The sequence below is a fragment of the Phyllobates terribilis genome, unplaced genomic scaffold, assembly GCF_046119375.1.
Source record: "Phyllobates terribilis strain yellow unplaced genomic scaffold, ASM4611937v1 Scaffold_2__4_contigs__length_985480577, whole genome shotgun sequence".
In the NCBI taxonomy this organism is placed as follows: Eukaryota; Metazoa; Chordata; class Amphibia; order Anura; family Dendrobatidae; genus Phyllobates; species Phyllobates terribilis.
The window spans coordinates 391,596,893-391,885,250 of NW_027362762.1; the positions used below are offsets into that span (position 1 = coordinate 391,596,893).

The 288,358-nt window shown below is 44.9% G+C and overlaps 3 protein-coding genes across 13 annotated transcripts; 1 reads left to right on the plus strand and 2 right to left on the minus strand.

Moving 5' to 3' along the window:
- Positions 1-6,025: 6,025 nt before the first annotated feature.
- MITD1 (microtubule interacting and trafficking domain containing 1) lies at positions 6,026-24,440 on the minus strand. Of its 5 annotated transcripts, none has more exons than XM_073664868.1 (7): positions 24,057-24,440; positions 19,019-19,120; positions 16,135-16,271; positions 12,491-12,577; positions 11,707-11,822; positions 11,484-11,544; positions 6,026-6,886 (listed from the first exon to the last, which is right to left on the minus strand). In XM_073664868.1, the coding sequence occupies exons 1-7, from the start codon at positions 24,193-24,195 to the stop codon at positions 6,791-6,793; spliced, it is 738 nt and encodes a 245-aa protein (XP_073520969.1). In that variant the 5' UTR covers positions 24,196-24,440; the 3' UTR covers positions 6,026-6,790. The 5 variants fall into 5 exon arrangements, with proteins under 5 accessions (XP_073520969.1, XP_073520970.1, XP_073520972.1 ...); XM_073664869.1 differs by lacking the exon at positions 24,057-24,440 and adding an exon at positions 23,933-24,054; XM_073664871.1 differs by lacking the exon at positions 24,057-24,440 and adding an exon at positions 23,574-23,915.
- On the plus strand, positions 24,043-44,972 carry MRPL30 (mitochondrial ribosomal protein L30). Of its 2 annotated transcripts, none has more exons than XM_073664875.1 (6): positions 24,043-24,438; positions 34,187-34,253; positions 34,525-34,608; positions 38,184-38,330; positions 40,459-40,532; positions 44,785-44,972. In XM_073664875.1, the coding sequence occupies exons 2-6, from the start codon at positions 34,209-34,211 to the stop codon at positions 44,912-44,914; spliced, it is 480 nt and encodes a 159-aa protein (XP_073520976.1). In that variant the 5' UTR covers positions 24,043-24,438; positions 34,187-34,208; the 3' UTR covers positions 44,915-44,972. The 2 variants fall into 2 exon arrangements, with proteins under 2 accessions (XP_073520976.1, XP_073520975.1); XM_073664874.1 differs by lacking the exon at positions 24,043-24,438 and adding an exon at positions 24,445-24,575.
- A 16,522-nt stretch (positions 44,973-61,494) lies between these two features.
- Positions 61,495-229,191, minus strand: LOC141212093 (ATP-binding cassette sub-family C member 5-like). 6 transcript variants are annotated; one of them, XM_073664876.1, is made up of 32 exons: positions 229,068-229,191; positions 228,540-228,664; positions 227,218-227,373; positions 192,797-192,944; positions 190,848-191,081; positions 171,113-171,286; positions 170,839-170,986; positions 169,499-169,647; positions 165,871-165,978; positions 164,664-164,963; positions 159,059-159,130; positions 153,790-153,914; positions 145,866-145,938; positions 144,636-144,839; positions 117,950-118,075; positions 107,008-107,077; positions 105,500-105,588; positions 105,312-105,414; positions 104,800-104,981; positions 104,332-104,382; positions 103,249-103,395; positions 102,449-102,578; positions 96,318-96,471; positions 95,878-96,006; positions 94,703-94,889; positions 93,751-93,840; positions 82,741-82,930; positions 76,493-76,652; positions 69,639-69,717; positions 66,489-66,602; positions 65,343-65,507; positions 61,495-63,699 (listed from the first exon to the last, which is right to left on the minus strand). In XM_073664876.1, exons 2-32 carry the CDS (start codon positions 228,620-228,622, stop codon positions 63,574-63,576), a joined length of 4,266 nt encoding a protein of 1,421 aa, XP_073520977.1. In that variant the 5' UTR covers positions 228,623-228,664; positions 229,068-229,191; the 3' UTR covers positions 61,495-63,573. The 6 variants fall into 6 exon arrangements, 5 of the variants coding, with proteins under 5 accessions (XP_073520977.1, XP_073520978.1, XP_073520979.1 ...); XM_073664877.1 differs by having other exon boundaries at positions 229,011-229,148; XR_012281936.1 differs by lacking the exons at positions 61,495-63,699; positions 65,343-65,507; positions 229,068-229,191 and having other exon boundaries at positions 66,559-66,602; positions 76,482-76,652; positions 228,540-228,901.
- Between the last annotated feature and the right edge of the window lie 59,167 nt (positions 229,192-288,358).

Consider the following 288,358-nt stretch of genomic DNA (forward strand, 5'->3'; position numbering starts at 1 on the left):
TTAGGGAGGGACCACAGCTTGAAGCACCCTTCTCCCGAAAGTGAGATCTGCAGAGCCACCCAGATCCAATCTATAGTGCCTATAGAAAGTAGAGGGAGAAGACCAAGTGGCAGCCTTACAAATCTCCTCAATGGAAAGCCCTGTCTTCTCCGCCCAGGAGGTTGACACCGCTCTGTTAGAATGCGCCCTCAATCCCTCCGGTATCTCTTTATCCCCTGAGGAGTATGCGAGGGAAATGGCCTCCTTGATCCATCTAGCGATTGTAGCCTTTGAGGCCTTACAACCCTTCCTAGCCCCCTGATAGCAAATAAATAGGGACTTATCCTTTCTAAAGCCATGTGATACTTCTAAGTACCTTAGTACGCACCTCCTAACGTCTAAAGTGTGAAGTCTCTCCTCTTTTTGATTTTTGGGCGGAAAGCAAAAAGTTGGGAGAACTATTTCCTGGGTTCTATGGAATCGAGTGGCCACTTTAGGAAGAAAGGCTGGATCAGGTTTTAATATAATCCTATCGTCCAGAATTTGCGTGAATGGAGGGCATATTGAAAGGGCCTGTAGGTCACTGACTCTCCTGGCTGAAGTTAGGGCTACTAACAGGACCGTCTTTAGGAAAATAATTTTGGGGGAGACTAAATCTAGTGGCTCAAAAGGAGGACTGGTCAAGGCATCTAAGACATAATTCAAATCCCAGGGAGACATCTTTGCTTTGGTAATGGGTCTACACCTAAAGGAAGCTTTTATAAAACGGCCTATCCAATAGTTATCTGCAATATTGGAAGAAAATAAAGCTCCCAACGCCGACACCTGTACTTTCAAGGTACTGGTAGTGAGACCTAATTCTAAGCCTCGCTGCAGAAATTCCAGAATTTTCCCAATAGGGGGCCCCTCCTCCACCTTAACTTCTGCAAAGAACAGAAACTTCCTCCAGGTCCTGGCATAAATACGGGTGGTAACAGGTTTTCTGCTAGCCAGGAGAGTATTCACTACATTTACGGGGAATCCTTTGTTGGTAAATAACACCCTCTCAAATTCCACGCCGTCAAATGTAGACTCGGGGTTGGAGGATGGGAAAGTGGCCCTTGAGTGAGGAGGTCCGGAATCTCCGGAAGAACCCAGGGATCTGATATGGACATCTTCCGGAGACAAGGGAACCACGGTCTTTTGGGCCAAAAGGGACATACGAGTATCACTCTGGCCCGGTCTGCCCTGATCTTTTTTATCACCGCTGGGAGCAGGATCATGGGAGGGAAGGCATATGCCAGAGGAAACCTCCAGGGAACCATAAAGGCGTCCACTGCCAGGGGTCCTTCTCTGGGGTCTAAGGAACAAAAATTTTCCACTTTCCGATTGGCTCTTGTTGCGAATAAGTCCACAGATGGAAGGCCCCACATCTCTACGATTCTGGAGAATATTTGTGTATTTAGGGACCACTCTCCTTCTTTTACAGAAGTACGGCTGAGGAAATCCTCTGTGATGTTTTCCTTGCCTTTTAGATGAGTAGCCGAAAGAGAGAGACAGTGATCTTCGGCTTTCAGCAGAAGTGCGTTCGCTACCCTCATCAAGTTTCTTGAGCGGGTTCCCCCTTGGTGGTTTATGTAAGCTACCGTGACTTGATTGTCCGAGAGTACACGGACATGCTGGTCCTGAAAATATATAAGGAACTCGAACGCATGCTGCACCGCCAGAAGCTCCTTAACATTTGATGACAACTGTTGCTCACTGCTTGACCAGGTTCCCTGCACTAATTTCCCTTCAAAGTGAGCTCCCCAACCTGTAGCACTTGCATCAGTGGACAAGACTGCAGTTGGACTACATTCCCAGGGAACCCCTTTAGCAAGATTGTCTTGTCGTAACCACCAACGAAGGGACCATATGGCACGAGGACCTAGCGTAAACTTACGGTCTAGATGCCCCTCTAAAGCTGCATTATTGTACAACACATCCCACTGAAAGGCTCTTGAATGCAATTGTGACCAACGAACCGCAGGAAAAGTGGAGGTGAAGGTTCCCAATAGTGACATGGCCTTACGGATTGACATAGAAGGTTTACGTATACATTGTTCTACCAACTCCCAGATTCTATCAATTTTCTCTTCTGGAAGACAACATAGCTGTTTCCTGGAATCTAATATGACCCCCAGATATTGTTGTACCTTGAGTGGAGATAGTCTAGATTTTTCTAAATTTAGAAACCACCCCAAACTCTTTAAGACCGACATGGTCTCCTGCAGGTGGGTCTCGCATTGAACCAACGAATTCCCCACTATCAGGAGATCATCCAGGTAAGGGATAATTAGAATGTCCCTTTCTCTTATATGGGCCATAACTTCCGCCATTACTTTAGTAAAAACCCGTGGGGCTATAGCTAAACCGAAGGGGAGTGCAGTGTATTGGAAGTGTTTAACCACCCCGTCTATTTCAATGGCCAGCCTCAAGTATTTCTGGTAATCACTATGAATTGGGATATGGTAATAAGCATCTTTGAGATCGAGCACTACCATATAGCAGTGGGGAAAAAGTAACTTTATTACGGATTTTAAAGACTCCATTTTAAAGGTGTGTATTTTAAGGAAATTATTCAGGGATTTCAGATTTCTAATTTTCCTGAAACTTCCATCTGGTTTCGGAATCAAGAAGAGCGGGGAGTAGAAACCAAGACCCTTTTCAGCTTCCGGAACCTCAATCAGGACGTGCTTTCTTATTAGGGTTTGTACTTCCGAAACGAGGGCAGCCTGGCGTTCTGGGGAAGAACTGGAGGGAACAACCATGAACCTTTTGTGAGGCAATGCTTTAAATTGAAACTTAAGACCATACTTAATCAGGCTCAAAATCCATTTACTATGAGAAATCTGTTCCCAAGCTGGGACAAAAAATGACAATCTCCCTCCCACCTGGGCTGATTGTGTATCCCCTGGCTTCTGCTCAATTTTTGGAGACAGACCAAAGAGTAGACCTCTACCTTTTCGACCTCTTTCATCAGACTTGTCTTGCTCCCTGAAATATCTCTTCCGGAAAAATTTCCTCTTCCGGAACGATCTCTTAAAGGAGGGTAGAGGAACTGATGGAAACCCCTTCTTAGGGTCCCCCGCTTTCTCCAATAAGTCGTCCATGGTCTGACCAAAGAGGTATTCCACTTCACACGGGATTGTACACAGTCTGGACTTAGTCTGTAAATCCCCCGGCCAGCTTTTAATCCACAAGGCTCGCCTAGCCGCATTTGACAGTGCTGCTGACTTTGCTGCCAACCTCACCGAGTCCACAGATGCATCAGCAAGAAAAGCTGCCGCCCCCTGAACCAGTGGAAGGGAAGAAATAATGTTTTTCCTAGAAGTCCCATCCTTCAACTGACTGTCTAGCTGTTCAAGCCACACCATCAGGGCTCTGGACGTACAGGTAGCTGCTACTGTTGGTCTCAGTGCTCCCGCAGCTGTCTCCCATGCCCCTTTCAGGAAAGTATCAGCCCGTCTGTCTAGGGGGTCTCTCAATGCACCCATATCATCGAACGGGAGGGAAGTTCTTTTCGCTGCTTTAGTAACAGCAACATCCAGCTTGGGTGCTTTTAACCAGGAGGAACACATAGCATCCTCAAACGGATATTTCCTTTTAAAGGATGGAGGAACACTACCCTTCTTGTCAGGCTTTCTCCACTCCTTATCAATGAGGTCTTTCACCCTTGAATTTACTGGAAAGACCCTTCTCTTCTTTAGCCCCAGACCACCAAACATAACATCCTCAGCTGACTTCTCTACCCTCGAGTCCACTATCCCCATTGTAGATCGGACGGCTTTTACTAGGGCATCGACCTCCTTCAGGGGGAAGCACTGTCTGTCTGGCTCACTATCAGAGGAAGAGAAGGCGGAGGAGGAAGCGACCGATAGCTCAGTGTCTGAACCCGGCTGGGTTTCTTGAGGAATATGCCCAGACTCTGAACCTTGCAATGCTTTGCCTATTTCTTCCCTTATTAAAGTTCTTAGGCCTAGGGAAAAATCTGGGGTCTCCTCCGATATCATTTTGCTGATACAAAGCTGACACAACCTTTTGCTATAAGAATCAGGGAGTGGACAGCTGCATAAGGCACACTCCCTGTGCTTGGACTTCGAGGAACATTTCTTGCTCTAAAAGAAAGTCATAGATAGAAAAAAGGAGGAAACATTAGTAGAACTTTCACGAAGATTCCACTCACCCCACAGAACCTTCGGTACCGTAGAAGCAGAAGAATCCAGCATGCATGGCAAGGAATCACGCCGCACCGGACCGTCCTTCCTGCTCTTAGTGGTAGCTCTTCTAGTTGCACGACCAGACCCTAGCCGGGAATGACGCTGCGCCACTAGTTGTGAGGGCTCCCCAGAGGGCTGCTCCTGCAGCAGATGTTGTTGCCTAGGTGACAGCTCCTGTGAATCTTCCATAGCTTACAATGTAAGAATGGGCTGGGAAGCACCTCTGTATGTTACCAGACCCTTTATATACTGGCCATACCGGTACCATGTGTGGGTGTGTGTTTCCTTTTTTTTTTTTTTTTTTTACCCAGGAGGGCGTTACCTGCTCCTTGGTCTTCCTCCCCAGGTCCAGGTGGGATCCAGGTGGGCTACTCGCCGCCAGGTCCTCTATCCCCCGGCGTTCAGCTGCTCGCGCCAAAAAATTCAAACGAGCCCCGCCCCTTCCGGTGACGTCACAGGGCTTCCTGCCCGGCGCACCGGAAGTCGCGTCAGAAGGTGGCACCCGTCACGTGCGCCGCCGGCGCGACCTGGATCTCCTGCAAGCGGTAGCGAGGGGGGGGGGAAGCCCGCTAGAGGCCCCACACCTGGCGGACATCTACCTCCCGTGAGGCAATGTCGCGCCTGCCGCAATGCTCACGGAGGCGCCCCCATGAGCCCTGCCGTGGCGTCTCCAGAGGACCGGGACGGACCGGCTCCAACCACCTGCTGTGGCCCTCTCTGGGACAGGAGTCCATCTTCTGCAGGTAAGCCTGCAAGGTCCCCCATCATGGACAGGAAACCTAAACTGATGCGGAAAGAGAGGGCCGCCCTTTTTAACCTGTAGGTTTCCTGTCCTTGATGGGCGGATCCTCTCTCTCACGTGGTGCTGTCATGGACGACCGAATAAATCTTATTTCTCATAGTATGGGAGTCCTTCATGTGTTTTTGAGCAAACTCTATGCGGGCTTTCATATGTCTTGCACTGAGGAGAGGCTTCCGTCGGGCCACTCTGCCATAAAGGCCCGACTGGTGGAGGGCTGCAGTGATAGTTGACTTTGTGGAACTTTCTCCCATCTCCCTACTGTATCTCTGGAGCTCAGCCACAGTGATCTTCGGGTTCTTCTTTACCTCTCTCACTAAGGCTCTTCTCCCACGATTGCTCAGTTTCGCTGGACGGCCAGGTCTAGGAAGACTTCTGGTGGTCTCAAACTTCTTCCATTTAAGGATTATCGAGGCCACTGTGCTCTTAGGAATCTTGAGTAATGCAGAAATTCTTTTGTAACCTTGGCCAGATCTGTGCCTTGCCAAAATTATGTCTCTGAGCTCCTTGGGCAGTTCCTTTGAGCTCATGATTCTCATGCACTGTGAACTGTGAGGTCTTATATAGACAGGTGTGAGCCTTTCCAAATCAAGTCCTATCAGTTTAATTAAACACAGCTGGACTCCAATGAAGGCGTAGAACCATCTCAAGGAGGATCACAAGGAAATGGACAACATGTGACTTAAATATGAGTGTCTGAGCAAAGGGTCTGAATACTTCTGACCATGTGATATTTCAGTTTTTCTTTTTTAATAAATTTACAAAAATTTCTACATTTCTGGCTTTTTTTCAGTCAAGATGGGGTGCAGAGTGTTCTTTAATGAGAAAAAAAAAGAACTTTTTAGAATTTACCAAATGGCTGCAATGAAACAAAGAGTGAAAAATTTAAAGGGGTCTGAATACTTTCCGTACCCACTGTATATACATTCAGTGATGTTATGTTTTTTGTAAACCTGAAAAAAAGTTAACAAAATTATTCTTTAGAAAAAAAATATATACACCAAATTCATTAGATTAATATTTTTTTTTTTATTAAAAATAATAAATACATATAAAATACAGCGTTAAAGTACATTTCTCAATGTGAGAACAGAAAGAAAGGAGGCACATATAATAATCATTTTAGGAAAACTTTGTCATGCAAATAATATCACCAAAACCACAAAACTAACTCAGTGCTTGGTATTTAGTAACAAAATAATTACTCTGTGAAGTGGCAAAATACATAATTACAGGTAATGTATGGATCGGTATCATCAGAATGATTACAAAAGCAAATATATCTAGTACATTCAGTACAAATACCGAGATAAAATGGAGAAACATTATAATAAGCCGGAGATCAAAATTAGAAACTGGACTCCATTACAATACAAAACTTAGAAAAGCTCAGATTATTATGCCCCTTTTTTATTTATGACTAGAAAAGCAGATTATGTCGCCTTTACTTCCAAATATAGCAAACATATGACATGAATGAATAAATCAGTAAAATACACATGGCGGGATAAGAACACTTGGCAGTATAGCTATTGTGTTTGCATGCTGTATACCGTGGTCATCTGCAAACACATCAAGCACAAATAAATGATATTATGTAACCAACTTGTCTCCCATATTCCAGATAAACAGTGCACAATAGAGATTAGTTATCCCATTCCCGTAATTAAGGTTGCCAGGAGCTGCATCCCCCTGCACTGTGGCAGGAACACATTTCAGCTCCCCCCTGACTTGCCTAATGCCCTTTCAGATCCCTCCATTGTACAGACTTTAGTCATGTTTTCCGAGTGTGGTTATTATGGAAAATATCAACGGACGTCTCATAGCAGGGCCGCAGGTCATAGTCACAATAGCCTATGGAGAACCGGCTCTACAAAACAGAATAAAAACAGTCAAGAATAAAACAACTGGATATTTATAATAAAAAGGGTTAAATATTAGATGAGCAAAAATTCAAAGCAACACTTAATACCGCAAGACGTGTTAAAATACACAGATTTCCTGTTGGCAAAAGTGTCGCAATTTCCAAATGACAAGCTCTGGTCTTACTAGACCAACACAACGGCTTCTGTAAATGTAGCCCTTCAATCGCAGGTGACTCCGGAAGCGGTGTCTGCCCCGGTTGGAAGTCACAGTACCAATTCAACCTGTAATTCGCGGCAGTGGCCAGGTGATTACAAGAGAGCCACATCGGATGTTTCTCTGATGTGTTTTTCTTGTCACCAGACCACTGCAGCCAATCATGGGATACAGCGTCAGCGCTGTGACTTCTGGAAGGGTAGTCGTAACAGCAAGGATAGATAATAGTAGGATATTAAGACCTAACTTTTGATATAAACATCTAAAACTTTTAGCCTTCTGAAAGGGGCAGACACCACTTCTGGAGTCAGCGGACAGATTCAGAGGAGTGCTGGAAGGAGAGTTTCCCTCCGTTCATTATTTTTAAATCAATCCATGCCTAAAAAAAATATATATATATTTTACTGTGGGGCAACTCATTTAATCTACTGATAAATTCAATGTTTGGCTTACAGTAAACTAAGACCCTACCCTTACGCAGCCATGTTCCCCTACCATGGGGGGGAGGGGACCATGGCTGATCTCCTGAGACACTCAGATAATATTTCTGATATGTTTCTCACGAGACAAAATAAGGTGAAAAATGGGAGATTAGGGGACGAATTACTGAGGGTTTATTTTTTGGTATGGTATTTTCTGCGTTTAGAGTTCCTTTAAGAAATCAAATTAAGTTAAATACGCAATGTACTATACTCATCAACAGGCTCCTGCAAGACACTGAGACTTACTAGTGTTACTACTGTCCTGTGAGATGTTTTTAGACATATGGCCAGAATCAGAAGAGTTTCAAAACCCAATAAAATATCTAAGACCCAAGAATAAGTCCAAACAACAGACACAAAGTATAGAAGGAACTCATATCTGTGCCCCTACCTGGACTAAGCTGCAGTTGCATTCTGTTTCATCATGCTCTGGACTCAACATACTCCATTCACTAAGCTGTGATATTGAAGAGACCGATCACCATTTTTTACATGCTAAACTGTCCACATCATGATAAAGTGCCTGAAGATCTGAATAAATCACATTACTGTATTTCTCATCTCCAGTGTAGATAATAGCTTGTAAAGTTTATATGCTATTTTCCATTATAATATCTAAGTGGGCGTTAACAAAGTCTTCTCTGGGGCATTTACTTTTCCCATACATGACAGTGCCTAATCATAAACACGCAGCGCCATGCAGGAAAAGAAAAAAACTCACGAAGCTTAGAAAGGTCTTTGTGTGATCTGGTAAGACTAATGTGTATAACCTTATCACATAAATGTCACTGACAGCAACTACTGATGACAAATGCCAAGAGGAGAGCAGAGCTGTGTGTCATTCCATACACCGCGCTACATTATCTGTGGGCAAAACGGTCACTGAAAAAGACCTGGGTGTATTGGTGGACGACAAGCTCACGTTTAGTGGCCAGTGTCAGGCAGCTGCTGCAAAGGCAAATAAAATAATGGGATGCATTAAAAGAGGCATAGATGCTCATGAGGAGAACATAATTTTACCTCTATACAAGTCATTAGTGCGACCACACTTAGAATACTGTGTACAGTTCTGGTCTCCGGTGTATAAGAAAGACATAGCTGAACTAGAGCGGGTGCAGAGAAGAGCAACAAAGGTTATTAGAGGACTAGGGGGTCTGCAATACCAAGACAGGTTATTACACTTGGGGTTATTTACTGTGGAAAAACTAAGGCTTAGGGGTGATCTTATTACTATGTACAAGTATATGAGGGGACAGTACAAAGACCTTTCTACTGATCTTTTTACGCTGAGGCCTGAGAAGGGGACAATGGGGCATCTTCTACGTCTGGAGGAAAGAAGGTTTAATCATAATCACAGACGCGGATTCTTTACTGTAAGAGCAGTGAGACTATGGAGCTCTCTGCCGCATGATGTTGTAATGAGTGATTCACTACTAAAATGTAAGAAGGGCATGGATGCCTTTCTTGAAAAGTATAATATTACAGGTTATAAATACTAGATTCCTTGATAGGGTGTTGATCCAGGGAACTAGTCTGATTGCCGTATGTGGGGTCAGGAAGGAATTTTTTTCCCCAATGTGGAGCTTAGTGTTTGCCACATGTTTTTTTTTGCCTTCCTCTGGATCAATATATTAGGCTATGGGTTGAACTAGATGGACTTAGTCTTCCTTCAATCTTAAAAACTATGTTACTATGTTACATGTGCTGGGAGGGGAGCAGAGCTGTGTGTCATTCCATACACCGCTCTGCATTATCTGTGGAATAACACACAGCTCTGCTCTCTTGCCAGCACTTGTAATGGTACACCGCTCGGCACTATTCTCCAATGCCCGAGATAGAGTGATACACAGCTCTGCTCTCCTCTCGGCACTTGTAACCACAATAGGAGTGGGCAGTGAGAACTGTGTGATAAGGTTAGACATATCAGTCTTCTGAGATTACACAGAGAAAGCCTGTTCTAAGCTTCTTTGGGGTCTTTCTTTTTTTCCCCCATTCAGGACGCACCCTACTTATGATTGTGCAACATTCTGCAAGGAAAAAGTAAGTGCCCCCAGAAAAGAATTTCTGCTAATGCCCCTCTAGTTATAGTGGAAATTAGCATATAAACTTTCCAAGTTAATATCTCCACAACGAAGATAACAAATAAAAAAAATATATATATTTTATTCAGATCTTCAACCACTTTATCATGATGTGGCCAGATTAGCAGATAAAAATGGTGAAAGGTCAGCTTTAAATGTGAGCAGGGAAGGTTACAAAGCTATACTATGAAGGTTACCATATAGGCTACAATAACCTGCAGACTAGTTACAGCCTGAAAGGGTCGACCTCAAACCCCTTAGATAGTTCCATGGTGAAGATATTGTCACTCTCAGTCTCAAAATTCAAGGCAACTGCCCCATCCTCTGCATAATGTAATATTCTGTCCGGTAAATTATGTTAGGTCTACTAAAAAAGAAGAAAAGTATTTATTTATAAAGAACGGCCCATGACAAGTGTTCAGGTTATCTAATGTCTCTGCATTAGGAGAGTCCAGGAAAGTAAGGGTATTGAAGATCGACCCAAACATATATATATTAGCAAAAACCACAACAAGGATAAAACACTGCAAACTAAAAAGGAACACATAAGGTGGCCATACATGTAACAGTAGTACACATGAGAACCAGATTGGTATCATTATGTGTATGTTACTAAAACCATTGGCTCTTTAACAGATACTGGATAATACAATAAATGTAAATGGGCTTTCCCCTTCCAACTTTTTTAATAAGTTCATCATGACATTGTTAAAAAGTAATAAAACCATCTGTTACTTACCAGATCAAGCTGTGTCTCCAGCGCTGCCCTAGTGCTGTAGATGTAAGGTCACCATTGCAGCGGCGGAGACACAGAGCTTGACCGGTGGCAGTAAGCAACAGATGATTTTAAAGTGACTCAACAGGATTTCATCTGCCAAACTATTTATATGGGCAACGGCATGTAGTTCTTTCAAGGACAAGTCCAGCCAAACCCATACATGGCCAATCTGTTCCTCCATTACTGGAAATCAGTGTTTAAATTGATATACAAATGAGGGTGAAGAGCTATTTATAGATCCGATGCCTCTGTCACTCCAGCTCTATTCTGCACCCAGCACTACCTCCTCCTGCTTGACAGAATGATCCTTTGTCTGAAGTTACAGATAATAGAGGCTGTCAGTCAAGCAGGAAGGGGCAGCGTTGGGTGAGGAATAGAGCCGGAGTGACAGAAGTTTCAGATCTACAAATAGCTTTTCATCTTCATATAATTTCAAATGCTGATTTCTCAGTAATAGAGGAATGGGCTGGTCATATAAAGGTATTGCTGTTCTGGTCTTTGAAAAAGCTACATATACATTGCATACAAATAGTTTGGTGGAGAAATCCTGCTGGCAGATTCCCTTCATTATTTTAACACTGCCATGACAAATGAATTAAAATATTTTGAAAAGGAGAAAATCCCTTTCACTCCTAATCAGAAATCATATGACCAATAATTTCAATAGAGCTGAAGATTTTCCAAATGGAATACCATTCCCAAGTCTTTTTAATATGTTGTCATGTATGTCCCTTCAATGACCAGTGTCTACACAAAAAAATAAATTAAAAAACACAGGAATGCTGGTCAGATCAGGAGCAAACGGACCTCTGTACCGCCATCTCAAGAAATTGTTCCATTTAACAATTTGTCAAAAACCCCGGTTCACATAAGCAACAGCCTATCTCATGCAGTTGTGTATATGGGTGAGGATCTTACAGATAGCAAGCGTCCAAAGAAGAAATTCTGGCAAAGAAAATTCTACATAGATTTCTTTTCTCATCGCATTTTATATTTTTCTGCAAACAGCACAGCAAACACTAGGTCTGGAAATGAAATGTTACTTACCTGGGGTTTCTTAAAATAATCAAGGCCTCTTCCAATCTTAATCATCCAGCCATTGTTAAACCTGTATACATTGATGAAAAATAAGTTTCAGTACATGCAGCAATGTACATTAAAGGGTTAGTCCTACTCCGCTCACTACTGCACACCTATATGGTTTATATGGATGCCTTTGCCTCACTGTTATATTACAAATGAGGGTATATTAGGACATAGCATTTCCTACCTGATTTCCCGGTCATGAATCGATGAGGAAAATGTGACCTCTAAAGTTACACCAAAGTCCTGGAGTGAATTCTTGATCTCCTGCAAGCAGCTCATTTGTTGATCCTTAACATTCTCCTAGTACAATTAATAAAAAATAAGTGATGACCACATTATCAAGTCTATATGGCTTATATGTGCAAAACAAAGCAGGAAGAAAGTAGCCAAAATCAGTGACTATTCACATAAAATTAATAAACTGTCATGAATCAGTCATATTAACCCCTACCAAGTACTTTGTACAATCTGCTGTATGTATCTGGCCCTTGGATAGTGAACACTGACGCAATGGCTGGTATTGGGGATAACGCCAATCATAGCCAATTAACCCTACAGATACTGAGGTCAATCAGAGTCTTCCTCTGTCACCCCATCAGTATCCAGGAGATGCGATCATGGGATTCTGAAGCATTTCCATGCTAGCAAGGGGACCTAATAAAGACCCCCCCGAGCCTGCCATTCTTATATTCCTATAGAGGCCCTTAAATTCAGCATTGTATTATACCAACTATCAGACAATTGCAGAGTCAAGTTCCCTAAAATCAGTGTAAAAAGGTAGAATTAAATAAGATCATATATGTTTCTTTTTGTTTGTTTTCTGTTATCTCCAAAAAATGTCTCTTACTACAAGAAAAAAAAAGGTATTAAACATCAATGGGAATTACGTTTTTTACGGTCATGGTTTAAGTTTGTAATTTGCATTTTAAGATGATGTCTGCATCTCCATGTGACTATAAAAGACTCACCTCATCTCTTGAAGTCAGCAAACTGATTTTCTTGACTTTGGAAGGACCTTTGATGAGCATTTCACAGAATCGTAAAAAGTTATATAACTGCGATGTAAAAGACAAAAGAAAAAACACATTTAAAGGGGTTTTCCCACAAACAAAATCTCATTTTAATCAATAGATCTTGGAATAATAATACGTTCCACAATTGGATGTGATTAAATAAAATGTTCCTGTGCTGAAATAATCTTATAAATGTGTCCCTGCTGTGTACTGTGTAATGGCTGTGTCTGACCGTACAGGAACATGGTCTGATCATACCACAGCTCCTGGGCAGGGGAGGAAGAAAAAGAGTATACAGACTGGACAGCATGGGATCACAGGTGCTGCTTTCTGTGAGGTAAAACATTTCACTGCCTGTTTTTAAACAATGTTTTACTTCAAAGAAAGAATCAGCTGTGATCCCATGCTGTAGTGTCTGTATACTCTTTTTCTTCCTCCCCTGCCCAGGAGATGTGGTATGATCAGACCATGTTCCTGCACAGTCAGACACAGCCATAAGAAACTGTAATTGGTCTTATAAATGATTAATAGCGGCTGTTAAAAAAAAAGAAAAAGGATTGTACACGGATGACAAGTGAGAAAAAAATCCTCCCACTGTTCTGGATGAAATGCTGAACGTTTTTTTATACGATGGTGTGAACCTATCCTTAAAGGAGGAAGCAGGAGAAACAGGTTTGCTCTATTAGTCACAATGTAGACAACTTTACATCCCACAGGGTGGATTCACATGCAAGGGTGTGTTTCCCTAAATCGCAGGAAAAACCCAGCTACACACGTTCTCAGACTGTCAAATCAGTGTTGACAGAGTTAGACTGTGTAAAAACACACTACAATTATAGTACCCGGATATATATATTATATACACTGCTCAAAAAAATAAAGGGAACACTTAAACAACAGAATATAACTCCAAGTAAATCAAACTTCTGTGAAATCAAACTGTCCACTTAGGAAGCAATACCGATTGACAATCAATTTCACATGCTGTTCTGCAAATGGAATAGACAATAGATGGAAATTATTGGCAATTATCAAGACACCCTCAATAAAGGAGTGGTTCTGCAGGTGGGGACCACAGACCACATCTCAGCACCAATGCTTTCTGGCTGATGTTTTGGTCACTTTTGAATGTTGGTTGTGCTTTCACACTCGTGGTAGCATGAGACGGACTCTACAACCCACAGAAGTTGCTCAGGTAGTGCAGCTCATCCAGGATGGCACATCAATGCGAGCTGTGGCAAGAAGGTTTGTGGTGTCTGTCAGCGTAGTGTCCAGAGGCTGGAGGAACTACCAGGAGACAGGTCAGTACACCAGGAGACGTGGAGGGGGCCGTAGGAGGGCAACAACCCAGCAGCAGGACCGCTACCTCCGCCTTTGTGCAAGGAGGAACAGGAGGAGAACTGCCAGAGCCTTGAAAAATGACCTCTAGCAGGTCACAAATGCGCACGCGTCTGCACAAACGGTTAGAAGCCGACTCCATGAGGGTGGTATGAGGGCCCGACGTCCACAGATGGGGGTTGTGCTCACAGCCCAACACCGTGTAGGACGCTTGGCATTTGCCACAGAACACCAGGATTGGAAAAGTCGCCACTGGCGCCCTGTGCTCTTCACAGATGAAAGCAGGTTCACAGTGAGCACATGTGACAGAGTCTGGAGATGCCGTGGAGCGAGATCTGCTGCCTGCAACATCCTTCAGCATGACCAGTTTAGCAGTGGGTCAGTAATGGTGTGGGGTGGCATTTCTTTGGAGGGCCGCGCAGCCCTCCATGTGCTTGCCAGAGGTAGCCTGACTGCCATTAGGTTTCCGAGATGAGATCCTCAGACCTCTTGTGAGACCATATGCTAGTGCGGTTGGCCATGGCTTTCTCCTAATGCAGGACAATTCCAGACCTCATGTGGCTGGAGCGTGTCAGCAGTTCCTGCAAGATGAAGGCATTGAAGCTATGGACTGGCCCACCCGTTCCCCAGACCTGAATCCGATTGAGCACATCTGGGACATCATGCCTCGCTCCATCCACCAACGTCACGTTGCACCACAGACTGTCCAGGAGTTGGCGGATGCTTTAGTCCAGGTCTGGGAGGAGATCCCACAGGAGACCATCCGCAACCTCATCAGGGGCATGCCCAGGTGTTGTAGGGAGGTCATACAGGCACGTGGAGGCCACACACAATACTGAGCCTCATTTTGACTTGTTTTAAGGACGTTACATCAAAGTTGGATCAGCCTGTAGTGTGTTTTTCCACTTTAATTTTGGGGGTGACTCCAAATCCAGGCCTCCATTGGTTAATAAATTTGATTTCCATTGATGATTTTTTTCTCAGAACATTCAACTTTGTACAGAACAAAGTATTCAATGAGGATATTTCATTCATTCAGATCTAGGATGTGTTATTTGAGTGTTCCCTTTATTTATTTGAGCAGTGTGTAATATATTAATTCTGCACAATGCAGAATTAAGGAAAAGAAAAAAATTGTTACAGAATTGTTCAGATGGGACAAACCCTTTAATAAAACCTAAAGAACCAAAAGATGCTTAAATATTTTTATTTTATTGGAAGATGGTAATATCGGATGTGATATTCACAAAATAAATTGACAAATTGCGTTTTTTAAATCTGCAGATGGTCATGAAAGCTCATTCACAACGCTGCTATTGTAATACGCAAGGGATTTTCAGCTATCAATTCTGTGGCAGGAAAATCCTCTATGCATAAGGCCTGTGGGAACGTATCACTAGACTTAGACTTAAAGGGGTATTCTCATCTCCAAAGATTCTATCCCAATATGTAGTAGGTGTAATATGAATAATATTAGCAAATACTTCCAATTAGAAATGTAGTATAGTTCTTCTGATTCTCTATGTTGTTTACCCCATGTGCAGGACAATGCGGCAGCTTAGGAATCCATGGTTATGACCACTAACAGCTAGCTGTCTATATATGAGTGGTCGTAACCATGGATACTATGGAGACATAGCGAATCAGGAGAACTACAGTATACTGCATTTCTAATTAGAGGTATTTGTTAATATTATTACACCAAGTACATAATGGGATATGATCTTGGAGATGAGACTACCCTTTTAATTAAGGGTATGTTAAGTGATGGTAGAACACTACAAAGTTGCAATACAAATAAATATTCCTAGAACTGCTTCTATTGAAATACACATAACGATAGCACAATCGTGATTATTACATACAATTTTGGGGCAGATTCATCAACACTGGCGCCTGTTAAATTAATTTCCTGCATCTTTCAGCTGCTCATCGAAGGCATTTCTACGATAATTTACATCGCTCTTGGTAGTATAAATTATAATGAATTTATCGGGCCTCACTAGATCACGCGCCTCCTTGCTAATCTCTAATCATACTTTTCAAAAAGTTGACAGACCTGGAGAAATAAAATATTTAAACAAAAGTTACAAATTTCTTGTCCAACTATCTGTTGTGAAAATTTTTTGCAATAGTTTAGGCCAGTAACTCTGGATCAAACTTTTTGCTGAAACGCTCCATTAGTCCATCTTCTCTTCATTAAAGTAAATGAAGAAAAGCATACAAGTTTGAACATAACCTAACAGTATATCTTGACTTACTTGATGTGTGTGTCGGATGTAAGGATCCTCCACCCAAACTTCTGTCAGTGTCTCATCCACATAGGGTTTGAAAAGATTTTCGTAGCTATAACCAGTTGCATTTTCTACAATCTTGATTTGCTTGTGATATTTTCCCTCTAAAAAAAAGATTGAAAATGACCAAGCAGTAATCCCAAATTGGAACCATTTAATTAATAAAAATATCAATTTCAAATGATTCATTAAAATAGGGTAAGAAAGCAGGAGGAAAGGTCCTGGACGGCAGATATGTGTCAATGAGGTGGTTGGCCTCGGTAATGTAAAGTCTGTATCAGTAAGGCCGGAGTCACACTAGCATATAGCATGCGATGCTGCGAGCGTGAGCCGAGTGTCATGCTACTTTGCTCCGATCCTCTTGCATGAGAGGATCACAGCACAGCTGCAGAGGAGACGGAAAAAGTAATTTCTCCATCTCCTTCATGGCCTGACTTTGCATATATCTAGTTGCACTTGGATGACATCCGTGTGCAGTCCGATGTTTCATTCTCACCCATAGACTTGTATGGTGCGAGAGAATCGCGTCTCGCTGCAAATCGAACCATGCCGAATCGATGTGAGAAAATAATTGCTGATCTGATCTGGCCGATTGAACAACACTAGGCCGAATGCTATGCAATGTTTTATCACATAGCACATGGCCGTGTTGTATGGTAGTGTGACCCCGGCCTAACACTAGGTTACTGAGAGAGTTTTTATTTGACTGCATTTTGGGTCCAGGATTTAGGAGCAACCAAAAGAGTCTGGGTGGGAAAGGTCATTCTCATAATCCAGCCTAGGGCTTACAGGCCTAATGACAGTAGCTGGGTTAGCTCAGCTGAGTGGAGTTTAGGCTGGAGCTGAACAGAGCTGTGATTACTTAGTGAACACATTTAAACTGCTTTAGCAGATATAGCCTGAAATGTCATCAAATTAATTTTTTTTGGGGGTGTGTGGCCGGTTCTTTTTTTTTTTTCTTTTTTTACAGAATTCATTGTACTGTACAAAATTACCTAAAGCAAAAACTGAAAGAAATGAACTGGAATATAAGTTGGTATGCATGTAACCTGTAGATGCATATTCACACTGGCCACTAAACAGACAAACCCTGAGATAAAAAGCAAAATACACTACAGTACGCAAATAAATAGCAATAGTGAGGGAAAATAATAGAGTACTTAGTTAACATTGTTTTGATAAAAAAAAACATAACAGCCATCCCACCATATCAAGGTGACCCTATTTGGGACGGTCCTAACCTCTAGTATTAAAACCTTACCATATGTCAAATGACGTAACCGTGAATACAGACATAGCTGGACCAAGACCCCAATAAATACACAGCAATGGGGAGCAATATAAATGTAATGTCCAGCTCAAAGAAAAGGGAGGCCAAGCCCTTACATGTACAGAGTGCAAAAAGAGATGAACTGGAATATAACTTGGTGTGCATGCAGAATGTAGGCGCAAGTTTACACTGGCTTTCACTTTTTTAATCAAAACAATGTTAATGAAGTACCCGAAGTTATTTTCATGCACTTTTGCTATTTTCTTACTGCAGGGTATATGCTCATTTTGTTTTTATCTTAGGTTTTGTAAAAATTATTTGACAACATGATTCTTCAAGTCAGTACAATTAAGGAGAAACCCATTTTTTTTTTCCTTTATAAATTGGGTTTGTGACCCATACCTTTTTTACATTTTTCCACCAGTGCAGCTGTGTGGAGATCTGTTTTTTTGCAGACCATGCTGTACTTTTTGCTGGCACCATTTTCTGTACTGTGTGCTCCCACTACACACGTGTCGCACACACAATGATGACGGTGGTGCGGAATTTTAAAAAGGAAGCAGGTCACCGAATAATCAGTGACCAGCACAAGAAACAGAGGAGACTGGTTGGGGGGTGGAGAACAAGAAGAAGACCCTGCCCCCATGTCCCGCTCTGAAGCATACTGAAGCACAGAAGATGTAATTTTCTGAAAACTTCATAAGGCGAGTATTAAACAACCACTTAGCGGATCCCAACACAACAGGGATCAGATTAATCAGCATCACAGCGCCATTATGGCCATGCCTTTAGTTTATAAGGCTAAATCCTGCTGACAGGTTTCCTTTAAAGAGAATCTGTCAGCAGGATTTCACCCCTCAAACTATTTATATGTGCATGTAGCCAGGAGCGTAACTAATAGTTGCAGGGGTTGCCATTGCACCCGTGCCCTGGAGCTCAGGTTACACCACTTCGTGTGGCTCTTGCAAGGACAAGTCCAGCCATACCTTTCACTAGCCAGTCTGATCCCGGATTACCAAGAAATCGCCATTTGAATCAATATACAAATGAGCCTGAAGGACTTTGGACGTGACTAAGCAATTCCCCAGCCTCTGTCACTCCAGCTCTATTCCTTGCCCAGTGTCGTCTTTTCCTACTGGACTGACAGCTACTTTGCTTCAATATTCCAGTATTTTGAAAACAGTGTACGTGAAATGCTAAGTAATAGCATATCACAAAATTGTAGAACTTTTTTTTATTGTTATTATTATATAGTGATTAAGCCTAAATATCCATATAACTGGAGATCCTTTTAAAATAGCTTGCCGCTTGAGGACAACTCCTATTTATATTCGATAATAAGGAAAAGGGAGGTTTCGCCACTGTTGACCCCTTCCATCAGCCAGAACTGAAAGACGCTGACAGCGACGGCTCATCTATGGCAAATTCAATTGATTCATTTTTATTACGGGGAAAGCTGTTTGCCGATTGCTGCGGTGGTCCTCAGATTGAGGTTGTTAGTGAAGTGACAATCCATTTAACAGATAATAAATCAATTTCTACAAAACAAACAGATGAATACTTTGGTAATTGAGCCTTTACCTTCCTTTTCTTTGAGTACATGATGTTTAATTTGCTCAGCTCTGTCCATGTAGCTTCTCAGCTTCTGGCGGTAATGGTTTTTCTTCGCATCATCCTTCGTACCTGTAAAGGGACATATTGACGTTTTATTTGCATAATGATATTTCATATAAATCAAGGCGACTAACCAAGGTAAATGCAAAAAATTAAAGTTGCCATTTCTTGTCACTTTCGTGTATGCATAAAACCAGAAGATACCTAGTGCTGCTCTGTCCGGTCTACGGAAGCCTTTCAGGTACACAGCACAGACACCGGGAGAATATGGCAAGATTATGGTATTTGAGAGAGGTTTGGGCATGTGGGATGGCTACTGGGAGGAAATGAACTGTATTCCTCCTAGCAGCCTCTGGCTTTCAGTCATAGGGGTGCGGCTTCAGTAACCGCTCAGTACATAGTGATCGGCGGCTCTAACCCTGTACCAGCACTGACCGACAGCATCTCTGCATTGATGCACTGCTAGGCCGGCTATCAGTCAGTGTAGGGTGCTGATTCAGCTGCCGATCACTATGTGCTAAAGCCGCGCCTCTATGACTGAAAGGCCGAGGCTGCAGGGAAGAATAAAATTAATTTCCTCCCAGCAGCCAAGTTTTTCAGATTACATAGCAAAAACCTGGTGACGGATTTCCTTTAAGCATCTGTCACAGCTTCTATATAAAGCACACATTGAGAACTTTTCTGTGCATTTAGATTAAATCAAGGCTTTAATCCAGTGGGAACATCGCCTAAGGGACCACAAACAGTTAATATTTCAGGTTCACTTTTAAACAATATAGAAGAGCATATGGCCTTTACAACATATGGCGTGTCATGGATGTAGAACTGAATCTATATACACGAAAATTGAGAGGTGGTTAATGCTTAACCTTTAAAGATCAAGGATAAAGAATAAAGCAGATAGCGGTCTGTATATGAGTACTAGTATATGAGCACTCCCACTGCTCCCAAATCATATATGAGTCGCCTTGTCCTACTCTGTCACTTAAGAGTACCCAACACAGATTAAAAAGAAATCAGTATTCAGCTCCTTCTTATACAAAAAAAAATGCACTAGACACGGCAATGTGTCATCAATTTACCCCACATAGATTGTTTTCTAACAATAGATAACTATTGCCATGGGTGACACTATCCTTGAGACAGCTGACTGGAAGAAGCAGGTTGGGTTTGGAGTAGTTGGTCCTGCTGTTGTCCTGTACTATGTCCTAGCTCGGGTGGGGGGAGGGTTAACTAGTTTTGTTTTACTACTTTTTTGCACTTGCACTTTACCGGCTTGGATAATATTGCACTGTTTTGCTGCCACCTGCTGTTTAGAACTACACATTACGTGTTTAACATTACTGCTCTGCCCTGCTTTTCATCTGACGAATTTGTATCATTACCTTTACTCCAATTATGTTAGTACCACCCCCACCCACCCCCACTGGACTGCTGCTTTTGTTCTTTTGAATCATGCCCAACAATATGTTTCTATGACTAAGAGTAATTGTATAGTTTGTGCCATATTCAGTTTATAAGTGAGTGTATCCTTTTGAGCTCATCTCTGACATGTATTCAAGCCTCTATACTTATGAGATCTGAAAACAAAAAATAATGAATAATGCTTTGATTTAAGTAACTGGTACACCAACTAGGAAAAACTGGTACACCTACACAGCCCAGTTTAAGGCACCTATTAGGTCAGTGCCAGCGCCTGGCAAACATGGGGAAGTGCTGGGGCCTATGTGCCCACTCAGGAGCAGAGCCAGCTCCAGACAACATGAGTGCAGGCAGGATCCGGAGTCTAAGGCAAAATTAATACATGGACTTGCCGCAGGTCCTGACCCCAACTCGACAACCTCATCGGAAACATGGGTGTGTGAATCCAGCCCAACAGCTGTGATCTGAATTACCGATTGCAGTAATTTAATGCCATAGATGCCACTGTCATTTAATGCCACTGTCAATTGTGAAAGTGGCATTTAGGAATCAGGAATTGTTGTGCCATTGATGTTGCCATGGCCTACTTGTGTCTGCCATGTTTGTACACCTATGAAGCCGAGCCTGTGGTTATCATAGGAGAATGATAATTTTATAATATATAGCAATATTATAGTATTATAGTGTATTGTAAAAGCAACCGCATGTTCATATCCGTCCCTAAATTTTTTTTTAAAAAAAATCAACATATTTCTGAAAATAAATATGTAAAACTTCATATCACTCCCCTTTTCCTAGGAACGCAAATAAATTCTTAGAAATAAAAAAAATTAACATGTTTGGTATCGCCGCGTGTGTAATTGTCCGAACTAATAAAATATCACAATATTTATGGCATACAGTGAACAAAAAGAAGTTGAACAGGCAGAAATGCTGTTTATTTGTTGTTTCTTTGCTTTCCAAAAAGATCCAAGATGAGAAAATCACAGACTCTAAAATGGTACCAACAAACACTACAGCTCACGGGGATCAAAAAAAAAAGATTAAAAAAAGTTTCTGGAAGTGGACTAGGAAAAATTGAAAGCAATGAGAGGCTGATTGAGACTCAAGGGTCCAAATCAAACTGGAGCTGGCCAGCTTTCTATAGTGGACACTAGCCCATGGTTCTCTGCAACCATTGTGTCAGAATAGGAGTGGTAGAGGGAAGTGACTGGCTAGTGTGGACTGGTAAGCTTTTTGCCCACAATGAGTTTTTGACGTAGTGTCAAAAACGCAGCGTCTTACAGTTCCAGCAAAGTGGATGAGATTTATAGGAATCTCCTGCCCGCTGTGCTTCTTTTTTAGCATCTTAAACTGACGTGCGTGGTTCATATCTGCAACATTTACATTTACATTTCTCTTGCTGGTACTCGGAGTTTTCTGTAAGATTTTCCCCATAGACTTACATTAGATACGGAAAATCTTCAAGTAAAAAATGCTCATGACTTTAGCACATTTCCACTGCGGAAACAAACTAAAAGCACATGGAATCCACAAGTGACTGTATCAAAGCGCTGTCAAAGCCAAATAGCAGGAGGTATCAAACACAAAGCAGCTTTATGCATGACATACCAACAAGAGACAAAATTGGCAGCATCAAATACGCGATAAAAAGACGCACTCAAAAATGCAGGTAACTGAGCACGTGAAGAAATGCTCATGATATTCATAATCTGCAACATCAAATACTCCTCATGGGAACATAGCCGTATGGCTCCAGCCTCGGACACCCTCCCTGGTCGCCTCTGTACACACAAGCCAGTCTACTATCCTGTTTTGTGAGACCTTGAGGCATGTGGCCAGGGGCAAGTATGGGATGGGTGAAGGAGCTGTCACCATTGGTGGTAATGTCCTGGTAATGGAAAGGCCAGAGCAGACACAACCCCGTCAGCCCATGTAAACCAGGCTAGTAGTTTGTGAGTGGACTAGGTGACAACCCGAGGCAGCCAAGGGATGAAGAGAAGTCAGCAGTCACAAGTGGACAGTTATTACTATTATTTCACTCCTGCTGCTCCAAGGAATAATATCGCCGCTATACAGTACCCGAGATATGGGATTAATTAGTGCAAATTTTTATGGTTCTTATCTGGCGCCCCTGAGGGTTCAGTCACCACAGAGGTACTGCACCTCACCCAGAGGTGTGGTGTCTCCTTCTCTCAGGTAAGGAGGGAGTGCTGCCCGGAACCCCAACACCTGCACCCAACACTACACTGCTCCAGGCCGGCTGGAAGGGCAAGATGCACTGTGTTCCTGCTGAGCCCTGTCCCTGCTGGAGTGGGGGGGAACCAAAGGTAGGGGGAACTAGTAGTGGGTGTGGGTGGAGGAAGTAGAGTAGGGGAGCATCATCATAGGAGGTAGATAAAGGGAAGCCATCTTAGGGTGGCAGGTCAGTCAGTGAAGAAGTGAGTGAGAACAGTCAGGGAGCAGAGTCTCTTTAGGAGCTCTGCTCCACAAGTGGGGCCTAGTGATAGAGGCCCAGAAGGGGAGCAGAGGAGAAAGGCTCCGTTCTATAGAAGGGATCCCAGGGGGTATGATGAGTGCTGGACGGCACCCGTACGCCCCGAATCTGCCCGGTGTCAGAGGGATCAGGCCGCAAGAAGGGGACCGGCCCCTGGACCAGCCATGTTACTCCAGGTCTCGGCTGGAAAAACTGGAGGCTTCTGACTTTTATGGTGCAGTTGCCAAAGCCTCATCTTAGTCACCGTGAGGGTCAAGTAGGTCCGGGAACTCCAAGTTGCCCAGAGGGACTTCAGAGCACCCGATCGGGACTGTTTATGGGGAAGCGCAGGGCAGGAGGGAGAAGACCCAGCGTGAGAAACATAAGAAAGTGGGGTTCCGTTAAGTGCTCCTGACCTACCTGAGGAAGAGCTGAACCCCTGTTCTGGTAGACGCAGTGCGACGTGGGAGGCTGGCACCCGCGCAGTGTACCTGTGGAACTTACATGAGAACTGTGAGTAAAAACTCGGATGACTGCACTGCCAGCCGCCGTGACATATCCCTTTTCTCAGCGTCCACCGGCCCGGCACTGAGTACCCCACTGCCCTTGGGGGGCGTCACTTACCTAGGGGGCGTAGCTCACAGGATTCTCTGGGGGGTGTGGCTCATAGGGGTCTCTGGGGGCGTGGCTCACAGGGATCACCCTCTGGGGGCGTGGCTCACGGGGGACATCCTCTGGGACATGGCTTAGGCTGCTTTGCATAATTACACGTCCATTAAGTAAAGGCCATAAAGATGAACACTAAATAATAAGACCCATAGCTCTGGAATTGTAGGGGGGATTTAATGAAAAAGCGTGGCATACTCAGGGGAGCAGCGGAATAGACTGAGAACAAGATGCCGCCCCTTGTGTGCTGGTGACAGGTGCCCTTTAATGAGCATAGGAGACATGTGTGCTCACGGCTTGTGCCAGGTCTCACTCACACAGTGCGGCCTTATAGCGGAGGAGGGCAATCACTGCACGAGGCAGAATGTCACACACTCGGTGTCGGCAGCCAGCCCCCTGCTCTGCCCTGAGTATCGTCATCACATGGTCCCACCTACTGACCCTTGAGCACTTGCAGGAGCAGCTCTATGCCTTCCTGATAGCAGACCAGACTCTCCTGGTAGCGGCCACTTCCATCCAGCTCCACCGCCCTCCTGAGCACGGCACCAGCGGAGTTCTCCACACCGGCCAGGGCTGACATCACACGGACACTTCCACCGTTCACGATCTATCGCAGTCCGAGTTTCACTAGCTACACTTCCGCGTTCCACCAACCGGAAACACGTACTTCAGGCGTCTACTGTCAATAAGCTTTATTTCTCGTGCTGCACATGACACTCTAGTGCTGTGTTATAGGATCCGCGAGCTCTGCTCTGACTACAGTGTGTGTGCGCTCTGTGGATGACTGCCCCACTCTACGTCTAGAATATCACATACTAGGAAGGTATGCAGGACTCCCGTAGGCCTCGAGTGATGACGTCATAAACGGGCGCGTTACTTCACTGGCTCATTGTAAAGCTGTGTAATAACCTTCAGCCGTGGTGCATTGTGGGTGCCCTGCTACCACAGACCCGGCAGCTGGTGAGCGGATTGCATGTCATGGTGTATGGTCGCTCTGGGGGGCGGCAAACAAACTCCGATCACTGTAGTGCACACGTGATGATACGTGACCTGTATATGTAGAATAGTGGGGGCCACATATACACCGATCACTGTAGTGCACATGTGATAATGAGATGTGACATGTATATGTAGAATAGTGGGGGCCACATATACACTGATCACTGTAGTGCACATGTGATAATGAGATGTGACATGCATATGTAGAATAGTGGGGGCCACATATACACCGATCACTGTAGTGCACATGTGATAATGAGATGTGACATGTATATGTAGAATAGTGGGGGCCACATATACACTGATCACTGTAGTGCACATGTGATATGAGATGTGACCTGGATATGTAGAATAGTGGGGGCCACATATACACTGATCACTGTAGTGCACATGTGATAATGAGATGTGACATGTATATGTAGAATAGTGGGGGCCACATATACACCGATCACTGTAGTGCACATGTGATAATGAGATGTGACATGCATATGTAGAATAGTGGGGGCCACATATACACTGATCACTGTAGTGCACATGTGATAATGAGATGTGACATGCATATGTAGAATAGTGGGGGCCACATATACACTGATCACTGTAGTGCACATGTGATATGAGATGTGACCTGGATATGTAGAATAGTGGGGGCCACATATACAACGATCACTGTAGTGCACATGTGGTGATGATGAGATGTGACCTGGATATGTAGAGCAGTGGGGGCCACATGTATCACTTCTCGTTGTGCCATAAATCCGGGTCAGGGATTTTACCTCCTTTGTACTTGCTTTGCTTTCTACCTGCAGTACATTACACATTCTTCTGAATGGTGGTTTAGGTGTAATAATTGGTGTGGTGTAGCCTAGGTTAATAGATGGATTAAATGAGACCGACCCCAGGATTATACAAGCACTTGGCCAGCAGAGTCCGAGTGGGACCCGCTTAACTTCATACACTGATACAGAAAGGCCATCAATTCCCCCATGGCTTCTAAATGTCATTGGCAAGCCATTTCCAGCCTCTTAAATGTCACAGTTGACAGTGGTGTCTCAGTGGGTAAACTGCTCTGATCACAGTAGTTAGACTCAAATGCCAGCTGTACTACACAGCCAGCATCAGTGCTATACTAACGAAGAAAAAATGCCAGGACCAAAATACATTCACATTGTTTAAAAAAATGAAAATTTTATTGAATAAAAGACAAAAACAAGTATTATTATAAGAATCCAACAACAGGTGTAATGATACACAGAAAGATGAGTGAGCAACAGAGATAGCCCAATACTATATGTACTCTCCAATTCTGTAGGTATAAAGTGACATAGTGCTCAATAAATCTCTTATTGAGCACTGTCACTTTATACCAACAGAATTAATTAGAGTATATATAGTATTGGGCTATCTCTGTTTCTCACTTACCTTTCTGTGCATCATTATACCTGTTGTTGGATTCCTATAATATTTGTTTTTGTCTTTTATTCAATAAAATGTAAATCTTTTTAAACAATGTGGATTTATTTCGGTCCTGGCATTTTTTCTTCGTTGGATGTATTTATAGGTAATAATGCCCTCTAGGACACTATATATATATATATATATATATATATATATATATATATATATATATATATATATATATATATATATATATATATATATATATATATATATATATATATATAGTACAGACCAAAAGTTTGGACACCCCCTTCTCATTTAAAGATTTTTCTGTATTTTCATGACTATGAAAATTGTACATTCACAATGAAGGCATCAAAACTATGAATTAACACATGTGGAATTATATACTTAACAAAAAAGTGTGACACAACTGAAAATATGTCTTATATTCTAGGTTCTTCAAAGTAGCCATCTTTTGCTTTGATGACTGCTTTGCACACTCTTGGCATTCTCTTGATGAGCTTCAAGAGGTAGTCACCAGAAATGGTCTTCCAACAATCTTGAAGGAGTTCCCAGAGATGCTTAGCACTTGTTGGCCCTTTTGCCTTCACTCAGCGGTCCAGCTCACCCCAAACCATCTCGATTGGGTTCAGGTCTGGTGACTGTGGAGGCCAGGTTATCTGGCGTAGCACCCGATCACTCTCCTTCTTGGTCAAATAGCCCTTACACAGCCTGGAGGTGTGTTTGGAGTCATTGTCCTGTTGAAAAATAAATGATGGTCCAACTAAACGCAAACTGGATGGAATAGCATGCCGCTGCAAGATGCTGTGGTAGCCATGCTGGTTCAGTATGCCTTCAATTTCGAATAAATCCCCAACAGTGTCACCAGCAAAGCACCCCCACACCATCACACCTCCTCCTCCATGCTTCACGGTGGGAACCAGGCATGTAGAGTTCATCCGTTCACCTTTTCTGAGTCGCACAAAGACACGGTGATTGGAACCAAAGATCTCAAATTTGGACTCATCAGACCAAAGCACAGATTTCCACTGGTCTAATGTCCATTCATTGTGTTCTTTAGCCCAAACAAGTCTCTTCTGCTTGTTGCCTGTCCTTAGCAGTGGTTTCCTAGCAGCTATTTTACCATGAAGGCCTGCTGCACAAAGTCTCCTCTTAACAGTTGTTGAAGAGATGTGTCTGCTGCTAGAACTTTGTGTGGCATTGACCTGGTCTCTAATCTGAGCTGCTGTTAACCTGCGATTTCTGAGGCTGGTGACTCGGATAAACTTATCCTCAGAAGCAGGGGTGACTCTTGGTCTTCCTTTCCTGGGGCGGTCCTCATGTGAGCCAGTTTTTTTGTAGCGCTTGATGGTTTTTGCAACTGCATTTGGGGACACTTTCAAAGTTTTCCCAATTTTTCAGACTGACTGACCTTAATTTCTTAAAGTAATGATGGCCACTCGTTTTTCTTTACTTAGCTGCTTTTTTCTTGCCATAATACAAATTCTAACAGTCTATTCTGTAGGACTATCAGCTGTGTATCCACCAGACTTCTGCACAACACAACTGATGGTCCCAACCCCATTTATAAGGCAAGAAATCCCACTTATTAAACCTGACAGGGCACACCTGTGAAGTGAAAACCATTTCCGGTGACTGCCTCTTGAAGCTCATCAAGAGAATGCCAAGAGTGTGCAAAGCAGTCATCAAAGCAAAAGGTGGCTACTTTTAAGAACCTAGAATATAAGACATATTTTCAGTTGTTTCACACTTTTTTTGTTAAGTATATAATTCCACACGTGTTAATTCATAGTTTTGATGCCTTCAGTGTGAATGTACAATTTTCAAAGTCATGAAAATACAGAAAAATCTTTAAATGAGGTGTGTCCAAACTTTTGGTCTGTACTGTGTGTGTGTGTGTGTGTGTGTGTGTGTGTGTGTGTGTGTGTGTGTGTGTGTATATATATATATATATACAGTGCCTACAAGTAGTATTCAACCCCCTGCAGATTTAGCTGGTTGACACATGCTGAATTAACTTGGCATTGTGACATTTGTACTGTAGATCAGCCTGGAAGTGGGAAATGCACTGCAGCAAATATTGTTTGTTTTTTTTTTTTTTTTTTTTTAACGTGAAAAGTTAATTCAGAGTGTCATTTATTATTCAACCCCTCAAACCACAAGAATTCTGTTTGGTCCCCCTAAAGTATTAAGAAGTAGTTCAGGCACCAAGAATAATGAGCTTCACATGTGTGGATTAAAGATCTCTTTTGCCAGCCTTTTCTGACTATTTAAGACCCTCCCCAAACTTGTGAACAGCACTCAGACATGGTCAACATGGGAAAGACAAAGGAGCATTCCAAGGCCATCAGAGACAAGATCGTGGAGGGTCACAAGGCTGGCAAGGGGTACAAAACCCTTTCCAAGGAGTTGGGCCTACCTGTCTCCACTGTTGGGAGCATCATCCGTAAGTGGAAGGCTTATGGAACTACTGTTAGCCTTCCACGGCCTGGACAGCCTTTGAAAGTGTCCTCCCGTGCCAAGGCCAGGCTTGTCCGAAGAGTCAAGGCTAACCCAAGGACAACAAGGAAGGAGCTCCGGGAAGATCTCATGGCAGTGGGGACATTGGTTTCAGTCGATACCATAAGTAACGTACTCCACCGCAATGGTCTCCGTTCCAGACGAGCCCGTAAGGTACCTTTACTTTCAAAGCGTCATGTCAAGGCTCGTCTACAGTTTGCTCATGATCACTTGGAGGACTCTGAGACAGACTGGTTCAAGGTTCTATGGTCTGATGAGACCAAGATCGAGATCTTTGGTGCCAACCACACACGTGACGTTTGGAGACTGGATGGCACTGCATACGACCCCAAGAATACCATCCCTACAGTCAAGCATGGTGGTGGCAGCATCATGCTATGGGGCTGTTTCTCAGCCAAGGGGCCTGGCCATCTGGTCCGCATCCATGGGAAGATGGATAGCACGGCCTACCTGGAGATTTTGGCCAAGAACCTCCGCTCCTCCATCAAGGATCTTAAGATGGGTCGTAATTTCATCTTCCAACAAGACAACGACCCAAAGCACACAGCCAAGAAAACCAAGGCATGGTTCAAGAGGGAAAAAGTCAAGGTGTTGGAGTGGCCTAGTCAGTCTCCTGACCTTAACCCAATTGAAAACTTGTGGAAGGAGCTCAAGAATAAAGTCCACATGAGACACCCAAAGAACCTAGATAACTTGGAGAAGATCTGCATGGAGGAGTGGGCCAAGATAACTCCACAGACCTGTGCTGTCCTGATCAGGTCTTATAAAAGACGATTATTAGCTGTAATTGCAAACAAGGGTTATTCCACAAAATATTAAACATAGGGCTTGTATAATAATTGACCCACACTTTTATGTTTAAAATTTAATAAAATTCAACTGAGCAACATAACTTTTTGGTTTGCAAGATTTATGCTTCTGTTCATAAAACCTACTCTCGTTTGCAGTTTGAAGGCTCTAACTTATTTGCATCTTATCAAACCAGCTAAATCTGCAGGGGGTTGAATACTACTTGTAGGCACTGTGTATGTGTGTGTGTGTATATATATATATATATATATATATATATATATATATATATATATATATATATATATATATATATATATATATATATATATATATATATATATATATATATATATATATATATATATTATACAGTGGTGGCCAAAAGTATTGGCACCCCTGCAATTCTGTCAGATAATACTCAGTTTCTTCCTGAAAATGAATGCAATCACAAATTCTTTGGTCGTATTATCTTAATTTAATTTATCTTAATTTAATTTGCTTGCAAGGAAAAAACACAAAAGAGAATGAAGCAAAAATCAAATCATTGATCATTTCACACAAAACTCCAAAATGGGCCAGACAAAAGTATTGGCACCCTCAGCCTAATACTTGGTTGCACAACCGTTAGCCAAAATAACTGCGAACAACCGCTTCCGGTAACCATCAATGAGTTTCTTACAATGCTCTGCTGGAATTGTAGACGATTATTCTTTGGCAAACTGCTCCAGGTCCCTGATATTTGAAGGGTGCCTTCTCCAAACTGCCATTTTGAGATCTCTCCACAGGTGTTCTATGGGATTCAGGTCTGGACTCATTGCTGGCCACCTTAGAAGTCTCCAGTGCTTTCTCTCAAACCATTTTATAGTGCTTTTGGAAGTGTGTTTTGGGTCATTGTCCTGCTGGAAGACCCATGACCTGCGAGGGAGACCCAGCTTTCTCACACTGGGCCGTACATTATGCTGCAAAATTTGTTGGTAGTCTTCAGACTTCATAATGCCATGCACACGGTCAAGCAGTCCAGTGCCAAAGGCAGCAAAGCAACCCAAAAACATCAGGGAACCTCCGCCATGTTTGACTGTAGGGACCGTGTTCTTTTCTTTGAATGCCTCTTTTTTTTTTCTTGTACACTCTATGTTGATGCTTTTTGCCAAAAAGCTCTATTTTTGTCTCATCTGACCAGAGAACATTCTTCCAAAACGTTTTAGGCTTTCTCAGGTAAGTTTTGGCAAAATCCAGCCTGGCTTTTTTATGTCTCGGGGTAAGAAGTGGTTTCTTCCTGGGTATCCTACCATACAGTCCCTTTTCATTCAGACGCCGACGGATAGTACGGGTTGACACTGTTGTACCCTCGGACTGCAGGGCAGCTTGAACTTGTTTGGATGTTAGTCGAGGTTCTTTATCCACCATCCGCACAATCTTGCGTTGAAATCTCTCGTCAATTTTTCTTTTCCGTCCACATCTAGGTAGGTTAGCCACAGTGCCATGGGCTTTAAACTTCTTGATGACACTGCGCACGGAAGACACAGGAACAGTCAGGTCTTTGGAGATGGACTTGTAGCCTTGAGATTGCTCATGCTTCCTCACAATTTGGTTTCTCAAGTCCTCAGACAGTTTTTGGTCTTCTTTCTTTTCTCCATGCTCAATGTGGTACACACAAGGACACAGGACAGAGGTTGAGTCAACTTTAATCCATGTTAACTGGCTGCAAGTGTGATTTAGTTATTGCCAACACCTGTTAGGTGCCACAGGTAAATTACAGGTGCTGTTAATTACACGAATTAGAGAAGCATCACATGATTTTTCAAACAGTGCCAATACTTTTGTCCACCCCCTTTTTTAGGTTTGGTGTGGAATTGTATCCAATTTGGCTTTAGGACAATTCCTTTTGGGTTTTTTCATTGAAGACAAATTAAATGAAGATACTAATACCAAAGAATTTGTGATTGCAATCATTTTCAGGAAGAAACTGAGTATTATCTGACAGAATTGCAGGGGTGCCAATACTTTTGGCCACCACTGTGTGTGTGTATATATATATATATATATATATATATATCAGGGATTCGGTGCAGTTTTTTGGAAAATATCAGTGCTATACTGTACAGCAGGGGTGGGGAACCTCAGGCCCACAAGCCATTTACGGCCCTCGATGACCTTTTATCCAGCCCCGGTCAGATTCCCAGGGACCACAGTGCTTGGGCCGGCAGTTGTATTTTGATGGCAGCCAGCCCATTACTTTTTGTATGTCTGTTAACCCTTTGGACAAGCATGCTCGCCGAGTATTTGCGACGTGCTTGGCCTCAATGTTAGTGTCGCCGCGGCACCATGTGTCACGGCTGTTAGACAGCTGTGACACATGCAGGGATTGCCTGTTTGATAGGAATAAGGAAAAACTGTACAACGAATGAAGGTTTCCTGAAGGAAGCTCGCATATTAAAAAAAAGGTTTAGAGAAAAAGAGGATCCTAAAAAGCTATTAATTGATGCATTCAAACGTAGGTTTAGATGAAATCAGAGTGATTGTCTTTGTAAACCTAAGGGCACAATCAACAAGAACAAGGTGGATGATACAGTATTAAATAAAAAAAAATCAAATACAGTTTCATTACTACACTGTGTGCAGAATTATTAGGCAGGTTGTATTTTAGAGGATTGTTTTTATTATTGATCAACAACTATGTTCTCAATCAACCCAAAAGACTCATAAATATCTTAGGAGGATATCTGTTTGTGCAGGTAACTATTACTGTGCAGAATTATTAGGCAACTGAATAAAAAACAAATATAATCCCATCTCACTTGTTTATTTTCACCAGTTAAACCAATATCAGTGCACAAAATTTAGAAATAAACATTTCTGACATGCAAAAACAAAAAACAAAAAAATTAGTGATCAGTATAGCCACCTTTCTTTATGATGACACTCAACAGCCTTCCATCCATAGATTCTGTCAGTTGCTTGATCTGTTTTCGATCAACATTGCGTGCAGCAGCCACCACAGCCTCCCAGACACTGTTCCGAGAAGTGTACTGTTTTCCCTCCCTGTAGATCTCACATTTTATGATGGACCACAGGTTCTCTATGGGGTTCAAATCAGGTGAACAAGGGGGCCATGTCATTATTTTTTCTTCTTTTAGACCTTTACTGGCCAGCCAAGCTGTGGAGTAGTTGGATGCATGTGATGGAGCATTGTCCTGCATGAAAATCATGTTTTTTTTGAACGATACTGACTTCTTCCTGTACCACTGCGTGAAGAAGTTGTCTTCCAGAAACTGGTTGTAGGTCTGGGAGTTGAGCTTCACTCCATCCTCAACCCGAAAAGGTCTCACAAGTTCATCTTTTATGATACCAGCCCATACCAGTACCCCACCTCCACCTTGCTGGCGTCTGAGTCGGAGTGGAGCTCTCTGCCCTTTACTGGTCCAGCCTCTGGCCCATCAAGAGCCATTCTCATTACATCAGTCCATAAAACCTTGGAAAAATCAGTCTTAAGATATTTCTTGGCCCATTCTTGACTTTTTATCTTATGTTTCTTGTTCAAAGGTGGTCGTTTTTCAGCCTTCCTTACCTTGGCCATGTCCCTGAGTATCGCACACCTTGTGCTTTTTGATACTCCAGTAACGTTGCAGCTCTGAAATATGGCAAAACTGGTGGCGAATGGCATCTTGGCAGCTTCACGCTTGATTTTCCTCAATTCATGGGCAGTTATTTTGCGCATTTTTTGGCCAACACGCTTCTTGCGACCCTGTTGGCTATTTGCCATGAATCGCTTGATTGTTCGGTGATCACGCTTCAAAAGTTTGGAAATTTCAAGACTGCTGCATCCCTCTGCAAGTTGCCTAATAATTAATCACATCTTATATAGGGTGTTGATGTCATTAGACAACACCCCTCCTCATTACAGAGATGCACATCACCAGATTTACTTAATTGGTAGTTGGCTCTCAAGCCTATGCAGCTTGGAATAGGACAACATGTATGAAAAGTATCAAAGTGATCAAAATACGCATTTGCCTAATAATTCTGAACGCGGTGTACAATTAACCCATCTTATAAATGAATAAGAGGTGCCTTGACTAAGCTATTCTTAACAACGATCCCATTTTATCGGGGAACATTTATAGACAAACCTAATATCATTTTCCGCAGTAATATGACTATAAATAAATTGCATTGCCCCCGAGCAAAATAAAATGTATTACAACCCAGAGGTCACTTCCATCTGTTTCCCCTTCAACACTCCCAAATAAGGGATCTTTAATTCTATTGTTTAATGCTCATTGTCTAAGTTACTGGCCACTGCTGCAGTCTGGCAGCAGAGGCCGAGCATACCCAATGCTTAGAAGCTCTTGTAACCATTGATCTAAAACTGTCCGGATCTCTGGACCACATGATCTGGCCAGCTTTACTGCCCATTCACTACTGTGACGTTGCTACAGGACTGGAGAGCGCACAATTTGGGGCAGCGGCAGAACCTGGTCCGAACTGTCAATATTCAGGAGGCTGGGGAACGGTGTGCACCAGATGAAGCAACTGCGGAACAATCCTGTAGTTCTCTAAAGTGCATAGGAAACATAAGAGCTAAAATGTCAGAATGCTGCTAGCGCTTTGAGTGTTTCCAGCTCTGGACTGTGCAGCGTTATCTGAGGGCAGAGCTGTTAATCCCATTGTAGCAGCCCCATCCTCACTCATTAGCGGACAATGCAACACTTGGCCTTACAAACTGAGTCGTGGTGGTTTAATTATGTCACTCATGTATTACATTGTGTCACAACAGCCGTCATACACACACTCAACTAAACTAAGTTTTACTTAACCTTTTTTTTTTTCTTGTGTAGGTCTGAAGATTTGTAGATAAAAATGACCCTGGTATGCTGTTTGCAAAGAAGAACATTGGGATTGAAGGTAGTTTTCCCTTTAGAAGTCCCCATTGAGTGCCAAACTTTTCTTTTTATTTTGTGGCTCTGATTTCCTGCTACCTCCTTTGTTATCCAGGGAAACGTTATGCTATGGGTTAGTGAGGGTCCCAGCAGTCGGACCCCATAGTTTCGTAAAGTGTTAGCTTTTTCTAGTTATTTGTCACCCCTTAGTTTAGTGGGGTGTAATATAATTTTGTTAACTGATGCAATATCATTGTGTTGATACCACCTATTTAAACTAACATTGTGATATTCAGCTTTTGACAGAGCACCCTTCTAAATCACTGGTGTGGACCGACTGGATCCGCCAGAAGTTTACAAAGTCTCGCATTCCTGAAGAAGTAAGGTTTCGCTCTGTTATATTTAAAGTTGCCAATAACTTATTCTTATTTAGATGCATGTTTATATATGAATATACTGTGCATACAAAACGTAGTCTACAACACTGTACATAATCATTATAGGAGTTGTCGCCTTTCAAAAAAAACATTTTCCCATAGGCTCAGCCAAATAAAAAACTGAGCTTTATGTACCCTGGGTCCAGCGCTGCTTCACCGCCGCTGTCCCAGTCTGTTTGGTTGCAGGGTGATATTATGTTCAGAGCCCTGCAGATAATCATTGAGTTCAGTGGCTCTACTGAAGTAGGTGGCATGAGCTGCCAAGTTCACTGATTGGCTGTATTGTTGTCACGACTGCAGCCGATCAAGAGACCAGGACTACGGCAGTGACACTCCGCTGGATTTTGGAGAGGGTGAGTAAAGCTCAATTTTGGTTTTTTTTTACAGGTAGCTGAACTATGGGAAAACTTTTTTTGAAAGGTGGACAATTTACAAGGAACCTGTCATCACCTTTTTACATATGAAAGTGGTGGTATGACTGTGTAGGCACTTGTCCCCAAATAAAAATGATCTCTTCTTTGTAATGATCCAATGTGGTAGACTGTCAGTCATAAGAAATCTATTGTAGAAGTCATATGCAAATCAGACTAGAAGTGCTAGGACCGAATTGGGCTCGGACTGATGCATTCCAGTACATTGACCTGCCCCCTGATTAGTGTATGGCTTTTACCCTAGATTTCTCATGACAGGCACATCGGATCTTTACATAAAAGGGACAATTTTTTTCTGGGTGACAAATACCTATACAGCTATACCACTACTATTTTGGGGAGACTGACAGCTCTGATGACTGCTGAATTATAAATGTGGCCTTTGGCCTATAGTGCAGACTGTAAGTTGGGATCAATACAATGATTTATTGTTCATCTTGCTGTCTATGGAAATAAAAGAGAAGAACATTTAGGCCATGGCCCCACCATCTGTATTCGGTCAGTATTTTTTCCCAGGAGTGGGAGCCAAAACCAGGAGTGGGTGATAAATGCAGAATTGGTGACTTGTTTCTATTATACCTTTTCTCTGATTGTTCCTCACCTGGTTTTGGCTCCCACTCCTGAGAAAAAATACTGACCGAATACTGACTGAATACTGATAGTGGGGCCATGGCCTTAGAGTGAAGGCGGCACACGGCCAAAGTCATCCCACCAGATAGTAATACAAGCAGGTGGCAACACCCATTCTGTGAGATCATCCCTGACAGTAGAAGCTCCGTTCTAGACACTGCTCAGCTATTGGCATGATGTCCGCTAAGAGAGACTGCACTGCACAGGATTGACCAAGGCACTGGGAACTACAAGGGTAAATGGAGCCTGAATGGGCATCCTTAGGGTTGTGACTTGTGCAAAACAGAGCAGATTTAAAAATGGGTTATATTGACACAAATTGATAAATATGTACATAATTCTAAAACTACATTGTGACTTTGGGAATTACCCTTAAAGTGTGCAGTGCCAATGATGTCACGTCTACAGATACTTGCCGATTGCCCATGTTTCCTGGCATGATCTAGAAAAGTGAGCAGTGCCAGACTGACCCTTTCATAGGCAACAGTTCCTGGCTAACGTCGCCAGTGGAAGCTAAAAGCTATTGCATAGTAGCATTGGAACATTCTTCCTGCAATGATAAACCTGATAAGATAAATACTAACAGTTTCTGAATGATTGTACAATTCGTAATTCAGAAACTTATCTAGAAGATGTAAAAAATTGAGAAAAAGATCAACAACAGATTTTCTTTCAATAATATGGCAACTCAAGTCACTTTTTTCCCCCAAACATGATACTGACTCCATCAGCGTAACCCCCTTATATAAACCATTTACAATTTGTTATTGAATTAAACTTTTTTAGATGTTTCACACCCTTGGGATTTATGATACCTTGAGATTTGAAATAATCACTTTTCCTGTTTTGCCTCCTAATTCTTCTGTTCACGATCAATATGTTTGTCTATTCCTCTCAAATCCTCCTCCATACTTCTATGTTCTCCAAATCCTTTCTTCTGACTCCTCCATTAGCTATTTACTGCTGCTTCTCCCTCTAAAATCTTTCACTTAATTCTTTCCTTCTTTAAATTCTTTCACCTTTAAATGTCTTAAAGGGGTTATACATATTAGATAATTGTTGACGGAACATTGTTTCGGCTGACAGGCATCTTGATTTCCTCTTACACAGAAGCATTCGGCTTAGTCCAGCATTCCTGTGATCTCTATGGGGAGAGTGGCTAAAGCTGATGCCAGAAACATCTGGCAGTGGCTTATCTGCCCACAGAGCAAAAGGTTTACCGTAGTTTACATGTATTGGGGCCTTTACTTTTCCAAAATCTTATCTGGTTTTTGTTTTCACAAATATCAGAACATATTTGTGTTTGTCTTCTTTCTTTCCTTAAGGTCATTAGTAGAGAAGTTAACTTTTATAACCAAACTTTTGGGGTAATCTTTGTAGAATGGAAACAGGTTCGTTAGTTTTGCCATTGTAACAATTTCTTGTAAATATATAGTATTGAGTTGTTTCCACCCAGACTATAAAATGGCTGTCCTGGCATCATGACACATAATCTGCTTAAGGCTATGTGCCCACGATGCAGAAATGAAGCAGAAAATTTCTGCAGCATTTCTGCATCTCCCTGGCAGAAAAAGCGCATGCAGATTGTACATGCGTTTTTCCTGCGGAATACATGCGGATTCACATGCGTTAACGCATGTGTTTCCGCATGCGGAATGACAAGCACTTTCCAGGCAATAGCATCACTTGGAAAGTGCTTGACAGCTAGGTCACACTGTATAAATCCATGCAAACAGCATGTATTTATACAGTGTGACCATAAAAATAAAAAAAAAATAAAGCTATACTCACCCCCGATGCCCCGGCGTGTGCTGCAGCGCTCGTCCTGGCTTCTTCCGGGTTGCCGGCACATCGCGAGACAGCCTGCGGTCACATGACCGCGACGTCATCTCAGGTCCTGGAAGGAGAAGCGATGCCGGCAAACAGAGAGAAGCCGCCGGACAGGTGAATATAAACTTTATTTGTTATTTTATTCTTTTTTTTACAGGTACAATGGTACCCAGGTCTGGATGAGCGTCTCCTCTCCTCCAGAACTGGGTACCATCCGCACATAGAGACGCATAAAATCCGCTTGTACAAATGTACAGACACGGATTCTATGCATCTCAATGCAAGTCCATGGCGGCGCTTCCGCTGCGCTTCTGCAAAATTAATGAACATGCTGCGGATTTATGAGCTCTGTAGAAACGCTGCGGAAAAATCCGCAGCATGTGCATTGACATTGCGGAATGCCATTGGGGACCATGGGGTGCGGATTACCATGCGTTTTTGATGCGTTTCCGCTGCGGAAATTCCGCAGCATAAATGCATGAAAAACACATCGTGTGCACGCAGCCTAAATCTGATGGAAGCAGGACCTCTATTTTGGTACTTTTTGTGGCATTGGCAAAACTTATGCCAGATCTTATATTAGTAACTTTTCAGTGATTTTTGTTGTATTTACTTACTTACGTGCAGACATTTCAACCAAAGCCAGAAGATCATGAAAAGTATGGAGGAGATCCACAGCAACCACATAAATTACATCTTGTTACGAGAGTGCGATCTTTTATTGGAAGACCGTACTGGGAGAAGGAAGTGGTTGAGAAACTGGGACTTAAAAAGGTATACAATGCATGTTATGGGAAAGACACAGGCCAACTCAATGTTTGTTTAAGTCACGTTTTTAAGAAAATCACAATTAATGAATCGGGCTAAAACATTTGGAATCACAAGTCTCAAATCGGATAACAGAAAAAAACAGGTGAGCACATATAAAGTAGACTTCAAAAACGCGCAAATAGAATAAGCAATTGGGTGCAAAAAAAAAAAAAAAAGGCGCAAAACTATACAAAAATTGGCGGAAAGGCATTGATGAATGGGGGCCTCAGTGTTATTTAGTGGTATGTGATGCGGCAAAGTGAAGTAATTTAAATTGGCCCGTCTTCCACTAAAAGTCACTTTGTGACTGCAGACTTGAGTCCTTACTGCATGCGCACCATACTCTGTCAGGATTGTTCAGTGTTGCCAAAGAAGGTCACGCGACCTCAAGCATGGGATTTGCATACTTGTGACCACTTTCCAACTAGACATGCTTGGCCTTGCTCAGTTCACTTGTATTGAACGAGGCTGAGCACATCTAGTCTGCATGGGACTGCATGTATGCAAATTGCTTACTTGAGGTCACATGACCGCCTGCTCACGCTGGCAATACTCAACAATCCTGACAGCGTGCGGTGCGCGCGTTGTTAGGATTCAGGAGTCTTCAGTCACGCAGAGTTATGACTGTGACAATAGGAATTGTCTTGGATCTGTTGAGCACCACTTGTAGCTGAGTATAAGCTGAGTCATAATTGAAAAAGTGGAAGACATAAGTATACGCAACCGTTACATAGTTCTAATCTGCTTTAGTTAGATGTGCTGACCCATTTTCTAATTTTTTTAAGATTTGCATATTGTGATGAGGATTTTTGGACTTGTTCGTAGAGAATGGATACTAAATCCCCCCCAAAAGTTAATTTTTTATGTCATTGAGTTATGCTAGGACATACTAGTGGGGTTAATGGTTGAAGGTTCATGGTCCCTTCTTTGAGTCCAGTATAGCATCTTATTGGAAAATCATTGAATGTTTGTATAGAATAAGACATTAAATGTTATGGAAGCCAAAGAATAGTGTTTAATAATCTTTCCAAGTTCCTGACCCCTTCACTGTGATCATCTGTGGGTTGATCATTACTAAAAGATACTGTTGTCAGTCTGACCAAGTGGACCTTCCCATTATTTTCTCATAGCTGTAATGGGAGACTGTACAGTTCCTTGAGCAGGGGGCCGAAGCTGTTCATATGGCAGTATGGCGGCAGTGGGGTTACTGTAGGCTGTAAGCTTTTTAGAAGTGGGATTTCAGGTTGATTTTGAAGGCTTCTATGGTGAGAGTCTGCGTCTGGTTAGGAAGTATGGGAGATGAATGGGACAAATATTGGAGAAGATGATATGAGGGGCAAGAAACAGACATTGTGTGAGGTGGTATCTGGAAATTAGGACTGAATTGTGTGGAGGGGGCATGTTGTTGACAGCCATCTCAATTGTAATGTATATAAAACTGTTTTCACTGGTAGTTACCCAGTGAAGGAGTTGTAAGAAGTAAGGATCCCAGTACGGAGCCAAGAGAGGGAGACCCTAAGCCCTGATCCATTAAGACTGTCCTTTTTCATGCCAGTCTTCATAAAATAAATGCTCTAGAATGACCTGCACCAATTTCTTAATAAGCGTGCACCTCTTAATGAATTTGACACATCTTTTTGCTGTTGAATTCAGAGATCAGTGAGTCAGTTTCTTTTGTAATTAACCCCAATTTTTTTTTGAGGTGATGAATTTGTCAGTTATATTCGTTCATGCCACTTCCCCTCTAGGCTCCTCCAAAAGTTGACGGATCTGAGGTAAAAACACCGAAAGCTGCTAAATTTTTGCACAACTACGAGTTGCACAAACAATTTTGCTACATTTCAAACAGCCATTGCTGTATTTCTGGTGCAAACTTTTTCATGATTCGGGGTCTGAAGTTTCAGTTGGTGGGGTATGAGATGATCCAGGAAATTATCACTTCTGAAATGGCAAAACATGACTGACTATATCGATGACAGAGGAGCACGGAGTAATGTTGTTAAGCTTTGCCAACTAACAGATTATTAATTAATTTGTATAAGCAATTGGCATTGACTATGGTAGTTTTTTTTTTTTACCAATGTTTTCTTAGGCTCAGAAGCCAATTGTGCTTAAGAACATCCCATCAGTCAACGACCAGCTGAAAGTCATCAAGCACTTAATAAGGTTTGTACGATATTGCTCTTTGGTGGGCTTATAATGAGATTCTAGGAGTAGCCACATCGCTGACTTTTAATCTTATTTTTTCCTAACCCAGTCTGACCAGATTTTGGTTCTTTAGAGTATTCTAATCTTGTATCATCAACCTCTCCATAATATATAATATAATATTACAACAGCCACCTGGATCCAGCTTGGGGATCTCAGCTGATGGAAGTGGAGATGTCTTCGTTCCCTCAGCTTCTGGACCGCTGTGGCCTGTGATTGTCAGGTTACTGAACAGTACATCATCAGAAAAACATGTAACGATGCGCTGTTCAAGTTACCTGAACTTTGTAGCCAATCACTGATCTCCGTTGGCATGCTAGCGTGTATGTTACAAAACTTCTGATGCCAGTGATTGACTGCAGTGGTCACACGGATGACGTCACTGCTGTCATTTTCTGCTGTTAGCCCCCTTTTTTTTTCTTAAATTCCGATCAACCTCTTTAATGCTTATTTAAATTAATATGAGGAATATCTACTTGCCCAACACACACCAAGAATGGATCACTGTAAAGCGGAGGTCTTCCATGTCCTTTCTGCTGGCATCAATCTAATTAATAAAACACCAATGAATATATAGCAGAAACTATTCAAATCCACTTCTACCTTCCTTGGAACAGCTGAAAGACCCATGTTATGTCAATGTGAACAACCTGATAGTGTGGATAACATTAAAGAGGTTGTCATCAGATATATTCTTTCAAATTGTGACCCCCCCCCCATGTTGATCACCCGATTGCTCCAGGTCCTACTTCCCGAACCCTTGACAAACATCTCCTACAGGGAAAATGTAGTGTCATATGGCAGCCATTCAGATGAATCCTAATCCAATAAATTTGGTTCTGCTGCCAGAATAGAAGCTGCTTGTGCACCTCTTCTCTCCATTGTAACTCGTAGATAGGGGTCCTGAGCCAGAGATCTCCCCTCCTCTTACAAGCTATCCATATTTTCTAACATGAAGTAGGCAGGGGTTCTCTCACTTTGCTATTTACCTCTTATTGAAAATTATCTCTGTTCTCAAAAACGAAGGTTTTTTTTTTTCTTCAATTCTACAGTTTACTGGTTGTTGCATAGGTTACTGGCCACCTCTGGAGCGTATCAGAGGTGGTTGTTTTTTTTTTTAGGCAAGGCTCACACACTTATAAGCTTTTTGAGAACCTTCAGAGCCCATGCGCTCCTTTGTTGTTGCAGGAGCAAAGCTGCCTCTGCTAGCACCATCTGAGAGCATAGAGTTCGAACAACCACTGCAACGTGCCCTGACACGCCCCTAATGCTCTTCCAGCCTAATTTGCTTATGACTTCTATATAAGATTTCCCATGACTGGCACATTAGATTTCTACAAAAATGTGTAATTTTTATTGGAGGTCAAACCACTACTTCTATGTGTAAAACGTGCGAACTGGTTCCCTTTAAGTTGGTTGCATTCATATTGCAGAATATACAGTGGGTATGGAAAGTATTCAGACCCCTTTGCCATTTGCATATAGCATCCGATTGTCTCACATGAGAGAATCATCGGATGCTACTCGCCAGTGTGAGCGAGCACTTAGGGTGACAAGTTTCAGCATGTACAGTGGGTGCGCAAAGTATTCAGACCCCTTTAAATTTTTCACTCTTTGTTTCATTGCAGCCATTTGGTAAATTCTAAAACGTTCATTTTTTTTCTCATTAAAGTACACTCTGCACCCCATCTTGACTGCAAAAATTTCTACATTTCTGTTTTTTTTTTCAAATTTATTAAAAAAGAAAAACTGAAATATCACATGGTCATAAGTATTCAGACCCTTTGCTCAGACACTCATATTTAAGTCACATGCTATCCATTTTCTTGTGATCCTCCTTGAGATGGTTCTACTCCTTCATTGGAGTCCAGCTGTGTTTAATTAAACTGATAGGACTTGATTTGGAAAGGCACACACCTGTCTATATAAGACCTCACAGCTCACAGTGCATGTCAGACCAAATGAGAATCATGAGCTCAAAGGAACTGCCCAATGAGCTCAGAGACAGAATTGTGGCAAGGCACAGATCTGGCCAAGGTTATAAAAGAATTTCTGCATTACTCAAGGTTCCTAAGAGCACAGTGGCCTCCATAATCCTTAAATGGAAGAAATTTGGGACCACCAGAAGTCTTCTTAGACCTGGCCGTCCAGCCAAACTGAGCAATCATGGGAGAAGAGCCTTGGTGAGAGAGGTAAAGAAGAACCCGAAGATCACTGTGGCTGAGCTCCAGAGATGCAGTAGGGAGATGGGAGAAAGTTCCACAAAGTCAACTATCACTGCAGCCCTCCACCAGTCGGGCCTTTATGGCAGAGTGGCCTGATGAAAGTCTCTCCTCAGTGCAAGACATATGAAAGCCCGCATAGTTTGTTCAAAAACACATGAAGGACTCCCATACTATGAGGAATAAGATTCTCTGGTCTGATGAGACAAAGATAGAACTTTTTGGTGATATTTTTAAACGGTATGTGTGGAGAAAACCAGGAACTGCTTATCACCTGCCCAATAAAATCCCAACAGTGAAACATGGTGGTGGCAGCTTCCTGTTATGGGGGTGTTTTTCAACTGCAGGAACAGGACGACTGATTGCAATTGAGGGAAATATGAATGCAGCCAAGTACAGAGATATCCTGGATGAAAACCTCTTCCAGAGTGCTCTGGACCTCAGACTTGGCCGAAGGTTCACCTTCCAACAAGACAATGACCCTAAGCACACAGCTAAAATAACATAGGAGTGGCTTCAGAACAACTCTGTGACCATTCTTGACTGGCCCAGCCAGAGCCCTGACCTAAACCCAATTGATCATCTCTGGAGAGACCTGAAAATGGCTGTCCACCAACGTTCACCATCCAACCTGACTGAACTGGAGAGGATCTGCAAGGAAGAATGGCAGAGGATCTCCAAATCCAGGTGTGAAAAACTTGTTGCATCATTCCCAAGAAGACTCATGACTGTACTAGGTCAAAAGGGTGCTTCTAATCAATACTGAGCAAAGGGTCTGAATACTTATGACCATGTCATATTTCAGTTTTTCTTTTTTAATAAATTTTCAAAAATTTTTACATTTGCTTTTTTTTTTTCAGTCAAGAAGGGGTGCAGAGTGTACTTTAAAGAGAAAAAAATGAACTTTCTAGAATTAACCAAATGACTGCAATGAAACAAAGAGTGGACAATTTAAAGGGGTCTGAATTCTTTCCGTACCCACTGTATGTATTTTAGTGATTCTAACATAGAAAATATATTCATGAATAAATTACATGAAACATAAAAAAGTAGAAAAATAGTATTTTATCATAGACGCTGTTCAATGTGCAAGAAGAATATGGAAAATGACTGTTTCTAGTTTACGTCCTTAAAGGAGTCATTCAGCTTCATTCACTCCTGCATCGAGAGGTGATCAGGACCAGTGACGGCACAACTACACATATCCGTCAGCTCGCGTGTGTGAATGAATAGGACGGGTACACGATACCTGCCAGTTTTGTACAGCCGGCAGGTATCTGTAGATGTGACGTCAGCTGCCCCGCTCACCTCCCAAGTGAAGCGGATTTAACAATTTTTAACCATTTTAGACTTTGAAAGCCATAAAGCGGCTAAAAGAAGTCACCTGACCATTTTTCAGGTGGTTTCTTTTGTAAACCGCACACTATAAATAGATATAACATCATCTATCTATATACAGTATAGTGAGCGGCTTACAAAAGAAACCACCTGAAAAATGGTCAGGTCACAGGTCATATATATTACAGTATATCTATATTGAGATATGTAGATATCTGATGTATAGATACCTACATACACGTGTGTGTGTGTGTGTATTATATATTATAATATGAGATAGCTAGATAAATAATAGATAGATAGATAGATAGATAGATAGATAGATAGATAGATAGATAGATAGATAGATAGATAGATTTTATGAAGAAAAGTCCACAACCACCAAACAGCCAAAAAGACCCTTCATAAAAAACACCCTCTTCTGCTTCAAAAACGTCAGCGGGTACGCCAGCGACTGAAAGACGCGTTGTGCACATACCTTTACTGTTCACGGGAGGCAGACTCGGACCTGTTTACTCAAGGATTACATCTCTTTTTATTTTGGTTCCCACTCCTCCCCTTTAGGTAGGGAACTAAACATTATTTAGTGTAATGTATAAAAATAAAAACTTTATGCAAAATTAATGTGTTCTTTAAAAACTTTTCTTCAGAGTCCAGCCATTGAAACTACCCTATGGGCCCCCAACAGAAGAGGACTTGTCTGACACCTACCTGAACAGTTTAGGCCAGCTTGTGATACGTAAGAAGTTACAGCCAGTTGATGGAAAACCAATTGAATAATAATTCATATAATGTGTGCTGCTATTGTCCTTTGTAAAATAAAGCTTTTTTTTCTATAGTGTTTGTATTTTGAGCATTACATTTATTATTTGCATTAAGTTTTGGTTTAACCAGTTCCTGCACAGCGACATTCATTCAAAACTCTGGCGAGTTCTCACATAGCGCTGTCAATGTACAAAGTGATGGTGCAGGCTTAGGAGTCATGCCCGTGCCACCCTATGGTGTGTATCAGCTGTAACATACTACAACAATGACAGGGAATTGACATGACTACAAAACTGTGCTATTTAACTCTGGAGCTTCCTCTGCATGCCTTGCGTTGCAGTAGAGGGGTGCTGATGAGTCCCTGACAAAGATCCAGTTACCCCCCAGAAACTCCATGAATGAAATGTTGAGTAGGCATATCCATAAAAATGTGTGTGTGGTGGTGATAGAAGCTGTGGAGCAGTGCTGCTGTCACTCGCCCTGCTTCTATCACCACCCTCAAATAAATCATAAGGGGGTGGTGCTGGTGTCATTCACACAGCTTCTATCACCGCCCCTGATGACCATTCGTTTCAGGGAAAGAGACTTTTGTGTTAGAAGCGGTGACTGAGGATGTGGTCACTTCTCGATCACCCTTACTGACCAGTGACAGAAGCTGTGGTAAGTAACTGCAGCGCTGCCTCCTGATGATGTCCTGTTCCAGGAGGTTTGATAGTGAGAAAGTGACTGCAGCCCCAGCCTCCAGTGACGTCCCTTTTTGAGACAATAAAATAAAGCTTCAAAAATGTTTTACTAATTCCCTAATGAAATTCTACTAGAAGGGTATGTATATAATCATTAAAATGGTTTTACACTCGTACCTTTATTTAGGGAATGAATATCCTGCTGACAGGTTCTTTAACTGTGGCAAATTCTATTAGTCAAAAAATGTCTACTGTTAACCATATAGTAAAATGATGTGAAAAAAACACACCAACATCACTAACAACACTGATTCAAAATGTTATCACTTTGGTCATAATGAAAAAAGAATTATGGAAAAATGCAATAGTGTAACCCTTAAAGGGAATCTGTCAGTATGATCACCCCTCCTAAGCCATCCACAGGGGCATGTAGGTCATAGGAAGCTGAATAAGATGATCATACTGACAAATTCCCTTTAATTACTTGTAACAAAACCTGGTACGCACTTTAGATACATGAACCATACAATGCAGTACACAAAACCCATGGGTATAGAAGTGAGGTGGGAGTTGTTACAACCGGCATAGTGTGTTTATTAAGCCAAAGTGATACTAATATATGAACAGACTGACTCACTACAGTAAACACTTGGAGGTGGAGACATATAAACACATACACTTTTGTACATTAATACTGCAAAACCAAGAAGGAAAAGTCGTGGAATTACGAAAATTGCAGGATTCATAGACATGTTAATAATATGCAAATGATGACAAAATGGAAACAAAATTTTCAAAACCTCTCAGTTTATTCAGTATCGAGTATGAGCAACACACACATATACATCTTACACATCTTGGCATTGTATCAATGAGATTATTAATGGTTGTCTGAGGAATGTTCTGCCACGATGAATGCACTTGACAAACAAATCATCAAGATCTGCTTCTGGCAGCTCCTTTTGCGATTGCAGATCAATGACCTCTCAGATGTGCTTGATGGGAGACAAGGCCGGAAACACTGCAGGCCTCAGCAGCACATTTAGGCCCTGCAGACTGCTCACTTCTAATTGTAAAACGCCTCAATTGGGAAAACTGCTTTTCTTTTGGACGAGGCTCATAGACTGTGCTGGTCACATGTTCCTCCACCAGCAGCCATTGTATGGACAGAAGTGCAGATCAGTCTATAAGGAAAGCTGCACTAGCAAGAGAAAGTGGCCGATCCCTTTAACTGAGAATCTGTCGGTGAGCTCATTCTCACAGTTTAACAGGAAAGTTTGTAACTTTTTTTATCTTTTTTTTCTGAGCTCCTCTCAGCTGATTTATGGCCACAGACTACAATAAAGTTGAATGTTCAGGGAAACAAAGACCCTGTAAGAGACAAATGGTGCAAAATTTGTAATGAAACCCAATTGCAAAAAATGATTTTTTTTAGCCCAAAATTCATGTAATAAAGTTAAAAAAATAATAATTTGTCCCCAAAGGTGGCCAACCCCTTTAAGTGTTGCGTCCATATACCATATAGTTAAGTAGAGATAGGCTACTCATTACTACTTCTCAAATTTTAAAAAATCCGTATTCTACAGAATAAGCTGAGAGCAGCGTGATGTAGAGGCAGATACCCTGATTCCAGGGATGTGTCACTTATTGAGCTGCTTGTTATTTCAATAAAATCAGTGTTTTATCTGCAGGAGATTATCACTAGAGGACAAGTTATCTTGTGTATGTAGTCCTCCTTTTCTTTAATCACTGATTAGTAGTCTCTTACATTTTATAGTGTACATGGAAGGCGGCCAATCAGTGGTGTGGGCTGAGTTATACAGAGCTCTGCATGCTGAGCACTGCTTGATCTGCAGCAGCGAAATCAGGGATTTTTTCAAAATGACAGCATGCAGCTCAGTATTGTTGGAATCTGGGTCTCAGCCCCTGCATCATGCTGCTCTCAGGTTACATAGCAAAACCCTGCTGACAAATTCCCTTTATTAAAAGACTAAAAAATATTACTTTACCACTCAGCTTTCTGGATAGCTCCACTGCTTGCTCTCTCCCGTAGGTCCCAGGCGTATCTTACCGCTGCAGTGACCTGCATCAAGGCCATTACTGCTGTCCACGACTAGGCCCGAGAAAGCCCTGTGCAAGTGTAGGGTTCTCGCGGCCTAGAATGCACGGTGTAAAGTAATGGTGCATGTTGTGCCATCATGACCAGTGCCGGTCCCAGGCTAGACTTGAGTGAAGATGCGGCACTAAGAGGATGCCCCGAGGACCATATGGGCAACAGTGAGTGGCAAAGGTGAGTGGTGATGTGATTATTGTTTTGTTTTCTTCTCCATCTTACATTTATTATGGCCTGCTGTCTTTCCAGACCCCAGGGCATAGTAAAGACATTCAATTCACGGAGAATAATTACACTGAAAATCGAATTTTCCAATAAAATTGCGCAATTTGGTGAATTTGAATCTTGTCAGATAAACGTATCTCTATAGGTAAATGCACTGTTACGCTCTGCACTTTACTGTGAGGAGAAGGTGACCCTATTGTCATTAATTAATCCAAAGCATATAAAATTAGTAATGTTATGTTCTTACTGGATGTAGTATATTATATTCTAGATTTTAAATCCGGTTTAGATTTTCCACCTTTTAGAATGCTAATAGAGTAGCCTCCAGCTCATAGCCTTTGTCAATGCTTTTACATACTGACTCATAAGTACTGTAGTTTTTGGTACACCAGCACTTAGCCCTAACAATCTACCCCGATGTTTTATCGGATAGCTCTCGGCCCAGTGTTATTCTATGGGGTAGTGCAGATCTGCCATTATTTTCTCATGCCGACTCGGCATGAGAGAACAATCGTAGCATGATGCGGGTGCATCTGATACTCGGATTGTGCACACCCATACAAGTCCATGTGAAACATCGGACTGCACTCGGATGTCATCCAAGTGCAGTCTGATTACCGCAGACGGCGGCAACGGAGGAGATGGAGAAATTACTTTCTTTTTCTCCTCTTCATCTGTGCTGCGATGCTCTCATACTTATACACTCATACACTATAAAATGATACTCGGCTCATGCCCTTGGCTCACGCTCGAGTTTGAGCCAAGGGCCATTTGCATATAGCATCCGATTGTCTCACATGAGAGAATCATCGAATGCTACTCGCCAGTGTGAGCGAGCACTTAGGGTGACAAGTTTCAGCATGTACAGTGGGTACGCAAAGTATTCAGACCCCTTTAAATTTTTCACTCTTTGTTTCATTGCAGCCATTTGGTAAATTCTAAAAAGTTAATTTTTTTTCTCATTACAGTACACTCTGCACCCCATCTTGACTGAAAAAAACAAAAATGTAGAAATTTTTGCAAATTTATTAAAAAAGAAAAACTGAAATATCACATGGTCATAAGTATTCAGACGCTTTGCTCAGACACTCATATTTAAGTCACATGCTGTCCATTTCCTTGTGATCCTCCTTGAGATGGTTCTACTCCTTCATTGGAGTCCAGCTGTGTTTAATTAAACTGATAGGACTTGATTTGGAAAGGCACACACCTGTCTATATAAGACCTCACAGCTCACAGTGCATGTCAGACCAAATGAGAATCATGAGCTCAAAGGAACTGCCCAAGGAGCTCAGAGACAGAATTGTGGCAAGGCACAGATCTGGCCAAAGTTATAAAAGAATTTCTGCATTACTCAATGTTCCTAAGAGCACAGTGACCTCCATAATCCTTAAATGGAAGAAGTTTTGGACCACCAGAAGTCTTCCTAGACCTGGCCGTCCAGCCAAACTGAGCAATCGTGGGAGAAGAGCCTTGGTGAGAGAGGTAAAGAAGAACCCCAAGATCACTGTGGCTGAGCTCCAGAGATGCAGTAGGGAGAAGGGAGAAAGTTCCACAAAGTCAACTATCACTGCAGCCCTCCACCAGTCGGGCCTTTATGGCAGAGTGGCCCGATGGAAGCCTATCCTCAGTGCAAGACATATGAAAGCCCGCATAGAGTTTGCTCAAAAACACATGAAGGACTCCCAGACTATCAGAAATATGATTCTCTGGTCTGATGAGATGAAGATATAACTTTTTGGTGATAATTCTAAGCGGTATGTGTGGAGAAAGCCAGGCACTGCTCATCATCTGTCCAATACAATCCCAACAGTGAAACATGGTGGTGGCAGCATCATGCTAAGGGGGTGTTTTTCAGCTGCAGGAACAGGACGACTGATTGCAATTGAAGGAAACATGAATGCGGCCAAGTACAGAGATATCCTGGATGAAAACCTCTTCCAGAGTGCTCTGGACCTTAGACTTGGATGAAGGTTCACCTTCCAACAAGACAATGACCCTAAGCACACAGCTAAAATAACAAAGGAGTGGCTTCAGAACAACTCTGTGACCATTCTTGACTGGCCCAGCCAGAGCCCTGACCTAAACCCAATTGAGCATCTCTGGAGAGACCTGAAAATGGCTGTCCACCACCGTTCACCATCCAACCTGACGGAACTGGAGAGAATCTGCAAGGAAGAATGGCAGAGGATCCCCAAATCCAGGTGTGAAAAACTTGTTGCATCATTCCCAAGAAGACTCATGGCTGTACTAGCTCAAAAGGGTGCTTCTACTCAATACTGAGCAAAGGGTCTGAATACTTATGACCATGTCATATTTCAGTTTTTCTTTTTTAATAAATTTTCAAAAATTTCTACATTTCCTTTTTTCTTTCAGTCAAGATGGGGTGCAGAGTGTACTTTAATGAGAAAAAAATGAACTTTTTAGAATTTACCAAATGGCTGCAATGAAACAAAGAGTGAAAAATTTAAAGGGGTCTGAATACTTTCCGTACCCACTGTAAGATAGAATTACTAGATACCAGCTTTCTATGTAAGCTGCAGATTTCTCTCATATTGTGGTCACCAGTTAATTCAGTGTCTAGAAAAGGGAAAGTAACCTTGCATATTTCATGAGTAAATAAATTGGCTTCATTATTATTTATGCAGGCAATGAATTCTAGTATATACGTCACATGACCCTGCCAGATAAGTATATCATCAATGAGGCATCCATACTGTATGGATTATTATGTCTGTAGAGAAATTGTTCCTTCCACTAAACCATATAAATATTCACTAAAGATGGTGACAATTTATCCCCTATTGAACAATTCTGCAACTATAAATAATACTGTAAAATGAAGAATAATTATATTTCAGAGGGAAAAAAAAAAGTCTCCGACAAGGAAAATTTCTTCAAGTGATGATAGTACAAACAGTACTTCTGGAGTTGATCAGCAAGAACTATCATGGCCCCCTAATGGGGAATAGAGGTATACAGAGTCGTGTACACTATAAAATGTAAGAAACTACTAATCAGTGATTAAAGAAAAGGAGGACTACATACACAAGATAACTTGTCCTCTAGTGATAATCTCCTGCAGATAAAACACTGATTTTATTGAAATAACAAGCAGCCCAATAAGTGACACATCCCTGGAATCAGGGTATCTGCCTCTACATCACGCTGCTCTCAGCTTATTCTGTAGAATACGGATTTTGTAATGAGTAGCCTATCTCTACTTAACTATATGGTATATGGATGCAACACTTAAAGGGGTTAGCCTCCTTTGGGGACAAATTATTATTTTTTTAACTTTATTACCTGAATTTTGGGCTAAAAAAAAATAATTTTTTGCAATTGGGTTTCATTACAAATTTTGCACCATTTGTCTCTTACAGGGTCTTTGTTTCCCTGAACATTCAACTTTATTGTAGTCTGTGGCCATAAATCAGCTAAGAGGAGCTCAGAAAAAAAAAAAAAAAAGATAAAAAAGTTACAAACTTTCCTGTTAAACTGTGAGAATGAGCTCACCGACAGATTCTCAGTTAAAGGGATCGGCCACTTTCTCTTGCTAGTGCAGCTTTCCTTATAGACTGATCTGCACTTCTGTCCATACAATGGCTGCTGGTGGAGGAACATGTGACCAGCACAGTCTATGAGCCTCGTCCAAAAGAAAAGCAGTTTTCCCAATTGAGGCGTTTTACAATTAGAAGTGAGCAGTCTGCAGGGCCTAAATGTGCTGCTGAGGCCTGCAGTGTTTCCGGCCTTGTCTCCTTTCAAGCACATCTGAGAGGTCATTGATCTGCAATCGCAAAAGGAGCTGCCAGAAGCAGATCTTGATGATTTGCTTGTCAAGTGCATTCATCGTGGCAGAACATTCCTCAGACAACCATTAATAATCTCATTGATACAATGCCAAGATGTGTAAGATGTATATGTGTGTGTTGCTCATACTCGATACTGAATAAACTGAGAGGTTTTGAAAATTTTGTTTCCATTTTGTCATCATTTGCATATTATTAACATGTCTATGAATCCTGCAATTTTCGTAATTCCACGACTTTTCCTTCTTGGTTTTGCAGTATTAATGTACAAAAGTGTATGTGTTTATATGTCTCCACCTCCAAGTGTTTACTGTAGTGAGTCAGTCTGTTCATATATTAGTATCACTTTGGCTTAATAAACACACTATGCCGGTTGTAACAACTCCCACCTCACTTCTATACCCATGGGTTTTGTGTACTGCATTGTATGGTTCATGTATCTAAAGTGCGTACCAGGTTTTGTTACAAGTAATTAAAGGGAATTTGTCAGTATGATCATCTTATTCAGCTTCCTATGACCTACATGCCCCTGTGGATGGCTTAGGAGGGGTGATCATACTGACAGATTCCCTTTAAGGGTTACACTATTGCATTTTTCCATAATTTTTTTTTTCGCTACGACGAATCAGTATTAATTGTTAGTGATTTTGGCATGGTTCTTTCACATCATTTTACTATATGGTTAATTGTAGCTATTTTGACTAATGGAATTTGCCTCGGTTAACCCCTTTACCCCCGAAGGTGGTTTGCACATTAATGACTGGGCCAATTTTTACAATTCTGTCCACTGTCACTTTATGAGGTAATTACTCTGGAACGCTTCAAAGGATCCCCCTGATTCTAAGATTGTTTTTTCATGACATATTGTACTTCATCATAGTGGTAAAATTTCTTCCATATGACTTGCGTTTATTTGTGAAAAAAAAACAGAAATTTGGCGAAAATGTTGCAATTTTCAAACTTTGAATTTTCATGCCCTTAAATCCGAGAGATATGTCACACAAAATAGTTAATAAATAACATTTCCCACATGTCTACCTTACATCAGCACAATTTTGGAACCAACATTTTTTTTGTTATGAAGTTATAAGGGTTAAAATTTGACCACTGATTTTTCATTTTTCCAACAAAATTTACAAAACCATTTTTTTAGGGACCACATCACATTTGAAGTGATTTTGAGGAGCCTTTATGACAGAAAATACCCAAAAGTGACACCATTCTAAAAACTGCACCTTTCAAGGTGCTCAAAACCACATTCAAGAAGTTTATTAACCCTTCAGGTGCTTCACCACAGGAATTCTTGGAATGTGGAAGAAAAAAAAGAACATTTAACTTTTTTCACAAAAATGTTACTTTAGATCCAAATGTTTTTATTTTTGCAAGGATAACAGGAAAAATGGACCCCAAAATTTGTTGTGCAATTTCTCCTGAGCACGCTGATACCCCATATGTGGGGGAAAACCACTGTTTGGGCGCACGGCAGGGTTCGGAAGGGAAGGAGCGACATTTGACTTTTTGAATGTAAAATTTGCTTGAATAATTAGCGGACACCATGTCGTGTTTGGGGAGCCCCTGCTTTGCCTAAACAGTGGAATCCCCCCACAAGTGACACCATTTTGGAAACTAGACCCCTCAGGGAACTTATCTAGATGTGTGGTGAGCACCTTGAACCCCTAGGTGCTTCACAAAAGTTTATAACATTAAGCCGTAAAAGTAAAATTTTCACATTTTTCCCACAGAAATGTTTTTCAGCCCCCAATTTTGCATTTTCATAAGAGTAACAGGAGAAATTGCACCATACCATTTGTTGTGCAATTTCTCCTGAGTACGCCGATACCCCATATGTGGGGAAAATGCACTGTTTGGGTGCACGGCAGTGTTCAGAAGGGAAGGAGCACTGTGTGACTTTGAACGCACAATTGGCTGGAATCGAGAACGGGCGCCATGTCGCATTTGGAGAGCCCCTGATGCGCCTAAACAGTGGAAACCCCCCACATGTGATTTTGGAAACTAGACCCCTCAAGGATTTTATCAAGGGGTATAGTGAACATTTTGAACCCAAAGATAGAACATAGAATTTGATAACATTAGGTCATCGTATTGAATATGTTGTCATTAGTAAACCCCCCACAAGTGACCCCATTTTGGAAACTAGACCCTCAATGATTTTATCAAGGGGTATAGTGAACATTTTGAACCCAAGGATACGACACAGAATTTGATAACATTAGGTCATCATATTGAATATGTTGTCATTAGTCTTGTGTGCAACCCTAACACAACCCTAACCCTAACACAACCCCAACCCTAACCCTAACACTACCCTAACAATAATCATAACCCTAACACAACCCTAATCCTAACCCTAACACAACCCTAACCACAACCCTAATTCTAACCCTAACACAACCAATCCTAACCGTAAACTTAACCCTAACACTATCCTAACCCTAACACAATTCTAGCCCTCATCAACCCTAACACAACCCTCTAATCCTAACCCTAACACAACCCAAACTCTAACTGCAAAGAACGGGGAAAGAAATATTTATTTTATTTTATAATTTTTATCTAACTAAGGGGGGAAGACAAAGGGGTTTTTGATTTATTAGTTTTTTTCTTTTCATCACTGTGACAGGGTTTATCACAGTGATCAAAAGGAACCAATAGAGAATAGTCTCTATTGTTGCTGGGCACCGGCCGGCAGATCTCGGCTCATCCACCATTTTTTTTAACAGGAAGATGCCGGGGGACGATCAGGGGAGATCTGGGGACTGTTCAGGTACCGGGTGGGCTCGGGGAGCATCATTTCTCTCTCCTCTGACATGTATATCACGGCGCTGAGGAATAAGTACCCTTAACTGCCGCTGTGAAAATGCATTACAGCAGTCGTTAAGGGCTTAAAAAAAACATGCTGCATAAACCGGTTGAAAATTAAATAAACAAGCATGGCTCTTCTGGAATAACAGGAAAAAACACAAGGTTCAGCTCTCTTTAACATGAGCACAGCTCTGGAGCTCTCATCTCTAGAGATACCGAACACTGAATGAGTCCAAAGGCTCCACATTTACCTTCTGGACCACACCCTGGGGTGGAGATGTGGTGAATAGCTTCCCATCCACTCTTCAGCTGTTCACAAAAACTCAGCCCTTATTATGGCTGATTAACCCCTCTCAGCACTTAGTATACTGGAGCATTTTTTCCAGGTTCATATCCCTGAGGCTAACATCCTGAGTGACACATATCTCCCCTCCAGTATTTTACCGGTGACCTTCTCACATCCTTCACACCTAAGCCTGTTTTTACCTACCTGGCCAAGCCAAATGTTTCAAATCCTGCCTGTGTAACTTTATGTGGCAATAACTCTGGAATGCCTCCACATATCAGAGTGATTATAAGATTGTTTTTTTCATGACACATTTTACTTTATGATAGTGGTAAATATAGGTTGATATGATTTGTGTTTATGTATGAAAATATCGAAAATTTTACAAAACTCAATTCTTGAAATGAGAATGGAATTGGTAAAAAGTAGATGGCTAAAGTATCAAAAAGCTGCTAAAGTGGCAGTGCATGGTAGAAGCAAATAGATGTCATAATGCCGAAGTTAGCAGCCAAAAGAATGAAATGACTAAAGTGTAAAAAAACTGCTAAAGTAGCAGTGCATGATAGCAGCAAATAGATGTCATAAAGCCACAGATAGCAACCAGAAGGGTGAAATGACTAATGTGTCAGAAAACTGCTAAAGTGACAATGCATAATAGCAGCAGATGAACAGAAGCTATTTGCTTCTACCATGCACTGCCACTGTAGCAGCTTTTTGATACTTTAGCCATCTACTTTTTACCATTTCCATTTGTGCTATTTGTACTGACACTTTAGTACACCTGTACTCTCGGTACAACATTTTCTCTTTTATCATTCACTGTCACTTTATCAGTGCATTGTATACCTGACATTTATAATCTGCCCCCACCTGTTTTTTGATTTTTGCATATTTTGATTACCTCACACTTCCAACACAATCAAGCGGTGTCATGTTTTAAGGGCTATTTCTATGTACTGTATTGTTCAGTTTTTGGCTTATTGTTATTTACTAAATTCTGTTTTTGAGGAGTTATTGGGTTATTTGTCTCACTTTTTATGACACTTACTTTACCGCAACCAGTTGTGTGGCATATACCATCTGTCCCCGCTTTGTTTTTCCACCTGGTGTTTTTTTTCCCTTTCCTGATTTTTATTTCTTGATTATCAATAAACAGTTCATTTTATTTCCATATTACAATGTTGTGTAGTTCTTTGTATGCATACTAAGGGTTAAAGGTCTAGCAGCAATTTTTTATTTTTAGGGAGCACTTCACTTTTAAAGTGACTTTGATGGGCTTATATATCAGAAAACCCACAAACAAGGCCCAATTTTCAAATCTGCACCCCTCAAAGTATTTATAACCGCATTCAAAAAGTTTGTTAACCCTTTAGATGCTTCACAAGATTTAATGCAAGCTAGAACAAAAAACATGAAAAATCTATTTTTTTTTACTAAAATGTTGCTTTAGCCTCAAATTTTTCATTTTCACAAGGTAAAAGGAGAAAATGCACCCTACAATTTGTTGTACAATTCCTCCTGAGTACTGGGATACCACAGATGTGGCCACATGGCCGACTCGGAAGGGAAGGAGCACCATGTGACTATTCTATCTCAAATTTTGCAAGAATAGACAGTGGACGCCATGTCACGTTTGTAGAGCCTCCAAGGTGCCAAAACAGCAGAAATTCCCCACAAGTGACCCCATTTTGGAAACTAGACTCCTTGAGGAATTTTTATAGAGGAGGGATGAGCATCTTGAACCCACTAGTGCTTCACAGAAATTTATAATATTGGGCCGTGAAAATTAAATATAGCATTTTTTCAATGAAAATGTTGATTTAGCTCCAAATTTCTAATTTTCAAAGGGTTAAATGAGAAAAATGGATCCCGCATATATGGTTCGAAACTAGAGTTTGGGCACACAGCATGGCTCAGAAGGAAGGGAAGGAACACCATTTGACTTTTGGAGCACAATTTTTTGCTAGAACAGATTGTGGATAGCATGTCACATTAAGAGAGCCCCTGAGGAGCCAAAACAGCAGAAACCCCCACAAGTGATCCCTTTTAGGAAACTACACCCTTTAAGAAATTAATATAGGGGTGTAGTAATTATTTTAAACTTAACAGGTGATTCACAGAATTATATAACATTGTGCTGTGTGAGCATATTCATGCTACAGGTGTTTCACAGAATTTAATACCATTGAGGGGTGAAGAAAAAAAAATTACATTTATAACTCTATACCACTTTACATTTTATCTATGCAAAATGGGTAAAACTGTCCGCCTAGTTTGTTACACAATTTCTCCTGAAAGTGCTGCTAATACCCCATACGTGGTTGTACAGTACTCTTTGGCCACACGGCACTGGACATTGCAAAGTGAAAATTGCAAATATGCCATTGTAGTGCCCGCACATCGTGCCCAGATTGAGCTTCTGAAGACATGCACCCCGTAAATTAAGTGGTCTCTGATTACAGTGATACCACATTTATATAGTTTTGTTATGTTTTGCTGCTGTTACAGACTAAAAACATATTTATAGAAAAAATAATTTGTTTTTACTTCTCCATAGTCTGACAGCTATAGCTTTTTTATTTTTCCACTGACAGCGCTTAGTGGGGGCTTGTTTTTTGTAGGACAAGGTGGTTATTTCAGCGATACCATTTCAATTCACATACATTAGCATTGAGATCCCGGACCCAACCCCTGCCCGACCTCCTACCTTAAAGGGTTTTCCCCTGAACAAACGTTAATTTTAATAATTGTCTGTGTCTGACCGTGTACAGAACATACCACATCTCCTGGGCAGGGGAGGAAGCAAAAGACAATGCAGATATTACAGCACAGGATCACAGAGAATTCATTAAATATATTACATTTAATAAATATTATCCAACCTTAAATACAAAATTAAAACCATAAAATAAAAGACACAATTTTTCATCTGTAATATTCAGTGCCTGCAGTAATGTTTCCTTATCTGATGTCACATTACTAATGCACGGTTGTCTAGCAAAAATAAATAATTTAGTGTTATCTTTTGGCGGCATTAATATCCAGTTTTCTGCAGAATGGATTATCATTGGCTTCTTGGCCTGTAAATGTCAATTTAATTATGTTGTAAAGAAAACATCCGTCGTCTTCCCATTGTATTTGTAGAGGAGTAGTTATAAAGGTTTTTCTTGTACACAATTACATATAACGATATTACACAGTTTGTCGGGACATAAAGTCTAATAATATACATTGAAACAAGATTTCCAGTTACATTATAGTATGTCCAAAATATCACACTTTCTTCAATAAAATTGAAATATAAAATACATTCTTAACTCTGGCTTACTTTTCTACTATGTACTCTGCAGCATATTTTCATATTTTTCATTTATTACATTTTTTTCTTAAGCAAGTTCATGTTTTCTGATTAGACATAAATTTTGATAATCGTACAATCGGCTTTATGCCACAATTGTAGCAGAATGCAAATGCCTATAAGAAAATACATTAATACATTCATATATTCACACATTCATTCAGACATAATCAACCCCTTTAGTCTTCATTCTAGGTACACTAACAACAACTCGGCGTTACACTGATTTGGTCATGGAATCGGTGCTACAGCCATTTCCTCAAAGTGTCCCAGGAGCCATTTTTCAACACAACAATGCCAGACTGCATGTTGCTCGTGCTACTGTGAGCCGCCTGTTTGCCCTAAATAACATGCAAACATGGTTTGCAACATCTCCAGATTTGTCCTCATGGAGCACATCTGGGACATCATTGGCCAGCAATTGCAAAGGGAGCTGTCAGCAGAGGATCTTGATGATTTCTATGCCCAAGTGCATTCAGTGTGGCAGAACATTCGTCAGACCACCATTAATAACCTTATTGATAGCATGGCAAGGTTTGTAAGTGCGTGTATTTTTGCACGTGGTGCTCATATTCGTTAGTGAGTAAATTGATGTTTTGAAAATGTTACTAGTTTTTTTTCATCATTTGCATATCATTAATAACATGTCTATCAATCCTGTGATTTCCATAATTCTAAGACTCTAAGACTTTTCCTTCTTGGTGTTTCAATTTCAGTGTTGACGAGTAAATATACATGTATATTTTTTTATTTTTGATGACAAGAATTAGTGGTTAGGACGAATTGTACATATATTTTTGTTTTCTCTTTGGCCCTGCTTTCTCTTTCCTTAGTTGAGGTAATCTACTGTATGGAAGGGAGTGTGTTCATGGACACACTTTCCTACAAGTTTATAGGTGCACTACATACACTGGATGTGCCTCTAGACATGTGTTTAATTGAAGCATGGTGCCAATTGTAGGAGATTAGAGAAAACTTTTGAGTTATTTAGTGAAGCACTTAATTTCAATGTTTGGACTATACTGTATTACAGTATTTCTCAGACTTAATACTACAGGTGAATTTACTAATTTAGATTAAGGTGAATTTGTGGATGTCTCCCGCCTTACCGTGTAATAAAGACGACTATTTTGAAAGGTTTATTGAACGTCAGCTTCTATTCGACGCGTTTCGAAGTAACAGATGCTTCTTCTTTAGGGAGACAACCACATATGAACATCAGACATACAAAGCAGTTTTTAAAGTTTGCCATAAATAATCTCTTGTTGATTCTATTTTCTGAAGATCAGTTGACCAGGTTCCAGGGAAAAACAGTTGAGTTAGTTGCATTGCTCCCTGAAACAGACTTATTAGGCTATGTTCACATCTGTATGGTTATTTCCATTTCTGTTCCATTACATGGAGCCTCCAACACAGATGTGAACAGAGCATTAGTGTCCTTACGAGTAGGAATCTGAGAAGCTTGCAACATGTTTCCTGATTTTCTATTGGCAGGTAGTTGTGGCATATACATATGTATACAGATTGTGTAACATTACCATTACATCAGACCTGCTAACTACTGAGACAAGATACCATTGTTGATACAACTAGAATGCAACTCTAAATATGTCTGACTTTAGGTTTTTGTACTTTATATAAGTGGGCCAATAGGCCTAGTGTGAAAAGTATATGTCAGAAGCTTTCCCTGATGTATACTTTATCTTTCCTATAGGTCCCCATTCACCAGATGGAGGCCAAAAGTGTGCTCTTTTGGACTTTGCCTGACAGGTATGCATCTTCATATAAGTTATTTAACTATATAGGGAAACACAGCATATTCCTACACAGGAGGTCTCACCCCAAAATATGCATAAAGTGCAGTTCAAGTTGTTGTTTTTTTTTGTTACAATTCCTTTTTACAATGGGCGGATGCGTCAGCACTCAGCATTCGTCCAAACTGTGGTCACTGTCCGGTGTAAAGCTCCTAACCATGAATGTAGAGTGCACCTAGCCTAATAAGGACAGATAGTCCACAGCCGGTGCAGGGTAAAGGGAACCTGATGCCTGTTTTTTTATTGCTAATTGTTATTGTTTCCGTGGACGGGTCCTGGCATAGTAATGTTATAGTCATAGGTATGGTGTGTGATAAATGTTTTTTCCCTGAGCACTAACTATCTGTAAGCACCTGAGTTCAAAACTAGAATTTAAAATGAGCCACACCCCATGGTATCTGTCATGTAACTAGGAGCAACCAATGGCGGTGAGGCAGTAATTAGAGGGATCAGGCAAAATCTCATCTGTTACAAACACATTATATATATATATATATCTATATATATCTATATGTAGATAAATAAATATATATATATATATGTATACACACACATATCACTAAATTAGAATATCATCAAAAAGTTAATTTATTTCAGTTCTTCAATACAAAAAGTGAAACTCATATATTATATAGAGTCATTACAAACAGAGTGATCTATTTCAAGTGTTTATTTCTGTTAATGTTGATGATTATGGCTTACAGCCAATGAAAACACAAAAGTCATTATCTCAGTAAATTAGAATACTTTATAACAACAGCTTGAAAAATGTTTTTAAAATCCAAAATGTTGGCCTACTGAAATGTATGTTCAGTAAATGCACGCAATATTTGGTCGGGGCTCCTTTTGCATCAATTACTGCATCAATGCGGCGTGGCATGGAGGCGATCAGCCTGTGGCACTGCTGAGGTGTTATGGAACCCCAGGTTGCTTTGATAGCAGCCTTCAGCTCATCTGCTTTGTTGGGTCTGGTGTCTCTCATCTTCCTCTTGACAATACCCCATAGATTCTCTATGGGGTTAAGGTCAGGCGAGTTTGCTGCCCAATCAAGCACAGTGATACTGTTATTTTTAAACCAGGTATTGGTAGTTTTGGGAGTGTGGACAGGTGCCAAGTCCTGCTGGAGAATGAAATTTCTATCTCCAAAAAGCTTGTCGGCAGAGGGAAGCATGAAGTGCTCTAAAATGTCCTGGTAGACCTCTGCGCTGACTTTGGTCTTGATAAAACACAGAGGACCTACACCAGCAGATGACATGGCTCCCCAAACCATCACTGATTGTGGAAACTTCACACTAGACCTCAAGCAGCTTGGATTGTGTGCCTCTCCACTCTTCCTCCAGACTCTGGGACCTTGATTTCCAAATGAAAATTGATAATTTACTGAGATAATGACTTTTGTTTTCATTGGCTGTAAGCCATAATCACTTAAATAAACACTTGAAATAGATCACTCTGTTTGTAATGACTCTATATAATATAGGACTTTCACTTTTTGTATTGAAGACGTGAAATAAATTAACTTTTTGATGATATTCTAATTTAGTGAGATTCACCTGTATATACACAAACACATATACACTGCTCAAAGGGAACACTTAAACAGCAGAATATAACGCCAAGTAAATCAAACTTCTGTGAAATCAAACTGTCCACTTTGGAAGCAACACTGATTGACAATCAATTTCATATGCTGTTGTGCAAATGGAATAGACATTATTGGCAATTATCAAGACACACTCAATAAAGGAGTTGTTCTGCAGGTGGGGACCACAGATCACATCTCAGTACCAATGATTTCTGGCTGATGTTTTGGTCACTTTTGAATGTTGGTTGTGCTTTCACACTCGTGGTAGCATGAGACGGACTCTACAACCCACAGAAGTTGCTCAGGTAGTGCAGCTCATCCAGGATGGCACATCAATGCGAGCTGTGGCAAGAAGGTTTGCTGTGTCTGTCAGCGTAGTGTCCAGAGGCTGGAGGCGCTACCAGGAGACAGGCCAGTACACCAGGAGACGTGGAGGGGGCCGTAGGAGGGCAACAACCCAGCAGCAGGACCGCTACCTCCGCCTTTGTGCAAGGAGGAACAGGAGGAGCACTGCCAGAGCCCTGCAAAATGACCTCCAGCAGGCCACAAATGTGCATGTGTCTGCACAAATGGTTAGAAACCGACTCCATGAGGGAGGTATGAGGGCCCGACGTCCACAGATGGGGGTTGTGCTTACAGCCCAACATCGTGCAGGACGCTTGGCATTTGCCACAGAACACCAGGATTGGCAAAGTCGCCACTGGCGCCCTGTGGTCTTCACAGATGAAAGCAGGTTCACACTGAGCACATGTGACAGACGTGACAGAGTCTGGAGACGCCATGGAGAGCGATCTGCTGCCTGCAACATCCTTCAGCATGACCCGTTTGGCAGTGGGTCAGTAATGGTGTGGGGTGGAATTTCTTTGGAGGGCCGCATAGCCCTCCATGTGCTCGCCAGAGGTAGCCTGACTGCCATTAGATACCGAGATGAGATCCTCAGACCCCTTGTGAGACCATATGCTGGTGCGGTTGGCCCTGGGTTCCTCCTAATGCAGGACAATGCCAGACCTCATGTGGCTGGAGTGTGTCAGCTGTTCCTGCAAGATGAAGGCATTGAAGCTATGGACTGGCCCACCAGTTCCCCAGACCTGAATCCGATTGAGCACATCTGGGACATCATGTTTCGCTCTATCCACCAATGTCACGTTGCACCACAGCCTGTCCAGGAGTTGGTGGATGCTTTAGTCCAGGTCTGGGAGGAGATCCCACAGGAGACCATCCGCAACCTCATCAGGAGCATGCCCAGGCATTGTAGGGAGGTCATACAAGCACGTGGAGGCCACACACAATACTAAGCCTCATTTTGACTTGTTTTAAGGACATTAGATCAAAGTTGGATCAGCCTGTAGTGTGTTTTTCCACTTTAATTTTGGGGGTGACTCCAAATCCAGGCCTCCATTGGTTAATAAATTTGATTTCCATTGATGATTTTTGTGTGATTTTGTTGTCAGCACATTCAACTTTGTACAGAACAAAGTATTCAATGAGGATATTTCATTCATTCAGATCTAGGATGTGTTATTTGAGTGTTCCCTTTATTTTTTTGAGCAGTATATAAATATCATATGGTATATTAGATTAAAGATCCATATTTGTGTGTTTTTTGTGAGATACTTATCTGTATCTGTAGTGTATGACTTATCCATTTTTAAAATAAACTGGAAGCCAGTACATTACACAGTCTCACCATCACACCTGAGTGTGTGCAAGGTTCAAGCAAAATTGCCACCGCCTTCAGCAAAACCAAGACGCGTATATCACTATTGTATCCGAAATCTAATTATTATATCTGTGATGTCTACAAGAACACATATTACAGGTCATAAATTATACTTATTATATTAAATCACAGAATTATTCATTAATTCCCATCTTGATTTTTTTTTTTAATTTATATTTACACCCTTTAACTTTCTTGGCAGTTAAATGTCTGTGCATTGCCCTAATTTCTTTTGTTATATTATACCACATAAAAATATCATTCATTAAGATGTGATCTCTCTATTTCTAATGAAAAAGAGCTTCTTTCTGCTGCAAATGCCATGGCACGGAACATAGAATTTTCATCTGACAACAGGACTGATGGCTTGTCGAACTCCATGATCTTCAAAAGGAAAAAAATAGAAAAATAAGAATTGATTATACAATACATAAAAAAATTAAGGTTACACATAATGTGTGTGTATATAAAAGAGCAGGGGCGTTACTGTAGTGGATACATGGAAGGAAACATACAGAGAGAAGCAGTAAATACCGTATAAGAATTTGACCAAAATTGTCCATATTAAGTACTGCCCATCTGAGACTGTATAGTAAACTAGGTCATCTAATGAACTCAACATTACATGTGTACACCCCTTGAAAAAGGCTTCACCGAAACGTGCGTCGGGGTTGGAGCACCGGCGAGTGTTCTTACACAGAGGTCCCCACACTATTCAGGTAATTTACTTATTCCCGATATGGGTAGACACTGGAATGTATATACATAGATTTAGTGACCGCTAGTTGTATTTTTTGATGCTGGTATATATGAGGACTCTAGACAGAATTTGGTCCTTATTATAATTAATACCTGATTTCCTCTGTATACTATTTTACACAATATTGTACCGTATATACAATATTTTGGCCGTGTGCTCCAGGGGTGTCCACTTGTGTATCCCCTTATATGCTATCCATTCACCTCATTTTGTATGTTCTTTTTAAACAATAAAATATGTTTGTATATTTATAACCATGTTGTCTTGGTCTTTCTGTTTGGGGGCTTTTCACTTCCCTCCCCTTTTGTTGTAGTGGATACCTGGACTGGTGTCACACCTGAGGCCTGAAGCCTGGCAGTGCCCAAATGATCCCCTTGGCCATTATTAAAACCCGTGATCATTGGGTGTGCGGCAGGGATTGTTAGATATTTTGCTTCATGTTATACCGATGTAACAGAGGTACTGCAGCCTAAGTAAGTATCATCTATTTAATGTATAGGTGTTAGATTGATGGCGTTCTGATCACAGCTAAACAAGGGAGCCACTGCCGCATTCGCCAGGAGTCATGAGGCAGCTGATAACGGTACTTGCACTCCCATTGATCTTTAATTGAACAGCAGGGAGCATTTTAGACCATTTCTCCATTCAAAGTCCTTCTTGCTTATGATGAGAGATGGAGGTCTTCTTTTCTAGTGATTAGAGGGGCTCCAAAGGTTGGATGTATCATTTATCACCTATGCAGAACCAGAATGCCAAAAATCTAAAACACAAAAACTAAAATCCATTTTCTTAACAAAATCTGCAAATATATTACATTTGTGAAATTAAGGTTTAGGTGCTTGGCCAAACTATATACCTGCGTTGTACATGTCATGCTGCACCCATAGTTATGAGAGTAAGGTTGGTTTCCAATAACAAATGCTGTCACATCTTAGTCTGCATTATGGACACAAAACCTGGACATCAGTGGCTCTACTGAACTGAACATACATCCCCATATGGTAAATTTAACTATGGTTCAGTAGCACAGATGGAGCCCCTGTATAGTGCAATAGACTGTAAAATGAAGCCACATTACAGCGGTCTGGGTTCAGCCCTTGAAATCCATGAGAAAACATATAAGACTACTGAATTTGACTGATGAAGTTCCATTTTATAACCAAATGGTTACGGTATATTTTGGATTGTACTCATATCATGTGTATAAGAAATGCCAGGTTTTCGATTACTATACAAAATAACTAATCTGACATACAAAGTGACTTACTTTTCCATGGTCCATCACCATGATTCTGTCACAATGGAACACAGTATTGAGACGATGCGCTATAATGAGCACAGTGCAGTCACTAAATGCATCATTAATGGTGTCCTGAACCAGTGCATCAGTTTCATTATCAATCGCTGCAGTTGCTTCATCCAACAGTAATATCTAAGTTTAATTAAAAATTGTGTTAGAAAAAGTTATGTCATACAGTTAAAAACATGTCAAAGTGGCATTTCAATCTCAGACGTGTGTGGCATTGTCATAGATTATGCCACCAATGTCTAGTTTAAGTGGCGTCCCACCTTAGGAGCCCCAAATTTAATTGTCTCCCATTTTCCCCGTCATTGCTAACTGAATTTGGCCTTCATTGGTCACTTTTAGCATTAGGATCAATGGAACGTGAGGTCCACATCTATCAGACATTCATGGCATGTATTTTTGATATTCAATACTTTAGATTCGCATACTACTATAATTACCAAAATCCATTAGATATTAAGTTATAGATTTGCATCTCACCCTTGGATAATTATGGCTATGGTTCCCTTTCCGACCACCATAGTAGTACACTTGATTCAGCGTTGTCTGACTGGCTCTGAACATTCTGTTTCTGTTGTATGAACAGGTGACCACTGCAACCAATCACTGGCTGCAACAGTGGTCAAAATCAGCACTACGGCCAGTCATAAGCTGCAGCAGGCTTATGAACGTTCTCAGTAATATTGGAAGCACTGAGACCGGCGGTGTCTCAGACTGTGCTAGGGGAGAAGCATTAAGGGGTCGGTAAGCTGATTATTGCTTTTTTATTTTTGCTGTGCCATTAAAAAAAAAGCAGTAGTTGCAATTCCATATGTGTTAAGATGCTAGGTAGTTTTCTAAATAGGAAAACTCCTTTTAGCATTAACCGCTTTGGTTCAGGGGCTGAGTCCCCTTCTAGCTTTGGACACCACTTGAATATTCATTTCATATTCATTCATCTAACTCTTTTAATTGTATAGTTCAGGTGATCCAGTAAATCCTAAAACATTGAAAGCAAAAATGATGACACAACAGTGCCAATTCTAATCAATTCCAAGGTGTGGCATGAATGGCAAAAATGATAAGTAGCATGTCCCTAGTTCCTATTCCTATGTCCAGTCCACGTACCTGACTGTTCCTCAGTAAAGCCCGCGCCATGCACAGCAGTTGACGTTCACCTACTGAGAAATTGCCACCATTTTCTGTCACATGTGCGTGTAGTTTTCCATTCAGTTGTTGTACCTAAATGATTAAAAATAATTATTTACTTGATTCTATAATATATTTGTCTTTTTTGTCATTTGACAGATACAGTAGATATACATACAGGGTCAAATAAAGGTTTGTTGCGCCTAGGCTAGATTATATCTACTAAACTTTTATTTTCCATTAATGTTATTACTTTGTCTTTTTTGGTCATTTTACCTGTATAATTAGGAAAGTACATTGTTATGTATATGTTATGTATATATATCATAATATATAAGCAGTGTGATATGCATGACATGAAATATGACTTCGGCCAAACGTTAACTTTGGCTATAACACAAATCACATGGGAAAAATTATGGTATGTGACTTCTCCATTTCAGCATAAGTGTATGGGAACTGTTTGAGACCTGGAAATTGTCATGACTGTGAGACACAAATTGCAAAAAAGTGAAATAATTAGTTTATTGCGACTTGTGTGTTACGGGCGCTGCAACTTGCTGGCTACAACACAATTATTCACTTAAAGGGGTTGTGCACTACTATTTAAGATATGCCAAAGCGTTTTTATGATGAAAAGCATCTTCTTTATAATTACCTCCTTCTGCCTTTTCTGCCTGTGAGTGGCGCTATCACTGGCTGCTCACAGGCATCACGTGACCCCCGACTGCAGCCGGCTCTGACATCCGCTGACGTCACGACAAGTCCAGGCTGCAGCCGGGGGTCTCTCGTCCGCATTCCACCAGTGGATGCTGGGTTGTGGGCGCGGTTATCCACGCGCATCATACCCAGCATCCACTGCGCGCTCTCCCTCTCCTCATTCATTGGGAAAGCGCGCGGTGGAAGCTGGGTGTGACGCGGGGGGTAACCCCGCCCACAACCCAGCAGCCACCGCGGGGACCCCAGCGCTGAGTCACGCCTCAATAGACGGGACGTCAGCGGGGGGTCACGTGCTGCTGTGAGCGGCCAGTGGAGGTAATTATAAAGAAGTTGATTTTCATCATAAAAACAATTTGGCATATTTTAAATAGTTGTGTACAACCCCTTTAAATTATTCTGTGGTTTAACAGCACCATAGCCCAATGACTAGCTAATCAACATATGTGGAGGACAAAGTCGTCTTGCAGCTCCAGCTTAAGGGCTCTAGAATTTTGTTACGTAATTAAACAACGGCACAAAATGTAAAAATGAAAATGATACACATGGATATTACTTGAGTCATCCAGCAAACATAATATTGTGAACATTATTGACCATTCTTACTAAATGACATCACATTCTTTAGCTGGATTCTATACATTCATGGCCAAAAGTGTTGACACCCTTGAAACTGTTCCAGAAAATGAAGTATTTCTCCCTGAAAATTATTGCAATTATACATGTTTTGTTATACACATGTTTATTTCTTTTGTGTGTATTGGAACAACACAAAACAACAGAGAAAAAAGGCAAATTGGACATAATTTCACACAAAACTCCAAATATGGGCTGGACAAAATTGTTGGCACCTTTCCAAAATTGTGGGCAAAAGACTTTATTTCAAGCATGTGATACTCGTTCAACTCAATTGTGACAAGTAAAAGGTGAGGACAAAATGAAAATCACACCTGAAACCAGATAAAAATGGGAGAAGTTGACTTAATCTTTGCATTGTGTGTCTGTGTGTGCCACACTAAGTATGGAGAACAAAAAGAGGAAAAGAGAACTGTCTGAGGACTTGAGAACCAAAATTGTTGAACAATATCAACAATCTCTAGGTTACAAGTCCATCTCCAGAGATCTTGATGTTTCTTTGCCCATGGTGTGCAACATAATCAAGAAGTTTACAATCCTTGGCTCTGTAGCTAATCTCTCTAGACATGGGCGACAGAGAAAATTGATGAAAAGTTGCAGTGCAAGATAGTCCAGATTGTAGATAAGCAGCCCCAATCAAGTTCCAAAGAAATTCGGACCCTGCAGGTTCAGGATGTATCTGTGTCAGCATGATCTATCCGTCGACATTTAATTGAAATGCTATGGCAGGAGACCCAGGAAGACCCCACTGCTGACACAGAGACATAAAAAAGCTAGACTGCAGTTTGCCAAAATGTATGTGAGTAAGCTAAAATCCTTCTGGGAAATAGTCTAGTGGACAGTTGAGATCAAGATAGAGCGGTGTTTTTTTCTTTGTAGGCCTCATTCCTTTTTTGGTAAATAGTAGAATGATCTGCTTTACCACAGTACCTACAGTCAAATATGGTGGAGGTTCAAAGATGTTTTGGGGTTGTCTTGCTGCCTCTGGCACAGGGTGCCTTGACTGTGTGCAAGGAATCATGAAACCTAAAGATAACCAAAGAATTTTTGGCTCGCAATGTAGTGCCCAGTGTCAGAAAGCTGGGTTTGCGTTCAAGGTGATGGGTCTTCCAGCAGGAAAATTACTCCAAACATACATCTCTGGGTGCTTCTTGAAGTATGGAAACAAAGTGCTGGAGAGATCTGAGATGGCCAGCAATGAGTCCGGATCTAAATCTCATTGAACACCTGTGGTGGAGAGAGCTTAAAATTGCTGTTGGGAGAAGGCACCATCAAATATGAGAGACCTGGAGCAGTTTGCAAAAGGAGAGTGGTCCAAGATTCCAGTCAAAAGGTGTAAGAAGTTTGTTGATGGCTATAGGAAGCAATTGATTGCAGTTATTTATTCCAAAGGGTATGCAACCAAATGTAAAGTTTAGGGTGCCAACAATTTTGTCCGGCCTATTTTTGAGGTTGTGTGTGAAATTATGGCCAATTTGCCTTTTTTTCTTTGTTTTTTTTTGTATTATTCCAATACACACAAAGGAAATAAACATGTGTATAACAAAACATGTGTAATTGCAATAATTTTCTGGGAGAAATACTTCATTTTCTGGAACAATTTCCATGGTGCCAACACTTTCGCCCATGACTGTATGTGACGGGCATGGTTATAGATCCCTTAAATCTTGAAAAAGACAATAGCAGACTGTGTTGGGAAAGTGTCATGCCTGTTGTAGGAAAACCTTTGTGCTGGACACAGTGTCCTTAAAGTGGCAGTGTGGGAATAATACATACGCGTTGTTTCATGTGAGTCTTTTCTAACGCATCCCACACCTCCTCATCTGTGTACTGATTGATTGGGTCCAAATTCCACCTAAAATTTAGCATTTATTATGTAGGTATAAATTCAAGACACCATATGGTGTTAGTAATCTATGTTACATCTTTGCCACCATGAGTTAGCCATACTTTGAATATTTACATCTTCACTATATTTATACTGCACATTGATATACTCCAGTAATATTTTTAAACAATATGACAATTTCAATGTGCCTAAAGATGACCTGTCAGCAGTTCGAAAGTGGCCAGTTTTTGCTTTTACTTTATTCCCAATGCTTTCATGAGGATTCTTTTTTTTATTTATTTGTTATTATTTTTTCATTCTCCATACGGTTCCTGAGGTATGGGTCTCTTTAGTGCTACTTTATATATGGCTTTTACTAAAGGAGCGTGGCTCTCAGGGTAATTATGCAGAGCAGCCAAAAGGCACACATCCAGAGAATCCTGTGAGCCATTCCCCAATTGGTAAAGACTGTAAAAAAAAAAATCGCACTAAATAAAAAGCACATATCTCTGGAACTCTCTGGTGGATTCAATAACAAATAAAAGACTGAATACTCAGGGGAGCAGCAGGGAAAAAATAAAAACAAAATAAGAACAAAAACTGGCCTGTTTTGACCCGGTGACAGGTCCTCACTTATGACTTGCCGTAAATACCGTATTTTTCGGACTATAAGACGCACCGGACCATAAGACGCACCTAGGTTTTAGAGGAAAGAAATAGAAAAAAAAATTAAGCAAAAAATGTGGTCACGATGCACTGTTAAGGGGGAGCGGGTCTGCTGCTGACACTGGTATAGGGGTAATGTCCCCCAATTCTGATAATATCCCCTCCATCCTGCTATGCATGGCACCCCTCCATCCTGATATGCATGGCACCCCTCATCCTGGTATGCATGGCACCCCTCATCCTTATCTTAGTATGCATGGCACCCCTCATCCCTATCCTGGTATGCATGGCACCCCTCATCCCTATCCTGGTATGCATGGCACCCCTCATCCCTATCCTGGTATGCATGGCACCCCTCATCCTTAACCTGGTATGCATGGCACCCCTCATCCTTATCCTGGTATGTATGGCCCCATCATCCTTATCCTGGTATGTATGGCCCCCTCATCCTTATCCTGGTATGTATGGCCCCCTCATCCTTACCCTGGTATTTATGGCCCCCTCATCCTTATCCTAGTATGCATGGTCCCCCTAATCCCCATCATGCTGCGCATAAAAAAAATAAACACTCCTACTCACCTCTCTTCTCTCTCCTCCAGCGATGTGTCCTGTCTGCCCGCACTGATCTCTCCATGTGAGCCGCGCATCGCGTCACTGCCATGCGCGGCTCACAAGGAGAGATCAGCTGCCGGAAGTCACTGCTCCCCATGCCGGGACTGTGTGCGCGTGGAGCAGTGACTTCATGCTCCTTAATAGCCGGCACACAGCATAGCCGCAGCGCGGCTCCTGCTGCTGCCGGGCGATCCCCTGTGCCCGCTATTAAATGGCATGAATATTCACCCCCTTCCCATGCCCATGAGCGTGGAGAGGGGGTGAATATTCATGCCCTTTAATAGCGGGCACACGCGATCGCCCGGCAGCAGCAGGAGCTGCGCTGCTGATACACTGTGTGCCGCTATTAAGGAGCACGAATATTCAGTGCTCCCCACGCCTATGGGCGTGGGGAGCAGTGAATATTCATTTTCTTTAGCAGCAGGGACAGTATAGGCTGCAGCAGGCGCTGCTGCCTCCTGTGCCCCGCTCCTCCGCCACAACCGCTCCCCCCACACAGTATATATATCCCTAGAACACATACCTGGGGCCTTGCAGGCCCGCCCTGTTAATTGTTTTCTATTTTCGGCAAGATTACTTTAGTTCGAATTTTGAAACTCTAGGTATTCCTCAGGTATATAGTTGTTTGTCATTTCCAGTTGTTCATTTATTTTTATGTTACAGGCATTTTCGGTATAACAACTCTTTTTTGAAAATACCCATTTTTATGGTCATGCGTTCTAGGGATATATATACCCCCCCAAGCAACATTCGGACTATAAGACGCACCCCCCATTTTCCTCCAAAATCTTGTAGTCGGAAAAATACGGTATATAATTTTCATAACTAATGTAAATGCCGATGCTATCCTTAACCCTTCACTCCCAAGTCTCTTTTCACCTTCCTGATTAGGCAAAATTTTTCAATTCTGACCAGTGTCACTTTATGTGCTAATAACTTTGGAACACTTCAACATATTTCAGTGATTCTGAGATTATTTTTTCATGATATTTTGTACTTCATATTATTGGTGAATTTAGGTTGATATATGATTTGCGCTTATTTATGAAAAAAATTGGAAATTTGATGAAAATTTTGAAAAATTCTAAAATTTTGAACTTTGAATTCTTATGCCCTTAAAACAGATACAACTAAAATAATTAAGAAATCATATTTGGCACATGTATACTTTACATCAGCATGATTTTTTGGACATTTTTTTTGTTAGGACGTTAAAAGGATTAAAAAATTGTCAGCAATTTTTTATTTTTCCAGCAAAATTTACAAAACCAATTTTTTAGGGACCACATCACATTTGAAGTGACTTTGAGGGGCCTATGTGACAGAAAATACCCACCTCTCAAAGTGCTCAAAACCACATTCAAGAAGTTTATTAACCCTTTAGGTGCTTCACAGGCATTAAAGCAATGTGGAAATGAAACAAATACAATTTTCCCACAAAAATGTTGCTTTAGCCCCAAATTTTCCATTTTCACAAGAGTAACAGGACATCAAAATTTGTTGTGCAATTTCTTCTGAGTACACCAATATCCCATGTTTGGTGGTAAACTACTGTTTGGATGCATGACAGGGCTCAGAAGGGAATGAGCTCCATTTCACTTTTAGACTACAAAATTGGCTGGAATAGATAGCGGATGCCATGTTGGATTTGCTGAGCCTCTGATGTGCCTAAACAGTAGAACCCCACCACAAGTAACTCCATTTTGGAAACTACACAACCTCAAGGAATTTATCTAGTGGTGTGGTGAACCCGCAGGTTCTTCACAGAATTTTCTAACATTGAGCCATGAAAATGAAAAAATACATTTTTCCCAGAAAAATGTTGCTTCAGCCTCAAATTTTTCATTTTCATAAGAGTAAAAGGAGAAAATGTACCATACAATTTGTTGTGCAATTTCTTCTGCGTACGGTGATGTCTCATATGTGGGGGGAAACTACTGTTTGGGCACACAGCCAGAGCTGGAAAGGAAACAGCGCTATATTTGAATTTTGGAGCGCCATTTTGGTGGAATAGAGTACGGACGCCATGTCACATTTGAGGAGCCCCTGACATGCCAAAACAGCAGTACAACTGACCCTATTTTGGAAAAGCACCTTTTGGGGAATTCATCTAGGAGTGTAGTGAGCATTTTTAACCCTCAGACAATTCACAGAATTGTGTAACATTGGACTGAGTAATTGAAAAATTACCATTTTCTCAACTAAAATGTTTCTTTGGTCCCAATTTTTAAATTTTCAAAAGAGGTAATAGGAGAAAACAAACAGAACAGTTGGTTACGCAATTTCTCCTGAGTACGGCAATACACCATATGTGGTTGAAAACTACTTTTGAGGCACAGTGCAAAGATCAGAATGGAAAAAAAACATATTGGAGTGCAGATTTTGCTGGAATGGTTTGAGGGTGCCTTGTCACATTGGCAGTGCCCCTGAGGGGCCAGAAAAGCAGATGTCCCATAAATGACCCTACTTTACAAACTACACCCCTCAATTAATTCATCTTGGTGTGCAGTGATCATATTGACAACATATGTGCCTCACAGAATTTTATATCATTGGGTGGTGAAGAAAGAATAATTACATTTTTACTACTAAAATGTTGTTTTAGCCCCAAGTATTTAATTTTTATAAGGGATAATAGGAAAAATGGACCTCACAGTTTGTTGTGTAATTTCTCCTGAGTGCGCCAATACCCTATCTTGTAATCAGGAATTACTTTTCAGGCACAATGGAAAGCTCAGCAGGGAAAGAGCAGCATATTATGGTGCAGATTTTGCTGTTATGGTTTGCCGGTGCCATGTCATATTGGCAGAGCCACTGATGTGCCAGAACAGCAGAACCCTCCCACAAGTGACCCCATTTTATATATAAACTACACCTCTCAATGAATTTATCTAGGGATGCAGTGATCATATTTACACCACAGGTGTGTCACAGAATTTGATACCATTGGGCAGTGTTGAAAAAATAATAATATTTTTACCACAAAAATTTGTTTTAGCCCCAGATTTTATATTTTCACAAGGGAAAAATTTAAAAATTGAATCAAAATTTGTCATACAATTTCTACTGAATGTACAAATATCCTATATGTGGCTGTACAGTACTGCTCGGGAGGGACGGAGCGCTATTAGCCTCCTGGAGTGCAGATTTTCCTAGAATAGTTTGCAGACTCCATATATAGAGCCCCTAAGTGCTAGGAGAGTAGAATCCCCCTCAAGTAAATCCATTTTGAAAATTACACCCCTCTGGAAATTCATCTACAGGTGTAGTGACGATTTTGACTCCATGAGTGTTTCCCAGAAACAAGCAGCAGTGAATGTTGCAGAGTGAAAATTTCAAATCTGCCACTGTGATGCGCTTGCATTGTAATGTTCGTACATTGTAGTGCCCAATTCGTGCTTCTGGAGACATGCACCCTGTAAATTAAGTGGGCTCTCAGTGGTATAGGAATGGCAAACTTGTGGACACTAAATGTAGTTTCAGGCACACTGTGGGGCTGAGAAGAGAGGGGGCATTTGCATTTAGGAATGCAGATTTTTCTGGACTTCTTTAGGGATTTTTCTGGATTTCTTTAGAGGGGAGCCTTTATGCTACCAATAACGTGGAAGCCCCCTATATTTGCGCTGACAGATGACGGACCTGAGTGGGGACTTATTTTTTGTGGACTGAGTTGAGACTTTTATTGGGTACATTTTACATAACATTTGGGATCACATTTATCCTGCGCTCTACGCTGAGCACTTAAATCAGGGTTTTCATCTAAATTTCTGAATGACGTGATTCAGATGAAACCCCCGAGGGATCCATTGACCTCTGTTCAGCAGTCTCCTTCTTTTCAGAAGTGCACAAAACTGTGGCGGACCATGCTTTTATGCATGCTTAAAAAGACAGACACCACTGGATCATAGGCCAGACAGAGTCTCCATCTGCTTTATTATAGGCAAACTTCCTATAATGGTGCCATCAGCTGAGAGAGCAGGATAAAGGTGTGATGAGCCTTACTGAGATTTTTGGAAGGCAGAATAGATAAATCAATACCAGGTCAAGAATTGGTTTTATTTATTTTTTTGCGCTGTTCCTCATGCAGTATAAATGATAAGATGGCTTTATTCTTTGTGTCAGTACGATTACAGTGGATTTATATCTTTTTTATTTTTGGCTACTATCGCACCCTAAAAATGCACTTTTTTTTTTTTTTTTTTTTATAAAAAAGGTTTTGAATTCCCATATTTTGAGAGCTATAATTTTTCTATATTTCTGCCAACATAGCCGTGTCACTGCTTGCTTTTTGAGGGATGAGTTGATGTTTTTATTCGTACCATTTTTGGGCACATGACATTTTTTGATTCCGATTTCTATTACGATTTTTCGGAGGCAGAATGAACAAAATCTAGCAATTCCAAAATTGTTTTTTGTTTTTTTGTATGCCGTTTATCGTGTGGTAAAATTGATAAGACAATTTTATTCTTCTGGTAAGTGCGAAAACAGCTATACCACATTTCTATAATTTTTTTATGTTTTGCTGCTTTTACACAGTAAAAAATTTTTTTGCAAAAGAATTGTTTTTTTTCTGTAAGCTATAGCTTTGTTATTTCTCTGCTGACAGAGCTGTATGACGGCTTGTTTTCTGTGGGACAAGATGGCGTCCCATTTTTATTTATATTTGATATCTGGTATAATGCATTGCAATGCACATGTACTGCAATGTATTATACCTGTCAGTGTTACACTGACAAAAAGCCTATCAGACCAAGCTCCTGGCATGGTCTAACAGGCCACCGTATCTGATAGACCAGGAGGTTTTTAATTTACCTCTTGTTGTCATGGCAACCATCAAGCTCCTGTAATCGCGTTGCGAGATGCCGATATGGTGGAAGAGGGAGCACCCTCCCTCTCTTAACCTTCTAAATGCTACGATCGCTATGGTTTGATGCATTTAGAGTGTTAAACAGCCGGGAGCAGTGCGTTCATCGCTCCTGGCTGTGACAGCCAGGACTCAGCTATCACTTAAAAAAACCTGTCAGTGGCGATCGTGCGGGCACAGCTCCTGTGCCTGCATGATTGCCAGGACGTACCGGTACATCCATTTGCGGGAACGCACATAAAAATAGGAGGAACCAGTACGTCCAATGGCAGGAAGTGGTTAATCTGGCGTAGTTTTAATTACAGCCACCTTTTATTTGTTATGACAGCGATATGGCCCCCTCTTACATGTAAATCTAGTCTTGTTAGCTAAGTGTGCATTCTCCTCTATTTTTCTCTATGGGAATCTTTTTGAAGACCACACCCAATTGGTTAAAAAAACAAAGAAGGGGTCATGTCTCGGGAATGGAGAGATTCGTAAAAAAGCGCCATTTACACCAGGAAAATTACATATTAATGGCAAGAGATAGGTCCTTTTTAAATGGTAAAGTAGAAAATGTATTAAATATGACAGTAGGTTTGCAAAGCCAAATCTAGGTTCTACATGCATACATGTCCTACATAGATTATGAAATGTGCATTTATATTACCTATGGCCTACCTCACACTTCCAACAAAAAGAACTGGTTCTTGAGGGATGATGGAAAGGTTTTTTCTTAGATCCTCCAGTCCAATTGTATCAATATGGACATTATCAATGCTGATAACACCCCCAGATAGCTCCACCAGTCTAAAAAGCGTCATTGCCAAGGATGATTTACCTGTTCAGCAAATAAATGATGTAGCATTGGTAAATGTATATAATTGTATAAGATAATAATGCCATAAAGCAGTAATGATATCTGCATATAAAGAATGTCAAAATATCACTCTATATATTAAAGGGGTCCTCCAAGACATGTAATAAAATAAATAATAAAATAAAGACACATTGAAATATTAAACATTTTTCTAAATACCCTTATATAGCAAAAATGTATGCTTTATCTACTGCAGTCTATCAGGATTTTAAACATGGCAACAGCCAGGACATATAATAAGATGGGCTGCGTGAAGTTCGAGACACACTAAAACCATCAGGCTGACTGAGATGGATGTTCATCCTCAGCTAAAGAAAGGTGTTTATCTTCTCCTTTATTCCAGCTCTGCTCAGTGTTGACTGAAGAGAGGAATATGTGTAGCACCCTGAGGATTCGGCTGCTACAGGGGTATTACACCTCAAGCCAGAGGTGTGGTATTCCACTCCCGGGTAAGGATGGAGTGTGGAACTGAGCTCAGTAGGCTGCATGCACTACACACATCCAATTTCCGGGGGACAGACCAATGGTACTCCCACTAGAGAAATGTGCAGGTACGACAGTGTCTGTCCCTGGCTGGAGTGGGAGGGGGGTGGAACATCCCAGTAGTGTAGGGGCAGATAGGGGGAGCAGTCTGGGTAATGCTAGGAGCTCATTGGGTGCTGGTCACCTGAGCTCACACATAGAGGGAGTATATAAGGTGGGAACCATCTTAGAACAGGGTCTTTTGTAGAGGTTTGGTCAGTCTGTCAGAGTTGAGTCAGAGAAGCAGAGCAGCTCAGCCAGCTCCAAGGCCAAGAGAGAGAGAGAGGAGAAAGAAGGACCCAGAGGGGGAGAAGAGGGAACTCCAAGATCCCAAGATTAGATCCTAGGGTGAAGAGTTGGCACAAGGGTACCGGATCCCAAGCTGGTGGAGGGCACTAATCCTCAGCCAGAGACCGGAGGTCGTGGGCAGGATCTGCCACGACCACCCACTAAATCCACCCGGAAGGCAGACCAAGAATAGGGTCAGGGAACCCAGAGACAAGGGTTTACCAACAAGAGGCCCGAGGGAGCCGGACTTAGGTGGATCCCTGGTGGGGAAGGCCAGAGTGAAGGAACGTCAGAAAGGGAGCTCAGGATCACGCTCCAGAATTACTTGGGAGTTGGCCGAGTCCAGGACCTGGTGGACGCAGCACGGCTCGGGCGGTCACTCAAGGCCGGAGTGACCAGCATAACAGCAGTAAGTAAAGACCCTGAACTGCACAGCCCGACTCTGAGTCTCATTACCATCCTCACTGCACCTCCACAACCACCATCCTCTACACCTGACCCCCTGAGGCTATACCCCTCCCGTTGGGGGTTATACTACCAGAAGCTGCACACACACCACCAGCCTCAGCGGACCCTGCTGCAGCGGCGGCCGTATTGACCGCAAATCAACGGGTGGCGTAGTCGACATAAAAGAACATCTAGTAACATCTATAAGGACTGCCACACACTGAGCTTGACACCCTGGGCACGGACCGGGTCACCGCCACTCGGAGACTACAACCCCCATCTGATCCGGCTCCGGGTATTCCCCAAACAACACTGGCCCAGGGGGCGCGTCAACTTTGGCGTAGTCGGCAGGATAACGTGCCCGCAACAACCGGGTACTGCGTGCCTGAAGAAAAGTTCACCGTTACCTTAAAAAGAAGTCTCCCGCCGGTTCCGGAGGGTCCCCGCCAACGGACCCCATCACAGGTCGTTTCCCGCCGGTTGTCCGCCATTTGCAGCTTTTTCCCGCCATCCATGGAGTTTCCCGCCACTGGGAGACGATTCTCGCCATTTCCAAAGATTTCCCGCCTTGGAAGAGCGGACGCCATTATGGGCGTGCCAGAGGGTGGCAAGAGGTCACCTCCCATCGTGGGCCAGGTCGAAGAATGGCGCCAAAAGCGGAAACCGCCCCCACCAACAGAGACTGTGATGCTGGAAGTGTCCATCAGCGTAAGAGAACTGCCCCTGGAACTGACAATCACAAAGTTGCCCCGGGACCACCCTCAATGTGGGCGGAGACAGAACAAGAGAGCAAAGATGGGTGTCGCCTGGAGCAGTCTGGAGAGAGCGCACCCGGAGACAAGAAGTCTGGAGAGGAGTCCAGAGAAAGCCTACCCGGAGATGGAGGGAGAGTCAGGCAGCACCGACCCAGTGGTCAGGAGCCTGCTACAAGCCACAACCCCACTAGGCCTAGTCGAGGTCCTGGCACAGCTCCCCCGAGACCGGGAGTGTGCACAGACTGCGCTGGAGGGCCTCGCACGGAGGATGGCCCGGGTACAGCGAGAGACGTTGGCGGAGTGGAGCCGAGAGATGGCCCAGCAGACCGAAACCCGACAGCGGAGCACGCCACCCGAGACGAGGAGACAGGCTGCCTCTGAGGATGGTGCAGGAGGACTGAAGGCCGGAGACGGCGCCGAGAAGGGAGCCGAACGGATGGAGGCAGGTAAAGGGGACGTCTCTACCCCGAACCGGGAAACCGCGTGCCTGCCCCAGCTCCCCGTCGCAGAGCCCGAAGTTCCCCCTGCCGTGCCCGTCGCGGCATCGTCACCGCCGCCGACTAGGCCTCAACCGGAAACCGCGGCCGCGACCCCTGTGACGTCACACGCCTCGACCTCGAGCGTGGCCAAGCAGGAAATACCACCGGCCTGGTCGCACGGCCTAGTACACCCGGGCGCCGCAATTCCAACAGCGCCCCCTACCTCCGCGGAGCCACCGGCCTGGTCGCAGGGCCGAATAACCCAGGGCGCCGCCGTTCTTACGGTGCCCTTTGCCTTTAAGGTGCCCCAGGCCTGGTCGCAAGGCCTGGTTAACCCGGGCGCCGCTACCATCAACGCGCCCTCAACATCTAGAGTGCCGCACCTGGGTGAAAATCTATTTGCCCAGCATACGTGCCCGGATGGGCAGCCCTTTGTATGGCCCCAGGAGTACATTCAGCTGGAACTCCAGAGAGCAAGGCCCATGTGCGAGCCCCTGATTCCGGCTCCGAAGCCCGTAAAGAGGACCTCGCCCCCGCTGGAGGAGGCACAGTTTGAGTGGGACCCCACTGGAGAAGACCTCATGGGGTTCACTCAGGAGACTCGGGCGGCCGCAGCGGAGCGTGCAGAGTGCTGCCGGCAGCAGCTCGAGGTCTTCGAGAGGGAGCGGAGAGAGAGGCGGGTCCGGGAACAGCAGATGCAGATAAGAAGCGCTGAGCAGAAGAGCCGGACCAGGAGGAATCCCCGTGCAGCTCATGGTCCCCCTTCCACCGGGACTGTGATAAAATTCAACATGCAGCATGGGTGGGGCTTCATTAGAGACCATCATACCCCCGGCGACGTCTTTGTGACCCGCAGAGACGTAGAAAGCCATCTGCCGGAGGGACACAGAGGTCGTGACCTGTATGTAGGGGACGAGGTCACCTTCACCCGGCACAAGTGTGCCAAAGGACCCTACGCCCTCCATGTACATCGCCTGACGGAGGAGGAGCTGCGGTGTGAGGAGGAGCAAGAGGGCCCGGACGGGTCTGAAACTGAAACTAACCAACAAGAAAGAGCAAGAGGACGCCGTCGTTGAAGTACGGTAGAGAGAGACTGTATAAAGTTGCCCGTCGGGGTACCAAGAACTGTTACTTATTTAAAATATGTTCCCCGTTGGGACAAAGTGTGAACTGATACCCGTGTGTCCCTAGTTCCTAATACCTGGCCGAGGACTGAGAGCGGCCATACCTCCCCTTGTACATAGTTGCGCTTCTTAAAGCGCCCCCTACTGGTTTTATGGGAAAACCATTTTTTCTTCAAGAGACTGTCGCACTTTACCCGGTCACAAGTTGCACCGTGACCGGAGGAACCAGAGACAGGAATGTTTACAAGAATGTTATTTATGAAAACGTTTTATTGCTGATATATATATGATGTTTTATATGTTTATATGTTGATGTTTATGAAAAATAATTGTATGTTTTGGATGTTTTTATCTTTAACAGCCCGAGGACGTGCTGTGATTTACCAGGGGGGAATGTAGCACCCTGAGGATTCGGCTGCTACAGGGGTATTACACCTCAAGCCAGAGGTGTGGTATTCCACTCCCGGGTAAGGATGGAGTGTGGAACTGAGCTCAGTAGGCTGCATGCACTACACACATCCCATTTCCGGGGGACAGACCAATGGTACTCCCACTAGAGAAATGTGCAGGTACGACAGTGTCTGTCCCTGGCTGGAGTGGGAGGGGGGTGGAACAACCCAGTAGTGTAGGGGCAGATAGGGGGAGCAGTCTGGGTAATGCTAGGAGCTCATTGGGTGCTGGTCACCTGAGCTCACACATAGAGGGAGTATATAAGGTGGGAACCATCTTAGAACAGGGTCTTTTGTAGAGGTTTGGTCAGTCTGTCAGAGTTGAGTCAGAGAAGCAGAGCAGCTCAGCCAGCTCCAAGGCCAAGAGAGAGAGAGAGGAGAAAGAAGGACCCAGAGGGGGAGAAGAGGGAACTCCAAGATCCCAAGATTAGATCCTGGGGTGAAGAGTTGGCACAAGGGTACCGGATCCCAAGCTGGTGGAGGGCACTAATCCTCAGCCAGAGACCGGAGGTCGTGGGCAGGATCTGCCACGACCACCCACTAAATCCACCCGGAAGGCAGACCAAGAATAGGGTCAGGGAACCCAGAGACAAGGGTTTACCAACAAGAGGCCCGAGGGAGCCGGACTTAGGTGGATCCCTGGTGGGGAAGGCCAGAGTGAAGGAACGTCAGAAAGGGAGCTCAGGATCACGCTCCAGAATTACTTGGGAGTTGGCCGAGTCCAGGACCTGGTGGACGCAGCACGGCTCGGGCGGTCACTCAAGGCCGGAGTGACCAGCATAACAGCAGTAAGTAAAGACCCTGAACTGCACAGCCCGACTCTGAGTCTCATTACCATCCTCACTGCACCTCCACAACCACCATCCTCTACACCTGACCCCCTGAGGCTATACCCCTCCCGTTGGGGGTTATACTACCAGAAGCTGCACACACACCACCAGCCTCAGCGGACCCTGCTGCAGCGGCGGCCGTATTGACCGCAAATCAACGGGTGGCGTAGTCGACATAAAAGAACATCTAGTAACATCTATAAGGACTGCCACACACTGAGCTTGACACCCTGGGCACGGACTGGGTCACCGCCACTCGGAGACTACAACCCCCATCTGATCCGGCTCCGGGTATTCCCCAAACAACACTGGCCCAGGGGGCGCGTCATATGCGTTCATGATGTCTGACAAGAGGCTGCTCTGACATGACCTCTGTCTCATGCTTCAGGCAGCCCATCCTACTGCATGCCTTCTGAAATCTAAGATGGTTTTTGATTAATGGTAGCTGCCATCCTGGAATCCATGCAGTAGATGAAGCATACCTTTTTGCTATATGAAGGTATTTAGAAAAATGTTTAAAGTACCACTCCAGTGCTTTTTTTTTTTAATTGCAGCGCTGGAGTGGTGCTTCTAATCTAAGGTCCATGCACCTAGTATGATACTTACCTGCTGCCGTCTTCTTCTATCTCCGCCGCTCTCGTCGGTCTACAGCAGTTTGTGACATGCCGGATAGCTCCAGTGTTTGTTGGAGCGAGCCAGAGGTCACTCTTCAATGCAAATCTGAGAGCCTCTTTGTGGCTCTTGTAGACTTACATTGTGACGTACCTTCTGACTTCCAACCAATCAGAAGCTGTGGTCATAAGATGGTGATGCATGACCAAAGCGGCGCTGAAAAAAGTATAAGACAGGGGGCAGAGACCTTAGTTTAGTAATACCACTCCAGCGCTGAAAAAGAAAAATGCTGGAGTGGTGTTTTAATATTTAAATGCGTAATATTTAGTTTATTTATTTTAGTACATTTCTCGAAAAGCCCCTTTTAGTCCCCGAGTAGGGATGCTCACTATGTGAACCTGTGTAAATAGTGTAACTAATCCGTGTTTTTTTTTATGTCAGAAAACTCCTCAGTTTTTCCATAAATACTATTTTCTGATGATAGTTGAATAAATAAAAATACACGTAGTTTCAGATATATTTTCAAGGGAAATTAACACAGACCTGACCCCGTTCTTCCCACAATCCCAATCTTTTCTCTTGGCTCAATAGTAAATGAAATTTTCTTAAAAACCAAAGGCAGGCTGTCTTGGTAACGCATTTCAACATTTTCAAATGTAATCCCTCCATTTTGGGGCCAATCTTTTGGTAGAGACTTTGCTGGAATATTAAGTGGTGCTTCTGATTCCAGATTCTGGGGTACAAATATAATCTTAAAATGAAATAGTTACATCACATAACAGTAGTTTACACACGTTGGAATTGTGCAAAATTAGGTTAATATAATTATTAGACCATAATAAAGAGGTTGTGCAACAAAGGGCTTTTATCACCTATCTTTAGGCTACATGATAAATGTCTGATTGCTGCGCCCCGAAGTAAATGTCAGATTTCTGTGTCTCCAAGTCTGCCATTCTTCATCACTGTACAACAGTGAGGAGGTTGAGTTGAATGGAGGCCATGCATATACCCTGCCTCTCCATTTAATATCTACATGCAGGGCCATATTTTCCACTAGGCACTGGAGGTCCAGTGCCTAGGGCAGCGGGTTGAGGGGGGCGGCAGTGGCCTGCCAAAAGTAAAGTAAAAAAAATTTAATTCTCCCCTCACCTTTGCTGGATCAGTGGCTGAGGAAGGAGGGGAAAGGGTTTGGGTTGGAAGTTCCCATCATTCATTTGTATTTGCAAAGACGATTTGCAAATGAAGATGCGAGCATCGTCATTTCCGGGATCAGTTTTCTGCCCGACGTGGAGCGCGATGAGGTCATTTCATCAAGCTGCAGACATCATCAGAGCACTGCAGAAGACAGGAGTGTGCGGGAAGTAGGCGCTCTGTGAGCTGAAGATATGGGCTTATTGTAGATGGAGGGGCCAGCATGGGTGAGGTGATATAATTATGAAGATTGGGCAATATAGCTAGGGATGGAGTGCACTTTATGAAGACGAGGCAGTAAAGGGGGGATGTTCTCTGTATGGGCTATATAGGGGAACTCTGGAAATGGGGAAGAATTTGGGGGACCCTATTGAGATGGGACAGTATGAGGGGTCTGTGAGGGCTCAAAGTGGAGACAGGGTCATGTAGGGGGGCTCAGAGTGGAGAAGGGGCAGTATAGAGGGGCTCTATGGTGATGGGGCAGTCTGGGGGGGTTCTGGATGCTGATGGTACAGTACGGACGGACTCTGTATAAAGGGACTCTCTATGGAGATAGGGCTGTATGAAAAAAAGGGCAGTATGGAGAGGAGGCTCAGTATGGAGCGGGGGGACAGTGTAAAGAGGGGTTCAATATGGAGTGAAGGCGGAGTGGGAGGTCAGCATACAGAGGGGGCTCAATATGGAGTGAAAGCATAGTGGTAGGTCAGTGTAAAGAGGGGGCTCGATATGGAGTGAGGGCATAGTGGGAGGTCAGAATGGGGGAAACAATGTGCAGGTCATAGTTCTGAATGAAGATGTGGTGGGTATAACTGATAAGGGAGGTGGTAGCAGTTCACACAGGCATATAGTATAGTGGTCTTATTATATAAGAGGGGACAGTATGGTGGGAATATTTTATAGGAGAGGACAGTGTGTACACTATGTAATATAAAAGAGAGTACGGGGGTCATTTTTCGTGCAGGTAGCACAGTGAGTGGCAATTTATTCTGGGGCACAGTGTAGGGCTTATTTAGGGCACAGCATGGGCGGATATTTTTTATTTAGGTGCATTATAATGTCACTATTATTTTTAAGGGCACCGTGTTGGGATGTGCCTCAGAAGATCAGAGAAGAGGGAAGTCTGCAGCGACGAGATGTGGATGTGAAAGGTCATTCTGGAATCAGGACCAGATGAAGAAGAAAGAATGAGAAGATGTCATCTGTAAGGGACCTAAATGTACTGTAGATGTAGTAATCTTTAATTTGTTAGACTTGATACTAGATCATTATTTATATAGGGAATTTAAAGTATATCAGAAAATAAATTATATTATGGCATTAAATAGATAGGTTCAAAAGACTGAACATATGCAAAGCAAGTTGTTTTTTAAACTGCAGAGCATATCTTCATTCTTTTTAGGACTTATGTAGTATTTTTTTTAACTGCGTTACAGAGCAAAATCACCTGAAAAAGACGTTGTATGCGCATACCCTTAGTCTGACTTACCAGGGGGCGTGACCATTTAAAGTGCCCAGGGCAGCAGGAACACCAACTACAGCCCTGTCTACAGGCCTCACAGAACTAGTGCTTGAGCTGCATAGCAATTCTCTATGTTGAGGACCACTATGGCTATAATCACATTTGTGTAGTTGTGTGGAGAAATGCACAACTGCTGGAAAAAAATAGCAAATGCAAAAGCAATATTTTTTTAAATATTTTATTTTTAATAAATGTGACCATATAACACACTATCCAGGTCTCTGGCGAGTTTTGCCAGCCTAGATCCATATTATTACTCACCTGTTCGGGCTCGAGTACTGGATCTTGCTTCCTTTCCCTATGGTCAATTCCTTCAATGTTAGACCATTTTGGATAACTGTGGCAGCCCAGCAAGCACCACTGATGTCATCACTCTTGGCCCACAGCATTAGTATTCAGGAAATATAGCACCCTGCTACTATGAGTTAATACTGGAGTTGTGCTCATCCTTCTCTTGAATCTGCTTCATCCGAGTATCTAACTATGCTCCTAGCTACTCCTGTCTGCAATCCAGCAGCTACTTCTTCCAAACTTAGTCCAGCAATTCCTGGTGCTATTGCATTATCACCTCTCCTGTGTCAAGTTATGCTAACAAGCTTCCAGCTTCGCTTGACCATCTGCCATCCTGCATAACATGCTATACTGGTTATTGCTGATGCACGTTCCATCTATCTCTGCTGCATCATCGCCTATGGTCTGTTCTGATCACTCTGACCAACATCTTAGAGAATCCACCTCACCAGGTGAGCCCATAACACAAAGTCTAAAGAAATTCTACACAGCAACATTTAGTCACGTGGAAGTCGCCATAAAATTGCTGTCTCATCAATGCACAACCTTATAACCATCTTAAATTATTTGACAGACTTTTTGTGATCATCAAATACTGTTTCTGAAACAAGGAATTCCATCAATTCACTGTATCATGTACACAACCAAACGATGCCTATGTGTGTGGAAATAGGTGCTGAACAAGCAATTCCTCAAGTGATAAATACACAGCGGGCCTCATCCTTTATACCCAACCTACCCACAATTGTCTTATTGCCATTGGACTAATTGAGTGTTGCTGTGCTGTCTATTACACCATTCAAGTCTGCATGTTGTAACATACCTGGCGGCGCCCTTGCATAGTGGTCCATCTCCCACTGTGCAAGAGCGCGCACTTGATCTCCTGTCCAGAATGTCTCTCTGGCTTCCCTCCATGCTGTCTGTTTGTGTCTGTTTCTGCTGCTTAAGGGCGGCGCCCGATCACTTCCTGCTTTTTGTACCTGCTGTGGGTCACACCCCTTGTGCGTCCTCAGCCTATTGCTGTCTGTCACCTGGTATATAGCTCAGCTGCTCCCATCTATCCCTGCCTGAGCATAGTGTTTCATTCAGTGTGTGCTTGCACTCTGAAGGTGCCAGGTCCCGTTCTGTGTTCTCTTGTCTGCCTATCCTGGAGGCTGTATTTCCAGGCCTGTCTGAACACGCTCCTAGCCTGTTCCTCCTGCCTTCTAGGGGCCGATTACCTAGACCCGTTCCTGTATCTTGTCTGACCTGTCTGAACACGCTCCTAGCCTGTTCCTCCTGCCTTCTAGGGGCCGATTACCTAGACCTGCTCCTGTATCTTGTCTGTCCTGTCTGAACACGCACCTTGCCTGTTCGTCCTGCCTCTCGGGGGGCCGTATTCCCAGACCCGCTCCTGTATTCCGCTGCAGTGTCGGTCTCCTCCGTACACTCAGTTCCAGTCTGAACTCTCTCCTATCCTTTACCTGTTTTGCCTCTATGTCCGTTCCCTTCCTTTTTCTGCAGAGTCTGAACTCGTACCTAACTCCTGCTTGTTGTCTCTGTACTCCCGTTTGTGAGTTTGTGGTCCACTCGCTACTTCTCTGCTAGTACCCTGTGGGTGTCTGGCTCTGCCTTTCCCTTCCTGTCTGTTCCGTGTGAACAGAGCCCTGTCCCCCCTACTCAGCCTAGCCTGCTCTGACTCCTCTGCCCGCTGCTCCGGCAGTCCTGTCCTGCCCTGCTTCTGCCCGCTGCTCCGGCAGTCCTGTCCTGCCCTGCTTCTGCCCGCTGCTCCGGCAGTCCTGTCCTGCCCTGCTTCTGCCCGCTGCTCCGGCAGTCCTGTCCTGCCCTGCTTCTGCCCGCTGCTCCGGCAGTCCTGTCCTGCCCTGCTTCTGCCCGCTGCTCCGGCAGTCCTGTCCTGCCCTGCTTCTGCCCGCTGCTCCGGCAGTCCTGTCCTGCCCTGCTTCTGCCCGCTGCTCCGGCAGTCCTGTCCTGCCCTGCTTCTGCCCGCTGCTCCGGCAGTCCTGTCCTGCCCTGCTTCTGCCCGCTGCTCCGGCAGTCCTGTCCTGCCCTGCTTCTGCCCGCTGCTCCGGCAGTCCTGTCCTGCCCTGCTTCTGCCCGCTGCTCCGGCAGTCCTGTCCTGCCCTGCTTCTGCCCGCTGCTCCGGCAGTCCTGTCCTGCCCTGCTTCTGCCCGCTGCTCCGGCAGTCCTGTCCTGCCCTGCTTGTGCTCGCTGCTCCTGCAGCCCCGTCCTGCTCTGTTCTTGCCCACCGCTTCGGGCGTTCCCTCTCTGCTGTGGTTGTCTACCGCATCTGCGGTTCTGTGACCCAGTCTGTACTGGGTCTTAACCTTTCTGTGCTCCAGCCCGTCCTTTCGGCCAGTACCTCCCTGCCTGCATACTCGCCTGTATCCACCCATCTGCATACCTGCCGTGTTTGCTTATATCCACCAGTCTGCGCCAGCCTAACCAGCCTGATCCGGTAATCCCTGTGTGGGTCAACCCCCGTGTCCGGAGTTTGACCTGGAGTAGCACCTGGTCCCTCTGCCCGGTTTCTCCCTGGTGCACTGGCGTCGTATGCCGTCATGCCATCTTGGTCGGATCGGCCAGATACTTAGTCACGCCCCTCCAGGCACTCTCCGGTTCATGGTCCAGTGGAATCACTACAATCACACGCACACGCCGCTCAGCCCGGGCGTGTGCATAACAGCATGCTCAGGCCATGGTTCCCGTTGAGCCCCACGGCCTTCGCTCTCTGAGAAGTTTTCCAGCGAATACATGCATTAAAATAAATAAATAAATATATTTTTTTTTTCTTTAGCTGAGTTCCAGGCGAATTACGCACCCGTCCAGATGGATCTATCTGCTCTCGTTCCCGCGGATCCGCTACGTTATTATGGGGATCCTAGACAAAGTCGTGCATTTGTGGAGCAATGCATGCTACACTTCAAGTTCTACCCTCTATGTTTTCCCACCGATCGGGTTAAGGTGGCATTCATTATGTCTTACCTGGCGGGTGATGCCTTGGAATGGATCAACCCCCTATATGAAACACAGGATCCGATCCTCCTGGACCTAATGGCCTTCCTGGTGGCCTTTCTAATGGTCTTCGATGATCCTAACCCGGAGGCTCCTGCTGAAGCTTCACTTCCCAATATCCCGGAGCAGCCCCAATGGGTAATGTGTGTGGGTAGCGCAATAGTCCTCCAGCCCAATGAGACTACTGCCCACCCAGAATCCTCACAGGGTGACTACGCTTTCCGGAATACTTCTCCCAACCTCAAGAGGCAGTCCAGACGTGCTAGACGTAGAGGCAAGCCGTCACGCCAGGGTCTGTCCTCCCTGAGACCTCCTGACCCCAACCTTGAAGTCCCTACTGAAGCTTCATCTCCCTGTATCCCGGAGAAGCCCCAACGGGTAATGTGCGTGGGTAGTGCACCAGTTCTCCTGCCCGAAGAGACTTCTGCCCATCCAGACTCCACACAGGAGAACTTCCTGCACCCGGCATCAGATGCTTCACCCACTTTAACCGGTGTGCATGTCCAAGGATGCTCCAAAGCTGTGGTTACCTCAGAGTCTGTGCACCTCTACTACCTGGCGGAGGACCCCCTGTTGCCTCCTGAATCCTCCGGGATACCACTCGATGACAAATGGAGAGAGAATTCTCTACACCCGGTACTCGATACTTTGTCCGCTTCGTCCTGTGAGCCTGACAATGGGTACCCCAAAGTGGTAGTTACCCCCGAGTCTCTACACCCCTCCGACCAGGCGGAGGACCTCCAGTTGTCTCCTGAACCCTTCGGGGTGCTACCTGGTAGCGAAAGGACAGAGACTCTCCTATACTCTGTACCTGATACCTCGCTCGCTTCGTCCAGTGAGTCCAACCTAGTGTACTCCGAAGCAGAGGTTACTCCCGAGTCTCTACACCCCTCCGACCAGGCGGAGGACCTCCAGTTGTCTCCTGAACCCTTCGGGGTGCTACCTGGTAGCGAAAGGACAGAGACTCTCCTATACTCTGTACCTGATACCTCGCTCGCTTCGTCCAGTGAGTCCAACCTAGTGTACTCTGAAGCAGTGGTTACTCCCGAGTCTCTACACTCCTCTGACCAGGCGGAGGACCTCCAGTTGTCTCCAGAACCCTTCGGGGTGCCACCTGGTGGTAAATGGACAGAGACTTTCCTATATCCTGGATCTGATACCTCGCTTGCTTCGTCCAGTGAGTCCGACCTAGTGTACTCTGAAGCAGAGGTTACCCGTGAGTCTCTACACCCCTCTGACCAGGCGGAGGACCGCCAGTTGTCTCCAGAACCCTTCGGGGTGCCACCTGGTGGAGAATGGACAGAGACTTTCCTATACTCGGTACCCGATACCTCGCCTGCTTCGTCCAGTGAGTCCGACCTAGTGTACTCTGAAGCAGATGTTTTCTCTGAGCCTCTGCACTCTTCTGACCCGGCGGAGGACCTCCAGTTGTTTCCTGAATCCTCCGGGGTACCACCAGAAAGCAAAGAGACAGTGACTTTTCCTCATTATGTACCTGATAACCCGTCTATTTCTTCCTGTGAGCTTGACAAGATGTACCTCGAAGCAGAGATTACCCCCAAGTCTCTGTCCCCCTCCAACCCGGTGGAGGACTTCCAGTTGTCTCCTGTACCCTCTGGGGTGCCACCTGAAAATATGTGGAGAGAGATTTCCTTGTGTGCTGTTCCTGGTACTCCACCCGTTTCGTCTGTTGCTAAGGGTGGCTGGATAGGAGGTAGCATCCTAGCTACCCAGAGGAGACCAGTTTTTCCGGTGGACAGGGGAAGTGATCTCTTCGAAGTGAAGAATTGGCCCTCGAATTCCCTGCGGAAGATTCTGGCAGGCCTGAAGAAGAGGGGGCGTAAGGGGGGGGGTACTGTAACATACCTGGCGGCGCCCTTGCATAGTGGTCCATCTCCCACTGTGCAAGAGCGCGCACTTGATCTCCTGTCCAGAATGTCTCTCTGGCTTCCCTCCATGCTGTCTGTTTGTGTCTGTTTCTGCTGCTTAAGGGCGGCGCCCGATCACTTCCTGCTTTTTGTACCTGCTGTGGGTCACACCCCTTGTGCGTCCTCAGCCTATTGCTGTCTGTCACCTGGTATATAGCTCAGCTGCTCCCATCTATCCCTGCCTGAGCATAGTGTTTCATTCAGTGTGTGCTTGCACTCTGAAGGTGCCAGGTCCCGTTCTGTGTTCTCTTGTCTGCCTATCCTGGAGGCTGTATTTCCAGGCCTGTCTGAACACGCTCCTAGCCTGTTCCTCCTGCCTTCTAGGGGCCGATTACCTAGACCCGTTCCTGTATCTTGTCTGACCTGTCTGAACACGCTCCTAGCCTGTTCCTCCTGCCTTCTAGGGGCCGATTACCTAGACCTGCTCCTGTATCTTGTCTGTCCTGTCTGAACACGCACCTTGCCTGTTCGTCCTGCCTCTCTGGGGGCCGTATTCCCAGACCCGCTCCTGTATTCCGCTGCAGTGTCGGTCTCCTCCGTACACTCAGTTCCAGTCTGAACTCTCTCCTATCCTTTACCTGTTTTGCCTCTATGTCCGTTCCCTTCCTTTTTCTGCAGAGTCTGAACTCGTACCTAACTCCTGCTTGTTGTCTCTGTACTCCCGTTTGTGAGTTTGTGGTCCACTCGCTACTTCTCTGCTAGTACCCTGTGGGTGTCTGGCTCTGCCTTTCCCTTCCTGTCTGTTCCGTGTGAACAGAGCCCTGTCCCCCCTACTCAGCCTAGCCTGCTCTGACTCCTCTGCCCGCTGCTCCGGCAGTCCTGTCCTGCCCTGCTTCTGCCCGCTGCTCCGGCAGTCCTGTCCTGCTTCTGCCCGCTGCTCCGGCAGTCCTGTCCTTCCCTGCTTCTGCCCGCTGCTCCGGCAGTCCTGTCCTGCCCTGCTTCTGCCCGCTGCTCCGGCAGTCCTGTCCTGCCCTGCTTCTGCCCGCTGCTCCGACAGTCCTGTCCTGCCCTGCTTCTGCCCGCTGCTCCGGCAGTCCTGTCCTGCCCTGCTTCTGCCCGCTGCTCCGGCAGTCCTGTCCTGCCCTGCTTCTGCCCGCTGCTCCGGCAGTCCTGTCCTGCCCTGCTTCTGCCCGCTGCTCCGGCAGTCCTGTCCTGCCCTGCTTCTGCCCGCTGCTCCGGCAGTCCTGTCCTGCCCTGCTTCTGCCCGCTGCTCCGGCAGTCCTGTCCTGCCCTGCTTCTGCCCGCTGCTCCGGCAGTCCTGTCCTGCCCTGCTTCTGCCCGCTGCTCCGGCAGTCCTTTCCTGCCCTGCTTCTGCCCGCTGCTCCGGCAGTCCTGTCCTGCCCTGCTTGTGCTCGCTGCTCCTGCAGCCCCGTCCTGCTCTGTTCTTGCCCACCGCTTCGGGCGTTCCCTCTCTGCTGTGGTTGTCTACCGCATCTGCGGTTCTGTGACCCAGTCTGTACTGGGTCTTAACCTTTCTGTGCTCCAGCCCGTCCTTTCGGCCAGTACCTCCCTGCCTGCATACTCGCCTGTATCCACCCATCTGCATACCTGCCGTGTTTGCTTATATCCACCAGTCTGCGCCAGCCTAACCAGCCTGATCCGGTAATCCCTGTGTGGGTCAACCCCCGTGTCCGGAGTTTGACCTGGAGTAGCACCTGGTCCCTCTGCCCGGTTTCTCCCTGGTGCACTGGCGTCGTATGCCGTCGTGCCATCTTGGTCGGATCGGCCAGATACTTAGTCACGCCCCTCCAGGCACTCTCCGGTTCATGGTCCAGTGGAATCACTACAATCACACGCACACGCCGCTCAGCCCGGGCGTGTGCATAACACATGTGTGCATACATGTAAGAAAATCTGAGTGTAGATTGTAGAGGTAACTGAACTATTGTCATATAATAACTGGGAGGTTACAAAAAGTTCATATACTTCTGAGTCTCTGATTATTCCCTAGGAAACCAGTAACATCACATTTACGCAATCTGTCAGGAGGGCAATATAACTTTAACTCCACTTTACTCCATGATAGAGTTTTATCTCTAAACTGTGTCAGCTTAGCTTAAACATTTACAGCCAACACCCTTTGGGAAAACAGAATCCCTTCCAAAGAAATGTTGGCTTCTGTAGCTACTGATGTTAAACTCAAAGGAGTATTCCAACTCTGGATATTAACTTAACAATAATGTCCAAATAATTGTATTTTATGACACTTCACATAACTAGAATTAAACCTATCTTCCGGTTATAAGTAATACCCAGAAAACCAAAACCGAAGAGATCAATAGTGTATTAAAAGCAATAAATCTTTATTAACAATATATAAAACAATTAAAATCCCCCAGAAGAAGCTGGATGAAACGTGCGTTGGGGTGAGAGGACACTTATACCGGACCTCTTCTACCTTTTGATGACCACATCCCTACCTGGTAATCTATCATTACCACTTGCAGGGGAACTACAAGTTCTATCACTGTATACTGCATATTAACTGTTTTATTCCCCTCCTTTTTTAGGACTTAGGCTATTATAACAATGGTCCCCTTTTTAAAAAAAAATAAATATATCATCATACTTTCCGTGGGTAGTGGATAACTATATATGCTATTTACAATATTAGTCCAATGTTAAGGGGAGTCACATGACTTAACTAGATATATAATTCATTATAATCTTTTACCTCTTATTGGACTATTGTCAATGGCATATGAGCTTTGGGATATTTTCCTTATGGCCACGTTGCTTTAGTGTCCCTTTTTTGAGGCATTCACCAATAGTAAAGATTTTAATTGTTTTATATATTGTTAATAAAGATTTATTGCTTTTAATACACTATGGATCGCTTCGCTTTTTTGTTTTCTGGGTATTACTTACAATCGGAAGATTAATGTGTGATAGATGTAACCCCACCAATGACACTAATCTTTAGAATAGTTATCTCTCAACCTGTGTTCCAATAGGAAAGGCGTCCACCAGCTGTCTCATCTAGTCAAGGAATGAATGGAATTACATAGTTACATAGGTTGAAAAAAGACCTAGGTCTATCAAGTTCAACCTCTCTCCACCAGCTGTGGGAGTGGTGGTCGCTTATATGCATGGCTCTTCTTCACTTCTATTGGAATTATGAAAAAAAGCTAATCAAATGTGAATAGATAGAAATATGGACATGTCTGGCCAAATTCTCTGCCAGGATACAGATGCCAGGAACCCTTTTTCTTGGGATAGCTGTTTGTCACTGATGGAGAACCTGCATCTATTAGAAATGTATGACATCCTAAGGATATACCATGCTTAGTATTATATTCTACCTTGCAGTTATATATGCTTTGTTACAAAGAAAATCTCAAATTTTCCTTAGGCAGCTGTATATGTACTTAAAGGGTTTGTCCAGACTAAAATGAAAAGTCTGCAGTCACATAGTACTGCCATAACACTATGTAGATCATTCTGAGCCAAATTTGTCCCCATCTTTCCTCACCCTCCCTTAACATGCTGTTTTCATTCTTGTCTATGGTTTCCTATAATAATGGAGGCAATTTTTTTGGTAGGATAGCAATGTAATGTGTCTTTTAAAACAAAAACATTAGTCAAACATGTAAATAGCAAGAACAGACTTACCTCGATATAATAATGAATTCTTTCCACTGAAGTAAATCTGGCTTCTGTCTCTGTGACCAAACGCACAGTAAACTGAAACAATCCTGTAAGCTACAATAATAAGGAACATTTTTAGGTTTCCACGTATTCCATTCTTCTGTAAACACAGGGCTTGATTCATCGTTTGCGATTTATTGAAGTCACTTTTCTTTTTTTTGTCTTGTTATATTCTTCTTGTCTTTTTATCTTTTTCTTCTACAACCGTTTTTGTGACTTTTTAGCACCAAAAGTCGCAAATCCTTTAAAAAAGGCGCAAAAAGGTGCCAAATCGATACATTCTACAGAAACCTTACTCAAGGGGAACACTAAAGTGAGATACGCCAAAAAAATGCAACATTTGGTTAAAGTTGCATTTCATGAATCTGTCTAAAACATCTGAATGAGTTTAGTTGTTGAGGAAAAATTAAAAAAAAGACTTAAAAAGAAAGACAACTTTAAAAGTGGCGCAAAGTGTATAGCGAATAAGGCGACTAAAAAGGAGCAAATTACAACAGAAAATCAGAGAAACATCATTGATGAATGGGGCCATAATCTTAAAGTGAATCTGTCAGCAAGTTTTTGCTATTTAATCTGAGAACATAATATAGGGGCAGAGAGCTTGATTCCAGGGATGTGTCACTTATTAGGTTGTGTGCTGTAGTTTCAATATAATCAGTGTTTTGTCAGCAGGAGAGTATCACTGCCTGACTAGATCTCATGTGCAGGCTAGTCCAGCCAATCTGTATAACCCTGCCCCACCTCTGATTGGTAGCTTCGTGACAATGTACACAGGAAGCTGCCAATCAGGGGTATGGGCGGAGTTAAACAGGTGTCAAACATGATGCCCCTATATCATGCAGCTCTCATATTACTTAGCAAAATCCTGCTGACAGAGTCCCTTTAAATAGAAGCAGATCATAATAGTATCATATACCTGGACTGCGTAAGACATGGCAAGGCCAGCATAGGCCACGTCTATATGTCCATGCATGAACACCACGCACACAGCAGTCAATGTGATGACAGCCAAGCTAATCAGATCTAGGCGCACTGCCAACCAACGAGTTGCACAGCTAAAGAGGAAACATGGCACTTGGTTGACATCTAAAAGTTTCTGATATCTGGAAAATACAAAGACATATATATTTAGATTGAAAAACATGAAAATATTAGCTACTAAAAATATATCACATTCCATACAATACATGAACAACATATAAGTAGCATCCATATTCAATTGCTCGTTCAAATCTTGCGTAGGCCTACTAATGCTGACAATGATGAACTTGTAAAGATGCAGTTGTTGGATGGAGCGAAATCGTGGCAGGCACAGAGTTCCAATGCAGCAGAATCTTAAACTTTACTAAAATGTATTCTCCAGGATTAGAAAAAAAAAATAGAAATGTCATTAGAAATTAATTCTTAAATATTTTAAAGTAGCAAACCTCATTTATTTATTCTAAGACTAGATTTACATTGCATTTTTGCAGTACATTTGGGTGATTCCAGCTGAATCCCCCAATAGGACTATAGACTTCAATGACACAAATGGAGTTCGATTGAACGCCATTTCTGTTTTTTCTTTGTGAACATGTCAATCTGTTCAGACGGGCACAGAAACGTGGTCTTGTTACACAGACAGAAACCTATTCTAGAATGGTAATAGCAGAAGTGCTTATTAGCATGTGCAGTAGGCTCTCTGCGGCTGTGACCTGGAGATAACTCCATAACACGTAGTATAGGATATAGAACAATTCTGAAAGACGGTAATTCTGCAAACGATACCAAGAAATGAATAACAGCAATGAATAGGACAGTTACAGAGAATTCTGTATCAATTCTGCTGCTTTTAATTGATTATATCATCACTTCTGTATTGTCTGACACATCTCAGTGGTCATGGGATCCATTCTATTAAACATTTACCATAATTAATGTCTGTACTAGGAAGTAAGATAAATTCATGGTTGCTCAAAACAAGTTGAAATATGTTCAGGCTTATATGTTCAGGTTATTCACAAGAAGATAGGATTTTTCAGAGCAGGTAGGCCAAATTATTATACTTTGGAGATATCTGTGCTTTTAGAAATATGAAAAAAGAGAACTTACTTAGTAAGACATTCATTGGTCTTATTATAGGCTTGTATGGTTGTGATTCCTTGTAAAGTCGATGTGATATGAGATATGAATGGAGACTGAGTTATATTATCCAGGCGTTTTAACTCACGAATTAGCACTCTATAACATGATTGACAAACAAGGAAAAGGTAAACTAACTGATAATGAGCATAAATTTAATACAAACCAATTCACAAAAAAAGAAAAACAGACTGTAATAGTTTAAACTTAATATGTAGTTTATCCACCACTGACAAGTGATTACGGAAAACCCCTCCACCCCCATAATCAGGAGGGCTCTGTAAATTACCATTTAACACTGAATATATTGTTAACAGTTACTGAAAAAACTTGATCAATGCTTGATTACCCAGTCAAGAGAGTCATCGTAAGCAGATTCAGATACTGGAACACAAGTCACCAGCCCTTACCTGGAAGCTCTATTTACCATGTAGAAGACAGCACTCAGCGGTACCACAGATATAAGAAACCAGGGAAATACTGAGCTAATGATGCCGAGGCAGAAGAGGACAAGGATCATATTCTGCATGAGTTGTTCCATTTGGTTTGGAAGGCATATGTCAACTGTAATAGCATCAGAAAAATGGGTTAAATAAAAAAACGTAACTTCTACAGTATTATTAGACTGCAAGGAGTGTAACAAAACCAGCTTAAGCCTAATGGCTTATGTTCTTGGAGCTGCTTTGACCCCAATACCCCCATAATAGAAACACACTTTATAACACTCACAGTGCTGGCCAAAAGTATTGGCACCCCTGCAATTCTGTCAGATAATACTCAGTTTCTTCCTGAAAATGATTGTAATCACAAATTCTTTGGTATTATTATCTTCATTTAATTTGCTTGCAAGGAAAAAACACAAAAGAGAATGAAGCAAAAATCAAATCATTGATCATTTCACACAAAACTCCAAAAAAGGGCGGGACAAAAGTATTGGCACCCTCAGCCTAATATTTGGTTGCACAACCTTTAGCCAAAATAACTGCGAACAACCGCTTCCGGTAACCATCAATGAGTTTCTTACAATGCTCTGCTGGAATTGTAGACCATTCTTCTTTGGCAAACTGCTCCAGGTCCCTGATATTTGAAGGGTGCCTTCTCCAAACTGCCATTTTGAGATCTCTCCACAGGTGTTCTATGGGATTCAGGTCTGGACTCATTGCTGGCCACCTTAGAAGTCTCCAGTGCTTTCTCTCAAACCATTTTATAGTGCTTTTGGAAGTGTGTTTTGGGTCATTGTCCTGCTGGAAGACCCATGACCTCTGAGGGAGACCCAGCTTTCTCACACTGGGCCCTACATTATGCTGCAAAATTTGTTGGTAGTCTTCAGACTTCATAATGCCATGCACACGGTCAAGCAGTCCAGTGCCAGAGGCAGCAAAGCAACCCCAAAACATCAGGGAACCTCCGCCATGTTTGACTGTAGGGACCGTAGGGACCGTGTTCTTTTCTTTGAATGCCTCTTGTTTTTTCCTGTACACTCTATGTTTATGCTTTTTGCTCTACTTTTGTCTCATCTGACCAGAGAACATTCTTCCAAAATGTTTTAGGCTTTCTCAGGTAAGTTTTGGCAAACTCCAGCCTGGCTTTTTTATGTCTCGGGGTAAGAAGTGGGGTCTTCCTGGGTATCCTACCATACAGTCCCTTTTCATTCAGATGCCGACGGATAATACGGGTTGACACTGTTGTACCATTGGACTGCAGGGCAGCTTGAACTTGTTTGGATGTTAGTCGAGGTTCTTTATCCACCATCCGCACAATCTTGCGTTGAAATCTCTCGTCAATTTTTCTTTTCCGTCCACATCTAGGGAGGTTAGCCACAGTGCCATGGGCTTTAAACTTCTTGATGACACTGCGCACGGAAGACACAGGAACATTCATGTCTTTGGAGATGGACTTGTAGCCTTGAGATTGCTCATGCTTCCTCACAATTTGGATTCTCAAGTCCTCAGACAGTTCTTTGGTCTTCTTTCTTTTCTCCATGCTCAATGTGGTACACACAAGGACACAGGACAGAGGTTGAGTCAACTTTAATCCATGTTAACTGGCTGCAAGTGTGATTTAGTTATTGCCAACACCTGTTAGGTGCCACAGGTAAGTTACAGGTGCTGTTAATTACATGAATTAGAGAAGCATCACATGATTTTTCAAAGGGTGCCAATACTTTTGTCCACCCCCTTTTTTAGGTTTGGTGTGGAATTGTATCCAATTTGGCTTTAGGACAATTCTTTTTGTGTTTTTTTCATTGAAGACAAAATAAATGAAAAGAATAATACCAAAGAATTTGTGATTGTAATCATTTTCAGGAAGAAACTGAGTATTATCTGACAGAATTGCAGGGGTGCCAATACTTTTGGCCAGCACTGTATTTGGATTAAATGGGTTGGCCACAGATTTATTAACACAAATCCATACAAAATAAAATTATCCATGCCCCTTTAATCTTAACTTTATCCTGTTCTTAAAACTAATGAGAGCCACCCGCAGTTGTACATCGAACTTTGCAAATAACACATACCCGGGAATAGAAGAGAACCGCCATGTTGTCACAACATTTCATACTTATAAATAGAGAAATAACGTTAATACCAAACATTTTCAAAATAAACAAAATTTAGAGGGTTGTATTTCTTCCTCTGTAAGTTAACATGTTTGACTGACCGTTGCTACTTAGTACCCCTTCTTTATCAAAGACCTACCACGCACACTCCCTGAGAGGAAGCCCCCATACTTCTTCCTGCATTTTCTTTTAACCCTAAAAAAACTCCCTTGCAGTCCTAGGTCTTCTCCTTAACTAGTTCAGGTCCTGCTATTTTAGTAGTAAAGTTTCCTTACACAACAATGTAAAATCCTTGGTACAGTGTTAAGCTACAAGGAAGCATCAGTGTTGGGTAAAACATGAAATCAGATCAATTTTGTTGCGGCTCACCAAATATATGGTGGTGTGAAAAAGTGTTCCTTATTTCTTATTGTTTTGCATGTTTGTCACACTTAAATGTTTTAGATCACAAAACAAAACACATTTAAATATTAGACAAAGATAACACAAGTAAACACAAAATGCAGTTTTTAAATGAAGGTCTTTATTATTAAGAGAAAAAGGAATCCAAACCAACAGGGCCCTGTGTGGAAAAGTGATTGTCCCCCTTATCTTTGGGAAGCGGAGTTCAATTTCCCTAGCCACACACAGGCCTGATTACTGCCACACCTGTTCTCAATCAAGAAATCACTTAAATAAGACCAGCCTGACAAAGTGAAGTAGACCAAAAGATCCTCAAAAGCTAGACATCATGCTGCGATTCACAGAAATTCAGGAACAAATGAGAAACAAAGTGATTGAGATATATCAGTCTTGAAAAGGTTATAAAGTCATTTCTAAAGCTTTGGGACTCCAGCAACCCCAGTGAGAACCATTATCCACAAATGGCAAAAACATGGAACAGTGGTGAACCTTCCCAGGAGTGGCCGGCTGATCAAAATTATCCCAAGAGCGCAGCGACGACTCATCTAAGAGATCACAAAAGACCCCACAACAACATCAAAAGAACTGCAGCTCTCACTTGCCTCAGTTAAGGTCAGTGTTCATGACTCCGCCATAAGAAAGAGACTGGGCAAAAATGGCATACATGGCAGAGTTCCAAGATGTCCAAGAGTTTTGCCAGAAAACATCTTGATGACCACCAAGACTTTTGGGAGAATACTCCGTGGACTGACGAGACAAAAGGTGTATGTCCTATTTCATCTGGCATAGAAGTAACACAGCATTTCAGAAAAAGAACATCATACCTACAGTAAAATATGATGCTAGTAATGTGATGATCTGGGGCTGTTTTGCTGCTTCAGGACCTGGAAGCTTGCTGTGCTAAATGGAACCATGAATTCTGCTGTGTACCAAAAATCCTGAAGGAGAATGTCCGGCCATCTGTTTGTGACCTCAAGCTGAAGCACACTTGGGTTATGCAGCAGGACAATGATCCAAACCACATCAGCATGTCCACCTCTGAATGGCTTAAGAAAAACAAAATTAAGACTTTGGAGTGGCTTAGTCAAAGTCCTGACCTTAAACCGATTGAGATTCTGTGGCATGACCTCAAAAAGGCGGTTCACACTTGGAAACCTTCCAATGTGGCTGAATTACAACAATTTTGCAAAGATGAGTGGCCAAAATTCCTCCAGAGAGTTGTAAAAGACTCATTGCCCGTTATCACAAACACTTGATTGCAGTTGTTGCTGCTAAGGGTGGCCCAACCAGTTATTAGGTTTAGGGGGCAATCACTTTTTCACACAGGGCCCTGTAAGTTTGGATTTATTTTTCCCTAAATAATAAAGACCTTCATTTAAAAACTGCATTTTTTGTTTACTTGTGTTATCTTTGTCAAATATTTACATTTGTTTAGTGATCTGAAACATTTAAGTGTGAGAAACATGCAAAACAATAAGAAATCTGGAAGGGGGCAAACACTTTTTCACACCACTGTAGATGAGATATTTCCGAGAACATTGCTGTTAGCTTTCATAGACTTTGATCTCTATACAAGTACAACAGGTAGACACAGTGCAATACCCTGTGGTCACAGAAATATTTCACTATGCAAGTTTTTTTGGACAAATGATCACATGTATTGAAAACACCTGTCTGAATGTAACCCCTTTAAGGACAACACTTATTATAACTGGTGTGTCAAGTGGTCGATCATAAGATGGTATAAATAAGCATTAGTGTCAGGGGCATACACAGAAATCATTGTGCTCCAAAACAAAATGACACATGTGCTATCTTTTTAATTAAATTAATATTCACCATAATTTTATAACAGGGCTGTATTAGGGGATCTCTATAACCCAGTGTGCCAATAAAGATCTCCTACACTATAGGTGACAGTTTTATCAGTAGGGCACACACCATGTTGAGGCTTAAAGGTCAGGCAATTTTCAAGTTGAAAATATGATTTATTTATTATGGGCCCAATGCATCAAAACTTTCATGACATAATGCTGGTATAAAAGCTTTGAAAAGTCGCAAAATGTAGGCGCAACTCAGAGTTGTGTCAAAATTTTGCGACTTTTGGCCCCTTCACAACTGTTTCTCACAGAAAAGCCAAAATAGGCGGAGCTAGGGTGGGACGTGGGCGTGACACCACAGCTCTTCTGATTTATGAAGAGGTGGGACTAAAATCATGTGAATTTATATAGAAATTATTTAACTGAATGTAAGCTTTAAAAATCTGACTACTGAGTGTCACGGGTGTGTCAGATGTAACAGACAGTCGCTCTGCATCTGGCTGCAGAAAGTCACTGTATTTGGCATTGCAGACTCCTTCTTAATCCTTCTGACTTTTGGACCCAGCAGCAATCTCCCTCCTGCTCTGTTTGACACACCATGGTCTGGGTGTTTATAAACTCTCAGTCTGCTTCAGGGAGTCACCGGTGATATTCACATTTTCCCTTGTGAAGACTTGGAGCTGCAGCAGTCAGCTATCTTCCTCTCTGGTGCCCTTGGAGGACGTTTGGTGTTAACTCTCTGGTGTCTGCTCAAGCTAAGTTTTCCCCCTCTGTTTGTCTCCCTTGTTGTCTTTAGTTTATAGTGGGGACTGACCAGTGTTCACCCCCCTCCCTATTAAGGGCCTATCTCTAGGGATATACAGGGCTTAGGTTTCCTGCTCGGCGATTGTTGTGGAACCAATATAGGGATGGTAGGGAAGGCAGGGTGTTATTAGATCAGCCTAGGGGTCTCCACTCCCCCTTTCCTTAGTGTGGCTTCTTTCCCCTTATCCCTTTGTGTTGAACTTAGTCTTTCCCACACTGCGCGTGACACTGAGCTGTCCGTCGTGATGGCTGCAGGAAAATGCTGGGGCTCTATCAAAAAGCAAGAGAATCAGTTCAGCACCTAGCCACCTCTCATCTAGGGCCCCCGATCAGTGGTTTAGGTTACCTCTATGGTGAGTACACCACTGACTAGTGTTTTTTCTATTTTATTTTAATTCTATGATAAATTGTGCCTCATGCAGCCAACCTTAACCGGAGTTAGAGAGCCTTGTCAGATGCTGGAAGTCCCACCAAGTTGAACTGTATAAAAGTTACTGTCAGCGATGACTTCTTCTGCTGTGCTGCCATGGGTGTCCGAGAAGCCTGCCCCACCTACACGGCACTTATAGGTTTGCACCAATCAATAAGAATCATTCTACATCTCAGATCCTTGTGGCTGCTATGCCACTTCCTCTTTGTGGAACATCAACTACATTTAGCTAAGGATAATATTCTAAACACACCAATGGAGTACAAACCAAAGCCACAGGGTGGCTTACACAGTTCAAATCAAATCCTTCAGAGTCTGGCTCTGTTTGGGCCCAAGTTGACGATTGGTTCCTCCTCCTCCTGCAAGCGGGCAATAAGAAATCTAAGTTTCCGGGTGCCCAACGAAATTAGCAGGGTCTGTCGTTGGCATAATTTACACAGGTTGAGACAGGGGGAAATGTGAGAGTTACCATTCATCACAAGTGTGAAGTTTAAATGCGAATTGATAGACATCCCATGTATCTACCTTCATCTACATCCTTGGTAAATCTGTTCAGGATACGACCAAGAGGGGTTGTGTCAAACAGTTTTATAGGACTACAAAGGACTTTTTGGAACAGAAGATCGTGTAGTTTTGTTGAGGCTCTCAGGGTACTCTATATTTAAGAAAAAGCAAATCTAATAAGATAAATAATAAGCTTAACAATGTAATCTATGCATTCATTACTGTGAAGTTAGCCTATATTTATAATGCATTTATACTAAAAGCGTATTTCCAGGTACACTTCTGACACAGAGCAGGAAATGTGTTCTTCATGTGTTGGTATCGACAAACTATTCCCTCAATATTCTCTAGAACAAAGCTGCTAAAGACTTGGCCTATTCTTCTGAATTTTGTTGCCTTCTGTTTACTTTATTCAGGAGTGCTGAAAATGCCCCAAAAAATTGACAAAAGTTGTCAGGTACTGAACAAGTGTTTTAGCAGCTTAGAGGCTTGGAGCTCAGACACCCACCAGTGAAAACACTTTTCAGCTTAACATCATTAAAAACATAAAATTTCAGGTCTGGCTTCAGGTAACCCAAATTAACATCCCCATTTTCACATTTAGAAGGGTCTTAAAATGTTACTTGATTACATTTCTGAATATATTTATACATATAAAAAAGAATAATGTTGGTGACCATTGGAGAAAATTGGTCTACCACTATTTACACAAAAGGTGATGTATCAAGTTGTTTATATTAGAAGCCACCTTCAGTTACAATATTGGAAGTGCCATGGTAACCTTTAGAACTAATAAGTTTAGTGTCAAAAATAAACTTTACCTTAACAAAGACATAGCCTCGTAGAAATCTCATCAAAAGAACAGCCACCATAGACATGGCATAAACGGAAATATAGAAATGCAGGTCAGGGTTGTCCTTCATACTTCCACTCGATCGAGTCCAGTTAGCTGTAGCAACAGACATGTTCTAAAGATAAAACAAAATAAACCCAATTACTATATATAATCATTTTAAATCATTCTACAAAAAACACTAATCTTCAAAGGCTTGTCTGCACAAATGCATAGATACGCTCAGCTAAAGGATGACATTATGGTACAATATCATAGTATATCCTACTCCTGCACATGCTCGTACTGGCCCACAGAGGAACAAGTGAATCTGCCCCACCCATGAGCAGTGTTTAATATTATATAGAAGAAGAGGAAAATTTGTGACCAAGGGTAATGTAATAATGCATATAGCTGAGCAGTGGACCCCCTGAATCAATGTCACTGGAGGGCCTTTGGCACACCTGTCCAACAGTAGTATTTGCTATTGCTACTGATTTTAGAAAGCTGAAGCAATCACTTAGCTCCCCACTAGTGCAAATACAGCAGCAGATATGTTTGGTCCACACTTACTTTATGAACAGTCGGGAGGTATGCATCGACAGTGGGCATTGTCAGAATGGATGCCAAAACATCCATCCACCATAGGGACCCAAGTATGGCATATATTTCTTTGCAGTGGTCTTCTGTATTGGAAAGTGCTAATGAATGTTGGCGGTTTCCACTGTTTAGGCACATCAGGGGCTCTCCAAACGTGACATGGCTTTCGCTCTCGATTCCTGCCAATTTTGTCAAAAAGTCAACAGTGCTCCTTTCCTTCTGAGCCCTGCCATGCGTCGAAACAGTAGTTTTCCTCCACATATGGGTTATCGGCGTACTCAAGAGAAATTGCACAACAATTTTTGGTGTCCATTTTCTCTTGTTACCCTTGTGAAAATAAAATTTGGAGCTAATATATAATTTTTGTGGAAAAAAATTAGATTTTTTTTATTTTCATAGCTCTACATTATAAACTTCTGTGAAGGATTCCCTGCTCTTGTAGCAAAAATCAGAAGAGGAGACTGCATATTACCTCTGCTGTTGCCTCTGGATCTGTAACTTCAAGCACTGTACTTATATTTTTCTAAAAAAAAAATGTAAAAAGCTATAGTGAATATATTGGAAAAACATAGCACAAAAAACAAATGTTCACTTATTTAGAAAGGCATTAATAGTAGAGATGGGAGACTCAATTGGCCTCTGGACAGAAGACCTGCGAATCTCCTTACCTACTGCCATGGTCATCCCTTTTTTTGATTTGACGTCATTATCACGGTGTGACGAACACACAACGTGGCACCAGCTAGGCTAATCAAACCAAGAGCTGGGAATGAGGAGATTCGCAGGCCTCATGTCCAGCAGTCACAGATCACTGTCCTGGCCGATGGATCGGAGTGCAGTGAATTGTTTCTCCTATCTGTAATTATTAGTAATGGCGTTAATTTCTCAAGATACACTATGTCTGTACATATAAATGACAAAAGAACAATTTCTTTCTTACCCCACTGCCCTGTTTAATCCAGTAACTTAGCCACCAGTTACTGAAGGCTGCACTTCCTGTGGTTAGCACAAATAATATAGCATTTATTGTGATTATAAGAACACCTCCAGCTGCCTTAATGTATGCTCCATATATCTTCCATGGCACAGTACCATCGCCCTTCTCTTCTACTTGCATTAGACCTGCGAACATGTAAAAAAAAAAGATGGCATGAACCTATAGAGTTGCAATCAAAATTATTCAACCCCCCCTGAAAATTAGGTTTAGTAGCCAAATTTACAATTTTTTTGCTGTTTGAAATAAACCAATGAAACAAGAACAAAGTAAATATCTCACTTTAACTAATATATCAAGTAGCTTCTCCAACAAAAAATTACAGTTTAAATAACTACTCCAGTCTAAGAAATATATATTTCAATTCAGGGAATTATTTGATCACTAAGAGGCTGTTAATATTAAAACTTTGTATGCATTGTAAATATAATTCTGTATCAAGCACAATATATACATACCACCCCTGACCGCCTTCTCTTCAGCATAACTTTCAGCTGCCACATCTGCTTCTGAATCTTTTACATGACCATTCACAGTACCACCACCCTCTGCTAGATTTGCCTGTAAAAGATGAAAGATTTGTCTGTGAAAATTAATAACTGTAGAATTTTCCATTGTTTTCACTTGAGCTATCAATTTCTCTCACTTCTATTTTAGGCGTCTCAATGGAGTGATCCATGGCCATTACATTGATAAGATTCACTTCTTCAGGATCCATGGCTTTTACTGTCATGTCTAAAACATTAAATGTTATTCATTAATATTATGGTTGTTTAAGTTTGTAGATTTAATGTATATATATTTCTAATATCTCTCTGATGGATTTCTTCTTTTCTTTCTGCCAAATGATGGTCTGTTTCCCTTCCATTGAGAGTTCTTTTGACAGCATGTTGTGGGTTCATAGCAACAGCTTCTAAATTTACCTGCTTAATTGTTGATGATTAACGAGAGAAAACCCCATGCAGCCAATTAAAGAGCTTTTGATATAATTATCCAATTACCTTCAGTCTCTTGAAAAAGAGGCAACTACATATTAAAGAGCTGTAATTCCTAAACCGTTACTCCAATTCGGATGTGAATACCCTCAAATGAAAGCTGAGAGTCTGCAATTTAAGCCCGTATTGAGTATATAATTGTATCTTGAATTTATTTGGGCAAACAGCTAAAATATCAAAACTTGTGTCACTGTCCAAATATTTCTGGACCTAACTGTGTACTCCTCCACAATGAAGATGCAATACCAGAAAAGGAAAAGCCATGGAATTATGGAAGTCACTAAATAAAGAGACATGTTAATAATATGGAAGTGATGAAAAAATGGAAACAATACAAAACAAAAAATGGAAACAATTTTCAAAAACATCTCAATTTATTCAATATTGAGTATGAGTGGCACACGCAGAAATACACGCACTTAAACACATTGACATGCCATCAATAAGGTTATTAATGGTTGCCTGAGGAATATTATGTTACCAGAATACACTTGGTTATGGAAATCATTAAGATCCCCTGTTGGCCGCTCCCTTTGAAATTACAGACCAATGATGTCCCAGATGTTCTCGGTGGGAGGCCCATTTCAACAAATGCATTTTAAAGGTAAGTTCTCACACTGCAGCCTTGGTGCATTTTTTTTTACCACAGGCTTCCAAAATCACAGTGTCACCTCAGTTAATACTAGGTGGCAACTCTGAAATTCAGTTTACCAACTTCTGCATATGCTCTGTTGTGGTAATTGCTGTATTGCTGGGTTACAAGTGAATGCCCAATACTCTCCACTATGTGTCTCAACCAGCACTGTAATAGACCATCTGTACTGTAACCGCAATAGTGAGGAAACCTTCCCTGATTTGTTAGTTAGGTTAACCTGAGAGATTTCCACTAATTATTCGCTAACACCACGCTTTGAGCAATTGGACAGGTGCTCTGTTTTCTATATCAGAATACAGAAGGCTAGGTTAAGGGACTGTGTGAGTGCCTCTGTCTTTATCCAGTTTTCCTTTCGCTCTGTTCATCTCATGTACTATCATATACCCTCGGGTACAACAGACATGTTGATTTGGCTATATCCTTCATTGCCGTGGTTTTGAAATGATCTTGAATAAAAGCTAAGTTTTACCACTGTCTACATTGAAGTTCTTATTGTTATATTACCTTGATGTACATTCCGTTGAGTGTCGTCAATCTGTTTTTCAGAACATTGTGTATTTTCCTTAATTACATTCTGTAAAAAAATGATTTTTCTTTTGTTAAAGAAAGTTATTTTTCAAGCAATTTAGAAGAGAAAGTACAAAGTAGCCAGATACATTGTTCTTCAATGTCTTTTGTATCGCATATGTGCTAAAAATGCAGAATGATTTTTAACACTTAATTAGGTGGTCTGCTTTGAACAATCCATTTTTTTTTAGAGGGGCACAAAAAAATATCCTGAGTTGTCAGGGTGTTTAGAAATCTAATCCATCAATGATTACCTATAATCTGCAGAAGAACTTTCAGCAAGTATTCAGCTCCCCAACAGCATATGGACAAAGGAAATCAAAAAGGGTTATCTGGGACTTTGGTTATTTCTTCCAATGGGGCTAAGAACTAACAGACAGGTAGTTGCATGTTCTGCCCTGCGATGATCTCTGCCAGATTAGGCAGTGACTCTCCAGTTTCATTTCATCTCACGTCAATGGAGCAGCACCTGCTCTACCAATGTGCTCTGTCATCAGGGAGTCACTGCCAACGTCATGCTGATTGACAGCCGACTCCCTACAGATTGACAGCTGGCTCGTTGCTGCCTATCAGGATAAAATGGGGCAGTGACCCCCTGTTAGCAGGGTAGAAGAGAAGACACCCAATTGACAGAGCAGAGCAGGGTAGGGAAGAAGCAGCTCTGTCGACATTACATCTTACTCCCATGGCAAAAGATAACCAAAGTCCCGGATAACCCATTTAAGCATTATACGGTGCCTCCAAAACTAGAAAGCTTTTATTAGCCACTCTCCACTCTAATATATGAAGGAACTGTAAGTAGAACCCTACCTCTGTTCACTCACAATGCTCTTGTAAGGTATTTGAAAGTGGCCCTTAGAACCAGGCTTTTATGAGAAGACACTGTATGTGGTACAGCTATAGCCATGTTAAATTATACAACCATCTACATATGTTAACTGGAAACAGTCAGACAGGGGGTACAAGGAATATAGAAATGATTATGCTTCTAGTGGAGCTTTCTTAGCACTTATAGCAAAGTTATAGTAAAGTTATCCAAAGGCCCGCATTCACCTGGTGGAGTGTCTTTTGGTCTCCAAGGGGTCTTTTTTATGCTGTATGGAATAGTACAGCAGATTACTGTATTCAATAGCAAAGCATCCATTAATACTACTGTACATGGGCAATGTATAACACCGTATGCCTTACATTTTTCCTTATTTGATAATTTATAGAAATACTGTATGTGTTTATGACGCGCCCCTGGGCCTGCTGTGTCGCGCACGGGGGCTTACCCGGAACCGGATCAGATGAGGGTTGTAGTCTCCGAGTGGCGGGGACCCGGTCCGTGCCCAGGGAGTCAAACTCAGTGTGTGGCAGTCTTGATAGATGTTATTTGAGTGTCGACTACGCCACCCGTTGATTTGCAGCTATGGAGCTGCCGCTGCAGGGCAGACCGCTGAGGCCGGTGTAGAATTGTGCAGCGTGATAGTATAACCCCCAACGGGAGGGGTATGGCCTCTGGGCAGCCGACGTGGAAGATGGGGGTAGCAGGAACCACTCAGAGACGGTGCGGTGTAATTCAGGGTCTTTACTGGTAACAACGATAGACCCTCCCGGAGTACTTGCTAGCGAACGGGGCCTGGTCAGTCCTTGAGCAGATGGGATCTCCCCTGGCCAGGCGGAGTTGTAGGCCTCCCAAACTGACTGTACTCTTCTGGCTACCTTGCTAGAAGCGGATATAAGTAGCCCACGTCCCTGAGTGTACCGTGTGGTGCTCACCCGTATGGCCGGTGACTCGGGGCCTTCTAATGGCTTCCGCTCCACGATGGCGGTGCTGGTCCCACGCGTGTGACCGTGCCTTCGGGTTTCTGGGCCTGAGGACCTGAAATCCCCTGCCAGTCGGCTTCTGCTGCTGGGTAAGAGTTAGTCCCCACAGCCTCGGACGCCGGGTCCGGTAAGAAAGCTTCTCAGTCAGGGCAAGCTCTGCAGCTGCCAGCCCCTGACTCGTAGTAGTATTGCTCCCACTGAGCTCCTGCTGTTTCTTCCTATGACTGTTTCTTGTCTCTACTCTCCTTGACTCCTAACCCTGCTTCAGCCCCGGGTTTATATAGGGGAAGTTCTTCCCCTCCCAAGACTGGGCAGGAGGTGTGGCATGCACAGGATCCCTGACCAAAGGACCTCCCACCTGCTCTCAGACATAACATCTCTATCACTGTGGCAACCAGACCCCTGGGGTGTCACATTCCCCCCTAGTGAAATTTAGTACTCCGGGACTAAACATATTTTAGAAAAACATAACAAGGTAAAAACAATAATAATACAATAAGAAAAACATATAAAGATGGTTACGGCATGTCCGTAACCGGGTGCAGTCTTTGAAGAAAAGCAAGGTGTCCATTTCACCAAAACAGGGAGACGTAACCAGGTAGGGGTTTGTCCTGCCCCGAGTCCTTAACAGTCTTTAGTCCGTCCTGGGTTAAGCTCCAACTATGTACAAGGATTCCCGGTAAATCCGCCAAGGACTCCTACAAATAACTAGAAACACAAAATTATACACAAGCAACAATACACAGGTAAACATAAATAAAACAATTTATACACTTCAAATCCTCCACCGTGCGGGTAACTGGCCTCTAGTGGCCCTAGTGGACCTACGGAGCTGACTGCCTAGCCCTGAACTACAGGGTGTAGGAGCTGTCAAGGGTAAACTGGGCAGCTGTCTACCGGCTCTTTGGCTCACTAGGGATATGGCAGGCTCACTGCAAGCAGAGGGTTGAGCCTCCTGGTCTGCGGGTGTGGGGTCTTCTGCCTCCTGGACCGGCTGTTCTTCCAGCTCTACCTGTTGCTCCGTAGGTGCTTGGGATGCTGGTTGGAGGAAGGTGAGTACGGGTACCACAACTGCACCATTGACTTGAGTCCAAGACCGAGGGAAGTCCCCGAGCACAGTACTAACCATATCTTCCCTTTCCTCTACGGGTTGATGGTCTTCTTGTTCCTCTTCAGGGTTCCTCAGTTGTTCGGGACACTTCTTCAGGTGGTCCCGGGATACAATAGCTGTGGTTTCCCCTCCGTCTTTACTGATGGTACAAACCTTCGGGTTCTCGTGGCTTGAGGGCAGTACGGTGTACGGGTCCTTTTCCCACTGGTCGTCCAACTTGTGGAGCCGTCTCTTCCTCTTCAAGACCTGCTCTCCGGGTACCAGGGGAACAGCGGGAGCATACTGGTTGTAAGTTTTCTCTTGTCTTTCCCTAGCCTGACAGAGACTTCGCTCCACGCTCTCCTGTACTCTCCGGTACTGCTGCTGCCTCTCTGTGTCCCAGTCTGTTTCTGGTGAAGTGTCCTCGGGTGTCAGGACTCCCATTTCCAGGTCAACAGGTAACTTACCAGGTCTTGCCCTCATTAGGTAAGCCGGGGTACAGTTGGTGGAACCTACCGGGATGTGGTTGTATAGGTCCACCAGATCGGGCAACTTCTCAGGCCACAGACTGCGTTCTTCCAGGGACAACGTTTTTAAAAGATCCATTACCACCTGGTTCATTTTCTCACAAAGTCCATTAGTTTGCGGATGGTAGGGTGTCGTCCTTATCTTCCGGCAGCCATACAGATTGCAGAATTCCTGGAAGACCTCCGCTTCAAAGGCAGGTCCCTGGTCCGTCAGCACTTGGTCCGGGTACCCGTGTGGACGGCAAAAGTGCTGCTGGAAGGCTCTAGCTGCTGTTTGAGCCGTTAAGTCCTTGACGGGGACGACAACCAAGAACCGGGAGTAATGATCCACGATGGTTAACGCGTAGACGTAGCCACTTCTGCTTGGGGTCAGTTTTACATGATCCAAGGCTACCAGTTCCAACGGTTGCTGGGTGACGATGGACTGCAGGGGAGTCTTCTGGCTGGCACGGTCCTTCCTTCTCAGGTTGCACGAGCCACAGTCTCTGCACCACTTCTCAATGGTTCCCCTCATGCCTACCCAGTGGAATCGCTCGCGCAGCAGGAACTCCAGCTTCTTCCACCCGAAGTGTCCAGCTCCGTCGTGGTATGCCTCCATCACCATGGCTGCGTCTCTTCGTGGCACCACTACTTGCCAGAGTAGTTCATGCGTCCGGGAGTTAACCATTCTGCGGCACAACTTCCCCTTGTAAAGGAACAGTCGACTCTTCTCTGCCCATAGTTGTTTGGCTTTCTCCGGAGCGTCTGGTTCAAGGCAAGCCTCCGGGCGAGTCAGCATCTCCTTCACCAGTCGGACGGCAGGGTCGCTGTCTTGCGTTTCCGCCCAGTTGTAGTGAGGTAAGGGGTTCAACGTAGCAGCCTGCTTACTCCTTACCCGGTGGGAATACTGGATGGTCCCATGACGGTGGAACGCAGGGAGTTCAACTTCTTCCAGTCCCTCCGGATCTTCTCCTTCGTCCGGCAGGTTGGGCATCCTGGACAGGGCATCCGCGTTGGTATTGGAGCGTCCGGCCCGGTATTTGATTGTGAACTCGTAGTTGGACAGACGGGCCATCCACCTCTGCTCCAGGGCACCGAGTCTTGCCGTGTCCAGGTGTGTCAACGGGTTGTTATCCGTGTACACGGTGAACCGGGAAGAAGCGAGATAATGCTTAAAGCGCTCGGTGACTGCCCATACTACGGCCAGGAACTCTAGCTTAAATGAGCTGTAATTCTTGGGGTTCCTTTCGGTGGGTCGCAGTTTTCGGCTGGCGTAGGCGATTACTCGTTCCTTCCCCTGCTGGATCTGGGACAGTACGGCTCCTAGCCCGATGTTACTGGCGTCGGTGTAGAGGATAAAGGGCTGGCTATAATCCGGGTACGCCAGGATTTCGTCCCCCGTGAGGGCCATCTTCAGCTGGCGGAAGGACTCTTCTTCCAGCTCCTCCCATTTGAAGGGCGGCTTCTGGTTCTTGGCCTTCCGGGACTGGCCTATCAGGAGGTCCTGCATAGGTGCTGCCTTTTTGGTGAAACCGGGAATAAACCTTCGGTAGTAGCCTACCAACCCGAGGAACTGCCGCACTTCTTTTACGCTGGAGGGGCTTGGCCATTCCTTAATTGCGGTGATCTTATCAGGGTCGGGAGCCACTCCGTCAGCGCTCACCACGTGTCCCAGGTACTGCACCTTTGGTTTCAGGAGGTGACACTTGGAGGGTTTCACCTTTAGGCCGTAACTCGCCAGAGCTTCGAACACTTCCGCCAGGTGTTTCAGGTGGTCCTCATACGTCTTGGAACATACGATGACATCGTCCAGGTACAACAGGACCGTCTCGAAGTTTCTGTGGCCCAGACAACACTCCATTAGTCGTTGGAAGGTTCCTGGTGCGTTGCAGAGTCCGAACGGCATGCAGGTGAACTCGCTAAGTCCCATCGGGGTGGTGAATGCGGTCTTCTCCCGGTCCGCCTCTGCTACAGGAACCTGCCAGTACCCGCTAGTGAGATCCAAGGTAGAGAAGAAGTTAGCAGATCTTAAAGCAGCCAATGACTCCTCTATCCTTGGTAAGGGGTACGCATCCTTGTGTGTGATACGGTTGATTTTCCGGTAATCTACACACATCCTCATGGTGTTGTCTTTTTTTCTGACTAAGACTAGTGGAGCTGCCCAGGGGCTACAGCTATCCCTGATCACCCCAGCCTCCTTCATGTCTCTAAGCATCCCCTTAGCGTGTTGGTAGTGGGCAGGGGGTACGGGTCGATACCTCTCTTTTATAGGAGGATGGTCTCCCGTGGGGATGTGGTGTTCTACCCCCTTGACTCGCCCGAAGTCTAACGGGTGTTTACTGAACACTCTCTCGTACTCCTGAACCACCCGATAGACTCCTTGTTTCTGGTGTGAGGGAGTGGAGTCAGTACCCAGATATAGTTGCTGACACCAGTCCTCCATGTTTTTCTTAGAGCCATTACCTTCCTCCGGGTGAGATGGAGGCAAGGGTTCCACAGATTGTATAGAATTTTGGTTAATGGTATATAATTTGGCTAGCGTGGCATACCGGGGCAGGTACACTTCCCTCTCCCCGATATTTATTATGCGAACGGGCACCCTCCCATGGCGTACATCAACCACCCCCCGTGCTGTCAAAATGGTGGGCCTACTGTCTGAGTAAACTGGTTCTACCATTGCCTGGTAATCCCTACCTCTCAGACCAATAGCTGCCCGGCACCAAATCATCATTTCACTTTTTGGGGGCATGGCAATAGGAAAAGGGTCAAACATTCTTACGCTACCAATCTCACCGCCGGAGAGTTCCACCTGTTGCCGTCGCATCAGTGCCCGGATCTCTTTCTGGAGCACCCGCTGCTCGCCGGAGCTGGCGTTCTTGGCAACCTGCTGTAAAAGGAAAATCACCTCTGCAAGACAATTTTCAATTACATTAGTTCCTAGAGTTATTTTTGGGTGACTCTCATGTTTGTCAATATCTACAATGATCAGTCCCTGTGCTGCCAGTTCGACTCTACCGATTTTGATGGTCACCTCTCTAAATCCGATCTGTGGCACGGGCTGGCCATTGCTGGCGATGATACTCAAGTCGTCGTCAGGGTAGCGGGTAATATCCGAGTCATTCCAGTACTGCTTAAAGAGCACGTACGGGATGGTGGTGACCTGTGACCCGGTGTCCAGTAGGGCACTCATGGGAATGCCATCCAGTACCACAGGCAAGACTGGACGTCCTCCCACATATCTGTCGCGCCAGTTCGATGGGCCTGGTGATCTTTTTCCTGGGGGTTGGCCCTCTACCCCAGGTTGTGCCCGTTTAAAGAACAGTACCTTGCCATATGTCCGGGTTGATTGCAGCGGCGGCAGATGGGTCGTCCGTCCTCGCTGTATCGGTCACTGGGTCTTCCTCTGGCCGGTGGGGTCCTCCTTGGTCGACGCCACGGGATGTCCTCCGGTCCGGATGCCAGCTGGATCTTCCCTGGGGTGGAAACCTGTAAAGACTGCACAGTTCGGGTTAGCGCAGCAACGCTCTTAGCTAGCTCTTGGACCTGATGGTGTAGGTCTGGAGCCGGGTCATTGTCCAAAGCCTGCGCATCAGCTCCCACAGGCCCTGCCGACAAGGGCGCCGTCTCCTGGTGGTAAGTAATAGCTGGGCGCCTGTGGGTCATAACGCCACCCGGTGCCGGTTCTCGGAGCACCCGGATGGCTCTGTCCTTGAACTGTGCAAAGCCCAGATGGGGATCCTGTAAGGCCATCGCCCGCAACTGGGTTCGGTGGGCATTACAATACAGTCCCTCTATAAATTGTTCAGTCAACAGCCTGTCCTCGTTTCCCACTCCATCAGGGTCGGTCTGCTTAATGGCCCTCAGGGCCTCTTGTAGGTTTAGTGCATAGTCCCTTATACTCTCATGCGCTCGCTGCTTGCACCTGTAGAATCTAAGCTTAATCTCGGCTGAGGTGCGGGTATCAAAGGTATCCTTCAGCCGGGTTAGTATCCCTGCGACAGTCTTCCTCCCAGGTGGCCAGGATTTTACTTCCCTTTTAGCTGCCCCGGTTAGTTGGGCCACCAGGATGCTCACTTTTTGCTCTTCTGTGAGGGGGTACACCTGGAAGAGGCTATCCAGCTTTTCTCTAAAGTCATGCAGGGTATGTGACTCCCCTGAGTACTGGGGTAGCCAAGCTGCTCCCGGGATATAGGGCATGGTGAAGGGCATAACTGCAGCAGCGGTGGCGCTGGCGGGGGTTGAGGCAGTGAAGCTCTCCTCCGTATCCGACATCTTCCTCCCCCCTAGTGGACCGTGGCCTACCTTGCGATGATCCTGTTCCGTAGGCCGCGGCTCCGCAGTAGATCGTCAGGGTTGAGGACCTTCCGTCGCGCTCCGGTGACGTCGGCGTCTGCTGGGCTCCTTCCAGGACCGTACGCAACGTCCGGACGTGAGGCGGGGCTTCGGTTCTCGCGCGCTTTCGAAGTCCACGCCCCTCTTCTTCCCGCGCGGCGTCCTCAAGATGGCGTCCAATGGCGGGAAAACTCCACGGATGGCGGGAAGAAGGCCGAAGATGGCGCCGGATGGCGGGAAAACTTCGCGGATGGCGGGAAGAAGGCAGAAGATGGCGCCGGATGGCGGGAAACCTCACCACTGGTAAGTTTGAACAGTCTTTGCTTTTCAGGCACGCAGTACCCGGTGGTTGCGGGCACGAAATCCTGCCGACTACGCCAAAGTTGACGCGCCCCTGGGCCTGCTGTGTCGCACACGGGGGCTTACCCGGAACCGGATCAGATGAGGGTTGTAGTCTCCGAGTGGCGGGGACCCGGTCCGTGCCCAGGGAGTCAAACTCAGTGTGTGGCAGTCTTGATAGATGTTATTTGAGTGTCGACTACGCCACCCGTTGATTTGCAGCTATGGAGCTGCCGCTGCAGGGCAGACCGCTGAGGCCGGTGTAGAATTGTGCAGCGTGATAGTATAACCCCCAACGGGAGGGGTATGGCCTCAGGGCAGCCGACGTGGAAGATGGGGGTAGCAGGAACCACTCAGAGACGGTGCGGTGTAATTCAGGGTCTTTACTGGTAACAACGATAGACCCTCCCGGAGTACTTGCTAGCGAACGGGGCCTGGTCAGTCCTTGAGCAGATGGGATCTCCCCTGGCCAGGCGGAGTTGTAGGCCTCCCAAACTGACTGTACTCTTCTGGCTACCTTGCTAGAAGCGGATATAAGTAGCCCACGTCCCTGAGTGTACCGTGTGGTGCTCACCCGTATGGCCGGTGACTCGGGGCCTTCTAATGGCTTCCGCTCCACGATGGCGGTGCTGGTCCCACGCGTGTGACCGTGCCTTCGGGTTTCTGGGCCTGAGGACCTGAAATCCCCTGCCGGTCGGCTTCTGCTGCTGGGTAAGAGTTAGTCCCCACAGCCTCGGACGCCGGGTCCGGTAAGAAAGCTTCTCAGTCAGGGCGAGCTCTGCAGCTGCCAGCCCCTGACTCGTAGTAGTATTGCTCCCACTGAGCTCCTGCTGTTTCTTCCTATGACTGTTTCTTGTCTCTACTCTCCTTGACTCCTAACCCTGCTTCAGCCCCGGGTTTATATAGGGGAAGTTCTTCCCCTCCCAAGACTGGGCAGGAGGTGTGGCATGCACAGGATCCCTGACCAAAGGACCTCCCACCTGCTCTCAGACATAACATCTCTATCACTGTGGCAACCAGACCCCTGGGGTGTCACATTTACATTATAATGAATTCAAGAGTTAATTCAAAGAGTTTGTACCAATATTCCAAATTATCCCCTATACATTGGAGAGGGACTGATTTCTTAACCAAAGTTATCTTCAGCTCTTCCATTGAGAATGAATGGAGGTGCATATGCTCGACTTCCACTCCATTCAGATGGGTCTATTTATAGCTCAATTTTGGGGATTAATAGGGCCCCAACAGTTGACCACCAACACCAGGAGTTATTCCCTATCTTTTGGATATGAAATAATTTCCAATCTTTGCTACAAACCCTTTAAAGGGGTTGTACACTACTAGGACAACCTCTTCTCAATCTGAGTGTTTATTTCTTTTGAAATAAAAACACTTATACTCACCTCTTGTGCAGACGCCATTCCAATGGTGTCAGCACCTGTGTCCCCAGGACTCATGTGAGGTTGTTATGTCATGTAAACCCTGTCTTTGTTTTACTTCTGAGGACATTTTGTTTGAGTCCCAGCATGCACAGGGAATTCTCAAACGGGACATCATCAGGTGGCTAGTGATACAGTCACTACTCCAGCTGCTGTCACCACCTTGAAATGAAACGCCACCAGTAGCGTCAATTTCAGGGGCTGGGCTAGTACCTGCTCTACTGATCATTCGCCGGTTGTCAATTCTGATGTATGCTCAGTATGTGTTCCTTCTCACTGTGCTATATTCCTTTGAATGCATACTGACATTGTGCTTGCTTGCCAGGTCTAAAGAAAGGTGACAAGCCGGCAAGAGAGTGCTCCGTATGTGCTCATTTTAAGGAGTGTGGCAAGCAGGGAAAACAGAGATCAGACCAGTCAATCCCACGAAATAGACATCACTGATGACATCCCACTTCAGGGCAGTGACAACCATTTCAGGGGCTGGTCTCAGTGAGATGTAATCACACTTATGCCTGCTGTGCTCAAGCAACTAGTACTCACTGGACAGATCAGGCTGTTATTACATCTCACACAGGAGACCCTGATCTGATCTTACTGCAGAGTGATGAGAAGTTGAACACAGCAGACATAAGTGTGATTATTGACACATCTCCTGACAGGCAGTGTCGGGGAAGGGCAGTACAACAGAGGTGACCATGGAGGAGGTGAGCTGATATAAGGGTTTGTAATGTGATACAGCTAAATTCAGCTGCTCTGCACCTCCCCCCAGGTACCTTATCTGAAAGGTGTTAGTTATCACTGCTTTCATTGTTGTTTTTAAAGGCTTAATTTTCCATTTTTTACCACAGTAAAAATATCAACAGTAGCAACCATTTTAATCACACAAACTATATAATAATTATTATTATTAATGTCAACTGAAATCAGTTCAATAGTCATCTGTGCTTTTCTAATCATGCAGGAGATTATATTGTAAATAGAATTGTTATACATCTCACACACTGAGAAATTTGCTCCAAGTTATTGTGGGGGTGCCTTCTTTTTCCAGTGTGTTGCTGCTTATGATTGGTTAGCATCATACAGGGGGAAGGAGTACACACCCCCCAGTGAAAATTCTATAACACCCACTTGGTCTTAATATCTCCACAACGGAGAGAGGAAATTGAAAGGAAAAAAAGTTTTATTCAGCAGCCACTATTACATCGTGTCCAATTCAACGTGAAAAATTTGGTGAAATTTGGTCCTCTTTGGTATGAAATTTACCTTTGGTTTCAGACAACCCCTTTAATGAAAGTATGCATATAAGCTACTTAGCAAGCTTACAGACAAAAGAATAAGTCAATTAGGTGAAATATACTCACAGTTTGTTGCATACTCTCGAATAAAAGAGCATAATCACCCTTTAAATTCATTAGGTCCACATGTGTTCCTTGCTCAGAAATGTATCCATCTTTCATATATAAAATTTCGTCAGACTCCACAAGGTACTAGAAAAAGTAGTAAAGTAAATTAAAATTAGCTTAGAAAGTTATGGACAATATGATCTTAAAATCTAGCTTTAGTAGAACTGTGATGTTGAACATCATGTACTGTAGTAATTAGAGATGAGCTGATCCATCAGCGAAGGATCAAGTCTGAGTTGAGGCTTCTGAAATTTGCAGTTTGACGCAATTCAAACACTTTGAGATTCAATTCGCAGTTCACAAAAAAAAAAACCTGCCCAACACCAATTTCAGAGCATGCCAATGTCATTTTGCTTTGCCGTGTGGGTTTCTCCATAATGCCCTGCAGCTATGACTAGTGTTGAGTGAATTTGTTCGGCATTTCAAATTCGTGTTCGGGGTTCCGACTTGTTCGCGCTAAAAAATTGGCTCCGCCCGTGAACATCCCTGATTTGCGATGCTGTCACGCAGATGTCACAGCGTGACAGCATGGCAAATCAGGGATGTTCATGGGCGTAGCCGATTTTTTAGCGCGAACAAGTCAGAACCCCGAACACGAACACAAATTTGAAATGCTGAACAAATTCGCTCAACACTAGTCATAACATCTAGCGAATTATCATACATTGTATAGGATGGGTCAGTACCTGTGCCATCACAGATCAGCCGCTCCCAGTGGAGCACAGTTTGTACAGCAAAGTAATTTCCATCTCCAGAGTAAGACTCTTCAGTATTGTGTAAACTCTTATAATCAGTGGGGTCCTTTCTCGCTCTCTCCTGTAGAGTGCAAGCTCTAATAGTCCAAACTATGTAATAAACAGCATAAACCACATCCAGTCTGCTGTAATGGTTTTCTTTATTATTATATTTCAGTCTTTTACATTAACTTCAGAATATATTCATAGAATCAATATTCAAATTCAAGGAATCAATGTTCATCATAATCATCATAGTGAATAAAGATCACAGCCTTCGGTGCAAAGAGTCCAATTGCTCCAGGCAACAGCAGGCATGTGGAAGCAGAGAGGCAGAGACTCTGTCTGACGATCCAAGGTCTGCAACTGTGGCGAAAATTCAGGGGCACGCCCCCTTCATCAAGGAAACAATCCAGATGCCCTTCCTTCCTTTCTTAAAAAGATGCACACCATGTGATACCCTCCACCAGTCCTTAACCAGGTACTAAAATATATAAAAACCTCAAAATGTCACTTTTCCAAATAATCATTAGACATATTCTAATACAATCATATATACCTATCTTCTCTACTGAATGCGTTATACTTACACAGTTGCACAAAGATACGTAAATTAAGACAGGCATTCATTAAATAGAAACACATTGAAATTGCATTTTTCATCCATCCCTTTTTGGAAACTGTATCCAATGTATACATCCAATATACCTCTCTCTGTAATAGTTTTCTTTTTATCTGTCTTGTTGCATCATCTAAAAATGCTTCCTCCAAAACAATCCACTTCAGCTCAGAAACCATATGCTTAGATTCCCAACAGTGCCTGGGAACAGTAGTTTCGCCAAATTTTTTATCCATTTCATTTTGTTTTTTCTCCTCATTTTTAATAGATTTTTTTTAACCTTTCCCCTTACAATCTGCTTGCTGATCGATGTTCAGTTAAACGTATTTTTATATACAGCAATGTTTGTCCAACATACCGCATCCCACACTGGCATTTTAAATAACATTATAAGTAGAGATGAGTGGTGTTCGACTAGAACTGTTCGCCAATCTCAAATTCGAGCTGTTTTGGGCGGTGTTCTAGTTGTTCGACGAACCCGAACGATTTGCAAAAAATTCGGCTGTTCGAGGTTATGTTCGATAACTGTTCGTGCACCAAAAGCGTGTCCTGCATGTCTGGTGCTATTTAGAGCACCAATCATGCAGGGATTGTCTGCCACTCACTGTAATGCCACAGCCATGGTGGTTGTGGCATTACAGTGATTGCCCAAATCGATGGGAACAGTGCCAACAGTGAAACATGAAAAGCCGGCAATTCAGCAGCGGCATACACCGGTACCCGACAATTTAGAACCGAAAGAATAGAGCTTCACACATAGATTAGATAGATATAAACATGTCAGCCACATATATACGAAGTACAGTGAAAGTGCTGCTTACTGTACTTGTCATTTAGCGTAAAGGATTTATCAAAAAAAATAATAGTGTTTTCATGCACCGTCTCTTTAAAAAAGCCGGCCGGCAATTCAGCAGCGGTACCCGACAATTTAGAATAGAAGGAATAGAGAATCACACATAGATTAGATAGATAGAAACATGTCAGTCACATATATATGAAGTACAGTGACAGTGTTGATTACTGTACTTGTCATTTAGTGTAAAGGATTTATCAAAAAAAATAATAGTGTTTTCATGCACCGTCTCTTTAAAAAAGCCGGCCGGCAATTCAGCAGCGGTACCCGACAATTTAGAATAGAAGGAATAGAGAATCACACATAGATTAGATAGATAGAAACATGTCAGTCACATATATATGAAGTACAGTGACAGTGTTGCTTACTGTACTTGTCATTTAGTGTAAAGGATTTATTAAAAAAAATAATAGTGTTTTCATGCACCGTCTCTTTAAGAAAGCCGGCCGGCAATTCAGCATCTGTACCCGACAATTTATAACAGACAGAATAGAGCTTCACACATAGATTAGATAGATAGAAACATGTCAGTCACATATATATGAAGTACAGTGATAGTGTTGGTTACTGTACTTGTCATTTAGTATTAAAATAAAGGATTTATTATTAAAAAAATTGGCGTGGGGTTCCCCTTAATTTTAGTCTCTAGCGGAGGTTAAGCAGACAGCTGGGGCAGATGTTTGAAGCCTGGGAAGGGGGTAATACCCACGGAGCTTCCCAGGCTACTAATATCAGCCCCCAGCTGAATACATAGCCTTTACTAGCTATTAAAATGGGGGACCCCCCCAAAAAAATGACGTGGGGTCCCCCCTAATTTAATAGCTAGCAAAGGCTAGGCAGACAGCTGGGGGCTGATATTAATAGCCCAGGAAGGGAGCCATGAATATTGGCCCCCTCCCAGGCTAGAAACACCAGCCGTCAGCCGCCCCAGAAATGGCGCATTCATAGGATGCGCCAATTCTGGCACTTAGCCTCGCTCTTCCACGCTGCCCTGGTGCGGTGGCAGGGGGTAATAGGGCTGGGGTTGATGTCAGCTTATAATGCCAGCTGACATCAAGCCCAGGTTAGTAATGGAGAGGCGTCTATAAGACACCCCCATTACTAACCCCATAGTCAAAGTAAAAAAAAACACAAAACACCCAGAATAAAGTCCTTTAATTGAAATAAAGACACAATTCTTTATTGTTCTAAATTAAACCATACTTACCGTCACGCCCATTCCAGCTGAAGCCAACGATCTCCTGTAATAAAAATAAAATAATAAAGCAACCTCATCCTTACCTTTCCATGGTTCCCACGACAGCTTCAGCTCTGCTACATCGAGATGACAGGCTGGACCGCAGCAGAACGCCGCCATCCAGCCTGTCATCCCGCAGACACTGAGAAGCGCAGGCTTGCTTGCGCTCCACATTGTCTCTCTGTGACAGCATAAAGATGAGCCGAGGTCATGTCCAATGAACTCGGCTCACCTCATGCACGTCACTTACAGCGTGGGAGAATTCTCACGCTGAAGCGCTGAGTGCAGGAGAATTTTCCCACGCTGTCAGTGAGGTGCATGAGGTGAGCTGAGTTCACTGGACATGAGCTCACCTCATGCACGTCACTGACAGCGTGGGAGAATTCTCCTGCACTCAGCACTTCAGCGTGAGAATTTTCCCACGCTGTCAGTGACGTGCATGAGGTGAGCCGAGTTCATTGGACATGACCTCGGCTCATCTGGATGCCGTCACAGCGAGACACTGAGGAGCGCAAGCATGCCTGCTCTTCTCAGTGTCTGCGGCATGACAGGCTGGATGGCAGCGTTCTGCTGCGGTCCAGCCTGTCATCTCGATGTAGCAGAGCTGAAGCTGTCGTGGGAACCATGGAAAGGTAAGGATGAGGTTGGTTTATTATTTTTCTTTTATTGCAGGAGATCGTTGGCTTCAGCTGGAATGGGCGTGATGGTAAGTATAGTTTAATTTAGAACAATAAAGAATTGTGTGTTTATTTCAATTAAAGGACTTTATTCTGGGTGTTGTGTTTTTTTTAAATACTTTACTAGAAATTCATGGCGGTCATGTCTAATACTGGCGTGACCCCATGAATTTTGGGCTTGGGGCCAGCTGATAATACCAAGCTGGCCCTAACCCCTTTATTACCCAGTGAGCCACCGCACCAGGGCCCTGGATGAGTTGGGTACAGCGCCAGAAGATGGCGCTTCTATGAACGCGCCATTTTCCGGGGTGGCTGCGGACTGCAATTCGCAGCGGGGGGGGGCCCAGAAAGCTTGGGCCTCCCTGCGCTGCAGATTCCAGCCCCCAGCTGCCTAGTTGTACCTGGCTGGACACAAAAATAGGGCGAAGCCCCACGTATTTTTTTTTTAATTATTTCATGAAATTCATGAAATAATTAAGAAAAAAAGGCCTTCCCTATATTGTTGTGTCCGGCCAGGTACAAATAGGCAGCTGGTGGTTGGGGGCAGCCCATTCCTGCCTGCTGTACCTGGCTGGACACAAATATAGTGCGAAGCCCCACTTCAATTTTTTTAAATTATTTCAGGAAATTCATGAAATAATTAAAAAAAAATTGACGTGGGGCTTCGCACTATATTTGTGTCCAGTCAGGTGCAGCAGGCAGGAACGGGCTGCCCCCAACCACCAGCTGCCTATTTGTACCTGGCCGGACACAACAATATAGGGAAGCCCTTTTTTTCTTAATTATTTCATGAAATAATTTAAAGAAAATTGACGTGGGGCTTCGCCCTGTTTTTGTGTCCAGCCAGGTACAACTAGGCAGCTGGGGGCTGGAATCCGCAGCGCAGGGAGGCCCAAGCTTTCTGGGCCACCCCCGCTGCAAATTGCAGTCCGCAGCCACCCCGGAAAATGGCGCGTTCATAGAAGCGCCATCTTCTGGCGCTGTACGCAACTCATCCAGGGCCCTGATGCGGTGGCTCACTGGGTAATAAAAGGGTTAGGGCCAGCTTGGCATTATCAGCTGGCCCTAAGCCCAAAATTCATGGGGTCACGCCAATATTAGACATGACCACCATGAATTTCTAGTAAAGTATTTAAAAAAAACACAACACCCAGAAAAAAGTCCTTTAATTGAAATAAACACACAATTCTTTATTGTTCTAAATTAAACCATACTTACCGTCACGCCCATTCCAGCTGAAGCCAACGATCTCCTGAAATAAAAGAAAAATAATAAAGCAACATCATCCTTACCTTTCCATGGTTCCCATGACAGCTTCAGCTCTGCTACATCGAGATGACAGGCTGGACCGCAGCAGAACGCTGCCATCCAGCCTGTCATCCCGCAGACACTGAGAAGCGCAGGCTTGCTTGCGCTCCACAGTGTCTCTCTGCGAGGGCATCCAGATGAGCCGAGTTAATGTCCAATGAACTCTGCTCACCTCATGCACGTCACTGACAGCGTGGGAAAATTCTCCTGCACTCAGCGCTTCAGCGTGGGAGAATTCTCACACTGAAGTGCTGAGTGCAGGAGAATTCTCCCACGCTGTCAGTGACGTGCAGGAGGTGAGCTGAGTTCATTGGACATGAGCTCACCTTATGCACGTCACTGACAGCGTGGGAAAATTCTCCTGCACTCAGCGCTTCAGCGTGGGAGAATTCTCACGCTGAAGCGCTGAGTGCAGGAGAATTCTCCCACGCTGTCAGTGACGTGCAGGAGGTGAGCTGAGTTCATTGGACATGAGCTCACCTTATGCACGTCACTGACAGCGTGGGAGAATTCTCCTGCACTCAGCGCTTCAGCGTGAGAATTTTCCCACGCTGTCAGTGACGTGCATGAGGTGCGCCGAGTTCATTGGACATGAACTCGTCTCATCTTTATGCCGTCACAGCCAGACACTGCAGAGCGCAAGCATGCCTGCGCTTCTCAGTGTCTGCGGGATGACAGGCTGGATGGCAGCGTTCTGCTGCGGTCCAGCCTGTCATCTCGATGTAGCAGAGCTGAAGCTGTCGTGGGAACCATGGAAAGGTAAGGATGATGTTGCTTTATTATTTTTCTTTTATTGCAGGAGATCGTTGGCTTCAGCTGGAATGGGCGTGACTGTAAGTATGGTTTAATTTAGAACAATAAAGGATTGTGTCTTTATTTCAATTAAAGGACTTTATTCTGGGTGTTTGTGTTTTCTTTTAACTTTGACTATGGGGTTAGTAATGGGGGTGTCTTATGGACGCCTCTCCATTACTAACCTGGGCTTGATGTCAGCTGGCATTATAAGCTGACATCAACCCCAGCCCTATTACCCCCTGCCACCGCTACAGGGCAGCGTGGAAGAGCGAGGCTAAGTGCCAGAATTGGCGCATCCTATGAATGCGCCATTTCTGGGGCGGCTGACGGCTGGTGTTTCTAGCCTGGGAGGGGGCCAATATTCATGGCTCCCTTCCTGGGCTATTAATATCAGCCCCCAGCTGTCTGCCTAGCCTTTGCTAGCTATTAAATTAGGGGGGACCCCACGTCATATTTTTGGGGGGGTCCCCCATTTTAATAGCTAGTAAAGGCTATGTATTCAGCTGGGGGCTGATATTAGTAGCCTGGGAAGCTCCGTGGGTATTACCCCCTTCCCAGGCTTCAAACATCTGCCCCAGCTGTCTGCTTAACCTCCGCTAGAGACTAAAATTAAGGGGAACCCCACGCCAATTTTTTTTAATAATAAATCCTTTATTTTAATACTAAATGACAAGTACAATAACCAACACTATCACTGTACTTCATATATATGTGACTGACATGTTTCTATCTATCTAATCTATGTGTGAAGCTCTATTCTGTCTGTTATAAATTGTCGGGTACCGCTGCTGAATTGCCGGCCGGCTTTTTTAAAGAGACGGTGCATGAAAACACTATTATTTTTTTTAATAAATCCTTTACACTAAATGACAAGTACAGTAAGCAACATTGTCACTGTACTTCATATATATGTGACTGACATGTTTCTATCTATCTAATCTATGTGTGAAGCTCTATTCTGTCTGTTATAAATTGTCGGGTACAGATGCTGAATTGCCGGCCGGCTTTTTTAAAGAGACAGTGCATGAAAACACTATTATATTTTTTAATAAATCCTTTACACTAAATGACAAGTACAGTAAGCAACACTGTCACTGTACTTCATATATATGTGACTGACATGTTTCTATCTATCTAATCTATGTGTGAGGCTCTATTCCTTCTTGTCTAAATTGTCGGGTACCGGTGTATGCCACTGCTGAATTGCCGGCCGGCTTTTTTAATGAAAGCGTCTTCTGAGCAGTTTGTCAGCTTTTGGACACCTTTGAAGGTGTTTTCTATGTGTTTCTATGTGTTTTTGTTTGCCTGCCATTGGTTTTAACGGTGTTCGACGGTGTTCTAAGGTGTTCGACGAACAGTTCCTCGAACATCCCGGTGTTCGACGAACCGAACCGAACCCAAACACTACGGGGGTGGCTCAACACTAATTATAAGTACTACACATAAAAAAACTTTTATTGGTATTTTTATTCCAAGTGTGGGGTGGGATATGCCGTCTCCTTTAATGATAGCATTACAACCCACATGGAAATGTCCCCTTATTACGGACCTGCAAAAACGTTGGTTTACATAGTTTCGTTTCTCTTATATCTTATAAGATAACTCTTAAAAGACTGTTGGCAACTGTCTTTTCATCATACCCTTTTCTTTACAATTTTTTAACCATAATTTCCTTATTTAGTTGATATTCACTATTATCAGAGAAGATGTTCCTTAATCTTGTGAATTGTCCCTTCGGTATTCCGTTGAAAAACTTGGGGAGCATGACAACTCCTTCTATCCAATAAATTATTCCTATCCGTTTCCTTATAAAAAATAGTCGTTTTCAAACATCCATTTTATATTCTTACTTTCACATCCAAAAATCTAACTTCACATTCATGTTTTTCTGAAGTAAATTTGATAAGTGGGTGACACCCTTTCGCATAATTTCCATTTTTTACTCACTTCACTAGTAACTGCATATTGAAAAGATTGAAGTAAATTACATTCAATAATAGGGTCAAATGTACTTCCTTGAACAAGATATAGTCAGTGGACCTATTGCAGGTTAAATTACTTTGTTTGATGTTTCAAGCCTCTATACTAATATTCCAAATGATGAAGGGATTTGCGCAGTTAGGGATAAATTATGTGATGACCCATGCGCTCAAAAATTCGCAGCATGTCCATTAATTTTGCGGAAGCCGCCATTGACATGCATTAGAACGCGCCAATTCCGCAAGACTGCATCTGTACTTGCGTAATTGGTGCATTCTAATGTGCGGATGGTACCCGGGTGTGGAGGACAGGAGACTCTCCTCCACACCCAGGTACCATTAAAAGCTGTAAAAGAAAGAATAAAATAAAAAATAAAGATTATATTCACCTTCCGACGGCCCCCGGACTCCTTCTCTGTGCTTGCCGACAGATCGCGCAGGACTGAATGACCTGCGCTGTTGTCACAGTCATGTGACAGCAGGTCCTTCAGTACAGCGTACCACGATCTGCCGGCAGCCAGCACAGGAGCGCAGCAAGACTGAAGGGGCCATCGGAAGGTAAGTATAGGTTTATTTTTTTATTTTTAACCATTCTCTCGGGTCACACTAAATAAATCCATGCCGTTTGCATGGATTTATATAGTGTGACCTAGTTGACAAGCACTTTCCAAGTGTTGCTAAAATCGCTTGGAAAGCGCTTGACACCCGCATGCGGAAATGCCGGTGAAGAATGCTTCATTTCCGCATGTACCTGGCAGGAAAACGCATGTACAATCCGCATGCGGTTTTTTTCTGCCAGGGAGATGCAGAAACGCTCAGGAAAAAATCCTGACCATTTCTGCATCGTGGGCACATAGCCTAAGGGTATGTGCCCACGATGCATTGAAGCAGAAAATTTCTGCAGCGTTTCTGCATGTTCTTGGCAGAAAGAACGCTTGCGGATTTTACAAGCGTTTTTGTATCGTTTTTACATGCGGATTTGACTTGCGTTTTTCAAATGCATTGGGACCTCAAATCCGCATGCAGAAACGCACAAATAATGGACATGCTGCAGATTTTTCCGCAAGGAAAATCCACTGTGGAAAATTCCACAGCATGGGCACAGAACATGCAAATTTTCATTGGGGATCATGGGGCACGGATTACCAAGTATTTTGCAAGCGTTTACGCTGCGGAAATTCCGTAGCAAAAACGCTTGAAAACGCATAGTGGGCACGCAGCCTAACTGAACATCGATCAGGAATTGGATTGTATGCAGAAAGGTTAAAATAATCTATTAAAAGTGAAGAGAAAAAACAAAATGAAATGGATAAATAATTTGGCGAAACTACTGTTCCCAGGCACTGTTGGGAATCTAAGCATATGGTTTCTGAGCTGAAGTGGATTGTTTTGGAGGAAGCATTTTTTAATGATGCAACAAGACAGATAAAAAGAAAACTATTACAGAGAGAGTTATATTGGATGTGTACATTGGATACAGTTTCTCCAAAAGGGATGAATGAAAAATGCAATTTCAATGTGTTCTATAAATGAATTCCTGTCTTAATTTACATATCTTTGTGCACCTGTGTAAGTATAACACAATCAGTAGAGAAGATAGGTATATATGATTGTATTAGAATATGTCTAATGATTATTTGGAAAAGTGACATTTTGAGGTTTTTATATATTTTAGTATCTGGTGAAGGACTGGTGGAGGGTATCGCATGGTGTGTGTCATTTTAAGGAAGGAAGGACATCTGGATTGCGATCTTGAGGAAGGGGGCGTGCCCCCGAAATGTCGCCTCTGGTGCAGACCTTGGATCGTCAGACAGGGTCTCTGCCTCTCTGCTTCCACATGCCTGCTGTTGCCTGGAGCAATTGGACTGTTTGCACCGAAGTCTGTGTCCTTTATTCACAATGGTGATTATGATGAATATTGATTCCCTGAATTTGAATATTGACTTTATGAAAATATTCTGAAGACTGAAATGTAAACATAATGGAAACTATTTCAACAGACTGGATGTGGTTTGTGCCATCTATTATATAGTTTGAACTTTTAGCAGTGGAGAGGAACGACTGCATTTCGGCATAAGTCTGTATATGATAAAGTAGAATTTGGTCAGTTTGCCGCACTGTTTGTCAAGCTCTTATGATCAGCAGTGTCATCTTTCTCTCTCCTGTAGAGTCCAGGCTTGTTATGGGTCCGTGTGGTGGAACCTCTGTGCTTCGGTACAAGGAGGAACCAGAGATACGTGACTAAGTGCCTACTCGGACCGAGTACTTTACGCCTCCTCTTCTTTAGGCCCGCAAGAAATTTTTTAAGAAGATGGGGGGCATGAATGTTCTCCCTGGGTTCCAAAGACCTCTCCTCAGAACCAAACCCCTTCCATTCCACAAGAAAGAAAGTCTTTCTTCTTACCCTCTTGGTGGCCAAAATGTTTTCTACCTCAAAGACGTCCTCAGCAGAGATTGGAGCTGGAGCGGTACCTGGATCGTCAGAGAAAGAATTAAGGACAATAGGTTTGAGGAGGGATACATGAAACGAGTTGGGAATCCGTAAGGTTAGTGGGAGTTTCAGCTTGTAAGCCACGGGATTGATTTGGTTCAGAACCTCGAACGGACCGATGAACCGCGGACCCAGCTTATAGGAAGGTATCTTGAGATGAACATATTTGGAGGAAAGCCAGGCTTTGTCTCCCGGACGGAATTGAGGCGGATCCAGACGTCTCTTTATCAGCATGTCTCTTCATCCGCTCGGAGGACTGAAGAAGTACAGATCTAGTGTCTTCCCAAATAGCTGAAAATTCGCTGACCAGAGACTCCGCGGCAGGATTGTCCACTGAAGAGGAGACGGGAAACGGAATCTGGGGGTGTTGACCGGAGACCACAAAGAACGGGGATTTAGAAGAAGACTCGCTCTCATGGTTGTTATAGGAAAACTCGGCCCAGGGTAGGAGCTCAACCCAATCGTTATGGTGAGCATTGACAAAGTGCCGAAGAAAGCTGGTAAGGACCTGGTTGATACATTCCACTTGACCATTGGATTGAGGATGATAAGCAGAGGAGAAATCCAAGGAGACATCCAGCAGCTTACATGTAGCTCTCCAGAAGCGCAAAGTGAACTGAAACCCGCGATCAGACACAATGTGGAGGGGTAGGCCGTGAAGACGAAAGATGTGACCGATGAAGTCCTTAGCCAGCACAGATGCAGAAGGAAGACCAGGCAGAGGGATGAAGAGGACCATTTTAGAAAAGCGGTCAGCGACCACCAAAATGACAGTGCAACCGGCAGAAACAGGGAGATCAGTAATGAAGTCCATTGCAATGTGTTGCCACGGAGCGGAAGGCACGGGAAGAGCAAGGAGACGGCTGGATGGAAGGTGCCTGGGAACATTGTTACGAGCACAGGAGGAACAAGTCACGATGAAGTCCGCAACATCCTTGCTCAGGGACGGCCACCAGTAATGTCGGGCGATGAGCAGAAAGGTCTTCCTCTGGCCAGCATGACCGGCTAGTTTGGATGAATGGCCTCAGAGTAGAACTTTCTTACGATCCGGAACTGCTACAAAGGTCTTACCGGGTGGAAGATGAGACAGGTCAAACGGAGCCACAGTCATTACTTTGGAGGGGTCAATGATATGTAGAGGCTCCTCCTCTTGGTTGGAAGACAGGAATGAGCGGGATAGAGCGTCAGCCTTAATGTTCTTGTCCGCCGGGTGGTAATGCAGAGAGAAGCAGAATCGGGCAAAGAAGAGAGACCACCTGGACTGGCACGGATTTAGTCTTTGTGCGTTCTGTAAATAATCAAGGTTTTTGTGGTTAGTGTAAATGACCACCGGGTGCAGAGCCCCCTCCAGCAAGTAGCGCCTCTCCTCCAGCGCTAATTTGATGGCCAGCAGCTCACGATCTCCTATGGAATAGTTGCGCTCGGACGAAGAGAAGAGATTGGAGAAGAAGCCGCAGGTTACCATTCTCCCGGACGAGGATTTCTGGCTAAGCACCGCTCCGGCTCCGTAGGAGGATGCATCAACCTCCAGGAAGAACTGCTTGTTGCAATCCGGACGGTGTAGCACAGGAGCGGAGGAGAAGGCTTGTTTTAGGGAGACAAAGGCCTCCTCTGCTTCGGAAGTCCATTCCCTGGGATTTGCTCCTTTATGGGTGAGTGAGCAGATGGGAGCAGTCCGGGAGAAGAAAAGAGGAATGAAGAGGCAGTAATAATTTGCGAAGCCCAGGAATCGCTGAATTGCCTTCAACCCCTCCGGTCGTGGCCACTTTAAGACGGCAGAGACCTTCTCGGGATCCATCTGCAGACCAGTCTCGGAGATAATATAGCCCAGGAATGGTACAGAGGTCTGGTCAAAGAGGCATTTCTCAAATTTAGCGTATAGGCGATTCTGCCGGAGCTTTAGCAGAACCTGACGAACATCCCTCCGGTGTGAGGGCAGATCCAGAGAGAAGACCAAGATATCGTCCAGGTACACCACCATGCAAGAATACAGGAGATCATGGAAGGTGTCGTTAACCAGCTCCTGGAAGACGGCTGGAGCATTACAGAGACCAAAGGGCATCACGCGGTATTCGTAGTGACCGTCCCGGGTGTTGAAAGCCGTCTTCCACTCGTCTCCCTGGCAGATCCGGACCAAATTGTACGCCCCACGAAGATTGAGCTTGGTGAAGATCTTTGCGCCTTTAAGGCGGTCGAACAGCTCCGAGATGAGAGACAGGGGTACTTATTTTTGATGGTAATTTGGTTACGACCCCTGTAATCGATACAGGGACGTAGAGAGCCGTCTTTCTTCTTGACGAAGAAGAATCCTGCTCCAGCCGGAGAGGTGGATTTCTGGATAAATCCCCTAGCAAGATTCTCCTCTATGTACTCAGGCATGGCCCGGGTCTCAGCCAGTGACAAGGAGTAGATATGCCCTCAAGGAAGAGAAGCACCAGGTACCAGGTCGATAGGGCAATCATATGGCCTATGAGGTGGTAGTGTCTCTGCTTCCTTCTTGTCAAAGACGTCCGCGTAGGACCAGTAGGGTGCCAGCAGACCAGGTAGATTAGCCGGAGTAGACAAGGGTCGAGCTGGATGAACCGGAACCAGACAAGACAGGCATTCCTGACCCCAACGAAGCACTTCACCAGATCTCCAATTCAGGACGGGCTGATGTCTTTGTAACCAGGGTAGACCAAGCAAGAAGGGGTGAGAGATCCCGGACAACACATGAAAGGAGATCTTCTCCGAGTGAAGCATTCCCACCTGAAGGGTTACAGGCTCAGTGACGAGCAAGATGGTCTCCGGAAGAAGCCTCCCATCCACGGAGGCAACCGCCAACAGTTCAGCCAGACGTACTGATACTGCTCCTCAACAGCCTTTTGAATGAGATTCCCAGCAGCTCCAGAATCCAGATGGGCAATCTCAAAGAAGCGGGTCTTACCACTGGAAATAGAAACAGACAGCGTCAAGGAAGGAGAGGATTTACTCTTGCCTAGGATGACCTCTCTGAGCGGTCCTAGACACTGGAGCTTCCCGGCCTCACCGGGCAGGAACGGATCAAATGCTCTTTACTGCCACAGTAGAAGCAACTCCCCTCGGCTCGGCACGTCTCCTGGCGAGACTTGACCATCTTAGTTTGGTCAAATTGCATAGGCTCAGGCTAACATGCCCGGGGAACTGCTGGTTCCGAGGCTGGCTTTTGGAATACAGGAGCGAGACGCGGAAATCTTCTCTCCTGGGTAGTCTCCTTAGCACGTTCTAGAAAACAGATGTCAATCCGGGTAGCTAATGACACCAGGTCGTCCAGGGTGGAAGGGATGTCATGACCGGCTAGCTCATCCTTGATCCGTCTGGAAAGACCCTCCCAGAAGGTGGACACCAGGGCCTCGTTGTTCCAGGCAAGCTCAGATGTGAGGGTTCGGAAACGTATGGCATACTGGCCCACGGTGAGACTCCCTTGGCGGAGACGGAGAAGTGAGGAGGCAGTAGAAGATTTTTGTCCGGGCTCATCGAAGACCTTCCGGAAGGCAGCGAAGAAAGCCAGAAGATCGTACACCAGGGGATCCCCTCTTTCCCACAGAGGGTTTAGTCATACCAATGCCTCCCCGGTGAGGTGAGACATGATGAACGCCACCTTGGCCCGGTCGAAGGTGAACTGATGTGCCAGGAGTTCAAAGTGCAGCGTGCACTGATTTAAGAAGCCCCAACATAAGACGGGGTCACCACCAAAACGTGGGGGTGCAGAGAGCCGGGGTCCAGAGCCGGGTGCCATAGCGCCAGTGGGTTGAGGTGCCGCCGGAGCGGGTGCCGCTCGGCTAGAGACGGACACAGACGGGGTGGACAGCGTGTCCAGGCGGGAGTTGACAGTCCGCAGATAGGACACGATAGTTTCCTGTTGAGATCTCTGATGTGAAACCTCCTGGTACAGGTCAGAGAGCGAAGGAGCCTGGGGGCCACCTGGTTCCATGGCCTGTGCAAACTGTTACGGGTCTGCGTGGTGGAACCTCTGTGCTTTGGTGCAAGGAGGGACCAGAGATACGTGACTAAGTGCCTACTCGGACCGACCAAGGTCACACGGTGGCTTAGTCGACTCCGTGAACCAGGGAGGGACCGGGCAGGTGGACCAGGTGCCACTCTGGGACCGACCTTGTGTGAGACCAGGTGACTCCCACAGGTCAGATGGCAGGAACTGACCAGTATGGCAGATGAGCACGGCAGGAAGGCTGACGGGTGGTCCGGGTGGATAAGCAGGCTGGTTCGGCAGATAGCCCGACGGGTGCTCTGGGTAGGCAGGCTGGCGGGCACGGCAGGTTACAGGCAGGTGCTCCAGGTAGGCTGGCTGGCGGGTACGGCAGGTTTACAGGCAGGTGCTCCAGGTAGGCTGGCTGGCCTGCACAACAGGTAACAGACAGGTGCTCCAGGTAAGCTGGCTGGCGGACACAACTGTAGACAGACTGGAGGACAGAACTGTTAGGCTGGCGGGCTGGACTGACTGGCAGCGGGACCTGAGGGCTGGAGCAAGTGTTAGAACACGGAACAACAACCTTGCACAGGCACCTCCATTTTGGAGGAGGTGCATTATATAGGGGAAGTTCTCCGGCCATTGGCCGGGGACTCTATAGTACGGTGCGCATGGCCCCTTTAAGAGGAAGGGAGCGCGCGCATGCCCTAAGCACAGTGCCCGGAAAGCTGCGTGAGGTGCACGCCACAGCAGCAGGGGAGCGGGAAGACGCCGGACCTGGACCGCGGCGGTGAGGGGAACGGCGTCTCTGCCCGGCAGGAGGCAGAGACGCCGATGCTACAAGGCTCTTATATTTAGTGGCGTCCACTCTCTCTCCTATAGAGTGTAAGTTCTTATGGACAGCAAGGTCCTCACTGTCTCTCTTCTCCCACACGTGTATTTTCTGAGCAATTAAAAGCTTTCCATTATTGAGAACCATCACAAAGTCCCTTTGGGGGAAATTCATTGAATCCGGTGAATTGCAAATTCAAACGATCCGCTCATCTCTAGAAATAATGTTAGTAGCAGCCAACTCTGCTTATACAGAAACACACATTCCCTGGAATAACCAGTCAGCAGAGAAACGTGTATAGACGTATAAACATGTGTCATGAATAGGTGATGACTTGTGGATGTTTTCATTTTGATCTCATTATTCATTTGTTACAAATGTTTTGAGAGATCTAAAAAGACCATGTGCAAAGGAAGACTTTATTTACTTATTACAACTTAATTATTTCAACTTTTCTACATATTTTTAACATTTTTATAATGTAGTTAATTATATTTTTCAATACAGTTGAGGCAGCGGTATCCCAAATTATACTATCAATTCTAACTGATGAAAGTCTATAAATACATCAAGAAATTTTTTTGGTGTATATGCCACATTTTCACTTCACAGATTTTGCGACCTTAGCATAACCACAAACTCAACCATTTATATATCCCACATAGACTATAATGGGGAGTGACTTTGTGGCATATTCTCTGCTGAGAAAAAGGAATGAGCAAACACTTTCTTGGCTTCAGTGGGGGTCCAAATGGTAGTATAAATATTCATCTTATATCAAATGAAAACAACCACTGATTCTGGAGTGATTTCCCACTCATCCCATTCACACGCTCAATGGGAGGTCAATCAAGGCTCAGTTCCATGATCACAGCTCAGGCAATGAGTTCAGTTGTGGGTAGTCAGTGATGCAACCCCACCCAAATGGCTAGAACTGAGCAGTATGAGGCAAGTATATAATGAACTGCTGCTTCAGTAAAATAATAAATACCATAACGGAAGCTGATCCCACTATATTCACTGGTGTCCTTCTGGTGTGATTTGTATTCGTTAACTAATGGATCCATCCTCTGCCTCTGCATATATTATGTTTCTTTGTTTCTAGAAACAATATTCAAAAACGCAGGTGAGTTGTCCAGCAAAACCTCATCCTCAACATGAAACCACACCTTTTCGAGTGATCTGCAAATAGTGTTTTAGACACACAAAAAAAGAGATCTAAAAGGGGATATACAAATTTGAGGCAAAATGTGCCTACAATTGGCATATTTCCTTCCAAAGTTGAGACACATTAATAGTATTGTTAGAACCCTGCTGTTTGTTTTTGTTTCTATCTACTGTTTTGCGGTCACGTGACCATCTGCCTATATATTCCAGCTCCGCCCTTCTGACTTTGCTGGACTTCAGTGTTGTTTTGACTGTCTCTCTAGCCAGGTGCTTTTGTGCCTATCTATCTCTAGTTTGCTTGGTCCTCTGGGACCTCTAGTACTTTTTGTCAGTTTATCTTTTGCTCTGCAACAACTTCTGTTAGGAGGTGTCCCATTTTTGTCCCAGTCCTTAGTTCCTTTAGGGACCCCTTCCTTTCTCTATAGGTCTCCGTTCAGACTAGCCGAGGACGAAGGCGGGTCTGTTCACAAGGAACAGGTAGCCCGCTACAACGTAGGGGCTCAGATTAGTCTTACTGTAGGGACAGCTCTCCCCATCTTTCCTTAGCCTATGTTGCATATCATAACAGTAAGTCCAGCCCAAACAAAAACTTTAAGGAAAGAAATCCGGGGATCAGTATGGTTTCTGTTCAAGATTTGGCTCAACGCCTGCAGGGATTGTCTCTGGAGGTATCCGAGCTCCGGCAACACGTGAGTAGCTGTCCTGGAGCGCATTTTGTGGAACCGAAGGTAGGACTGCCTGATATTTTTTATGGTAAACAGCAAGATTTTTTTTCCTTTAAAAATGCTTGTTTATTATATTTTCGTTTGAGACCAAGATCCTCTGGGAATGAATCACAGCGCATTGGGTTTATCATGTCACTTTTTCGCAAGGAACCAGAGGGGTGGGCCTTTTCTCTCCCACCTAATGATCCGTGCTTTAGGTCGGTGGAAGATTTTTTTTCTGCTATGGGGCTATTGTATGACGATCCTGATCGAGTCTCATCTGCTGAGACAGAACTGAGGCGTTTGAATCAGGGGTCAGGTGATGTTGAAAATTATTGTACACACTTCAGAAGGTGGTCCTCAGAGGTGAAATGGAATGATTCGGCGTTAAAATGTTTTTTTCTTGCTGGTCTTAGTGAAAGGGTTAAGGATCTGCTGATTGCATTCCCTGCACCTAAGACCTTGCAGGATGCCACGCAATTAGCTATACGTGTGGACAGGAGACTGCATGCCAGGGTTAATAATGAAAAAATTCCTGTAATGGCATCTCCTAGTTCCCAGAGGGTCTGATCGGACGGCGGAGAACCGATGGAGGTTGGGGCAATGTCACTCCGCTCTCAGGAAAGAAACCGCAGGTTTTCCAAGGGATTGTGTTTTTATTGTGGGAAAACTGACCATTTGATTAAGAACTGTGAGCTTCGTTTAAGTAAAGAAAAAAAAAAGGTCAGTTACACCCGTATTGCTTGTTTGAGCTCTAAGGGAGTATTTCTTTCAGGGAGTACCTCACTGCAGGAAGATTTGATTGAATTTCAGGTATTTGTGGATTGTGGTTCAACACTTAATGTGATTGATAAGGGTTTTTTGGAAAAACTTAAATTGGAATCCAAACCTTTGTCATCACCTATTTCTGTGATTGCAATTGATAACACTCCTTTGAAATGTATTACTCACAAGGTTGCTGCATTTCCTCTCACTGTCAATGGAATTCCCCAAGAAATTTTGGACTTGGTGGTATTAAATAATTTACCCTCTCCAGTCGTTTTAGGTTTGTCTTGGTTAAAACTGCACAATCCTTTGCTGGACTGGACTACTAATGAGATTAAGTCTTGGAGTCCGAAGTGCTATGATAAATGTTGCAATGGTCACATTGCGGCTGTGGAAAAAGGGGAATTACCTGTACCTATTCAGGATTTTTGGAAGGTTTTTTCAGAGGAGGAGTCGCAAGTTTTAACTCCTCATAGGGACTATGATTGCACCATTGAGTTTGTTCCTGGAGCTACTCTTCCCAAGAGTCGCTTATTTAATCTGACTATCCCTGAGAGAAAGGCCTTGGAGGAGTACATACAGACGAGCTTGGCTGCTGGTCACATTAGACCTTCTAAGTTGTCTGTGGCCGTTGGATTTTTCTTTGTTAAAAAAAGGACGGGGGTTTACGTCCGTGTCTAGACTTTCGTGAAAATAGTAATTCCTACCCATTGCCATTTATTCCTGACTTGTTTAACCAGTTAGTAGGGGCCAAGTGGTTCTCTGAAATTGATCTCCGGGGGGCATACAATTTGTTACGAATGAAGGAGGGTGATGAATGGAAAACTGCTTTTAACACTCCGGTAGGTCATTTTGAGAATCTGGTGATGCCTTTTGGTCTTACCAATGCACCCGCGTTTTTTCAGAACCTTATTAATGACATCCTGAGACCTTTGATTGGTAAGAATGTGGTTGTGTATTTGGATGACATTCTGATTTATTCACCAGATCTGGAGTCCCATTGGCAGAGTGTACGTGAAGTGTTGCAGTTATTGAGTGATAATTCACTTTTTTCTAAGCTGGAGAAATTTGAGTTCGCTGTGCAGAGAATTAGTTTTTTGGGCTACATTATCTCCAGCGAGGGTTTTGAGATGGACCCGGTGAAGGTTCAGGCTGTGCAGGAATGGCCTAGGCCTATTGGTTTGAAATCGATACAGAGATTTTTGTGTTTCGCCAATTATTACAGGAAATTCATTAAGAATTTTTCTATAATTGTTAAGCCGCTGACCGATCTCACCAGGAAAGGTGCGAATACGGTCCAGTGGACTACTGAGGCCATTGAAGCTTTTGTGCATCTCAAGGAGAGGTTCAGTCCTGCCCCTATCCTTATGCAGCCTGATGAGACCAAGTCTTTTTTGGTCGAGGTTGATGCTTCTTCGGTGGGGGTCGGTGCAGTTTTGTCTCAGGAGAACAAGGATGGAGTACATCCCTGTGCTTTTTTTTCGAAAAAATTTTCAGAAACCGAACTTAATTACGATGTTGGTAATCGGGAATTGCTGGCTATTAAACTCGCGTTTGAACATTGGCGTCATTTCTTGGAAGGTGCTAAATTTCCTATTCAGGTTTTCACAGATCATAAGAATTTGATCTATCTGGATGCTGCCAAACGCTTGAATGCCCGTCAAGTTAGGTGGGCACTTTTTTTTTCTCGGTTTAATTTTTCTGTTACTTATATCCCTGGTACTAAGAATGTTAAAGCCGATGCTTTATCTCGCAGCTTTTCTCCCATGGTTGGTACCGAGGAGGAGGAGAGCATTTTACATCAAGGAGTTGTGGTAGCAGCATTGGACTCCGTTTTGGAAGATGGGATTCTGAAAGCCCAAGAGGATGCCCCATCTAACACTCCCCATGGGAGGTTGTTTGTGCCTAGAACCTTTAGGAGAGATTTGTTTGTGGAGTATCATGAGTCTCGGTTGGCAGGTCATCCAAGAATTTCTGAGACTAAGAGACTTATCAGTCGCAGTTTTTGGTGGCCTGGGTGGCAGAAGGAAGTCATCAAGTGGGTGCGTCAATGTACGGTGTGTGCTAGGTCAAAGGCTTCACATACCCCTGCTGCGGGGTTGCTTTGCCCCCTGGAGGTTCCTAGTGCGCCTTGGACGCATCTGGCAATGGATTTTATTACTGACCTTCCTGTGTCCGAGGGTTTCACTGTCATCTGGGTGGTCGTGGACCGTTTTAGCAAGATGTGTCATTTGGTTCCATTCATTAAGCTACCCTGCGCTAAGACACTTGCTAAGCCGTTTGTTAAGGAAATTGTCAGGCTCCATGGCGTTCCCACCGACATTGTTTCTGATAGGGGAGCTCAGTTTGTGGCTCGCTTTTGGCATGCTTTTTGTGACAGGTTGGGAGTCCATTTGTCATTTTCATCTGGGTATCATCCTGAGTCTAATGGACAGACAGAAAGAAAGAACCAGGATGTTGAACAGTTTTTGCGTTGTTTTGTGGCAGACAATCAAGAGGGGTGGTCTGAGTTTCTGCCACTCGCAGAATTTGCTCTTAACAACCATACATCCTCCTCTGCTGGGTGTTCTCCTTTTTTTTGTTGTACTGGGAGACATCCGTCTGGTTCGTTCTCCAAATTGGGGTCGGCGGTGCTGGAGGAGGAGAATTTTTCCGGTGATTTGGAGAGAGTTTGGACTAATGTACGTTGTAACCTTCAAGAGGCTAACAAAAAGTCCAAGAAGTATTTTAACAGGAAACGTAAAGAGGTTTTGTTTACTGTGGGTGACATGGTTTGGTTGTCCTCAAAGAATCTGCGGTTGAGGATTCCCTCTAAAAAATTGGGTCCGAAGTTTGTGGGGCCATTTAAGGTGCTTCAGGTGGTTAACCAGTCTGCTGTTAGGTTGGAGGTCCCCACCTCCTGGAAGATTAATCCTGTGTTTCATATTTCCTTGTTGAAAAAGGCTGATGTATCGGATAGGGATGCCACTGTCACAGTTCCTCCGGTGGTGGAAGACGGCGAATATGAAATTTCTCGTATCCTGAATTCCAGAGGGCATAGAGGGAGATTGCAGTATCTCGTCGCTTGGAAAGGTTTCGGTCCAGAGGATAACTCCTGGTTAAGGGCGGATGATGTCTCTGTCCCTAGACTTGTCAGAGCTTGCCCAGGAGATTTCCGGATAGGCCTGGGCCTGGAGGATCCGGAGGATCCTCATAAAAGAGGGGGTACTGTTAGAACCCTCCTGTTTGTTTTTGCTTCTATCTTCTGTTTTGCGGTCACGTGACCATCTGCCTATATATTCCAGCTCCGCCCTTCTGGCTTTGCTGGACTTCAGTGTTGTTTTGATTGTCTCTCTAGCCAGGTGCTTTTGTGCCTATCTATCTCTAGTTTGCTTGGTCCTCTGGGACCTCTAGTACTTTTTGTCAGTTTATCTTTTGCTCTGCAACAACTTCTGTTAGGAGGTGTCCCATTTTTGTCCCAGTCCTTAGTTCCTTTAGGGACCCCTCCCTTTCTCTATAGGTCTCCGTTCAAACTAGCCGAGGACGAAGGCGGGTCTGTTCACAAGGAACAGGTAGCCCGCTACAACGTAGGGGCTCAGCTTAGTCTTACTGTAGGGACAGCTCTCCCCATTTTTCCTTAGCCTATGTTGCAGATCATAACAAGTATATCTGTCCCACTCTTGTTTACATTCACGTGTGATTAATCAATCCTGACCATTTCAAGGGCTTCTTTAGATGTCACTTTTTCTCGCACAAGAGCTATCTATATTTTTCACAGATATCACTCATACCAATGATAGTCTATGGAGTAATTTGTCTGATTTCTTCCTTAGTCTGCACACAAAAGCACAGAGACTTGTCCTATATTGATCTGAGTGTCGACTCAAACTCTCCAATGCAAGTTTATGGGTCCATGAAAAAAATCAGCCCTTACTCAGTGCTGTCCATTTTTCAAAAACAATTTGATAGAAGCTTGAGAAACCCCCATCAGTGTTTTTTTGTCATCTGAGAAAAACTGATGAAACTCTGACCAAACTCTGATGGTAAAACTGAGACTGATGAAACTTGAACCATTTTTTGCATACAAGAAAAATCACTGACGTGTAAAGGATCCCTTACTTACAGCTCATGTTTAGTTGCCATATACTAATCTAGACACTCAGCATATACCTCTGGGCTAGACGGCACTCATCGGCAGACTACACAGCCAAAACTCTGCCCACCAGTGGTGGCCAATAGGCACACATTTCATTTTAAAAACTTATGGCCATTGGCCATAAAGTGGACAGAGAAACAACTGCATGATGCCACTCACACACTGTGGTCTCACCCGCTGTACTAACTCCATGCTGATAAACTTACACTCTGTAAGGCTGTGTGCCCACAATGCATTTTTTAAGAATTTCCGCAGCGGCAAAAACGCTTAAAAAAAGCATGGTAGAAGGCCTGCCATGTTACCCATGCTGTGCACATGCTGCGGAAATTTCCGCTGTGGATTATCATTGCGGAAGAAAACACAGCACTACCAATTATTTTGCGGAAGCGCTGCGTTTTCGCCACCATTGACTTTCATTGGAATGCATGGATTACGCATCACTGCATATGTACATGCGGAATCCAAACGTTTCAATGTGTGGATGGTACCCGGGTCTGGAGGACAGTAGACTCTCATCCAGACCCGGGTTACCATAGAACCTGTAAAAAAAAGAATAAAATAAAAAATAAATATTATACTTACCTTCTGATGGCCCGCGGTGCCCTTGTCTTCGCTTGCCGGCAGATCGCGGTGGACTGAAGGACCTGCGCTGACATCATAGTCACGTGACGGCAGGTCCTTCAGTGTAGTGTACCGTGAGCTGCTGGCAAGCCAGGACGGAGCGAAGCAAGACTGCGGGGGCCATCAGAAGGTAAGTATAGATTTATTTTTTTTATTGTTTACCAGTCTTTAAGGTCACACTATATAAATCCATGCTGGTTGCATGGATTTATATAGTGTGACAAAGTTGTCAAGCACTTTCCAAGTGATGCTAAATCGCTTGGAAAGCGCTTGTCAACCCGAATGCGGAAATGCATGTGAAGAACGCTTCACTTCCGCTTGTCCCTGGCAGGAAAAACGCATGTACAATCCGCATGCGTTTTTTCTGCCAGGGAGATGCAGAAATGCTCAGGAAAAAATCCTGAGCATTTCTGCATCGTGGGCACATAGCCTAACACATTGCAGCTAGATCAGGATCTCTGAATATAAGGCTACAGTTGTGCTCAAAAGTTTACATATCCCGGCAGAATTTTTCCTTTCTTGGCCTTGTTTCAGAGAATATGATTGATAACAAAAAACTTTTTCTCCACTCATGGTAATTGGTTGGGTGAAACCATTTATTGCCAAACTACTGTGTTTTCTCTTTTTAAATCTTAATGACTACCAAAAACATCCAAATGACCCTGTGAAAGTTCAAATACCCCAGTTCTTAATACCGTGTATTGCCCCCTCTAATATTATTGACAGCTTGAAGTCTTTTGTGGTAGTTGTGGATGAGGTTCTTTAATTTCTCAGATGGTAAATCTGCCCATTCTTCTTGGCAAAAAGCCTCCAGTTCCTGTAAATTCCTGGGCTGTCTAGCATGAACTGCGGACTTGAGATCTCCCCAGAGTGGCTCAATGATATTGAGGTCAGGAGACTGAGATGGCCACTGCAAAACCTTCACTTGGTTCTGCTGTAGCCAATGACAGGTCGACTTGGCCTTGTGTTTTGGATCGTTGTCATGTTGGAACGTTCAAGTACGTCCCATGCGCAGCTTCTGGGCTGATGAGTGCAAATTTACTTCCAGTATTTGCTGATAACGTGCTACATTCATCTTTCCTTCAACTTTTACCAAGTTTCCTGTGCCTTTGTAGCTCACACATCCCCAAAATATCAGCGATCCACCTTCGTGCTTTACAGTAGGAATGGTGTTCCTTTCATCATAGACCTTGTTGACCGCTCTCCAAATGTAAAGTTTATGGTTGTGGCCAAAAAGTTCAATTTTGGTCTCATCACTCCAAATTACCTTGTTCGTTTTTTAATGCGTTTTATGGATGCATTTTTGTACATCAATGAATGCTTTTTGGAGCTAAATAAAGATATTTGAAAAAAGAAATGTGTGACATCGCTTTAACCCTTGGATTACCGTGAGACCTGGGGTGAGTATATTGGTTAATTTAAATGATTAAAGAATGTGTCTGTTGTATTTCAAATAAAGTGTTTTACTGTGTGTGTTTTTATTTAACTCTTTACTTTAATTAGGTTTAGTAATGAAAGGGTCTGATTGATACCTTGTCATCACTAAACAAAAGGGCTAGGTGTCAGCTAATCCCATACACCTAATTTCATTAGCATTTCCATTGAAGTTATTTTTGGGGCAGCTGAGAGCTGCTATTTGCCTAGGGAGGTGCCATTAGGCAAACATGTTCCCTGGCTATTAATAACAGCTCACAGCTGTTTTGTTAGCCACTTCGTCCTCACGATCAGCAACAAGCAGCGCTTTGAACGCAGCGTATTTTCTCTGAGTCCAAAATTATGTGTTCTAATGCTGCACTTTTGTTGTCAATACATGTGGATCCACCGCATATAATGACACTTCAATCAGTCAAAATCTGCAGAGGAGACTAGCGTGTCCGCTACAGAAATTGACATGCTGCCGGTGAGTTTGAGTACTTTCACATGATCAGGAGCCGCTGCGAGTTTGAAGCTGCGTGTTTATGCAGCGTCAAACTCGCAGCGTCCAGATGTTACAGCATAGTGGATGAGAATTCTAGAAATCCCATGTCCACTATGCGTGCATGTGAGGCTGCGGATCACCCGTGGACACTGACATGCGGCGCGTCTTTAAGGACCGCAGCGTGTTTGACCACTAGAATGTATTAAATGTGGTAAATCCGCATGGTTCAGTGAACACATGTGGATTTACCTGCGTTCAATAGAATGCAACATTTTGGACGCAGCAAAAATATGCTGCGTCCAAAGCGCTGCTGCATCAAAATCGTGGGCACATAGCCTAAAATAAAAAAAAAAATGGCGTGGGCTCCCGCGTAATTTTTATAACCAGCAGAAGGAAAGCCGACCGCTGGCGGCTGATATTACTAGCCGGGGAAGGGGCCATTAGCCAAAAATGTTCCCTGGCTATTAATAACAGCCCACAGCTGTTTGCTTAGCCTTTACGGGCTAAATTACAGAGGGACCCCAGAAAATTTTTTAAGCAGGGTCCCCCTATAAAATCGAACCAGAAAAGGCTAAACAGACAGCTGCAGGCTGATATTAATAGCCAGGGAAGGGGCCATGGATGCTAGCCCCCACCGCGGCTAATAATAGGCTAATAATATGACCCCTCTGCAGTCCCACAAATGGCGCATCCATAAGATGTGCGAAATCTAGTGCTTATCTTCCATTCTTCCCACTGCCATGTAGCAGTAGCGAGTGGGGTAATAAGGTTGGGGTTCATGTCAGTTCATGTCAGCCTTGTATTGGTGACTGACATGAAGCCCAGGTTATAAGACGCCCCCATTACTAACCCCGTAGTAAAGGTTTTCGTCTCCTGAAAAAAAAAAAAAAATAAAAAGCAACAATATCCCTCACCTGTCCGCCGTCATGACGTAATCCAGATTGTCCCGAGACGATCCGGGTCACTTCTACAGCAGTCACATCAATCACTGATGTGACTGCTGTAGAAGACAGCACTGTACACTGACAGGAGTGTAGTCACTCCTGTCAGTGTACATCGCTATGTTGCTGGATGAGGTCACGTGAGTTCATCAGTTGAAGATCAGCTCATCAGCTCTGGTGACCTCATTACTTCATCAGTGATGCATGGGAACATTTCCACGTAGCACCGGTGCCGTAAAGTGAGGTCCCGGAGCTCTCAGCTGATCTTCAGCTGATGAACTCAGGTGACCTCATCCAGCAGCACAGTGATGTATACTTCCGGGAGCGTGCAAATTCCCGGACCGCTGGACGCCGGGTGATCGGGTCGCCAGGGGACACTGGGAGGATGGCGGACAGGTGAGAAAGGTGTTTTTTATTTTAAATAGATTTTTACTTTCTTCTTTTTTTTTTTTTTCTTTACACCGCGCACACGCGGCTCGGCTGAGGAGACTACTTCACCCCTCAGCCACGCTGCTCTTGCTGTTATCGGATGATGGGAGAAGTAGTCTTCTTCCCCAGCCAGGATACAATTATTTGTGCGTTTTTGCGCTGCCGAAACGCTACAAAGAATGGACATGCTGCAGATTTTAATGCAATGACAATCCTGAGCAGAAAAGTCCGGATCATGTGCACAGCACATCAGGATTGCCATTGCATTAGCTGGCAGATGGATTATCTAGCGTTTTTGGTGCATTTCCGTACGGAAAAAACGCCGCAAAAACACATAAAAAATGCACAGTGTGCACATAGTAAATGGGAATCATTTAGGCTAACAGAAATTTAGAAGAAGTTGAAAAATTTAATCACATACAGTACAGTATGTACTGCATATTAGAAAAATTTCAAAGAATACTGCAATGGAAGCCAAATGCCTTTTCAGTACCTGTAATTGATGTGTGACATATAAGACACTCCTGTTCTGCATTCCAGTTTTAATTGCTTTTCTGAATAGTTCTGCTCCCACGTAGACATCTACAGCACTGAGTGGATCATCCAAAAGAACCATGCTGTTTGAACTGTAGAGCGCACGAGCCAAACTGATCCTCTGTCTCTGGCCACCACTTAGATTGACACCACGTTCTCCTATCTAGAGAAAAAATAATCAGAATTAGGCTACATCCACACATCCGTTTGACACTTTCGAGTGCTCTCTCATTTTTTCTCTATCAGCATGCCAAGCCATAGAGTAGAATGGATGTGTTCACATCTGTTAAGACACAAGGATCTGAGAGTGAGATTTGAGATTCAGAACATGTCCCACTCTGCCCCGATTAGTGGATTAGACACAGTCATTCATGTCTATGGAGATTCGTGAGACAAGGATGCAAATTGGAAGGCTTCAGATTTGCTTCTGTTTTCATCCATGTCTCACGGATCAGTTGCTTAGTGATAAACTTGAATAAAAACATGTGACCTTCCAAAGGTTTTTAATGGCTTGAAAGCAAGATCACCTCTTCGATGAAGAAAAACGGAAGAGAAAAAAAATTCGGCCCATTTCTCTAGGATGGTAACACTCACACAGGTGTGTGAATCTAGTCTAATCATCATTTTCTCATGGTTTGGTAATCTAAAAGGGGACAGAAATGTTAAGGCACCCAAACTCATTAGATAGCTATAACAGCTATCTTTCCTTACTCCCCTATATACAGTAACATGTGGCTCAGCTTAGCACTCCTTGTGCTCTCTATCTCCCGGAGAACAAAAGAATTGGACATTGCAATTTCAACATTTCAACTGCAAGTTCCTTCTTCCTAATATCATCATACAGGTAAATTCACACCTCCACAAAATCCAATTCTAAAAAATGCTCTTAAAGGACACAAGGTTTTCAGAGCAGTTTTGAAACAGCACTAGGTTCAGTTCTTTGTATTCTCCAGCAGGCCATGATTATTAGATTACATTGGTATATGATATGCTAAAATGTTTATCACTAATCCATCCATGTTGCAACAATATTTAGCTCCATGACCAAGTCACTTAGTTGATGTGATCTGAATAATTTGAAGTTGTTGGAAATAATTTTAGCTTTTAAATCTTTGGCGTACATTGTGAATTGTAATACTATTTATATGTGCTTATATATGAACATTTTTCAGCCTTTGGGTTAGTTTACCTCAGTTAAGTCTCCATCAGGCAGACACTGAATATCGGGATACAAGCAGCATGCGTCCAATGTACTCTTGTATCTATGAGAGAGATAAACTAGGTTCAATAACACACAATTGTAGAAAAAGACAAAGGCGCAAATTCATCATTGCGGTTTCTCCAGTTTTCTGGAGAAATTTGCACCTGTTTAGTGACTTTAGTATCCTCGCATTATTCGGGTCTTGTACCACTTTTTAACTTTTCCTTCTTTTTTTAAATCTTTTTTTATTTTTCCTTGATAACTTTGCCTTTCCAGTTTTTGGCGCATCTCACTCCAGCTCCCCCCTGGAATAACATTTCCCGAAGGAGTTTAAATTTGGTGCATTTTTGTAACTTTTTAAAGGATTTGCAACTTTTAGGGCTGAAAACACATGCTAAAGACAAAAATAAGGGCTCTTTCACACGTCCGTGTTTCGAGTACGTGTGGTGTCCGTTTACACACATACTGGAGACACTGACAAACGTAGACCCATTCAAATGAATGGGTCTGTGTACATGTCAGTGTGTTTCCACGGACCGTGTATCCGTGGGCAAAATACGCTGACATGTCCATTTTTACCCGCAGTATGTGCCGCAAAATGCCCCGCACATGTGCACACTGATGACACACGGATGTGTGTGTCAGTGTGACAAGTACCGGAGGTGTGAAAGAGGCCTAAGGAGCATTTTTAATTTTGCAATGACTAAAGACGGAAGTCTGAAACACGTTTGCTAGTTATTTTCAGTACTGTAGTTGCGACTTTTTTTTATGCTTATTGCTTAAGTAATAAAGTGGATTTAAATTGAAGATCTTGACACTGGAGCCATTTTCCCTTCATTTGTTTCTCTAGCGGCACTGTAAGTCTCAGTGTCTGGGATCTCCATATGGGTGAGCTGACTTTTTTCAAATCTTTTCAACGTCTGGGCCGGATCGCAGTATTTCAATGCCACTGTCAGTGATTGACAGAGGCATTTAAGAGGTTAACAGCAGCGATCGGCAGGTGCGCTAATCAATCCTGTAAGGCCAAGGCCACACTATCAGTATTTGGTCAGTATTTTTTCTCAGGAGTGGAAGCCAAAACCAGGAGTGGGTGATAAATGCAGAATTGGTGACTTGTTTCTATTATACCTTTTCTCTGATTGTTCCTCACCTTGTTTTGGCTTCCACTAATGAGCAAAAATACTGACCGAATACTGACCAAATACTGATAGTGGGGCCGTGGCCTTAGAGGAAAATGCTAGCTATATAATATAGTCGGCGTCTGCCCAGTGTGGAGCGGGCTCTGTTTCTGAGCCTGCTCCAAAGTCTCTGACACGCTCTATGACAGATATAGTCACTGCTGTCAATTACCAGTGATGACAAACTTGGTTTCGCCACAGTAAGGTCATGTTTACACGTTGAGTATTTGGTCAGTATTTTACATCAGTATGTGTAAGCCAAAATCAGGAGTGGAACAATCAGAGGAAAAGTATAATAGAAACACGTCACCACTTCTGCATTTTTCACCCACTCTTGATTTCGGCTTACAAATACTGATGTAAAATACTGACCAAATACTGAACGTGTGCACGTGGCCTTATACTGACCTGCAGATGTGCAACAATAAAATGTTTTTACATGAACGCCCTATAACACAAAAATAAAAAAAAAACATAATTGCAACTTTTTTTTCTGTTTCTCCCCAACAAAATGTGCAGAAATATTTTAGTGCATTATTATATACTGTGCATTGTGTCCTTTGAATCACATTCTGAAAATGTCTGGAGTTGACAAATGCATATCAGGGGACATTCCATGACCTTTTTCATATTTCCATCTATTTTTTTTATTAACATGGACCAAGGACTTTGTGTTTTTACAAGTGACTCATTTTTAGGACAAATGTAACACACCCGCATTGCAGTGTTAAGGAGAAACTGCAAAATGTCCCACTGTAAATGTTGCAACATGCAATATGTCATTTACCTAGCCACATGTACAGTGTGTCATTTGCAATATGTTGGTTGCACTTTAAAAATACGAATAAGGAGACATTTATCGAAAATATGAAGAACTGTTAAAAATCTTTCTGCAATTTCCTCAGATTTTTCCAACTCATATGTTTCCGATATTTCTTCTTTAAAAATTCAAGCAATTGAGCGAGTGATTAGACCCTCTAGAGGAGATTATAGAGGGGGCAAACGCCTCAAAAAGGAAATGAATTGGAAATTAATCCTTGAAACTCATCATCCCAGTGGTTTAAATAATAGACAGTAATTAGTTCTTATAATACTATATATTCATGTCTATGTACAGTCATATGAAAAAGTTTGGGCACCCCTATTAATCTTAAGCTTAATGTTCTATAAAAATTGGTGTTTTTGCAACAGCTATTTCAGTTTGATATATGTAATAACTGTTGGATACAGTAATGTTTCTGCCTTGAAATGAGGTTCATTGTACTAACAGAAAATTTGCAATCTGCATTCAAACAAAATTTGACAGGTGCATAAATATGGGCACCTCACCAGAAAAGTGACATTAATATTTAGTAGATCCTCCTTTTGCAAAAATAACAGCCTCTAGTCGCTTCCTGTAGCTTTTAATGAGTTCCTGGATCCTGGATGAAGGTATTTTTGACCATTCCTCTTTACAAAACAATTCCAGTTCAGTTAAGTTTGATGGTCGTCGAGCATGGACAGCCCTCTTCAAATGATCCCACAGATGTTCAATGATATTCAGGTCTGGGGACTGGGATGGCCATTCCAGAACATTGTAGTTGTTCCTCTGCATGAATGCCTGAGTAGATTTGGAGCGGTGTTTTGGATCATTGTCTTGCTGAAAGATCCATCCACTTTGTAACTTCATATTTATCACTGATTCTTGAACACTATTGTCAAGAATCTGCTGATACTGAGTGGAATCCATGCGTCCCTCAACTTTAACAAGATTCCCAGTGCCAGCATTGACCACACAGCCCCAAAGCATGATGGAACCTCCACCAAATTTTACTGTGGGTACCAAGTGTTTTTCTTGGAATGCTGTGTTTTTTTGCCACCATGCATAACGCCTTTTTGTATGACCAAATATCTCAATCTTGATTTCATCAGTCCACAGGACCTTCTTCCAAAAAGAAATTGGCTTCTCCAAATGTGCTTTTGCATACCTCAGCCAACTCTGTTTGTGGCGTGCTTGCAGAAACGGCTTCTTTGCCATCACTCTCCCATATAGCTTCTCCTTGTGCAAAGTGCCTTGTATAGTTGACCGATGCACAGTGACACCATCTGCAGCAAGTTGATGCTGCAGCTCTCTGGAGGTGGTCTGAGGATTGTCCTTGACTGATCTCACCATTCTTCTTCTCTGCCTTTCTGATGTTTTTCTTGGCCTGCCACTTCTGGCCTTAACAAGAACTGTCCCTGTGTTCTTCCATTTCCTTACTATGTTCCTCACAGTGGAAACTGACAGGTTAAATCTCTGAGACAGATTTTTGTATGCTTCCCCTGAACAACTATGTTGAATAATCTTTGTTTTCAGATCATTTGACAGTTGTTTTGAGGAGCACATGATGCCACTCTTCAGAGGAGATTCAAACAGGAGAACAACTTGCAAGTGGCCACTTTAAGTAGCTTTTCTCATGATTGCATACACCTGGCTATAAAGTTCAAAGCTCCATGAGGTTACAAAACCAAAAAAAGTGCTTTAGTAAGTCAGTAAAAAGTAGGTAGGAGTATTTAAAACAAGAAAATGATAAGGGTGCCCATACTTATGCACCTTTCAAATTTTGTTTGAATGCAGATTGCACATTTTCTGTTAGTACAATAAACCTCATTTCAAGGCAGAAACATTACTGTGTCCAACAGTTATTACATATGTCAAACTGAAATAGCTGTTGCAAAAACACCAATTTTTATAAAACATTAAGCTTAAGATTACTAGGGGTGCCCAAACTTTTTCATATGACTGTATATACTTTTCTATTGTGTGTGCTAGCTAAAATGTAGTAGAATTTCATGATATCTTATGCCTCAGGTGGTTATGCTGATTTAATGAAAATTTAGGAGTATTTAGGGTCCATATTTCTCTATACTCTCTTGTAACCATGATTAAGGACTGAAATAGCCTGAAATGCGTAACATATTGATACCTGTCTCTGGTGTTTCTACATATAGCCCATGTATTCTTTTATTTAAGAAGATAACAAAAAATATTTGGTTTTATTCATTTATGCTGGCTTTCTCTACTTCTTGGATCACATTGCACTGTAAAGTTCCCATGATGAGCTTTTGGTAAGTTTTTGATGATGCATATTTGTGCTGTGCAAAAAAACAGTCTTATAGTCTACGTTCCCATGATGATTATTTGGTGAGTTTTCGATGTTGCAGATTTTCTGCAGCATTTCTGCACCTATTATGTAAATTAGGTTACTTGTATTATTTTATTGCTTATTAAAATTTTACTTTTTCTCACAAAAATGTTGCTTTAGGCCCACATTTTGCATTTTCACAAGGGTAACAGGAGAAAATGAAAATGGACCATACAATTTGTTATGCAATTTCTCTTGAGTACGCTGATACCCCATATTTGGTGGAAAACTACTGCTTGGGCGCACAGCAGGGCAGGAGATAGTCATAGGAGAAGAATCTAATAAGGAAAGTAAGAGATAGAGACTAGAGTAGTAGAAGGGTGAAGAGTGAGGTATGAAAAGGGAAAAAGCAAAACTACTGTTTGAGTGCATGGCAGGGCTCAGAAGGGAAGGCGCGCCAATTGAATTCTGGAGTGCAATTTTGGCTGGAATAGATTGCAGATACCATGTCATGTTTGAAAAGCTCCTGACATGCCAAAAGAGCAGAAACCACAAAAATTAATCCCATTTTGGAAACTATACTTCTTGGGGAATTCATCTAGGGGTGTAGTGAGCATTTTTAACCTTCAGGCCACTCACAGAATTGTGTAACATTGGGGTGAGTAAATGGAAAATTACCATTTTTTCCACTAAAATGTTGTTTTGGCCCCAAGTTTTACATTTTTAGAAGGGATAATAGGAGAAAATGAATGGTACAATTTATTATACAATTTCTCCTGAGTACGCCAATACCCCATATGTGGTCGAAAACTACTTTTGAGGGACAGGGGAAAGCTCAGAAGGGAAGAAGCGCCATATTGAAGTTCAGATTTAGCTGCAATGGTTTGAGGGTGCCATGGCACATTGGCAGAGTCCCTGAGGGGCCAGAATAGTGAAACCACCCATAACTGACCCCATTTTACAAACTCCACCCCCCAATGAATCATCTAGAGGTGCAGTGAGCATTTTGACAACACATGTGACTCACAGAATTTCATACCATTGGGCGGTGAAGAAAAATTAGGGGCTTTCACCTCTGTTATGCACTGATAGGGTGCCGGGCATCCCGCCTAATCGAATAGTAGGGGCGTGTAATAGGTTGCTGGCTAGGCATGGTGCTACATGAGTGTGAACTGCCCCCTATTGCAAGCTTCATCTGTGTGCAGTTTTAGTGCTGGGCAATCACCCCCTCCATGGAGTGAGAGGTTGAGAGTGATTGTTTATCAGCATTCTGCACCTGTGTTACCTCCTTCTAACAAAAGGGGGCTTGCTGCATCCCATTTGTGCATTTTCCTTGACATCTTGGCTGGTAACTACCATTGGCTTTTTGCTATTTTCGCAGTGAGCATATTGACCACACAGAATTTTATACCATTGGGCGGTGAAGAAAAAATAATTACATTTTTACCACAAAATTTTTGTTTTAGCCCAAGTTTTTGATTTTTCTAAGGGTTAATAAAAAAAATAGACATCTCAGTTTGTTGTGCAATTTCTCCTGAGTGCTCCAATACCCTACATGTAATTGGGAACTACTTTTCAGACACAGTGGAAAGCTCAGAAGGGAAGGAGCACCGTATTATAATGCAGGTTTTGCTGTTATTGTTTACGGGTGCCATGACCCAATGGAAGAGTCCCTGAGGTGCCAAAACAGCAGAACCCCTCCTATAAGTGACCTCATTTTACAAACTAGACCTCTTAATAAATTCATCTAAGGGTGCAGTGATCATATTGACAGCATGGGTGTGTCACAGAATTTTATACCTTTCGGCAGTGAAGAAAAATAACTACATTTTACCACAAAAATACTGTTTTAGCCTCAAATTTTACATTTCACACTGGGAAAATGGGTAGAAATGGCACAAAAATTTGTCACACAATTTCTGCTGAATGTGGCTATACACCATATTTGGCTGCACTGTACTGCTGAGCCACACGGCGACACTTGGGAGAGACGGAGCTCTATTTGACTCTTGGTGAACAAATTATCATGGAATAGTTTGCAGACTCCATATACAGAGCCCCTAAGTGCCAGAAGAGCAGAATCCCCCCTCAAGTGAACCCATTTTGGAAATTACACCCCTCTGGGAATTTATCTACAGGTGTGTTGATGATTTTGATTCCATAGGTGTATTCCAGAAACAAGCAGAAGTTAAATGGCCCAGGGCGATGACAGGGGTGCACATAGACTGTACGCTGACTATATGCTTTGTACCGAAGGTGCAGATGACCTATATATGGTGATTAGATTCTTTATTAATGTGGCGCCCCTGTGGGTCCAGTTGCCACAGAGGTACTGCATCTCAGCCAGAGGTGTGGTACCCCACTCTCAGGTAAGGAGGGAGCACTACCTGGGACACACACACACCTACATCCAACACTACACCACTCTAGACCAGCAGGCGGGGCAAGATGCACTTGGTCACTGCTGAGCCCTGTCCCTGGCTGGAAGGGGGGAACCAAAAGAGAGGGAACCATGTAGTGGGTGTGGGTGGAGGAAGAAGTTCAGAGGAGCACTGACGGAGGAGTATAAAAGGAAGAGTAGAAAGATCTAGAAGGAGGGAGGTCCTAGGAGTGAGAGAAGAAGGGAGGACCATGGAGGAGTCGGGCCCAGGAGGAAAGTGAGGAGAGAAGACTGGAACTGTGAGGAGGGCTCCAGAGAGAGAGAGAGAAGGAATCCCAGGGGCACGGCGAGTGCAGGATGCCACCCGTGCGACCGAATTCACGCTGACGTGGAGGGATCAGGCCGCAGTAGGGGACTGGCCCCAGCCTAGTGGAGTACTTTAGAGCTCAGCTAGCAAACCGAAGGTTGCAGTATTTCATGTGCTGTAGCCACACTCCACACTCAATCGCCGAAAAGGTGGCCATATAGGACCAAGGGGACAAACCGGACGTCGCCCGACAAGGCCCGCAGCCACTGGCTTGGGACACTGGGTGTGACGCGCAGGGCAGGAGGTCGAGAGCCAGTGCAGTGAGACGACTTGGAGAGGTACGCAGAAAGGGGTCCCGTTCAAGTGCTCCTGAGATACCTGAGAGTTTGCTAGATCGCTTTCCCGGAGGACACAGGACGACGTGGGTGGTTATAACTGGCTGCAGCAGTAACCTGGAACTGCCTAAGAACTGTGAGTAAAGCCTGAAGACTGCACCCTACTGTGTCCTTGATTAATTACTGCGTCACCAGCCCTGCACTACACTGCACTGACAACATCTACCTCATAAAATCATCTACACTGCCCTGGAGCTTAGCTCTGCCCGTGGAGAGCTGAACCATGTTTTCTGCGTCACCATCAGCTCCAGTGGATCTGCACCGCAGCGGCGACCCCATATAGCCGCATACCACGGGAGGCGTCACGAACATTATCCCCAAAAACTTTATTCCCCTTTTCTTTATTTTATCTCACCACCCAAGGCCACAGACCGGGTCACTGCCACCGTGACTACCCCGAAAAGGACCGGCCTGGCTACCGAGTACCCCACGGCCCCAGGGGCGCATCATTAACGTTTCATAACTAATGTTATTTCAATGTTCACTTTGCCAAAAAATCAGCAAATAAATTTAAGTTAATCACAATTAAAAGTTTGAGTATAACTTACTTTTCTTCATCATATTCTTCGCCAAACAAGACATTCTCTTTCAGGGATGCATTGAAAATCCAGGCTTGCTGAGCTGCATAAGCAATACTGCCACTTACTGACATTATGCCCTCCAATAAGGTCATCTAGATATACCAAAAGAATATCATTGTTGATCTGCAGTGCAACCGTTCATTACCTATTATGTCACTTCTAAAATGATCAGCTATCTCTCCTAAAATGTCTTTTTTATTTAATGTATGTATTTTCGGTGATGAGCTATACCCATAGCAATGGCTCCTATGGACCCTCATGCAGTACTACTCTGTGTGCGCAGGTGCTGTCAAAGCACGCAGTACTGCAAGAGAGCCCAGTGCTGATTAATGGGGTGGATGGCAGAGCGGGCAGCAATTTAGAAGGGTCCAACTGTAGTCAACACAGCAGGAGGAGCCCATTAAATAAGAGTTCTAGTTCTTCTTATAACTTTGTCCTTCCTCTGTTTTTCCTTCTGGAAATACATAAAGAAATTGACAACTGGATATACTTATTCCTCCTGTCATTGGCTTGTATGTCTACACTATCTAACCTAATTCAGGTTGGGCAGATACAGGTGCATCTCACAAAATTAGAATATCATCAAAAAGTTCATTTATTTCAGTTCTTCAATAAAAAAAGTGAAACTCATATATTATATAGAGTCATTACAAACAGAGCGATCTATTTCAAGTGTTTATTTCTGTTAATGTTGAGGATTATGACTTACAGCCAATGAAAACACAAAAGTTATTATCTCAGTAAATTTGAATAATTCTCAAAAAACACATGTAAAGGCTTCCTAAGTGTTTAAAAAGGTCCATTAGTCTGTTTCAGTAGGCTCCACAGTCATGGGGAAGACTGCTGACTTGACAGATTTCCAGAAGGCAGTCATTGACACACTCCACAAGGTCCCAGAGTTCCAATTTTCATTTGGAAATCAAAGTCCCAGAGTCTGGAGGAAGAGTGGAGAGGCACACAATCCAAGCTGCTTGAGGTCTAGTGTGAAGTTTCCACAATCAGTGATGGTTTGGGAAGTCATGTCATCTGCTGGTGTAGGTCCACTGTGTTTTATCAAGACCAAAGTCAGAGCAGCCGTCTACCAGGAAATTTTAGAGCACTTCATGCTTCCCTCAATTTCATTCTCAAGCACGACTTGGCACCTGTCCACACTGCCAAAAGTACCAATACCTGGTTTAAAAACAAAAGTATCACTGTGCTTGATTGGCCAGCAAACTCGCCTGACCTTAACCCCATAGAGAATCTATTGGGCATTGTCAACAATGCAGACGAGCTGAAGGCTGCTATCAAAGCAACCTGGGCTTCCATAACACCTCAGCAGTGCCACAGGCTGATTGCCTCCATGCCACGCCGAATTGATGCAGTAATTGATACAAAAGGAGCCCCGACCAAGTATTGAGTGCATTTACTGAACATACATTTCAGTAGGCTAACATTTCGGATTTTAAAAACATTTTTCAAGCTATTGCTATAAAGTATTCTAATTTACTGAGATAATGACGTTTGTGTTTTCATTGGCTGCAAGTCATAATCATCAACATTAACAGAAATAAACACTTGAAATAGATCACTCTGTTTGTAATGACTCTATATAATATATGAGTTTCACTTTTTGTATTGAAGACCTGAAATAAATTAACTTTTTGATGATATTCTAATTTTGTGAGATGTGCCTGTAAATTTGCAGGAGAAATAAAAGAATAGCACAATGAGGAATTCTAACAAAAGATTCTACAAAATTGTTATTATAATAAAAGGAACACAAGAATTCACTAAAAAGAAATCGGTGAGGAGAGGTGCAGGTCCATTGTAAAGGGGTTGTCTAACTTCCATATTTTTATTGAAAAGATACCAATGGCTATAAAATAACAAAAGAAGTATACTCACTGGCTCTACCACTTGTTGCTCCAGCACAAGACGCTTTGGAAGTCTCTGCTGGGGCAGGAAGTGATGACATTCAATACTTTGGTCATCTGTGATTGGGATGAAGCAATCAGGTGACTGGAACAGGATGTGATCCAAGGCATATTCGATGACAACTCGTTCATGTCACTTGACCGCTGCAGTCAGTCATGGGCAATAGCAGTCAGGTGACCTGATTTGGTCCACCTTTTTTCATTAACATATAACATATTTGACAACACTATTATATATAGAGGCATCCAGTAAAAAGAAAAAAAAAACTGTACCACACTATTTGTTAATATGGGAGTCTATAGGCATAACGTGAAAATGCCATGCATTAGAGGAAATGGACAGGGCAAGCACAGTGTGAATGCACCTTTACTGGCTATCTAGAAATCATCAGCCCATTTTCTGTTATCTGTGGAATGTTTAAACGTCCCCTGTTCTGTGGAGCAGATTATGGCTCACGGCCAGTGACTTTGCACCAATGTATTTGCTGTGCTTGTGTGTTTCAGATTGTTGCATCTCTTTTTGACAGATAAGAAAACTAAAGGTCACAAAGTTTTACCATTTGTTTACTGTTATTTTGTCACTAACACATTTCATACATAGAATTTAAGTTAATATTTTAAATTTGCCTTAATGTTTTTTCTTGCTATATGTTATGTACTAAATGTGTTGGGTAGTTTTTAGTTACTAGTAAAACACTGCTTATATAAAGTGAGAAAAGAACCCAGCCTCATCCAATTAGTGAGTAATTATACAATGTGTAATACCTGCCACTGAATGAGTGAATATAATATTTCTACTAACAAAGGGTGCAATGCGCTGCGTTAAATAGCCACGATAATGTATGTAAAGCGCTGCGGAATATGTTGGCGCTATATAATTGCTCGTTCAGTGCACATAGGCTGCCATTGCTCCTAGGAATTCCTAGGAATGCTTGTTTGCGATAATCCTACAGTATAAATGTACCTTTAGGCTGCGTGCCCACGATGAATTTTTGAAGCTGCATATTTTCGCTATGTCAAAAATGCATCGTCCTAGGCTACGTGCACACGTTGAGTATTAGTGAGTATTTTAGCTCAGTATTTGTGAGCCAAAACCAGGAGTGGAAGAATCAGAGCAAAAGTATAATAGAAACACGTCACCACTACCATACAACACGACCAAGCTCTATGCTATAAAACATCACATAGCACTCCGCCCAGTGTTATTCTATGGGGCCGCTCAGATCAGCAATTATTTTCTAATGACGATTCGGCATGCTGTGATTGGCAGCGAGACTCGGCTCACTCGCACCATACAAGTCTATGGGTGCGAGTGAAACATCGGGCTGCACTCGGATGTCATCCAAGTGCAGTCCAATTCAGGCCGTGGAGGAGATGGAGAAAATAATTTCTCCGTCTCCTCCGCAGCTGTGCTTCTCTCATGTGTTTTTAGTGCGTTTTACGCAGTGGAAACGCATCAAAATTGCTTTTAATCCGTGCATGACTATATCAATAAAGTTTTGTCAAAGCCAAATACCAGGGAGTATCAAATAAGCAGCTTTATTTAAAACATGACACACCAACAAGAGGCAAAAAACGCGGCATCAAAACCGAGATGAAAAACACGTAAAAAACACAGCAAAAAACGCAATGAAAAAATACAAGTAACCTAATTTACCTAAGGCCACGTGCACACAATCAGCATTTGGGGAGATTTTAACCTCATTATTTGTAAGCCAAAACCAGGAGTGGAACAATCAGAGGAAAAGTATAATAGAACATGTACAATGTGGCCTTAATATTAAGTGCAGAAAATCTGCCACATCAAAAACTCACCAAAAGCTCATTTGCTGTAACATAGCCTTAAGCCACGTTCACATGTTCAGTATTTGGTGAGTATTGTACATCAGTATTTGTAAGCCAAAACCAGGAGTGGGTGATAAATACAGAAGTGGTGACGTGTTTCTATTATACTTTTCCTCTGATTGTTCCTCACCTGGTTTTGGCTTACAATTACTGATCTAAAATACTGAACAAATACTCAACGTGTGCACATTGCATTAGGCTACGTTCCCACAATGAGCTTTTGCTGAGTTTTTGTCGCTGTACAATTTCTGCACCTATTATTTAAATTAGGTTGCTTGCGGTTTTTCATTGTGTTTTTGTGTGCGTTTTTTTAACATGCGTTTTTATCACTGCGTTTTTTCTTTCTTGATGGTGTCTCATGCTTTAAATAAAGCTGCTTTGTTTTTGATACTTCCTGTTTTTCTGCTCTAATAAAACGTCATTGATATATTTAGGTGCGGATTACATGCGTTTTTGATGTGTTTCTGCCACGGAAACGCACTTAAAATGCACGTGTGTTTTTAACCTGCAGAATTTCCGCAAGTCTATGGGGAAATTCTGAACAGAAAACTCAGCGTACTCGAAAGAGAAATTGACAAGCTGCGGATTTTAAACACGCACCGCAATGAGTTTACGAAACGTTAAAAAGAAGCTCAGTGGGCATGAGATTTCTATAAATCCCATCCACTTTGCTGGAACTGGAAGACGCTGCGTTTTTGACGCATCGAAAATACGCAGCATCAGAAACGCAATAAAAGCTCATCGTGGGAACATAGCCTTAGGGTTCATTCATATGTAAGACAATAGGTGGTCGTTTAATAGCTGTTTACACAGGCTGACCGCACTTTACAAAGGACGATGTGCTGCCGAGAATGATGATTTTTAAGCAATCTTGAAAATAATTTCACCCAAGAATCAAGTGCTTTGCTATTTAGTCAGGTGATTTGCAGCCTGTTTAGACATAATATAGGGAAACAAGCATTAGGATCTATTGTAAAGGCTGCAGATGATCAGCAGCTGCTGAGTGGCTGCAGTGGTCTCATGAAGACTCCTGCCAGGAGAAAGATTGTTTTTTTTCCCGGTGGGTGGCACAGATTACACAGTTATGGCATTGCATTGGAGAAGTATAGTATTGATATTGCTTTTTTTTTCATAGAACATTAGGTGCACCTTAAGATTTTCATAATAGTAGTGAATAACCCCTTTAAATGATTGGCATACATTCCTGTATGTGTGTCCATTCATTGAACAGGACAGGAATAAGATGTTTTTAAATTAATAAAAGGAATACTGAATCTTTTCCCATAAAACCATATATTAATCTGCTCAGCTTGTCACGTTCTATTACAGATAGGACACAATGCTTAATGTGCTTCCTTTAGATTTTGCTCAACTGTTTAGCTAATCATTTTGACATGACTGATAAAACATAGAAGTAACAGATCATTTAAGAAACAGCTGAATATTCCAATAGAAAATGAATAAATCAAACATACCTGACCAAGAATTGATAATATCAGGGAACTTTTACCGCATCCAACACTTCCACAGATTCCTACAAGTTTGCCCTGCAGAAATACAATAATTTTTACAATAGTATAAATCTTAGAATAGTATAAGTCATTTATTAAATATATAGATTTAAGTTTAATAAAGGGAATGTGTCAGCAAGATTTCACACCTGAAACTATTTATATGTACATGTAGCTTTTTCAAAGACAAGTCCAGCAATACCCTTACATGGCTAGTACATATGTCCATTACAGAGAAATCAACATTTGAATTGATATGCAAATGAGGCTGAAGAGCTATTTTTAGATTTGAAGCATCTGTCACTCCAGCTCTTTTCCCCGCCTCTTCCTGCATGACTGACGGTCCCTTTGCCTGAAGTCACATAGCATAAAATCTGTCAGTCAAGCAGGAGGAGACAGTACTGGGCAGGGAATAGAGCTGGAGTGACAGAGGTTTCAGATCTGCAGCCTCGTTTGTATATCCATTTAAATTTCACAGTAAAAGAGAACACATTGGCTGTGTAAAGGTATTGATCATTTTGTCTTTGTAAAGGAAATCTGTCACCAGTTTTTCAGTCTCTGAACAAATGCAACCACCTTTATTTGCTCCTGTACTGCATTCCACAAACGTGTCTATCATCTCCTATTTTCCCCAAAATACCGTTTTAATTTCTCCCGCGCTGTATGTAAATGAGGATGGTCCGGTCTGATGGGCATCCTCCCAGTGGAGTCTGTGCCTCGTCTCTGCTGCTAATCGCCATCTTCCTGCTTTGATTGACGTGGATGACGTGTCTTACATCATCCACCTAGCAAAATGAAATCTTGCAGGCCCGTACAGGTGCACTTCGCTCTGCTATACTGCGGGCAGAGCATAAAACATCACCGCGTGAGCGTTGAGCGACGTCATTCCCATCATTTTCGTTGGCAGAGATAAAACGAGGGCGAAAGCTTTCGGTGCGTTGGAGCCGGAATGATGTTGCTCAGCGCTTGTGTAGTGATGTTTTATGCACTTCCACCAGTAGCGCAGATCAAAGACTAGCGATGCTACTGCGGAGACATCAGATTTCATTTCACTATGTGGATGATGCAGGATGCGTCATCCACGTCAGTCTAAGCCGTGGATTTCATTAAATACAAGTTTGTACAAGGATCTAGGACAGAGGAACTAGGATACAGTTTGTGCAAGGATCTAGTATAGAGCTAAAGCACAAAAAAACATGAACAAAGTGTTTCATAGCTTAGTATTTATGTGCTGGGATGTATGACATTGGAGAGTTTCACCGAGTTGTACTTAAAGGGAAGCTGTCACCAAAAAAACGCTATTAACCTGCAGATACTGGATTAATCTACAGGTTAATAGCGTTATTAACCTGCCCGGCACCTGCACTTAGATTAATGCTTCGGGAAGAAAATTCTATTTATTCCCGCTGGAAGCGTTCTGGTTTCAGTTATGGGGCGGCACTGGCACTGGTTCAGTCACTGCGCTGTAACCGCGCCCCCGGCCCTGACTGACACTGGCTCTGCATTAGGGCTGGCTGTCAGTCAGGGCCTTGGGAACTGTTACAGCTGCCGCACTGTATTCTCAGAGCAGTGACTGAACCCGCACCGGCACCGCCCCTGTGACTGAAACCGTAACACTGCGGGGGGAATAAAGTTAATTTTCTGACTGCACTCGGATGTCATATACACTCACAGAGACAATGGAGACGATAGAGAAATTAAGTTCTCCATCTTCTCCTCACCTGTGCCGCGATTCTCTCAATTGTGAGAATCGGATCACACTCGGATGACACTTGGATCAAGACAGAGGTTGAGTCGAGTGTGATTAGTATAAGCGGCCTGATTTTCTTGCATGAGAGAATCAATGCCAGTGTGAGCGAACCTTTATCCGAACAATCTCCTGCAGCAGCTTATCCGCTGAGTTAGTGAGGCACAGATGCTGAGCTGACCCTTCTTACTGCCATCATCTGTACTCCAATTGAGCATGTTCTGATATCAATGCAACTAAAGGTAGGCAAATAGACTGGGGAAAAGCAGGGGTTTGGAAGTCACGTAGAGCTTTTTTTTTTTTTTAACAAAAATGAAGACAAATCCTCTAATAAAGCAATGTGCAAAGTTTCATAACTTTCCATGCTGGACAAAAGTATTATAATAAAAAGTTTAGTTACTTTTTAATGACATAGTTTAAAGAGGTGGTCCTTGCTCAGGCTCAGTAGAGCTGGAAGTAGCCCAGAAACAGACATCACTGATGACACTTCGTTTTAGGGATGGGGTAGTGGCTGTGGCACTACCCTCTGATGATAATTCGCTTGACTATCCCAGCATGCACTGGGATTTTCAAAAGAAGCATCATCAAAGAGGAAGTAGTAAAAAAAGGATAAAGCAGCTAGATAGAGTAGTGAGGGACTTTTTAATTAAAGTATATTGGAAAAGAGATTGGATTATGGAATTAAATAGATAGGCATTTAGGGTTAAATTACATTTTAGTTCCGGGCCACCCCTTCAAGGAAATTAACTAGCCTAAACAAATAATAAATGATACTTTCAAAAGGGTGAACTTAAAAAGCTGAAAAGAGTACGTTTTACTTAAACCTAAACAAACAAACAATATCTAACAAATATACTGGTCTACTAAGCAACCTGAACTTTATTGCCACATAGAACGAGTATCACCATAAAATCTGTGAGATTCATTGCAAGTATTGACATTTCCTACTTGATGATTTTTATTTTAAACATCTTCAAGCCTGACCTAGTCTGCCATACTGAAGGGCGAAGACTATAAAAAGTACACCAGGCTTTGCAAACTCCCTAAGGACAGAAACAGTCATCAAGTAGATATGATAACATCGGCAATAATTACTAGCATAAAAGCTCCAAAGAAACAAACACATTCTAGAGTCTTACCACATTACGTATCAGGTCACATCTCCCCAAACAATGCCTGTTAATAACATTGTTTTATTTATCTAATAGCAAGTTGTATATACCCAGAAATGCAGGCAATCTTCATACTGGTGAGATCCACTAATGAGATCCACACTGGAGAACATATCGCTATGAATTAATATTATAATATAATTATAATAAATAATATGAGTATCTACATAGTGTCATAGCAACCTTTTAAGAAGAGAGTACAAAGCACCTTGAAATCCTATATTTTAAAAAATGCCCCACAATTTTACATTATACATGCTAGCTAGCTATCATTCTAGTTATTTTATTCTGTTGAAGTCTTCTGCCGCTACTCAAACCAGCAATATTTTCTAGGTGTCCTTAGCAACACCTTGAGTGACAACTGAGTATATCAGCAGGCCACTTGCATAATCTTACGTGGGATTAAAAAGATCTTACTCTCATTAAAGTTCCTCTATACATCCATAACCGCCAATGTCCCTGTTGTCTGCAGCACAGAATCTCTAGTTATTAGACATTTCTATAGGGTTTTCTGTAGTTTATATAACTATTACAACTGTATTTCTCTCCTATTTATGCTTTTTTTTGTTTGTGTTTTTGAATCTCTGAAGAAGACAAGATAAAGGTGTAACAGTTAGAGATTTGATAAAACCTTTTTTTGCCATAAAGTAGTTAGCATTTGGATTATTTACTCATGAATGGGTTGAACAGTTATCTTCGTTACTGTTATTACGTGCCTAGGACTCTATTTGAACTATTAGCTGTAACCAGAAAAGTTAGGTCTGTTAAGGTCCCATACACATTAGATGTTTCGGCTGATCGTTTGGCCAGCAGCCATCTAACTCTCCTATATACACATTGTATTCACTATTAGAAAGCTGCCAACAGACATCTCTGCTGGTGGCTTATCTCTTGGAGAACAAAGCAATCAGCAGTCTGAAGTCGAACATCAGTCGGCCAGTGCCCCCGATACACATTAAAATGTCGGCAAAACCAGCTGATATGACCGATATTAGTCTAATGTGTATGTTGGATTTTAAGGCCCCCATACACATTAGACTAAAGTTGGCTAAACCCGCCGATATCGTCGGGTTCGGCCCACGGTCTAATGTGCTTGGGGGCATTGACCGATTGATGGTCGCATGAGATGTTGATTGTACATGTCTGATTTTGAACTGACAATCGCATTATTCCTCTTCTGATAAGCTCCTGGCTGATGTGTCAGCCATTAGTTTCTCTTAGAGAACACAGAAACTCTTAGCCGAGCGAGCGCTCCTGTATATGGCCATGTCGGTTGAAATGGCTGTGGGCAGAAGGATCAGCCAAAGCATCATTCACCCGACAGCCATCTAGTGTATGGCCAGCCTTAGGTTGCATTTACATGTACAGATATATGGTCAATCTAATAGCGGCAGACTGCACAGCTTCTATAGGGCCCGTGAGGTGGGGTGGCTCAGTGCCTGCGTCAGGCCGTCACCACCTGACTTTCAACTGTATCTGTTTTCTGGATGTGCATAGTTGTGTTGGGGTCATCACACTGTGTGGAGCGTTTTGTGGGGGCCATCATACTGTGTGGAGAGTTGTGTGGGGCCATCATACTATGTGGAGGGGTATGGTGACCATTATACTGTATGGAGGGCCATTAAATTTTTTTGAGGGCCTTTATATTATATGAAGGGCTGTGTGAGGGCCTTCATATTTTCATATTGTGTAAGGGGGCTGTGTTGAGGCCATCATACTGTGTGTGTAAATATGGACAGGTTATCATACTGTGTGGGGGAGGGGTACTGTAGGGTCATCATACTGTGCACGTAGAGGGTACTGTGGAGGAATTCACTGTGGGAGTATCATACTGGGTTTGGGGGCACTTTTGTTGGCATCATACTTTATGGGGACCATGAAAGGGGTATCTTAATGCATGGGAAAACCAATAGAAGCAAAATTACTTTCTAAGGCCTGCAAAGTTGTTAGATATGCTGTTCACATGGTATTTTATTACTCATCATAAGCTTTAGGATTTGCCATTGAAACCTGCAGCATCTGCATGGATCTTGTATCTTGTCCAGATTTTCATGTTTGTTTCCTTAAATCAGTCTGGTTTCTTTCTAAAAACATACAGGTAGATGAATTGGTTTCATGCTACCATTCCTTTCAAAGCAGATCTGTCACCGTATTTCACTTTAATAATAAACTGCATATAAGATATTGAATAGATCTCTTATACACAATATGGCGGTTGCACTTTGAAACTCCTTATTTTAAAATCAGTATTTTATGACTCTAGCTATAAGGTGAAATAGTTTGTGAGTCCAAATGTATTCAGTCTGCGCCCATCTAGCCTGACTAACAGTTGCAGCTTGTTCTGAGCAGCGGGAGATCTCAGCAATAGTAGAGATGAGTCATACAGAGGAACTGTCAATTAGGCTTAGTGGGCAAAGATTGAGTTTAAAATTGTAAAAAGGATTATACAACTATTCTAATATGGATGTTAGTACACCCACCTACTCAATGTATGCAGTTTGCATTGTGAAATCTGCTGACTGATCTGCTTTAACAATGTCAAGATTTGGGTACAAACTCCTATCTTCATATTAGTTTGTATAAGAAATGTCATATTGTACAAACAAAGGGTGGCACAACATATGGCAGTATGCTAGACAATATACATTACCTTTTGCAGAGAAAAACTAATATTAAGGAGCACCTGTGAACCCACTGATTCAGGGGATGATTGATTTTCATCAGAAGTATAGAAAGCCGAGTTGCGTTGCTCCTCTCCAAGATGTGATGAAGTAATCTGAGTCAGTTGTCTTTTAGATGCTTGATCTTCTGTTGTATGGTTTTTCTTATCCTTACGCTTCACCGGTGCCCCTGACTCCCATGTAAAATAAGCACCTCGAAATTCAACAACGGAACATGGGTTTATTTTCTCATTATTCTTAGTATCAATTTCTTCCATCAAGAACAATCTCTGTTATTTAAAATATATTAACATTTTGAAAATATTGTAAAATAAAGGATAGTTAGCAGAGCATCTATTGTATGTTCATTCTACATGTATAGAGTCTGATTGCATCATAGCAACACAGCACGTATAATATGAGATATGAAATGCATAATGTGTCTATGTCAAAAAGTTCTGTTTGTGTAGTGAAGAGCATCTACAGAGCATATTAGCAGAAAATCTGAAAGATGGCGAGATTTTAATGACCTATACAGAACATTGGTTTTTCATCCAACACAATGATCACTATATCATAAAATCAGTATATTCAGAGCAAAGTTTGTATCTTCTCTACACTTTCTGTGTGTGAAATGTGCGACTTGTCTACTCACCATTTATTGAGATGGAGACCTGTCAAGTGATTAATGCTGCCCAAACCATAGACAGCATGAATCAAGGACAAGAGACCTTATGGCTTATATCTATGTTTTAGTATTTCAGAGAATATATGATTTAAATAGGAGTCGGGAATGGTAAGACCATTCATCGGGCAGGGTCCCTTTCAGATTCTCCATGTCCGTATACAATCCATTTTTTATTGGATTGCACTCATCCGATGTATGTGAGCAAGCCCTAGGACAAATATCTGCAATGAAGGATTTTTATTCTTCTTTACTGTTTATTGTAATTTTTTTTAAAAGTTATTTTAAAATGGGATAATAATGAGAAGCCATTAAAGGACAATAGGTGATTAACTATATATATAGTATCCATTCATATTGCGTTCAGTTTGCACTTGATTTATTTGCTTTTATGTAGATCTTCCTACTTTTAATTACGTTTTAGCACATGTTTTACTATAATATAGAATGAATTAAGAATCACCAAGAACTGTCACAATGTAATACCAAAGGGGTAAAGCACATCATCCAACCTGAAATCTAGAGATGGACACTGAAGCTTCTGAGGCGGCTCTTACAGCTAGCGCTATCATCTTGAGAGAGGAGGTCATTGAATTGAACACAGTAACAACAGTAAAAGCCTGCAATAAACATATAAAACATAAGAAGGGAGGAAATACATTGTGAGAGCATGAGCGCTTTATGCATTTAATTGTTAGCAGTAATTCCAATAAAATGTTATTGAAGAATCATGAATTACCGACCTTTGAGACCTTCACTGGATACAAGAAATAATGGCTGGACAATCTATTATATTATATTTTGAAACAATGATACTGAGTAATTGTAAAACATACCCAGAATGAAGGCAATTTAGCCTAAGAGGGAACCAGTCATTAGATTCATGCTGCCCCAACTATGAGCAGCATAAATCCGAGCCTGTACTGCAGTGTTTCTGAGAAAACAGTTTGAAGAGCCAGCTGGGGAGTATAGAGACCTGTCTTGTTTGGTTATGTCCTCGGCCAGCTTCTCCAGTTGATTGATAGGTCTCTCCCAAGTGTGTACATACTGTATAGAGAGACCTGTTTATCAACAGGATCTAAACAGGGAGACTAGTCATGTCTCTTCCTGTCCACCTCAACCGGCTTCTTATCCCCTTCACCCCTGGTCAATTTTTCGTTTTCATTTTTTCCTCCCCTTTTTCCAAGAGCCATAACTTTTATTTTTCAGCCATATAGCCATATCAGGGCTTGTTTTTTGACGAGTTGTACTTTTAAAAGGCACCCTCCATTCTGCCACATTGTGATAGTGCACTGGAAAACGGGAAAAAAATTAAGTGCGGTGAAATTGCAAAAAAGTGCAATTCCACAATGTCTTTTTTTTTTACTTACCATGTTCAATACATGGTAAAACTGACCTGGTAATATGATTCCCCAGGTCAATATGAGTTTGCAGATGCTAAACATGTGTACTTTTTTTTTTTATTTAAGTGGTGAAAAAAATTCAGAAATTCATCAAAAAAAAATTTCCGCTTTTGTCGTCATTTTCTGAGACCCGTAACATTCTCATTTTTCGGGATCTGGTGTTGGGTGAGAGCCTTTTCTGACCACAGCGATACCAAATATGTGTATTTTTTATTTTTTTTAATTATTTGATTTTTAATGGGGCAAAGGATAGTGATTTGAACTTGTGTTTTTATTTATTTATTTTTTTTTTAAACTTTTTTTTTACTTTTTACTGTATGTAATAGTCCCTTTAGGAGACTTGAAACTGCGATCATCCGATCACCTGTGCTATACAGCACTGCTATTTATAGCAAAAAATTACAATCTCCTATGAATGCCATCCATGGGCTGATGTTCACAGGAGGATCGTGATGACAGGCACAGGGTTCTTCACCAGGCCCCCGTCTGTCATGACAGCCCATCGGCGCCCTTGCGATAACGTGACTGGCACACCGATGGGCGGGATCAATGACGTGCTTCCTGTCTGTGCGTATTAAATGCCGCTGTCAGTGACTGACAACAACATTTAACTGCTTAACTGCTGCATGTGGATCTCTGATCCATCTGCAGCTTTTAGAGGCATGTACGTCATCGGATGTGAAGGGGTTAAACTATGTTTTCTCTGAAATCCTACAAAGTGGTTCGGGCAGCATGAATCTAATGACAGTTTCCCTTTAATGATTGCCTTGACTGGATATATTGTATCAAACGCTAACCTGTAAGACATGTTAGGTTTGTAGGGTTTTTTAGCTTGTGGATATTATGTGACCATAGATTATTCGCTAGTGGGGCTTAGAGCTCTGATGAGTATTATAACCGTAAGGCCGGGGTCCCACTAGCGTATGGCATTCGATGCGATATGCTAATGAATTGCGTGAGCCGAGTGTCAGTGCTCTGATCCTCTCGCACAGAGAGAATCACAGCACAGCTGTGGAGGGGATGGAGAAATCAATTTCTCCATCTCCTCTGTTGCTGGCGTCTGTGGGAATTGCACTGCACTCGAATAACACTCGAGTGCAGTGCAATGTTTCACACGCACCCATAGATTTATATGGGTTCGTGCGATCCGAATGCAGCGTGCAATCACAGCATGCTGAGGTTTTTTTTCAGCCCGATCGCAATCCGATCGGAGCTGGAAAAAAAAAACGCCACGGAGCACACCATCATAGGATTAAATTGGGCCGAATGCAATCTGATTTTTTATCGGATTGCATTCGTCCGATTTAATCGCAAGTGAGAGCGAGCCCTAACAGTTCATTTACACTGCACAATTATCAGAAAACGATAAATCTAATGAACACACGTTTTCCAAAAATCATACAGTGTAAGCAGGCTGACGATTACCAGAAAAATACGCAAAATGCTCGGTCGTCATGCGAAATGATGTTTTAGCTTGCTCAAAGAATCATTGTTCTTGGCAGCACATAGTGAGAACTATGTCAGCCAATACACAGAGAAAGATCTATTACTGATCATTCTATGCACATGGGAGGTGCGGTCTACCTGTCTAACCGTGCTATTAAATGACCGTTCATAGGCAAATATGTAGCCAACTGGCAGTCACTAAATGCCACAGATCATTCAGTGTAGTCACATCTTAACACTGCATGATTATCAAGAAAGAATGTTCCAAGGAGTGGTCATTTCCCAATGATTGTCCAGTGTAAACAGACTGCCGATTACCTGATGAACAAGCAAAATGCCTGTTCATCGGGTGAAATTACTGATCTTCTGTGTGCATGGGTGATGCAGTCTGCCTGTCTAATAATGCTATTAAACGACCACCAATCAGCAAATATGAAGCCGATTCCTGGTCATTTAACGTCATAGATCGTTCAGTATAAACCCACCTTTAGAGTTTTAGCTCAGGGATCTTCTGATTTCAGAACTACGTATGAGCTTATAAGACTATAGTGAGGACATTAATCAAAGGACATAAATGTCTATCAGCATAGTGTGTATGATAGAGAGTAACTGTATATGACCACAGCCCTTTTTGGGATATTCTCCTACAGTATTGGGATCCAATAATACTTTCAGTATTTCCAGTATTGCTATACTGCGCATCTTGATTCCATTACTTACCTTCACACAATCGTATGTCCTCTCATGGGAGGTAATCGACTCGATTATGTTAATGACACTCAGCTAGTACTCAAAGCAGAGTTTAAGCCGAGTGTCATTAACATAATCAAGCCATTTATGTGTCACCTTAGTATGATCCGATTCTCTCGCATGTGTGAATTGGAGCACAGGTGAGGAGAAGATGGAGAACTAAATTTCTCCATCTTCTCCATTGTCTGAGTCCGCGGATGTTGGACTGCACTTGGATGTCACCAGAGTGCAGTCGGATGTTTCACACACACCCATAGACTTGAATGGGTGTGTGTGATTCGAACTGTGGAGCCACTCACAGCATGCTGCGATTTTTTTCTTCAGACCGATACAGTCTGTAGAAACAATCGCAGATCTGTACTGCTCCATAGTATAACATTGGTCTGAGTGCTATCCAATAAAACATCGGATAGCACTTTGTTGTGTTATACAGTCATGTGAGTGAGCCCTAATATTAAAAATAGCTCACAGATCCTGATATCGCCAAGATAAAACCATAAGAGGTTGTGGGAGCGTACTGCTATATTAATCTAGTACCTACCTGTGGAGCTGTTAGATCATATCCAAGAGCCATATGCAATGTAAAAGTGCATACACTAGCAACCACCACCACTATGGGAGCTATCCCTGATGTCACACTCTGTATATATCCAGCTTTTTCCAAAAAAGCCCTCTCAGCTCTTCTGATGGCTACAAAATAATAATATATCATCAAACATTACCCTATAGTAAACAATCTTATGTAAATTCTGCGCAATTTTCACTTAAAAGGGTTTTCCACCACTATGATATTGATTGATTATCAATATCAGATCAGTGGGGTTCTGACACCAGGCACCCACACTGATCAAGTTATTATCACCTCCGTTAGTGGCCACAGTGACACACCACCACTCCATCACACTGTGTAGTGGCCGCTGCCCTATACTGTAGGTCAGCTCCCATTCATTTCAATAGAGGCTAAACTGCAGCACCCGGAGCAGACACTAAACAGGGTGTCGGAGCTGAAGTGTTCTGCTTCATACACAGTTTACAGACTGTTGATGCTGGAGATGCTAACAGCTGGTGATTATTAATGATGGACAACCCCTTTAATTTTTAAATCACTTTCATAGATATATTGTGCTCCATTTAAATAGCTATGAACAAATTGTAGTACATGATAGCTGTTGTAAGCGGTGACTAGCAATATATGCTATATTTTATTTTTAAAAATAGATTTCTTTCTGCAAAAAACTTTATTTTATGTTTATCAGGAAAGCCAAACCACTTTGATATATGTGGTATCCAGATGCCCGCATTAACATTGATCTCTAGATAAAAGCTTCAATAAAAGTTGAGCTGGGACAACCCTTAAAAAGTATGGTGAATTAAGCTGACTTTTCCAGAAAACAGTGGGATCTACTTGACCCCTATTAATTACATATTTCTAAAATATCTGAATAACATCATGAAAGTATTTTTTTTTTCTGGAAACCCTTAAATGTATTAATGCTATGTGGGGACTAAACTTGAGTTACATGGTGATAAGTACATGTAGTCTTAGATCAAGGGATGGGTCAGGGAGGGGCGTCATAATACAAGGGCACCGTGCCATACACACCCATACTGTGACTCATCAATTTGTCATTTACTTGTCTCTTTGAAATTGGTGTCTAAATTGATTGCATTTGTGCACTTGTATAAGTCTCTATGTAAAATTGCAATTTTTGATAATCAAGCATCTGTTGGATCCTATAAATGGCAAACTAAACAATTTACACTAAATTTCAGTCTTACCCAAGAAAAAAAATGTGGTCTGATCAAGAATACATAAAATATTCTGAAGAATAACATATTACAATTTGCACATTTCAGCATTGCCTATCAACCAGAACTTACCTTGAATATTTTTCACAAATGTTTTCTCCCACGCATGCATCTTAATAAAGCGGATGCTGGTCAAGATTTCATTCATAACTCGCACCCGTTGATCAGTGATCCCTATGCATTTTTTCCTAAAATATGCTGTGAATTTTGATGCTAGCATCTAAAGACAAAAGAGGATTTTCCATATATTGTAAGTAGCAAATGCAAATCAGTATAATGTAATGAATAGATTAAAACTGGAAATAATATAGAGGCTTATATTTGCTTAGCAGAGGCATAATCTTACCATTAATGGATAAAACAAGAAAAATGCAGCAGAACCCATCAATGCTGTAGGACCCAAAAAGAAGGCAGTGTATAGGAGTCCTACGAGGACGATGACAGGGCTAACAGCCAGCATACAGCCTATGGAGGCGGCTTCATACAAACGATGACCATCACTGCTACTCATGTTAACTAGCTGCAAGTTAAAACACACCATTATATAGTCATATTCTCAAAGATTATTACAATGTATAACTTCTGACTAGCTAAAGTAAATAAAGTATATAATATATACTTTCATTAAAATCCAAACTTCATTATTGTAAATCCATAAACTCGTTACTTACAGGCAGGCAAACATCTCACCAGCAGAATAGCATAACTCATCTGTTTCGAATGATTAGGTTCTTAGTCAAGGTATAAAGTACGACATGCTTCACAACAGTATTTAAAACCATTTAATTAAGCCCCAAACCTTCCCATATGCATGAAGTGAAGGTATCATCAGAAAATTACCTATTATGTAAATCAATTTGTTTTTTTAATTTTTGAAACAAAAAATTCAGATTACTTTGAATTAAAAAAAAAATAGTAATCTTACAATTTTTATACTGGCCACTAGAGCTTTGCAGAAGAAGTTTCAGAAGTCTCATGATCTTCACAGGAAAGATTACACTGACAGATAAAACCTCTATACACAAAATCCACCATTCACAATAGGTGATATCACAGCCGACCCTGCTCCCTTTCCCTTCACAATAATATTTGAACATGTCTTTAGATGCTTCAATACAAATGATATGGTCTGAGTCTGATCATTGCCGCTAATGTACATTTGGATTTCCTGAAACAACATGAAGTATGCGTCCAGAATAGCTTTAGTGACCATTGTGAAAATTGCAAGATATCTATTATTTTTAATAATCTAAAAATAATTGCTGCAAATTAAAAAAAAAAATACGTTTAACATAAAAAACTGATTTAGCATTCACGAATGACATCCTACTCGCTATTAAAAAAAAAAAAAAAAAATACCTTTCAACCTTTGGTAGAGATGACTGAGAATATGGGGACAATATCAGGATTTACCATCAACTTGTGCCAGTCATCACACTGGTTACCCATTCGCTTCAGAATACAATACAAACTTATCTCTCTCACCCACAAAGCTCTCCACAGTTCTGCACCATGCTATATCTCCTCCCTCATCTTTGTCTACCAACCTATCCGTGCTCTCCTTCTACAACTGATCTAAGACTAACATCCTCACTAATCCGAACCTCGCACCTCCGTCTCCAATATTTGTCTCATGCTGTGCCAGTTTTCTGGAATGCACTACCCCAGATGATCCGATTAATACCTAGCCTCCACATTTTTAAGCATGCTTTTTAGACACATCTCTTTAGACAAAGCTATCAGCTCACTTCACTAATCTAACTGTTCCCTTTTCCCTCTTTCTAAATTTTCCTCAGAATCTGGTCCCTCCTACTCATCTGTTTATACATCCTTTATGCACCCAATAGCACTTGGTAACTGCTCCCCGTCACACATAACGAGATCGCTAGAGAGATCGTTAGTACGTCACGGTTTTGGGATCGCTGGAGAGTCGTTTCGTGATCGCTGGGGAGCTGTCAAACATGCAGAACTTCCCAACGATTTTGGCCGCCCCAGCGATCTAACTAACGATCTCGGCGGTTGTTGGGACGCTTTCACACAGCAGCTATTTCAACGATCCACACCTTGATAGGGACTGTACTGTGTCACAAAGGCGTGCATAAAATTACTTTTCCGCGCCCCCTCATCTCCGATTGGTGGACGCTACTGCGTTCTGATTGGGTGGCCTTGGTTTAACATCGCTACTGCGTCTCCGGTCAGATGGGATCGCTACTGCGTCTCCGGTCAGACACGAACACTGGTGTGTGCATTGTTCCTGTACAGATGTATGGATGTCCATGTATTTATATGAATATATATATAGAGATGTAAATGGCCATTTATGTGTATGCATATCTGTATGTTTGAGAGTATGTATGTGTATATATAGTTATCTGTATACATATGTGTATATGAGTGTGTGTATATATTTATGTACTTAAAAATATGTATGAGTACATGGATGAATCTGTTTACATACGAGTACACGAATGTATATGCGTGTATGTATGTATGTATGTATGTATCTTTATATGCATGTGTATACATATGTATATATATATTTATATGGACTGCTTACTGCGGTGACTACTGCTACTACTGAAAGAATGAGAAACCAAGCTTTTGCATAGTAGAACACACAGTTTATTAGACACATCAGTACAGAAATGTCAGTAGTGTAGAAACATGAGTAGTTGCCCACTATAGGTTCTGATGCTGCCAAGGAACAGCACCAGGACTGTTAAAATACTGGCAGTAGTTGTCGCGGCAGGTCTTCGCATCATGGGTGTTTCCGCCATGTCCCACTGGTTGAAGGCCTGCAATTGCAGGATCGTTTGCACGCCATTCTCCGAGCTCCACTTCCCCATTGGCTAGGTCCACAGAGTCCACGAAGCCAGGCGAACAGTACGTAATTGCATCACGTCGACGAAGAAAGTTGTGAAGCGTGCAACAGACCAAAACAGAGTCTATTGATTTAAGCTTCAAGTTAATTGGCGTGTGAAAAACTCTGAAGCGGTTGGCCAGGACAGCATGTCAGAAAACGTGCTGTGTGGGTGTGTGTGCACGAGACCCCTAAAATATCTGCCCATGCAAAAGCATATATATACAGATAGAAGCCAAGCCCCCCTCCCTGAAGAGCAATGATAGCAGATAATTGGTAGATGTCCTATAAATGAATTAAAAATGGAAACTCATTTGAGACCCCAAACAATACCTACCTCGCTAAAGATGTCTGATTTCTTCAAAGTGGAGTCACAGACGGAGAACGCTGGTGGGATCCGAAAAACAAGAATGCAGTAGCGACCACCAATCGGGGACGAGGGGCGCGGAAAAGTCCAATTTATGCACGCCTACGTGTCTCAGTTCTGAATCGCCCACGAGGTTGTTGATAAGGTGTCAAATACAGCGATGCACACTGCCCAGCGGGAGCGCAACGACCCAGGAATGGTCCAGGAAGCTTTGTAACGATCAGCGATCTCACAGCAGGGGCCTGATCGTTGCTACCTGTCAGGCATAACGAGATTGCTAGCGAGATCGCTGTTATGCACACGCCTGGACTGACTGACGTGTGCGTGTTTAGTGATCCCACTGGACCATGAACCGGAGAGTGCCTGGAGAGGCGTAACTACGTATCTACCCGATCCGACCAAGGTCACACGACGGCTAATGACGCCTGTGCACCAGGGAGGAACCGAGCAGAGGGACCAGGTGCTACTCCAGGTCAGACCCCGGGCACGGCTGTTGACCTACACCGGATAATACAGGGACAGGCAGGTTAGGCTGGCAACCCGACTAGTGAGTATAGGCAGGCACGGCTGGCATGCAGACAGGCGGGCACTTGTAAGCACGACTGGGATGCAAGCAGGGGGTACTGGCAAGCACGGCTGGAGTGCCGACAGGGAGTCACTAGCAGGTTGGAGCACAGACTGGATAAGGTCCAGTACAGACTGGGACTCAGGAACAGAACCGCAGATGCGGTAGACGAGCAGAGCGAGGCCGCCGGAGCGATGAACAAGAGCAGAGCAGGGCGAGGCTGCCGGAGCGGTGAACAAGAGCAGAGCAAAGAGAGACTGCCGGAGCGGTGAGCAAGAGCAGGGCAGAGCGAGACCGCTTGGAGCGGTGAGCAAAGGCAGAGCAGAGCGAGGCCACCTGGAGCGGTGAGCAAAGGCAGAGCAGAGCGAGATTTCCTGGAGCGGTGAGCAAAGGCAGAGCAGAGCAAGGCCGCCTGGAGCGGTGAGCAAAGGCAGAGCAGAGCGAGGCCACCTGGAGCGGTGAGCAAAGGCAGAGCAGAGCGAGGCCGCCTGGAGCGGTGAGCAAAGGCAGAGCAGAGCGAGGCCGCCTGGAGCGGTGAGCAAAGGCAGGGCAGAGCGAGAACCGCCGGAGCGGTGAGCAAGGCAGAGCAGGCAGGAACCGCCAGAGCGGTGAGCAAGGCAGAGCAGGCAAGAACCGCCGGAGTGGTGAGCAAGGCAGAGCCGGCAAGAACCGCCGGAGCGGTGAGCAAGGCAGAGCCGGCATGAACCGCCGGAGCGGTGAGCAAGGCAGAGCAGGCAGGAACCGCTGGAGCGGTGAGCAAGGCAGAGCAGGCAAGAACCGCTGGAGCGGTGAGCAAGGCAGAGCAGGCAAGAACCGCCGGAGCGGTGAGCAAGGCAGAGCAGAGGGGGCAGAGCTCTGTTCACACGGAACAGACTGGAAGGGAAAGGCAGGACCAGATACACACAAGATACTTGCAATGAAGTAGCGAGTGGACTCTAAACTCACAAATGGAAGTACAGCGACAACAAGTAGGAGTTAGGTGCAGGTTCAGACTCTGCAGAAAAAGGGAAGGTACGGACATAGAGAAAAACAGGTAACAGGCTAGGAGAGTGTTCAGACAAGAACTGACACTGCAGCGAGATACAGGAGCGGGTCTAGGTATGCGGCCCCTAGAAGGCGGGACGAACAGGCTAGGAGCGTGTTCAGACTGGCCTGGAAATACAGCCTCCAGGAAGGTGGACAGACTGGCAAGAAAACAAAGATAACAGATCTAGGTATGCGGCCCCTAGAAGGCGGGACGAACAGGCTAGTAGCGTGTTCAGACTGGCCTGGAAATACAGCCTCCAGGAAGGCGGACAGACAACAGGCTAGGAGATAGTTCAGACAGGATCTGGCACATTCAGAGTCAAGGAGCACACTGAATGATAGAGTTGCTCAGGCACCAGCTTCCAGGTGAAGCTGGTTTAAATATCCAGTGACTGACAGCAATAGGCTGAGGACACATTAGGGGTGTGCCCACAGCAGCTACAAGAAACAGGAAGTGACCGGGCCGCCGCCCAAAGCAGCCAGAACAGAGGCAAGCAGACAGCATGGAAAGAAGCCAGGCTAGCAGACTGGACTGATGATCAAGTTTGTGATCTTGCATAGTGGGAGATGGTGCCCTATGCAAGAACGCCGCCAGGTATGTTACAATCGCTATTGCGTCACAAAAACCGTGACGTATCAACGATCTCGCTAGCGATCTCGTTATGTGTGACGGGGCCTTGACTGTGCCAAACTGGAATACAAATAAACATTGAGGTGGATGAAGCTGCAGATAATTCCTATTGTGCTCAGGGAGGAGTAAATATATTTCTTATCACAGTCCTGCTTCCAGCTGACTGAAGTATGTGTGATAAAGCTTTTTACAGTTGAGACACAGTTCTTGGGAGCTTTTTGTCTTCAGTCTGCAGCCCGTCCTGACAAGTGACTAGGACAGGCTGCAGTTTGAATTATATCACAGGCTCCAATTTATCTAATTCTCAGGTAACCCCTTTAAAGATATAAAAAGGGAAAATTATGGCTTGCTTTGTTTTATTTTTCTAAGATATTCCAACATATTGCCAAGCTATTGCTAAAATATTGCCAAGCTTCCCATGTGTATGTTAATAGGGGATTATTAAGGATTTCCCGTGAAAGTGTAAAATGAGGTTGATGGAGTAAGTTGGGTAAAGATATATTTGTTGAAAAGGATTGTTCTCCTTGGTAGTCAGTATAAATATAGAAATTAGTTAACCAATTCCCAATTATTACAATGATTGTTGCAAAGTTTGGGATTGAGATGTCAGGAAAATTTAGACCTTTTATTTTTTATTCCCCACAAATGAAGGATTGGAAGAGAAAATATATTTTTTTCCTAGATTTTCGTTTCAACCAGATTGGAAGTGTCTGTAGAATATGTGAGAGGTTGGGAATTTGGATAATTTTTAAAAGATTTGTTCTTCCAAAGTAAATTAAGGATATTTGTTCCATGTGAGGAAGGAGCATTTAGTAATGCAGGAGATGACATTTAAACTACCGTATATTCCGGCGTATACAGACGAGTTTTGAAGACTGAAAAATCTTCTGTCTAGTCTGGGGTCGTCTTATACGCCGGTAATGCTTTTAAACTTTCAGAAATTGACATGCGGGGATACTCTGGGGGTGTTAATAAGCTGCCGTGGCCGTATCCCTGCCATGTCGAAGTTAATATAAGGTGGAGGGAGTTAAAATACGGCGGCGGTAGGTCCAGACAGTCAGCGCTTCTGTGCTGAAACTGACACATCGCTGCGTATTCCCAGCTCCGGACACAGCGCAGGACTTCTGTGCCGACAGCTTTCACTTGTCACAGAAGCGCTGCGCTGTGTCCGGAGCTGGGAAGTTCGCATCGCTTCTGTGACAATATATGAAAAGCCGGCAATTCAGCAGCGGCATAAGCCGGCACCCAACAATTTAGAATAGAAAGAATAGAGCTTCACACATAGATTAGATAGATAGAAACATGTCAGTCACATATATATGAAGTACAGTGACAGTATTGCTTACTGTACTTGTCATTTAGTGTAAAGGATTTATTAAAACAAATAATAGTGTTTTCATGCACCGTCTCTTTAAAAAAGCCGGCCGGCAATTCAGCATCTGTACCCGACAATTTATAACAGACAGAATAGAGCATCACACATAGATTAGATAGATAGAAACATGTCAGTCACATATATATGAAGTACAGTGATAGTGTTGGTTACTGTACTTGTCATTTAGTATTAAAATAAAGGATTTATTATTAAAAAAATTGGCGTGGGGTTCCCCTTAATTTTAGGCTCTAGCGGAGGTTAAGCAGACAGCTGGGGCAGATGTTTGAAGCCTGGGAAGGGGGTAATACCCACGGAGCTTCCCAGGCTACTAATATCAGCCCCCAGCTGAATACCTAGTCTTTACTAGCTATTAAAATGGGGGACCCCCCCAAAAAAATGACGTGGGGTCCCCAGTAATTTAATAGCTAGCAAAGGCTAGGCAGACAGCTGGGGGCTGATATTAATAGCCCAGGAAGGGAGCCATGAATATTGGCCCCCTCCCAGGCTAGAAACACCAGCCGTCAGCCGCCCCAGAAATGGCGCATCCATAGGATGCGCCAATTCTGGCACTTAGCCTCGCTCTTCCACGCTGCCCTGGTGCGGTGGCAGGGGGTAATAGGGTTGGGGTTGATGTCAGCTTATAATGCCAGCTGACATCAAGCCCAGGTTAGTAATGGAGAGGCGTCTATAAGACACCCCCATTACTAACCCCATAGTCAAAGTTAAAAAAAACACAAACACCCAGAATAAAGTCCTTTAATTGAAATAAAGACACAATTCTTTATTGTTCTAAATTAAACCATACTTACCGTCACGCCCATTCCAGCTGAAGCCAACGATCTCCTGCAATAAAAGAAAAATAATAAACCAACCTCATCCTTACCTCTCCATGGTTCCCAGGACAGCTCCAGCTCTGCTACATCGAGATGACAGGCTGGACCGCAGCAGAACGCCGCCATCCAGCCTGTCATCCCGCAGACACTGAGAAGCGCAGGCATGCTTGCGCTCCTCAGTGTCTCGCTGTGACGGCATCCAGATGAGCCGACAATGAACTCAGCTCACCTCCTGGACGTCCGTCACTGACAGCGTGGGAAACTTCTACTGCGCATGCGGGGAGCAGGAGAATTTTCCCACGCTGTCAGTGACGTGCATGAGGTGAGCCGAGTTCATTGGACATGATCTCGGCTCATCTGGATGCCGTCACAGTCAGACACTGAGGAGCACAAGCATGCCTGCGCTTCTCAGTGTCTGCCGCATGGCAAGCTGAACGGCAGCGTTCTGCTGCGGTGCAGCCTGTCATGTGAATGTAGCAGAGCTGGACCGGTCCTGGGAACCATGGAAAGGTAAGGATGAGGTTGCTTTATTATTTTACTTTTATTGCAGGAGATCGTTGGCTTCAGCTGGAATGGGCGTGATGGTAAGTATGGTTTAATTTAGAACATTAAAAAATTGTGTCTTTATTTCAATTAAAGGACTTTATTCTGGGTGTTGTGTTTTTTTTAATTACTTTACTAGAAATTCATGGTGGTCATGTCTAATATTGGCGTGACCCCATGAATTTCGGGCTTAGGGCCAGCTGATAATGCCAAGCTGGCCCTAACCTCTTTATTACCCAGTGAGCCACCGCACCAGGGCCCTGGATGAGTTGGGTACAGCGCCAGAAGATGGCGCTTCTATGAACGCGCCATTTTCCGGGGTGGCTGCGGACTGCAATTTGCAGCGGGGGGGGCCCAGAAAGCTTGGGTCTCCCTGCGCTGCAGATTCCAGCCCCCAGCTGCCTAGTTGTACCTGGCTGGACACAAAAATAGGGCGAAGCCCCACGTCTTTTTTTTTTAATTATTTCATGAAATAATTAAAAAAAAAAGGGCTTCCCTATATTGTTGTGTCCGGCCAGGTACAAATAGGCAGCTGGTGGTTGGGGGCAGCCCGTTCCTGCCTGCTGTACCTGGCTGGACACAAAAATATGGCGAAGCCCACGTCAACATTTTTGGGAAAAATTAATTACAAAATTAATAATAATTTAGGGACTGCATCTTTATTAACCCCTCAATTGTCATTTAGTGTTAAAATAAAGGATTTTTTAAAAAGAAAATTGGCGTGGGATCCACCATCATTATAGTCTCTAGCAGAGGTTAAGCAGACGGCTGGGGCAGATGTTTGAAGTCTGGGAAGGGGGTAATACCCACGGAGCTTCCCAGGCTACTAATATCAGCCCCCAGCTGAATACCTAGCCTTTACTAGCTATTAGAATGGGGGACCCCCCCAAAAAATGACGTGGGGTCCCCCCTATTTTAATATGTTTATGAGTGACAGTTTTCCTGCTATATACCTGCATGTCATAAGAATTTAAATTAAAAAAGGACCATGTTAAATTCAAATCTGTTTTTTTTTAATTTTTACCGGTGTTTGGTATGCGTTGGAAAAGGGGTAGTCTTATACGGTGAATATATCCTAAACTCTATATTTTAACAGGAAAGTAGGGGGGTCGTCTTATACACCAGGTCGTCTTATACGCCGGAATATACGGTATATATTTGAAATAGGTCTCTGGGGAACATAATTCCCTGGTATTTTATAGCTTTAGTTTGCCATTTGATTGGCATCTAATAGTAATAAATAATAATTTTATTTATAGAGTGCCAATATATTCAGCAGCACTGTCATGGTTTCATCATTTACTGTGGCCTAGGAATGCTGTGAAGTGACAGCTCAGCCACCCTATGGGATGTGGAGTATGCTGGACTGTCAGTATTGTGAGTGACAGCCCAATCGTCCAATCTGATGCTGAGGCATGCTGAGTTGTCAGCAATTTGATTGACAGCCCCGCTGCTCAATCTGGCCTAGCCTGCGGCCCTTCCTCCAGGTGCCTCCCGTTCTTGATTAATTGCTAGCTATTTAACTTGCTAATTATGAGCAGACATTTGTCAGCTATTGTTTTAATCTGTCGTGTGTGTGTGTGTGTGTGTGTGTGTGTGTGTGGTTAGCTCTGTGTCTGATTTCTTGATCTTGCTGCTGGACTTTGGATTTGTTGTGACTATTTGTGTGTGTTACATATATCAAACTGAAATAGCTGTTGAAAAAACACCAATTTTTATAAAACAATAAGCTTAAAATTAATAGGGGTGCCCAAACTTTTTCATATAACTGTATATGGTCTTGCCATCATTATGATAAATGGCGCCTTTCAAATAAGCTGCATGATCCGGTCATGAGCCAGTTTATCTCCATGCACTGCTATAAATCTATCAGACTGACTGAGAAGGAGCAGGATGAAGCTGGAGATCTCCTCACCAAGTACAACATGGGTTAAAACATATTTCTTCACATATCACAGCCATGCTACCAGCCGCTGACTGAGGTATGTGTGATACGGCTCTTGCAGTTGAGACACAGATCTCTGGAGCAGTATGTCTTCAGTCTAAAGCGTATTCTGATACAAGACAAGATCCTAGATCAAGGACTCTATGTTTTCACATTATTGGAGAACTCCTTTAACTCTTAATCCACTTCCAGCATGGAAGTGATATTTTACAGGTGGCATATATCCCATTAATCGGATTAAACCAGCAAACTAATCCTTTCTTTACAAGAGCATATATCTTAGAATTCTAACATTGATATTCCAACCTATGCCTACTTTCAAGTCTGCAGCTATGGCAATTCATTTTAACCACATCTAGGCATAGAATAATGGAATTTCAGGATAAATACTATTCTAACACAAACAACATCTAGAGACTATATAACTAAACTCTATAAATTGTTCATGGAAGAGCTAAATGACAACATGACTACTGGTCTTATAACATGGAAAGAAGATAAACCATCTTTGGACATATCCATTATATTAACTTAATTAGAATATGCTTATAAAACCCTTCACTCTGCCGGTTATACAGAGATAACCCTCTGGATTCTGCAAAGTTTTACATCTCTAATGGTATAAGGTTATAACATTTCTAAAAGCATTGTACCCTAAGGATCAATGTCCAAAATGTAGATCTCCAGGGGTGAATATATTTCATTGTTTATGGAGCCGTCTCCAAATTAAGCAATTTTGGAAACAGATCCATGACTTTACTGTATCCTTCTTGACAAATTGTGTACCTTGTAACCCATCCTAGGCAATCTTTGGTTGGATAGATAGATCTAAGCAAAGGTATAGTAAAGGCAGTCAGAAACTGCTCCACTGTATAGCAGCTGGATTAAAAAAAAAAGCTGTATTACAAGCTTGTATATCCCCCCACCTACTATCCAGAAAGTTTTTCTTAGAAAAAATTGTATATTTATTCCACATGAAAAGGATTTAAACAACCTTTCTACTCTCCTTTTCATGAAGAATCCAACTGAAAATAAAAACTCATTTTTCAATGACAACATGGTACATAGAGAGTAAAATTCAGGGTGACCCACCAATGCCTTAATTTGGTCTTACTCTTTACACTACCACTCGTACAGAGAACCACCCCTACTTCCCCATCCTCTCCCAAGCTTCATTTTGATTTATCTAAGTCTTTACATTTACTTTTCTAGATTGATATGAAGCCATAACTGTTTTGGATGCCATGTAAAGTTGTCTGGATGGCTTTGTGGTTCTACATGTGAGAGGGGAACTATTTTCAGGAATAATCACAGCAATCCTACCTTCACTTATACAAGCTATAACCAACACAAATTTGGAAATATATTAACTTTCCTTAAATATATAACATTGAAAGTCTTAAAGGGATTATCTGGGACTAATTTATTTTTTTTACTACGGGCCTAAGACCTAACAGGCAGGTATTTGCTAACTACCTGTCTGTTCTGCCTGCTACCGATCTCTACTGGCTAAGAACAGTCAGAGACCGCTCCTGCCATTGCTTCTCAACGGCTTTTGACAGAGCAGTTTCTTCTCTTTTGCTTTGCTCTGTTGACGGAATGTGACTACCTGCTGCGGGATGCCTGCTTTCCTACTTATGGTAACTGAGCCTTATTTTGATAACAAAAATACAGTCTCTTAAATATCACTGTAAGAAAATAGACCACAGAGATGGTTTCAACGTTTGCTTATTATGTAACTTTAAAAAATTCCTGATCTAAACAGTAGATCATTTTTTTTCTCATTAAACGTTAATGCATCACATATTGTGGAGCATCACCTTACAAGGGAAATTAGCAACAACAAAATACTAATGTTCAATACATATGTTATGAATCATTTTTATAATTAAATCCTAGTAGTCAGTACTGTTGCTTCGGAGCTCTGGTGTCCTGGGTTCAAATCTCAATCAGGACAACATCTGCAAGGAGTTTGTATGTTCTCCCCATGTTTGTGTGGGTTTTCTCCCACACTTCAAAGACATAGTGATAGGGAATTTAGATTGTCCAATTTAGATTGTTGAATAGAGACAGTAATTATAATATCTGTAACGACCTGGTTAAATTGATGGCGCTATATAAGCGAGTAAAATAAATGAATAAATCTTGAAAGGTATGGTACTCCAAAATCCAAAATGCTTCTCTTAGTAACACCTGCTTGATCCAATTTCCTCCCTAATTAATTTTGTTTAACTTTTATTCATTACAAAAAATCTTAAATATTTTAATTCTCTATTACGTGCTTGAGAAAAGTGTTAAGCAACACCTGATGCTTTTTTTCCTTCTTATTGATACTGTAATGGGGCTCTGTCAGTGTTCGCCTGGCAGCTCAAAAATGACTATCGCACACAGGCTTAGCGCAAGCTGCTCCGCTTACCAGATCCTGGGGGTAGTCCTGGCCTTCGCCTTTTAAGCCCTGTACAGGGATCTAGATTTAAACTGTGGCCACAAAATAAGCTGCTGTTCTGTGATGCAGGCTGGCAGGAGTGGTCAGGCAGCCGGGTCAGAACCAAGAGGGTAAGCAAAGTACAAAATCAAAATACGCAAGAATAGTCAGTAAACAGACCAAGGTCTAAACAGGAAACGATTATACTACACAGGAGCTGCAGAAACAGGTCTAAACCAGAGGAGCACAAGGCTATATCTGGCAGCTTCCAGCAGTAAGCTGGAAGCTTCAGTAGGGAGTGGTGCTCTCCAATTGACTGGATCAGAGAGCTGATAACTCCAGCTGGACAACACACACACACATACTCTCAGACTGGATGGCAATGCAGGTCCCAGCCACCCTAATCTTAGTGGCTGGTCAGAGTCACCAGTGCAGCCCACCAAACGAATACGGCAGCCCCTTGTGACACAAGGAGACGTTGCAGCAGCGGGTCTTGGTGGAGACGTGACATATACAATTTATAAGTTCTGAAATCTGTATTTTAACCTTTCTTATCGTGCAATCATTGTACAGTAAACTGCAATGTGTGTACTGTACAATATAAATAATGTGATAACTATAGTAATTTATGAAAGATTGTATTTCAAAGGTATTATTAGACTGCCTATCTGTAAATAACGATTTTAGGGGTTTGCAATAAAGAAGTTTGGATTTTAATGAAAGTGCTGGAGTGCGTCTGAATTACATGTAAAATTATGACCTAGTCTAACCTATATCTACAGCACATGAATCTATTGCGAATGGAACATTATCTAACAAGTTTTACATGATACTCATGACATGATCTAGGAAAAAATGATACAACCACACCCGCACTACATTATGTTCCATGCTGATGGCTATTGCACATCTTGTTTTACAATAGCATCATTGGGATGGTTTATTGAATAACAATATTGATTTCGTGACATTGGAATTTTGAACAGCATTCTTATTTCACAATGCTTATTCTATTGCTTGCATGCATTACAAGCACCTAAAAGATATATGTAGCACCCTGAGGATTCGGCTGCTACAGGGGTATTACACCTCAAGCCAGAGGTGTGGTATTCCACTCTCGGGTAAGGATGGAGTATGGAACTGAGCTTAGTAGGCTGCATGCACTACATACATCCCATTTCCGGGGGACAGAACAACGGCACTCCCACCAGTATATGTGCAGGTGCGACAGCGTCTGTCCCTGGCTGGAGTGGGAGGGGGGTGGAACATCCCAGTAGTGTAGGGGCAGATAGGGGGAGTAGTCTGGGTAAATGTAGGAGCTCATTGGGTGCTGGTCACCTGAGCTCACACATAGAGGGAGTATATAAGGTGGGCACCATCTTAGGACAGGGTCAGTCAGTCAGTCAGCCAGTCAGTGAGTCAGCAGTACTCCAGGAGAGGAGAAGGAAGAGGGACCCAGAGGCGCAGGACGAGAGGGGACCCCAAGAGCCCGTATGAGAGCTGATAAGGGTGAAGGGTCGGCAAAAGGGTACCGGATCCCAAGCTGGCAGAGGCTAAAGCACACCTTAGCCAGGAACCGGAGGTCGTGGGCAGGATCTGCCACGACCCTCACCAAATCCACCAGAATGGCACACCGAGCATAGGGTCAGGGAAGCCAGAGAAGGTTCAACCACCAAGAGACCCGAGGGAGCCGGACACAGGTGGATCCCTGGTGGGAACGGCCAGAAGAAGGGAGAGTCAGAAAGGAGCCCAGGACCATACTCAAGAATTGCCCGGGAGTTGGCCGAGTCCAGGACCTGGTGGACGCAGCACGGCTCGTGTGGTCACTGCTGTACAGAGTGACCTGAGCAACACCAGTGAGTAAAAACCCTGAACTGCATTTCATGCCTCTGAGTCTCCTTGCTGCACCTTCACAACCACCATCCTCCACGTCTGACCCCCTGAGGCTATACCCCTCCCGTTGGGGGTTATACTACCACAGCTGCACACACACCACCAGCCTCAGCGGACCATCCTGCAGCGGCGGCCTTTTGACCGCAAATCAACGGGTGGCGTAGTCGACACTAGAACATCTGTAAGGACTGCCGCACACTGAGTTTGACACCCTGGGCACGGACCGGGTCACAGCCACTCGGAGACTACAACCCCCATCTGATCCAGCTCCGGGTATCCCTAACAACATGGCCCAGGGGGCGCGTCAACTTTGGCGTAGTCGGCAGGATCACGTGCCCGCAACCACCGGGTACTGCGTGCCTGAAGAAAAGTTCATATTTACCGTAAAAAGAAGTCTCCCGCCAATTCCAGAGGGTCCCCGCCATCGGACGCCATCTCGGATCAGTTCCCGCCATTTGCCCGTCATCTGCAGTCTTTTCCCGCCATCCACAGAGTTTCCCGCCATTGGGAAGCGGTTCCCGCCATCTGAGAAGATTTCCCGCCTTGGCAGAGCGGACGCCATTATGGGCGTGCCAAAGTATGGCAAGAGGCCACCTCCCATCGTGGGCCAGGACCGAAAATGGCGCCAAAAGTGGAAACCGCCCCCACCAGCAGAGACTGTGATGATTGGTATGTCCATCAGTGTGAGAGAACTGCCCCTGGGACTGGCAATCACAAAGTTGCCCCAGGACCGCCCTCAGTGTGGGCGGATACAGAACAAAAGAAAGAAGATGGGAGCAGCTTGGAGGAGTCTGGAGGAGAGTCCAGAGAGAACACACCCGGAGATGGAGGGAGAGTCAGGCAGCACCGACCCAGTGGTCAGGAGCCTGTTGCAGGTCGCCACTCCAGAAGGCCTGCTGGAGATCCTGGCGCAGCTCCCCGGAGATCGGGAGCGTGCACAGACCGCGCTGGAGGGCCTAGCACGAAGGATGGCCCGGGTGCAGCAGGAAACACTGGCGGAGTGGAGTCGAGAGATGGCCCGGCAGGCCGGAGCCCGCCAGCGAAGCATGCCACCCGCAGCGAGGAGCAAGTCCACCTCTGAGGACGGCGAAGGAAGGACGACGGCCGGAGACGACGCCGCGGAGGGAGCCGAAGAGATGAAGGCAGGTAATGGGGACGACAGCATCCCGTGCCCAGAAGCCGTAAACCTGCCCCAGCTCCCCGTCGCAGAGCCCGAAGCCCCACTCACCGTTCCCGTAACCACTGCGTCATCGCTCCAAGCTAGGCCTCAAGCGGCCGGAGCCGCGTCCGCGCTCCCTGTGACGTCATGCGCCTCGACTCAGAGCGTGGCCAAGCAAGAAGCGCCCCCGGCCTGGTCGCAGGGCCGAGTACCCCCGGGCGCAGCAGTACCAACAGCGCCCTATACCACAGCCGAGCAACCGGCCTGGTCGCTGGGCCAAGTAACCCCGGGCGCCGCCGTCTTCACGGTGCCCTTCACCTTCAGGGTGCCCCAGGCCTGGTCGCAAGGCCTGGTAAACCCGGGCGCCGCTACCACCACCGCGCCCTCAACGTCCACAGCGCCACACCTGGGTGAAGACCTGTTTGCCCAGCAGACTTGCCCGGTTGGGCAGCCCCCTGTGTGGCCACCGGAGTACCACCATCCCCGACTCCGGAAAGAAAGACCCCTGGATGAGCCCCTGATCCCGGCTCCGGCGCCCGCCAAGATCACCCCACTCTCGTTGGAGGAAGCCCAGTTCGAGTGGGACTCTACCGGTGAGGACCTGATGGGATTCACCGAGGAGACCCGGGCAGCCGCAGCCCAGCGTGCGGAGTGCTGCCGGCAACAGTTGGAGATCTTTGCTAAGGAGCGACGAGAGAGGCGGGTCCGCGAGGAGCGGCTCCAAGTGAAGAGCGCCGAGCAGAAGAGCCGAGCCCGCAGAAACCCCCGTGCTGCCCACGGTCCCCGTGCCAGCGGGACTGTAATAAAATTCCAGTTGGAGCATGGGTGGGGTTTCATCCGGGACCACAAGACCCCCGGCGACGTCTTTGTCACCCGCAGAGACGTTGAAAGTCATCTGCCGGAGGGACACAGAGGTCGTGACCTATACCTGGGTGATGAGGTCACCTTCACCCAGCATCAGTGCGCCAAGGGCCCGTATGCCCTGCATGTGCATAGACTGACTGAGGAGGAGCTACGGGGTGAGGAGGATCAAGAGGACCCGGACGGGTCTAAAGATTACCCTCAGCCAAGAGCACACCGCCACTGATGAACTGTAAATAGAATATGTAGATAGTTACCCGTGTGGGTATAAGAACCGCTGCTAAATTAAATATGTTCCCCGTTGGGACAAGTGTGAATTGTACCCGTGTGTCCCTATCCCCTAACAGGCTGAGGACTGTGAACAGCCATTCCTGTTCCCCACTGGTCGAGGACTGAGAGCGGCCATACCTCCCCTTGTATATAGTTGCGCTTTTTAAGGCGCCCCCTACCGGTTTTATAGGAAACTGTTGTTTTTTCTACCAGAGACTGTGGCACTTTACCCGGTCACAAGTTGCACCGTGGCCGGAGGAACAAGAAAAAGTTTATGCTGCTGAAAGTGTTTAAATGTTTTATATGTTGATGTTTTGAAAAAAAATGTATGTTTTTGGATGTTTATTCTTTTACAGCCCGAGGACGTGCTGTGATTTACCAGGGGGGAATGTAGCACCCTGAGGATTCGGCTGCTACAGGGGTATTACACCTCAAGCCAGAGGTGTGGTATTCCACTCCCGGGTAAGGATGGAGTATGGAACTGAGCTTAGTAGGCTGCATGCACTACATACATCCCATTTCCGGGGGACAGAACAACGGCACTCCCACCAGTATATGTGCAGGTGCGACAGCGTCTGTCCCTGGCTGGAGTGGGAGGGGGGTGGAACATCCCAGTAGTGTAGGGGCAGATAGGGGGAGTAGTCTGGGTAAATGTAGGAGCTCATTGGGTGCTGGTCACCTGAGCTCACACATAGAGGGAGTATATAAGGTGGGCACCATCTTAGGACAGGGTCAGTCAGTCAGTCAGCCAGTCAGTGAGTCAGCAGTACTCCAGGAGAGGAGAAGGAAGAGGGACCCAGAGGCGCAGGACGAGAGGGGACCCCAAGAGCCCGTATGAGAGCTGATAAGGGTGAAGGGTCGGCAAAAGGGTACCGGATCCCAAGCTGGCAGAGGCTAAAGCACACCTTAGCCAGGAACCGGAGGTCGTGGGCAGGATCTGCCACGACCCTCACCAAATCCACCAGAATGGCACACCGAGCATAGGGTCAGGGAAGCCAGAGAAGGTTCAACCACCAAGAGACCCGAGGGAGCCGGACACAGGTGGATCCCTGGTGGGAACGGCCAGAAGAAGGGAGAGTCAGAAAGGAGCTCAGGACCATACTCAAGAATTGCCCGGGAGTTGGCCGAGTCCAGGACCTGGTGGACGCAGCACGGCTCGGGTGGTCACTGCTGTACAGAGTGACCCGAGCAACACCAGTGAGTAAAAACCCTGAACTGCATTTCATGCCTCTGAGTCTCCTTGCTGCACCTTCACAACCACCATCCTCCACGTCTGACCCCCTGAGGCTATACCCCTCCCGTTGGGGGTTATACTACCACAGCTGCACACACACCACCAGCCTCAGCGGACCATCCTGCAGCGGCGGCCTTTTGACCGCAAATCAACGGGTGGCGTAGTCGACACTAGAACATCTGTAAGGACTGCCGCACACTGAGTTTGACACCCTGGGCACGGACCGGGTCACAGCCACTCGGAGACTACAACCCCCATCTGATCCGGCTCCGGGTATCCCTAACAACATGGCCCAGGGGGCGCGTCATATACAACTAATGTTTTCATATTTGCTTGTTGGATGCAATTGTGAAAGAGGCAACGTTTTTTCAATCTACCAGAAATGGATTGCCATGAGGAAGACTGAAGAACTGGCCTTGTTCTAAAGACTATCAGACATTTTTGAGCATGGAGCACCTGTGTCATCGATCTTATTGTTGTGTTTTATTAGTGATTTCTTGCTGTGTTTTATTGTTCTGCTTGCTCGTCAGTATGTACACTAATTTCACTTGTAAAGTTTCCAGTAATCTCATTAGTATTGAAAGTAGATCTGGCGGAGCCGTTCGACCTGAGAAAAATACCTCCACTAATGCACACTTAGCTTTGGGGTGGAGGGTGAGAGCAGTTCTGCCCATTCAGGGGGCTGATCCCAGTGAAGAAGAAAAAAAGCCATATGTTTAGTGGGGAGTTGGTGGAATGATGTTGAAGAGGTAGGATCTAATCTAAAGACCTGGACCATGGATGGATCGATGGCATATGGAGTCTTGGAGATCAGTACTGACTGGGCTGGATGAACGTGCTCCGGGGCAGCCTGTGGGGGGCGCTCTATCTGGTGCTCTGCTTACATATTCATCTGTATGCTCTTATGACGGCTCACTGTGCCTTCACTGACCTGCCTCCTATTTTACATAATGCATCTAGTAGTGTGGGGCTAGGTAAAATAGGAGGCAAGTGAGTGAAGGCACAGTGAGCTGTCATTAGAGCTTTCCCTCTCCTGCATTCATTGGGAAAGTGTGCAGTGGATGCTGGGCTGTGACGTACTGGAAAACCCCGCCCACAACCTATTAATCAGCGGGGAGCGCGTCACTGGGTCACGCTCGACTTGATGTGACATCAGCGGATGACAGAGGAGGCTGCAGACGGGGGCCACGTGATGCCTGTGAGCGGTCAGTGATAGCGCCACTCACAGGCAATATTGACAGTGTAGGGTATTTGCTAAAAGTCTTATTTCCACCATTTACATTGATGGAGCAATGTTCTATAGTAGTGGACAACTTCTTTAAAGAGGTAATCAATATCAGATCGGTGAGGATACTACATCAGCCCCACTGATCAGTGGTTTCATGTGAACAGTACAACTGCATAGCACGGTTTCACTCAGCAACCGATGACATCTGGCCGGCACTAGGAACAGCTGATCAGAGAGGATGTGGGTATCGCTCCCCCACCTTCCCCGCCACCACCAATCTGATATTGATGACCTTTCTTAAGGATAGGCTATCAATATAAAAGTATTGGACAACCCCTTTAAAGATCTGGGTCTTAGGGTAGGCAATCTATATCAGATCAGTGGGGTATGACATTTGACACCCGTACTCATCAGCTGTTTTTAAGTCCTGTGGCCATGGGAAGTACACAGTGAATGGAGATGGGAAAGCACAGTTGTTCTTGGGTACTGAAGCTCAGCATCCATTCACTGTATTAGGAGCTGAGCTACAGTACTTGAGAGAGTCTACTACATAGTGTATAAAACTGTGGTGTTCCAGCTCTATACACGGGGTACTTCTCTAGGCTATGCAATCTGAAACTAGCTGATAGGTGGAGATTCCAGGTATTGGCCCCTGACCAATCTTATATGGTTGACCTAATGTCAGGGTAAGTCATCAATATCTTAGTCATAGACAACCCCTTTAAATGAAGCACCCTTCAATGTTGAAACAATTTTATCAAAACCAGACTCTCTATTTAAATTGGAGTATATATGTATACCCATTAAATGAAATCTCTAGGCCAGCAAGGGTATGCCGAACTTGCTTAATACAGAACATAACTCACCTCTCCTGTTGTAATATCCTTAGATACTTTAAGTTTTAGGATCTTTCTAAAAGCCATGGCTAAAACCGCTCCTTTCAATCGAATTCCTGTTCTATAGTTCATTGCCCAGTTCAGTGCAAAAGACCAGGACCTTACAAGCTCTGCTGTAAAAATGCCAAATGCTACTAACAGCCCATAAAGGAGGTTAGATTCAGTCGATTCTGTGTACTCCAGCAGCGCACGGATGAAGATGGCCTGTGGACAGCGAGAAAAAGTATCAGCATGCAATGTCTCCGATAAAGAATTTCTTTCAGAGATCCCTTCTCAGTTACACGTGATGTTTACATCATTTTGCCTCTATTTTGCATCCATTTTTTGTCTGTCTAAACTTTTTTCTTCCATTGACACTTTCCAATGGATCAGTTAAAAGATATGAAAAACAAACATAAAACAGATTAAAAATGAATATTTTCCATTTTTCATCTGCTCTAGGCAGCTCTCCAAAGACTTGAATGCAAAAATGCATGAAAATTAGACATGCACGAGTTTAAAAAGTTGGTCTACTACTGGACAGCCCATAAGTACTAAATAGTTCCCCCACCAGATAAAATACAAAAAGAAACATATACTTACCTCAGGGACCGATGACTTTCCAGCAATGTTGACATTGTCTCTCCCATGGTCATGTGGAAATATGTCATGTTAGCGCCACAGCCAATTAATAGCCACTGACTGGCTACAGCCTTAATACATACATTTGATAGAAGTGTGAAAGCTTCAGCTCATCAGCCACCACTGATCGGCTGCAGCTCTCACGTGACGTAAGGATATTGTGACCATCGGTAGACAATGTGCTGACAGTGCTGGAACAGCATCAGTCTGTAGGCTGAATATATGTTTTGTTTATTTTACAGTAGAGAATTTAGGATTTAGGAAGGAGTTGTCCAAACGTTCAAGTTTTACCATCCGTGTACAGAACTCAAGCTCAACAGCCTCGTATATGCCTATTATCCAGTTAGCTGACGTCAGGAGGCCAAGCATCATGATCCAAGCATGGTCCATGTTTTATGAATTTATAAATTTGGCCAAATGTAACAGACATAGCTCCATTATAAAAATGGATGTTTGACTGCTCTCATCATATTTTATGAGTTGGTTTGCTGTCTGTTTAAAACAAAGGCAGCACACAGAACAGAAAAATAGATGTGTTTCTCAACTAGTCCTTTCTATATTGAGTTACAACGGGTCTACCTTAAACCAGAAAAAAACAAAAACACAAAATCATCAGCTGAGCGGGTGGGAAAATATCTCCAAATAGGGTGAAGAGCATGGCAGCCTGAGGCAGGTTCCTGAGCATGTTATGCATGAAAAAGGAAAAACAAAATGCCAGCAATCGCAAAAATGAGCAGATTATTGTAGTACGTAAAAATCTAAAGTAAAATATTAAAAATAGATACAAAAGATGAGAAACCAGGTTTACATGTTTCGAGATGACTATCTCTTAGTCTTGACTCATTTTTGTGGTTGCTGCCATGGTTTCTCCTGTTTCATGCTACCTTAAACAAGATCTGTCACCAGATTTTGTCTTAAAAACTGTTTTTTTTAAATAGCTCTCTAAGACCTGATGATGCTGGTGTACTTACTTTGAAAATCCATTTTGGAATAACTGCATAAACCTTTCTAAAAGCTTTCCTGCCTGATTTCAAAACAAACATCCAGCAGGACTCTATATCAGACAAGAAAACTGGCAAAAGTGGTTTACAGCCATTCAACATAGATTTTCAAGCTAATCACCAAAACCTCATTGGGTCTTAGAGAGCTATTTGTATATGTAAAAAATCTGGTGACAGATTCTCCTTAATCTACAGTGATTCAGCAATAATCTCTCCTGCAATAATACTCCTGATTTACAGCACACAGTAGCATTGCATTACACAAGAATTTTATAGGCAAACAGAACATGAACTCACAGGGCCAATAAAGTTTGCAACCATGGTAATAATCAGACACAATGAAGACAGCAAAAATCTGGTTCGGCAGAAACGCCATAGCACCAGTGTGAGAGATGCTTTCCTCTTCCCTCTCTTCTGGTTCTCTGCTTCCCAAAGCCTCTGAAGCCTGTTCATATGGAGAAAAAAAATATTTAGACCGACATAGTAACTAAACTACAAATTCTTGTCACTCTACGTGTATACGAGTGCACTTATTCACACTTTTATAACATTTCTGAGACGTACAAGTATTGTATATAAAGGATATAAAAATTTAATATTGGTATATTGATAATTTAGGGATCACATGAGCATACCTCCCAACTTTTGAAAAACAGAAAGAGGGACACATCATGCGGAACGCGTAGCGCGTCTTGTCAAATTTTGGCCACGCCCCTGGCCACATCCCAATCCACACCTATTTACTATTTCTTTCTCCCCCACCAGGAGGAGTTGTCAGAGGGGCGCTGGTAATGAGGGGCATTCAGCAGACTCCATAGACTGCAGGGCGTAGACCCAAATCCAGGACTGTCCGTTTTATCCGGGACAGTTGGGACTAGAGTTGAGCGGATGGATTCCCGGGTCTCTGGTCCAGCGTCCAGGTCAGTGGTACTTGGTGGATGGACAGGACGCAGCGAATCTCTAACCATCCAGAATCCCCGGCGGCTTTTGATCACCCAGGGCAGCGCGACGTCATCTGTGCGTCCTGCTCATCTCTAGTTGTGGATTATTTTTTGTTCCCTCACTCACAGTCGGAGCCGCCCGAACTTTCTCATCTATATGTAGCTTCACTATACGACATCTGGCTTTTTTGTGTCTGTAAGGCCGTGTGCACACAGTGCAGAAATACTGTGTTTTTTGTTTTCTGCAGAATCCGCACCAAAGTACACAATAAGAATCAAAGCTTTTCTGTACTGTTAAAAAGCGTTAAAAACTCTGCTTCATATCTGCCCCAAAATCGCATCAAACAAAGAGGAAAACGCATAAAAGAAACGCAGCAGAGACGCCATAATCAGAGAAGATTGTTACTGTGTCGTGTGGTGCGGAGACCTGCAGAAAAAAAGCAGAAAGAACGCAGCATTTACGCTAATGTGAACACGGCCCCAGCATTACAGCTTTATTACATTTTTATGGGTTTAATAGAGAAAAATATAAATTACGCCATTTTTTTACTTCATTTACCGATCCCTGTAAATAATCTGAGCTGTGTTGTGCGGGTCGTTATTATTACAGGGACACCAAATATGTCCTTGTTATTTGCTGATTTGTGATGTTCATTATTTAAAAATAAACGCATTAAAAATAAAAAAAAATGTTCATCATCAATTGTTTCATTATTATTTTTTTAATAATTTTATAAGATGAAGAAAATCTCTTAGGGTATGTGCACACGATCCAGAGCCGCTGCATGTTATGCAGCATCAAACCCGCAGCGGCCAGCTGTTACAGCATAGTGGATGGGATTTGTAGAAATCCCATGTCCACTATGCGTCCCCGTGCACCTGCGGATCACCCGCGGAAACTGACATGCGGTGTGTCTTTTAAGACCCGCAGCATGTCAATTTCTCTTGTGGGACCGCATGCGGGCTTTCCCCGTAGACCTAACCTCTATGAGGAAAGTCCGCAGGTGAAAAAATAAATAAATAAATGGCGCCGCTCATTTGCATATTGAGCGGAAGCTGCCGACAGCTATTCCGGAGACTCGGGCCCGCAGGCTGGTACGCATTGTGTGCACATACCCTGATTGTCCCTGTAGAATAAAAATACATACATTGTACACAGCAGTGTATTCCTATCATCCTAGTCAGATTCTGCAGTACAGATCAAGTACATGGAATTGTGCTCATTACCCCACTAGAGCGTGCGGCTCAGCACATTAAAGCTCCCATCTATCTGTAATGTGTGAAGGTTTGTGATGAGAACGTCGGAGAGAGAGGTAAGAGCTAGAGATGAGCGTTGTTCTACTCGAACTGTTCGCCAATCTCAAATTCGAGCTGTTTTGGGCGGTGTTCGAGCCGTTCGGCGAACACGAACGATTTGAGAAAAATTCGGCTGTTCGAGGTTATGTTCGATAACTGTTCGTGCACCAAAATCATAACTGGATTTTTTTCTCAGTAATGATGAAAATTAATGTTAATACGCAGTTTGAGTGTACAGCGGGGTGGGGGGAGGGGCAGGGGATGGATCTCTGCAGGAATAATGAAGATCTCCATTTTTTTTTCTCTTTCCCGCATTTACAGTGGGGAGGTGCAGTCTGTCAGCCTATCAGCAGCGCACACACGGAGCGAAGTGCTTTTTTCACACAAGCAAGGGCATGTGTCATTGGCAGTGTATGTCACATGTCCTTGCCCTGTAAGACCAAGCCATTTTCCCCGTCGCCACCATTTTCTCACTGCTGCAGCTGCGTGTTAGACGGCACCGCTGTTGCTGTGTGCGCTATACCTTGTTAATTTCAAGCCAATATTCGCACAAATCTACAGATAGCTTGGGAGTAGGGAATAGTTGTGATTGCAGTCCTTTTAAGGACTAGGTTACAGCATTTCCTACGACTTTTATCAGGCAGGTCTGTGCTCTTAAATAGATAGATTGTGGGAGTAAAGACTAATTGTAATTGCAGTCCTTTTCAGGACTAGGTTATATCAGTTCCTATCAGTTTTTGCCAGGCAGCTCTGTGCCAGTGCTGTGCAAGTTTTTTACACAGCATTTGGCTGAATCTAGCAAAGCTAATCCTTTTTGGCCTATTGCAGAGTGTGTTAGTCAGTGGAGTAGCCTATCTGTGTTGCAAGATATACCACCTGTGTATAGAATACCAATTTTTTTACTGCACCTAGTTAAGTAAAATCTTTTGGGCATAGCATCATTCTATTAGTCCATCTATACTGACCTCCATCAGGTTGCAAATTGAATATAATTTTTTTCTGCATCTACCTCTGAAAAAATATTTGGGCTTCTAGCAGTGTGTGGGACTTGTTCTATTAGTCCATCTATACTGACCTCCATCAGGTTGCAAACTGAATATAATTTTTTTCTGCATCTACCTCTGAAAAAATATTTGGGCTTCTAGCTGTGTGTGGGACTTGTTCTATTAGTCCATCTATACTGACCTCCATCAGGTTGCAAACTGAATATAATTTTTTTCTGCATCTAGCTCTGAAAAAATATTTGGCCTTCTAGCAGTGTGTGGGACTTTCTCTATTAGTCCATCTATACTGACCTCCATCAGGTTGCAAATTAAAAATAATTTTTATCTGCATCCAGCTCTGAAAAAATATTTGGCCTTCTAGCAGTGTGTGGGACTTTCTCTATAAGTCCATCTATACTGACCTCCATCAGGTTGCAAATTAAAAATAATTTTTTGTCTGCATCTAGCTCTGAAAAAATATTTGGCCTTCTAGCAGTGTGTGGGACTTTCTCTATTAGTCCATCTATACTGACCTCCATCAGGTTGCAAACTGAATATATTTTTTTTCTGCATCTACCTCTGAAAAAATATTGGGCTTCTAGCTGTGTGTGGGACTTGTTCTATTAATCCATCTATACAGACCTCCATCAGGTTGCAAACTGAATATAATTTTTATCTGCATCTACCTCTGAAAAAATATTTGGGCTTCTAGCTGTGTGTGGGACTTGTTCTATTAGTCCATCTATACTGACCTCCATCAGGTTGCAAACTGAATATAATTTTTTTCTGCATCTAGCTCTGAAAAAATATTTGGCCTTCTAGCAGTGTGTGGGACTTTCTCTGTTAGTCCATCTATACTGACCTCCATCAGGTTGCAAATTAAAAATAATTTTTATCTGCATCCAGCTCTGAAAAAATATTTGGCCTTCTAGCAGTGTGTGGGACTTTCTCTATTAGTCCATCTATACTGACCTCCATCAGGTTGCAAACTGAATATAATTTTTTTCTGCATCTAGCTCTGAAAAAATATTTGGGCTTCTAGCTGTGTGTGGGACTTTCTCTATTAGTCCATCTATACTGACCTCCATCAGGTTGCAAATTAAAAATAATTTTTATCTGCATCTACCTCTGAAAAAATATTTGGGCTTCTAGCTGTGTGTGGGACTTGTTCTATTAGTCCATCTATACTGACCTCCATCAGGTTGCAAACTGAATATAATTTTTTTCTGCATCTAGCTCTGAAAAAATATTTGGCCTTCTAGCAGTGTGTGGGACTTTCTCTTAGTCCATCTATACTGACCTCCATCAGGTTGCAAATTAAAAATAATTTTTATCTGCATCCAGCTCTGAAAAAATATTTGGCCTTCTAGCAGTGTGTGGGACTTTCTCTATTAGTTCATCTATACTGACCTCCATCAGGTTGCAAATTAAAAATAATTTTTTGTCTGCATCTAGCTCTGAAAAAATATTTGGCCTTCTAGCAGTGTGTGGGACTTTCTCTATTAGTCCATCTATACTGACCTCCATCAGGTTGCAAACTGAATATATTTTTTTTCTGCATCTACCTCTGAAAAAATATTGGGCTTCTAGCTGTGTGTGGGACTTGTTCTATTAATCCATCTATACAGACCTCCATCAGGTTGCAAACTGAATATAATTTTTTTCTGCATCTACTTCTGAAAAAATATTTGGGCTTCTAGCTGTGTGTGGGACTTGTTCTATTAGTCCATCTATACTGACCTCCATCAGGTTGCAAACTGAATATAATTTTTTTCTGCATCTAACCCAGCCAATAGTTTTGGCCTAATACCACAGTTTGGCCACTCAGCTCTGCTCGGTTCCCATCCATTGTTTTTTTTGTGCAAACAACTCCAGAGTTGTGAATTAGTTAACCACCAAAATGAGTGTAAAAAGGCCTGCTGCTGGTGGAAAGGGGAATAGGCGTGTTGGGAAGGGGAAAAAAGGTTGTGTCCGTGGGGTAGGTGTTAAAGCAACAGTAACATCTGCAGAAGAAAGACCATCTTCCAGCCAAACTAAAATGTCTACTTCTTTTAGCGGACAATGTGATAAGATCCCTTTCTTACGGCCACGCCAATCGCTACAAATTCCAGATGAGGCACAAACACAGCAGGTGCTTCAACGGATATCAAGTGCTCCTTTAAGTGGGCTCTCCTCCACATCAACTTCAACATCACAAATACTCCAGTCCTCAAAGGTGTCACCCCAATCGCACTTGCTTCCTCACAGCTCCCAAATCTCTAGCTGCCCGTCTGAGTATGAGGTAGAACAGATGGTTGAGTCTGCAGAGCTGTTTACTCATACTATAGCCTGGGAATCAGAGGTCGACTCCAGCGCTTCTGTGAATCCAGACGAGGAAATGATCTGCACTGATGCCCAGAATCTTTATGAATCGGATCCAGGACCAGACGCAGAAGGTTCTGACCATAATGTAGACCCTCATTCCCAAACTGTAACTCCTGTTGGTGGAGACAATGAGGAAGACGATGATGAGACTCAAATACCTGATTGGAGCGACAACTTTAGTTTTTTGTCAGGGCAGGAACAGGTTGGCTCTGAGGACGACGGGTGTGATAACGCACAGGGTGATGATGATGAGGTTGGAGATGCCACTTACTGTCAACCCACAGTCAGCCAAGAGATGAGGTCAGCAGAGGAGGTGGAGGAAGATGCTAGTGACGACGAGGTCAGGTTGCGCCTTCCTGGACAGAGACGTAGTACTGGAAGCACGTCAACAACTGCATCCTCAAACACAACTCTGCCTCTCACCACAAGTCGTGGTGGCTCTTCAGGTCGCATGGGTGCTAAGCCTTGCATAGCCTGGGCATTTTTTCAGATCGATAAAGCTGACCCAACTCGTGTTATCTGTGACATTTGTCAGCAAAAGCTAAGTAGAGGCCAAAAAATACATAGTTTGAGTACTTCATGCATGAACCGGCACATGGACATGAAGCATAAGTTGCAGTGGGAAGCTCAGTGTGCTACAATGCGGCCTAGCCGGCCGGGCCAACCACCGTCTGCCATATCTTGTGCATCCGCGGCCTCTTCATCCTCTGTGACTGGGGGGACAGCAGTCACACCTGTTTTGGGGCGCAGACCTGCCACCTCTTTACCCACAACAGCCAGCGTGATTGGCAGGTCATCATTTTCTTTGGAGGTGGTAACACCAGCTGGTGTTGAGCGCTGTCCGACATCGATAGCACCACCTTTGGATCAAGGCAACCTAACATGTCCGCCTGCATCTTCCTCACAGACCGGCAGTTTGCCGGGGACACCCTTATCAACCCCGTCTAAGCACAATGGCCAGCCCTCGGTCCCTCAGATGTGGACAAGTAAAAGACCATTTCCTCCTAGCCATGAGAAAGCTAAGAGGTTAAATTTCACCATCTGCAAGCTCTTGGCTACAGAAATGCTGCCTTTCCGCCTGGTGGACACAGAGGATTTTCGAGACCTTATGTCCGTCGCAGTGCCCCAGTACCAGATGCCCAGTCGGCACTACTTCTAAAAGAAAGGTGTGCCTGCGCTCCACCAGCATGTCGCACACAACATCACCGCTTCTTTGAGAAACTCTGTGTGTGACAGGGTGCATTTCACCACAGACACTTGGACGAGTAGGCATGGACAGGGGCGTTACATGTCGCTGACTGGGCACTGGGTAACTATGGTGACAGCAGGACAAGGGGCTGCTGTCCAAGTCTTGCCGTCCCCACGAGTTGTGCGTCAATCCTCTTTATGTCAAAGTTCCTCCACTGCTTCTGCCTCCTAAACCTCCTCTCGGTCTTCCACCTGCACCCAAAGCCTGTCTGGTCATGCCACAAGCTTTCTAACTGCGCAGAAGGGATCCTGCACACCTCCTTACTATGCTGGCAGTAGGGCTCAACGTCATCAGGCGGTTTTTACTTTGAAATGTCTGGGAAATGTGAGTCACACAGCTGAGGAGTTGAGGTCAGCTCTGGAGAACCAATTTCATGAATGGTTGTCTCCACTGGACCTGAAACCAGGGAAGGCCGTGTGCGACAATGCTGCAAACCTGGGTGCGGCCCTTCGCCGGGGCAATGTCACACACGTGCCTTGTATGGCTCACGTGTTGAACCTGGTTGTCCAGCAATTTTTAGCCCACTATCCCAGACTAGATGGCCTTCTGCAGAGGGCACGGTCGCTGTGTGCTCACTTCCGCCGTTCGCATCCCGCAGCTCAGCGACTTACATCTCTACAGAAGTCGTTGGGCCTGCCACTTCACCAGCTAAAATGCGATGTGCCTACCCGGTGGAATTCAACTCTGCACATGTTGCAGCGACTGTGGCAGCACCGACAAGCCCTGGTGCAATACGTTCTGACGTATAGCCTGGGCCAACGAGATCCGGAGGTGGGGCAAATCACGCTGGAGGAGTGGTCTCAGATCAGGGACCTATGCACCCTTCTGCACAGTTTTGAAATGGCGACGAAGGTGTTTAGTGCTGACGATGCCATTATCAGCATGACTATTCCGGTGATTTACATGCTGGAGCACATGTTAAACAGAATTCGGAGTCAGGTGGTGGCACAAGAGGAGGTGGAGGAAGTAGAGGAGGAGGAGTTGTATGCGGAAGGGCTAACATCTGCAAGGTCCAGACGGTCGGCAGCACCAAGGCGGCAGGCATGTGAGGGTGGGGGAGATGGTTTTACCAGGGCGCATGGTAGCAGCCAAACTAGTGAGGAAGGTGCAGGAGCCCAGGAAGAAGTGGAGGACGAACTGATGGAAGACTCATCAGATGAGGTAGACCTTGATCACATTTCTGTTGTGCGAGGTTGGGGGGAGAGGACAGAGGAAGGAAGCATGATTGTTACCTCGCCACCAACACAACAGGGACTTGGTGCTCCTGGATGCGCAACACACATGAGTGCCTTCCTGCTGCACTACCTGCAACATGACCCTCGAATTGTGAGAATTAGAAATAATCCTGACTACTGGGTTGCCACACTGTTAGATCCCCGGTACAAAAGTAAATTTGCAGAAATGATTCCTGCCATAGAAAGGGATGCACGCATGCAGGAGTATCAGCAGAGACTGTTGCAGAATCTTACATGTGCTTTTCCACAAAACACCAGTGGTGCACGTAGTGAATCTCACAGTTCCAACTTGCCAACCGTGGGACCGTCAAGTGTTCAGCACTCAAACCGTAACAGAACCACAGTATCTGCTGGTAACATCAATTTTGCGGAATCATTTCACCACTTTTTTAGCCCATCCTTTGCAAGGCCACAGGAGACAAGAAGTCTGACACATAGTCAACGCCTAGAGACGATCGTACAGGAGTATCTCCAAGTAAACATTGAAGCCATGACTGTGTCACTGGACCCTTGCTCTTTTTGGGCTTCCAATCTGGATAAATGGCCGGAGCTAGCCACTTACGCCTTGGAGATCTTGTCATGCCCCGCAGCCAGCGTTCTGTCTGAACGTGTGTTCAGCGCTGCTGGTGGTGTGCTGACAGATAAGCGCACGCGGCTCTCCACTGATAATGTAGACAGACTCACGTTCATAAAGATGAACAAATCATGGATCCGAAACGACTTTTCTACCCCTGTGTCATCCTGGGGAGAGTAAAAGCTTGATGATTGGTTAAAACCACCCTACCAACCGTTTTAAGCTTTCAAATTACTAATCATGTTTATCTGTATCTTGACTGGAAAATAATTTGGGCTTTGTAGCAGTGTGCAGCACTGATCCTATTAGCCCATCTATACTAAGCTCCACCAGATTTAAAATTAATAATAATTTGCAGCTGCATCTAGCCCGGAAAATAATTTTGGGGCTCCGAGATGCGCAAGACACATAAGTGCCTTCTTGCTGCACTACCTGCAACATGACCCTCATATTGTCAGAATTCGAAGTAATCATGACTACTGGGTTGCCACACTCTTAGATCCCCCAAACTTTTCGATCAACCTTTTCATTTTAATAAGGACCAAAAAAATGGTCATTTTTGAAATTATAAGCATTAGCAGGTTATTAGAAACTGAAATCAAACAGTTTTCAACTCAAAACTTTATTCTAGGTGATGTTACATTTTCACATAGGACCCCTTGTTCGAAAGGAGCTTCTGAACTCTCTCGTCCATTGAATTTGTCAGGTTTTGGATGGTTTCTGCTTCAATTGTTTTGCATGAGGACAGAATACCCTCCCAGAGCTGTTGCTTAGATGTGAACTGCCTCCCGCCATCATAGACACTCCTTTTGATGATGCTCCAGAGGTTCTGAATGGGGTAGAGGTCAGGGGAGCATGGGGGTCACACCATAAGTTTGTCCCCTTTTATGCCCATATCAGCCAGAGATGCAGATGTTTTATGTGCAGCATGAGATGGTGCATTATCATGCAAAAAAATGATCTTGCTGTGAAATACATGGTTCTTCTTCTTGAACCATGGCAGGAAGTGCTGTTTGAGAAAATCCACATACATTATGGAGTTCATCTTTAGCGCCTTCAGGGATCCTAAAGGGGCCGACAATCTCTCTCCCCATGATTCCAGCCCAAAACATTACTCCACCTCCTCCTTGTTGGCGCTGTAGCCGTGTTTGCGTGGGGTGTCCATCAACCAGCCATCCTCCACTCCATCCATCTGGACCATCGAGCGCTGCACGGCACTCATCCGTGAACAAAACAGTTTTGAAATAAGTCTTCATGTAATGTTTGGCTCACTGGAGCCGTTTCTGCTTGTGTGAAGTGGATAGAGGAAGTCGACAGGATGGCATATGCACAGCTGCAAACCTCTGAAGGACCCTGCATCTTGTTGTTCGGGGGACGTTGGAGGCACCAGCAGCTTCAAAAACTTGTCTGCTGCTATGACAAGGCTTTTTTGCCGCTGCTCTTTTAACCTGACGTAATTGCCTGTAGGAAAGAGTCCTCAATTTGCCCTTATCAGCACGCACACGTGTGTACTGTGAATCAGCTACATACTTCTTGATTGCCAAGACACTTCATCCTGATCATCGCACAATGTTGATTGTAGTCATGCCTTGACCTAAACACTCCACAATTTGTTGATTCTCAGCAGCCGACACATCCTTTTTCTTTCCCATTTTGGCAGAAAATGTAGGCTGCTTAATAATGTGAGACAGCCTTCTTAAGTAGTCTTGCCTTTCATTGGACACACCTGCCAAACTAATTAGCACAGGTGTCTGCAATTGCTTACAGTGATATAAAGAGCCCTGACACACATCACCATCAATGAGTTTAACTGACAAACAAACAAATTCTTCCCTTATCACTCCTAAAAACTTTTTGCATAATAATTTGGAACACAGTGTACATGTGCTTTTCCACAAAACACCAGTGGTTCACGTAGTGAATCTTACAGTTCTAACTTGCCAACCGTGGTCTGTATGGAGTTGTTCAATAAAGGGCCCAAAATTAAGATAACATAGATGGGAGAGGTCTCTATGAATAGGAATTCCTAAGTATTTGATACCCTGTGAGGGCCAGGCAAAGGGAAAGTTGGACTGGATGGAATCCTATATGGATTTGGGGAGGGAGACATCGAGGGCCTCAGACTTCGCTGCATTGATTTTAAAATTTGACCATGTAACAAAGTGATCTATTTCAGCCATAACAGCATGGATGGATATATGTGATTGAGTGATATATACTAGTACATCATCAGCAAATAGAGAGCACTTGTACTCGGTGCCTCCCACCTCAATCCACCTAATATTGGGGTTATGGCGAATTGATGAGAGCAGGTGCTCCATCACTAGGATGTATAAGAGAGGGGACAGAGGACATCCCTGCCTTGTCCCATTGGTGATTGTGAAAGGTGATGAAAATGTTCTGATGCACCCCCTGGGCCTTGGGACACCTGGAGCAGGACCCTTTTTGGTGGATGCTGGTGGTTGTAGTCTTCGTGGCGGCGACCCGGTTCCGTGGCTCAGGGTGGTCAAACCAGTGGCGGAACTATTTATGTGGTTTTGATGTTTAAATGTCCGACTACGCCACCCGTGGATTGCGGTCAGAGTGAACCGCCGCTGCAGGGCAGACCGCTGAGGCTGGTGTTGTGGGTGCAGCAGAGCGTAGCATAACTCCCCACGGGAGGAGTATAGCCTCAGGGCAGTGTATGCGGAGGATGGGGGTGATGGTGCAGGGCAGCAGCAGTAACGACACGGAGTCAGTGATGCAGTCCAGGGCCTTTACTCACAGTTCTTATTATCCAGACCACGTCTGCAGGTAACGGCTGCCCACGTCGTACTGTGCTCACCAGGTGAGGGGCTCAGACAACTCCCAGATAACTTTGGAGCGCTTCACAGGACCCCTTTTGTGTGTCCTTTGTCTGGCCTTTCTTACCAACCCTTCTGTCCGGCTGCCTCAGGCCTCCTCTTGGTAAACTTGGCGCCAGTTTCCCTGACCCTATGTGCTGCCCTCCTAGCGGGTGTAGCGAGGGGCTGCGCCACATAAAATGTCACAGCCTCCGGTTTCTAGCTGAGGGTCGTTTCCTGCCTCCACTAGTTTCGGGGACCGGTCTCCCCCTTTGGCCTGACCCCTCCATGCAGGTGGATTCGGGCGTGCGGTGGCGACTCGCCCGTCCGCACCCCTGGGATCCCTTCGTTCCTCGTTCCTGGAGCCTTCTCCGCTCCTCTTCCTTCCTTCTCCCTCTTCCAGGCCTGGGCCTCTGTTACTAGGCCCGCCTCCGGAGCAGAGCTCATGCAGAGCCCCTGCTCCCTGCCACTTCTGCTCAGACTTCTCTGCACTGAACTAAGATGGTTCCCACCTTTTATACTCCCTTCTCAATGCACCCAGGAACTGCTTCCTCCCTGCTCCTGCACTACAGGGTTCCCCTTCCTCAGTGTTCCCTCCCCCCACTCCAGCCAGGGACAGGGACTGTCGTGCCCATCTCAGGGGCATATTGGTCGCCCTGCCCCACGGCAATGTGGTGTAATGCATGCAGGTGTCGGGTCCTGATCCACACTCCATCCTTACCTGAGAGTGAGATATCACACCTCTGGGTGAGGTGCAATACCTCTGTAGCAACCGAGCCCTCAGGGTGCTACAGTTCCATTTATCTTCAGCCTAGGTGACGTATTGCGATACAGGGCCGTGATTTTGGCTATAAAAGGGTCCCCTAGACCCCTACCCCAAGCTTTTTAAGAGAATCATATATGGCGTGCCAGGAGACTCTATGGAATGCTTTCTCAGTGTTGACGCGCCCCTGGGCCTGTGTCGCGCTGCGTTGCGCACGCGGGAGCTCACCCGGAGCCGGATCTCTTGAGGGCCGTAGTCTGGTGGCGGTGATCCGGTCCGTGCCCAGGGAGTCAGACTGAGCGGCGATGTAACAGCGGTAGATGTAGGACGACTACGCCACCCGTTGAATGCAGCTATGGAGCTGCCGCTGCAGGACAGTCCGCTGAGGCCGGTGGATGGATGGTGCAGCGTAGATGGTATAACCCCCAACGGGAGGGGTATGGCCTCAGGGCAGCAGATGTGGATGATGGGGGTAGCAGGAACCACTCAGAGACGGTGCGGTGTAATTCAGGGTCTTTACTGGTAACAACGATAGACCCTCCCGGAGTACTTGCTAGTGAACGGGGCCTGGTCAGTCCTTGAGCAGATGGGATCTCCCCTGGCCAGGCGGAGTTGTAGGCCTCCCAAACTGACTGTACTCTTCTGGCTACCTTGCTAGAAGCGGATATAAGTAGCCCACGTCCCTGAGTGTACCGTGTGGTGCTCACCCGTATGGCCGGTGACTCGGGGCCTTCTAATGGCTTCCGCTCCACGGTGGTGGTGCTGGTCCCACGCGTGTGACCGTGCCTTCGAGTTTCTGGGCCTGAGGACCTGAAATCCCCTGCCGGTCGGCTTCTGCTGCTGGGTAAGAGTTAGTCCCCACAGCCTCGGACGCCGGGTCCGGTAAGAAAGCTTCTCAGTCAGGGCGAGCTCTGCAGCTGCCAGCCCCTGACTTGTAGTAGTATTGCTCCCACTGAGCTTCTGCTGTTTCTACCTATGCTGCTTCTCTGTCTCTACTCTCCTTGACTGACTAACCCTGCCTCAGCCCAGGGTTTATACAGGGGAAGTTCTTCCCCTCCCAAGACTGGGCAGGAGGTGTGGCATGCACAGGATCCCTGACCAAAGGACCTCCCACCTGCTCTCAGACATAACATTACATTACTGTGGAAAACCAGACCCCTGGGGTGCCACATTCCCCCCTAGTGAAATTTAGTACTCCGGGACTAAACATATTTTAGAAAAAAACATAACAAGATATAACAACAATAATAGTACAATAAGAAGAAACACATAAAGGTGGTCACGGCATGTCCGTAACCGGGTGTAGTCTTTGAAGAAAAGCAAGGTGTCCATTTCACCAAAACAGGGAGACGTAACCAGGTAGGGGTCTGTCCTACCCCGAGTCCTTAACAGTCTCTAGTCCATCCTGGGTTACGCTCCAACTATGTACAAGGATTCCCGGTAAATCCACCAAGGATTCCTAAAAATAACTGGAAACACAAAATTATACACAAGCAACAATACACAGGTAAACATAAATAAAACAATTTATACACTTCAAATCCTCCAGCGTGCGGGTAACCGGCCTCTAGTGGCCCTAGTGGACCTACGGAGCTGACTGTCTGGCCCTGAACTACAGGGTGTAGGAGCTGTCAAGGGTAAACTGGGCAGCTGTCTACCGGCTCTTTGTCTCACTAGGGGTACGGCAGGCTCACTATAAGCAGAGGGTTGATCCTCCTGTTCTGCTTGTGTGGAGTCTTCTGCCTCCTGGACCGGCTGTTCTTCCAGCTCTACCTGTTGCTCCGTAGGTGCTTGGGATGCTGGTTGGAGGAAGGTGAGTACGGGTACCACAACTGCACCATTGACTTGAGTCCAAGACCGAGGGAAGTCCCCGAGCACAGTACTAACCATATCTTCCCTTTCCTCTACGGGTCGATGGTCTTCTTGTTCCTCTTCAGGGTTCCTCAGTTGTTCGGGACACTTCTTCAGGTGGTCCCGGGATACAATGGCTGTGGTTTCCCCTCCGTCTTTACTGATGGTACAAACCTTCGGGTTCTCGTGGCTTGAGGGCAGTACGGTGTACGGGTCCTTCTCCCACTGGTCGTCCAACTTGTGGAGCCGTCTCTTCCTCTTCAAGACCTGCTCTCCGGGTACCAGGGGAACAGCGGGAGCATACTGGTTGTAAGTTTTCTCTTGTCTTTCCCTAGCCTGACAGAGACTTCGCTCCACGCTCTCCTGTACTCTCCGGTACTGCTGCTGCCTCTCTGTGTCCCAGTCTGTTTCTGGTGAAGTGTCCTCGGGTGTCAGGACTCCCATTTCAAGGTCAACAGGTAACTTACCAGGTCTTGCCCTCATTAGGTAAGCCGGGGTACAGTTGGTGGAACCTACCGGGATGTGGTTGTATAGGTCCACCAGATCGGGCAACTTCTCAGGCCACAGACTGCGTTCTTCCAGGGGCAACGTTTTTAGAAGATCCATTACCACCTGGTTCATTTTCTCACAAAGTCCATTAGTTTGCGGATGGTAGGGTGTCGTCCTTATCTTCCGGCAGCCATACAGATTGCAGAATTCCTGGAAGACCTCCGCTTCAAAGGCAGGTCCCTGGTCCGTCAGCACTTGGTCCGGGTACCCGTGTGGACGGCAAAAGTGCTGCTGGAAGGCTCTAGCTGCTGTTTGAGCCGTTAAGTCCTTGACGGGGACGACAACCAGAAACCGGGAGTAATGATCCACGATGGTTAACGCGTAGACGTAGCCACTTCTGCTTGGGGTCAGTTTTACATGATCCAAGGCTACCAGTTCCAACGGTTGCCGGGTGACGATGGACTGCAGGGGAGTCTTCTGGCTGGCACGGTCCTTCCTTCTCAGGTTGCACGGGCCACAGTCTCTGCACCATTTCTCGATGGTTCCCCTCATGCCTACCCAGTAGAACCGCTCGCGCAGCAGGAACTCCAGCTTCTTCCACCCGAAGTGTCCAGCTCCGTCGTGGTATGCCTCCATCACCATGGCTGCGTCTCTTCGTGGCACCACTACTTGCCAGAGTAATTCATGCGTCCGGGAGTTAACCATTCTGCGGCACAACTTCCCTTTGCAAAGGAACAGTCGACTCTTCTCTGCCCATAGTTGTTTGGCTTCCTCCGGAGCGTCTGGTTCAAGGCGAGCCTCCGGCCGAGTCAGCATCTCCTTCACCAGTCGGACGGCAGGGTCGCTGTCTTGCGTTTCCGCCCAGTTGTAGTGGGGTAAGGGGTTCAACGTAGCAGCCTGCTTACTCCTTACCCGGTGGGAATACTGGATAGTCCCATGACGGTGGAACGCAGGGAGTTCAACTTCTTCCAGTCCCTCCGGATCTTCTCCTCCGTCCGGCAGGTTGGGCATCCTGGACAGGGCGTCCGCGTTGGTATTGGAGCGTCCTGCCCGGTATTTGATTGTGAACTCGTAGTTGGACAGACGGGCCATCCACCTCTGTTCCAGGGCACCGAGTCTTGCCGTGTCCAGGTGTGTCAACGGGTTGTTATCCGTGTACACGGTGAACCAGGAAGAAGCGAGGTAATGCTTAAAGCGCTCGGTGACTGCCCATACTACGGCCAGGAACTCTAGCTTAAATGAGCTGTAATTCTCGGGGTTCCTTTCGGTGGGTCGCAGCTTTCGGCTGGCGTAGGCGATTACTCGTTCCTTCCCCTGCTGGATCTGGGACAGTACGGCTCCTAGCCCGATGTTACTGGCGTCGGTGTAGAGGATAAAGGGCTGGCTATAATCCGGGTACGCCAGGATTTCGTCCCCCGTGAGGGCCATCTTCAGCTGGCGGAAGGACTCTTCTTCCAGCTCCTCCCATTTGAAGGGCGGCTTCTGGTTCTTGGCCTTCCGGGACTGGCCTATCAGGAGGTCCTGCATAGGTGCTGCCTTTTTGGTGAAACCGGGAATAAACCTTCGGTAGTAGCCTACCAACCCGAGGAACTGCCGCACTTCTTTTACGCTGGAGGGGCTTGGCCATTCCTTAATTGCGGTGATCTTATCAGGGTCGGGAGCCACTCCGTCAGCGCTCACCACGTGTCCCAGGTACTGCACCTTTGGTTTCAGGAGGTGACACTTGGAGGGTTTCACCTTTAGGCCGTAACTTGCCAGAGCTTCGAACACTTCCGCCAGGTGTTTCAGGTGGTCCTCATACGTCTTGGAATATACGATGACATCGTCCAGGTACAACAGGACCGTCTCGAAGTTTCTGTGGCCCAGACAACACTCCATTAGTCGTTGGAAGGTTCCCGGTGCGTTGCAGAGTCCGAACGGCATGCAGGTGAACTCGCTAAGTCCCATCGGGGTGGTGAATGCGGTCTTCTCCCGGTCCGCCTCTGCTACAGGAACCTGCCAGTACCCGCTAGTGAGATCCAAGGTAGAGAAGAAGTTAGCAGATCTTAAAGCAGCCAATGACTCCTCTATCCTTGGTAAGGGGTACGCATCCTTGTGTGTGATACGATTGATTTTCCGGTAATCTACACACATCCTCATGGTGTTGTCTTTCTTTCGGACTAAGACTAGTGGAGCTGCCCAGGGGCTACAGCTATCCCTGATCACCCCAGCCTCCTTCATGTCTCTAAGCATCCGCTTGGCGTGTTGGTAGTGGGCAGGGGGTACGGGTCGATACCTCTCTTTTATAGGAGGATGGTCTCCCGTGGGGATGTGGTGTTCTACCCCCTTGACTCGCCCGAAGTCTAACGGGTGTTTACTGAACACTCTCTCGTACTCCTGAACCACCCGATAGACTCCTTGTTTCTGGTGTGCGGGAGTGGAGTCAGTACCCAGATGTAGTTGCTGACACCAGTCCTCCATGTTTTTCTTAGAGCCGTTACCTTCCTCCGGGTGAGATGGAGGCAAGGGTTCCACAGAGTGTATAGAATTTTGGTTAATGGTATATAATTTGGCTAGCGTGGCATACCGGGGCAGGTACACTTCCCTCTCCCCGATATTTATTATGCGAACGGGCACCCTCCCATGGCGTACATCAACCACCCCCCGTGCTGTCAAAATGGTGGGCCTACTGTCCGAGTAAACTGGTTCTACCATTGCCTGGTAATCTCTACCTCTCAGACCAATAGCTGCCCGGCACCAAATCATCATTTCACTTTTTGGGGGCATGGCAATAGGAAAAGGGTCACACATTCTTACGCTACCAATCTCACCGCCGGAGAGTTCCACCTGTTGCCGTCGCATCAGTGCCCGGATCTCTTTCTGGAGCACCCGCTGCTCGCCGGAGCTGGCGTTCTTGGCAACCTGCTGTAAAAGGAAAATCACCTCTGCAAGACAATTTTCAATTACATTAGTTCCTAGAGTTATTTTTGGGTGACTCTCATGTTTGTCAATATCTACAATGATCAGTCCCTGTGCTGCCAGTTCGACTCTACCGATTTTGATGGTCACCTCTTTAAATCCGATCTGTGGCACGGGCTGGCCATTGCTGGCGATGATACTCAAGTCGTCGTCAGGGTAGCGGGTAATATCCGAGTCATTCCAGTACTGCTTAAAGAGCACGTACGGGATGGTGGTGACCTGTGACCCGGTGTCCAGTAGGGCACTCATGGGAATGCCATCCAGTACCACAGGCAAGACTGGACGTCCTCCCACATATCTGTCGCGCCAGTTCGATGGGCCTGGTGATCTTTTTCCTGGGGGTTGGCCCTCTACCCCAGGTTGTGCCCGTTTAAAGAACAGTACCTTGCCATATGTCCAGGTTGATTGCAGCGGCAGCAGATGGGTCGTCCGTCCTCGCTGTATCGGTCACTGGGTCTTCCTCTGGCCGGTGGGGTCCTCCTTGGTCGACGCCACGGGATGTCCTCCGGTCCGGATGCCAGCTGGATCTTCCCTGGGGTGGAAGCCTGTAAAGACTGCACAGTTCGGGTTAGCGCAGCAACGCTCTTAGCTAGCTCTTGGACCTGATGGTGTAGGTCTGGAGCCGGGTCATTGTCCAAAGCCTGCGCATCAGCTCCCACAGGCCCTGCCGACAAGGGCGCCGCCTCCTGGTGGTAAGTGATAGCAGGGCGCTTGTGGGTCACAACGCCACCCGGTGCCGGTTCTCGGAGCACCCGGATGGCTCTGTCCTTGAACTGTGCAAAGCCCAGATGGGGATCCTGTAAGGCCATTGCCCGCAACTGGGTTCGGTGGGTATTACAATACAGTCCCTCTATAAACTGTTCGGTCAACAGCCTGTCCTCGTTTCCCACTCCATCAGGGTCGGTCTGCTTAATGGCCCTCAGGGCGTCTTGTAGGTTTAGTGCATAGTCCCTTATACTCTCATGCGCTCGCTGCTTGCACCCGTAGAATCTAAGCTTAATCTCGGCTGAGGTGCGGGTATCAAAGGTGTCCTTCAGCCGGGTTAGTATCCCTGCGACAGTCTTCCTCCCAGGTGGCCAGGATTTTACTTCCCTTTTGGCTGCCCCGGTTAGTTGGGCCACCAGGATGCTCACTTTTTGCTCTTCTGTGAGGGGGTACACCTGGAAGAGGCTATCCAGCTTTTCTCTAAAGTCATGCAGGGTATGTGACTCCCCTGAGTACTGGGGTAGCCAAGCTGCTCCCGGGATATAGGGCATGGTGAAGGGCATAACTGCAGCAGCGGTAGCGCTGGCGGGGGTTGAGGCAGTGAAGCTCTCCTCCGTATCCGACATCTTCCTCCCCCCTAGTGGACCGTGGCCTACCTTGCGATGATCCTGTTCCGTAGGCCGCGGCTCCGCAGTGGATCGTCAGGGTTGAGGACCTTCCGTCGCGCTCCTGTGACGTCGGCGTCTGCTGGGCTCCTTCCAGGACCTTACGCAACGTCCGGACGTGGGGCGGGGCTTCAGTTCTCTCGCGCTTTCGGAGTCCACGCCCCTCTTCTTCCCGCGCGGCGTCCTCAAGATGGCGTCCAATGGCGGGAAAACTCCACGGATGGCGGGAAGAAGGCAGAAGATGGCGCCGGATGGCGGGAAACTTCACCGATGGCGGGAAGAAGGCTGAAGATGGCGCCGGATGGCGGGAATCTTCACCACAGGTAAGTTTGAAAAGTCTCTTTTTCAGGCACGCAGTACCCGGTGGTTGCGGGCACGTTATCCTGCCGACTACGCCAAATGTTGACGCGCCCCTGGGCCTGTGTCGCGCTGCGTTGCGCACGCGGGAGCTCACCCGGAGCCGGATCTCTTGAGGGCCGTAGTCTGGTGGCGGTGATCCGGTCCGTGCCCAGGGAGTCAGACTGAGCGGCGATGTAACAGCGGTAGATGTAGGACGACTACGCCACCCGTTGAATGCAGCTATGGAGCTGCCGCTGCAGGACAGTCCGCTGACGCCGGTGGATGGATGGTGCAGCGTAGATGGTATAACCCCCAACGGGAGGGGTATGGCCTCAGGGCAGCAGATGTGGATGATGGGGGTAGCAGGAACCACTCAGAGACGGTGCGGTGTAATTCAGGGTCTTTACTGGTAACAACGATAGACCCTCCCGGAGTACTTGCTAGTGAACGGGGCCTGGTCAGTCCTTGAGCAGATGGGATCTCCCCTGGCCAGGCGGAGTTGTAGGCCTCCCAAACTGACTGTACTCTTCTGGCTACCTTGCTAGAAGCGGATATAAGTAGCCCACGTCCCTGAGTGTACCGTGTGGTGCTCACCCGTATGGCCGGTGACTCGGGGCCTTCTAATGGCTTCCGCTCCACGGTGGCGGTGCTGGTCCCACGCGTGTGACCGTGCCTTCGGGTTTCTGGGCCTGAGGACCTGAAATCCCCTGCCGGTCGGCTTCTGCTGCTGGCTAAGAGTTAGTCCCCACAGCCTCGGACGCCGGGTCCGGTAAGAAAGCTTCTCAGTCAGGGCGAGCTCTGCAGCTGCCAGCCCCTGACTTGTAGTAGTATTGCTCCCACTGAGCTTCTGCTGTTTCTACCTATGCTGCTTCTCTGTCTCTACTCTCCTTGACTGACTAACCCTGCCTCAGCCCAGGGTTTATACAGGGGAAGTTCTTCCTCTCCGAAGACTGGGCAGGAGGTGTGGCATGCACAGGATCCCTGACCAAAGGACCTCCCACCTGCTCTCAGACATAACATTACATTACTGTGGAAAACCAGACCCCTGGGGTGCCACATCAGCATCCAACGAGAGTATCTAATTACAAATTTTTAACTGCATCTAGCCCAGGAAATACTTTGTGCCTAGTAGCAGTGTCTGCTAGTCAGCGGATTATCCCGGCTGTTAAGCAAGCTACACCACCTGTAGTTTGGACACTTAATTTTTTCAAAGGAAATGCTTCGGGACCACGGGATACTCAGTGAAGAGCATCAGGAGGCACCCCAAGGCATAGGGGCTGGGACTGGCAGTAGGATGCCTTGCGGTGGACAGCCGAGCTCGATCCTTATAAAAGCTTTTAAACTGCAGCAGCTTTAGTGGACGCTACTGGAGCTGGAATTACGCGGCTGCTGGCATGAGACTTGCCCTCCAATAGATCCTTGTAAATGGATTTAACGTGTATTCATTCAAATTAGAGAGACAATTTAAATTAAAAAGCTTAGGGCTGCCTCCACCACAGGGGGGCTCGCTCGACCCACCAGCGGACAGGCACCAGTATTGGGAGAGGGGGGCTGGCCGTCAGGGTTCACCGCGACTCTGGCACAAACCCGGCGACACGGAGGTGGCACGGGCAGGAGCCGACTGAACGTGTCGGCTTCTCACTTTTTGGATTTTAGAAGGGCATGACATGCCTATATCTGTGTCTCCCCCTCCTTTTACTCCTCCACCTCTTTTCTTTTCTCATGACTATATGTACTTGTCACTTTTCCATGTGTTAGTTGTGTCTTCTGAGCAGTTTGTCAGCTTTTGGACACCTTTGAAGGTGTTTTCTATGTGTTTCTATGTGTTTTTGTTTGCCTGCCATTGGTTTTAACGGTGTTCGAAGGTGTTCGACGAACAGTTCGACGAACAGTTCGGCGAACACACGGGTGTTCGACGAACCGAACCGAACTCGAACACTACGGGGGTGGCTCAACACTAGTAAGAGCCCTCAAAGCGGGACAGTCCCGCTGAAAACAGGACGGTTGGGAGCTATGCATGAGGATGCCGCGCTCATCGGGCACAGCTGATCGGCAAGGGCGCCAGGTGTCGCATCTGGTATATAAGGATAGTTCATCAATATTAAAGTGCTGGACAACCCCTTTAAATATGCCTTATTTAGGATTTATGTAATTTTTATAACGTGCAACAATATCTCTAAGTTAGAGCAAAAATTATTAATCAATATAGATAGGGTTAATATGCTATTTTCAGGGTAGAATGCACCCGAGGTTGTGTCTTTGCAATGCAACGCATATTATTTATTATGCGTTTTGTGTGCATTGTTTATGCTGTCTTCTGCTCCCTAAATTTACATGCCATATTGGCACAGGTGTTATTTATGCACCTATTATCTCAGGGTATAATTTACACTAGGGGTAGTGAACCTTTTTTTCTGCCAAGGGCCATTTGGATATTTATACCATCCTTCGGGGGCCGTACAAATTGTGCGCTAACTCCACCCACAAAGTATGTCCTGACACTGGCACTGGTGACAGGACGTAATCTTTCATTGCACGCGCCTCAGCATTCAGTAGTGAACAGAGCAAGAAGAAATTAATGGGCCGGCGGCCGTGAAAATGCAGCTGCCGACCCAAGCCCTGTGGTCACCGGGAATCTGCCCAGGGGCCGGATAAAAGGTCATCGAGGGCCGTAAAAAGCCTGTGGGCCTGAGGTTCCCCACCCCTGCTTTAGACCATGGTTCTGAGCACATGGAAATAGGGATAGTTCAAGACGATATGTTGAGAGAAGGACGAGATCTGATATGCCTAGGGTGATGTCAGGGTGCGATCACACACTAATGTCACATCTCTGATGTGACCACATGACAGACATGTTAAAAGGGGACTCCTTTTTTGGCTTGGCAGAGGAGGCTGGATGTTAGTGGAGTTTACACATGCTGACACATGCTGTGAGGGAGCCTGTGTACAGTAGCATATTGCAGGACAGTTAGCGGGGAGGTACGAAGTAGTAACTGCAGCCAAAGTACACAGGAGGAGCATATGCTAGCGGCGCCAAGTCTGGACAGTTGGAGACCACACTTGAGATAGGTAGCTGCGAGAAAGGACCCTGAAGCTGTTATACAAACCTTAAAGAGTAACCATTGTTTTAAATCTTTTTTTTCACAAATCAATACTACACATGAAAATAAGCAACTTTGAAATATATTTCATCAGAGAAATCTGCTTCTTTCTCCTCCTGGATTGATCATTAATTTTCAAAATTTTAATTTCACACTGTTTTTTCTTTATGTGAGCCAGCATTACAGTACAGCCGTGCCCAAAAATTTTGAGACTGACGCACATTTTGGTTTTCACAAAGGTTGATGCTTCATTGGTTTTAGATCTTTTAGTCAGATATTTCTATAGTTACTGAAGTATAGTTATAAGAATTTCTAAGTCTTTTACACCTATATCGATAAATACATCAAAGTTTATGCAGAATCAATATTTACAGTGTTGAAAAATAATTTTTAAAAACTTTAGTAATTACCCCTGACATGCTTTTGTGCCAAATCCTGACTGATGGCAACCCACTCTTGTCTACTCAGTGCTTATATTTGATCACAATATCTCTGTTTTTGTTTGTCCACCCGCTTTTGGAGGACTGACAACAGGTTCTCAATGGGAATTCAATCTGGGGTGTTTCCCGGCCATGGACTCATAATTTCAATGTTTTTTTCACCGAGCCACTTAGTTATCACTTTTGCCATGGTGGAAAATCATTGCTCAACATCAAATTGTTTCTGGATTGCTGAGAGCATTTGTTCTTGGAGGGTGTTTAGATATCATTATTTTTGGCAGTGTTCGTAGGCAAAATTGTGAGTGAGCCCACTCCCTTGGGTGTAAAGCAACCCCACACATGAATGGTCTCACGATGCTCTACTGTTGGTATGACACAGGACTCATAGTAGCGCTCAGCTTTTGAGTTCAAAATTGTTAATTCTATCATTTCTGGAGCGCAAAGCTTATAGTGAAGAGTACCAGTTTTTGATTCACTGCCGATTTTGCAAGTTTCTCCACCTACTAAGAATGGAGAGATCTGTAATTTTTATCGTAGGTACACTACAACTGTGAGAGACAGAAACTATAAACGAAAACCAGAAAATCACATTGCACGATGTTTAAATAATTAAATTGCATTTTACTGCATGAAATAAGTATTTGATCACTTACAAACCAGCAAGAATTCTGGCTCTTACAGACCTGTTAGTTTTTCTTTAAGAAGCCCTCCTACTCTGCACTCATTACCTGTTTTAATTGCACCTGTTTGAACTCGTTATCTGTATAAAAGACACCTGTCCACACACTACATCAATCACATTCCAACCTCTCTACCATCGCCAAGACCAAAGAGCTGTCTAAGGACACCAGGGACAAAATTGTAGACCTGCACAAGGCTGGGATGAGCTATAGGGCTACAGGACAATACGCAAGCAGCATTTTGAGAAGACAACAATGGTTGGGACAATTATTAGAAAATGGAAGAATCACAAGATGACTGTCAATCTTCCTCATTCTGGGGCTACATGCAAGGAGGACCTGGTCAATGACCTGAAGAGAGCTGGGACTACAGTCTCAAACATTACCCTTAGTAACACACTACGACGTCATGGATTAACATCCTGCAGGGTATGCAAGGTCCCCCTGCTCACACCAACACATGTCCAGGCCTGTTTGAAGTTAGCTAATGACCATCTAGATGATCCAGATGAGGCATGGGAGAAGGTCATGTGGCCAGATGAGAACGAAATATAACTTTTTGGTATCAACTCCACTCACCGTGTGTGGCGAAAGAGAGAGGATGAGCACAACCCCAAGAACACCGTCCCAACCATGAAGCATGGTGAGGGAAACATTATACTTTGGGGGTTGATTTTCTGCAAATTGGAACATGACGACTGCAGCTTATTGAAGGGAGGATGTATGGGGTCATGTTTTGCGAGGTTTTGCCCAACAACCTCCTTCTCTCAGTAAGAGCAATGAAGATTGGTCATGTCTGGGCCTTCGAGCATGACAATGACCCGAAACACACAGCCAGATTAACTAAGAAGTGGCTCTGTAAGAAGCATTTCAAGATCCTGAAGTGGCCTAGCCAGTCTCCAGACCTGCACTGAATAAAAAATCTTTGGAGGGAAAAGAAACTCAATGTTGCCCAGCGACAGCCCCGAAACCTGAAAGATCTGGAGAAGATGTGTATGGAGGAGTGGGCCAAAATCCCTGCTGCAGTGCAAACTTGGTCAAGAACTACAGGAAACGTCTGACCTCTGTAATTGCAAACAAAGGTTTCTGTACTAAATATTAAGTTCTATTTTTCTGTTGTATCAAATACTTATTTCATTTAATAAAATGCTAATTAATTATTTAAAAATCATACAATGTGATTTTTTGGATTTTTTTTAAGATTCTGTCTCTCACAGTTGAAGTGTACCTACGATAAAAATGATTGACCTCTCCATTCTTTGTAAGTGGAAAAGCTTGCAAAATCGGCAGTGTATCAAATACTTCTTTTCCCCACTGCATATCACTTGAATCTTTGGGTTATTATTCACAGACTGAGACTACCATTCCCACTTTTAATATGCTTCAGGTCTCAAATAGTACAGAATCAGATTAGGCCTAAACTTAAATTCGCGCTGCTTGGCTGACCCCTATCTTTTATACTGGCAGGAATAGACCACCCTGATTGGCTGGGCTAGACCATGGATGTGATATGTGCAGGACATTATGTGGAAGCCCATGCAGCAGCGCCTAATCTGATTAGTCATCTAGCTGAGTTTTCAGCGGTGTGCGAAATGGTGCTGTGCATTTTTTATTTTATTTCTTTTGCCATTCTCACAAATCAAATCACAGAGTGTTTGAAATGGTGGGGACCTGAGAACTTCAGGAAATTTGACTTGAAGTCAATCTTCCCATGACTGAAACGCTCATTTCTAGTGCCAGTTTTTACTGTGCTAATTTTTCTTTTATGGTCTTTCACTTCTCTTGATTAGTGGCTTTTTTCCCCAAATCCACATAATGTAAGTATGGTATTTGTAGTCAGACTGTGGCTTTTTTCCAATACACCACTACTGTTTTGATGTTTTTAGAAGAGGCTTTTGCTGCATATATCACAATAGAAAACGTGAGAAATGTTCACATGATCTATAGTCAATAGTGATGAGCGAGCATGCTTGTTACTTGACATTTGCAAGCATGCTTGGGTGTTTTCCGAGTATCTTCAGCGTGTTTGAATGATTTGTGACTGTTTGACAGCTTTAATACATGTGAGGAATGCCTGTTTCTTAGGCATTCCTCACATGTATTAAAACTGTCAAATAATCGCAAATCATGCACACGGAGTGACTCAAACATAACACCCGAGCACACTGAAGATACTCGGTGAGCACCCGAACATGCTCGCCGAAAGGGTTAACAGAACATACTTGCTTATCACTAATAGTCAACAATCAGAGAAAGATTAGTCGCACTTCTATTTGTTGTCAGTTTCTATAGGCAATATACACAGGTTTCCGCAATATTAAAGGTGGTTCTCTGTATGTTAGTAAGATACAATAAATTAATTCTCATAAAAGTAGACGAATAAAGGCTTTGAGAAAATGTCAAACGACGTGAAATAACCGTTGCTTCTGTTGCACATTTGTCTCCTTCGCTTTATACTGTATGCATCGTTTTTAATAAATGGATATATTGGTGGAGTTAATCCTGGTGAGTGTCGTGAATATACTTCTACTTGAATGTCTACACATGATCTATAAATCACATAATTTGTAATGGAAAAAGGACTTTAAAGAAATATAACAAGAAAATACTTGCAGTAAAACACAATTTTAAAAATAAATAAATAAATAAAACTGAAAAAAATGCTGAAAAAATAGAAAAAGTGTCATTTTTAAAAATAAAATCTGGCATTCTTATGTAAGTTTTTTTGTGCAAAAAACAGGAAACAGTGCATGTGAAGATAGCTGTATGTTCACACAGAGTATTTTGACATGGAAAATTTTGTCATGGTCTGTAAGAGTAATGAATGTCTGAAATTCATCCATCCCATCCATTCCACTAGTCAGGGGCACACTGAGCCAGGCACCTATGGATGTGACTTGTCAGAGAAATTTAACCCCTTGTAAATATAGCCTTAAGCAGATCTCTAATATTTTTGCAGTTTAAAAAAAAAGCCCAATGACATCAGATTTTTTTGGAGGTTAAATTGATATTTTAAATATATTTTTACTTTTAATGAGTTACACGACTATAACTTATTGCTATTTAGTACATTGCATTCTAATAAATATGGAATTAGCACACACACACAAATGGATTCACATGCAAAAAAAATCTGACATGCACCGCCTTACAAAATGAATTAAACATACAGTGGGGGAAATAAGTATTTGATCCCTTGCTGTTTTTGTAAGTTTGCCCACTAACAAAGACATGAACAGTCTATAATTTTAAGGGCAGGTTAATTTTAACATTGAGAGATAGAATATCCCCCCAAAAATCACATTGTATAAATTAGACTTTTTTTTCCATTTTGCAGTGAGAAATAAGTATTTGATCCCTCTGGCAAACAACACTTAATACTTGGTGGCAAAACCCTTGTTGGCAAGCACAGCAGTCAGACATTTTTTGTAGTTGATGATGAGGGTTGCGCACATGTTGGGAGGAATTTTGGCCCACTCCTCTTCGCAGATCATCTCTAAATTATTAATATTTTGAGGCTGTCGCTTGGCAACTCGGAGCTTCAACTCCCTTCATAAGTTTTCTATGGGATTAAGGTCTGGAGACTGGCTAGGCCACTCCTTACTGTGCTTCTTTTTGAGCCACTCCTTTGTTGCCTTGGCTGTATGTTTTGGGTCATTGCCTTGCTGGAAGACCCAGCCACAACCCATCTTCAGTGCTCTTACTGAGGGAAGGAGGTTGTCAGCCAAAATATTGCGATATATAACCCCATCCATCTTCCCTTCAGTACGGTGCAGTCGTCATGTCGTCATATCCCCTTTGCAGAAAAGCACCCCAAAGTATAATACTTCCCCCACCATGCTTCACGTTGGGACAATGTTCTTAGGGTTGTACTCATCCTTCTTCTTCCTCCAAACATGGCGAGTTGAGTTAATGCCAAAGAGCTAAATTTTTGTCTCATCTGACCACAGCACCTTCTCCCAATAACTCACAGAATCATCCAGGTGTTCATTGGCAAACTTCAGACGGGCCTGCACATGTGCCTTCTTGAGCAGGAGGACCTTGCGGGCACTGCAGGATTTTAAACCTTTAAGGCGTAATGTGTTACCAATGGTTTTCTTGGTGACTGTGGTCCCAGCTGCCTTGAGATCATTAACAAGTTCCCCCCGTGTAGTTTTAGGCTGATCTCTCACCTTCCTCATGATCAAGGATACCCCACGAGGTGAGATTTTGCATGGTGCCCCAGATCGATGTCGATTGACAGTCATTTTGTATTTCTTCCATTTTCTTACTATTGCACCAACAGTTGTCTCCTTCTCACCCAGCGTCTTACTTATGGTTTTGTAGCCCATTCCAGCTTTGTGCAGGTCTATGATCTTGTCCCTGACATTCTTAGAAAGCTCTTTGGTCTTGCCCATGTTGTAGAGGTTAGAGTCTGACTGATTGAGTCTGTGGACAGGAGTCTTTTATACAGGTGACCATGTAAGACAGCAGGTAACGAGTTGATTAGGAGCATCTAACTGGTCTGTAGGAGCCAGAACTCATAATGGTTTGTAGGGGATCAAATACAGTACTTATTTCTCACTGCAAAATGCAAAAAAATGTATCTAATTTATACAATGTGATTTTCTTAATTTTTTTTGGATATTCTATCTCTCAATTTTAAAATTAACCTACCCTTAAAATTATAGACTGTTCATGTCTTTATCAGTGGGCAAACTTACAAAAACAAGGGATCAAATACTTATTTACCCCACTGTACATGTGCAAGTTGCTGTGACTGAATTACTGAAGAATACAAACAAACAAATACAACTGTACTCTGAATGTGCTAAGGTATATGTGATCGCAGAGTACATTAATCTTGAACTGCATTGCTGCACTCAGTTTGATCAAATTGTTTATGCCCATCCGCCAACCACAAAGCGACCCCTGTAAATAGGAAACTACACAATCAGATTTACCTCTCCTGGACATTGGCCATAAATTTAAATAGTAGGTAGAATCCAACTCTAATTAAGAACAGCCTAAGACAGATTGAAGGAGTACACAGCAAATATAGCGTATGTCACTTACTTCCAAATGTATATATGTGGCAAATTTTGTTACAGGAATTTCTGCAACTATACATCAGTTCTATTCATCTGAATGTGGTTGTTATGCCAGAAACAACATGTTTTTCTGCAAATTTCATTTAAATATAGAAGTCAATTAGGGATTTATTGCAATAAAATGTGAACTGTGTGAATGCACCCATTGTGGGCGCACTTGCAAATAAATGCTAGATGGGTTTAAAGTTATGTTTTCTGTAAGTTTATTGAGACACATAACTTTCACCACTAATTGCAGGAGGTGGCGAAATGTTAAATTAAGACATATATTTCCTAATTATATTTTTAAGAAAGATAAACCTACTATACCAATGAAAGTTTGAGAGTAAATAGTGCATGCACTATACTGGCACACAATTATGCCCTGAATTTCATGTTAAACTGGTCTTACAGCCCCCATCCACATTAAAATAATGTTGGCCGGACCTGCCAAGTACTATTGGTATGAATAGAACATCATAGTGTTCCAGCAGGACAACGATCCAAAGCATACGTCTACATTGGCGAAGAAATGGTTCAATGACAATGGTGCTGGATTGGCCCACACAGTCCCCAGACCTCAACCCAATCAAACACTTGTAGGAAGAGTTGAAGAAAAAGCAGTATATATACGCAAGTGAGTTGACCAGTATCCACCAACTTTGGGAACATATAGAAGAGGTCTGTGATCATATTTTAGTCGAGACATGCTTGAATCTGATCGAGAGTGTAGCATCGGCGTCCCTGCCTCCTGCTAGGCAGAGACGCCGTTCCCCTCACCTCCCTGCTCCGTCCTCGGTGTCCTCTTCCCGCGCTGCTGGCAGCGCTCGCTGCTTCCCGGGCACTGTGCTTAGGGCGCGCGCGCGCTCCCTCTCTCTTAAAGGGGCCGCGCGCGCTGTCCTAAGGAGTCCCCGGCCAATTGCCGGTGGAGCTCCCATATATAAGGCACCGCCTCCAAAATGGAGGTGTCCGAGCAAAGTTGTTTGCACTGTGACTTCCTGTGCTTCAGCCCTCAGGTCCCGCTGCTAGCCTGACTTCTCGTCCTGCCTGCCAGCCTGTTATCCTCCAGTTACCTGCCTGTTACCTGCCTCGTCTGTCAGACCGCTCACCTGGGAGCGTCCTTCAGTTACCTGCCTGTTACCTGCCTTGTCTGTCAGACCGCTCACCTGGGAGCGTCCACCAGTTACCTGCCTGTCCCCCGCCTCGTCCGTCAGATCGCTCACCTGGGAGCGTCCACCAGTTACCTGCCTGTTACCTGCTGTCTCCGTCTGCCCGCTCACCTGGGAGCGCCCGCCAGTTACCTGTCAGGTATCCGCCTCGTCTGTCTACCCAGAGACTGTCCCCGTCTCTTGCCGTGACCACCTGCCTGTCTACCCAGAGACTGTCCCCGTCACTTGCCGTGACCACCTCCCTGTCTACCCAGAGACTGTCCCCGTCACCTGCCGTGACCACCTGCCCGCTTACCCAGAGACTGTCCCAGTCACTTGCTGTGACTACCTGCTTGCCTTCCCTGGGAGTCACCCACTTCCTTACAAGGGCTTCCCCTTTGTATTGCAGCTCAGAGGTTCCACCTCCCAGACCCGTTACAGAGAGCATGCCCAGAAGTATTCAGGCAGTGTTGAAAGCCAAAGGTGGATTTGCATAATACTAACAAAATAATAAAAATTAAAATGTAGATTTTTAGGAGCAAAACAGTAACAATGCAGTGACATGACAAGAATGTGCATAAATATCATATACTAAATAGTTGCAAGTCAAATTTATGTATGAGATAGCCAAGATGATTGTCTATAAAATTATGGTAGTCTCACGTTTGAAGTAATAGTGTATGGTGAGATATGGAGACTGAAAGTCAAAAATTCAAAACATTGTTACCCTTTTGCTCATCAGTATATATAAGGGGCTGTGGGGGACCTTATACTGTATTGGGGGCCGTGGGGGACATCATAATATGTGGGGAGGCTGTGGTGGACATCATACTGCATATGGAAAGCTGTGGTGGACTTCATCCTAAATGGGGGGCTGTGGTGACCATACAGTATGTGAGGCAGTAGTGGATGTCATACTGTGTATGGGGATCTGTGGTGATCATACTGTATAGGTGGTTGTTGTGACCATCATACTGTGTAGTGGACAGTGTGAGAAGGGGACACAGTTTGGAGAGGCCAGCATGGTGGACAGTATTAAAGCATAGTGTGAAGAGGGGGCACAGAATTCATATGGAGAGGGCTAAGCTGGAAATTCAAGCAAGCCCAGTATGGAGAAGGGTTAGCATGGCGGGGGGAAAGTGTGGCAATATAGAGAGAGTAAGGGATAACAATGAGGAGGGGACAGTCATGATGTAGGCAATGGGTCATAAGGGCGGATAGTATGGCTGTTATAGCCGATAGTGGCAGACAGTGTTGTGGTTATAGTTCATTAAGGCAGAAAGTGTGCCAGGGTGTAGCTCATAATGGTTGACGGGTGTGAAGGATATATACCATAAGAGGCTTATTTAGGACACAATATGGACAGAAATTTTATGCAGAGGGCGTTATAGTAACACAATTATTTTTAGAAGCACCGTATTAGGATGTGCTGCAGAAGACAGGAGAAAAGGGCTTCCTGCAGAGATGATCTGTGGATATGAAAAGCCATCAGGGTGTCAGGACCAGATGGATATGAAAAGAAAAAGAACGACTTTCACCTGTAAGGTACCTGGATGTAAATACTTATTTGTGATACTGACTATGTCACATTAGTACTATGGTTCTTGTATAGTCTGCAGTCTGATGTTGGCTGGTGACAACTACTCCCAGTATCTCCTTACCATTGTTAAGGACCTACTGAGAGTTGTAGGTTCATGAGATACAAATGTTTATGTGACTGACCTGACATTACAATTGATCACATTACTAAGCTTTAATCTTGTAGTCAAGTACTTATGGTGGTTCTGGCGATGTATTAATTTACTGATGATGGTTCTGGTGTTGAGTACATCATTAGAACCATCATCAGTAAATGAATACATCACCAGAACAACCTTCCCTACATGAATATGTCATCAGAACCACCAACAGTACCAGAAATACAGCACAAGAACCACCATAAGTACAAGAATACAGCACAAGAAATACCATTAGTACAGGAATACTGCACAAGAACCACCATCAGTTTTGTTGCAAGGTGCATTTGTCACTTGACAGATGCAAACACCATAGGACGTATCCCTTTATCTATAATGGGAACCTATTATAATTAAGCTATATCAATTTCCATGACTATCCTTGGGTTTGACATTTAAAATATAGGGTGTCAGGGTGAAATATTGCTATTTATCTCTGTTATCATGTAAACGGTTTGCAAACAATGAGTGGTTCTATATCTAACTGTGAAATTGCTCACTCCTAAAGTACACAAATTTTTTACTTTTGGTGGTATTTTTTGGTGAAAAAATGTAACAATTCTAGTGGAAGTGGTCGTCCGAGCTTGTTACCTGACCCATCTGCAGTGGAGAGGGTATGTGTTAGGGGTCCTGTTATTTTAGTCTCTGACTCATTCCTTTGTTTAGGGGGCGCCATTGGACCCATCCACCTAGGGCACCAAAATACCTGGTGCCAGCCCTTTTAAAATGTGCTGAAATTATTTTATACTATTAGTAAAATATTAGGAGTTTATTTAACAGTTAAAATATTTTTGTAGCACAAATACAAAGTCAACCATGTTTTGAAAGTTTTGATTTAAAAGAAGAGGACACATTCGATGATCAGTTCCCAATGGAGGCTGCATGGTTTTCTGTAATTAGGAATAAAAGCAGAATGGTGAATGCACCAACAACATATGGTGCAGATTTTTCTGCCAAAAAAGTCAATGTAATTCAAATTTTTATGTTACTTGATCGGAAAACAGAGCAAAACAAAAGATTACTACAGGGCAGCACAATGGCTCAGTGGTTAGCACTGCAGCCTTGCAGCACTGGGGTCCTGGGTTCAAATCCCACCAAGGACAAATCTGCAAGAAGTTTGTATGTTCTCCCCATGTTTGTGTGGGTTTCCTCCGGGTTCTCCGATTTCCTCCCACACTCCAAAGACATATTGATAGGGAATGTAGATTGTGAGCTCCAATGGGGACAGAGCCAATAATGTCTGTAAATTGTCTGAATTGTAAAGCACTGTGGAATATGTTGGCGCTATATAAATAAAAAGATTATTATTCTTGAGAGATTTTAAGGCCGGTGATGTGTAATATGATGGTATTTTTGAATTACAGCTGTAAGTACTGACCTATTCTCTGGTCTAACAACTACTAGCATCAAAGCTAGTTTTGATGCCTTTACTCAGGTCATGAAACTCATGTTCGTTTAGGACACGGGGCCCCTTGTCTTGAAACTCATGGTGTTTTGAAGACTTGCCACCATTATATGTGCGCAAAGCAGCACTTATTTACATCCGAAGGCGGTCTATCAAGCTTTCTTTGCTTTGTTATAGAGGGCTCTATAAGAAGGTATATGTGTCCCATGGAAGTGCTCCCCTTGGCAGGCAATCAGAAACAGGCAAAGAAGTGACTCCCAGAACTTAGTGAAAGCAACTATGAGGTCCTGACATGACTAAAAGTTTGGTCCTGACTACAGGCAAATTTTGATCAAGTACCTATTATTTTCTCTCAATCCTGGTGGTCATTTTTCTGCATGGGAGAGAACAATATGGTTTACATATACTGCTCTCTTAGGAGGACACAGTTCAATTGGAGCTTGAAAGCAAAACAGTCAAGAGAATAAAGGACCTGCTGGGCGAAGGAAAACATGCTATAGAGGCAGGGAATACACTTTCTATAGGAACCTTGGCCACAGAGCTTAGGAATGCTTGGCTCTATTCCCTTTTCCATTGGCAGGTGAAAATTTGTTCAGGACTCCACTCTCCAGAACATTATATTGTAAGAAAACTTGGCGGTTGGACTAATAGACATGGAAATGATATGGAGGGGAAATGTGGCACCCCAGGGGTCTGGTTTCCACAGTAACGGCAATGTTATGTCTGAGAGCAGGTGGGAGGTCTCTTGGTCAGGAATCCTATGCATGCCACACCTCCTGCCCAGTCCTGGGAGGGGAAGAACTTCCCCTAGATAAACCTGGGGCTGAGGCAGGGTTAGAGAGTTGAGAGGGAGAGTTCAGCCAGGAGGGCTGACAGGGAGCTGTGGCTCCGGCTGGGCCCAGCTCCTGGGCCATGCCAGAAGTAGAGAAGAGAAGCAGCATAGGAAGAAACAACAGGAGCTCTGTGGGAGCAGTGTTACAAAGAGTCAGGGGCTGGCAGCTGCAGAGCTCGCCCTGACTGAGAAGATTTCTTACCGGACCCGGAGTCCGAGGCTGTGGGGACTAACTCCTACCCAGCAGCAGAATCCGTCAGGCAGGGGATTTCAGGTCCTCTGGCCAAGAAACCCGAAGGCACGGTCACACGCATGGGACCAGCACCGCCGTCGTGGAGCGGAAGCTACTAGAAGGCCCCGAGTCACCGGCCATACGGGTGAGCACCACACGGTACACTCAGGGACGTGGGCTACTTATACTCGCTTCTAGCAAGGTAGCCAGAAGAGTATCGTTAGTTTGGGAGGCCTACAACTCCGCCTGGCCAGGGGAGATCCCATCTGCTCAAGGACTGACCAGGCCCCAACCGCTAGCCAGTACTCCGGGAGGGTCTATCTTTGTCACCAGTAAAGACCCTGAACTACACCGCATCGTCTCTGAGTGGTTCCTGCTACCCCCATCATCCACGTCGGCTGCCCTGAGGCCATACCCCTCCCGTTGGGGGTTATACCATCCACGCTGCACCATCCTTCCACCGGCCTCAGCGGTCTGCCCTGCAGCGGCAGCTCCATAGCTGCATTCAACGGGTGGCGTAGTCGTCCATCATCTACCGCTGATACAGCGCCACTTAGTCTGACTCCCTGGGCACGGACCGGATCACCGCCACGAGACTACAACCCTCAAGAGATCCGGCTCCGGGTAAGCTCCCGCGTGCGCAACGCAGCACGACACAGGCCCAGGGGCGCGTCAGAAACAAATACCATGCATTGGTGATAAAACCGAGCACTATAATGGGAGGCTCCTTTGCTGTTTTCCTAACTTATCTATGTATTAAACTGCTTCTGACAGGTCTCGTAAACCATGGCAAATATGTAGACAGTGTGAAAAATGGGACACACGCCGACAGGACTTTTACCTCCAGCTGTTTACTTCTGATGAGTCTTGTGATGACAGATCCCAAAGATCATCTATGTGAAGTTTAGAAAGACGGTATACCTTCCTTGCAAGTGGAGTGATCCAGTTCAATGTCATGAAGGAAAATAAGCCAGCATTATCAATCGGATGTTGGTGACTGCAAAATATTTTAAAAGTTATTACACTGATATTTGTCATTACAACTCTGCCTCCCCCCAGCTTAGATGACAGGTTATAGTCATAAAAACAATGTTGTGAAACGTTTATGATGTAAATTATAAGTGTTATTAAACGATACAGATACAAGAAGGGATTATTAGGGGATTATTGGTAAGCACCATATTTCCCAAACAGGTATGCACTCAATAGGAAATATATCCTACAGGTAGTGCTTTGCCTGAGTATTTCATGCAAAATATTAATAAAGTGGCTATGCCATTTTTATGGTTCCCAAATTACGTATTGTATTAATTTTGTCAAACGCAAGAAAAATATGTATATATACGCAACTTTCACTTGATTTTTTCATATTCCTTACCGAACCATGTTATACTTAAAGTGAACCTGACGGCTGACACATGCTGCTCGATCCATGGGCAGCACATATCAGGCACTGGCTGTATGAACTCAGCCAGGTATGTTTGACTATGAAATGCTGCAGCGTTTCAGAGAAAAACATACTTTGACAGTGACCACGCTGTAGACTAGTTGGACAGGCGGGTCCCCGCAGCTTCTCCATGCCCGCTGCCCCGGAGTGACAGGTCTCAACTATGCAGGCATGTAGGCAGAGACCTGTCATTCCCGGGCAGCGAGAAACTGCCGGGGACCCGCCTGTCCAACTAGTCTATAGCGCAGCTTGGTCTCCGGTAGCTTTTGAAGTAAGCTTTTCACAGAATCAAACATATGTGGCTGAGTTCACACAGCCAGTGTATGATACATGCTGCCCATGGACAGGTTCACTTTAATATGTTTATTCTGCAGTTTTACATCACTATAAACTCCTGATTAGTTGTCACCTAGCTTTCCCCAGCTTATCTATAAAACAGTTGAATATAATTTAATAGCAACACACTATTTTTACATTTTATTTACGTATGCATTTTATTTGCTTTATATGTAGGAATTTGAATTACGTGTAATTTCTCAGGAAAAACTTTACTAATATAAGTTTTCTGTTTGCAGTCTTTCATAAGGCTGCTTAACTATTTGTGTGAAGCGATCTTCCTCTACAATGTGCACCCTTTAACGGAGCAGCGGCTACCCACCATAAAGCAATGAGACAACATGTACTTCGCATAACTCAGACTGACACATCTACTGTACCTGTGTGCGTTGCGGAACGGCTTCAGCAATGGCAGGCTGTGCTGGTATCTGATAGTAAATTTCTTCTTTGCTGCTCGGTCCATGTTACTTGTAGAGGAGAAAAGTCATGACTCCTGTTTTTGAACCTGTGGTGAGAAGTGAGGAAGCAATGTCAAAGTCTGTCATAACCTCCCAGGAATAGCACCCTCAGGTGTATAATGCTGCTGTGTCAAGTCATGAGTGACTCTGCAAAATAGTTCTAGTAATGCAGCCTAGAGGGACATTGGACTCAATGCCAACATTTACTACAACGCGATTACTACACTATTCACTTATATCGCTTCAAACAAACTACTAATCAGCAATGCGTCCATGAATGGAAAAGCTATGAATATGTCTGACAACTTCATTAAGTTTACAATCATAGATATGCTACACCCGACAGTCTAAGAACAGAGAAAACCAACAAAAGTGCAACAAGCTGACACTAACACTAATAGCTGATACTAGAGCTGCCTCCGCCGGGGAGCACAGGACAAGGACACTGACCGTACTGCTGACCCCCATGTACCAACAAGAACCAAGACAGTTCCCGTAGTAAAATCCCCCACTGCTTCCAGCTCAATGTCTACCCGCTCCCAGTATGTGCCAGTCTATATATATTACTACTGTACAAACATGACACAGCTGACAGGTGGTCCTGTGAACACTAATGCACCGTGCTAAAGAGTAATTCAAGCCAGCATGCACTGAATAAAATGGTATACTTCAACGACAGTCAACCCTACGCTAACGTCTATATCAAATTATTTTTTCATTTCAAGAATTTTAACGATTTAGAAAAGGCAATAGATATAAAAAAAAATGTATGACAATGGCACCATCTTCTGGCTGTATGTCTGCGTGGGAAGTTTTTATAATTAATCTCACTACGATACTGATCTCCAGAAGGCTGAATGGTTTCACCAAGTGCAAAGGCTTTTTTTTATTAAATAGAAAGTACTGTATAATGGAAAATATATTACCTGTAGTAATTTAGTCCCCAGCTATAGAACATGTGAATATTGTGTTATTCCCCCTCCATGCACAAACAACGTAACAAATACACACAATTCCTGTCGCCATTGCTACAATTTTCACTGATAGTTGTAAATCAAAAAATTGCCACTCAGTTTATGCTCTCCATCAGAGGAGCTGAGAGGACAAAATAGACACTAGAAAAGTGTAGACAGTAATTTCATCTTAAGGCCATGGCCCCACTATCAGTATTCAGTCAGTATTCGGTCAGTATTTTTTCTCAGGAGTAGGAGCCAAAACCAGGTGAGGAACAATCAGAGAAAAGGTATTAGGCTGGTGTCACCCCAGATCAGATGCGATATGCTAATGCCCTCGGCTCCTGCTCTGCTGCGAGCGTGAGCCGAGTGTCATGCTACTGTGATGCGATTCTCTCGCATGAGAGGATCACAGCACAGCTGCGGAGGAGACTGAGAAAGTAATTTCTCCCATCTCCTCCATGGCCTGAGTCGCCATATATCGGACTGCACTGAGCTGACATCCGAGTGCAGTCCGATGGTTCACTCGCACCCATAGACTTGTATGGGTGTAAGTGAATCGAGTCTCGCTGCAAATCGCAGCATGCCAAATCGGCATGAGAAAATAATCGCTGATCTGAGCAGCCCTATTGTATAACACTTGGCCGAGCATAGCACTCGGCCATGTTATACTGTAGTGTGACGCCGGCCTAATAGAAACAAGTGTACCAATTCTGGATTTATCATCCATTCTTGCCTAATGCCTAATGCCAAACGTAGAGATCTCCTGCAACCAACTGCAGGGCGACTGTCTGTCACCTCTGATACACCTGTGACAGTTTCGTGAGCGTGCTTGGTGAACCCTTTTATGGGTGACATTTAAGGTGGAAAAGTTCTTAAATTATTCTTCTTATGGTTTTTTTTACATGACAAATAACTGGCATTTTAACAGGTGGGTGTATACTTTTTATATTCACTGTATATACTGTATGTTAGATATGGGAATATGGAAACACTCAGAATCCCTGAATAAGTGACCACGTTTTGGAAACTATACTCCTCAAAGCATTCACTTTTAGGCTTAATTAACTTTTTGACCATCTACTGTGTTCCAGAAGGTGCACAGTGGATTTTGCAGAATGAAAATTACAATATCTTTGACAAGATATGCCATTTCAGTGTCCAATATGTTGTGTCCAACTTGTGCCACTAGAGACACAAACCCCATAAAATATTAAGAAGGTTCTCGCAAGTATAGCAATGCAATATAAATGGAGATAACGCGCTGTTCGATCTACTAGAGGGCCCAGAAGGGAAGGCTCAGCAATTGGCTTTCAGAGTGTAGATTAAGCTTGATTGGTTTTTGGGTGACATGTAGCTTATACAAATACTCTGAAGTATCAGTACTCTGCTAACCTGTGACCTTATTTTAGTTACAGATACGTACAATTGCCAAAATGCACTAGACTGCTCCACTCCACCTTAAATAAAAGCTATACTTTATTGATATGCATTGAAATGTAGCACATAATTATTAAATTGCTCATTAAATAGTGCGGACAAAATCAATTGCTGATAAAAAAAAAACATACCTGAGGAAGTGTATTTATTAGTGTATAGTCTATCAATTATATTTGCTCTTGCAGTTTATGTTCACAGCTAATAAATACCTTGATGTTTATGTTACCAGCAGCAGCATTGATTTTTATTCAGTTTACTTCTCATATGACCCGTGAACAGCTTAGATACAGTATATTCAAATAGATGTATAGATTTGAAATGGAGATATCTGTAGTCAGTAACTTGAAAATGTTCAATGGTGGCTGTGTAAGGGGATGAAGAAATGGAGAGTAGTGTTGAGCGAGCACTAAAAAGCTTGGGTACTCGTTACTCGGGTAGAGCAAATCGTAATGCTCAGGTGCTCGACCCGAGTAACAAGTATAATGGAAGTCTATGGGAAACTTGACCATTTTTCCAGTGGCCCTAAAAATGTGTGAAATCGATGGAAACAGCACTGAAATGGCATGGGAACAGCATGGGGAAGACCCCTGGAAGCATCGCTGACTCCCAAGTCACTGCTGTGAACAATGTTGTCAGAGTATTATGCCACTTTTATGAACTGACAATAAAACATACAACAATTAAGATAAAATGGATTTTCCTGGAAAAATTTTTAAGAAACATTCTTTCCAGGATAATGACTTGTATATAAGGCAAAATATATAACAGAAAAAAAATGCTCCTCCACACCTTGGGCTATGTTCACACATAGTGTTTTTGCTGACTGTTTGCACGTTCACATTGCTTTTAACATTGAAATAAACATACACCAGTAAATGTAATTTTAACATTTTAATACCTTATCTGGCCATGTGGTGTGTGCATGGTCGGACTGGGGCACCGGGACGCCAGAGAAATTCTCCGGTGAGCCCGGGTCCTCGGTGGGCCCCTGAGCAGGACGCATGGGGTCCGCTGGTTAACATGGCTGCTGGTGCTTCCTGCCCGCCGCTTTCTCCCTGACACAGGCTCGCACTGCTTGATGATGTCACCATGCAGCGCGAGCCTGTGTCAGGGAGAAAGATGCCAGGCGGGAAGCCGAGGACGATGCTGCGGGGGAACGAGCAGAGAGGGTAAGTGTTTTTTTTTTTACTAATACAGTGGTGATGGAGGAGGTGGGGGGGGGGGAATGAGGGAGAGCAACAATGATGGAGGAGGTGGAGTGAGATGAAGTAGAGCAATAGTGATGGAGGAGGTGGGGGAGATATGGGAATGGTGATGGAGGAGGTGGCGGGGAGATATGTATGGCATTGTGATGGAGGATGTGGGGGGGACATGGAATGGCAATGGTGATGGAGGAGGTGGGGGGAGATATGGCAATGGTGATGGAGGAAGTGGGGGTACATATGGCATGGCAATGGTGATGGAGGAGGTGGGGGGAGATATGGCAATGGTGATGAAGGATGTGGGGGGGAAATGGCATGGCAATGGTGATGGAGGAGGTGGAGGGAGATATGGCATGGCAATGGTGATGGAGGAGGTGTGGGAAGCATGGCAATGATGATGGAGGAGGTGGGGGGAGATATGGCAATGATGATGGAGGAGGTGACAGGAGATATGACAATGATGATGGAGGAGGTGGGGGAGATATGGCAATGATGATGGAGGAGGTGGGGGAGATATGGCAATGATGATGTAGGACGTGGGGGGGATATGGCAATGATGGAGGAGGTGTGGGGGAGATATGGCAATGATGGAGGAGGTGTGGGGGAGATATGGCAATGATGATGGAGGAGGTGGGGGAGATTTGGCAATGATGGAGGAGGTGTGGGGGAGATATGGCAATGATAGAGGAGGTGTGAGAGAGATATGGCAATGATGATGGAGGAGGTGGGGGAGATGGCAGTGATGGAGGAGGTGTGGAGGAGATATAGCAATGATGATGGAGGAGGTGGTAGGTGATATGGCAATGATGGAGGAGGTGGGGGAGATATGGCAATGATGATGGAGGAGGTGGGGGAGATATGGCAATGATGGAGGAGGTGTGGGGGAGATATGGCAATGATGATGGAGGAGCTGGGGTAGATATGGCAATGATGGAGGAGGTGGGGGGAGATATGGCAAAGATGATGGAGGAGGTGGGGGGAGATATGGCAATGATGATGGAGGAGATGGGGAGATATGGCAATGATGATGGGGAGGTGGGAGAGATATGGCAATGATGAATGAGGTGGGTGAAGATATGGCAATGATGATGAAGGAGGTGGGGGAGATATGGCAATGATGATGGAGGAGGTGGGGGAGATATGGCAATGGTGAATGAGGTGGGAGAAGATATGGCAATGATGATGGAAGAGGTGGGGGGAGATATGGCAATGGTGATGGAGGAGGTGGGGGGAGATATGGCAATGATGATGGAGGTGGTGGGGAAGATATGGCAATGATGATGGGGAGATATGGCAATGATGATGGAGGAGGTGGAGGAGATATGAAAATGATAGAGGAGGTGGGGGAGAACAATGATGGAGGAGGTGGGGGAGAACAATGATGGAGGAGGTGGGGAGAGCAATGATGGGGATGGGGGAGAGCAATGATGGGGATGGGGAGAGCAATGATGGGGAATTATTTGGACTCTGTATGCTGTTAATATGTGGTTTTGGTCATGGGTGTCTCTATTTCTCCCTTGTATGTAGTATTATTCGGTCACTATGTGGTGGTAATATGTGGTCTGGTCATGGTGTGGCATTATTTCTCCCTTGTATGTGGTACTATTAGTGTTGGTATAGTGGATTGTGTTGTGTATGGCAGTCATTTGTTCTCTCTGATATTAATTAGGAGAAGATTCTTTATTTCCATTAGTGATTAAATACTTGGAACAAGATGCACTTACAGGGGTTCTCCGGGAAAAACAAGTAATCACCTCTCCACAGGATAAGTGATAAATTAGTGATTAGTGAGGGTCTGACTGCTGGAACCTGCACCGATTGGTAGAATGTGGAGTTTTTATCCCATTAGACTGGAGCTCATGTGCGACTTGACCACTGATCCATTCATTCCCTCAGTGGCTATTCTTGTTTTTTTCTGGAACCCACAAAGAGAATGAACGAGGCTGCGGTCAGATGTCCCACCTGCTGCTGTATTTTAAAATGGGGATAAGTGTCCTGTCAGGGATAAAATGTCCCTGTTCTTCCGATCAGTGCGTTTTCCAATGTTCGAACCCAAACGATCAATAAGTGATCACCTATCCTGTGGAGCCCATGGATCGGTGATAACTTGTTTTAACCAAAGAACCCCTTTAATGCAAACTAACGTAATTGTACATCCCAGTTATAGTGGCGCACAGTAGATGTGCAGGAGCCGCCTGTGATTTACAGTCGACACTCCACTATAACAAGGTTAACGGCTAACAGGTATTTGCATATAGCTGTAGGGTGGGCCCTGAGGATCAGTTCCTCCTGTGGGCCCCAGACACCCCAGTCCGACACTGGGTGTGTGAGACATGATCAGACACATTCTGTTTCATTTATGAAGGTATGACTCTGAAAGTCCCATATATTTTATTTTTCAAGGCCATCAGGTGTTAGAATCCTCCTGTTTGTTTTTTCCATCTTGTGTTTTGCCGTCACGTGACCATCTGCCTATATATTCCAGCTCCGCCCTTTTGGCTGTGCTGGACTTCAGTGTTGTTTGACTGTTTTGCTAGCCAGGTGCTTCTGTGCCTATCTCTGTCAGTTTGCTTGGTCCTTCTGGGACCTCTAGTACCTTTTTGTCAGTTTATCTTTTTGTGTTCTGCAACAACCTTCTCTGTTCAGGAGGTGTCCCATTTTTGTTCCAGTCCTTAGTTCTTTTAGGGACCCCTTCCTTTATGCTATAGGTCTTTGTTCAGACTAACCGAGGACTATAGCAGGCAGCCCGCTACTTCGTAGGGATTCAGCTTAGTCTTACTGTAGGGATAGCTTTCCCCTTTCTTTCCTTAGTACTTGTTGCAGATCATAACATCAGGCAGCCCTCACTATTTGTAGAGGGCCATAAGATGGCCCCTACTATTTTTAGAGGGCCAGCAGTCAGCCATCACTATAGTTAGAGGACTAGCAGCCGGCTATGCTTTCCATAGCCATATATTGCTACTGCAATATATTTTATCCATCTGAGGTGGGCAAATTTTCTTTTTTGTATTAATACTGCAAAGTTTGAAACTTGGAGGGCCAGCAGGCAGCTATAATTTGCATGGCCATATATTGCTACTGCAATATAATGTATCCATCTGAGGTGGTCAAATTTTTTTTTTCAGATATATTCTGTAAAGTTTGAAACTTGGAGGTCCAGCAGGCAGCCCTCACAATTTATAGAATGCCAGCAAGCGGCTTCCACTATTTTTAGAGGGCCAGCAGGAGTCTTGGGACAGATGAGACCAAGATAGAGCTTTTTGGTAAAGTACATCATTCAACTGTTTACTGTAAATGCAAAGAGGCCTGCAAATAAAAGAACACAGTACTTACAGTCAAATATGGTGGTGGTTCAAAGATATTTAGGGGTTGTTTTGCTGCCTCTGGCACTGGATGCCTTGACTGTGTGCAAGGCATCATGAAATGTGAAGATTTCCAAAGGATTTTGGGTTGCAATGTAGCCCAGTGTCATAAAGCTGGATTTGCATCCTAGATCATGGGTCTTCCAGCAGGTCAATGACCCCAAACATACTTCAAGAAGCACCCAGAAATGGATGAAAACAAAGCACTGGAGAGTTCTGAAGTGGTAATTCCAGCTCCAGTTGTGTCAAGTCTCCCACCACTACCTATTACATACAGAAGCTGAAGAGAAACTGCGAATGACACATTAAATCAGTACATTATGTTAACTTTGATGAATTTCTGTTGACTTTGATGAATTTCTGAGTACAGATCACCATAAAAATTATGAATCGATTAATGAGTGTATGGGAAAAAGCAATCAAGTTATGGACTATGGAAGAGATGTACTGTATGTGACCAGAATGAACACTAATTTCCAGCAGATGTTACCACCTAGCACCTGTCTCTATTCTAAGTGCAGCTAACAGCGATATTAATAGGGAATAGAATAGATTTTTTTTTTCTGCAGCAGCACAGAGTATAGGCAATAATCCCTGACTAGATGCCTGTAATACGCTATCCCTAGTGCAATAGCTCTCCCATACATGAATTGCAGATATGAGAGGTAATATTGTAGAATATGAAATAGATTTTAACCCACGACTGGGCACACCACCTTTGTGAAAAGAACATTAACGTTAAATAGTGAAAGACTTTCTCTGCTATTACAAGCTTACTGTTATTAGTTCCACAGTTGATTTGCCTTGTTATTAACACTAATTGTTTAAAGTATATAAATAGAATTATATATTAATCATATGTTAATTTTATATACTGTATATATCACGGTGGCTGGCCCAGGGCGGACAATGCACAAAAGGGGTAGCGATTACTAATAAAGTTCAGAGAAATTCGTGACGCCACCTGTGGTGTCTGGTGATGGTCACCAGCGCTGCAGCAGTCCTCTGAGGCAGGTGACAAGGCAGCTAAAGATGGTACAGCTCCCCACAGGTGGAGCGGGGCCTCAGGGCAATGTAAATAGATAGATGGTGGAATGGTGTGCTGGGCGTTGTAGTGCGGTGAGGATCAGTGATGCCGGTGAAGAAACAGACAGAGGCCTCCCTCGTCGCGCTGCGTTCACCGGGCAGGGGTTCAGTCCATTCTCAGCAAATTTAGGAATGCCTGGCGGAACTCCACTTTCATATGTACCTATCTCAACCTTTTTGACACTCGGTCCTTCTCACCGCTGCCCTACGCTGCTCACTCTCATTCCCGCTCGGGTATGCTGAAGTCCTTCCTGTATGTCGGATCCGCGACCAACCTGACCCCCTGGGGTTTTAAGTGTAGCAACCGATCCCTCCTGATCACCTGGCAGGAGCGGGGCATACGGGTGCCGTCTTGCACGCGCCGTACCCCCTGGGATCCTTTAAGTAGAATGGAGCCTGCTCCCTGCTCCCCTCCGGGGCCTCTATCCTGGGCCCTAACTTGTGGAGCAGAGCTCTGACTGAGCCTCTGCTCCCGGACTGTTCCTCTGACCAGCCCTCACTAGAACTCCCCTAGACCTAATATGGCTTCCTATATATATACTTACTATATATGTGTTCTGTGTATCTGTTTCCTCCACCCACACCCACTATTGGTTCCCCCTACCTTTGGGTTCCCCCCTACTCCAGCCAGGGCCAGGGCTCAGCAGAAAACTACATTGCGTCTTGCCCCTCCTGCTGGCCTGGAGCAGTGTTGTGTTGGATGTAGGTGGTTGGGGTTCCGTGCAACACTCCCTCCTTACCTGAGAGAAGGGAGACACCACACCTCGGGGTGAGGTGCAGTATCTCTGTGGCGACTGAACCCTCAAGGGCACCACATCCCCACCCTGAAACGAAGTGTCATCAGTGACTCCCATCTCAGAGGCTGGCCAATTCCTTGCTCTGCTAAGCATGTGTCGGTTGTCAATTCTGACGAATGCTCAGCAGATTCCTGTCACTGTGCTCTTTTCTTCTTAGTGCACAGTGACAATGCGCTCTCTTGCCGCCTCTTATCAGAAGTGAAGAGCCGGCAACGGAGCGCACAGTCAGTGTACATTGTAAGTAAAGAACAAGCAAGTGACATCAAGTAAGAGATTTTCAGGCCTCCCGTCTAGCCACAAGGTGCCACTGACCTGAGCGCTGGACCGGAATCGATCCACTCATCTCTAGTTATATCCTTTCTTTGTAGTAGACCTGAATACATTTAAAAATGTGGTGCAAATCTTGTTTAAGGCTATGTGCACATGTGCTCATTTTTGATGCATATTTTACAGCACGAATTTGGCACAGAAAATAGGTAGCGTTTTACTGTCCTAACAAAGTGAATGCACACGCCACTTATTTTCTCCTAGCAGATTTGCAGAAGATTCAAATCTGCAGCATGTCAATTCTTATAGCGGCTTTCACATACTAATGAGGGGGAAAAATATGTAAGAAAAATGAATTTTAAAAGTGAGGCAAAACCAAGCGTAGTTTACGTAGCGTTTTCCCTGTCAACACATTAGGATTTGCAGCAGAATTATCCCTCCATTCCCTCCCTCAGGAACTCGGCGGCAGCTGAAGAAGTGAGATGCTGTGGAACCGGTGTCTGGCTGGGGCTGGTGTTGCACTGTGAGCAGCGATGCAGAGCGGTGTGTGTGGCTTTCCGGTGGCTGCAGCCATCTTCCTGAAGCCGTAATCTACAGGAAAATGGCCCCCAAGCCGGCGCATGTGCAGACTGGGAGCTCAGGCATCCATTTTCCTGTAGATCCCTGCTTCAGGAAGATGGCCACGGCCACCGGAAAGCAGCGCACGCCGCTCTGCCACGCCGCTCACAGCCCAACACCAGTGCCATCCAAGCACCGACCCCAGCCAAACACCGGCCCTGCAGCATCTCACCTCTTCTGCTGCCGCCGGGTTCCTGAGGGAGGGAATGGAGGGCCCTATGATCCTGCTCCACCACCACCACAATTCCCCACTGCTGGAGCACCGCCTTCTTGCATCCAGGGTCCACAGCATTCCTCCACTTCCTCCACTCCACTGCCTCCTGTGACCATCGCTCCACTACCCCCCAGGTAAGATACCATATCTTTTCTGACTATAAGACGGACCCCCATTTATAAAAAATTTTTTTTTTCATTTTTCCACCACAAAAATTGGGGTGCGTCTTATAGTCCGAAAAATATGGTAATTATTTATTCAGTAGCAACCAATGCTCTCTTATGGTGGCTAAGCGTAGAGAATCTGTCAGTAGGGATCCCATGGGTATATCAGATTACGGATGTCATAACTACAGATGTAAGCACAAGAGGATGGGGAGCGCATCTCAGAGACTGTGTAGTCCAGGGTATTTGGTCAGAACACGAAAAGAGGAGTTCCTCTAACATGAAAGAACTTCTGGCAGTGAAATATGCGAAGAAATTTCTCGTATCTCCCCAAAACCGTCAAGTTCGTATTCTGTCGGACAAACAAACAATGGTGGCTTACATCAGGCATCAGGGAGGAACAAGATCTCGCTCCTTGATGGTGGCAACAGGGGAAATTTTCCAGATGGCAGAAAAACATCGCTTGTCATTAACAGAGTTGCACATAAAAGGGAAAGAGAGCGACAGGGGAGACTTCCTAAGCCACAATCAACTAAAACAAGGGGAATGGGCCCTGAATCCAACAGTCTTTTAGCAAATAGTAAGCTTATGGGGCCTTCCAAATATAGATTTGTTCACAAACAGGCGGAACAGGAAGGTAAAACATTCTGCTCGCTAAATCCCAGGGAAAAACCTCCTGCAGTGGATGCCTTCCAGATTGCATGGAACTTTGATTTAGCCTGTGCCTTTCCTTCAGTAATGATGATCCCAGCAGCATTAAGGAATATCCGGTAGGACCAGGCGAAGATCATCCTCTCATTCTGGCCCAAAAGACCATGGTTTTAATGGATGAAGCTGATGTCAATCTGACGCGCCCCCTGGGGCCGTGGGGTACATGGTCGGTTCTATTTGGGGTAGTCATGGTTGCAGTGACCCGGTCCGTGGCCCAAGGCGGTCAACAAGCGAAAGGTCAATTGGGGAAATAAAGTTTTGGGGAATAAAGATTTGTGACGCCACCCGTGGTATGGAGCTATTGATGGACGCTGCTGCTGTTCAGATCCACTGGGGCTGTTGGTGATGCAGCAGAGATGGTTTAGCTCTCCACGGGCAGAGCTAAGCTCCAGGGCTGTATATAGGACTTGATGAGGTAGATGTTGTTGGCAGGGACAGTGTAGTGCAGGGCCGGTGATGCAGCAATAAATCAAGGACACAATGGGGTGCAGTCTTCAGGCTTTACTCACAGTTCTTAGGCAGTTCCAGGTTGCCGCTGCAGCCGGTTATAACCGCCCACGTCGTCCTGTGTCCTCCAGGAAAGTGATCTAGGCAACTCTCAGATGATTTGGGTGCACTTGATCGGGATTCCTTTCTTGTGTACCTCTCCAGGTCATCTCCCTGCGCTGGCTCTCTCCCTCCTGCCCTGCACCTCACACACAGTGTCCCGTGCCAGTGGCCACAGGCCTTGTTGAGCGACGTCCTGTCTGTCCCCTTTGTCATATAAGGCCACCTTTTCAGTGTGCGGTTGTTGGCTACGGCACTTGAAGATACCGCAACCACTGGTTTGCTAGCTGAGTCTTGCAGTCCTCCACTAATCTGGGGCCGGTCCCCTACCGCGGCCTGATCCCTTCACGGTCAGCGTGAACTCGGGCGCACGGGTGGCCTCCGCACTCTCCGTGCCCCTAGGATCCTTTCTATCTCTGGAGCCCCTCTCACTGCTCCGGTCTTCTCTCCTCACTCTCTGAACTCCTGCTCCAAGGACTGGAACCAGGAATCCCCTCAGACAGAACTCCAAGTAAACTTCTTCTAGATGTTTCTACCCTTCTTTTTATACTCTTCATTCAGTGCTCCCCTAAACTACTTCCTCCACCCACCTCCTCTACTTAGTTCCACCCTCCAGACAGGGACCAGGCCTGTGCTCTCCCTTAGGAACTATCTGGACCTTCCATCAGGAGTGGTGTACTATAGTGTTGGATGCGAGTGTTTGGGTCCCGGGTAGTGCTCCCTCCTTAACTGAGAGTGGGGTAGGCCAAAGATTCCTCTTGGGAACCAAACTTGGTGCTGGACGCATTAACCAACCTCACCTTCGAACCGTTCGAGGTTTCATCTGCTAAAAATCATACCCTAAAGATGGTAATTCTGGTAACGATAACTTCATCCCGTAGAGTCAATGATATACGGGCCTTGTCAGTTAATTCCCCCTTTACACAGATTTTGGAAGATAGGGTTATTCTAAGACCAGATCCAGCCTTCCTTCCAAAAGTAGCCACGAAATTTCATAGGAGTCAGGAGATTCATCTTCCTTCCTTTTTGTACTAATCCTAGGAACGAACCCAAAGGAGGAAAAATTCCACACACTGGATGTTAAGAGGGCTTTAATAAATTACATGTCAGTAACGAAACCATGGAGGAAGAGCCAGTCGTTGTTTGTTTCCTTCCAGGGCTCTATAAAAGGTCTAAGAATCTCGAGGGGTACCTTAGCTAGATGGATTAAGGAAGCCATTAGGTTAACCTATTCCTCTAGTAGTAGATCAGTTCCAGAGAGCATTAAAGCTCGTTCTACTCAAGCTTTCACGACTTCTTGGGCAGAGAAGGCGGAGGTGTCTATTGACTAAATAAGTAAGGTGGCAACATGAGCCTCTCTTTCAATCTTCTATAAGCACTATAGGCTTGAACTGACCTCCGCTGCTGCTCAATCCTTTGGGAGAAGGGTTCTACAAGTTGTGGTCCCTCCCTAGGGTGGATTTTGTTTCTCTGTAAATCTCTCGTGTGGTGCTGTCATGGGTGAAAGGAAAATACAAAATTACTCACTGGTAATAGGATTTTTCTAGAGCCCATGACAGCACCCTTATATTCCCCCCCCTCCCATGACTGAGTGACTGATAAGAAATATTGGTGTATAGTCTAGATGGTGTTGCTGGTTATGGTCTGGTGATGGTATGTACACATAACTGTCTTGGAGGTCCTCTCATGCTCTATAACCCAACTGAAAGATTCCGCCCTTTTATTCAGTAGGTTCCGGTCCTTGATGGACGGATCCCCTCTTTCGTGTGGTGCTGTCATGGCCTCAGGAAAATTCCATTACCAGTAAGTAATTTAGTCTTTTCCTTGCATGAGGCTTCCTGATTATAATTGATCAACCTTATGCAGAGTAAAATGTAACCACCACCAGGAAAGAATCTCTGCTAATGCCCTCTTTATCTTAGTGAAATTTAGACTTTAAACTTTACTAGCTAATATCGCCACAACATAGATGAGAAATAAAAAAAATAAAAATCTTTTATTTAGCTCTTATCTTAGCGCTTAGCAATTATTTAGCAAAATAAAAATTATATATATATCTACAAAACATGATGCATAATCTAACTGTATATAAAATATAACATTTATTCATAGTCGAAAATATGTCAGCATAAAATAGTAGAGAAGAAATGCCCAGAATAGACGGACACTAGGGAATCAATATGTGCAATACCATAATTGTGTAATCACAATGCTGCACAGCATAGAGGTATAGCATCAATAGAAATGGTATTATAATAAATAACAACAGTGCTCAAGTAAACTGCCATATATGATATACACCTAGCCAAATCAGTTCTCATACTTTGCACTGACGAGGGCCAACAGCCCGAAACACTGTGTCTGCAAATTGAGATTCTGATTTGGCTTTTATCCTAAGTCATATTGAATGACTCTTTAAAGGGTCGATTGTGACTTGTAGGATTGCTGCTTCCAATAGATGGCGCTATAGAGTTCAAGTCCTCTTTTTCTCTGAAGAGGCAATTTGCATATCATATACATAAAGTGCCCACTGCATAATCAAAAGATGGCTTCACACATCAAAATGTAATTATAATAGAAAAAAGATTATTCAATAATAAATAGTTATTACATAATTATTACATAGAAAAGTGCCTAATGTCAAGATGCCTGTTGTACAACACTATACTGCATAGTTGGTAAAAATGAAAGACTACAAGACAGGACTAATGATATGGTATGTCCATGATCAGAGTTGCATACATATGCTAAAATCAGACAAAGTGTCAGAGCAGAAAAAGTAATGCACATACCATCCCCAAAGCGTTTGAACGGATCCGACGCGCGTTTTGCAAAAAGCTTTCACAAGGCTATGTGGGAGGGTTCCAAGAAGAAGGTATTTAAGAGATGAGAGCCCAATCAGAGGCCCCCCCTGTATAATGTGTCCAGCTGTGAATGCTCCTGCCATGCATGGAAATTCTGACGTCACCTCCGATAGGATGGCCGCGTCTCCTTGGAGCTTGGCCCGCCTGGGGGAAGTGACATCGGCGTGTGTGTCATGCTGAGATGCAGGGAAGCGTTAGAATACACGCTATCCTGCTGAGTCCAGAACGAAAGTACAGCTGTGGATCGTCGCATTGAGGTGAAAAGGAGTATGGGCAGAACACGTGAGCGAAGGTGTGACTGTAGTACTGCAGTGTATGTATTGCATTTCACTGTGGAGCGCAGATCTGGTATCGTGTCAAATAAGAAACAAAGAGTGATGGGCATCTTATAATACAGGGTGGGCCATTTATATGGATACACCTAAATTAAATGGGAATGGTTGGTGATATCAACTTCCTGTTTGTGGCACATTAGTATATGGGAGGGGGAAAACTTTTCCAGATGGGTGGTGACCATGGCGGCCATTTTGAAGTCGGACATTTTGGATCCAACTTTATTTTTTTCAATGGGAAGAGGGTCATGTGACACATCAAACTTATTGAGAATTTCATAAGAAAAACAATGGTTGGCTTGGTTTTAACGTAACTTTATTCTTTCATGAGTTTTTTACAAGTTTATGACCACTTATAAAATGTGTTCAAAGTGCTGCCCATTGTGTTGGATTGTCAATGCAACCCTTTTCTCCCACTCTTGACACACTGATAGCAAAACCGCAGAAGAAATGCTAGCACAGGCTTCCAGTATCCGTTGTTTCAGATGCTGCACATCTCGTAAAGCGGCTTGCTTGGCTGTACACGGAGGTAGACACGGAACACTGTCTCTTTAAATTTTCAGGTTAGTTTATTAAGCGTCATAAACTAACCTGAAGTCCATAAAGTAAACACAGCCCATTCGGTATAAAGGGAAAACAAAAATACAAATACATCAGCCAGGGTCCAGCCACTCAAGGTAAGTCACACGTGGTTCAGCATAACACATGCAAGCTCCTCTCTGGAGCAGGTTTTCTCCAGACACTGACCACCTCCTGAGCCAAAAGGCTGGCTCTTTATAGCCCTAAACCACGCCTTGGAGTGGAGATAGGGTTGATGGTGTCCCTCCCAGCTCTTAGTCATCCACCTGTAAAGCATGCCGTTTTAACCCTCTCTGTACCTAATGTGCAGGAGAAACTTCCATGTTTCACATCACTGAAGCCAATAGTCACAGTGAAACATATCTCCCCTCCAGTATTCTGCCAGTGACTTTGTCACAATGTGTATAAACTAGTGATGAGCAAGCATACTCGCAAGTACTTAGTACTCGAGTCCCCTCCCTGCATATTTGGCGCTCTTTAGAGAGCCAATCAACATGCAGTGATTGTCTGCCACACACTGTAATACCGCAGCCATGTTGGTTGTGGCATTACAGTGATTTGCTTGGCCGTACAGCGTCAACAAGTCTATATCAGATCTGGCGCCGCCGTGCTCATCACAGTCTACTCCGCAATCAGGCAGTGTACGGAAAGGTGCTGCTGAGCTCAGGAGAGATTTGGTTGTTTTTAAGATAGTGTAGGTATTCCACAAGATTCTCTGCATATCCATCTCAACTAACAGTCCTTCTGAGGACTAATTCAGCTGCACAGAGATATCAATGCCAGGCAGGCAGGGTATATAGCAGACTGCAGTGCATATAGCAAGAGGGTCCATTCCAGTTCTGTCTGCTGGTGCTTTTACAGATATTTATAGAAATAGCCCCAGGTATCAGGGGCCAGTGTGCGTGATTTAGTGATTCCACTGTGCCATGAACCGGAGAGTACCTGGAGGGGCGTAACTAAGTATCAACCCGATCAGACCAAGGTCACACGACGGCTAACGACGCCGTGCACCAGGGAGGAACCGAGCAGAGGGACCAGGTGCTACTCCAGGCCAGACCCCGGACACGGCTGTTGACCCACACCGGGGAATACAGGAACAGGCAGGTTAGGCTGGCACACAGACAGGTGGGTATTGGCAGGCACAGCTGGCATGCAGACAGGTGGGCACTGGCAGGCACGGCAGGAGTGCAGACAGGAGGATACTGGCAGGCACGACTGGTATGCAGATAGCAGGATACTGACAAGTACGACTGGCGTGCAGACGGGGAGGTACTAGCAGGTTGGAGCACAGGCTGGATAGGGTCCAGTACAGACTGGGATTCAGGAACAGAACCGCAGATGCGGTAGACAAGCAGAGCAGAGAGGAACCGCCGGAGCGGTGAGCAAGGCAGAGCAGGCAGGAACCGCCGGAGCGGTGAGCAAGGCAGAACAGGCAGGAACCGCCGGGGCAGTGAGCAAGGCAGAGCAGGCAGGTCCCGCCGAAGTGGTGAGCAAGGCAGAGCAGGCAGGAACCGCCGGAGCGGTGAGCAAGGCAGAGCAGGCAGGAACCGCCAGAGTGGTGAGCAAGGCAGAGCAGTCAGGAACCGCCGGAGCGGTGAGCAAGGCAAAGCAGGCAGGAACCACCGGAGCGGTGAGCAAGGCAGAGCAGGCAGGAACCGCCGGAGCGGTGAGCAAGGCAGAGCAGGTAGGAACCGCTGGAGCGGTGAGCAAGGCAGAGCAGGCAGGAACCGACGGATCGGTGAGCAAGGCAGAGCAGGCAGGAACAGCCGGAGCGGTGAGCAAGGCAGAGCAGGCAGGAACCGCTGGAGCGGAAAGCAAGGCAGAGCAGAGAGAAACCGTCGGAGCGGTGAGCAAGGAAGAGCGGGCAGAAACCGCCGGAGCGGTGAACAAGGCAGAGTGGGCAGAAACCACTAGAGCGGTGAGTAAGGCAGAGCAGAGATAAACCGCCGGAGCGGTGAGCAAAGGCAGAGCAGAGGGGACAGGGCTCTGTTCACACGGAACAGACTGGAAGGGAAAGACAGAACCAGATACACACAAGATACTTGCAATGAAGTAGCGAGTGGACTCTAAACTCACAAACGGAAGTACAGCAACAATGAGTAGGAGTTAGGTGCAGGTTCAGACTCTGCAGAAAAAGGGAAGGTACGGACATAGAGAAAAACAGGTAACAGGCTAGGAGAGTGTTCAGACAGGAACTGAGTGTTCAGACAGGAACTGACACTGCAGCGAGATACAGGAGCGGGTCTGGGTATGCAGCCCCCAGAAGGCGGAACGAACAGGCTAGGAGCGTGTTCAGACTGGCCTGGAAATACAGCCTCCAGCAAGGCGGACAGACAGGCAAGAAAACACAGATAACAGATCTAGGTATGCGGCCCCTAGAAGGCGGGACGAACAGGCTAGGAGCATGTTCAGACCAGGCCTGGGAATACAGCCTCCAGGAAGCTGGACAGGCAGGAAAAACTGAACAGGACCTGACACATTCAGTGTCAAGGAGCACACTGAGTGTTAGAGTTGCTCAGGCATCAGCTCCAAGGTGGAGCTGGTTTAAATATCAAGTGACAGACAGCAATAGGCTGGGGACGCATTAGGGGTGTGCCCACAGCAGCTACAAGAAACAGGAAGTAACCGGGCCGCTGCCCTAAGCAGTCAGAACAGAGACAAGCAGACAGCATGAATAGAAGCCAGGCTAGCAGACTGGACTGAAGATCAAATTTATGATCCTGCATAGTGCGAGATGGTGCACTATGCAAGCCCGCCACCAGGTATGTTACAGCCAGGAATATTTTTTTTAATCTTAATCCTCATTATTTGCTTAAAAAGCAATCCAGAGAACATCGTTTTTCGGCACCATTTGCTTGTTGGCACTGCAGAATACAGCCAGGTCCTTTCCATATTACAGCGCTAAAAATCCAGCTATTTAAAACTGTGGTTTGTACGTCACACGGATCACATATAATTGCGCTGAAAATTCTACCATTTCTGGCCTCCATTGAAATTTTGTTGCAGTGTGTCAGCGAAGTTATTGACACGAGGTCGTTGTTAAAAATTGTTACCTACAGGCCAGCTATTTAAAACTGTGGTTTGTCTGTCACACGGATCACATATAATTGTACTGAAAATTCTGCCATTTCTGGCCTTCATTAAAATTTTGTTTCAGTGTGTCAGCAAAGTTATTGACACCAGTTTGCTGTTAAAAATAGTTACCTACAGGCCAGCTATTTAAAACTGTGATTTGTCCGTCACACGGATCACATATAAGTTCGCTCAAAATTCTGACATTTCTTGCCTCCATTAAAATTTTGTTTCAGTGTGTCAGCGAAGTTATTAACACCAGTTTACTGTTAAAAATAGTTGCCTACAGGCCAGCTATTTAAAACTGTGGTTTATCCGTCACACGGATCACATATAAGTTCTCTGAAAATTCTGCAATTTCTGGCCTCCAATAAAATTTTATTTCAGTGTGTCAGCGAAGTAATTGACACCACTTTGCTGTTAAAAATAGTTACCTACACGCCAGCTATTTAAAACTGTGGTTTGTCCGTCACATGGATCACATATAAGTTCGCTCCAAATTCAGCCATTTGTAGTGAGCGTGGAAGATATTTTCCTTCATTTAAAATGGGCAAGGCGCGTGGCAAGGGACGGGGAACTGGACGTGATGGTGATGGTGCATGCAGAGGCCGAGGCAGTGGGCAAGCTGAAATTGTGCCACAACAAACACTCACATCTTCTCGCCCGATCTTCCTGTCCCAATTACTAGGGGACCGCAGCACACCACTATTGAACCTAGAGTAGTGTCAAAAGGTTGTTGGTTGGATAGCGGATAATGCTTCCAGTCACTTTGCCGCCGCCACCACCAGCACCCTGTCTTCCACGAGGTCAAGTCTCAGTAGCCGTGAGTCTGGACCGCATAATCCTCACCCTGATCCTCCTTCCTCCCACCATTCCGAATGCCCGGAGACAACTGATCCCACACTTGGACACTCCGAAGAACTGTTCACTTTTCCATTTATAGATTCGGGCCTCTAGCCTGGTTCACTTGAAGAGGGGCAAGAGGAGATCGAATGTAGCGATGCCCAAATATTTGAGCAGCCATGGTCATACAAAGGCGATGGTGGGAAAGTGTCGCAAGAGGTGGACGATGATGAGACACAATTGCCAGAAAGTCAGGAGGAGGAGAAGGGTGCGGAAGTGGAAGACGAGGTGGTGGATAATATAGTAACTGACCCAGCCTGGCAGGAGGACATGCAGAGCGAGGACAGCAGCACACAGGGGGAGGGAGGCAGAGAACCCCAACAGGCAGCAAGAAGCAGTGTGGTGGCTGCAGATTGAAGGCGGGCAACTGTTCCCTGTAACACCAACACGACGGAAGTTGCCAGTACAACTATTAGGTCTTCCAGAGTCTGGTTGTTTTTTAAAGACTCTGCTGATAACCCCAAAAAGGCCATTTGCACCACCTGCCAGGCCAGCATCAGCAGGGGTAGCAAAACTACCAGCCTGACCACCACCAGCATGAACAGGCACATGGCAGCAAAGCACCGGACTTTGTTTTGCCGAACCCCAGGGTCCAGGAACAGTGTCTGCAGGTGACACCACTGCTTCTTCTGCTGTTGTGCGTGCAAGCCAATCCCCTGTCCATAGTGCATGCGAAGATACCTCCAGCCCTGTACCTGCCGTTGCATACTCTCAACTAGCACCATCAGCAAGTACGTCCTTGTCCCAGCGCAGCGTTCAGTTTTCCATACCCCAGTCCTGGGAACGCAAGCGCAAATACGTAGCCAACGCCCCACAGGCCACACTACTAAATTCCCACATTTCGCGACTGCTTGCGCTCGAAATGTTGCCTTTTAGACTCGTGGAGATGGAAGCTTTCCGCAACCGGATGGCGGCGGCCGTCCCTCGTTACTCGGTCCCCAGCCGCCACTATTTCTCCCAACGCCGAGGGCCCTAGGTCAATCAGGATTGCCCCCACAGTCTACAGCTCCTGAACCTCATCCTCCTCAGTCTCCTCCTCCTCTTCAGCTTCCATATCCAAAATAACCACATCAGTCACAAGCTAGAAGCACTGCAGCAATGCCTCAGCCAAGCGGCAACAGGCTGTGCTGAAGCTTATATGATTAGGTGACAAACAACACAATGCTGAAGAGTTGTGGACAGCTCTGAAACAGCAGGCAGATCTGTGGCTGACACTGCTGAACCTACAGCCAGGCATGGTCGTGTTTGACAATGGTTGGAACCTGGTGGCGGCTCTGATGCGAGGCGAGCTCACACATGTACCATGCCTGGCCCATGTACTTAACCTAGTGGTTCAGCGTTTTCTCAAAACCTACCCAGAGCTGCCGGATCTGCTTGTCAAAGTACGCCGCCTGTGTGCCTATTTTAGAAAGTCAGCTACAGCTTCCGCCGCCCTTGCCGTGGTTTAGCAGAGTTTGCAGCTTCCAGCTCACCGACTGGTGTATGATGTCCCCACGTGTTGGAACTCTACACTGCAGTTGTTGGGAAGGATTTGTGAGCAGAAGAGGGCAGTTGTTGACTACCAGAATCAACAAGGCAGTCGGTATTCAGTTCAGACTCCACACATAAAACCTCAGGAGTGGACATGGATGGCGGTTATATGCACCATCCTCCAAAACTTTGAGGACTCTACCAAAATGGTGAGCGACGATGACGCCATAATTAGCGGAGCACGATGAGATGGAGCAAGGAACCATACAGGGTGATTACACACAGCTCAGCCTCATCTCATCCCAATGTGGATTGGGTGACAATGAGGAAGAGGAGGAGGAAGAACAGGAGCTAGTTTCATGCTCTATAGACAGTACTACCTGCACAACTGTCATACCGTCTATTCAGCGTGGATGGCCAGAGGATAGGGAGAAGGAGGAGAGCATGGTCAGTCATCCTCTTGGTGAGGACAAGGAAGTCTTGCCTATTAGCTGTCTGGTGTGCATGGCTGAGTTTATGTTACGCTGCCTTTCCCATGACCCTCGCGTTCTCAAAATTTTGGGTGACAGTCATTACTGGTTGGTGACACTTCTAGACCCACGCTACAAGGAGAACTTTCTATCTTTTATTCCTGAGGTGGACAGGTCTACAAAAATGGGGCAGTACCAGAAGGCCCTTGTTGAGGAACTATTAAAAAAATTCCGATCTGAAAACGCTGGCGGCAGAGGTCACAGTTCATTGGACAACCAAGGAGTACAGGCGAGAGAGACACAGCTCCAATCCAGCAGAGGCAGGGGAACACTGTCAAGGTTCTGGGAGAGTTTTCTCAGCCCCTCCCAATGCACAGGCCCTGAGGCGCAGGGTACTCTCACAAAGAGTGCAAAGTTTAGGAAGATGCTGAGGGAGTACCTGTTATGTTCTGCTACCAAAGCTAAGGAAAGAGAGGAGATCTGTCCCTACTATAGGACTCAGCTGAATCCCTACGATGTAACAGGGAACCTGATCCTGCGATCAGACCTGCTAAAGTCCTAATCTAGTCTGTACGGAGACCTATAGATTTGGGGAGGGAATCCCTACAAGTACTAAGGACTGGGAGGAATATGGGACACCTCCTAACAGAAATAGTAGCAGACAGACGAACAAACAAAATAGATAGAACCTAGAGGTCCGTAGACCAAGCAAACTAACAGAGTTAGATACAGAGCACAGGCTAGCTAGAAAGTAGATATACAATGAAGTCCAGCAAAGCCAGAAGGGCGGAGCAGGATTAAATAGGCCAACAAGGTCATGTGACCAGCAAAGGAAAAAAAACCTAACAGCAAGGTTCTAACAGTACCCCCCCTTCTAAGAGGATCCTCCGGATCCCCTAGGACCAGGCTTATCAGGAAATCTCCTGTGAAACGCTCTGATAAGTCTGGACGCAGAAACATCATCTGACCTCACCCAAGAGTTATCCTCGGGTCCGAAACCTTTCCAGGCCACAAGATACTGCAAACTACCTCTATACCGTCTAGAGTCAAGGATGCGAGAAATTTCATATTCCCCATCCTCCACCACCGGAGGAACAGAGGCAGAGGCGTCACCATCCGACACAACAGCTTTTTTTAACAGAGAGACATGAAAGACCGGATTAATTCTCCAGGAGGTAGGAACCTCCAACCTAACAGCAGATTGGTTGACAACCTGAAGCACCTTAAAGGGCCCTACAAACTTGGGACCCAATTTCTTAGAAGGAATCCTCAACCGCAGATTCCTAGAGGACAACCAAACCATGTCACCAACAGCGAACAAAACCTCCTGTCGTTTCCTATCAAAGTAGTCTTTAGATTTTCTGTTGGCCTCCTGAAGATTACCACGCACATCCGTCCAAACTCTTTCCAAATCACCGGAAAAATTCTCCTCCTCAGGCACGGCAGATCCCAACTTGGAGAACGACCCAAACGACGGATGTCTCCCAGAACAACAAAAAAAAGGCGAACAACCAGCAGAAGAAGATGTATGATTGTTCAGAGCAAATTCGGCAAGTGGCAGAAACTCAGACCACCCCTCTTGATTGTCTGCCACAAAACAACGCAAGAACTGCTCAACATCCTGGTTTTTCCTTTCTGTCTGGCCATTAGATTCAGGATGATATCCGGACGAAAACGACAAATGAATTCCCAACCTGTCACAAAAGGCACGCCAAAAACGAGCCACGAACTGAGGACCCCTATCAGAAACAATGTCAGTAGGAACGCCATGAAGTCTGACAATTTCCTTGACAAAGGCCTTAGCGAGAGTTTTAGCGCAGGGCAGTTTGACGAAGGGAACCAAGTGACACATCTTGCTAAAACGGTCCACGACCACCCAGATGACAGTAAAACCCTCAGAGGGGGGAAGGTCAGTTATAAAGTCCATAGCCAAATGTGTCCAAGGAGCACTGGGGACCTCCAAAGGACAAAGCAACCCCGCAGCAGTAGTATGTGAGGACTTAGATCTAGCACATATAGTACATTGGCGCACCCACTTAATGACTTCCTTCTGCCATCCAGGCCACCAAAAACTGCGACCCACCAGTCTCTTGGTCTCAGAGATTCCGGGATGACCTGCCAACCGAGATTCGTGACACTCAACAAACAAATCTCTCCTAAAGGTCCCAGGCACAAACAACCTCCCATGAGGAGTGTTAGATGGGGCATTCTCCTGAGCTTTAAGAATCTCATCTTCCAAAACGGAGTCTAAAGCAGCTATCACAACACCTTCTTGTAAAATGTTTTCCTCTTTCTCAGCACCGACTATGGGAGAAAAACTGCGAGACAAGGCATCCGCCTTAACATTCTTAGTACCAGGGATGTAAGTAACGGAGAAATTAAACCGCGAGAAAAACAGTGCCCACCTAGCCTGACGGGCATTCAGGCGCTTGGCAGCGTCAAGATATATCAGATTTTTATGATCCGTAAGAACCTGAACGGGAAATTCCGCACCTTCCAAGAAGTGGCGCCAGTGTTCAAATGCGAGTTTAATAGCCAATAATTCCCGATTACCAATATCGTAATTCAATTCAGTCTCCGAAAATTTTTTTGAAAAAAATGCACAGGGATGTAATCCATCCCCGTTATCCTGAGACAATACTGCGCCAACCCCCACAGAGGAAGCATCAACCTCAACCAAAAACGGCCTAGTAACATCAGGCTGCATAAGGATGGGAGCAGAGGTGAACCTCTCCTTGAGATACACAAAAGCTTCAATGGCCTCAGAAGACCACTGAACCGCATCAGCACCTTTCCTGGTGAGATCAGTCAGAGGTTTGACAATACTAGAAAAATTTTTTATGAATTTTCTATAGTAATTGGCGAAACCCAAAAACCTCTGTATTGATTTCAAACCAATAGGCCTAGGCCATTCCTGCACAGCCTGAACCTTAACCGGATCCATCTCAAAACCTTTGCTGGAGATAATGTAGCCCAAAAAACTAATTCTCTGTACAGCGAACTCACATTTCTCCAGCTTAGCAAAAAGCGAATTGTCCATTAATAACTGTAATACCTCACGCACGCTCCGCCAATGAGACTCCAGATCTGGCGAATAAATCAAAATGTCATCCAAATACACAACCACATTTTTACCGATCAAAGGTCTAAGGATGTCATTAATCAGATTCTGAAAAAATGCAGGAGCATTAGTAAGACCAAAAGGCATAACCAGATTCTCAAAATGACCCACAGGAGTGTTAAAAGCAGTCTTCCATTCATCACCCTCCTTCATGCGCAACAGATTGTATGCCCCCTTAAGGTCAATTTTAGAGAACCACTTGGCCCCCAATAACTGGTTAAACAGATCAGGAATCAATGGCAGTGGGTAAGGATTGCGTACCGTAATTTTGTTAATCTCACGAAAATCCAGACAAGGACGTAAACCGCCGTCCTTTTTTTTTACAAAAAAAAATCCAACCGCCACAGGAGACTTAGAGGGCCTAATGTGACCGGCGGCCAAACTTGTCTGTATGTATTCCTCCAAAGCCTTCCTCTCAGGAATAGTAAGGTTAAATAAACGACTTTTAGGAAGAGTCGCTCCAGGGACAAATTCAATAGAACAATCATAGTCTCTATGGGGAGGCAAAACCTGCGATTCTTTCTCAGAAAAAACTCTCCAAAAATCCTGAATAGGAACAGGCAATTCTCCCCTATCCAAAGCTGCAATACGCCCGTTACAACACTTGTCATAACATTTATGGCTCCAGGATTTAATTTCACTGGTAGACCAATCCAGTACAGGATTGTGAAATTTTAACCAGGGCAAACCCAATATTACTGGAGAAGGCAAGTTATTCAACACTACCAAATCCAATTTCTCATGGTGAACACCATTAATAGTGAGAGGAAATTCACTGACCTTGAGAGTAATATTCTTCAAAGGGGAGCCATCCACAGAAACCACAGCAATGGGGGATGATAAAGGTTCAGGTTTTAAATTGAGTTTTTCCACGAATCCCCCATCAATAACATTCAGTGTAGACCCGCAATCAACAAACACCCGAAATTCCATTAATTTTTCCTGAGCAATCGTGGAAGCAGCTAAAAATATACCCTTGGAATTTAAACAGGCAATACGGGCGTGACTGACCATTTTTTTTTCTTTCTTCATACGAAGCTCACAGCCTTTAATCAAATGACCAGATTTCCCGCAATAGAAACACAAGCCTTCTGAAAAACGACGGTGTTTTTCTTGAGAGCGAGGTGCCACCGATCCAATCTCCATCGGTTCACCACTGTTAGTACACACATTATCATAACCAGAAACTGACATAGCAGAGGATTTGCTCTCATTAACCCTAGCACGCAGTCTTCTGTCCACCCGTATAGCTAATTGCATAGCCTGTTGCAAATCCTCAGGTGTAGGATAAGCAATTAGCAGGTCTTTAACCTTTTCACTGAGCCCAGCAAGAAATAGACTTTTCAGAGCAGAATCGTTCCACCCTGTTTGAGTGGACCAACGACGAAAATGTGTACAATATTTTTCCATATTACCTGATCCTTGTTTTAAACGTCTCAACTCAGTCTCAGCTGATGCCACACGGTCAGGATCATCATATAATAGTCCTAAAGCAGAAAAAAAACTATCCACTGATCTGAAGCATGTATCACTAGGTTGCAAAGAAAAGGCCCACTCCTGAGGCTCTTTGCGCAAAAGTGACATTCTGAACCCTACGCGCTGGGATTCATCCCCAGAGGACTTGGGTCTCAAACGAAAATACAATAAGCAAGCATTTTTAAATGAAAAAAATTCTCGATGTTCACCAAAAAATAAATCCGGCAAACATACCTTAGGCTCCAAGAAATATGCTCCAGGACAGTTACTCACGTGCTGACGGAGCTCGGCCACTTCCAGAGAGAGTCCCTGCAGGTGTTTAGCCAAATCCTGAACCGACACCATGATGGAACAAAAAAAAATCTTTCCTTAGAGAATTTACAGGCTGGACTTACTGTTATGTTCTGCTACCAAAGCTAAGGAAAGAGAGGAGATCTGTCCCTACTATAGGACTCAGCTGAATCCCTACGATGTAACAGGGAACCTGATCCTGCGATCAGACCTGCTAAAGTCCTAATCTAGTCTGTACGGAGACCTATAGATTTGGGGAGGGAATCCCTACAAGTACTAAGGACTGGGAGGAATATGGGACACCTCCTAACAGAAATAGTAGCAGACAGACGAACAAACAAAATAGATAGAACCTAGAGGTCCGTAGACCAAGCAAACTAACAGAGTTAGATACAGAGCACAGGCTAGCTAGAAAGTAGATATACAATGAAGTCCAGCAAAGCCAGAAGGGCGGAGCAGGATTAAATAGGCCAACAAGGTCATGTGACCAGCAAAGGAAAAAAAACCTAACAGCAAGGTTCTAACAGTACCTTGCCGGCCGTGCCAACGTCCTCCATGATTCCTCTGTGCCTTATAATTATTGGGTATCCAAGCTGGATACGTGGAATGAACTGGCTCTCTATGCCTTGGAGGTCCTGGCCTGCCCTACCGCTAGCGTTTTGTCAGAGCGGGTCTTTAGTATCGCTGGTGGAATTATAACTGATAAGCGCATCCGTCTGTCAACTGAAAATGCTGACAGGCTGACTCTTATAAAAATGAACAAGGGCTGGATTGGGTCAGACTTCTCAACACCACCAAATGATAGCAGTGTAACATAAACTCAAATCCAGTGTCTTTTTTTGGGAGGTGTATTCCCATGCACCTCTTCACACCCACACATGGGTATATGCTTCCTGATTTTGGCTATTTGCTCTTGGCCTGCTCTTTCTCCTCCTCCTCATCCTCCACCACCATATCACCAGGGTGACCGTGGTCCGTGATGCAACATCCACATGTTTTTTTTAAAGGATGTTTATGATGCCCATAAAAAAAAATTGTTATACAGTATGTTCATGTATACCCCCCAGGGGTAAATGTTTGTCAGCCCATACACTTAGTGCATGGATATTACAAATATAGGAGACCCGTTCCTTTCTAATGGGAACATTTTTTTATGAGGCCCTCCTCCACGTCTTTTCCAAGGGGCATTGAAGTGCCTCCCAATTTTTGGTAGCCCTTGCATTCACTGCATAGGCCAACACTGTGGGAGACCCACTTCCTGATAATGGGAACATTTTTTCAGGAGGCCCTCTGACCGCCACGTCTCTTCCAAGGGGCATTGGAGTTCCTCCCAATTTTTGGCAACCCTTGCATTCACTGCATAGGCAAACACAATGGGAGACCCACTTCCTAATAATGGGAACATTGTTTTCAGGAGGCCCTCTGACCTCCACGTCTCTTCCTAGGGACATTGGAGTGCCTCCAAATTTTTGGCAGCTCTTGCATTCACTGCATAGGCCAACACTATGGGAGACCCACTTCTAAAGAGTGGGAACATTTTTTCATGAGGCCCTCTACGTCTCTTTCAAGGTTCATTGGAGTACCTCCCAATTTTTGGCAGCCCTTGCATTCACTGTGTAGGCCAACACTATGGGAGACCCACTTCCTAATAATGGGAACATTGTTTTCAGGAGGCCCTCTGTCTCCATGCCTCTTCCAAGGGGCATTGGAGTGCCTCCCAATTTTTGGCAACCCTTGCATTTACTGCATAGGCAAACACAATGGGAAACCCACTTCTTAATAATGGTAACATTGTTTTCATGAGGCCCTCTGACCTCCAAGTCTCTTCCAAGGGGAATTGGAGTGCCTCCAAATTTTTACTTGTCTTCCAAGGGGCATTGGAGTGCCTCCAAATTTTTGGCAACCCTTGCATTCACTGTATAGGCCAACACAATGGGAGACCCACTTCCTAATAATGGGAACATTTTTTTTCAGGAGGCCCTCCTCTAAGTCTCTTCAAAGGGGTATTGGGGTGCGTGTTTGGCGCTCTTTAGAGAGCCAATGAACATGCAGGGATTGCCTGCCATGCACTGTAATGCTGTAGCCTTGTTGGTTGTGAGCATTACAGTGATTGGCTGGCCGGACAGCATCATAAGGTGTACATAAGACCGGGCGCCGCCATGATCGTCACAGTCTACTCCGGAACCAGGCAGAGTAGGGAGAGCTGCTGCTGCGTCAGGGAGAGATTTGCTTGTTTATAGTTGTTATGGATCCGGGTGGTGGAACCTCTGTGCTGCGGTGCAAGGAGGGACCAGAGGGGCGTAACTAGGGATCAACTTGGACTGACCAAGGTCGCACAGCGGCTCAATCGACTCCATGAGCCAGGGAAGGACCGAGCAGAGGGACCAGGTGCTACTCTGGACCAGTCCTTGTATGAGAGCAGGTGACTCCCACGGGTCAGAAGGCAGGGACTGACCGGTACAGCAGATGAGCATGGCAGGCAGGCTGACGCATGATCTGGGAAGACGGACTGGCAGACACCACGGGTAACTGGCAGGAGCCTCCAGGTAGGCTGGCTGGTAGGCACGGCAAGTAACTGGTATGTTCTCCGGGTAGGCAGGTAAGCCTGGCCCATAGGCAGACTGGCGGGTTTGGACCGTAGGCAGACCATCGGGCTGGAGAGTGTACTTGGCTGGCGGAGACAGGTAGACAAGCTGGGGGACTGGACTGGTAGTCAGGCTGGCGGACTGGACTGGTAGTCAGGCTAGCAGCGGGACCTGAGGACTGAAGCAGAGTTTAGAACCCAGAGCTACAACCTTGCATGGGCACCTCCATTTTGGAGGAGGTGCCTTTTATGTGAGAAGTCCTCGTGCCATTGGCCGGGGACTCCTTAGGACGGTGCGCGCGGCCCCTTTAACAGGGAGGGAGCACGCGTGCGCCCTGAGCACAGTGCCCGGGAAGCTGCGCGCGCTGGCAGCAGCAGCAGGAGAGCCGGAAAATGCCGGGCCAGGAGCGCGGTGGTAAGGGGGACGACGTCTCTGCCTGTCAGGGGGCAGAGACGCCGATACTACAATAGTTAGTATAGATATTCCACAACATATATCTATACCCATCTGAACTAACAGTCCTTCTGAGGACTAATTCAGCTGCATATATTCAGTGGTGATAGCAGGAGTTAGGTAGGCAGGGCATGTGTAGCAGACTGCAGTGCATGATACAACACAAGAGGGTCCATTGAATGTCCTACTAGAATAGGTATTCCACAACATATATACTAAATATATATATATATATATATATATATATATATATATACTGTATACAACCCCTGGCAAAAATTATAGAATCACCTGGCTCGGAGGATGTTCATTCAGTTGTTTAATGTTGTTGAAAAAAAGCAGATCACAGACATGGCACAAAACTAAAGTCATTTCACATGGCAACTTTAGGGCTTTAAGAAACACTAAAAGAAATCAAGATTAAAAATGTGGTACTCAGTAAGGGTAATTTTTTTCAGACCAAGCAGAAGGAAATTATGGAATCATTCAATTCTGAGGAAAAAATTATGGAATCATGAAAAACAAACACACAAAAGAACACTCCAATACATCACTAGTATTTTGTTGCACCACCTCTGGCTTTAATAACAGCTTGCAGTCTCTGAGGCATGGACTTAATGAGTGACAAACAGTACTCTTCATCAATCTGGCTCCAACTTTATCTGATTGCTGTTGCCAGATCAGCTTTGCAGGTTGGAGCCTTGTCATCGACCATTTTCTTCAACTTCCACCAAAGATTTTCAATTGGATTGAGATCCGGACTATTTGCAGGCCATGACATTGACCTTATGTGTCTTCTTTCAAGGAATGTTTTCACAGTTTTTGCTCTATGGCAGGATGCATTATCATCTTGAAAAATGATGTCATCATCCCCAAACATCCTTTCAATTGATGGGTTAAGAAAACTGTCCAAAATATCAATGTAAACTTGGGCATTTATTGAAGATGTAATGACAGCCATCTCCCCAGTGCCTTTACCTGACATGCCGCCACATATCATCAATTACTGTGGAAATTTGCATGTTCTCTTCATTCAGTCATCTTTATAAATCTCATTGGAACGGCACCAAACAAAAGTTCCAGCATCATCACCTTGCCCAATGCAGATTCATGATTCATCACTGAATATGACTTTCATCCAGTCATCCACAGTCCACGATTGCTTTTCCTTAGCCCATTGTAACCTTGTTTTTTTCTGTTTAGGTGTTAATGATGGCTTATGTTTAGCTTTTCTGTATATAAATCCCATTTCCTTTAGGCGGTTTCTTACAGTTCGGTCACAGACATTGACTCCAGTTTCCTCTCATTCGTTCCTCATTTGTTTTGTTGTGCATTTCCTGTTTTGGAGACATATTGCTTTAAGTTTCCGGTCTTGACCCTTTGATGTCTTCCTTGGTCTACCAGCATGTTTGCCTTTAACAACCTTCCCATGCTGTTTGTATTTGGTCCAGATTTTAGACACAGCTGACTGTGAACAACCAGCATCTTTTGCAACATTGCATGATGATTTACCTTCTTTTAAGAGTTTGATAATCCTCTCCTTTGTTTGAATTGACATCTCTTGTGTTGGAGCCATGATTCATGTCAGTCCACTTGGTGCAACAGCTCTCCAAGGTGTGATCACTCCTTTTTAGGTGCAGACTAATGAGCAGATCTAATTTGATGCAGGTGTTAGTTTTGGAAATGAAAATTTACAGGGTAATTCCAAAATTTTTTCCTCATAATTGAGTGATTCTATAATTTTTTCCCTCTGCTTGGTCTGAAAAAAAATACCCTTACTGAATACCACGTTTTTAATCTTGATTTCTTTTAGTGTTTCTTAAAGCCCTAAAGTTGCCATTTGAAATGACTTTAGTTTTGTGCCATGTCTGTGATCTTCTTTTTTTCAACAACATTACGCAACTGAATGAATATCCTCCGAGACCGGTGATTCCATAATTTCTGCCAGGGGTTGTATAATTTCTGGATATATTGTGGACTGGTATGTGCCTGGGGAGCTGTGCACCAAAATCTTTTGTTGGTGCTGTTCATTATCTTCTTTTTCTATGTATATATACTGTATATATATATATATATACACTGTGTTCCAAATTATTATGCAAATAATATTTTCTCAGATTTTTCCAAATTACCTATATGAATTGCAGTCATTGTAATGTTCCAGTCAAATAACTATTAGAGTACAATTGAAAGGTTTTTGTACAAACTGCCTATGATAACAGTATATTTTTAAAAAAATAAAACACTCAAACTGCACTCAAAATGCATGTTCCAAATTATTATGCACAGCAGAGTTTTCAACCTTTTCAATTTAATAAAGAACAAAAAAATGGTCATTTTTGAAATTATAAGCATTAGCAGGTTATTACAAACTGAAATCAAACAGTTTTCAACTCAAAACTTTATTCTAGGTGATGTTACATTTGCACATAGGACCCCTTGTTCGAAAGGAGCTTCTGAACTCTCTCATTCATTGAATTTATCAGGTTTTGGATGGTTTCTGCTTCAATTGTTTTGCATGAGGACAGAATACCCTCCCAGAGCTGTTGCTTAGATGTGAACTGCCTCCCGCCATCATAGACACTCCTTTTGATGATGCTCCAGAGGTTCTCAATGGGGTTGAGGTCAGGGGAGCATGGGGGCCACACCATAAGTTTGTCCCCTTTTATGCCCACAGCAGCCAGAGATGCAGATGTGTTATGTGCAGCATATTCACACTAGGTCTCCGTGTAGAATAATATTAGTAAATTACAGGCCTACTATTTAAAACTGTAGTTCTCTGTCAGACAAATCACCTATAAGACTGTTCCAAAATGAGACATTTCTTCCATTTTCATTCCGTTGCAGTGTGTCGGTGAAGCTATTCACACTAGGTCTCTGTGTAGAATAATATTAGTAAATTACTGGCCTGCTATTTTAAATCGTGGTTCTCTGACAGACGTATTACATATACAGTAACTGCGTTCCAAAATCTGCCATTTCTCGTGAATGTGGAAAATATTGTCCTCCATTTAAAATGGGCAAGGTGCGTGGCAAGGGACAGAGAAGTGGATGTGATGGTGATGGTGCATGCAGAGGCTGAGGACGTGGCCGTGGGCAAGGTGAAATTGTGGCACAACAAACACCCACATCTTCTTGCCTGACCTTCCTGTCCCAATTTCTAGGGGACCGCAGCACACCACTATTGAACCCAGAACAGTGTCAAAAGGTTGGTGGTTGGATAGCGGATAATGGTTCCAGTCACTTAGCCACCACCATCACCACCCTGTCTTCCACACGGTCAAGTCTCAGTAGCCGTGAGTCTGGACCGCATATTCCTCACTCTGATCCTCCTTCCTCCCCCCATGCTGAGTGCCCGGCGACAACTGATCACACACTTGGACACTTGGAAGAGCTGTTCACTTTTCCATTTGTAGATTTGGGCCTCTCGCCCAGCCAGCTTCAAGCGAGTCAAGAGGAGAACGCGTTTAGCGATTCCCAAATATTGGAGCAGCCACAGTCACGCGAAAGCGACAGTGGTAAAGTGCAACTACTGTAGAGGTGGATGATGATGATGAGACACAATTGCCAGAAAGTCAGGAGGAGGACCAGGGTGTGGAAGTGGAAGACGAGGTGGTGGATGATATAGTAACTGATCCAAACTGGCAGGGGGACATACTGGCAGGGGGACAGCAGCACACAGGGGCAGGGAGGCGTAGCACCACAACAGGCAGGAAGAAGCAGTGTGGTGGCCGCAGACACAAGGCAGGAAAGCGTTCCTCGTAACGCCAACACGACAGAAGTTGCCAGTGCAACTGTTAGATCTTCCCGATTCGGGTTATTTTTTAAAGACTCTGCAGATAACCCCAAAAAGGTCATTTGCACCACCTGCCAGGTCAGCATCAGCAGGGGTAGCAAAACTAGCAGCCTGACCACCACCAGCATGATCAGGCACATGGCAGCAAAGCACACGACTTAGTGGGCCGAACCCCAGGGTCCAGCAACAGTGTCTGTGGGTGACACCACTGCTTCTTCCACTTTTGTGCGCGCACCCAATCCCCTGCCCATGGCGCATGCAAAGATGCCTCCCGCCCTGCACCTGTCGTTGCACACTCTCAAGTAGCACCATCAGCAAGCACGTCCACGTCCTTGTCCCAGCGCAGCATTCATTTATCCCTACCCCAGTCCTTGGAGCGCAAGCGCAAATACACAGCCAACGCCCCACAGGCCGCACTACTAAATAAACACATTTCGCGAATGCTTGCGCTCAAAATGTTGCCTTTTAGGCTCGTGGAGACAGAAGCTTTCCGCAACCTGATGGTGGCGGCCATCCCTCGGTACTCGGTCTCCAGCAACCACCATTTCTGCTGGTGTGCCGTCCCCGCATTGCACGAGCACGTGTCCCACAATATTAGACGTGCCCTCAACAACGCAGTTACTGGGAAAGTCAACCTAACCACGGACATGTGGACAAGTGATTGTGGGCAGGGACAGTACATCTCGCTGACGGCACAGTGGGTTAATATAGTGGAAGCCGGGACCCAGTCGGACCTTGGAACAGAACACGTCCTCCCGACTCCGAGGATTGCGGGCCCTGGGTCAATTAGGGTTGCCCCCACATTCTACAGCTGCACCTCCTCCTCTACAGCATCCATCTCCGAAATGACCACATCAGTCGCAAGTTGGAAGCACTGCAGCACTGCCTCGGCTAAGCGGCAACAGGCTGTGCTGAAGCTAATATACTTAGGTGACAAACCACACAACGTTGATGAGTTGTGGACAGCTCTGAAATAGCAGGCACATCTGTGGCTGACACCACTGACCCTACAGCCAGGCATCGTGTGTGACAATGGGCAGAACCTGGTGGAGGAGAAATGACAGCCGTAGTAGATACGGTTTCCCTCTATGTCAGTACTTTCACCGAGCTAAAGAATATGGCTGTAGTGAAATACAACTCCCACTGAGAAGCAGTTTCAGACTGAAAAACATTGGGCCCACCAGAGGATTTAATTCAGAGGGCTCACCTTTCTCCCCCGCTCAAGAGCCCCATAGTAGCTGCAAAGTTTGCACTATTATGAACTCTCCTGATGGAGAAGCTAGGGACCACCCAACGATTCACTGGTGGGACTGTCCACCTCTGCCGAGAAGCAGAAAACCACAAAGTAGTGAAGTATGTCGGCACCAGTTCCCAAATCTTGCCGGTTTAGTCAAAAAAACCTCTATGATGGTTTTTCTAGCCCTCGGCTATCCACATCAGGAGGTGCTCTGTCTAAATAAGCAGTGCTGATTAAATGTCCAAAAAATTATGAGACCGACAGCACTCACCAATGGATGCCAATAAAAGATCCTTTTATTTCAGATCCAGCATACAGACGTTGAGGCTGGTTCAAGGGTGCGGGGGTGAAAGAAGGACGATGGCCGTTTCACGCACGAGCAGAGCTTCTGGACCCGTGAAAGTGCTGCTCATACGCGAAACGGCCGTCCGTTGATGAGTGCTGTCTTTCTCATACTTTCTTGGACATTTGACCTGCTGAGAAGCAGTCCTGGCTAAGAAAAAAAGTGTGTGGGAAGGTTCCCAGACACTTTATGGCTGCTTTTTTTTACTGAGGTGGAAACCCATGCAAACACGGGGAGAACATGCAAAATCATTGCAGATGTTGTCCTTGCTGGGATTTGAACCCAGAATCCCAGCGCTGCAAGGCTTCAGTGCTAACCACTGAGCCACTGTGCTGCCCTCTCTCTGGTGGGCCTGTCCAACCCTGCTGAGAAGCAGCCCTGGCTAAGAAAAGTGTGTGGGAAGATTCCCGGACACTCTATGGCTGCTTTTTTGCTGTGGCCTGGCTCCAGTGAGATGTACCGTCCCAGGCCACATTCACTTGTCCACGTGTTTGTGGTTAGGCGGTCCTTCCCACTAAGTGCACTGGGGAGGGCATGGGTAATGTTGTGGGACCCGCACTTGTGGAAGGCGGAGACGACACCGGGAGAAATAGTGGCGGCTGGGGACCAAGTATGGACACCCGGCCGCCGCCATGAGGTTGTGGACAGCCACCTCCACGAGCCTAAAAGGCCACATTTCAAGTGCAAGCAGCTGCCCAGAAATCTAGCAGTTTACTATTGCAGCATGTGAGTGGGTGGGAGGGTGGCTGGCTGCATACTTGCGCTTGCATTCCAAGCAACAGAAAACTAAGCAAATGGTGGCCTCTATCATCATCATGGCTTCACCTGGGCACTATGAACTCTCCTGAAGGAGAAGCCAGGGCCCGTCCAACCCTGCCAAGAAGCAGCCCTGGCTAAGAAAAGTGTGTGGGAAGATTCCCGGACACTTTATGGCTGCTTTTTTACTGTGGACTTGGCTCTAATGAGATGTACCGTCCCTGGCCTCATTCACCTGTCCACGTGTTTGTGGTTAGGCGGTCCTTCCCACTGGGGAGGGCGGCTAGGGACTGAGTATGGACACCCGGCCACCGCCATGAGGTTGTGGATAGCTTCCGCCTCCATGAGCCTAAAAGGCCACATTTCAAGTGCAAGCAGCTGCCCAGAAAAATGTCAGTTTAGTACTGCGGCCTGTGGGTGGGTGGCTGGCTGCATACTTGCGTTTGCATTCCAAGGAATGGTGTAGGGTCAACTGAATGCTGCGCTAGGACAAGGACGTGGATAGTGATTGTTGCAAGTCTGCAACGACAGGTGCAGGGCGGGAGGCATCTTCGCATGCGCCAAGGATCACTTATGTTGGGCACACTTTTAGGCAGTGACCTGGTAGTCAGAGATGCTTCCAGGGGTCTTCCCCATGCTGTTCCCATGTCTTTTCAGCTCTGTATGCATGTGTCTGATGATGTGTCACACCACATGGCCAGATAAGGTTGTAAAATGTTAAAATTACATTTCCCAGTGAATGCATTTGTCTTGGTTAAAAGCAGTGCAAAAACGCTTAAAAAACGCTACGTGTGAACATAGCCCAAGGAGTGGAGGAGCATTTTTGTTTTTGTTTATGTATTTTTCCTTAAATATAAGTCATTACCCTGGAAAGGATGTTCTTTAACATATTTCCCAGGAAAATCCATTTTGGTTTAGTTTTTGCATGCTTTATTGTGAGTCCATAAAAGGCGTAATACCTCTGACAACATTATGCACATCAGTGACCTGGGCATCACAAATGCTTCCAGGGGTCTTCCCCATGCTGTCCCCATGTCATTTGAGCACTGTTCCCATCGATTTGGGCAATTTTTAGGCCCTCTGCAAACCGCCGGCGGGAGCCGCCGGAAAAATGCTCAAGTTTCCCATAGACTTACATTGGGCTCGTTAATGGGTCCGAGCACTCGAGCATTCCAATTTGCTTGAACGAGTCCCCAAGCATTTTAGTGCTCACTCATCACTAATAAACATGTGAAATACCCATCAGACAAATCAAAAATTCCTAAAGAAAAGGTAAAAAACTGTTTGACTAGTTTAAACCATTGGGGGATATTGTATTAAGGATGGTAATCCATCGTATCTCTTTTTGGGCCAAGAGTTTTTTCCATTTTTTTCCAGTTCCCATCACGTATTCCTATGTACACCCAATCAATCACACTGACCTTAAACTGAGAAGCGTCACACTCATGGAAATTCTTAAAGTGACAAGGTAGTGTTTTTAGCTCATCAATGTCTTCAACATCCCTTGTGGTTTTAATGTCTAAGACATGTTCTCTTGCCCGTCTACGAAGTTCCCTGGACACCCAGGGTATTTAAACAGATCGTATGGGTTATTTTGAAGTTCTTGGTGTGGTCAGCATTCGTGAATTGTTTGGTGGATCCAATAATTGGACATGCCACACATGAGCCACACGGGCGGCATCCCCACATCGTGCCCTTGGAACCAAAGATGAACTTCGTTTTGGGTCCCTCGAGATGGCTGTGGACTAATAAGTCCTTTAAATTCTGTGAGCATCTGTATGTTAGCATTGGGTTCCGTGGGATATAGGACACAAGTGTTCGATCCAATTGAAGGATCCACATCTCACCATTTCTCACGTTGTACATTGAGATAAATCTGACCACATCCTGATCTTCATTTTTCCGAGATTGGTATAGAAGATCTCTTCTTTTAGTGAATTTAGCTCTACGATAGCTCCGTTGGATCGTCCGTTCCGTTCGTTATATCCTCTACTCCTAAATCTTTCTTTAAGTTCCGTCGCCTGATGCTCAAAATCAACAGCACTTGAGGAAATGCGGCGCAATCTTTGAAATTTTCCCGTTGGAATACTGTTAATAAGGTTTTTGGGATGCAACGACTCCGCATGGAGGAGAGTGTACACTGCCGTTGGTTTGCTAAAAATATCCATTTGAATGATGGATCGATATTCAGTAAAACATCCAGAAAATGAAAGTTCTGTCTTCCAGTTTTGAAGGTGAGTTTGATATTCAAATTATTTGCATTCAAGGTGGAGATAAGAGATGCGACCTCCTCCTTGGAACCCTCCTCCTTGGAACCGGCAACCTCCAGAGTCAACCCTTTCAAGTGTTGAGCAAGCTCCTGGATGGTACTCATACTGAAGAAAACCCAGGAAGAGGGAAAAAAACAAACAAACTTTTTTTCCTTTTTTTTTTTTTTTTAAACTTGGCTGGACATACTGTTATGTACTGCAACTAAGAAATAAGGAATAGGGAGGAAAAGCTGTCCCTGAACTGAGTCTCAGCTTAAACCCTATGCTGGGGTGGGTGCCCTATTCCTTGTGAATAGCCCCACCGACACTCCTGCACTGAACTCAAAAGAAGACCTGAAAGAAGGGGAAAGGGGTCCCTAAAAGATCCAAGGACTGGGAGCAAAAACAGGAGACCTCCTAACAGAAAAGTTAGTTGCAGAAACGAAGATTAAAGGGAACAAAACTGGTGGAACAAGAAGTCCCAGGATTTCAATTGTCCTAAGCACAAAGAACTAACAAGGCTACTAAGCCAGAGAACAAGCGTAACATCACTGATGTCCAGCGGAGAATGGGAGACAGGTGCTGAGCAATAAAGAGTGAAGAGATCACGTGACCAAGACACCCAGCACCAGAAGAAAAGACTAGAAGCCAGCAAACCACAACAAGATGGCCGATAGTAAAACAACATAGATTCTAACAATACCTCCCCTTTTACGAGGATCCTCCGGATCCTCTAGGCCGAGCCTTACCAGGAAATCTCCTGTGAAAAGCCTTAATTAGCCTTGAGGCTGAGACGTCCTAGGCCTTCACCCAGGAATTATCCTCGGGGCCGAAACCTCTCCAGGACACAAGATACTTGTAATCTTCCTCTATGCCACCTGGAATCCAAAATGCGAGAAATCTCAAATTCAAGGTCCTCATCAACAGGAGGAACAGTAGGCTTTGCATGCTTATCAGGCGTGTCCGCCTTCTTAAGTAACGACATATGAAACACAGAATTAATCCTCCAGGATGAAGGAATGCCCAACCTCACCGCTGCCGAGTTGACAGTCTGAACCACTTTGAAAGGACCCACAAAATTAAGCCCCAGTTTTTTAGAAGGAATTTTCAAACGAAGATTACTAGAGGACAACCAAAGCATATCACGAACAGCAAACAAGGACTCCTTTCTTTTTTTGTCAAAATACCTTTTTGATCTCCTGTTAGCCTCTTTAAGGTTCAGGCGTACACTGGTCCAAACCCTCTCCAAATCACCGGAAAAATTGTCCTCCTCCGGTACAGCAGCCCCAACTTTGGAAAATGGACCAAAAGATGGATACCTGACAGTACAGCAAAAAAAAGGAGAACAACCAGCCAAGGAAGAAGTATGATTATTAAGGGCAAACTCCGCAAGTGGTAGAAATTCTGACCACATTTCCTGATTGTCTGCCACAAAACATCTCAAAAACTGCTCGACATCCTGGTTCTTCCTTTCAGTCTGTCCATTGGACTCTGGATGATACCCCGACGAGAATGACAAATGAATTTTCAATCTGTCACAAAAAACACGCCAAAAGCGAGCCACAAACTGTGGCCTCTATCGGAAACAATCTCCATGGGAACACCATGGAGCCTGACGATCTCCTTCACAAAAGCCTTAGCAAGAGTCTTGGCGCAAGGTAACTTGTTGAACGGAACCAGATGACACATTTTACTAAACCGGTCCACAACAACCCAGATGACAGAAAAACCCTCCGATAAAGGCAGATCGGTGATAAAATCCATGGCAAGGTGCCTCCATGGTGAACTAGGAACTTCCAAGGGGCACAGCAACCCCGCAGCCAGAGTGTGAGAGGCCTTCGACCTAGCGCACACAGAACACTGATGCACCCACTTGATGACTTCCTTTTGCCACCCTGGCCACAAGAAACTCCAACAGATAGACTTCCTAGTTTCCGAAATCCCTGGGTGACCTGCCAACTGAGACTCATGACATTCAACAAATAACGCTCTCCTCAAGGCTCTAGGCACAAACAATTTACCACATGGAGTGTTAGTTGGTTCCGCACTCTGAGCTCCTAGGATGCTATTCTCCAACTCAGAATCCAATGCAGCCACCACCACCCCTCTCTGCAAAATACACTCCTCCCTCTCAGCATTCACCACTGGAGAGAAACTACGAGACAAAGCGTCAGCCTTAACATTCTTTGTCCCCGGGACAAAGGTTACGGAAAAATTGAACCGGGCAAAAAACAGTGCCCACCTAGCCTGACAGGCATTCAAATGTTTAGCAGCGTCCAGATAAACCAAATTCTTATGATCAGTGAAAACCTGTATAGGATGTCGAGCCCCCTCCAAAAAATGTTGCCAATGCTCGAACGTGAGTTTAATAGCCAACAACTCACGATTCCCAACATCATAGTTGAGTTCTGTCTCAGAAAATTTTTTTGAAAAGAAAGCACAGGGATGCACCCCATCCTCACCCTCCTGGGACAGAACTGCCCCTACGCCTATAAATGAGGCATCCACCTCAACCAAAAATGGCTTGGTCTCATTCGTCTGGATAAGAACAGGAGCAGAGCTGAACCTCTCCTTGAGATACTCAAAAGCTTCAATAGCCTCAGTGGACCATTGGACTGTGTTAGCACCCTTCTTGGTGAGATCAGTAATGGGTTTAGCGATGACAGAGAAATTCTTTATGAACTTACTGTAATAATTGGCAAACCCCAAAAACCTCTGTACGGACTTCAAACCCTCAGGCCTCGGCCACTCCAGCACAGCCTGAAATTTCACTGGGTCCATCTCAAAACCATCACAAGAGACAAAGTAACCCAAAAAACTAATTTTCTGGACAGCAAACTGACACTTCTCCAATTTAGCAAAGACTGTGTTATCTCTCAGTATCTGAAGAACTTCGCGGACTCTCTGCCAATGAGACTCAAGATCCAATGAATAAATCAAAATGTCATCCAGATAAACAATAACACTTCAACCGATCAAGGGTCTCAGAATATCATTGATGAAATTTTGAAAAAATGCAGGAGCGTAGGTAGGCCCAAAAGGCATCACCAAACACTCAAAATGACCTTCCGGGGTGTTAAAAGCTGTCTTCCATTTATCTCCGTCCTTCACCCGTAGCAAATTATATGCCAATCTTAGAAAACCATTTAGCTCCGGTCAATTGGTTAAACAAATTCGGAATAAGTGGTAACGGGTAAGGATTGTGCACAGTGATCTTATTAATCTCCCGAAAATCCAGACATGGCCTAAGACCCCCATCCTTCTTTTTGACAAAAAAGAACCCAACCGCCACAGGAGATTTAGAGGGTCTTATGTGACCTGCAGCTAAACTAGTCTGAAGGTACTCCTTCAAAGCCTTTCGAGAATTGTCAGATTAAACAACCGACTCTAAGGGAGCTTAGCATCAGGGATGAAGTCAATAGCGCAATCGTAATCTCTATGAGGTGGTAAAGCTTTCGACTCCATCTACGAAAAAACCCTCCAAAAGTCCTGAATGGGTTCAGGTAACTCCCCCTTCACAACAGTCGCAATGTGAACATTACAACACTTACAATAACACCCCTGACCCAGGATCTTATGGAACCAGACGACCAGTACATCAAAGGATTATGCACTTTTCACCAGGGCAACCCCAGGACGACCGGGGAAGGCAACTTAGCAAGTACAAATAAGTCAATCTGCTCCTGATGTTCCATATTCATAGTAAGCGGAAACTCAGTGACCTTTCGAAGAATGCTCCCATGCTCCAGGGGAGTATTATCAATCGTCACCACAGGAAAAGGAGACGACAAACATTCAGAATCAAACTTATACTTTTCAAGAAATTGTTGATCAATCAAATTATGTGCAGAACCACAATCCACTATAAACTACTTCCTCCACCCACCTCCTCTACCTAGTTCCACGTTCCTGACAGGGACCAGGTCTGTGCTCCTTAGGAGCTATCTGGACCTTCCCTCAGGAGTAGTGTAGTGTTTAGTGTTGAGCGAGTATGTTCTATTAACCCTTTCGCCGAGTATGCTCGGGCCGAGCTCCGAGTATTTATAACTGCTCGGTGATATGGTTGAATCACTCCCGTGTGCATGATTTGCAACTGTTTGACAGTTTTATTACATGTGAGGAATGTCTATTTCTTACACATTCCTCACATGTAATAAAGCTGCCAAACAGTTACAAATCATGCACACTGGAGCGATTCAACCATATCACCGAGCAGCTGTAAATACTCGGAGCTCGGCCCGAGCATACTCGGACAGAACATACTCGCTCAACCCTAGTAGTGTTGGATGTGAGTGTTTGGGTCCCGTGTAGTGCTCCCTCCTTACCTGAGAGTGGGGTTCCACACCTTTGGCTGAGATGCAGTACCTCTGTGGCAACTGGACCCGCAGGGGCGCCACATCCCCGCCCCCATTAAACACAGCACGTCCGCGGGCTGGAACAGAGTACAAAACAAGAATTTAAGACATGCAAGATTTTACAATGCTTTTCTGGATAAAACAGTAAATAGATAACTTTTTCTTCCCTTTATGGGAGGCACTTTTTCTTAAACATTATATATAAAACAATATAAAATTACTTTAAATAACATTTTTTTCAAATATAAAACATTTTATCACTTTTTCAAGCAAGTCCAGCAGGCTGTAGTGAAATCCTTATCAGGGTGTCCATCTCACTGGTGTAAGTGCAATGTGGGGGACCCGTCCACAAAAAAACCCAACTTAGGCCCTGGGCGTGGCTGCAGGGCATAGCTGATCCACTCGTTGGACCACGTCTTCGGCCACGCCAAACGGGTTCAATGGTCTATAAAACCAACAAGAAACACCTTAAGAAGTGCTAACTTTTTACAATAAAAGTTCGGGCTGTTCAGCATCCACAACCACAGTGTCCTTTCTTGCTTAACCGGGTATTATAAAACTGTTCTTTAAACATTTTTTTCTTTTTTTTTCACACAGTACTGATACTAATACCCTTCCGGGTTACTATATACACTTTTTTTTTTCTGATAGTCAACTTAGTTCAGTGGAGGTGCTCCCCCTGGGGTAGCGTATGGTCACCATTAGCTGGCCCTGCCGGGTCATCAGCTTCTGATGGCAGGGGTACGTCCTCCTCCTCTTCCACTCTGTGTACATTTAGGACAAACCACCCACGTTCTCCGCGGTGACTGGTGTAAGTGACTCGGTCACCAGGATACAGATCCCGTCCCGGGTGTCCCTGTTGTAGGTGGGACTCCACGTCAAGCCAGTTAACGAACAGGTCCGTGGCTACCTGAGGCTCCCGGATAAAGCCCCAACCTCCTTCGAGGTCGAATTTTACCACGGTACCTTCCGCGTGGGTACTCTGCTTGGCGGGCCTGGCTTTGCGGGCCCAGGTCTTGGCCTGCATATTACGGGCCTCCATCGCCTCCCACTGGACCCGCCGTTCTCACCGCTCCGCCTCTAGCTTCCAGAGTTGTCGCTGGCCATACTCCTCCCTCAGCAGGGCCTCCGCTTGGGTCTCCCTGGGGAATCCCATGAGGTTACCCTCCAGGTTGTCCCACCTGTACTCCTCTCCTATGGCGCAGGCAACCCGGGGCACTGGCGTAGGCACTAAGGGAGCTTTTTGTTGGACCTCGATCCGTGCGGACCAGTCCCACCTTGCGCGCCCATACACCCAGCTGGGTGCAGGGGCAGATGGTTCCTCTAGGGGGCCTAGGAGGGTCTCGTCGGTGCCCAGGGCAGAGGCGCTGGTGTTACCTGCTCTTGCTGTTGCTCCGGTGCTGCGCGTCTCCTCTGGACTCAGGACAGGCCCCGCCGGGGCTGGGATGCTGGTGGCAGGACTGGGCCTTGACCGTTGCTGGTAAGCTTTTCCAGCAGCTAGTTCTTCCACCATGGGACTGCGACCTTCTGGGCCTCCTACATCCGCCGGCCCAGCTCCTGCACCTCGGTGCGCAAGAACCCCATGTCCTCCGCGAGTAGTTGACTCAGGACGCACTCCAGGTTAAGGGGGGAGTCTTCTGCCTGCAGGCCACGGGCAGGAGTCTGGTGATCACCTCTTTCCATGGCGCCGGCCGGGTGCATTCTGACTCCTCCGCTTGTGGCCCTGCCCTGTCTCCAAGATTTTTCTTCTCCTCTCCCCTTTCGGGGGCGGTTCCACTCCAACTTGCTGCCAGCCACAGCCGGGGGCTGCGCCCCCAGACTGATGGGCAAGTCCAAGTATATGACCGCAGGTGCATGGGGCGGGCTCCGTTTTTGGCGCCATTCCGGAACCCGGCCCACGATGGGAGACTTTGTTTCGTCCTTTAGCACACATATAATGGCGCCTGTTCTTCTGGGGCAGGCGCCACTACTCGGTAACCAGCACAGTCTATAGGCGCACAAGACTCGATGCAACGGGTCGGTACATCCTGTTCGTGATGCCAAAGTTGACGCGCCCCCTAGGGCCGAGGGGTAGTTGGTAGCCGGGCCTGTCGGTTCTATTTGGGGTAGTCACAGCGGCAGTGACCCAGTCCGCGGCCCATAGCGGTCAACTATTAAAGAAAAGGGGAATAAAGTTTTGGGGATAAAGTTTTGTGACGCCACCTGCGGTATGTGGCTATAGATGGCCGTCACTGCTGTTCAGATAGACTGGTGCTGTTGGTGAAGCAGCAGAGATGGTTCTGCTCTTCACAGGCAGAGCTAAGCTCCAGGGCAGTTAAAGAGGTAGCTTAGTTGTTGGTGTAGTGCAAGGCAGGTGAGTCAGCCATTAAGTCAAGGACACAGCGGGGTGCCGTCTTCAAGTGTTTACTCACAGTTATCAAGATGCTCCAAGTTACAACTGTGGCGCCCTGCTGCGCATTAGTGCCACAGATCCCGGAGGGGTGCATAGACGGATTCCTCCACAAGAGGCCCTCATAGCATTCACACCTCCACCTTCCACCTCAGACCACCAGAGGGAGCCCGGATAGGGATATAAAAAGGGAAGGTGGAGCTAGGCAGTTAAGTCTAGTCTGGAATCTACAGCCTGGAGCATGCAGTCTACAGTCTGCTGCAGCCAGGGAGGAGGACAGTCCAGCTCAGATTCAGAGAGCTCAGGTAAGTGAGCCCAAGGCGTGCCGACGCCATAAGAGCGGTGAAGAGTAGCAAGGCCTACTGCCAGTGTGAAGCCTAGTGAGGGTCCCGAGCGCGGCTGAAGGCAAGTGGAGTAAGCGAGCTACACAGGGGGCAGAGGAGCTTAACCAGCTCACCCCACAACCCTATACCGGACACCAGGTCCGAGTCTGCAAGGACCTCTAGGACTAGCAGAAACAACCGGAACCCCTGGCGAACTATATGTCCCAGGAATACCAAAAGCTGACTGTAATACCAGGGTCAGGAATCACAGAGGACCAAGAGACCAGGGAGTGTGATCTCCAACAGAAGGCCCTACCACCAGGTCAGCTGGTGCAAGACAGAGACCAAGTTAGGCCTAGCTCCTGGCAGGTCACAAACTTCTCAGGAAAAAGCAAGAAACAGGAGGCCCCACACCCACTCACTGGGGAGAGTCCTGAAATGCACCCTTCACCCTACAGTGCCCTGGATCGTGCCTGAAACACCACCAGTAAAGGTACTGAAGTGAACTGTCGTGTGTGTGCCTATTCTTCTTCCGACCCGGCTGGGTCCCCTCTGTCCTGCATCCCCTCTCCTACGCTGCCCTGAGGCCCTGTTCCACCTGTGGGGAGCCGCACCAACTAAACTGCCCGACCACCGGCCTCAGAGGACTGTAGCAGCGCTGGTGATCCTCACCAGACACCACAGGTGGCGTCACGAACTTTTCCTATCACATACACCTTTCCCCCATCATTTCCTTGCTTTTTTTAAGAGTGACCCCAGGGTACGGGCCCGGGAGCAGACCACCGCGACATCCTCATAAACCAAAACAGCAAGACCCGGACGCCGAGTCGTCCACATCCCCTGGGCGCGTCATCTCTTCCTGGCGTCATGAACAGGATTCCGTACCCGCTGCAACGACGGAGTGTTGCGCCCGTTGCCACCGGGTACTGTGCGCCTTTAATCAGAACTGTGTATTTCACTGTGGCGAAGATTGCCGCCATTGTTGTGCCACCGAGCGGGAAGAAGGGCGTAACCGCCGGAAACTGAGAGGTGTACCTGCTGAAGCACGCGAAGCCCCGGACACGCCCCACGCCTCAACGTCAAACCAGGAAGCACCAGGTCCCGGAAGGAGCCCGGTGAACGCTCTGACGTAGGACGCAAGGTCCTGAAGGAAGACCGTCACCTGCGGAGCTGCGGCCTACCGGAAGAAAAGAAAAGAAGGTAGGCCACGGTTCGCTAGGGAGGCGCCAGAATGTCTGAAGAATAGCATAACGCCGGAGTACCGGTTAACCGCTCTAATGATCAACCCACGCTCGGCGCCGAGCAGGCCGAAGCAGCCGCTCCACCAGCAGGGCTTGTAACCCCTGTCATACCCATGGCCCTACCGTACATCCCTGGAGCAAAGTGGCTCCCCCAGTACAGCGGCAAACCAGATACCCTGTCTGGATTTAAAAGGAAAATATGCGGTATCCTGGACATATACTCTATGACAGGCAAGCAAAGAGCCGCTGCTCTATTAGGACAATTGACTGGTGCTGCGGAGCGAGAAGTAGAAACCTGGTCGGCCACAGACCAGGAGTCAGTGTCCCCAATCTTTAAAAAGTTACAGACTGTCTTTGAGAATCGTACTGAGACAGACCTCCGGATGAGGTTCTACAACTGCTCTCAGCAACCGGAGGGCAGTGTTCGGGACTATGCCTGGCGTTTACAAGGGGCCCTGCGAGCTCTGAAACAGGTTAGCCCAACCAGCATCGATAATGAAAATAAAATGCTGAAGGAACAGTTTATCCGGGGACTGAGGTCTCAAGAGGGGAGCAGGACTGTGCGTTGATGGTTCCTGGATCATCTAGATGCCACCTTTGACACCCTTAAGGACATGGCTATAAAAGGACTGCAGCCCCTGGAAACAACTGCTATCCAATGTTACCAGGGTGGGGCCACCCCAGTGCCTGCAGCGTCCACTTTTTCCCCGGTGGCTGCTGAAGCCAAGGTTCCAGCAACGTCCCCTAGTGAGCTGGACAGCCTGCGCTCTGAAGTGCGTCAGTTGAGCAAAACCCTGACCACTGTACTGAGTGCCCTGCAGCTACGGACGGAGCCCAAGGAGGAAGGAAGGATCCTGCTAGCCGACAGCCCTGAGGATGTCCCCTGGATGAGAAGGAGGAGGAGGACAGTGCTACCGGGAGGATCAGTGACCAACGCCGCCCGCCGAGGGACCCTGTCTGCCACCACTGCCACAAGACAGGTCACGCCGTCCAGAGCTGTCCTTTAATCGAGAAAACCCTGGGGCCGAGGGCCGACACCCAGGAGTAGACTCCCCAGTGCCAACAGACTGGTACAGCAGGTTCGTGGGAGGAAGACCTTTCCTGTCCATCGTGCTGGACGGCATCGCGACACCCGCTCTGCTGGACACAGGATCTCAGGTAACCATCATGCCTGATGTCCTCTACAAAAGGTTCTGGTCCATGGATGACCTAAGCCCACCAGCTCCAAACCTTTCCATTTATGCCTCCAACGGCCTCCCCCTTAACCTAGTTGGGGTTAAGGATGTGGCAGTAAAGGTGGGAAGAGTGGAACTGAAGGACCAGGGACTAATTGTAGTAGAGACTAATCCTGATGATACAAACTTGTATATGGTACTTGGCACTAACATTGTTAGTAACTGTTTGGGAGAAGTTGTGTTCTTGCTCCAACAGATAGCTGACACTGCCAGACCAGGGCAGAGAAGGGCGCTGCAGAAGGAGAGTCGAGCCCTTATGTACCAGCAACAGGTAAAGCTAACAGGCAGTGAAATTGGTAATGTACGGGTGACAGACCCGGTACCCATTGTGATTCCCCCGATGAGTGAAATGCTGATTTGGTGTAGAGGAGCAATAGGTCTCAAAGGACGGAGCTACTAGGTGGTAGTAGAGCCCCTTAGCTCCGAGCATAGGCCTACACTCTTGACTGCCAGAGGGGTAGTGGATGTACGCAATGGGAGGGTGCCTCCTAAACTATGGGGAGGATGAGGTGAGATTACCACGCTATGCCATTGTTGCCAAACTGTACACAGTAAATAATAACTCCATACACACGGCGAAGTCCTTAACCTCACCAGACGAAGTAGAGGCTAATGACCCGGCAACCCAGGTGGAGGATTGGTGTCAACAGCTCCATGTTGGGACAGACACCACTCCTACCCATCAGAAGCAGGGTGTACACTGGGTGGTTCAGGAATACGCGCAGGTATTCAGTAAGCACCCACTTGACTTTGGGAGGATTAAGGAAGTTCAGCACCATATCCCCACAGGTGACCATCCACCCATCAAAGAGCGTTACAGGCCTATACCACCAGCACACTACCAGAAGGCGAAGGAGATGTTGCACGACATGAAGAAGGCAGGGGTAGTAAGGGATAGTTGTAGTCCCTGGGCAGCTCCCCTAGTTCTAGTCAGGAAAAAGGACGGAAGCATGAGAATGTGTGTAGATTACAGACAAGTAAATCGCATTACACATAAAGATGCATACCCTTTACCACGTATAGAGGAATCCCTGGCTGCCTTAAAGTCTGCAAATTACTTCTCCACCCTTGACCTCACTAGTGGGTACTGGCAAGTAGCTGTTGCTGAGGAGGATCGGGAGAAGACCGCCTTCACCACCCCGATGGGACTCTGCGAGTTCAATAGTATGCCTTTTGGACTCTGCAATGTCCCCCGGAACGTTCCAGAGATTGATGGAGTGCTGCCTGGGACACCGCAACTTCAAGACTGTACTACTATACCTGGATGAAGTGATAGTGTACTCCAAAACGTATGAGGCCACTTGAAGCACCTGGCAGAGGTATTTGAGTCACTGTCCCAGTATGGGGTGAAGCTGAAGCCCTCAAAGTGCCACCTGCTCAAGCGAAAGGTACACTACCTGGGGCACATTGTCAGTCCGGAGGGAGTAGCACCAGACCCAAAGAAGGTCACTGCCATCCAGAAATGGCCGGAGTCGAAGAGCCTCAAGGAGGTACGTCAGTTCCTGGGACTAGTCGGGCATTACCGGAGGTTTGTGAAGGACTATACCAAGAAAGCGGCGCCTCTGCAAGACCTCCTGGTAGGACAGTCCCCCAGAGGCAGAAATCCCCCGTTCCACTGGGGTAAGGAGCAAGCTGAATCCTTTAATGTGATGAAGGAGATCCTGACCGGCAAAGAGATCCTAGCCTACCCTGACTACAGCCAACCGTTCCTGCTGTACACTGATGCCAGCAACGAAGGATTAGGAGCTGTACTGAGTCAGAAGCAGAATGGCAAAGAGAAGGTGATCGCCTATGCAAGCAGGAAGCTCTGCCCGACCGAGAGGAACCCAAAGAACTATAGCAGCTTCAAGTTGGAGTTCCTGGCCCTGGTCTGGGCTATCACCAAGCGGTTCAAGCACTATCTAGCCTCCAGTAAGTTCACTGCCTTCACTGATAACAACCCCTTGACTCATCTGGAAACAGCCAAGCTAGGAGCCATGGAACAACGATGGATGGCTCGGCTGTCAAACTACCAATTCACTATTAAGTACCGGGCGGGCCGCAAGAACGCCAACGCCGATCCTCTGTCCAGGATGCCTCACCAGTCGGACACTGAAGAAGAAGTGGATGACTTGGAGGAGATTGAACTACCTGCCTTTCATCGGAATGGGATGGTCCACGAGCAACGAACCTCCAGGAGGCATCGCGGTAAGACGTTAAACCCCCTGCCTCACCACAGCTGGAAGGAGACCCAGGACAGTGACCCGGTTGTCAGCTGTATCAAAGAGCTGATAACCCAGGAAGGTTCCTCCTTGGAGAAGGACGCGTCTCTACAAGCCAAGCAGCTGTGGAATGAGAAGAGCCGGCTGTTCATCTATAGAGAGAAGCTGTGCCGGAGGTACGTCAACCCAAAACCCATGAGATGGTATGGCAGATAGTGGTGCCCAAGACAGACATCCAGATTGTGTTGGAGGCCTACCACGATCAAGCAGGGCACTTTGGCTGGAAGAAGCTAGAAACCCTGCTGAAGTGTCGGTTTTATTGGGTAGGAATGCGCAGTTCCATTGAGAGGTAGTGGCGGAATTGTGGACCCTGTAGCCTCAGAAGAAAAGACTACAGCAGCCAGAAGGCACCCCTGCAACCCATCAAGACAACTCGACCCTTGGAGATCGTGGCCCTGGATCATGTCAAGCTGTCACCCAGCAGGTCAGGATATTCCTATGCCCTGACCATGGTGGATCACTACTCACGTTTCCTGGTGGTCGCCCCCGTCAAAGGCCTGACGGCAGAGACAGCAGCAAGGACGTTCCAAGCGTATTTCTGCAGACCCCATGGATACCCTGAACAGGTGTTGACAGACCAAGGCTCAGCCTTTGAGGCCGAATTGTTCAAGGAGTTCTGCCATCTGTACAGGTGTAAAAAGATCAGAACTACACCGTACCACCCCCAAACCAACGGTCTCTGTGAAAAGATGAATAACATCATCATCGACCTGCTGAAGACCATACCACTAGAGGAGAGAAATCAGTGGCCAGAACTACTACCTGACCTGGTAGATCTGTACAACCACATACTTGTGAGTTCCACCAATTGTACTCTGGCATATCTCATGCGTGCAAGACCTGGAAAGTTGCCCATGGACCTGGAGCTTGGTGTAGTAGAACCAGAAGCAGATATGTCCACTGAGGACTGGGACACGACCAGACAGGAGCAGTACAGAAGAGTACAGGCCTGTGTCGAAGACAGTCTCACTCGGGTAAGGGACAAGCAGGAAGCCCACTACAATAAAAGTGCGCCCGCAGAACCCTTCACACCAGGAGAAGTGGTGTTAAAGAGGAAAAGGAGAAGCCACAAACTTCATGACCAGTGGGAGAGAGAACCCTACACTGTGTTAAATTCAAGATTTGGTAACAGGAAGACCTGTCTAATTACTAAGGATGGAGGAATAACAACTGTAACGGTATCTAGAGACCATCTGAAGTTGTGTCTAGACCTGCTAAAGCCCCAAGATGAAGTGCCTCTCACCATACCGGAGGAGCCTAAAGAAGCAGTAATACACACCGAATTAGGAGATTTCCCAGCAGATTGGCCTCAACTAGGAGGAGCAGTGATAATACCTGTGATCCACTTCTTTCAACAGCCAGAAGACCCTCCACAGCAAGTAGAGCCTGTAAGTGCTGCAGAAGAGCCTTCTCAAGAAGAATCCCCGGAAGAAGGATCCCCGGTTGGAGCAGAGCAAGAAGGCCCAGCCAATGGTATACTTGCCAATTCTGTAGCAAGGTTAAGGCAACCCTGCAGTTCCCCAACACTTAGAACTGACAGAATGGGAGGTAGTGCAAACACTAGTGCATCACGCATCCCAGTACCACGTAGGTCGACTCGTAGCACAAGAGGTCAGACCCCTGTCAGATACAGAGAGTAAAGAAGGAAATTCTGACAGTGTAAATAGTTGCCCCTGGGGTATTATATTGTGTATTTACATGTATGTACTTATTACTTTGTGTTATCTTGCAATGGACAATTTAAGTGATATGGACAGTTTTCTTGTTTGCCTCTAATTACCTGTAAGGGTACATCAAGAACTTTGTGGCTGAGGACTATATGCAGCCCAAAAACTGCTTCTTGTAAATAATTGCACTCCCTGGTGTGCCCCTTTAGGTGACCTCAGAAGATAAACTGGTGTGGCACTAATAGAGGTCCAACTCGGGATCGCTATGCCCTACAGCCACCCCAGGGCCTACGTGGAGGGTTTGGGACAGGTCCCTCAAGCTACTAAGTACTCTGCCTGTGAGATGGACATCCTATCGGGGAACCTCACCAAAAGAGACTTGGATTCTGGGGTTGCTTATTGTATATATGTATATATTTATTATTTATAATGTTTTACATGTAACGTTCAAGCAAAGTGCCTCCCGTAAAGGGAAGAGTTGTTGTTTTTGTTGTTATAAAAAGTACTTCAGTCCGGCAGTACTGAGCTTTGCTAGGGGCGAATGTGGCGCCCTGCTGGGCATTAGTGCCACAGATCCCGGAGGGGTGCATAGACGGATTCCTCCACAAGAGGCCCTCATAGCATTCACACACCTCCACTTTCCACCTCAGACCACAAGAGGGAGCCCGGATAGGGATATAAAAAGGGAAGGTGGAGCTAGGCAGTTCAGTCTAGTCTGGAATCTACAGCCTGGAGCATGCAGTCTACAGTCTGCTGCAGCCAGTGAGGAGGACAGTCCAGCTCAGACTCAGGGAGCTCAGGTTAGTGAGCCCAAGGCGTGCCGACGCCATAAGAGCGGTGAAGAATAGCAAGGCCTACTGCCAGAGTGAAGCCTAGTGAGGGCCCCGAGCGCAGCGGAAGGCAAGTGGAGTAAGCGAGCTACATAGGGGGCAGAGGAGCTTAACCAGCTCACCCCACAACCCTATACCGGACACCGGGTCCGAGTCTGCAAGGACCTCTAGGACTAGCAGAAACAACCGGAACCCCTGGCGAACTATATGTGCCAGGAATACCAAAAGCTGACTGTAATACCAGGGTCAGGAATCACAGAGGCCCAAGAGACCAGGGAGTGTGATCTCCAACAGAAGGCCCTACCACCAGGTCAGCTGGTGCAAGACAGAGACCAAGTTAGGCCTAGCTCCAGGCAGGTCACAAACTTATCAGGAAAAGGCAAGAAACAGGAGGCCCCACACCCGCTCACTGGGGAGAGCCCTGAAATGCACCCTTCACCCTACAGTGCCCAGGATCGTGCCTGAAACACCACAAGTAGAGGTACTGAAGTGAACTGTCGTGTGTGTGGCTATTCTTCTTCCGACCCAGCTGGGTCCCCTCTGTCCTGCATCCCCTCTCCTACGCTGCCCTGAGGCCCTGTTCCACCTGTGGGGAGCCGCACCAACTAAATTGCCCAACCACCGGCCTCAGAGGACTGTAGCAGCGCTGGTTATCCTCACCAGACACCACAGGTGGCGTCACGAACTTTTCCTATCCCATACACCTTTCCCTCACCATTTCCTTGCTTTTTTTAAGAGTGACCCCAGGGTATGGGCCCGGGAGTCGACCACCGCAACATCCCCATAAACCAAAACAGCAAGGCCCGGGCGCCGAGTCGTCCCCATCCCCTGGGCGTGTCACAACTGCCAGATTATAACCACCCAAGTCCTCCTGTGTCCTCCAGGGAAGTGATCCAGCCAACTCTCAGATAACTTGGGTGCACTTGATCAGGAGTCGGACCCCCTTGGTCGTCTCTCTGCGCTGGCTCTCACCCTCCTGCCTTGTATCTAATCCTATCCTGTGTGATGCCGTCTGCTGAGCTGTGTATCTAATCCTCTCCTGTGTGATATTGTCTGCTGAGCTTTGTATCTAATCCTATTGTGTGTGATACTGTCTGCTGAGCCGTGTATCTAATCCTTCCCTGTGTGATACTGTCTGCTGATCTGTATCTAATCCTTCCCTGTGTGATACTGTCGGCTGATCTGTATCTAATCCTATCCTGTGTGATACTGTCTGCTGAGCTGTGTATCTAATCCTATCCTGTGTGATACTGTCTACTGAGCCGTGTATCTAATCCTCTCCTGTGTGATACTGTCTGCTGAGCCATGTATCTAATCCTATCCTGTGTGATACTGTCTGCTGAGCCGTGTATCTAATCCTCTCCTGTATGATAGTGTTTGCTGAGCCGTGTATCTAATCCTCTCCTGTGTGATACTGTCTGCTGAGCTGTGTATCTAATCCTATCCTGTGTGATACTATCTACTGAACCGTGTATCTAATCCTATCCTGTGTGATACTGTCTGCTGAGCTGTGTATCTAATCTTATCCTGTGTGATACTGTCTGCTGACCCGTGTATCTAATCCTATCCTGTGTGATACTGTCTACTGAGCCGTGTATCTAATCCTCTCCTGTGTGAGACTGTCTGCTGAGCCATGTATCTAATCCTATCCTGTGTGATACTGTCTGCTGAGCCGTGTATCTAATTCTCTCCTGTATGATAGTGTTTGCTGAGCCGTGTATCTAATCCTATCCTGTGTGATACCGTCTGCTGAGCCGTGTATCTATTCATATTCTGTGTGATACCATCTGGTGAGCCGTGTATCTAATCCTATCCTGTGTGATACTGTCTGCTGATCTGTATCTAATCCTATCCTGTGTGATACTATCTACTGAACCGTGTATCTAATCCTCTCCTGTGTGATACTGTCTGCTGAGCTGTGTATCTAATCCTCTCCTGTGTGATACTGTCTGCTGACCCATGTATCTAATCCTATCCTGTGTGATACTGTCTACTGAGCCGTGTATCCAATCCTCTCCTGTGTGATACTGTCTGCTGAGCCGTGTATCAAATCCTATGCTGTGTGATACCGTCTGCTGAGCCGTGTATCTAATCCTATCCTGTGTGATACGTCTGCTGAGCCGTGTATCTAATCCTATCCTGTGTGATACTGTCTGCTGAGCCGTGTATCTAATCCTATCCTGTGTGACACTGTCTGCTGAGCCGTGTATCTAATCCTATCCTGTGTGACGCTGCCTGCTGAGCTGTGTATCTAATCCTATCCTGTGTGATACTGTCTGCTGAGCCCGTGTATCTAATCCTCTCCTGTGTGATATGTCTGCTGAGCCATGTATCTAATCCTATCCTGTGTGATACTGTCTGCTGAGCCATGTATCTAATCCTATCTTGTGTGATATGTCTGCTGAGCCGTGTATCTTATCCTATCCTGTGTGATACTGTCTGCTGAGCCGTGTATCTAATCCTATCCTGTGTGATACTGTCTGCTGATCTGTATCTAATCCTTCCCTGTGTGATACTGTCTGCTGAGCCGTGTATCTAATCCTATGCTGTGTGAGACTGTCTGCTGAGCCGTGTATCTAATCCTATCCTGTGTGATACTGTCTGCTGAGCCGTGTATCTAATTCTATCCTGTGTGATACGTCTGCTGAGCCGTGTATCTAATCCTATCCTGTGTGATTCGTCTGCTGAGCCGTGTATCTAATCCTATCCTGTATGATACTGTCTGCTGATCTGTATCTAATCCTTCCCTGTGTGATACTGTCTGCTGAGCCGTGTATCTAATCCTATGCTGTGTGATACCATATGATAATTTGTGTTAATTATGAGTTTTCATTTATATATTTATTCAATGTTTTTTTTGTAGGAGGTGAGAAGTCTTACAATCACCTCTATGATACATAAATATTCTCCACAATTTCAATGTCTTTTTTTTACTTTATTGTGGTTATATTTTTTTTTTCCATAAACTGCATTTTAATGTGTTTTTTTTTTACATCCCTCGATAATATTTTTACCTTTTTTTATTTTATTTTTTTATATTTTTTATGTTTATTTTATTGTGTTTTTGTGATTTTTTTTTTTCATTTATTTCATAAACCTTTTAATGTTTTGTTTTTTTACAGAAATATAAAAACACATCTCGTATGATAAAATGATCACAGGACACCAGAGTTTTGCTCCTTAGATTTATTGACTAATGTCTCCGGTCGCATTATGTTGGATTCACTATGGTTTTCGTCCATCTGGAGGCGTTGAGGGACTTGAGTCGTGGCGTGGATACGGGGAGAATAGGGGGAGACATCTTCTTCACTTCTTGCGTCCTCTGACTTTACACTGTATGCCGGCGACGTCTGCGTCTGGGAACTGAGAGGAGAATAAACGTGAGTACCCTGCTGTCCGCAGCGCTGCTAGATGGCGGACATACTATCACCTGTCCTGCGGCCGGCATGGTGCTTGAGGGGGCTCCTCCTTGTTCTGCGTCGCCTCCAACGTCCGCTGTGTTGTTGCGTCATTCTTGATGGCATGATGGCAGTACTTTCTTCCGGTCCAGGAGTAAGGTAAGTGATGGCCCAGGGCTCCAGGGGGGATTTTTATAGCCCTTTACTGTTGTGATGCCATAATTCAATGACATAGCAAGTGGGTGTGGCCCCTTTGTTTAGTCAGAGGGTGTGGTGGGGTGACCTAAGCGATTTGCATATTCCGTGATGTCATGAACATTCCATTTGGAATCCTGGATTCCACCGGCTCATTCCGCTCCGGATTCCGGAAAAGGAACATTGCGATATCAACATGGCGTCTAGAAGGAGATACAGACGGGCCAAGACGTCACCGCAGACATATGCCATAAACAAAATGGTCTTGTTGCCCATAGCAACCAGCCACAATGCAGCATTCCGAGCCATTTTAGAAGTAAAAGCTGAGCTGTGATTGGTTGCTACGGGCAACCAGTTTATCTTAGTGAACCCACTTTGTCCTGTGTGGAGTGCGCCTTTAACAGACGGGTGAACAGAATGTTTAACATTTCAGGATATTTCTAGATTTTGAGTGGAAATGATCCAGAGGCAGAATCTGATCTCATGTGTTTCTGTCCGCAGTTCACAGACGCAGGCAGCGCCATTATTAAAGCCGAAGGGTGAGAAGAGGACGTCTCCCGCTAGCGATGGCTCCGTGCAAACGTCCAGACATGCACGAGCATCACCATAAAAAAATAAAACCGTTAACCGTCGTTACAGATAAATAGACATATGGGGCAGAATCCGGTGTCCTGTGATTACTTGATGACGTGGCGTTTGCTACTCACCGTAATATTCAGGCTGAATCCCCCCTATATAATCCTCACTGACGGACGTGCACCCACCATACACAAGCAGCAATGGATGCCGAGATTAGGGCTCGTACCAAGCTGGACATCGCGCCAGCGCTCATGATACGATCAGATCTAGCGCCTAATGCAAGAGTTAAATGTCACTGTCAGAAATATTTTATGCCACTTGGGATTTCTTTTAGTTTTTCACTTCACTACATGGTAAAATTAATGGCGTCACAGAAAAAAAATTACAATAAAAATGAAATGCTCGGTCCTTAAGGTGATGGTCACACGTTCAGTATTTTACATCACTTATTTGGAAGCCAAAACCAGGAGTGGGTGAAAAATACAGATGTAAAATACGGACCGTGTGCACATGGCCTGAGGCTTCGTTCCCACAATGAATTTTTGATGCTGCGTTTTTTCCCCCCAAAAATGCAGGTAACCTGTTTTACTTATTGGGTGCAGAAAATCTGCAACATCAAAAAGCCACCAAAAACTCATCATGGGAACTTAACCTAAGACGGTTAGGGTCTGTGCACACATTACAGATTGGTCACAAAACCTTCAGGGTTTCCTGATGCCAGCAAAGTGAATGAGGATTCTGAAGTCTCATGCACACGTTGCATATTTCTGACCTCCAGATTTAAATCTGCGGCATGTCAATCGCTTCAGCATTTTTGATGCAAAAAATCTGCACCAAAAACGCATAAAAAAAGTATTGTACGCTGCGTTTTTCCTGCCAAGAGATGCAGAAATGGTGCTGAAATTTCTCTATCACTTCATTGGTGGACACAGGACCATGGGTGTATGCTGTTGTCGCTAGGAGGTTGACACAAGGCAAAAAAAAAAAATAGCTCCTCCGCAGTATGCACCCGCCTACAAGCACCAAGCTCACCAGTTTAAGCTTAGTGTCTGTAGGAGGTAGACCTGGATCCTAACAGATCCAACCCTGTTGTGTTTTATTAATCTTTGTTCTTTCTTTTTCAGATACAGCTCTTCAGGGCTAACAGGGAACACTGCGTCCCCTGTTAACACATCTCACAAGCGACCGAGAGAGCAGTGTGGCAACCCCCACATCGCCCACTCTTGGACCCGCTGGGCAGGACTTATCCCCTGTCACCTCAGGGTGTCTCAGGGTGATTTCTGGTGGCCAGTCCTTGCCTGTTCCCCACCCCAGCCCCCTCCTCGGAGCGGCCTGGGAGGGAGACGGTGGTCCCTGCGGGTGACCTTCCCCCAGATTCTGGGGTTGACACTGTCTCGTGCACTGTCCAGAACCGGACAGTGCAGGAAGGAGGAAAAGCCAGGATCCCCCCTTTTCCACGGAGGACATCCTGAGACCATCCTCAGAGGGGAAGAGGAAGAAGACGTATCGGGATCCTAAGAGCACAGACAGGTATTCCTTACCGTCTCTCAGTCGCAGGTCCCAGTTCCCCAGCGTTGCCCCCCTCCCTCTCCCCCCTCTCAGCAAACATGGCGCTTACTCTACAGCGCTTCCCAGGTCACGCCCACATCTTCTGCGCCCTCCTTCCCCATTTTGCGCGGCTATTCTGCCCGCGCTTTTCTCCGTCGGGAGGCGGCCCCTCTTACCGACGGCTATACGCCCCTCCGACATCGACCAACCAGGGCCGAGGAGCATGGTGACGCTTCCGTCACGCCCTCGGGCTTTCCGCGGTCCTATCAGGTCGGGTCCTTCTAGCCCGCCCCTTTCCCATCCGCCTATCAGAGCCTCGGCACTCCTCGTCATCAGGGCAGCTTACTTTACTCCTCCCCTACGCCGACACCATTACTCTGCCTCCCCGCAGATCTTCTTCTGGCGGCACCTACTCTGTCTTCCAGCAGTGACCAGCTCCAGACTCACCTCCGGAGTTCTGTTGGGGGACACGGGACCGTGTTTTCTTCAGGATCGGGTAGGCTCTGTCTCACCGACCCACACCCTTTCCTGCTCACAGCCGCCCTCCTCTGCAGTATCCCTGGTCAGGCACATATGCCCAAACCAAGGGAGCTCTCGGTCCGTCCCTCTCACACTGTCAAATACTATGCCTGTACTCTTTGCGGTACTAAGTAGCCCACGGGTCTCACAACAGCTTTCTGCTCGACCTGCAAACCTCCCGCCATGCTGGCACCCCAGGATCCCCCCGCCACTCAGGACGAAGGAACTCCCTCCCCTCCGGAGTGGGCTGTTGCTATGTCCCAATCTGTCTCTGACCCCACCAAGGTATCTCAATCTCTGGTGCAGGTCTTAGAACGCTTACCAGAACGCTTGCCTATGTTATCCACGGCCACCAGTGCTCCGAACGTTCCCACAGACGGTTCGCAGGCACCCCTGCCCCCTCCTCCCAGGGGCAGACTGAGAGCACGTTCTCAGAAACGGACTCACACAAGCTCATCCTCCAGCTCTCCAGACTCCAAGATGCTCCCTGCGTCTCACACCTCTTCCCCGGAGGTCGCACTGGGATCTAACTCTGCATCAGATTCAGACTCTGGTTCCGACTCAGACCAGTATTCCAAGATCCACGACATTATTGACAGCCTTATAACGGCCGTCAATCAGACTCTGCATGTTAAAGAGGACGAGTCCCTTCTCAGGACTACTCAGTTTCTTTCAAAAGAATTAAGCGCCCCGCACGCAATTTCTCCAACCATGCAGAATTTGACGGTGTTTTTCAAAAGCTGTGGAAGCATCCAGAAAAGCGCTTTACAGGAAAGAAACAGTTAAACATGCTATACCCGTTTAACCACGACCTTATCAGTAAATGGACGGAGTCCCCAGCTGTGGATCCTCCTGTCTTTCTCCTCTCTGCCAAGACGGTGCTGTCTCTTCTGGACGGCTGCTCCCTTAAAGATACTACGGATAGACAGGTTGAGGCCCTGGCTAAGTCAGCCTTTGAGTCTGCTGGCACCTCCCTTTGCCCTTCCTTCGCCTCAACTTGGGTATCTAAAGCGGTGTCCGCATGGGCCAAATAGCTCAGGCAGGGCATCCTAACGGGGGCCTTCCCGGACGATCTGGCCGACCTAGCGGATCAAATCGGCCACGCAGGGAAATATCTACTCACGGCGTCTCTCGACGCCGCTGCATGCTCAGCCCGGGTCTCTAGCAATCTTATTGCCTTACGTAGAATTCTTTGGCTTAAGGCTTGGAGCGCCGACCCGGCTTCCAAAAGATCTCTAACTAATCTCCCTTTTCAAGGCTCAAGGCTGTTTGGGTCTAAGTTAGACCAGATCATCTCTGATGCCACTTGGGGCAAGAGCACCTCCCTTCCCCAGCACAGACCAAAACGCCCTTTTCCTAGGAGACGTTCCCTTCAGTTCCGGTCCTTTCGTCAGTTCACTCAACCGAACCCCTCCTCTCAACAGGACCGTACTCCAGCACAGCGGGAGAGACGTAAGCCTTCCTTTAGGCCCACTCCGAACTGGCGCCCAAAGGGTCACTCCTCCAAGTCCTCTGGGTCCAGATCACGATCCAACAGGTTTTCCTCAGCATGACGGGTCACTCCCACCTGGGACTTCTCCCAGGGTGGGCGGCCGTCTGCTTCTGTTCTGAGACTCTTGGCTATCGGCAATAGAGGATGCCTGGGTCAAGGAGATTGTTACCTCCGGCTGCAAAATCGAATTCAACTCCAGCCCAGGAACACGATTCCTCAGGTCCCGCCCTCCTCAACCATCTCTGCTTCCCGGTTTCCTTCAGGTCATCGCCTCCCTTCTGCGCTCAGGAGTCATAGTCCCCGTCCCCTTTCAGGAAAGGTTTTCCGTTTTTTACTCCAAAAAAGGACGGCT

What these genes read in the sequence shown, in the direction of transcription:
- MITD1 (XM_073664868.1), bottom strand. Translation starts at nt 24,195, where the DNA reads ATGTCAGCCCTGGCCGGTGTGGAGAACTCCGCTGGTGCCGTGCTCAGG. An exon ending in TGCTGACTTCAAGAGATGAG is followed by an intron (nt 11,823 to 12,490) that starts GTGAGTCTTTTA and finishes TAATTGTACTAG; the next exon opens with GAGAATGTTAAGGATCAACA. An exon ending in ATTATTTTAAGAAACCCCAG is followed by an intron (nt 6,887 to 11,483) that starts GTAAGTAACATT and finishes TCTGTTTTGTAG; the next exon opens with AGCCGGTTCTCCATAGGCTA.
- MRPL30 (XM_073664875.1), top strand. Translation starts at nt 34,209, where the DNA reads ATGACCCTGGTATGCTGTTTGCAAAGAAGAACATTGGGATTGAAG. An exon ending in AGAAACTGGGACTTAAAAAG is followed by an intron (nt 38,331 to 40,458) that starts GTATACAATGCA and finishes ATGTTTTCTTAG; the next exon opens with GCTCAGAAGCCAATTGTGCT. An exon ending in GTCATCAAGCACTTAATAAG is followed by an intron (nt 40,533 to 44,784) that starts GTTTGTACGATA and finishes ACTTTTCTTCAG; the next exon opens with AGTCCAGCCATTGAAACTAC.
- LOC141212093 (XM_073664876.1), bottom strand. Translation starts at nt 228,622, where the DNA reads ATGGACCGAGCAGCAAAGAAGAAATTTACTATCAGATACCAGCACAGC. An exon ending in GAAGAATATGATGAAGAAAA is followed by an intron (nt 145,939 to 153,789) that starts GTAAGTTATACT and finishes TCTCTCTCATAG; the next exon opens with ATACAAGAGTACATTGGACG. An exon ending in GAATTCATTATTATATCGAG is followed by an intron (nt 82,931 to 93,750) that starts GTAAGTCTGTTC and finishes TTTGTACCCCAG; the next exon opens with AATCTGGAATCAGAAGCACC.